Here is a 269568-nt window from a genome sequence, read left to right as displayed (position 1 = left end):
GTGGCACAATAAAAATATATTAGACGTTAGGTACAAACTGCTTTGCCTAGGGGAATCCCAATAAAATCAATGATCCATTTTTTTTCCCCTTTAAAGTGAGCAAGAAGCTCCAAGGCCCTTTATTTCCTTTGCTGATCAGTGACTCAGAAATATTCTTCAGCACACATCTCTTCCCCATAGAGTTCCCTTTATCCTTGCCGCCTGTGCTGCAGAAACCAGCCATCAAAAGGCAAAAGCAGTGACTGCCTGAACTTCCTTCATGCTTTATCTACTCTCTAAAGAAGGTCTGAGCCCAACAGCGTTTTCTGAGAGCTGTTTCAGGGCTTCTAGACAAGCACTGTAAGCATAGGGTTAGACTCCACTTGCAGCCTTGTATCCTTTGCAAAACCTGAGTGGTTTGGTTCCTCAGCAGATGCATCAGGGTGAGAGGTGTGTTGCCAGGAGGTGCTGCTGCCTGGTCATCACCCCACTGAGCAGTACGCCAAGGGCCCAGCCCCATTGGGATGGGGAATGGTGAGCAGTGTGGCCTCCTAAAGAAAAATGTGGGCTTGAAAAGGAAAGACAGAGAATGCATATGGCATTGCTTTTACAAGGATCAGATAATGAACCAAGACAAACTCAGGACTATGTGAGCAGTGCAGCCTCTTACCACCAAACATAGGCCCTGGTTGGTGCCTATTGACAAGACAGCTGCATCCAAAGCCATCAGGACATGAACAAGGTTTTACACCTCAGAGTGTGGTCTGTGACACAGACTTCTGGTGTGAAACAGCCCCACCAAGAGACCTCACACCTTCTTACTCCTCAGCTGGGAACCATTATCCTCATTACATGGGGCAACTGTGAAAGAGCACAGTGAAAATCCATGCTCAGCAAATGCCTGCACAGCACTGGGTTCCTAGAAGCCCTATTGCTTTTGGAAAGTGAGAAGCAACACAGAGTAGGTGAAATCCTTTCACAACTTTCTGTTTGTGTCATTGAGAGATTCATGGGGTTATTGGTTTAAACTGATATTAACAATAAGAAAATAATACTGATGGTTGACAATTTCCAGCTGTGAGCTAACAAAACTTCTTAAAGATGTGCCCAGATTACTTGCTTCCTTCTCAGCTGTGGGTAGTATTGTTAAGCCAAACTGACCAAGAGGTCTTTCTGAAGCCCTGAATTTGTGCTTTGGGTATGTGAGGGAAGCTGTGGGATCCCTTTGCTCTCCCTGGTGAGTGATGTGCCTCTGTAGAAGCAGGGAAAGCTGAATGTATAAAGTACAAGTGTGCAAAGCTGCTTAAAAATTTAAGAGTGAGAGGGCAGCTGGAGCAGAGTGCCTTGGGGTGAGAATATGACTACAGCCTGAGCTGTGTGCAGACCTGCGAACGTGATGCTCCTGCAGGACCCTCTCTGACTTGCGAAGCATCTTCCCTAAGGCAACCTGAAGCTAGAAGAGGTCTAAAGTTATTAGGTGAGTCTACTGGAAGCTTACTTTTACTCTTTAATCTTCTAGCTTTCTGAGAGCTTATGACTTTTGCACCCCATGGGGCTGGCACTGCTGGGACTGCAGTATGTGAGGCATAGAAATGCTTCAAAGACAGCCCTGAGCCTCATTCCCTAACTGGAAGGTTGCTGGAGATGAACTCATGTGGTGTGATCGCTGCTACAAGTGTTTGTTTGCTGCCCTGGTGGATCTGCTGGGCCTTTCATGTCAGACCACGAAAGGAGGCCTTTGCCTTATGGAACTGGGTTTTGAGACCTCCCTCTGAGAAGCTTTTGCTCTAGAGTCTACAGCAATTATTTCTCTCTGTCTTATATATGTAGAAGCAACAGTAGAGATATTGAGAGAATATTTGGCCCACACCAAATGCACCTTGCGCTTATTTTAGAGTGAGGTCATAGCTCTTAGAAAATGAAAACAAAACCCAAGAACTTGTTTTGAAATTGCCCTGGAATTTTCATGACTGCTGCTTATTGTTGAGTTTTGCAGAGTATCTTCTGTGCCAAAACTGATGTTTTGCCAGAGATGCTCAAAATGTTCTGTGAATGAGTGCAAGGAACTGATTTCCTGTCTGTTACAAACAGGAAAGGCTCCTTCACAGCCTGGAGGTATTAAGAGACAATAATTTTGGATTGTTATTGAAAGCCTGTGAACTACTACACGAGGCTGTCTAGCAGTGTTACTCTGTTAGCTTGTGTAATTCCCCAGTAGAAGATGTTTTAGGACTTGTAAGCTGTTGTTTTCCTAATGCTGTATCATGCAACGCAAATCAAAGTAAAAACATCATTAGAATACTGACTCAAATGTGGAAGGGTTGTTGTTCAAGATTACATTTTGTATGCTTTCAGCTTTTGTCTTTTTTTTTCCTAAGCTTTTATAAAATGAGGTGTTTCTGACTATGTGGGTTAAGTAGCTGCGTGAACAGTGAGACCCTTCTGATGTAGTGTCACTAATAGTGAGTGTCATGAGAAGGGAAACAAGTCTGGGAAATGCTGAAGTCCAAAAACCTGGAGTAAAGAGACCACAGTAAGCCAGAACATTCAGGCAGTATCCAAAGGCCTTGCTCATACTCTGGGGATTGTGATATTTGGTACTGATGCTTGTGGTAAGTTTCAGTCCTCCCTGGTCATCCTGATACGTCTCACCTGCCAGGTACAAAAGACAAAGTTTATTTCTTTCATCCAGTGTTGTAATAAGCCAATGATTTTAATTTTCATTACATGTTCCCTTTTAAAATGACTGTTGTCATTGCTATAAGGACCATACAAGGTTCCTTTGTGTTTGCCTATAACTGAGTTGATCTAGAGATCCTGTTGTCCAGCTTTTTTTAGGATATACCCAAGACAATTTTCTCTTCTGCTGTTTGCACAGCTGTGGAGTACTTATGCACCCCAGGATCTCAGCAGTTTTCATTATGCCTGGTCATTTTATTCTGGATGTCTGCTGCAGGCACTCTCAGTAAAAGTTATTTAATGACTGTTGGCTAGAATTCTATTCTAAGACTCACCTATTACTAGTGCACTATTGCTGAAAAGCTGTAGCTTGGTCCTGGGGCTGCTGCAATTCTATGGGGACCAGGGAGGGGAAGTGCTATCCTCTAGTGTGAACAAAGCCATCAGATTTAGGGAAGTTTCTATTGAAATAAACCTGTTAGAAATTCTCAAGGACTTTGTTTTTATATGATGTTATTTGAGGATGCATTGATACTTCTGATTTTAAGATCCTTTGGCTACTAACTGTCTCAAATTAGCTTTTCTGCCTGCTGTGTAGCATTCTCTTTGTCACTAAGGATATAAAAGTTATTAGATAAGCCCAGAGTACTGACCATGCGCTCTAAACCTGGCACCGTAATAGCTGTGAAAAAGCCAGAGATCAAAGTAACGATTCCAGTTGAGGGAAGGAGAAACTTTTGATTTTTATCCCTAGTGGTAGTACTGAGTGCCCATTCATAAACTGAGGCCACTTTTGGCATTTGGATGACTTCTCTCATTTTATATACAGGTCTATGAAATTCTGAGAGGCAATGCAGGAGTTGAATACTGTACAATCAAACCCCTTTTCTCTTAGTACAAAATTATCAACTGTAATTATCAGGAAATTGGCTCGGAACGTTGGAGAGGTTAATTTTTCCCACATCACTCAGTAGAGCTGTAAATTGCTTTGCTAGAGGATGCTGGAGGTGATAGAACCTTGAGTAGATAGCCATGAAAAATGAATACCTATTGGCACTAATTAGATGCAAAGATGATCATGTGAGTCAAGAAGACCTTGATCTGCTCTTGCTTGGGATTGTGAATGAGGAAAGTACACCTGGTGGGAAGGGAAAATCACCATATAACTGTTCCATTCCCGTGTTCTTCTCCTAACATCTGTTAGCTGCTGCTGGGGCTAAGAAGTAGGGCTAGATGGACCTTCAGTGTGATACAATTTGTTCTGGAGTTACAGAATGTCTGCTGTAGAAAGACTTCAGCTTGACTGTCAATGACTTTCTAGAAGCCAATAAAATTTGTGCACAAAATAGTTGCTATTCTTCCATTCGTTTGAATGATGTGGAAAATATGGTCAATGCAAGAAAAGGACAAAACCCAAGCTGTACTGGGAGCCTGTTCTTGACAAAGTTGTGGGCTCTGTTCAGTACTGTTATACAAAAAGAATTGCTTTGGAACAGGCAATATTATGTTTCCATCCTGATTGTTGCAGTCATTTAAATCTCTTTAGTGAGGAAACTCAGAACATATTTTTCCCCATTCTGAGGGGCTGATTCCTTTCCTAGGCTCAGCTGTGGGCACTTAGCTTTGTTTTGAAGCTTTTCTTACAGAGCTGCTGGAAGAAAATGGCAGGAATTTTATCCTGGTGTGCTTCCCTGAATCTTTCCTTCATTGGAAATGTCTTTGAAATCCTCTAAGATGATTCTTGCTTGTGATGTACACCAAATTCTATCATTATGCCGATAAAGGCAAGATTTCTTTCAAGTGTCGTCTAGTCAACATAATAAGTAAAAGATCTATTTAATGTTTTCATTGTCCTTCACAGCTAGAGAGACTATTTCATGTCAGTTTTGATTGAGTCATTGTAGTTGTAGCTCATTCACCTGTAGGTCTCTGAGGTCTGGAAGAGATCTTGCATGCCCTTTTGTGCTTGCAACCTCCGGCTCCTGGGCAAACCTGTCAATAGCGTTCAGCTCTTCTCAACCTGATCTTCTGCAGGTTCAGTTTGATGCATGTTTTTTGTTGATGGTTTGTCCTTTTTAAATAAGATTACTTGGGTGGGGGGAGAAGCTTTTGTATTGCAGTGTTGTTCATGGAGTCCTTGTATGCTTATACAAGCTCTTTATAATTAAGAGAAACTTTACTCTGTAATATGAATGTTTCACTTCTAACTTGGGGGAAGAAGGGCAAGAATTGATTTTTAACATAGTGACTTGTTATTTTTTTTGGCAAAGCATCCGTCTTTATTTTTAATACATGAAACAATTCCTTGTGGTCCAGTGATGTTACTCATTTCATCCTTATCTGTACTTGCATAGTTACTTTGACTATGAAAGGTTTAATATTATGACCTTTCTGTAATAATGTATTTGTGGACATAACACCTGTTTCTAGTTTTCTTTTGTTGTTGTTGCACCCTTTTTTGTTTGGGGATAGTACTGAATGAGTTTTGACAGCACCATCCATGTCTTGTATCTATTTCTGGTTTTCTTGCATGGTGTCACTCAGTGTCTCCTTTTTCCAGCCATGGTTCTCTGGAGGTTCATCACTTTCTTGTTCTTCAGTTGGAAGCAGCTTGTTCTTGGTTGTGCTTATGCTGTGCTCTCCATCTCTCCTGCTGCTCAAGCTGCTTTTCCTGCTGGTGTTTCTACAGGTACATTCTGTAAGCTTGTCTGAACCCTTCTGGAGTCTGAATTCAATGCTTCAGAATTGCTCTTCAAGGTCCTGACTTCTAGTCAAGACATCCTGGTTAGGACTAGGCAATATATGCCCATTACCTGGTCCAATGGAAACAGAAACAGCTGTCAACATGCTGCTTTCCCTACCTCAGAAGAACTTTCTGATGACTTGAGTTGTCAGCCTCCATCTAAGAGGCTTCAAACCTCCCCTCTGTTTCTAGAGCTGAGAAACTAGTTTTAATAGGACTGTATGCTTGCATCTTCTAGCTGCCTGTCTGTCAAGGTCAGGAATTCCCATGGTGCTGCATCCTGAGAGTACTTGCCCCGTAAGGTGGAAGTTGCATCTTTATGGCAAAAGAAAGAAGTAGCAGAGAATGTGGGAAACTAAGGAGAAATGGGCACTTAGTCAACATCTTTGTGTGAGAATGATGCAATTTTTGTCTTTTTAATTATTGTTGGCTTTCCTGTTTTACATTAGCAATTCATGGCTTGTCTACCCTGTTTGTTTTTTCTTCACTGGAGAACTAATATTATTATGACAGAGGAAGTAAAAGCTGACGGATGTCAAGTAGAATTGCTTTTCCTACAAAATGTTTGAAGCAGTCTGTATTTAGCTAACATTTATCTATCTCCACTCCTAACCAACAGTTGGAAGAGGAATCTTTGCAGTTCAGCACCTCCTCCTCTCCCCCCTTTCACTAGAAGCTGCAAAACCTCCCACTCTGTGTCTCTAGATCTTCTTAGAAGACCTCTGCCAGAACAAAACTTGATGTTTCTTATTTTTTTATATAAGGAAAAAGTAGAAAACAAAACACTTCCAGCCTCTCGTACACAAAGTATCAGAACGGGGCATGAGTCCAATTTGTCTCCTTTCCCATGTTTCCTGCACATCTACTCTTGCAGAGGCAAGAAAAGCCATCTGCTACATGGTCTACCCAACAACCTTGTGATGTCTCTGTGGCTGGAGCACTAGCAAGGCTGTCTCCCATGTGTTCCTGTTCTTCAAGGCAGGATCCAAAGCAGGGACTTTACCCAGCCCCTCAGCATTTAGCAGCAAACAAGATCCTGTCTTTGACAGCTTGGAATGAACACTACCAGCTCACAGTGAAGGCTTTGGATCTCCTTATAGTTATTTCTGTAGTCATTAACTGTTTCTCATGCAATTTAGGGACACAAAGGCTTTTCTCCAAAGAAGCCTTGAAGGCTTGTAGATGCAGATGCTGAGAGAGTGGTAATGCATAAAGAAGACCCTGACTCTAGTGCTTTTTGGTACGCAGGTGGAAGAGGTTTACTTGATTCAGCTAAATTCCAGTGCTTCTGGAAACTGCTGGGGAGGCAGAGGGTGAGGTTGTGGTGGACAGTGTGGGGTGTGGGTGCTCACTGTGCTGATGGCTGGGAGCTCATGCAGTTCTCTGGTGCATAAGCAGGGAGTGAGTGGAAGCAGTGAGATGATTTTTACCTGTGTTTGCCAATGGTGCAGTTGTTGTTTGTTGTATCCAGCCCTCAGGTGCTCAGGTTTCCTCCTTTGTCCTCCCTGTCTAGGGAAAAGGGGAAGATAGGGAAATGGCCTCATATACAGCCTGGGATCATCTTGCTTAATACTAGGCACCTAAACAAGGTCTGAAAGGTAGGAGTGGGGCTACATTGTACATTTGACTCTGGGAGGGTCCCTTTGGGAGCAGCTCAGCCTCTCAGAGAAGGTACAGGGCAGATAGACCACTGAGTGGGGCACCCCACTGAGCGCCTTACCCAAAGTGCTCCAAGAGTGGCCAAGGGAAAATGGCATTGCACCACTCACAGCTACACTGGAGCAGGATGTTTGGGGGAGGAGGTGACAGATAAGTGCATGCCTGTATCAGTTCATTTGCCATTACACTGCCCGTGCTGTACTGTGAATTGCATTGCCATTAACCTTTGTGCTATTAACTGCCTCTCATCCATCCTAATTACAAGTGGAAGTGATGATGGGAGAAGGGAAGCAATCCACGTAATAGTTCAGGAGCACAGAGCTGATTTGCACGAAATCCAACCTGAATCATGAAAGCGAATGTGATTCCATTCTGAAACAAAATAATGCATTTAAAGGCAGATAGTACTGGAAAGCTCAAAGGGGCCATCTCCAAGCATTCAGACACGTGGCTGCAGGGAAGATATCCTTGTGGAGGTCCAAACACTTGCTCTGCCAAAGATGGGGTGCACATTTGTTACAGAGCTGCGTGCTGGTTTTAGGGATGATTCTGTCCTCAGCTGCCAGAGAAGTTCACTGATAAACTTCAGCAGCCTCAACTGGTGCTGGAGAACTTGCTGGGAAGGTGATGCTTCATGAGAATATAAATGCTTTGTCAGCTTTTGATAACAAAAAAAACTTTTAATGGGTAACTAAGACTCCCTTCTCCCTCCTGCACAGTGATGTAGTATGAAGACAGAAGGAGGGAGGGAAACTTCTGTTTGTGTTGTGCTTGTTCACCTGTTGACTTTCAAGTGCGCATGTAGAACTTAAGCAGTCAGTTTCAAACTAAAAATGCCCTGTGGATGCTTTTTGTTGTAAATGCTGACGTGGGCTTTATTAAAGTACTTTTAGCCATCTGAAACAGTTGATCGAACTCAGTGTTTGTGTTTGGACCAGCATGATATGTCAAACTTCCAACACTGAGTGTTGTTTTTCTGACCCTCTCTGACTAGCCTGCCCTGTACATGAGGCTAGTGGGAATGGTGAGCATTGCTGCCCCCAGGATGATGGGGAAAAGTGTGCAGCAAGGCTGGGCACACAGCCAGCACCAGCGGTTGCTGCTTGGGATGACAGAAGAGGGAGAGCGAGTGCCGCAGTGCTTCGTGTTCATCACATTGATCAGTGACCTACAAGAGAGGGTGAGGACTTGAGCCAGCTGAGCACTGTGCTTCAGTTAGCTGGGCTCCAAATAGGGCTCTGATGAAGTTCAGTGTTGACAGAGGCTAACTAATGGCTCTTTGGAAGATTAATTCAAAACGTTTATTTTTTTTTATTGAGTTTCCCAATTAACTGTGACTGCCTGGGGAGCAAACAAGCCAGCAGATTGCTGTGGGTAGCTGGCTCTCTGAGCAGGAGTGACAAGGATGCAGAGAGTAGAGTGCTGGACAGCCAAGATGTGGAAAATGAGGCTGGGGAAAAAAATGCCAGGCTGCAGGATTTATAATGGCTTTGATCAAGTAGGTCTGTGATCTTTAGTCACTGACCAAGAGGGGTGATGGATGCACTGAGTGCCTCTGTCACCTCTGAAAGGCAATGCTGGCACTTTGGGTGGCTGAAAGCAGCAGCAGGCACAGCCCTGTGGTGGGAGCCTGGTGCAGTGCAGCATTGAGTGGTAGGGCTTTCCTCTAGGGCTGCAGAGCAAGGACAGAGGCATTAATTAGTCCTGGTCTTGTGGCACTGAGGAAGATGAGAAGCAGATGTAGCACTTCTGCTGCCCATCATGGCTGGAGCTTGTTGGAAGCCAGACTTACTGGTGGGATGCAGAGCCAGGCAGCAGAAACTTGTACTCCTATGGCATCTTGGCATCCAATCTGGTGTCCTTTCTAAATGCTCAGTGGACACTCTCTTCAGATCCGACAGAGCTGAGATACAAGCAGCAGGGTCACCTAACTGGGGCCTGGGGGTGCTGGGAGGCAGTAGCTTCCACTTAAGCAGCTTTAAGCTGCCATGGAAAACAGCACCTCTGTTACTGTTATTGTCTGTTCTGCTCTTCCATGCTTGACAAAGCAAGGCTTTGTACTCAGTTGCCATTCATAAGCAGAACTGCACATGGGACATGACATGATCTTGTAGGTCCTTTCCAACCTTGTGATTCTATGATTCTATTAATTGAATTCTCAGTTTTTCCTATGAAAAAAACAATTTTGTGGATTCCTGACTGACTTCTAACAAACAGTTCACTCCAAGAGAGTAAGACTATAATACTGCTATTAAATAATGTTCTTTTGGTGTTTGCCTGCAGCTATGAGCACAGTTTCATCACCATGCTTTCTGCAGGAGTATCTCAAACAGACACCTGGAGGTAAATGAGGTGATCCCAGGCTGTGCATCAGAGCAGACTCCCCTCTGTGTTCACATGTCTGTGGGCTTTGGTGAAAGCAGATGATATCTCTGGAGGTGCTTAGAAACAGTCCCATCTTCCTGCCTTGGAAGACGGGGGTTAAAAGGGGGTCAGGAGTGCAAATCAGGACAGACAGTCTGTGTGAATGCCAACCTGCTGTTACACAGGCAGCACGTTAGAAAAAGGTAACCATATGTAATGAGGCTGAAAAGCAGGACTCAAAACTGTTGGGTGGAAACAATCCTTCCCCAGTACATTGGCTGCAGAAGTCATTAGGTGGGATCTGTGATGTTAGGTCAGAGCAGGTAGGTGCTGCCACTTAGCCCTGCCAGAGTGGGCATGTTCAGGCTAGGTTACCTTAGACACTGTTTGAAAGCATTGCTTTATTTTTATTCTATATCCTACAGACTGATACAAGACAAATGCTCAATGCTGAACGTTTGCATTCCAAGCTGGCCACAATGATCTCAGTTGCTCTAGTCCAGGTATTGGCCAGGGACTGATGCTTCCACTGCAGCTCAGGCTGCAACAGTTATCTCCTGATACCCACTGTGGCCCACCTGGAGCAGGAACTGGTGCCAGGTTGGGGATGTGGTGCTACAAGTTTGACACAGTTGGGGTTACCTCGTCCCTCACAAGCACTGTAGTGTTTGGGTCTGTTTTATTTTCTTTTGTTTAATACCGCACCATCCTTTCTGCATAATGTGATGGGACTTTTACAGCATGTGGAGCAGAGCCTGTGTATGGCTTGTTCACAGGGAAATGGCTTAAATAATTTGAGGTAAATCGGGCTTGTGAAATTCAAGGTTTCATTTAAAAAAGAAGGAAAATAAAGAAGTGAGTTTGCAAACAATGTAGTTAGCTTTAAAAAGACTTGAGGGTGTTTTGGTCTTCAAAATAGCACAACCAGATGGTAATAGACTATTTTTTAATTTCTGTTACGTAATTTTGCTGAATGTTTTTCTTCCCTCTGTGATTTGGAAATATCTGTAATTCAGCCTATGCTGCTTCTGGAGGTGGGGGGACTCCTGATATAAAGACATTCACAATATGCAGTGCCAGGAGTTGAGGTGGCTCCAGCATGGGATGTGTCCTCGCTGCAGTAGAGTTCTTGGGGACCAAAAGCACGGGGTGGGTGCTTAGCAGTGCTCATGGGTGGTCCCAGGTGCAGTGAGCATTGAACCAGGTCTATGCAAGGTATGTGTGGTTCTCAGGGGAGATGGTGACAGCCAGGAGGGGGTTTTGGTGTCTGGGAAGAAGATGTGTGGCCTGTCCAAGGTGTATCAGGAGAACTGCAGCACTTGGGAGAAGAGGGGAAGAGGCACCTGAAATTGGGAAGAGGTGCCTGCAGGATCTAATGCAAAGGGACTATAAGTGCCACTTTCAAGGAGTGAAGTTGCTTGTCCACTACACCAGAATGTGGCATCATTTGTAAGAGAAGTCTTAAGTGACCATTGCCATCACTTAAATGCTGAAAGAAGTTGTTGTTTGATCACAGAATCACCCAGGTTGGAAAAGACCCACAAGACCATCCACCTATCAACCAATAATTCTCAATTCTCTCTGCTCTTAAGTGACATGACTGTACAGCTCCACCTGAACCAAGGCTTAGTAAGGACATGAGTACTCGCTAGCAAGACAGAAATTGTCCCTTCTCTGAAAACAGTAAAAATAGCTTTTATAGGGCTTTTTTTTTTTCCTTGAGAGAACTCAAGCTTTATGAAAGAGGTCAGTGTTTTTCTTTTTTTCTTGTTTCAGCCTTTAGTGTGACTAGAACTGAGAAGCCATTTCAGATGAAGGTGGTTTTCCTCTTTTCCAGTCTGTTTTTAGCACACAGCTGCAGCCAGTGTGCGGTCTGCATCCCTGCCTCAAGGGGCAGCGGGTTACCAACTTGGTTTCTCCAATCTGAAGATGCTTTTGTGGAGCTGTAGAGGAGTGGAGAACTGCCAGCACACCAGTTAGAGGATGCATTCTGAAATACTCAATTTTGTTTTAATATAAAAGCATCAGGTTGTCACTGTGCTTTTACATCATACAATTGACCACAATTCCTGAGAATGCAAATCAAACATCTGCTTTTCCCTCTTCCTTGGAATATTCTCCTATGGACGAGGTCATATGCGTGCATTTGTCATGGGCTCCCAGTTGTGCTGTACATTCATCACGTAGGACAGAAAATAGCTTGTAGCACTATGCTGAGCTGAAATAATGCCAATAGACAATTTTCCACCAGGAAAAAGTGGAATTTTTGTTAGGAATACTTTTCTTTAATGTCATTATTTTAATAGTCTGTCTAATATCACTGGAATGGAATTGCTGAGGAAGCTGAACAGCTCAGAAAATGCTGCTCTCCATTTCATTTTTATCAGAATGTAGGCCCTAAAATTATTTCTTAAAAAATTACTCGAATTTCTGAGTGAAATACGATCCATTCTTGAGATTTTTTAAATAGGAACTTTGTTACAAAGCAGAGGTTTGGTTTCCTGTTCAGTACTGACAATCTCTGTTCTTTAAGTGGCCCAATTTTGACCTCCCCATACCACCACCCAGCCATGCACCATGAGGGGATGTTCCTGCAGTTATCTGCAGCAAAGGAAAAGACAGCTTGCTTATTTTTCTTTTTTTTTTCCTCCCCAAGTGGCCCAAAATAAATGTGTCCTTAAGTGAATATTTCTGCAGTACTGCTCAAGTGAAGGGAAAAGATCCATGACTCAAACTGGTCTACATGGTTCGAAAGAATAACAAAAAAATGCTTTTTGCAGGTTGCTCAGATTCTGATTTCCTAAAATATTTGATTTGGGATCAAATCTGGAAAAAACAACAACGCAGGTATTTGAGCTCTGGAGTGCTGTGTTGGCTCAGGCCGGTGGAAAGAGGCAATTCCACCAAGCCACAAATGTCTCATTGTTCAAATCACCCCCAAAATGTCTCTGCTGTTGCCTACACTTAACTGTAATGTTTCCCCACAACACACGTCATGTGTCAGTCTGCTGGGTCCCTCCAAGCTTTGTGCTTTCTTGGCACTACGGAGTCTGTACAAGTTGATCTGCTTTCATGTCTGAATGTTGCTCACCTTGTGAGAGCTGAGCGTGTGATACAGTAGCAGTGCAGCTGTGAAAATCTCATCTGGATTTCTATCTGTCTTTCCTTCCAGCTCTTTCTGTGAAGCAGATGAATCAATGTGCTTTCCTGTTTTTCCTTGCTCGTTTGAAGCTGAGAAGAGAGCATGGTTGCATCTCCTCCTGGCACTGACTGCAAGCATTTCACCCTCCATAGCATTCAGGCTGGGAGTTCCTCCTCTTCCTGCTTCATTTTTATGCCACGAGTGGACTGAAGTCTTAAACCAAAATAACAGGGCTTGTAATTACAGCAGAAAATTTAGAAGCAAAGGTTAAAAAAAGAAACTATCCCTGTGTCTCATCTAGAAGCTGTTTGTGGCTTCAGGAAACCATGCCTGCTCTGTGGCTCTGCTTCCTTCTCTGTTAAATAAGCCCAAAGGCTGGTTTATTTGTGTACACTTCTGATGCTTACAGCATGAGAAACTAAGTTGTCTTGTATTCTGGCTATGCTTGGCTAATAGAGCCAACAGGAGGCTCTAAATCTGTGCTGCTTGTGCCCAGTGCCTAGCCTGTTGTGTCCCAGCCTTGAAAAAGGCTCCTGTGATGTGCCTCGTCTTTGTCTAAATGTATGGGGGAACTTGTTACTGCTGGTTGAGAAACAAGCAGTGAGAACATAGGGATCCAAAATAATGTGGAAGGACCATGAATGTTCATTCATTCTTTCCTCCCTGATCCCATTGCCTGTTCCATCACTCAGGTACCCCTGGGCAGTTACAAGTGACCTGTGCTGGGCTTGCGGTTGTGAACTGGGGATGGACTTCCTCCAACAAATACACACAATTTTGGCTTTTCTCAGTAGATGATTTTTCTATTTTTGTCAGGGTGAAGTTCTTACTTTTTTCCTGCTTGTGTTTAAAGCTCTAAGTGACAAAACTGAGGGACATGGTTTAGTGGGCATAGTAGGGATGGGTTGTTGATTGGACTAGGTGTCCTTTAATCTTAAAGATTCTGTGATTCTAAAACTGCTTATTTTTTAGCTGGGAGAGGCAACTGCCTCCAATCTGGAGTGTAAGAGTGAGTGGCAACAGCAGTCAATGTCATTTTCTGTAAGGTCAGCAAGAAACCAAGCTACATTTTGAAGGTTATGACTAGGCAAGGGCTTAAACTTAATCTATCCATTTGCTTTCACCACCAAAACACAGGTGTCAGTCAGTTCTTCATGGAGAACAGGCCAGAAGTACTGGAGACCTGCAGCCCTGAGTCAACAGAAACACATTTTAAGCCCTGCTTGCTTCCTTTCCTGGGTGAGAGGAATTGCTGTCTTTAGTTTCCTGTATTCCCAGCTTGACTCTCGGAGCGACTCCTTGGAAAATCAGCAGGGCACAGGGGACACTTACGATCAATCTCAGGCCCAGGGGTTGCCATGTCCTTATTAGAAGTGATAATATTCTCACATTTATGCTGTTATCTGATCTTCCGTGGCTCCATCAGCAGCACCTCCCATCCCATTTGAGTTTAGTGGCCTGGAGAAGAGTGTGTGTAAAGGTGAGGTCAAGTTAATAGGTGCTAAAAGAAAAAGCAAGGGCAGGTTTGCACCCAGGAGAGGAAAAATTGGCCTCATTGTCAAAAGAAGAAAAGAAAAATCAGAGGGCTTTTTAAAATGTCAGGAGTGGTGTTTCGCTGTGTGCCCTGTGCTGATTGAGTATAGTTTGGGGGAGGTTTGCCTTAAGTATACCTTCCATACAAATAGACAGAAACATGTTTCTTTTAGCGAACTTTAAACATCAGCTATAATAGTCTTTGGAGAAAAAGGCAGTCATTATTTCTTCGAGCACACTCTCCAGTGCCGAGCAAACGTTCCGTGTGGCAGGATGGTGGCTTTAAAAATAGCTGTTTGCTCCAGAGCCTCCTGGAGCGACTGGGAGAGAAATGAGACGTTGGGCTGGGAGCAATCATTGATGTGGTCAAAGAGCTGCAGCCGGCAAAGCCTTCATTTCACTGAAGCCAGTGGAAATACGAGGCAGTGGGAAAGGCGTGCAGAGAGAGAGGAGGTTTGGGCATCTTTGGGAAGTGCTGAGCCTTTCCGGAGCTATTTTTAAGTCATAATTTGCTGAGCTGTTAGAGTAAACTGACACCCACCATCAAAATCTCAGCAAACTTAGCTGAAATGGGCAGTGACAGCGAGTTATTTCGGGTGATGTGGCTGTGCCACCTCTTTTGGTACTTGTGCAGCCTCTTCTTCAATGTCCACAAGCACATACCCATGTGTCCCAGCTTAGGGCTCCTGTGCTTTGCTATTCTCACTGTTTGAGGTTTTCTTTTGTCTCCCTTTCTGTAATTTTAGCACTTGTTTTAGTGTTCTTTGAATTTATCCTCCCTTCTCTAAGCTGAACAGACCTAGTTCTTCTATATGCCTGTCCCTTCCTACATGTGAATTTGTACATACTGTATTTTACCCTACCTTTTTTTTTTTTTTTTTTTTTTTTTCAGGATACATCTCTGCTTTTTTGAGACTACTTTATATTCAGTGATGGTCCAGCATGGAGCAGCCTACCCATGCTAATGCTATTTGTGAATATCATAAACATCTTTTCTATCCCATTTATAAAATTGCTGAGGAAGATATTGAAGGGTGAAGAACCCTACAAGGTTCTGCAGAGTAAAGACCTGCAGTCTTGCTGTGAGAAAGTGCTACAAGGTGCGTACATAATGTGCAAGTGTATTTCCACAAGGTGAGAGGGGGAATATGCCCAGCTGCCCCTCTCCTCTCATGCAGGCATAGCAGCAGCTCAGCCCTTCCCTGGGCACAGTGCTCCAGTGTGATTTTGTTCTTCAGGCTTCGCTTAATGCATACATTATCAAATGGGAATGTTTTTCTATGACAAGAGAGGAGGAAGTCATGGGAAGTTTAATTGTTGGCAAAGCAGCGATTTTGTTTGGAATTTCAGGAACCATGAAAATATTGATTTTTGATTTTTTTTTTTTTCATCTCCAATTGTTGATTTTCAAAGTTAGATTTTTTTCTTTTCTTGCCCTTAAATCTTTCCTTTCCACTCCCTCCTTTCATAACCTCCCCTCAACTTTTTCCCTCATCTGCTTGCCAGGGATATTATATTTAGATATTACTTCCAAATCTTCCATTTTCCATTGTCTAAGCTTTGAAAACTTTGATTTGGAGAAGATAGTGGGTAGAATTCAAAAAGAAATAAAAGCCAACAACTGTGGAAACCAAAATGGTGAATTTGCTGGGCTGTCTGTGGAGCCATGCCTGTGTACGGACACGTAGGAGGGTGCTGGTTAGGGAAAAAAGAGTAATAATAATGTCACTCAGTGGCCAAGAGGAAGCAACAGGAAAGTAAGGAAACCAGAACAAAAGCTTCCTTGGTTTGCAGAAAGCACTCATTAAATGGTGGGAAAGAGGAGCTATTCTGCTCTTACCTAGCAATATATACTCTACTGCACATCTCTTAGGCCTAAATATGTCGTTTTCATGCCACTAAGACTTCTTAGTGGCCAAACCACAGCATAAAGGTCTCTCTTAAACCCTTTTACCTGTATTCTAAGAGCAGTGGGTTTGCTAATCTCAACCTCCCCCATAAGCCTGCTCCCTGCCAAAGGTGATGATGTGATGGTTAAGGACCCTCTTTTCAGCAGTCCTACACAAATAGGCTGCTGACTACTTGTTTGACAGCAGAAACTGGGCGGATTATGGCATCCATAAGTAGCACCGTGTCACAAGTGCTGGTTTCTCACATGGTTTTGTGTGCAACCACCATCTCAGCAGTGAGCATTCACTGTGCAAATTGAGCTGCAGGGTTTTCTGTAGGGGTTGGTGGGGTTTGGGGGCTCTCCTCATCACCTCAAAGGAGAGGCTGAACTTTGCAAAGTCCCAGTTTGCACTACTGCCCATGTGCTGGGACAAGTTGCACTGCATTGTGCATTAGTGAGAATGGTGTCTCCAAAGATCATTTTTCCGTATTCCTGTGCTCTCTACTCTCCTGTGTGCTCAGATAGAGGTTTATATGGGTTAATTTTTATTCTTTTTTTCTTCCTTTCTTTTTCCTTAGATGGTGTTTTTAATTAGAAATATTTTCTGGATAAAAATATAGGGTGGATGTGAGCTGAGAAGCTACAGCCCAAGCTTCTTGAAATGTATGCTGGTTTGGGTTGAGGTTTGTCTCTTAAAAAGCAAACAAAGGCAGCCCTATCCTCCCAGTGAATGGAAATGCCTTCCAGGTTCTGCAAAACTGGAAGTGAGGAGGCAGCTCCTTTCATGCGGGGGTGAGGACGGAAGAGGGAAGAGAACATCACATGGATTTTCTGCTCTGACTCACTGGCAGCATCTTTGAAGACACCTTTTTGCTCAGATGGGAGTGCATAAGCATGGTGGCTTTTCTCTTCAAGCCCTGTGAATGCTGAAGCACTGAGTTGCTTGTTTGGGTGTATGAAGGCTGAGTTAGGCCATGGTCTCAGATGTTGGTCCCAAGTGAGCTCTGCTGGTAGTGAAGTTCTCTGAGAATCACAACACACTATTTGTGTTAGACTTGCTACTGCATTTTATGTGCTTATTTCTGCTTCCATCTTCTGCCTCTTCCACAGAACAGAATAAATGAATCGGGGAAAGCTTATTGCACCAAAGCTATTGCAGTTCACTGCAAAAATGTACAAGACGACAGAAGATAACTGATTCTACTTGGCCAAATCTTGCTGCTATTACACTGGTGTAAATCACTATCCAGTCACTGGTCTTTGAGAGGCTTTATGCCACTAGAAATGACTTCCTAGCTAAAGTATGCGCCTATCCTGGATTCATTTGTCTTCTGACTTAACCAAGTAACTGACACTTCAGCAGCCTCTCAGAAATCCCTAGGCCGTGGCTGAGAGGGGCTGCTGATCTTTCTTGACCCCAGAAGACAGATCATGTCTAAACCTTCTGGATTTCTTCCCATGTCACTTCTCTGTAATATGTGTATTCAGCCGTGCTATAGGATTGAACCTCCTGCCTAGGTACATGTAGCTTTGTTTTGCTGCCCTACTGTATTTTTGAATGATTCTTTAAGAATGTTCTGCCTGATGAAATGTATAGCTGGAAAACTTAACACAAATGGAAGAGATAAGTTAAGTCTGTCTTTCCCGATATTAAGTAAAATTACGTTAATGCATTTCTATGCTATTTTCTTTCTGCACATAATTTTTTCTTCTTTAGAATCTGTCCTAAAGACTATTATTCATTTATTTATTCATTTATTTTTACCATCCTGTTATGTATGTGCTACACTTGTTTTTGTCTTGTCGTGTACAACTGCCCTGGCTTCCCTGAGGATCCTTGGTACCAGAACCATGACTTTACATGTTCCAATCGAGATCATTTGTTCTTCTCTGCACTTGTTGGCTCTGAAACAACGTCTCAGACCTTTACTTTATGCGCAATTCTCCTTCTGCTGTCTTTGTCCACTGTCCAGCTTGCCTCCTCTGTTATCTGCAGAGCCAATTTCTCACTCAAACAAAGTATTTGCTTGGTTTTGGGGAGACACCTCAGTTGCCTTTATTCTCTGCCATGTTCTTACCACATAACAGAACCTCTCTGTTCTTATTCTGCTTTCATTTATGTAACTGAACAACCTCTGTATTATTATTTCCTGTGCAAAGTTTAAGTCAGCCTGATTCTTGGCAGTCCATGTTGGTTTCTGAGCCATGATAGTCAGGAATATCATCACCAGCTGCACTTATTTTCCAGGCTGTTCCTGGGGCGGTAAAGACTCCCATAGTGATATGATTCTTCCAGCACGTCTCTGCCCAGTATCACTGCAGTGGTATTTGTCCTTGACCAGGTGAGGTTACAGTAGGGCTCCCAACTAAGTCCTAGTAGACAATTGTTCCCCCAAAATAGCATGACTCGACCAGTTCTCAGTCTGTTTTTTATAGTCTGCTAAATTATTTCTCTACAATCTGTGACAGTGTGTGCAGAAGCTCTACCTTGCAGCATCCCGTATGCCAAATTTCCTCCAGTGAGACTTGTTTCAGGGAGCCTATTCCTCTTGGTATTGACTATTGTTTTGAGAGTATTTCTCTTCTTGTTTAATGAAGATCTCTCTCCCTCATCTCTCAGCCATGCATAGCTGGAGACTCAAGGTAGGTGCTTGTATGGTAATTACACAAGACAGTGTTGACTGAATAACCTGAGGCATGGCGAGGTGGGTTTACTGCAGATGCCTCTATCACCTGCAACTAATTGGCACACCTGTTGCACAGACCTGTCATACCATGGGATGTAACAGTAACAAATGAAATCTTGGTAATTGCAATCTTCCTTCAAGCTATCATTCAATTTACATTTTAATTAATTTTATAAGTCTTGTAGTTGTGAAATATTGAAGCAATTAAAGGTATGAAGGAAGGAACGTGTCAGTGTCAGTCGAGGATAGTGAGTTGAAGAGGAGAATTTGGTTCAAGGCAAAGTTGATACAAACAATGATGCTTTGCGATTTCTAATTCTGGCATGTGACATTTTCTAAGCTCTTCGGAAACTTGAACAAAATAAGCCACAGTCTTAGAGACTTCAACATTTTGAGAGGCAACAACTTTGCTTAGTATTCGAAGAGAAAAGCTGAAGCAGAGGCAGTTGAGAAATGTCAGTTTGTCTGCAGCAGAGCTGGGAATTAAGTCCAGACCTCTTGAGCAATCCAGGCAGATATCTTCTTTACGAGAGCATTCTTTTTACCTGAAAGCAAAAAGTAATCATATAAATACTTGTGTGCTGTTGTGAGCGTGGTCATGCTCTCATTACATAGAACTCATAATCTGGCCTCTGGCTACCAACTATTTGGAGTACTCAGAAAATGGCTGTTTCTTTAGTAACTGTTGTTAATTCTTGTGGTTGTCATATTTACTTTTAAGTCCCAGTTCCTCAATGCAGAAGCTTTACTTCTTAAGTAAAATCTTCTGGCTTGATCTGTGCTGAGATGCAGCAAAGATGTGACATCATGATTCTGTGATTCCATGATTACGTTTGGACAAGATGAGTAATATCACCAAGTCTAACCATGAATCCATTCCCACTAAGCCAAATCCCTTAGTGTCACATCTTCATGTTTCTTGAACACCTCAGTCGCCGCTTTCTACGGGCAGCTCTCTGTTCCTATGTGTGTTCTTATAAAACTTATAAGGAATGACATGGGGCAGAAAGCTTTCACTTTACTTGTTCGGGGCAGCTGTGCCCCAGGAGAGCAGGGGTGGCACAGCCTGGCTGTGACTGATGGAGGTTGCTACTCCTCACATAGATCTGGTCTCAGAGCAGGGAGCCACTGAGCTGCTGGGCTGAGCAAACCCAGGGAGGAAAATGCCCTTTCAAGAGCAGAATTGCCAGGAGCAGAGTGATTTGTGAACACCATTTATTTTTATTCTGACTTAATTTGATTCTTCTGTACATCAATGTGTTCTTTGTTCTTTGCTGTTAACAAAATGTGGCTCTTGAATTTTACATGGTTTTACATGGCAGCTGCTGGCTGAGAAAGGATGGAAACTGACCTGAGTTTCCAGCAGGGTTTTCGGGTTCTGTCCCATGGAAAACAGGGACTGTGGTGGCTGCTGCTGCACTTGGGAATACATGCATGGCACCAGCTGCAGTGGGGCTGGTGAGGCGTAACCAGAGTGACAGATTATTCTGGAGGGAAGAGGCCTTGTGGAAAAAGGAGGAGAGGTGGGATGAAAATCGATCAGGGAGTACGGCCTGCAGGCCAAGTGTGCTGCAGCTGCCAATGTCATCAACTGCAGGCCCACGGTGCGGCGGGAGCCACCCTTTCCAAACACGGCAGAGGACATTGGATGCTCTCCCAGAAACAGGGCTGCAAACCCACCCAGAAAGGCACAGGCAAACAGAAATATTATTCTCCTGTTTAAAAAAAAGTAAAGTGATAAGATATCCAGAAAACGTCTCCTCCCAGCGCCTGCTATGAGGAGGTAGAGTGAGGCTGCAGTGAGCACGCATCCCAGGCTCCAGACACCATGAGAACACTTGCTCAGTTCTGATGCTATACGTTAGCAAAATGGGAGAGTGGTGTGATGAGGAGCAGAGAAAATTAATATATGCTCTTTTGGTGTTGAAATTGTACTTCTGCTCCATAGGTTGAGCAACAAAAGAGAACAGCTGTGTCAATAGTTCATTATGAGTTGGGGGGGGGAGGGGGAGGGAAAAGGGTTGTTTAAAGCTATATTGGCTCATAGAAAAGGTTTAAAGGCTTTGTTTGAAGCAGTGCATGGCTCCAGCATCAAAGGAGCAGGGAGCTGCAGATGTGCTTAGAGCACCCTCTGAGCACCATGAACTCAGAGCAGCAGGAGAGTTCTGAGAGGTAAGAACAAGTGCTGGCCATTCTCAGAGCCTCAGTGCCAACAAAGATTTTCTGTCTGGGGTTTGATATGGGATCTGAAATTTGCTGACTTATACTGCTGATAGGGCGCTGATTTGGAGGAGCAGAACAAGGCAGATGTCACTGAAAGAGTCAGAAACAATATATTTGGATACTTCAAGCTTGAGGATTTCACTTGTGGTGGCTAGGAGGTCCTTGGGTCATTTGTACTCAGCAGAGGAGAAGAGTAGTGACTGTTCACCACCCCTTTGGGACTGCAGCATGCAGAAGGGGTTGCCATTTGTCCTGTGCTAGGGAAACATCCAAGTGGAGACTTCACTGATGGCTACAACCCAGTGAGCTGGGTTGTATTTCTGAGCAGCCAAGCTCATACTGGGGCACCACTGCTGCTCCTTCTACCATTTTTTCCACTGAATGCTAACCCTTTCAGTAGCACTTTTTGTTTATTTTCTCCTGCAATCTCATGTGAATATGAATTGCTTACCTCAGAGTTCATGTTGTCTATTCTATGCTCTCCTTAGGAGATGAAGCCTTAGATGTATTTCTATAGGGAGAATGCTGAAGCTGTACGTTTTAGGTAAGATGCCAGCTGATGCAGCAAGTTTTATTCTGAAAGTTAGAGGTGCCCAATTGAAAAATGGCATCTCTCTATCATTGAGGTGAGTATTTGTGTCATATCCAAAGTGATTACTCCAGAGAGAAAATACTTCTGTCTTTTCATTTGTCTTGGAAATCTCTAAAGACCCCTGATATCACAGGTTTTGCACATTGTTTTCTTTCTGTCCTGTGTGGTGAGCCCTTTTCTCTTAATTTTAAGCATCTCTATGCGGGTGAGACAGATTGCTCTTTACAAACATCTCTCTCCATTGATTACAAAGGGAACAGCTCAGAGTATGCAAGCTACTGAAGTTAATATGGCCAGAAGTGTTCAGCAGCCTGGGTTTTCCTGCATGTTGCACTGCAGAGTTACCTGCCTGCCTTCTCTGTGCTCCTCTATAGGGGCTTGCCAAGGCTTTATCTGTATCTGAACCACTGATCTCACCGAACTCATTAAAGGAAGATTGATTGATTCAATCAGTGTGTATCTGAGGGCTGTTTCTCTTGGAACATCATGGTGTTTGGCAATGGCAGAGCTCAAGGTTTCTACCAGCCCATTTCTGTTGCTCTCTAGGCAGTTGCTGAAGGCATAGTTCTCACTAGCTTATTTCCAGTTCTCCGTGTGCATCCCCTTGGTGTCTGAGCAGTGGACCTCACAGCAGTCCCTTGTCATAGGCTGCTTCTGCACAGCTCATGAGCAGAGTCATGTCCACATAGTTAATTCTCTCCAGGAGTAGAGTTGAACTGAGAGAAAGGCAGCATTCCTTCAGAGCAGAGTGGCAGAAAGGAAGATTGCCTGAGATGGCACTTGATTAGCAGCATCCTTCATGCCCTATCCTCCACATCTGATGTGGGCAATCAGGAGGAGGTGTTGCCAAGGCTACAGAATCTTGTCAGTCTGTTCCAGGTCCTCTGTGACTTCCCTCTCCCCTCTTCCTTCCCTAACCCTGCCCAGACTTTCTGTTTAAATACCATCTGTTTCAGCTGCAATTTGCACAAGTGTCCCCAAGGGCTTTACTCTCAGCTCTCTGTAATCTGCCCTTTGTATGCAAACCCTCTTCGAGATGGTCTTGTCATGCAGAACATACACTTGTCTTTGAGAAGCGATAAAATAGGGATGTGAAGCAACAGAAGACACAGCAGGTCAAGTCTGATGTTGTTGCTGTCAGCGCCTGATTCACCTGCAGATAGTTCCTGAGATCAACTTGCCAACAAAGCAAGACAAGATTTTGCCTTAGCTGGTGAAAGTGTTAATGGAAGATCCTCAGTAATGAACTCTCTGCTGTGTATCCCTGCTCATATTTTGCAAGCAAAATACTTATTGGTGTCAGCAGGGATTTCAGGCGTGGAGTAATGACTTTGCCATGGTGATCCACATCACTGATGCAGATCAAACCAGGTTTAAAATTGGCTCAGTTTCAAAGATCGGATGCTAATTCTCCTCTGCTTTCACCCCATGTTTTCTTTTGTAGAAAAACAAATTTGAGGTAGATAAGCAGGAATGTTGCTGGCAAAGAACATCCCCCAGTCAGTCAGGCTGATGCTGTTCTAAAGAAATTCAAAGGTAAGATGAGTCTTTTCCCAGCAGATTCACAGTAGAGCGTTTTTCAGTGTCTGACCAACATATGTGCTTCTTGCAGTATTGCTGGAGGTGCAAGTACTATCAGAATCCCTAGGATTTACACATGTAATCACCTTCCTTCTTTCACTGTTTCATGTGTACACCAAACTTTGCAATACTTTTGCTGCCAGCATCACTTTTGGGAAAACCTGTTGCTGTTCTGTTGCAGGCTGCCCTTCCAGAGCTACTTGCAAGCAAAGCTCCTCACCTGGTGCTTCTCGTTAGGAGACACTTTTCCCACTGTTTTTCAGTCTGTGGTCTTTTACAGTCTGGGCTGAAGTCATGGAATGGCTTAGGTTGGAATGGATCTTAAAGATCATTGAGTTCCAACCCCCTTCCAAGGGTTGGTTACCTCTCACCGCATCCAACCTGGGCTTGAACATCTCTAGGGATGGGGTACCCACAGCTCTCTGAGCAGCAGTGCCATGGCCTCACCCCACCCTCTGAGTAATGAGTTTTCTCTTAACCTGAGAAATATAATATTAGAACATATTCTGATGTAGCAGAGTGATTTGATATTTGCTGCATATATAAAGATGTTGACCTAAAACAGCAGTTTCTGGGGATAAAGCATAAAAAAAGTGTATTGTTTTGCCCATGTTATGAAATGCTTGAAGGAATGATTTAAAATTTGATGAGGGTGTTGTAGCAAGGGCATCTTTGTCCGTGAAAATTCCAATTAATGGAGTTTAATGTGTGAGCCTTAGTGATAATCACAGTTTGCATGGGAACGCTTGCAGGATTTCACAGGTGAATTCTCCACACATCTCTCCTTTCCATGAGCTCTGTGTACTGTAAGGAAGAGAACTGTGGAGCTATCAAAGCAGCATTGCACTCTCTTTTCCCCTCTGTCTGCACCCCATAGAACTCTGGGCCTGGTGCTGGCTGGAGCTTCCCTTAAGTTCTAGCGCTAGCAGATGTTTCCTCCAACCCAGCAATGAACTTTTCTGCTGATGTCTTATCTCGTTTTTCATCTTGCAAATGAAGCAGTGTGCTCTGAGGCAAGGAAGAGTGCCTAGGGACATGATGGAGCTGCTTCTCACAAGGTTTGTCTTCTGAGACTTTATTCCAGCCCCATGGGGTCTCACCTACTTCCTGGGCTTGTCCAACAGTGGTCCCAGGGGTCAAGGCACCAAGAGATCCTGATGAAGGAGAACATGAGCCCTTTCCTCCAGCTATCACCTACACTCATTCTTGATGTCTCCATGTGTCAGCTCCCTAACTTAAGAGGAGCCTTCACTCCTTTGTGTTCTGAGGACTTTCAGTTAAATGGGAGACAGGAGAAGGGCAAGAAGGAGAAATTACAGACAGGAGATGCTGCAAAGGAGCAAGGAGGGGGTGGAAAGATATGTCACAGTCATCTGCATGGCTGAGGAAGGGCAACTGATGCTAAGATGGTCATCAAATGGGGTAGAGCAGGTACTATCACAGTCCTCTGTTCCTGGGAGAACAGAAAGTCTTCCCTGTGGGGCTGACACTGCAGTCCCCTCTGCACACTGCTCAAGGGACTGAGAGCAAACAAGAATGGATCCAAGCTTAACAGGACTCACATGGAAAAGATGAGAGGAAGGCGTTTTGCTCTGCACGCCCAGAGCACAGGGATTTCTGCCTTGGCTGTTTCTGCTGGGTGTGCTGAAAGGTCAGCAATATTTGAAGCCAACCAGCCAATAGCTATTTTTGGCTTCTACTTTGCAAACACCACATCTGAAACAACGAGTTATTTTTGTCCGTCAGGATTTCTCTGATAACTTTGCTCAGTACAATGTTAAATAATCAAATCCTGCAGGAATAACAGTGCTGTATTATAATCCCCTATTATCAGATATGCAGAGGCACACAGGGGCGTGTGTGTATGAAGGGAGAGCTTAAATCTTTTAGCAAATACAAAGGAATATTTATATTATTCATAGCATCTGAGTCCCCATATTGCAGTGATTTGGAGTATCGCGTAGGTGTGCATAGAGGTGTGCGGATTTTTAAACAAGGGATACTTGTCCCAACAGGAGACAATATTAAGAGCTATTGTCCTCTGCTGCTTTTTAGCAATACGGGAGCAGAACGTGGCTGGTGTGACAAGGAGCAGCTGAGGCGCCTGCAGAGCCCAACTCCTACACATGCACTGTCACTGCAGCTTCCTCCGCAGCTGTGCTGTGGAAACACCTCCCTTTGCCCATGAAAAGCCTGGTGGAAATGGAGCGTACTGATTTGTGAGTCACTGGTAGCACTGCTGCAGCAGCCACAATGGAGAGAAGTTCTCAGCTGCTGGCTTACTGTGGTCTGTGTCACACAGACAGAACGGGACCAGAGGTGTCCTTTGCTAAACGCTAAATAGACTCAGGAAAGACAGAAAGCGAAAAACTACTCTAGAGAATACAGATGTGGATAAGAATTTTGTAATACCTAACTCATTACTAGAGGGGTTAAGCATGAAAATCTCACAGGCCATCTGCCCCTGCACAAAGAGCATTTTTTTTAAACATCCTATTTAGATGCCAAAAAAACATCTGGTTTTCAAGCACGTTCTTCGTTGCAGGTGAGGATCTGTTATGATGGGACAAGGGGAAATGGTTTCAGAATAAAAGAGGAGATTAGAAGGGGTGTGAGGACAAAGTGTTTTAAGTATGGGTGATGAGGCACTGGAACAGATTGTCCAGAGAGGTGGTGGATGCTTCATCCTTGGAGACAGCCAAGGTCTGACTGAATGGGGCTCCCTCTTTTAATCTGAATCTCCCCTCTTTTAATATTTCAGCGTGCTTAGTAGGGTATCTCAGTGTCTGCTTTGGTGAGCCTCCTGATCTGCAAGATGCACAGGATTCTGGCCCTGGAGTTTATGTCCTCAGATTAAGTTCTTACTATGAGAGTGGTGAGGTGCTGGAACAGGCTGCTCAGAGAGGTTGCAGATGCCTTGCCCCTGGAGGTGTTCAAGGTGTTGGATAGGGCCCTGGGCAACCTGGTCTAGCATTAAACATGGAGATTGGTGGCCCTGCCTGTGGCAGGAGCGGCGGGTTGGGGATTCATTATCCTTGAGGTCATTTCCAACCCAGGCCATTCTGTGATGGGTCTGGCCCAGCAGCGGAAAGTAGGCTTGATATGGTGAGAGATCTTGGAGCCTTTTTATCTGACTTATGTTTTTTTTTCCTCTCTAGACCATGTTCTTTCATGACTCCAACATCCAGAGTCCAGGACGCTATCATCAAATCTCAATATGTTTTTTTTCTGAGGATTGTTCTTAGCCTTTTGTACTACAGAGAACTGATTGAAAATGCAGTATGTCTTTTCTTTCTGCTGCAAAGAGCAACCAGGGAGCCCAGATCTATCTGCTTTATATCTTGCAATTAAAATCAATTACAGATTTTTTTGCACACCTGGAGCTGTCAGTGCTACAGCTCAGAGGTCCCTGTGCCTGGACCACCCAGCTTTGCAAATATCTGCACAGATACACGCGTCTCCAATTGGTAATGCATTTTGCAATAGCTGTCTCAGTGTCTTTAAACAAGTACTCAATACTCTGAACATTCACGTTGCAAAGCACTGGCCTCTTTTGGAGTATTCGTCTGCTTTTTGTGTGTGTGATGGAGAGGCTGCTTTCACTCTGTCAGAAGGAAGATTACATATGCAGTTGCATATTTGGGTTGCTCATCTTACGGAGAGTTGAACAGGCTTCCTAAGCAATGCTTCAGGCCTTTGCTTAACACTCAAAATGAGCTCTGCATTTTCTGGCTCAAAAAGACTTTTGAGCACAATGAATCAAAAAGGGGATGATTTTTGAGGCACTCGTATGGGAAATTTATGGCTTTGCTTCTTTCCAAGATGAAAAACCTGATGTAGGCTATAAATTTACTTAGAGGTTTGCCTTTATAACTGAGCTTGTGACTTCTCATGGGAAACAGAAAATGGGTAGGTATAAATCAACCTGCTCTAAATGGAATGGCTGGGACTTCAGAAAGAGAAATCTAGTCCAAAGGACACGCTCTTTGTTGTGGAATTAGGCAGAGATCAAATCCTTTGTTATCATTTCATGCACAAAGATCCTCTGGTATGAATCCTATGGCACTTTTGGCCAGGTGAGCTGGTGTGAGTAGGAGCAGAGCCAGGGAGGATGCAGGCTATAAAACCCTTCTTGAGCCCTCTAACATTTTCCTCTTGTTCCAAGAAAGACAGAGATGTTCTCCCACTACTGGCAAGGAGAAAGAATGGGATAGGTTGAATTGGGGCAGCACAAGGAGCTGTAGGATAAATTCCTTGGAGCCCTGGGGCTACAGTGTGTGGTGGTGCCAGCAGGAGCCCAGCGGGGCCTCATGCTGCAGCTCTGCTTGGTGATCCCACACACCTACAGCCAGTCTTGGCTACCGACATGCACAGGCTGTGCTGGTCATCCCACACAGCAATGTGAAAGCAGATCCCAAACTGCTCTGCTGGGACAGAGGGAAATAAAATTGAACTACAACAGGGAACCAAACCCGTGTTTAATCCTGATTAGTTTACATTGAAACATGGCTGCTGACAGGTTATTTTGGTCAAAAAAGAAAGCAAGGGCTCATTGTGTCCCTCATTCTGCTGCCTACTTCCTATGGGTGGAGTTGTGCTGAAATCAGCTGGAGCCCTTCCACATACGGCCAACGGCAGGATTAGCAGCAATGTTTTGCAAATATCTCTCTTACTCAAATAACGTATTAACTAAAATGCTCCACTGAGCTGCAATCATTACTAGAGTTGTTTTAGCTTATGGTTTCTATGGTGAGTAGTATGTTTTTGGAAGCAGGTCGAGGTATTTTTTTTTTCCTCCACTTAGAAACGCTGCATTGAAGAAAGAGGAGATTGTTCAAGGATTTCAAACATGTTTTTCTGAAATATGCTTTCCTTTTCAGTGTTTGGTAATACAACTTCATTTGCATGATGCTACAGGCTGTAGGCTAAAGTGCTTGGCTAGATGATTTTTTAACAAGATACAGAGATGCCACAGAATTAGGTGCACATTCAGCGAAAAGCCAAGCGATGCTCCAGTTTGCAACTCCAGAGAAGCATTGGAGATGCTTGTGGCATCACACAGGGTGCAGTGCAGTGCTTGGGGCTGAACACAACACGGAACAAATTTCTGCATTAGAGCACAGGACACAGAGAGGCGAGTCCCACCATTCACTCTGCAAAAAGTTGTTGACCATCCCTCCACTCTGTAGTCTGGGGACGTGGCTCCTCAGCCCAGCTCCCTCTGGCCTGTTTGCATCCAACAGAGGCAGCTGCGTCCTGGACAAGAGAGGTGGGTGTGTAGCAACATCGGGCGACTGCTGATAGGAATGTGGAATATTTGAACTATTTCATTTTTCATGTAGAAAGCTCAGTGTCGGCACAAGAAATGCAACACAAAAGCAAACATCTAAAAAGGAGAAGAGGCAAAGACTGAACAGTAACAGGTTTTGGTAACTGTGTGCACATTTCCACACATTAATCAGAAGATGAAATTCTTAAATCATGGCAATATCACCACTAGATTCTATGTAAACTCTTATATAGTGTATGATTACTCTTGTCTGATTTGCTAAGCAGCAATGGTCAATGTCACGTTGTGTAGGTATCAGAAGAATTATTTGGTAGGCTTTTTAATTTTAAAGATTTCTGAAAAACTAGAGATATAAATTACTGCTGTTAAGTTTGGAATGAAAAGAGGAAAAATGCAGAGTGTCAGTGTTCTTAATCAGTACATTATAGAGTGTGGTGAGGCACTGACACAGGCTGCCCAGAGAAGCTTTGAATGCCCCATTACTGAAGATGTTCAAGGCCAGACTGGATGGGGCCTTGGACAACCTGATCTAGTGCCTGATTTAGTGGTTGGTAACCCTGTCTGTGGCAGGTGGATTGAAATGCATGGACCTTGGGGTCCCAACTGTGAGGATATTCATAAATCCCACAGGTGTATATGGGATGTGGAAGTCAGATGTGACAATGCAGAGTATTGAACTCAGGAAGAGCAGATGTCTCCAGAAAGCAAAGATGGAAAGGATGAAAATCTGGGGACCGAACACAAAAACCTCCATATGTGACTTCATCTCAATTAAATGAAATGGCTATGCTGATGGATGGGATGAAACCAGAACCAGAGCAGCAGCCTAGGGACTCCTACAGCCCAGCAAGTAACGCTTTACCCCTGATTAATACGCCTACCTCTGAATCATTTATGGATACTTGGAGATTGCTTGCGAAGTTCAGAGGCAAGAGGCAGGAGGAGGAAGTGCAGTGCAGCACAGCGCGTGCATTGGCTCCCAGCAGTGTGTCCATCTGCTCGCGTGTGCTAACGAAGGCCTGCTGCGCTGTGCCTTTCAGAGAGCTCCCATCTTTGGGGCCTGCTGCATTAATCTTTAATAGGTGCTTTGTGTGCTTGTCATGTAGGAGTGCAAAGGCTGAAAATAAACTTCCTAGCCAATTTGGTGCACATTAGCTAACTTTTGCTCTGGGCTGTGGGACAAATGTAGCAGCCTCTGGGGCAGTAGAGACTGGGTTGTGTTGCACCATAAGGAATCACAACTTCTCTTTTTTAATCCTTCCTTTGTTTGAGCAACCTGAGTTTTTCAGTAAGACACAGCTCACGGGGAAAGCCATGGATTCAGAAGGAGGCGCCAAGTGGTCCAAATCATACAATCCTGAATATTACAAAGACCATTAAGGTAATCTAGTCCAACCATCCACCGATCCCACCATGCCCAGTAAAACATGTCCCTCAGTGCCACATCTCTACAACTCTTGAATACCTCCAGGGACAGTGAATCTACCACCTCCCTGAGCAGCCTGTGCCAATGCATTCCCACTCACTGAGAAGACAGTTTTCCCAATGTCTAACCTGAACCTTTGCTGGTACAGCTTGAAGCCATTACCACTTGTCTTATCCAATGCCCACGTTCAATGCATTACTCACCTTGATGCAGATCCACAGCCAGGGGAATTACCTCTGTGCACACTTGATCACAGAAGAACATTGGGTTGAAGTTTTGTGAGCACAGCTGCATGGACAAAGTTGGGGTTATTTTAAGCTTTTGTGTTATGAATTGAGCTACTTTAATACAGCTTCATTAGCTGTTTTTGTACATCAGAGATTCCTGCCCTTTGGTATATACTGTATCTTTCTCTGCAGAGCTGATGTTCACTCGAGGAGTGTTAGATATTTGATATCTAGCGTCACGTGCTCTGTGCCTCCATCTCATTCTGTGTATGTTTAACTCCTGTAGACTGTGGTTCACCATGGTAGAGTACTCACATATCTACCCGCTGCTATGTGTCGTCTACTATAGATGTTACAGAAACTCTGCTGTTTGTGAATGCTCCAGGTGGGATCATGTTATAGTGACAGCCATATTCTGCTCTGATGTAAAACATGGTCTCATCCTGCCACCTGCATCACGCTTCTACCACGATCTTGTAAGAACTTGCAGCATTTTGAATTCAAAACATAAAAATATGTAGTGTGTGGAAATGTCCTCGTAAGTAGGCATGGCTCCATATGCAGGAAGGTTTTACTAAAGCTCAGCAGCATCTGGTTCTCATTTTGGAAATCAGTCATGTATCCAGTTTTATGGGGCTGAAACACAAGAGGTCAAATGACTTCAAGTCAGGCACCAAGTTGGTGGACCAGGTTGATTTATACCTCCAGATGCTCTTATTTCTCTCCTTTTGCCTCTCAGTTTTACAAATGTATATGAAATATACTTTCCAGCATTAATCAGGTATTGCTTCCCTCTCCTCCCATGACCTACACACATTCATGTGTTAGAACTCCATAAGATCACATAACGGTGTTCTCCCAAGCTCTCTGGTTAGCTGTGTATAGTGGACTTTGCCAAAACCCCACGTAAGTGCTGTGCTTTATATACCTAGGTCGTTTGTATGCAATTTTTATTGTAAATCTGGAATAGCAAGCACAGCTCTTGGCAGAGTTCTGCATGGCAGAACGAGTTTATATCTTCATAGAAATGCATGAGAGCTTTTCTGGGGAAAAAAAGATAAGTTAACTTATCTCAGGTTTTTCTAGCAATGCAAGAGTACTCTGGGCAGGTATCTGCAGAGTCACTGAATTGCTGCTTTTACATTGTTTGTAGGCAGCTCTCGTACCACTTCAACTACAGTACATTAAGAACGTTTCTGTAAAGCGAGGTTTCAAACACCCTTTTTCTGTTCTTTCTTCCCTCCCCTCAGTGTCCAATGGCATCTCAATGCAGTCGGCCCAAAGCAATGCCACCAGATCTGGGGGGTTTCTATCAGTTTATCTGTGGCCATGGTTTGTACCCATACACCAAAACTGTGTAGTATTTTAATCACTTCTTTTTCTCATAATGTATATGGAAGACACATAGATGACTTCTAGTGAGCGGTGGCTCAGTTTCTGCTCTTACTTTGAATCACTTGAAACGAGACTTAGCTCTGCGTGCATGAACTAGGCTTAAACAGGTAAAAGGGTGAGGAAGAGTACTGGGCTCTTTGTCATGCCTGGAATTTGTTTAAAACCTCAGGAATGGATTCAGCACTTTATTTAACCCAGCCCAGCTGTAAATAGGCAGTGTGCCCTTAGCCTGTGTGTGAACTGGGGAACTCAGGTGTGCCTCCTCAGTTGCAATTACACTTGGGAGGTGCAGCTTGAATTTGAGTCCTGTCCCTATGCTAAAGGATCGTTAAATGTAACCAGGGCACTGGATGTGGTACAAAGGGAGAGCCTGAGTAGAACAGAGGAGCTGGGGCTGGCAGGGCCAGGTAACTGCTTCAGTTTTGTTCTTCTTTTCTTGCTTATGTTCTGGTTTTGCTTTAAACACCAAGTCTTCCCAGTGTTTAACATGCTGGTTTTCATCCTGTGCCATTTTACTTTGTGCTGACCCTGTATTTTTGCCACAATGCTGTGCTCACAGAACTTGGTGAAATGAAAGGGTGAATTCTGGAGGACACGTGAGCACTCCAAGGCCAGATAGGCTGGGCTGACAGAATCATCGAATGGAATCATAGAATCATTAATGCTGGAAAAGACCATTAAGATCATCTAGTCCAATCCTCAAATCATCCAGTCTAACTGATAGGACAGCCCAGCTCCTGGCTCTGGCTGTATGCCCAAGCAGCATCCTAGAGGCTGTATCCCCTACTGAATGGTAATGTGGGGGAGTGCAGCTGTCAGGGCACAGAGGACACCTGAGTATCTGACAATACCCAACCTACGTTCTGTAAATTAAATGACTAATTCATAAAGAGAGCCTGTCACACTCCAGGAGCCTTGCTGAAGCAGAACGCTGGCTTGATTGCAAACATCCATTTAAGTGTTGGAGAGAAGGGAGGGAAATGCTTTATCGGCATTCTTAGAGGAAAATTGCAACTCCTTAATGTTTTGAGTTTAATTTCTTTCAATGAAAACTTTAAAAAAGAAAAAAGCAAAAAAAAACCCAACCCTTTGTTATAATCCTTGTTTTTCAGAATGGAATGAATTCAAACAGTGTGAAGTTACTGTCCCTGAAATGAAAGCCACTGTGTCAAAGACAAAAGGAGGAAAGGTGTCCTGCTGCAATGCAGGTGGAAGAAGTACACACAGGTAGCAGCTTTTGTAGCAGGATCGTGAGGGATGTTCTGCATCTATCATGGGTGTCAGGACTCCCTGCTGCTGTCAGGGATCACTTGAATTCCCACACATACTGGATTTGAAGAAAATAAAAATGCTGCCAAGAAAAGCCACAATTTATGATGTGATTTTGTCTATGGTAACCATGGTGAGGCACTGGCACAGGTTGCCCAGAGAAATGGTGGGTGCTCCATCCCTGGAGACAGCCAAGGTCAGGCTGGACAGGGCTCTGAGAACCTGATGGAGCTGTGGGTGTCCCTGTTCAGTGCAGAGGGCTGGAATAAATGGCCTTTAAATGTTAATGTTAAATAGGGGTTAGGGTCAGTCTCCTTATGTGGGGAAATCTACACCTGGACTACAGATTTTCCATGCATGGCACAAGTGAAACACCAGTATGGAGTAACAGCAAGCATCAGGTTCACAGTGCACGGCGCCAAGGCCGGGGTCATGGCCTCTCCTTTGGGCTCAGACAATTTCACTTTCAGGACTGGTGTTGCCCACCAGGCACCACCCACTGTGGGTGGCAGGGCCACTCATGGCCACTGAAGGGCTGGTTGTACCCCAGCAGCACTCCTTGCTATTGCAGTGAGAAGAGCCTCTCAAAAGTGAAACAGTGACAGAGCCTCCACCCCTATTTATTCAATCCCTAACATTTGGGTAAGGTGACGTTTTTGGAAAATCATTTGTTTGTTCAGTGCTGACTATCTCTAGCTCTTATCTTCTCTGCCACATGACCCCGCTCTCCTTGCAGGAGTATAGGTTTCCAGTAATGTGAGTTCCTGCTGGGCTCTATAAAAGCCTTTCCAGAAAATGCTAAAATAGTGCATCGCATTAGGAAGGCTGTGACTGTGACATGGGATGAGGGCCACCAGGAACAGCCCAGCAGCAGCAACGAGGTCTGAGGTGCTGCCCTAGCAGGGCACAGGGGAAGAGGTTGTAGTGAGATGGTTGTTCTCTCAGGTAACAGTGATAGGACAAGAGGTAACACACTTAAGTTGTGCCAGGAGTGGCTCAGGTTGGTTATTAGGTAACATTTTTTCTAAGATAGAGCGGCAGAGCATTGGCACAGGCTGCCCAGGGAGGTGATGGAATCACCATCCCTGGAGGTGTTCCAGAACCATGGAGATGTGACACTGAGGGGCATGGTCAGTGGGCACGGTGGGGATGGGCTGGTTGTTGGACTAGATGATCTGGGACGGCATTTCCAACTGTAATGATTCAGTGATTCTACAATTTTAGGTGGAGAGAGTGAGTGCTGTGGGCATGAGACTGAGCTGAGCTGTGGAGGAGCCATGGGATAGAGGGCAGCAGTGGGACAGCAGCTGCCCAAGACTTTCTCTGGGCTTTTAGACCAAGGCACTGCAGCTACACCACATCCAATCAGTCTGTTATAGGCATTTAATAGGCTAAATGGTGTAGTACATCTACTGAACATACATTAGTCGAGTATTATGTACAGGTGGCATCTTACAAAATTAGAAAGAACAGAAACAGAGCAAAATCCAACAACGCCTTACTCCATAAAACTTCCTTTCTGCGCTACATGAAATATTCTACAAGCTGGACTAGAAAAATATGACTGAATGTCTTCTTTTTTTTTTTTTTTTTTCTTTTTCCTTTTTTGTTTCTACAAAGCTTTTCATCCAGGAAAAAAATACAAAACAATGACTGAGTTTATCATAGAGACAACACTTGCACACAGACAAAGTAAGTGGACGATCATAGACCTGCAAGTTGAATAAATAGGGCCTGTTCATATAAAACAAGTTTCTCTCTATCTTGCTCACCTACTTTAGGGCCTCTGGCCCCAGAAAAATAAAAGCAGGAGGAGGAGTTTGGCTTTGCGTGATGGTTAAACTGGGGCCACAGAGCTTCAGTGGAAAGCTGAGGTCTTGAAGCATCCATTGCTTTAGCTGAAAGACTCGGAGTAGCAGGAAGAGGAAACAGGAAAGAGGGGAGTGGTGGGGCTGGAAGAAGGAAATCTGGTATTTCTGCATGGGCTGCAGTGCTGTGTACGACGAGCAAAAAAAGTAGCATCGTGTGGCTTTTTGTCAGGGTGGAAGTTGCATTTTGTTATTTCTTTGGGAAACTTATTTAGGGAAGTGCCATTGACCTCAGGTGGAAATGGGATAAGGGCCATCCAGAACAGGAAGGGAGGGAGCATCTGAGAGCAGACAGAGTGCACATAAAATGAGGGGAAGTGTTCCAAATAACTGGTTTTCCTTTTACAAAGTGAAAAGCAAATCAAATGACACGTCTGTTGTCATTCCCCATGGAGCTGGGCAGGCACAGGGTCAAGGAAATCACGCGGCCAAAAATACATCGTCATCGTCGCTACTTTTCCCTAGAGCTCCAGTAAACTCCAGCCAGTGCTGGGGCAGCTTTTAGAGGGCACCCTGTGCCCAGGCTCAGCAGCCAGGCATAGGAGGTGATCCCAGAATCTTCTGCAGGTCTACTGAGGTCTGGTGCACCCACCACTATGAATAATTCGGGGACAGACTGGGGAAGGACATCAGAAAGGCAGAACAGGTTGTTATATAGGTCGAGAGAGCAAAGTTAAACTTCAGTATCACATTATACTACACTACACTGCTTATAAAAAGGGTCCTAGATCCCAAACACCCCAAATAATGAGCTATAATTTTGTACATAAGTTAATGTTGCTTTGAAGTAAAATAGTCTCTTTCCTTTGTATTAAACATTCATTGCACAGAATTCTTTGTAAGTAAATATATTAAATTTGGTTGCTAAGAAGGTATAAATGTATCTTATTAATACACCTGGCCAGTAAATGTTATCCATCATCACACAATTGACAGTTTCCTTTAGAGAAAATGGTTACTGGAGAGAAGAATGCACTTGAAAGTCAACTCAGGAGTTAATGCTGGAAGAAATCCTGTTATTTCATTCCACCCACAGCAAGCGGCTTCTTCCAGCTGCAACATTAATTGGACGTACAGACTCTGTCCGGCCCTGCCGAGATGGAGGCATCCAGCTTTGTAGCTCTCAAGACTCTTGTCACTGAAGCAGTCGCACCCTTTCAGAACATGCATTATCTCCACTGACACTGTCCAAGGGGTTTTATTTTGGGCCAAGATCATTACTTCTCATGGGATGGTGCCCAGCAGGAGGGAGACTCTGGAAGGTCCCTGTGCAGGAACAAGCTCACCTCTGTAAAATGGCCCTCGGATCCATCTCCAGACAGGGAGACAAAGAGCACCCAGCAAAGCCCAGTATGTGCAGAACTCATCCCACTGCGGGCCATGGTCTTGGAGATGGCTGTGCAACCAGAGCCAAGGGGCTGAGCCGGGTGAGGGATCCCCAGGAGCAGGATGGAGGCTGCTGTTATGAGGACCTGGCACCAGATGAAAAGGCTCCGCAAAAGAAAGGGGAGGTTGGGCCATGCCATGGAGCTCCCTTCACCCACCCAACCACCGCATGGCTTGGGTTGAGGGAGGAAGAGCTGAGCCTCTGCATCTATTTTATACACAAAACATACCAAAGGAATAGTTACGACATCTTCTAGGAACAAGGTGGGACAAATCCAGCCTAAGCAAAAGCAGGAGCCATTTTGCTGCCTTCAATGGAGAACTGGACCTGGTCCCCAAAGAGCGCACAAACAGCACAACCCACCCAACCAAATCTACAACAAACAGCCTCACAAACACCAGCAACTAGCTATTCCAGTTCATCAATGTACACCAAGAAAGTGTTTTTGAAACTTCTGAGCTTGACTGAAAAGATAGTTAGCACAAGGCTGGTTCACCTCAGTTTGCACAGGTTGGCCAAAGGGAGAGATCTGCTCTGATCTGCACCAGGGCAACAGCCTGGAGATCCTGCGTAGCGATGGAGGCTAATCTTACACTTGCATCTCTATACAAAAGTTACAAAATCAAATGGTGACATTATATTACAACTATTGTCCATAATATCACAGTGCTAGTTTTAAATGGCTAAAAACAATAAAGGTTTTAGATATAAGACACCCTTTCTGGAGAAATGTAACCCCTTGGTTCTGCTGTTGATACCTGAAAGCAGCCTTGCTTAAAAAAGGTGAATCCAATGAAATGTGCTAATCAAAACTAGGAACATTTTACCTTTATAATCTCAGATCTATGGTGCATTTCCCAGCACGTCCCTTTGTTTCCCATGGACAAACTAAACAAATAATATGAATCTCAGCCTGAAAGTGAAAATGTTGAAAAGAACAGTTCTAAAGCCCATACACTTCCTACCAGGTACTAAATAAAACCCTTGCAAATTTAAATACAGGTTAGTTTGACATATCTTGAGAGCGTGTTAGCTTGTCAACAACATTCATAATGAAGTTTCACTTCTGAGGCCATGGAATTCCTACTCATCCTTTTCAGTTCTGCTTTCAAGAGTATCTGTGCTGTCTTCCACTTCTGGAGCTGGATGCGCTAAAGTATCTGCAAAGAAATGGTTTGTCAGTATTGATTCCCCCATACTGTACAACAGCCTCTATGTGACTCCCTGCTCCATGAGGCAGATGATCTGCTGAGCACTCAGCCTTGAAATTGGTAATTTGTTGTATTTGCAAACCAATAGTTAAACCTGGAGTAATGTACTCTGAGTGCATCACAGCCTGACCTCACAGGGGACTTCGGACCTTGGGATGGGTATTAATGAGATGAGGCGGTGACCCTTTTCATTAAAAGCAAGACAGCCACCAAAGTGGGAGGGCTGCCTGCTGGCTGAGTGCTCAAATATTTGGTCCTGAAGATGTAGCAAGTCCTAATGTCACTGCACAGAAACAACACAGAGGCCATCACACATCTCTGGTCCAAGCCATATACTGGGTCCTATTTCTTCTTGAGTGACACAACCCTGTGGTTGCCTCTGCCTAAGAATGTTGACTGGTACAGTAGGTGATGTGACACCACAGAATCAGACCTTGTGTCATTGCCCCTCTGAAGGCATGGGAAGGAGCATCCTGCACCCCATCCCAGCTAATGCCTCTGGGCATTTGTGGGGCAAATGCTGTTGCATGGAATTGGAAACTGTTTCACTCTTTAAGGGGAAATGAGAGCACTGAGATGGAAAAAAAGGGCACCAGAAGTAGAGTACGAAGTACACTAACAAGGTCTTATCTTTAGGCATATTTAGCCCACAGTGACCCTATTATCATATCTACATATTTGTGAGCTCCTGTTACACTAATGCACTCCTGGGACACCATGACGCTTTGAAAGCATGCAGCTGTTAAATACTCTAATTCTAGGCTAAGAGATAGAGAGACAGAGATACGCTATTGAACAGGGTCATTGTTTCCTAGGGTGAACTGCTAATGTGCAGCACACAGTTTCTTGGCCCTGTGAGCGGCCAGAACTGAACCTGATGGAAACACCTCAAAAACCTCAAGGACTCGGTCAGTTCACAGGACTACACTCCATGTGCAGGTGCTTCTGCGCACCCACTGTTATTTGGTTCTCTGCTGAGCCTGAAACTGCCCTTTTCCTATGGGGAGCAACGATCATACTGATCATTCAGACCTTCCAGATCCATCTGCTGCTGCTTCTGCTGGATGCAGACTCTTTGGTCACCATGAAGACCCTTGTCCTCAGCTGATTTCAGGTCATCGGGAGGCCAGCGCAGCTCCCCGCTCTCCACCTCACCGGACTCAGTTGGCTCCACCACAATCGATGGCAGTCTCTTGGACAGCTTGGGGTACTTCTCACGTGTGTCTGGGAAAGCCTGGTGAGACACATGGGGACATTCCTGTCAAAGCCTTGCACAAGGATGTGTATTCAGAGCAAGTGTGGTGCCTGCTCTGTCTTAGCATCCTTTCTACACCAGATGTGCAATACCATCTATTATGTCCATCCAAAAGCCCCTTCAGCCTGGTGCAGGGTGACTTATGTGACCCAACATATGCAATGAAAATGGTGGCTCTGGCAATAAAACTCACCATGTTGCCAAGTCCTTGTGTTTCATTGTATGTTTGTAGGATACAAAGCTTGTTGCTGGAATGCTAAGACACGTGTATGCTGCAGCCTTTCCTTTTGCTCTGATGTGATTTATTCACATTTTCATGCAGTGAGTTTATTAAGAAACCACTGTTCTGCAAAGCTATTTTCTGTCATGTGAAACAATATTTTATGATGCATTCATGGAAACAGGTAGCCCCAGAGATCATCTTTACACAGAGGACAGTGCCAGCTATTATTTCATTTGTCATATTGAATCTATAGGTCAAACATTATGTAGTGATTAGAGCTTGAAGCTGAACAAGGTATTTTTAGTGAAGGCTATTATATCACATAATAGTTGTTTCTCTTTTCCAGTACAACTGCTTTATTGTAGTCCCTCTGGGTAACTTATTTGTGGGTTATTTTTTTTTGCTGGAGGCCAGACTGAACTGAAGGAAAACTCACTCCAGGTCCTCCAGGCTGTTAACATCACACAAACTTTACTGCTGCTTGCTGAATCCTCATCTCTTGGCTTTTCAATTTTCCATCTTGTGCTAATGGACTGCAAAGTTCTTCGTGCTAGATTTGCAGCCCAAGCCATTCTATGGTTCTACGATTCAATATCCCCCAGGACATTGTTTGTTGACCATGGTGGTATAATCCACTGGAGGTGTTTGCTCCGTTACTTTTGCCACCTCCCTTCATCTTGTGAGCTGCTCTTTCTGAGAGCTCATGCCTCGCTTGTTCCACTTGGCACCAGTGCTGCCATGGGGATGTGAGACTGTGGGAAGGGACAATTCCCTCCCAATGTGTCTGGGAAGCAGCAAGCACATTTCAGTCTGTATCTGACTGTATGCCTGAAGATGAAGCCGGATAGTAATTCTCATCCTCACACTTCCACTCCCCTGTGTATTGTCATGGGGAAATGTCACCGTATGTCACTGCAAACTACATGAATATGGAAAATTTTATACACTATTGTTAGCCTTGCAAATTGAGACACAATTAAGAAAGACCTTTCTCGTGCAGTTAGACCAAGGGAATCACTGAAGTTAAACCTCTCTATTGCTTCCCAGAGCTGCATTCACATGGGGAAAAACTCATTCTGATCAAGGATATTCTCACAGGCAGCTCATGCTGACTATCAGAAAAGTTCCCCCTGATTTCTCATTTCACCTCTGGAGCTGTTTATAACTTGGAAGGAAACTTCCATGTCATCTGTCTTGATTGGAAGGAACTTTTAAGAAGTTGCTCCAATAGCCCATAGCCCCTTGCAGGGGGAATGCAAGGCAACAGAATTCCTGCTTTCTCCATCTTTCTGGAGACTGAGGAGATGACACATACCAGTGAAAAACTGTGATTAAATATGATTGTTAATGCTGCAACAAAATTTAGGCAAGGCACCTGTACAACCTCAATGCTATTTTCAGTCGTGCTGTTCTCACACGAATCACATCGTGTTTTTCCCCCGGCACCCAGCATTGTACCACGTCCCCCCAAGGAATGAGTCAGGAGCAGCAGGAAGCCGTGCTGTGTTTTTCTGAGGAAGCTGGAGCATGCAGTGAGTGGGCAGGAGCGGCAGGAAGAGAAGGACGGCTCTCCTGGCCAGAGGGCTTGGAAGGTGCTGGAACAAACCAAGCTCTCCTGCTGAGTCACTGGCTTTGTGTTGCCTCTCATTTCATTTTACTTTCTTGTCTCCATTGGACATCATTAAGCTGTGGATAGGACTCTAACCTACAACAGTTTTCACCCGGAGTATCTAGCTGAGTTTAGCACTGACTTTGCTCACAGCAATACATCTCGTACAGCAAAGCAACCCAGTTCCACCAAGTTTATGGGATTTATCCCAGAGCAGTGGTACCCTGAGTCAGGAGCACACCCAGAGTGAACATCAGGACACTTTGCAGTTCCAATGGTACCTGGCTGGAAGGGCCCCCTTCCTCCTCAGGAGATTGACTGAGCGCAAATTCCTCCATCACCGGTTCCCGTGTGTTCATCACCTCTGTCATGCTGCAAAGATCAGAACAGAATTGGAAAACCCATCTCTCTGCTTAGCCCTACGGTTAATATAACAGCAAACATATTGTTCGATTAATTACATTGCAGACTGTCCTTTCTAAGCAGCTTCTGAAGTATTCCCTTGCCAGTGCTTCCTCTCTTCAGCACATGTGCCTGGGGTTGTGGCCCCCACAGTGTGGCAGTATGGCTGTGCCACTAAGCCTTGGCTTAATCTGCTGCATTTTTATCCTAAAAAAGTGCAAATCAAAGGTTCAGTATCAAGCTGGAATTAAATTCTCATTGTGATTCTTGGTAATGTCTTTAATATTTACCCTTCCCAATTGTCTCCTCCACTTCCTTACCAACCAGCACTTCTTTTTAAATGGCTAATTCCAGACACACCAGCACGATCGGTGTCTAAGGGCCAGATTTGCCATAGTCTTTATTTCCCTGAACACTCAGAGAAGTGTTGAGTGGGATTTTCAAATGCATCAGGGAAGGTTCGGCACCTAAATCTCATTTTAGTCAAGGACTTAGGAACCTAAGCTGCTTATGTTCCCATTAGCCACTCCCTGTGCTGTTTGGCACCCAAGGCACACACCCAGCATGTGCCACACGCTGCCCAGGTTGTGTCATGAAGGTTGTGGGCACCACCACCTGCCACACAGCAGCTCCCATTAAGCACAGCTAAACGCTGCCATTAATTCTGGTCCTCTTTTGTTAAGGCTTCTCCTACTGAGAAATGCAAACGAAAACATCTCAAGGATTGCTTGTTTCACGCTTACATTACCAATTACCCCACAAAACTAAATTTTACAGTATCTGCAATTACTACAAAACCCATCACAAAGAGTTTAACTAGCCAGAGCACAGAGCAGCTTGATAGCACAGAGACTGCTACTCCACTGCATCATATCTAAGGAAGAGCATCGCAGATCGAGGAGACAATTCAGCTGAGCTGTGGGCTACGGCCAGACCCTGTAGGCATCCGTCAGCTTGGAAAAAGCCCTGAAAATCCAGCCTTGGACTCAGCCAACACCAAATCAAGCAACATGTTTCCTGCTGCACACACAATGGGAGAGCAGAACTGGGCTATGAACTTCAGCAAGAGGATGTACGTGCCATTACTCTGGCCATCCTCCAGCCTAAACCATCCTTTCCAAGGTTTGCTGCCTCATCCTGTATATCAAGGAAAGAGACTGGGATGAAAAAGTGCACATGTGCCTGGAAAGCATCTCAGATGATCTGTGGCTTTATGAAGACTTGGGATTGGCCACCACAGAGAAGACACATCCCACCTCTACATGCCTCGGGGGTCAGTCCCTGCCAACCAGCAGCAGATTGCTGGGCTGCCCATTTTATTTTAGCATCATTTCAGCATGAACCAAGTCTGCAAATTACTTCTACATCCTTGTTCCACAAGACATCAAACATATACATCTACATATGCACTTTCAAACGTGTAATGCGAGTTCAAAGATGTTGTTAAGACTCGTGAAATTCTATTATTGAGCAATAATGGGCTCTGTGCTTCCCAAAGACCACATTACACCCCGCAGATTATTTCTAAATGATAAAGACAAATGGTTCTGGCTGGGAAAATGGTGACAGTCCTGCCAGTGTTACAGCAGATGCCTCCATGAATCAGCTCCTGAGCTGCTGAAGCCCAGGCCATCTGAGAAATCTGTGCAACTTAAGGGTTTGATTGAATAGGATGGCAGAAGTGATTGTAGTTGATGCATTTCAGAATAGAACGGGGAGGCATGCAATTGGCAAAGGAATTGGGATTTAGCTGGAAAAGATTAATTGTACTCAGTCTCCACTCAGACGCACTAAAAGGAAAGCAGAAGAAATCCATAGGGGCTGGAAAAGTAGAGGTGGTCCTAACAACCTTAATCAGGTATTTAACTCTAAAAGCAACTATAAATAAAACAGTCATGAAAGCAGCAGCAGATCAGTTCAACTGAAACTCCGAAATCACTGTAGGACATCAGCAAATTGTTTATAAAGTCACAGAATCTGAATAAAGCAGATGGGTGCCGCTTAGGGCTTTTTTAACTGCAATATGATTTATGTGCAGGAGAAATTTTACCTTAGACAGTTTTGATGGAAAAATATTGAGCTACTTTTCCTGCTGCTTTTATGTGAGAAATGCTAACATACAACACGAAAGTGGCTGATAGCAGCAAATGGGTATAAGAACTGCATTTCCTTCAAAGCGAGTCTCGCATTTATGTTATGTATGGTAGGTGCTGATATCACCAATGACATACAGTAGCCATAGTGATGCAAAACAAGGCAATAAATAGCATTTACAAACAAAGAATAAATTCTCTTCTGATGGATGAGTCACCTACTCTGAACCTTAAAATTCTTCTAGCAGTGAATTAAGAGATGCATTTACTTCCCCTAGGTTTAATTAAGCTTAAATATACCAATTATGAAAAAAAAAAGAGCAAAATCTATTCTTGCTTTTCAGTGACAACTACAGTCAAAGATGATTATCCTAAATGCAACTGCTACAGTGGCAGGACCGTGCTTTCCTGATCTGTTTCCAGGGGCATAGAGCAAACAAATAGCCCACTCTCTGCTGTCTGTGCTTGCACTAAGAAGGTCAGTAACATGCAGAGCAATATATAGGTTGACAAGTGCTAAACCACTGACTGTGAGAAACAATGCACAGTTTTATTTTGGTTTCTGAACAGAGGGCAAAACTGACCTGCAAAATTCTTGGTTGCAAAACTGTACTTGAAGGAAGACCCATTTCAATGCTCAAAACTATGCAGCACTTACGTGGATATGGAAAACAGGTGGGCTGTGTGACGCAGGCAAAGATTTCCTTACAAAGTGGGACAAAACCACCTCTTCTCTGAAGCAGGTATCAGGGAGCAACTGTGTTCCTCTGCCCTAAGCTACCCCAAGCCACCATGTCCTGAATTTCTGAATGGAGCATTTGAAGCCAAGAGAGTCTCCTCTCAGCCCCTCTGGCAGTTCATGTGCCTGTCAGACTTTTCAGGGATGGAAATGTGCTTTAGGCTTGTGCTGATAACAGACAAGTGCCTATGGGCAGCAGGATTGTGTGTGCATTTTGCAGCACATCAGCTTACAGCCCACATTTCCAGCCCTGCATGGCTGGTGGGCTCCATGGCCGTGTCCTGTGTGACCCTGCTCATGGGATCCAGTCAGAACATGAGACTCAGAAGGGGACAAATAGAAGTATGGGGCCGTGACAGAAGAAAGCACATTACCTTCAATCACGTTAATGGACGTCGTTTCTGAAAACTGCTGCAGATGTTCACTCCTGCTGACAAAGTGCTGTGCAGGCTCAGTCAGATCCTAAAAGTGCCTGAAAGAGACAACACAACAGAGTCAGAATGCGACCACAACAAAGCCAGCAGCATCCAAGAGAAGGAGTGATATGGTGAGATTACTGCTTCAGAAGAAGGCAGAGAAATTCCTGCTTTGGAGCTCTGGGTAATTTCCTACACCAAAATTAGAAGTGATCTCACTTAGGATGGAGCTCAAAGCATACAGTGTGGATTACCCAGGCTGAAATACCTTGCAGAACAACTCTTTTTATGATGATAAACTTTTTTCCTTAGTGTAAGCTACATAAAAACTGGTGAAACTGGGAAACACAGCAATTCTTTCATCAAACCATAGAATGGCTTGTGTTGTAAGGGACCTCAAGGATCATCAAGCTCCAAACCCCCTGAGTTGCCATTCATGCAGGAATTTTCAAGGTATTTGGAAAAATAGAAAATAAAGATGCATCCCATTGTTTGGCATGTTTTGTGTGCTTAATGAGACACAGTTCAGGACATGAAAGTACAAGACTCCTGCTCTTGTATCAACTGCTCAACATACAAAGAGGAAGAATCAGCTGGGACGAGGTTAACTGAGTTACATCGCTACATGTTTCCCGCAGATGTCATGGGAGAAGGGATTTTCGCAAATGTTTTCTCCAAACTGAAGATAATACTTTTGGTGGTATCAGAGTGGGGAGCCTGGCGAGCAGAGGTGAGGATCCTTCCATTTCAAAGCATTATTCACCGATTTCTTATGACTTCCCTGTCAGAAAGTCTTAGCTGAAGAGCTTGAGGAGGTACAGTGCTGAAATATAGTCAGTATCTGGGCCAAAGATGATTTTCTGAGAAATTTGTTTTGCTCAACAGCTTGCCAAATATATATTCATGCCAGCCACAGCTATTTCCTTGGATAGGAAAAAGGTGTTTTCAGTGAAGTGAATGGCACTAGTGTATATATTTTATATCCTTCAGTGGTTTGGAGACCAGCCCAAGTGATTAAACAAATCTACCTGCTCTGGAGGCCTTCCCACCACGATTTATAACACTGGATTAGCCACACAGTGGTTTTTTTGTTGGTTTTTATGTGTTTTTTTCAGGAACAGCAAAAGACTGTCCATTGCACTCTGGACTTTCTCTCCATGCTACAGGCCACGAGTCCTGCAAACTGGGGAAACAGAAACATCTCCTTCCCCAGAATCCAATTCAGGAGGGTTTTATTCTTGTCTGGCAATTTTCCTTCTTCCCCAATGATCAAACCAACTCCAGAGACGCTGGTGTTTTGTCTCTTAAAAATTCATGACTACACTCAGGCCTTGTCTCTCATATGGAAACCAGAGAGCATCCAATACCGTGTCATCCAATACTCTGGGAAGAAGATTTTTATCCCACTACCCATTACAAAACAGGTGCTTTTGAACCCATGACAATTCAGCAAGTACTCATCTACCTTAAATCTCTCCTTCGGAGAAGACTAGATGTCATAAGAACAGTTACTACACTGAGTCATCTCTCAGTGAAAGACAAAATGGAGCAAGAGGGAATGTGCTGGGTACCAATGGAACCCAAGACAACCCAGCTGCCAGTTAGGTGGATGCCTGGGCTTTGTTATATGAGGATTGATGCAGGATGGAATGACCTAAAACAACACCTTTTGCTTTGCCAGTCTCAGTAAGGACTTTGGGGTAGAACTGAAAACAGCTGTGGGAATGCAGTGCCATGAGACCTGCAATGAGAGGGAATGGCAGCCCCTGAGGCTCAGCCACTTAAAGCTGTATGAAAATAAAGCCTCCTGAGCACTGCAGAGTGGAGGAAGTCCCTTCCTGAAGCCACAAAGCCATACATCAAAACAGAATCATTTCTCCCCAATCAGTATTCTTGGAGAGTTCAGTGTTGAGAAGTGTATGAAACTACCAGAATGCATTTATTCTCTGAAGAGTAAATACTCACTTTATCTACCTAATACATGTGATTATCTTCTCTGGCTGACACCAGAGGAAACATTAACTAATACCCTTCCTTCTATGATACTCGCAGAAGTGGATGCCTTTCCTTGGGATAAATTCACCATGAATTGCAAAGTAAGTGTTTTTAAGGTGAATGTGCTTTGTAAGCAAGACAGAAAGAAGAACTGGTCATAGTTCTAGTGGCACAGAGCTCCCCAGGTGGGAGCAGCACCTCTGACACTGGGTCTCTTATGTCTGGAGGCAATCTCTACTAGTTCCCCAGCCACCTCAGTGCTGAGGACTGGGTGGCATGTGGAAAGCAGAGCTCAGGCACCAGCCTGTGCCATGGCCACAGCAGGCAGGGCTGGGGTGAGATCCCTCCTCCCTCCCCGCTTCCCGAGTAAGTAATTCCCCACAGAGCATGGATGGAAATATTATGATAACAGCTTAACAATGTCTCATTGAAGGTTCACCTTGTAACACAAATAAGTGTAGATAGGCAGTAGAAAATGGCCTTGAAACACCCATCTGTGCACAAAGGTATCATTTATCCCCTTCTTATTACAATGGGGTGATCCCAGGGGATTTTCCAACCCCATGCTTAAAATGTGAGCACTGAAATCTTGGAGCTCACCCACACATCAAACAAATGGGGACCTCAGCCCTGGCCTTCCCATCCCCTCCAACCTCACCTCCTTACAGACTATGGGTCAATGGAAACTTTTCTCCATTCAAGGAGCCTAGTCTTCGTGTGTGCTACAAAAAGAAAATAAACCCCTCCTATCGATTACAAGGAAAATTGGAACAGCCCAAAGAACTGCGTCAAGAAAGAGAAGCAATGATCCACTTCTTGATTTTTGCTAAACTGGAAAATTTTGATAAACTACAATGAACTCTGCTCAGTAATACCCAACAAACAGGAGCTTTCTCCACCTAGAAGAAGAATGGGTGCCTTATTTGGGCCACTGTGCTGCAGCAGACTGGGCTGTCAGCGCAGTCAAGGTGGGTGTGTGGGCAATGTAGGACAGAACTACAGCTGTAGTGGGTGAAGGTATGAAGGAGCTGCTCACACTGTACCAGAAGGTGCATAACCCTGCAAGGAAATGTCAGCATTTTCTAGGGCCAGGAGTTTCTATTCCTTGACCTCTTTTCCCAATTAACTGGCAATAGGACAAGAGGCCTTAAGTTGCACCATGGAAGGTTCAGGTTGGATATTGGGAAAAATTTCTTCTCGGAAAGGGTGGCAATACAAATACACTGGCACAAGATTCACAGGGAGATGCTGGACTTACTGTCCCTGGAGGTGATCAAGAAATGATTGGATGTTGTGCTGAGTGACACAGTCTAGCGCAGTCACAAGCATGGGCTCGTGGTTGGACTGGATGATCTTACTGGTCTTTCCAACCTTAGTGATTCTAAGACTCTGTGGATCATCAGTTTTTGTATGCTTTGACCATCCATGAGGATGGAGCTGTGGCTCAGTCCCTGTAGTACTTCAGGCCACTTGGGTGAGTGCCTACAGATGGGAATTTGGCTTCTTTGTTTCCCCTGGTCGTACATTTGTAATGGACATATTTTACGGAGTGTTGTGGGTTCCATGGGACATGAGAAATGTAAATTACTGTACGGACCACTGAAGACAAATGCGCGTGTGTATGAACTCCTATTTCAACCTCCCACTTCTTTTTGGATGCAAATCTCTTTCCTAAGCAACTGAGAGAAGTGTGATATGTGTCAGATTCTGGAGATTAGAGATCTGTTCTGTTCCTTGTTTCAGAAGCTCTTGTCTTCGGCCGCCCACGCAGTACTTGAGTTCTGCTCTCCGCAGGCCAAAGCTTCTTGCTTCTCCTTGGCACCACAAGCTCTAAGGAGATGTCGATCTCCCTCAGGAAGCAGCAAGATGAAATGACTCTCGATGTGGAGAAGCCAGCATTTCAGCATGAGACACAGCACAGGGCTGGGGAGAGCAAAAAGGGGTGGGAGGTTGCTATTTTCAGACCTCTCTGCCTCCCTCCTCTAACTTCACTGTAAGCAGCAGTTTTACTGTTCCTGCTCCAGAAAAGCTACTGGGGTAAATATCACCCTGGGGAATTTCTTAAACACTCATCTGTGGACTACCAACACTGGAAAACACAGGCTTCCAAAGAGCTTGGTGCTGCTGGATCCCTCCAGCTCAACCTCCACAGCTCCCCTGGCAGCATGATGAGGCTGAGGCTGACCTTACACATCCCCAGCTCTGGAGCACTGCAACTACACACAGACCTCAGCCTTAGGTTTGCTGGAGCTGCTGAAGTTCCCACTGGCCATGCTTGCAAAGAAGAGCTACACTGATAAATGACCAGAAAAGGAGGAAAAATGACTAAATGAGGAGCACAATGGACACATTTTCATAGTTGAGTGGTTTGGGAGTGACTCAAGGCTTTAAGCAAATGCTGTTTGCAGTGCAGCTAGTAATGAGTGCTTCTCTGGTGGCCTTTCCTTTTCTCTTTTCCTTTTCTTTTTTACTTTTTCTTTTTGTTCCCCCCCTTTTCTTCTTTCCTGTTTATTTTTCTTCCTTTTCCCTCTTCCCTTTTCTGTTTTCCTTTTCCTCCAACTCTCTCAGCACCCAACTACCCGAGCTCCACAGCAGAAGATGCCCCCAGGAAGAGGCCCAACAACAGAGGGGAGCAGGACTGCCAGCCATGCTGCAGGGCCAGGGCCGAGGAGCAGGCAGCCAGGAAGTGTATGCAGAGCAGCAGAGGGAGGGAGGAAGCAGCAGAGCAGATGGGAAGAATGACTAAGCGAGCTCCTCCGAATGCTTGTAGACCTCGGTATCATGGAAATCTCCACAGAGTCCTCATGAAACATGTGCCAAGAGAAAGTTTGCGTTTCTTTCTTAACACTGGATTCAGCAGCTGATTGATGTGAAAGGACCTCATTAAGAAAACAGCCCCGTTAAAATTAGAGATAAGCTGTTAAATAGTTTTAGGGGTATCTCCTCTGGTAATTGCTGTGCAAATACTGTCTCATTGAGAACACACTTTGGAGATGAGAAATGCCAAAGCCAAGCAGTGTTACTGAGCTCTGCTCATGCAGTGAACCTTGAATTGGCTTCAATTCTTTCAAACAACTTTATGAACCTAACACCTTACAAGTAAATACAGCGTTCTTTCTAAGTCAGAGCAAGCATTTCTAAAAGGAAGCATAGAATCATGAAATGGTTTGGGTTGGAAAGGACCTTAATGTCCACCCAGTTCCAACCCCCTGCTGTGGGCTGGCTGCCAATGAGCAGATCAGAGCCCATCCATCCCAGCCCACAGGGACGGGACATCACTGAAAGGCCTCAGAAAGAAATGTCATGGAATCACAGAGCTGCTGAGTTGGAGGGATACTTAAGGGTCATCTACTCCAACCCCCTGCACTTGTTTCTGTTTCCCTGGAATATGGTGGTTCTTCTGTCCCTGATGTCCCTCCCTTTATAGCACCTGTGGGATTGTAACTGATGAAAATCAGCTTCCTTCTGCTATATATTTGGAGTATGAGGACTCCAAAAGAAATGCCTCCTATTTTACTATGTTGGCCCACAATACCAGAAGCAGATGGTATAGCAGTAGAGAATGAACCTTCCCATCAATATTCCACTACTTAACTTTAGGAGAGACCTTCATCTTTCTGCATGGCTCAGAATTCATGCTACAGATGATGAGTGGGGAAAAAAGTGTCTTAGAATATCAACTCAGAGCAAGTGATTGTTGGGTAGAAACATCCTCGGAAATGGGTTGCAAAATGCAAGTGCCTTTCTAGCAATGGGAAAGAGTGCTCTGGCCTGTTTGTCTGTCACTGCTAGGTAGCAGAACAGGGCAAGAGGTTAGGTAGATAGAATAGCATTTACTTAAAAGATAGACTAATTACTTCCTTGTAACTTCAGGGAAAACAGAATATGGTGTTAACAGTGCTGTGATGTGATGCAATATTGAGATTAGTAGTACAGAATTCAGCACAGCCGAAGCAGCAAAGGCGTTAAAGGCTGATGGAAAAATCAACTACCACATAAAAAAAGCTTACAAGCCCACAGCACCACCACCACAACAAAACCACACGCACTCCCATGCGAAAAAAGACAATGAAAAGATTTGTAATGTTCCTTACTGGTAATTAGCAGCACAACCACAGGTGTCACAGCCCCACAGCCCAGTGCCAGCCATTAGAATTAGATGCTATTTTTCCTTAGGAAATTAAAACTCTAACCATTATTGAATTTCTGAAGTACGAGAAGTTGCCCTGAGCTGAGAAGGAAGGCAGGAGAACACTGTGTGCTGTTGCCATAGGGTTGGGCACGATGGAAGGCAAGAATAAAGTGTAGATAAAAATGAATTCTTTTTTAAAGTGTGGCATTATTTCTATGAATTAATCATCTCATTGAAAGCATATGTGCATTAGTAGGGCTGTGTGTCCCTCTGCAAAGCTTGGTCCTGGTGATGCTCTCTCCTAAGTAGGAAGGAGAGGTGATCCCGGCCCCTAAGAACTTGCAGCCAAAGAGAGACAGAGGCTGGGACAAGGGCTGAGTTAAGATTTTGAGGACCTGTTTGTTACAGACAGCCTTTTCATTCCACCTGAGTTGTTACTGGTTGGTGGTTTTCCTGGGGCTTGCAATAAAGTCTTCCTTTGAAGAAGGAAAAGTGATTCATGCCCAGCTTTTTCCAGAGAGCACAGATGTCTGAGGAGAGAAGGGAAGAGCACAGCTGGGAGATGACACAGGGATCCTTGACATCCCCACAAGGCTCCTCCTGGGGACATGCCATGGGATCTGTCCTGCAGCCAGGCTGCCCTGACCGACCCCCCCAAACCAGGCAAGTGTGGGTAAATGACCCACAGATGAGGACGTCGTTTTGGAAATGAGAGCCAAGGAGCGATGTCAGCCTGTGACACTGTGGGTCTGACACCTGAACTGTGCAAAAGCCTATTGCTCAGTACAAAGAGATCATTGTGAGGAGGGAGGGAAAATTGTGACTATATTGGCACATTCATTTCTCCTGGTAAGGTAATGTAGCAGAGACGTTGGAGGAAATTACAAATGATTGACAAATTGTCAGGCTGGATCAGGAAAGCAAAGAAACAGGGTTTTGTCGCTCCCTGTTTGCTTGTTTTCTCCCTGCAGTCACTACGTTGACTCCAAAAACGAGTTATTTAAATAGAATATTAATTACCAAAACCCTGAGCTGTGTGCTGGAATCTTTTCTGGGCACCAAATTCGTTGCTCATTAAATCTAAGAGATGGAAAACAGCGTCTTGGGACCAGTGGTGTGTGGGGGATCTCCCAGCTTCACCTTCAGCTCCGGGCTGCCCCTAAGGAGGCACCGTGCTCAGAACCGGGTGCGGGAGCACAAACTTCTGAGTTGTTCAGTACGATGTAAACCTTCAGCCTCTCTCTGTTATCAGGCTGCATTGTGGTCAGGAAAGGACTAATGGAAGCAAACGTCTCTGCGCGTTGCTTATTGTGGTTGGAGGGGTTAACGCTGTGTGCAGCCCAGCCCAACTCCCCTCCGCGCCTGCAGCCGTGTTCAGAAACCGACAAACACATCTCTGTCCCAGATGAACCGCGAATTTTTGTGGTGCGCTCATTTGGCAGCAGGAAAACATTCACACCCCTCGCTCCGAGAGCAACATAGTCCTCATTTACCGGGGAAAGGGGCTCTTTCTTTCCGTACAAGTAACCGTATGTGTGGCGTTCACCACCTGATGGATAAAGCGAGATTCCAGGGCTCTCTCCCCCTGCTCAGCGAGGCTGAGAGCAAAGCATCGTTGTCCTAAACGTGCATTTCGGTCCCCGTTTCCTTGCCTCGAAAAACCACGAAATAAAGGAACAGCTGAAGCGAGAGCAGAGCAACAACTGCCTCCCTGCCACTCTCATTCATCGGGATTCCTTCACACAGCCTCTCCGCTCGCCAAACAAGTTTTGCTTTAAAGGAGAACCCATTCTTTAGCCAGCCCCCCTTCACAACCTGTACTAAACAATTAAGCACGTAGGAAAAGCAATAATAACAACAACGATAAAAGAAGAAGAAAAGCGACGCAAAGCCGCCCTTTCCGCATCCCCCGCTGCTCCCTCCGCGGGGACGCGGCGCTCCGTGCCCGAGCGCTGCCCGAGAGCTGATGTCTCCACCACCCGCACCCACCCCGAGCCCGTCCCGGCTCACCGGCTCGGAGCGGAGAAGCGAGGCGAGGCGAAGCGAGGCGAGGCGAGGCCGGCAGCCGCCCGCCGCCCATGCACGGCGGCAGAGGGGGAGCCGGCAGCTCCGTCAGCGCACCCGCATCCTCCCGTCCGGCCGCTGGCACCGCGGCACCTCCCAGCCCGCGGACCGGCCCCGCTGCCGGCGTGGGGAAACCACTCCCCCGGCAGCGCCGGCGGGGCGGGGAGCGGCCCCCCCCGGCTCCCCCCATCCCATCGCCCGGCACCTCCCGTTGTACCGCGTGGGTTCGCCCGGTGCAACGCTCAGGGAGTAGAGACCCCCCCCCCCGCCCCATCCACTGCTGAGAAAATGTTGAAAGCACGAGGGGCAAAGTTTCTGTCTGGTCTATATGGGTGTTCTTTTAGCAGGTAGGGATGTGTGCCTTCACCGTCCTGCCCAGAGGTGTCCTTAGGGCTGTGGCCTTCCTGCCATCGGTCTCCACAGAGGGGTGGCTGGGGGCATCTGCAGCTCCTCTTGCATCTGTGGGGCAGGAAGAGAACGTGGGCTGCATAGTGAGAGTGGGCACTGGGGAGCAGTGGTGGGATGAAGACTTGGGAGAGCATCCTGCTGGGAAGTGACCCAAGTGCTGTGAGGTGCCAGGACACCGACCTGCCTCCATCCCTCTGCACACCTGGAGCTGTGGTCTCAGCCAGAGGAGGTGTTGGGTCCCCCCTTTTTTTGGCCCAGGGACTCTGTAGTTCTGAGGGACACACGGTTGTAGGGACATGGCTGGCATTGGGAAGGGGGAGAGAAGCTGTGCAACCTCAGCCAATGGAGATGCACAATCCTCAGCTATGGAGTATTATGTGGTTGTAGAATCATATCAGGTTGGAAAAGACTTCTAAGATCATCTAGTCCAACCCCAATCCATCCCACCATGCCCACTGGCCATGTCGCTCTCCCACATCTCCACAGTTGCCTAACACCTCCAAGGATGGTGACTCCACCACCTTCCTAAAAGCAGGAAGAAAGGAGCTCAGCCTCCAGGTTGGTGTGATTCATACTTTGGTTTCTATGCAGAGATTGATTCCCAGAGCCAGGGCTATGGACACAGATGCCAGCCCAGAAGTGGCCCTGGTGTCTGCTGTCCTTAGGAGCTGCTCCAGAACTGTGGGCAGTTCCCCGCTGCTGCTTTTTACACATTCATTTTACAAGCACCTATAAAATACAGCTATCAGTTTAAATCCAAATGTGCCATACATCTCTTGGGTGTGTAAAGTCTTAGTGTGCCGAGGATGAACTCAGCAGAGGCAGTGGGTTGGCCATTTGCTTATGGCAATTTTGTTCCCAGGCTCGTAACAATGATTTACTCCTGTCTAAGGATGGGACTGCTTTAAGGGTAGATTTATAGGGTGATGTTATAGCTGACCTCTCAATAACACTGGGAACTGCAGGAAATATTCAGGAAGAAGTTGTCACTGTGAATACAACCCCAGGGAGATCTTAGGGAACCCGTGTGCCCTGAGGTTGGTATGAACCAACCGTCTTCTGGACCATTTTCTCTATTTTTCTTCTTCACTCCTATGAGCTGGTTCCTTTATGTTCTTCTTCCTAAGTTTGTTTCTTTGCCTCAGCAAAGAGGGGGTGCCTGTGCTCCATCTGTCAAAAGGTGAGATGAGGCTGGGGCAGGGGCTGCCTGGTTTCAAAAACATAAAGGTGTGGGTGAAGGAATGTAACCTTTCTTTTCTCACACAATCCCTTGTGATATGGTCCGTGCCTCTGCCAGCTCAAAACATCCCCACGGCAGCTGTTGGAAAGGCTCAGATGAAGCAAACAGCATTGCCTTGGCCACCTGGTGCTCCCCAGGTGAGTGGTGTTGGCAGCCTTTGAGGCTCTCAGTAGGGTATTCACTTCTCCCCATGGCCATGTAGATCTGCTGAGACACAAGATTTAATTACATGACTCATTATGTCAAGATACCCCCTGTCTTGAATAGGTGCTTTTATTAAATAAATATCCCAGAAATAGCCCTTGGCTCCAAGAGGATTTTGCATTTGCAAAGTTAGAGCAAGGCTGGTGTGGGAAAGGCTCATCCCATGCACACTAAGATGAAAACCATTGACGGACCTGTTCCTTACCGTGGTACACAATATGATCCCCAAATTAGGCCATGCAGATGTTACAAATGCTGCCCAAAGTCTTGTAGGCTTGCTCTCTGCTATGGTCTCTTTGTGTTTCTCAACTTGATCTGGAAGTAGCTATTTCTCAAGCAACAGAGCTCAAGTTTGTGACTTGGAAGACAAATGTACAGAGGAGAGATACCCAAACTGATCATTGAGAGGGCCAAAATGACAATTGGCCCATCTACCAAGGAATAATTTCAGATGAAGCAGTGCTTCTCTGTAATGAAGGAGCATCATGGGGAGATGTGATGGGAAAGTTGAGTCACAGCCTGCTTGGTTTTTGAATAGAAATTACAGCTTTTAACATCTGAGCTCTGAATATAGAATTGTTTTCAGTCTTTAGTTGTTTGCCTTCCATTCCATCGCAAGCTGCTTTCTCAGGCCAATTACTTTAATTGCCTTGACAAAGCACGTCAAATCCAGGTTTGCAACAACATTGGTCTTCTTTTCCCCTAATAAAGCCCTGAGTGACTTTAATCTGATGTTGGTCACCAAGCCTCACTACTTAAAACTGTCTTCTCCTTTATTGCCAGTACTAACAAATTAACACTAATAACTGCAAACAACAATTAGTAACAAAATTGGGATGTTCACAAGGCCTAGATAAAACTCCCACCATAATGAACACAACCTCAGCTACATTACATCTGCAGAGGGCAAATCCAGGGCTGCATCAGGTTCTGCTTCAATGTCATGGGCCATGGTTTGAGCTTTATGTGCCCATCACATCATGCTTTGCATGTAGGCAGTGTGGAGGAGCAGCACCTTGGGAAGAACAGCATCCCAGGCACACTGGGGTACCCACATCCCACCAGAGGCTGCAGGTCACTCTGTCACCTCCTTCCTCCCTCTGGTGCATTTACTGCTGTTAACCTAATCTTTCTCCTGCCACCTCTCTCCTCCCAGTGTATCACTGCTGCCCCTCCTGAGCGCCCCCTGTTCTGAGTCATGAGATGTCGTTCCTCTCTGTTAGATGTGGAGGTCACCTTGTACAGGCTCCAAAACAATTTATCATCCCAGGCCCAGGGCTGATAGAAAGTCCTCAGTCCATTTTCTGATTGCATTTTGCTTTAAAATGTTTTGCAGGAACAAAGGAAGAATCTCCAATTCCTTTGCAGGTATTTTATCACTTTAGAAGATTTATTTTTTTTTTGGTGAAGCATCTTGCAATACCTGAAGTCACATTAGCTAAATGTCCTGAAGGAAAACCCAGGCACCAGCAAAAGGGATCAACTCCTGCCTGGTACCGAGGTCACTGTGCTAGGAAATCTGCTCACAGCATGTCTTGGAGTGGGGTATGTAAGGTGTACAGCCCATACATGGCTGTGTGGCATCCCTTATACCGTAACATGGACCACCATGTAACAGGGAAGGTGTGTTTAAATCATTATGCTTAGTGCTTCTATAAGATACTACACGTAACAGCGCTGCCATCATTTCCTTCTCCAAATCTGGTCCCTTCTGGTGTCAGAGTAAGGTTGTATCTATGGGGATCACTCTCTGGCCATGTGAGGGCTATAGGATGGGCTATAAGATGGACTCTTCAGCTCTATTGTGGGCTGTGGCTCTCACTATGGTTGCCATGGTGGTAGTGAGACAATTAGAATGGCTTTATAACCAGCTGAAGGTACCGACTGTTTCCTGGATACCATACATCCCAATCAATCTCAGCTCTGACAGACCTTGGAGCAGAGCCAGGTCCAGTGACAGCTATTGGTGCCATTTCATGTATTTTTTTTCTTTCTTCAGCCCTCTAAGGTTAGCATTCCCACGTGGGCTTGAAGCTGCAGTTCAAGGTAAAAAAACAAAACAACAGCCTTCATCCTTTCCAGATTTGGTATTTTTCAGCCAGCATCCTTCCATTCGAGTGACACAGTGCAAAAATGCATCACGTTACCAACACTCTCCTGATCTTTTGACCTGCAAGAAGCTGAATGGGCTTCATGGCACTGAGCGATGTGGGTGCTGCCCTTTCGCTCGGCGCACTGAGTGAGGGATTTCTTTGTTAGGCTCCTCCTAGCAGGCTGTGTGCTCCCCTTGCCAGGCCATTCCCCGTGGGTGGTGGGGGCTGGAGGCAATATGTTGGAAGTCACACTGTATCCCGACAGCTTGGGACTTCCAGCTGTCAAGCAGTGGCTCATTGTTAGCATGACTTCTTCAAGAAGACAGGAAAAGAAAAGACGGCTAAAGGCTTTTTATGGCCTGTTGACACACGAGTCTGGTAGGAATCAGGCTGACTACGAATCCAGAGGAAAAGCTGAGGGCTTCAGTAGTGCAATAGCAATCAATAGTGCACACTCAGTCACCTTGCTTTAGATGATCAGGTGTCACATCGGTCTCCTGAACTTCTGACCTGCCCATACATTTGCAGGCTCTTTGGGTTTACCTGATCCATGCACAGAGGAGCCTCCAGCAGCCTCCACTCCACCGGCAACCAGTTACCTGTGGGAGTTCCTCAGTGACCACAAAGAACAGCTTGAAAAATACCTTGTTTCCTAAAAACAAGACATCTAGCAGTGTAGATGGAAAGTTATGGGTTTGTTTAAAGGCTCTGTTTGAAGATATTTTTTTCCACAACTCCTCCTTGACACCAGTAGGTCTTCCTGGCTGCTCATGTTGGATGATTTAATTTCAAAATCTGTTTAGAGCTTATGTTCTAACAAAGGACAATAATTACCCAAATAACAATGAATTTAACCAGCCACTCAAGGAGTAGGGATGATTTACAGCTTTCAGAGGAGCTGGTGCTCGCTTGTCTTTTGTCTTCCTACTTAGTGCCTCTCTAATACTCTTTGGACACAATGACTTTCTGAACTATTTTTTTTTCTTTCTTTTTTTTTTTTTTTGTTCTGAAATAGAATGCAGACCCCCCCTTCCACCAACTAATTTGCTGCATACAAAAGGAGATTTAATAATCCTCTAAATGACTATAAAGTACAAACCTACCAGATGGCAAGTTTAGATTCTCAAGGGGGATACAGACTGCTTTTCTTGGAGGAGCATTTGAATGTGGCTTTGAAAGAGAGAGTCCATTGATGTATTAATCTTTTCCTTAGTGGAGTGCTGTGATATAACTCAGAAGAGGTGCAAGAAGGAAGAAATGGATCTTACGGCCCAACAGAGGAAACAAATGGAAGCATTTTACTGATTTCTCAGGTCTCTTTGAGGAACATGTTAACTACAACCTTGAGCATCTCTGCAGAAATTCTGAGCAGTATCATTTGCATCCCAATCATAATGTTACAAACGTGAAGAAAGGGAAGATTTAAGAAAATTACTGGCATCCAAAACTACTTCTCTGCATTTAAACCACGGATGTTGTTTACATATATTCAGAGCTCTCCAGGAAGAAACTGTTCTGCTTCGTTTTCTTTTAGTTCTTACCTATGCCAGAAGTCAACTTGCTAACAAGATTAATTGATAAAAAGGACTTCTTTAAGAACAAATGTTTTGAATCTCAGTTTGTTTCCAAGTCTTTGGCTGAATAATTCATCTGACACATAACTGAATAATTCTGCTTCATAGATTATCCGAGGAGAGATCACAATATTTACATATGGACCTATTGTTCAGATTTATTGGCTAAATAATTTATTGGAATGATCTGTGCTCTGCGTCTTATTTGTGGCCAGTTCCTTGGGAGATGTTGATATTCTGATGGTGTGATATGGTTCTGTTCCCAAGTGGATGAGTGTAACTTTCTGGAATGATTTTGTGATGTAAGTGGTTGTTATTATGAGTTTGAAATGTGTTTTCACGCATACTTCACACTTGGTGAGTGTTCCTACCAGAAAATGTGTTCCCTAGGATAGCTGTAGAAAGCAAACACAAAAAAAGGAAGAAACACAGTCAAAGCAAATCCATAAAAAGATTCAGATGAACAGAGATGTGTTTGTGGGACATGATTATCTCTGTTGTGATGCAACATGGAAAAGCAGAAGACCTCAAATTTATAGAGTAGAAATCTCTGTCTGCCAACCAGCTACATGATCCTGCATGGACAGCTTGGAAAGACCAACAGCTGCCAGACCTACTATTGAACAAATATGACCCATAGCGGTTTGCACTCCTTTGGGGCTATAGGTTACACAGCAACACATCAAGAAAAACAAAATGTCAGGTTACATATCAAATGAAGAGCAGTGAGAAAAGAGGAGAAGGGCGTATTCTCATGGAACACAATGATCTCAGTATTAGGGTTGAAGAAAATAGGGTATTTTATGTGCTGTTTCCAAACTAACACAATAGCCTGTAGTAATGGAAAATACCTGATACTCTGAAAACAAGAGAATAATTTCCATCACGATCAAGTGATCGACTTTCACCCTGAATATGGAGATCAGATCCTCTTATCTTTGCTAGTGCTATTAGAAGACCTGTTTGGTAACAAGAAAAGAATTCAACCTAACAACAGTCTATTCATCCTGACATTGCATCAGGCAAAAAAAATCAAGCATTTGTTTGGAACATGAATTCTCTGCAGATCTTTGCTTCAAACAGTGCTTGCCACAAGTCAAGAGGTGTATTAAAATCACTGGAGAGGGGCCTTACTCTCAGAAAGCCAATTGAACTCTGTGTTTCTTCCCACTGTGACAAAGTAGATTCAAATGGAGAACCTTTCACAGTGCAGCTGTAAAGCTTAATGGCGAAAACCAACCATTCCATCTTTAATCCCAGCTACTTAATGGGAAGACAGGCTGCAGTTTTTTCTCTCTTTAGAATTCATATCTTTCTCTAAATTTCGGAGGACTCCTCCGGACCTACAAGAACAGGTATTGACTTTTAGAACTTTGACAGTATGTGCCTTTGTGTGTATCTATCTATCTATCTATCTATCTATCTATCTATCTATCTATCTATCTATCTATCATCTATCTATCTATCATCTATCTATCTATCTATCTATCTATCTATCTATCTATCTATCTATCTATCTATCTATCTACCTATCTATCTGTATCTATCTATCTGTCTATCTATCTATCTATCTGTATTTGTCTCTCTACTTACTATCAGTCTTCTCCATCCTCTCACCTTGTATCATTAACTTAATAGTCTAAGACACTTCTGTTGACAGTCCTTCGGTGCACTTTGTTTGTTCAGTACACTGGGAGATGTCCTGAGGTCCAGTGGTCCTTTGCTCTTCTCTGTGATCTACAGATTTACTGGCAGCATATTGTGGGATTCCTATCCAAAACTACAGGAATACTGGTCTGGAGGGGTAAGTGTATTAAACTGCCAAACTCCCATGATTCACATCCTTTCCTACCATCCATTAGTGTTTCTGGCACCATTTTCGAATTACTTTTGGGCAGCAGATGGAGGACATGCTGCTGAGTGCTATGATTATGAGATTCATTAATATGGATGGGATTATGCACATGCATTTGTAGTTGGGCAAGTAGAAGAATTTACATCTGGGCTTTCTTTGGATATTTGATACTGAAGTGATATAACTTCAAGAATTGATATTGCAGAATCAAATCTGGCAGAGCGTTTACTTGAAGTAGTTCTACTTGATAAAACTTTTGATTCAGGATTCAAATGGGCAGCAATGAATGGTAGAATCCAAAAAGTGATGCAGAACTGGATGGTCACTGCTAGTGGAAAAGCTTTTGATGACAAAAGTGAATTACAAATACGAGCAGAGCCCAGAGCTACAAGAACATGGCCATGAGAGTGCCCATCAAGTGAACAACCATGCTACCATTGCCTCTGGCATCTTGCTGCTGATTGAGAGCTCACCATCTGGGGCCAGGAGATGAGCTACAGCAAGTGTTGACATGGGGATTTGTAATGGGGTGGGTTCTGCTCTGTCATGTCATGAGCCTGGAAATATGCAAGAGTTGATGCTGACCTTAAAAGATTGTAAGTGACACACATGCCTACTCTGGGCTTGCAGAGTTCAACAGATCACTATGAAATATTCACTTACATTTATGTGAAATTGAATGGTCTGTGATTTTGTGTTATTGCAAAAGCTGGGTCTGCTTTCTGGAATGGAGAAGGGCTTCTTTTCTTTTCCAGAGAGGATTTGAGTGTTATGGTTCATCTCCTTGTTCTGGGCATCTGGATTCAGTGTATGCTCTGTTTGCCTGGCCAAGGAATTCCTTTGTTAGTGGTTTCAGCAAGATGGAAGAATTCTTTAGCTTTGAATGGAGTGGATGCAGATGATCAATGGCATGTATTTCAGGAAGATGGAGAGGAAGGAGGTGGTACTTCATGAGAAGGGTAGGTGTTTCTTATCATGATGTGCCTCAATTGACAAATGCCTGCAATTTTTTCCACATCTGTAAGAATGAGACATCCTGAAGGAAATACTGGAGTGGGAATGGGGGTGGGAGCAGGAGGAAGATGTTTAATACTTTAGGCAGATGGGAAAAGTATTTCTGTGAAATGACCAAAATAGTAATGACCACAGTATAGTAGATATTTGGTGTACTGAGGACAAAGAGGGATTTTTAGCCTATGAATGCGCTGTAACCAAGGAAATGTCTTCTTCTTTGATGTATTGATGGTGTGTGGGCATGATCTGTCATTTAGGGGTTGAGCTGGATCTACATGACCTTTTCCTGTCAAATGCATCAAAATGAATTTGAGTGAGGAAACTGATGCATGGCTTTTTGAATACAAAACTGAGGACTTCAGTGAGAAACACACAAACATAACAGTGATGAAGGAGTTGCCTGGTTGCACTGAAGATGTGTAGGACCACCAGGAGGTGCCAAAGCAAGGCAAGCAATAATGAGAGCCCCGGGACTGTGCATGTTCCAAGTTGTGTCACCAAAACCAGTGTCCCAGCTATTTGCCTTTGCATTGCCCATCCAACCCCCCTTCCGGGGTGCCCCATTCCTGTTCTTTAGGAGCAACCCAGAAGCTCCATCTCCCCACTTTCTCTGTTGGGATGTATTCTGGAGGCACTGGCACAGATTCTCTTTGCACATGTTTTTTCCATTCAGGTATTTTTCAGTCTCCCCATGTGTGATGATTCTCCTCTTCACACAGGTTGTACATTACAAGTGCTAAGCGAAATGATAAAACCTCTGAGTACTTATTGTCCATTCCTAGTTTCCATGGCAACCTTGATTAAATGCTTCTTTTCCCACATTTCAGGAATGCCATTCACCTTCTTTCCCACTCCCTAGTTCCCTTCAGAAAGAGGGAACTTCCAGGCACTTCCCAGGGGCAGAAATTATGAGCTGGGAACATTTTCCAGTGAGTTTTCAGCTTGGGATCTATTGCTATTGCACATGTATGGGGCTGAGCAGTATGAGGGTAGCTGAATGGGTGGTGGCTGCAGTGTGGCTGTAAGTCTCTGATGACTTTGTTTTGAGTTATGTGGTGTGTGCGCAGAGAGAAAGAGAGTTGGCTGATAAGCAGATATATGGCCAGCTTATGGGGAAGAAAGGTGTTCTATATTGGTCAAATATTTCATTTTTACATTATATAATTTGTGTGGATTTATAAGTATCCACTGTTTCAGGCTCTTTCTTCAATGTTAAACAAAGTCCCTCTTAAGGCATTTGGAGGCACTGCCCAAATCTGCTGCCTATCCATGGCTGCCATTGCTGATTTGCACTTCTACAGATCCTTCCAATACCTGAGATAGCTTTTGTCTTGCTACACACTTGCAAATGGCTGGTTCTGGAAAGATGGCCTATTCCACCACTGTTCTACCTGGCAGCAGAGTCTGCAATACCAGGTTCTGTGTTATCTGTAAAATTATAGTCCAGCTATGCAGGGGCATCAAAAAGCCCAGCCCCAGTAAGGAGCAGGATCACTTGAGTAGTGTTTGGAAATCTACCTGAAGTGTAGCATTAGTACCAGAGCTAGATGAATTTCAGATGTTCTGATTCACCACTAGTAAGGTTTTCTTGCATCTTTTTCCTTCAGAATTTCTGCAAATCAGAGCCAAAGACACAGACTCAAGGCTTCTCAACTCAGGAACTTTCAAGATACACCTTTCTGACCCAATGGTTTGCAGTATCCCCAGCCTGGAGATGTTAGGAATCCACAGGAAGGCACCCCAGAGCCTGGCCTCTGATTTGGTCTTCTCCATGAAAGATTCTGCACAGCCCTCTCCAAGAAACATTCAAGATTTGAAAAAAGCAGCTGTTGAGCTGAAACAGCTAAATGAGCATTCATGAACCCTGGAGACCATTCAGCCTCACTGCAAGTTTCACTGTCACTAATTCATGGAGTTTTCTTATGGGTCCAGCAGTGAGAATGCATGAAAGGTCTCAGGTAGAGGCCACCATCATTAACCAGTAGACTGTGACTCCTCCACCTCCATGGGCAGCCTGTGCCAATGCATTACCACTCCTTCTGAGTAGTTCCTAATATCCAATCTGAACCTCTCCTCATGCAACAGAGTATGGTGAATTCATTTATTATTTCAGATCTACATTGACCAAGATCTTCAGAGCCACCTAGCTCTTCTGTCTGTATTTCTTGTGATGTGGGCTGTGTAGACTGCACATAGTTTGTCAAATTCTTCATGGGCTCCTTATGGACAACAGTTTCTATATGGATTTACTCCCTGTAGTGTTGAAGTACAGCATGGGGAATGGAAAGCATCCAAGGGTGGAGAATATTAAGTAACATTTCAGGTTTTCACCCCTCAGGCTCGTGTGTTCTTTGAAAATAAGCCTGGGGTTCCTCAATTAGTTGGGGAAAAAAAGTATTTGAAGAAGGATTTGAAAAATGTAGATAAAGAAGGGGATTGGCTGCACAGGTAATTCTCCGTCATAGCCATGAGCACCTCATCCATCTCCCAGCCATTCCCATTGCATTTAAATAGAGCTTTTATAATGAAGCATTGAGAGGTGAGAGAAGGGGGTTAATGTACTACTTTGTTACTGCTGGAGATATTATTTCCAATTTGATGGAGGTCATGTGAAAATGAGTGTGGTTGTCTCCACCGATTCTTCAGGGCACATCTGGTGGCTAATTTCCTTTTACATGAGTTGAAAATCAGCATCAGAAACTTTGGCAGATGAGACTGCTCGTATCCTCTTGGTTTTATTTAACGTTATATTCTTATTACCTGGACTTTACTCTTCTGGTGTGATGCATTTTCCCCCCTTCAGACACAGCAAACTAATGATTATCCAGAGGCCTGTAGAGCATACAAATGGGGCTGAGTTAGAAAGGTCAGCCCTATAGATATGTTGGGCTGTACCAAAGTGCAAGGTGAACAGATTAAGCTGTATAAATATTTAAAGAGTTGTAATTAGAACTAACATGGCTTCACTCCCAGGGCTCTTTATTATACATGCACATGACAGCAAAGTAACTAATCATGACCTTTTTCCACTTGCCTTTTACTTACATTTTTGACAGGGTGTTTTTCACACTCCGAGATGTTTCTGGCTGGTGCTGGCCTTGTGGGACCCCCATCCAAGGCTCACATCCAAAGCCCAGTGGTACCTGAGGAGCCCAAAGTTGCTACTGACATGAGCTGTCCCATTGTCACAAGGCAGGGACACCCTTCTCCTGACTGGAAGACATCAGCTCATCCTTGGCCTCAGGACCATGTATCTGTTTCTACTTGCCACAGCTTCTACACAATCTACACAATTGAGCACACAATCTTACCACCAAAAAAAGCTGTAGGTGGTACAAAGCCCCATTTCCCCTTTGCTTAGCAACCACGTTTCCTTCATCCTCAGATGGAGGCACATGCTCACCTCCCTGTCACTGTGACCAGTAGCAGACACCACCCCATAGCACAAAACCCCGTGGGCAGCTGCAGAACAAGGATGCTGGCTGAGCTCCCATGGCAGCTGTCGCAGGGTTTAGCTCCTCAAAGCACAACCATAGTAGCACCAGCTCTGGGGACGGAGAGCACAGGGGACCAAAGCTGCTGGTTTGCAGATATCTGAGCTGTCTTCCTCGGGAGAAGGAGCTGAATAATGATCAGAGGTTTTTACTGAATGGCCCACAGATGGCTCTTGGTGCTGGTTGGAATCAGACCCTTGAATGCACCCTGCAGCATTGCACAGGGTAATGCTCCTTGCTGGGACCAGCAGGGCTTCTGGAGCACCCACACAACTGTTCCAGACCTCCTGCTTTTCTAATCATGGTGTTACAAGTCTGCCTCTGCCTCTTCCCACCACCCCAGTGGCTCAGGAGGATCTGAAATGACCAAATCTTCAGAAAACAGCAGTCTCACTTGTTCTAAACCGAACCTAAACAATCATGTAATGGACAACATCACCAGCACTTAAGCAAAGCCTGTTATGGTTGTGAACCAGTTTGGATGACATTTCCATGTGGAAGTCTGGTGGTTTTTGAACAAAATGAAAGAGAGAAAAGCAGGACAAGGGAAGACGTGTCCCCACAGAGCCTGGAGGCTGGCAAGTACAGCCCAGCAGCCCACACCCAGATGCACAGCTTTGCAGGTGTCCATGGGATGAGGAAATACACACACATACACAGGGAAAAAAAACTCAGTCTCGATTGCTGTCCTACTCTTCCCTACAGCAGAATTAATTGGGTCTTACTGCTGCCGTCTGTATGCCGGCAGTACTCCCACAGCACCGACTTTAATAGGAGTGCAGATTGCAGGATCAGGCCCACGGTGTCTTGGAAAAGATGAATAATAATCACTACATGGAGAAATACTGCAGTTTGCAAGGCAAAGAACACTGTAAATCTGCTTCGCAATTTGTAACGCCCACAAGTAGCACACTGTGTGAAGCTGCACTTAGGGGACAAATCACTGCTCTGTAGCTGTGGCTGCAGAACACGCCTGGTGCCAGCACAGAGTGTGGATGAATGGAGGGAAGGGCACAAGGTGGAGGAGCAGGGAGCTTTGCTTTCGTGGAAGCTACTTTAGTATCTGACAACACTCAGCCCCTACCCAGCTCCTGGAGCAGCTGCAGGAAACACAGCAGCATTGCAGCCCGGCAAGGGTGAGGAGAGATGGGAAGAAAGCATAGGAAGATAAACAGAGCCAACAGCTGAATTCCCTCCATGTTTCGAAACAGTGACCAAAGGAAAATGCAAAGGAGGAACATGCCCTCAGAAGGGTGAGGGGAAAGGATCCATAGCTCATGGTGGGAGCGGGTATTGGAGGTGCTTCCCTGCACTCAGGAACTTTGACTGCTCTGCCCACATTTATGGGAGGTGCATTGGATCAGGGGGAGTTACACACAAATAATATTGTGTTTGAAGGACAAAGGTGGTCAGATATGGAAAACTAGAGAGGCTGTGCAGATAGTCAAAGCTCAGCTAGGGAAGGTGACCTGGTTTAATTTTGGGGTTCCTCTTGCTCTTCAGGGGAGTAGTAGGGGATGACCTCTAGCAGTCCCATCCATCTCAGATTGCTCAGAGATGCTGCAACTCCGATCTGCAGGGATCTCAGGTCAATATTCTGCCATTTTAAAGAGGTTGCTGGCTGTAGTGCAACACTTGGAGATCTGGAAGGGATCTTACAGGAGAACACAGGCCACCCACCAGCTCAGCAGAGCCTGAGCCATTCCCAGAATTACAACCAATCCGTGGTTTCAGGCTGGGCTTGATCACATGCCTGTGCTTTTGTAGTGAATGTGAGGGATCTTACCAGCAGCATTTGCATTGAGTAATGTATTTCCACTTGCAAAGGAATAAAAGAAAACCTCTACTTGTTGCAGGCAGTTGCTTCTTTCTACCTTACGCCTCATGTTCTGAGACACGTTTTTGGTGCTGGGTTTGGGCAGTGCTGCGCTGATGGGAGCAGGAACATTTTGTGCAGCCAAGGCCTCTTTGCTGCCCTCACCCTGCCAGGTTCAGGAGATGGTGTGCAGCTGGAAAGTGTCTTCAGCAGCCTGCTGGAAACGTAGCCCTGACTCAGAGCAGAAGGCATTGAGAATAACAGGGAAAAGAAAAATCCTACCCCACAACACAGGTCAGCTCTCGGCGACTCCAATGGAAACCCTTTCTCTTGAGACAGCCATGCCCTGTGTGTTGAGCTGCAGCCAGGATGCCTCACTCTGCAGTCATCACTCACCCAGGGCTGAAAGCAGCAAACAGATCCCATTTGGTTATTATTTATTCAGTAGCACTTCGAGGCTGGATGTTACGCACACAAAGTACACCCCTCTCCCCCACCATCGTACTGAAATTTCCAGTCTGTTTTCTCTCTTGGCCCACATTTTTTGCAGCAGGTGCTTTTAAATGAAAGAAAGAAAATGAGAAGCAGCTGCTTGATGGCTACTGAAGGCTCTGGGATGGCAGCAGCAGCCTGGGCTGAGGAGAATGAATAGGCAGCGTGCACGTGAGGGGGTCAGAGGTGGAGAATAAATGCAGTTTATCAGAGAGTTACAGAAATAAAGGAATGAATCACATCACTCTCATCACCATAGATGAGGTATAAGTAGAGTTAATCGGCACTGAATGAAAGCATATTAACTCAAGGAGAATTATTCATGCACTGCAGGTGTTTTCTCAATCCCTGTCCATGGAAGTAATGAGCGAGAGCAGTAATTGGTGTCCAGCCCATCTCCAGCCGGCAGCTATTGCCCCTTCTGGACTGAATTAATCTTCCAAATTGCTGTGCTGCTTTACAACACATATTTCAACATAATGATCTTTTACTTATTATTATTTTTGGTAGCTAGTGAGATATCGAGATTGATAGCATCCTTTGCGAGAGAAATAAGGAACCCTAAAGGGGAGCTGATAACTCATTGAACTTTTGAACTGCCTCCACGTCCCCTCTCTGGGACTTCAAAAAGATGATGTATTATTTATCCATCTCTGGCTGTGTCTCTCACAGTGTGGTAGGAAGCTTCAGGGGACTAATAACGGGGGTCTGTATGCTTTCCCTGGATACTCACTGGAGAGATCCTGCTACTAATTTGCCTTTAAATAAGAACCGCGTTTTTCCTTACACAGCCACTTTTTAAAACAGCCATCTCTTAGTGTCAGGTTACTGATGCAGCCTCCAGAATTCCTTTCCTTCTGGCCAGCAGAGCTGCTGCCTCAGTGTGCAGCATCCCTGTGTGTGCAGCATCCCTGTGTGTGCAGCATCCCTCTGTGCTCAGCATCCCTCTGTACTCAGCATCCTTCTCCTACAAATGCGCCCCGGTCCTGCGACCTCCCTACCACCACCACCCCTCCCGCAGACCTCAACGAGGCGAGGGCTGACCCCAAAGGTGCGGGTGGGACGTGTCCAAGTATCCGGAGCCCCGGGCTCACAGCTCCGCGAGGCGCGGCGGAGGCAGCGGCTGCCGTTCCTTTACTCCTGGCTCCCTCTCGTGGGCCTCCCCAAAAGCACAGCTCCTCGGTGGCTGCGGGTCCCTTGCGTGGAAGGACAAAGATCTGGAGGTGTTAGGCTACAGCTGGCTGAATGAGAGCCAGCAGTGTGCCCAGGTGGCCGAAAAAGTCAATGGCATCCCGGCTTCTATCAGAAACAGTGCAGTCACCGTCCCTGGAGGTGATGTCCTCTCCTGCTCCTCCTCACGCTCGAGCATCCCCAGACCTTTCTTTCCCTCTGCTGCTTGTCCACTGTGCCCCAAACCAAAGCTGCCGAGTGCAAGACTGCTGCTTGCCCCTGTGCAGAGCCTGACTGCAGCACTAACAGTAACAGCAGCATGCAAAATAATCCTCTGGCAAAAGGGGGGCTCACAAGGAAAGAGGTGCTCACTATCAACATAGTGACAACATATCAACATATCAACATCTTTTACACATCAAACACCCAGGAACCTGCAGCCACATCTAAGACAATTTATTTCAGTTCCACTTCATTTTCTTCTTGTGAGATACTCCGTAAGACCCAGTGACAGTGCATGAAAAAAGAGCTCAAATGCATTCTGGTGTAGAGCAGTCACTGAGCCATCCAAAATGCTTGATGGGCTTTATTCAGAAACATAAATCACCTTGTACTGAAAATGTATGGAGAAAGAGGGCATTTTGTGTTACTGTGCCTCACCCTTCCCAACATCCAACCTAAATCTTCCCCCCCTCAACACAAAGCCATTTCCCCTTGCCCTGCTGTTTCCCACCCTTTCAAAGAGTTGACTGCCCTCCTGTTTCTAGTCTCCTTTAGGTACTGAAAGGTTGCAATTAGGTCACCCCACATGCGCTGCTGAGACACGCTGCACCCAGCATCCAGATTCCCATTGCAGGTCATTTGAGTTTCCCACTAGCCAGGGAGCAGTCCTGGCTTGTCCTAGGGCCGATACTGGCTACTCACATTGCTGCCATCCCTATCCTGGCAGCCTGCAGGCTACTCTCCATAGAATCCTTCGTGGGAAGGATAAATGCTGCCTTGTGGCTTGGCTGCTCTGTGCCTTTTCAGTTGGGAATGTGCTGCTAAATAAAACAGCACATGCTCTCTAGCTGCCTCTTCCCACCTCCTTTGTCTCCAGCAGGAATTATTTATTGCCCAGGAGCAGCTGTGAGTGACTGGATGCCTCTCTCCCCATCTGAGAACAGCAGCAGCCAGCACTGGGTTCTGCCTTTTGATCCCTTCACTGCTGGATCCGCTGAGTTTCAGAGGGCCAGATTCTCTTGATGTATAATAGAAATGAGAGAAGATGTAGTGCTTACCCCCAAAATCAGCCTCTTTGGTCAGCAGGCAGATGAGCAGAGAGAAGGAGGGAGGAGAGGACCACAGAACCTTCCAGGTCCTAAGCGAGTGAAATAGGGTGTATACACTACTCATTTGGGAATCAGAATTTTCTCATTCCTCACCAGACATGCAGACACCCTAGCTGATAAAGTTACCTACTCTTCTATTTACCACTACAGCACTGATCCTGTCCCAAAGGCAGATTGCTTTTCATTACTCTTCTGTTTATTTCTCCATTTAATGTTACAAGAAGTGGCCAAACAGAGGCAGCTCACAGGTACTCATTCAGACTGGTCCAGGCTCATCAGGATCTGTTTGCTAGAAGATGTGGTGAGAACCTAACAGGAGAGATTGCTGCGGTTGGCAGAATGTTTGGGAAAGGTGATAAGGTGGTCTTCTGAATCTATAAGCTCAGGAACCCTTCAAAGAAAGGCCTGTGGCTGTGAGCTGGGTGCCTGCCTGTTCCCACACTGCAGCCACTACTCAAACAGTGGTTTGCATGAAACCAGGAGCACCCCCATGGCTGCATTTGCTAAGGTGCTGAGCATTGGAAACTGACTAAGCCAGTTAGGAATCGTGGGCTGCTTGTTTAGGAGAGCACTTGCACTTAGGCTATGGAACTACCTGTGGGCAGCAATATGGACTCTTACTGCTCAACTCATTCATCTCATTTGTAACTGTTAGAGAGGAAGATACACCCTGGAAAGATGTCATGTGTGACAGCCCTGCTTGCATGGCTTCTTCCTTCTGGACATGGTGCAGGGTCACAGCACCCATCACAGTCACAAAGCATGTCATGAGTTCTCACTGCAGAGGTCAGGATCTGCAGCAGACACAATGAGCCAACTAGTTCAGCATGGCTGCTGAGCCTCCCAGCTTGCCCTCAGCAGTGAGGTGAGGAATGACAAAGGCCACTGGATTTGGATTTAAGATAGGAAATGCAGCTCTTTGGATAGAGGACTCTGGCTGGAAGTGATGGATAACCACCATCACAAGCTTCTGTCCCTTCTGTTGGCTGCTGCTGGGGTGATTTATGAGCTGGTTTATAGGCAGAGGTGTGTGATAGCAATTGCCTGCTCCTCTCTGCAGCATGAGGAAGGCTGCAGCTGGCAGCACCCCAAGGCTGGGCTCTGCTGCGGTCCTCCACAGAGGGACAGCAATGTGGTTCTCCGTGGGACAGCACCCACAGCTGCAGCAACACATCCTGGTCTCTTATGGGCTGGCAGGAGTTGGAAAATACCATTCACCAGGCAGCTGCAGAGTTAAAGGTGTCAGAGCTGCAGAGATGCCATTTTTTAAATCAAGTACAGCTACTGAGTACATCCTTGTAAGAGGAGCTCCTGGGGAAGAAAAGGGGGCTTTGTGTGGAATTAATCTCTGGGGGTTTTCCCTTATGATTTCAAGTTAATATGCTGAGATGCTTTGCAAAACAGTGACAGAAAAGACCACGATCCTTTGGTGGACAAAAGCCAAGTAATAATCCACTCAGCTCTCACTGAATTTGGGCTTGGTTTTGAAACAAAACGTGGAAAACCATTAGAGACATGGACTTGTTAGAGCACATCCATGGTAGGGCCACAAAAATGATCCAAAGGGTGGAATACCTCTCTTTTGAGGACAGGCTGAGAGGAGGGGAAATTTAGATTGGGTACAAGGAAAAAGCTTTTTATAATAAGGGCAGTGAGGCACTGGTACAGGTTGCCCAGAGAGATGGTGGATTCCCAATCACTGGAGACATTCAAGGTCAGGATGGACAGGGCTCTAAGCACCTGATGGAGCTGTGGGTGTCCCTGGTCAGTGCAGGGAGTTGGACTGAATGGCCTTTAAATGTGCCTTCCAACTCAAATGAATCTATGATTCTTCTTTGAGGAATGCACTGTGGCAGCAAATGGAGAAAGATACCAAAATCCTGACAAAGAGTAGAAAGTTGCCCAGGTTGGTTGCATTCTATATAAGGGAATGGAGGTGACAAATGTGAATTTCTGGCAGTCAGCACTGGCTCTATTCAAAAGGGCAGCAATGACAGTGTTGCGAACATTGGCCTGTGACTTTATAACTGGTTTCCATGGAAAACACTGTGCCATGAGGGAGTATGAATTCAAGTCAGGAAAAAAGCCAAAGACCCAGAGAGACGGGATGCTGGGATGCAGTGGGGAAGGAGATGGGTGGCTGTGCCATGTGTGTCACCAGGGGTGGGTTTGTCCCTGCAGCTCACCCTACACACGGCAGCCTTGCACAGGGTGCTGACAGTCCCTTGTTATCCACCCCACTCCTTACAGAGGCCCATCGCAGGTCTGGTCACCCCAAACTGTGCCTCCTCCAGCTTCACCACCTTAAGCCAGAGCCCACAGCCCTGGGTCCCACAGAGCTCAGGCACAGCCTTGAGTACATGTCACTAGAGGGCACTCGGGTTATTTTTTCCAGCAAGCCTTCAAGATTAATATTCATAACACGCACTGCACTACTGGGGTGGGTTGGCAGTGTTCTCCTATGGGGATGGGAGGATTTTCTGGGGGCTGTTTGCTTGGAGCAGTACGGTAGTGACTGTTTGCAGAGAGGGTGCTGGGAGGATGAAAGCAGCCCCAGGCGTGTGGCATGCACTGATGTGCCACCAGCCCTTTCATCCTGGTGGAGGCCAGGAGAAGGAGACCAAGCACTGGGGTTCCAGAAAGTGCAGTGAGCCGCCAGCCTCAAAAAGCTTCACACCAAAGGCACCTCCAACCCTTAATGCTGGGGCTGCAGGGACACTTGGGGTTGTCACAAATTCCCTGATGGCTGCTATGACAAGCTGAGATCCCAGTCACTTCCAGCCTCCAGCCTCCATAGGAGAAAGGCACGTGCCTCTTTCCTCTGGCTGAGCACATTTCTGTCTAGCAAATAATGTTTCATTAGTTATAATGCTTTGTAAGTTGTAACTGGTAGTCAAATCAAAGAGAAGTAGTGTATTTTCCCCTATCTATTGCCACTTTATTTGTACTAGAGTAGCAGCTAGAGGCTCTGATTGGGACCCCCATGTGCAAGATATAATGAAAAGATAGACCCTGCCCTAAAGAGCTTCCGGCTTAATTACCGAACAAGAGACAACAGATGGGTGCCCCATACAGACAGGGAGGAGCACAAGGTAACAGGGAGACAATTATGATTAGCTTAATAAGCTGCGGTCACAGTACAGCAGCTGCCTGCTATTGTCAGTAATTGTCACTCCAATTCCTATGAAAGAACTTTTTCAGTTAATCAAGAAATGAGCTCCATCACCTTAGGAGGAGAAAGCCCATTTCCCATCTCCATATCACACTCATTACCACAGCCATGGCCTATAGAGCCATGCACTGGGGCAGAAGATGTGGAGCACCTTGGACAAGCCTGGAGCCATAGACTTGCAGGGCTGCACCAGCCCTGGGCAGCATCTTGGCTTTCCACCAGGGCACTAAGGGCAGAGGGTCACCTCCGTCAGTGCAGATCTAGATAGAGTTACTGTGCTCTTTCTATCCGCTGTAGCTTCCATGGAAAGAAATAAGAGGCATTACTTTCGGAACAAGCTATGTTTAGTGCTTTTTGTTAGAGCAGTGAGGCACCAGGTTTATTAGCAAGCTGAAGAAAATCTGTGGTGTTAATGAGAGTTAATAGCTTCGTATTTACTTTGCTGTCACTAAAAATGTAATACAAACATTCAAAGATTTTACGGTAGCTGCTGCTGAATCATTGCAAAGTGGAATAACTTCATCAGAAATTATTCCATCATGTTTGCTTTCTCGGTTGTATTTCCAGGGTTGTATTTCTTCCCTTTTCCCAACCAGTAAATATCAACATGACAGGTACAAGCAAGACACGGGATAAAGGACAAGAGTAATTTTCAAATAAACCCTCCCGTGTTGAAAGCTGGCAGTCAATCTGCTGCTTCTTTTCCTTCTGCTGAAGCGAGTATAAGTCACTGGAAAAGGGATGCCACGGAACGTAGCTATATGCTCATCACAGCCAAGGCCACAAAACAAGGTCTCTTGGGGCCTTGAAGAACTCGACAGTTGGAAATGATTTCCCTGCACATATTTTGCACCATATGTCCTAGTAATTGAAGTACCTATAAAGTGTGTCTAAGCAATGACACGCTGCCAGGATGAAGGCTGCTCTTCCTCATCCTTTCGGCAGCTCTGCTAAGAGCAATAGCTATAGAAGCTCTGGAAAGCTGTTGGTGTTCTATACCCTGGGAACACAGAGCTGGTTTTGTTGCCACCCAACATCACAGGCAATTAAATGCAAGACAGCGTTCATCGTGCAGAGTTCATAAACACTTGAACCCATCCTGTCAGAGTGAGACGGTGCTCCCAAAAGACAAACGCAACCAAATACATGAACAAAAAATCAACACAAACATGTATCAGAAAGAAAATACAGTCCTTTGTGAAGGATGCAGTAATCTATGTGGAACAGGTCTTGATCAATCAGCACTTCGGAGTCTTATTTACAATGATGAGACAGACAAAGTGGTATGACGGGAAGTCTTGCGTAACTAATTCACTGCAATGCTTCAAAGCTGTTAGTGGGATGATAGTAAGAAAAAAATAGAGTGGATATTTTGTGCCAAGATTTTTAAAAAGCACTTCATGAAGGGAAAATTTAAAGATTAATTAACTAGTGGCAGTGTTATGAGAATGGAGTAAAGAAACAAGTTGGATAGACAGCTGGCTTAGAACAGCTTATGAGGGGAGGCTAGGACATGAGCAAGCCAGCAAGCATTTGATTTTAAGACTTTAATTATCTGTAATGTCTTGTATTTTTAAATTACTAGGTTGGAATATGAAATATTAGTTACCAAAATTTGCAAGTTAAGACAACAGTCTGTGATTTAATAAGCAGGAAAGGAGCTCTGTTCTGAAAGGCAACTGTGAACATTACAAACTGGATTGTTTTGTGTGTGTGTTTGTGTGTGGTTCTGTTCTGCGTACAAGCAAATGACAGCTTCGTAAGCACCTGCTTTGCAAACTGAACTGGAGATCTGTGAATGTCAGTGGGAATATTTGCAGAGTTGGGTGCTTCTCAAAGTGAAACAGGGCATCAGTCCCTGACCCCAAGCCAATAAAGGAGAGATGTGCTTTAATGTTGATGACTAATGTGGAACAATAAATCAGGGAGAAATGCCAAGCTGCAAATAGCACTGTCATGCATTACACTGCCAAGTATTCGGGAGCCCTATTCAGAAAACTTTTGAGCTCATCAGCATTGTATGTGGCTGCAATAAACCTGGGAGAAATAAAGACATCACTGGTGGTACTGAATGCAGACTCTACACCATATGGTCAGTGCTAAGTGTGTTTTGCTCAGATTACAGCATGAAACAAAAGCAGTAGTTCCATAAACAGTGTTTTAGCACTAGGCTAAATCTCATGAGCTATGGTAGGCTTATGCACTGCTCTTCCATTTAAGGGATCTTTAAGATGCAGTAAGCATATGTTTCATATAGGGAAGGCTGCTCAGGAATTTGACTGTTCTGGCTGGCGTGGCTTTGTCTGTTTGAGGCTGAGAGATGGCTTAGGAGACAGAAATTCACAGGCCATGCAGAAACAAGCACATATATATGAAAATACAGCCTCCATAGTGGGGGAGGAGAGTGGGATTTGTGTGTCTGTGCCCAGCCAGGAGAAAGAGAGATGGACTGGGAAACAGGCAGAGCCGTAGGCAGCAAAGCCATCTCAGGCTGTCTTGAGTCCCATGCTCAGGGCAGGCTGAGTGCAGCCTTGGCACCAGGGGTCTGCCTCTCACAGGTGTCACAGTCAGATTTCAGTCTTTTGAAGGGAGGGTTTTGCCACTCTCACTTTTCTTCTTTCACCAAACTGGGCGTGCAATTTAGGTCACTGGCAACCTTTCCATTATTGTTCCAAGCCTCCAAGCCAATAAAGATCACTTGTAAAGGTTTTCATTTCATCCCCATTACCTGTTTTTCAATCCGTGCCCTGTTGCCGTGCTGGTCCTGAACTTCCCAAGTGACTCCTGCAACTTTGATGAAATTTCTCAACAAATCTTTACTGCTGTCTGGAATAAAGCCACTCTTTCTTCACCTTTGCCTACCTCTGCTGTGGAGCTCATTAGCATGTTCTCTCTTCTGTCTTTCTGCAATTGAATCCTGCGTAACTGAAAGCTCCTATTCATCAAATTTTCCCTGTCTTGTTTGTGTCTCAGAGATATCAACATCCTTCATAACACTCGTTCAAAGCTTGGTCAAAACCTCAAGCTCTTCCTAGCATTTCTGTGTTGTCTCTATCTGGATATGAGCTCCTCAAAACCTTTGTGGTATTTCCCTGCCTGGCCTTCATCTGGTTCTTCATCGTGCAGGCATTTCTGTTATCAACATTCCTACAAGCCACAGACTGAGCTCTCAGACGCCTGGTGTTCTGGTTGTTTCTTTTGTCAGCCTGAGTTCCTTAGCAACCTGTCTTCTGGTTATGTGTCAGTTGTTTCCCTACACCAGCAACTACTGAACTCAACTTCTACCAAATTTGGCAAAAGCACAGAAATAGCAAAGCACCCTCCTGTAAGTTCTGTGCAAATGGGTGTTTTATTAAAGGAGAGAGTTACTGCTGTTTTACCCTGCCAGAGAGGAGCAAGTCAGGCTCCAGCCCTCCCTTGTATGTAAGCAGCACAGCCTTCCAGTCTGCTTCAGCACTCATTAGGAGCTCAAAGCAGGTAGGTGGGAGACAGGAGGGGAATCAGGAGCATCATGAGCTGCTAGAGAGGGAGTAGTAAGTGCTTTGGCTCACTGAAAGGCCGGAGGACAGAGATACAGGAAGGATGGGCCCTGCTCTGGAGTGCTGGATGTGGGGCAGAGCTGGGTGTGCAGCTGCAAAAGTGATTTAAGGACAAGGAGAGGAGCAAACATCAGTGTGTGAGTAGCACCCAGGGCACACATCCACCGGAAAATGGTCCCTTAGTTCTGCTGCTCCTGAATCTTTTCTGTCTTGGATCAATATTGACTAACCAGTGGAAGTGATTTATAGTGACTTGTTCTGTACAGCCAGACCTTAAGTGTAGCACAGCTAGCTGGTCTCATTCCCTTGTAAATATTCATAGCACACCAACTCTTTTACCATCTGTTTGGTTTCCTCCTCTATTTTAGCACTGCAGTTCCCTCGTCCATTTCTTTCAACAACCTTGAGAAAGCTGTGATACATCAGTACAGTGCAATTCTTCAGAGGCTGCTGTTCATTCATTTCTGCAGTGACTACTGACAACACAGATGCCATGCACTCTGTATCCCGAAACAGCCAATTTATTCACTGAGAGCTTTCAAACCAAGTGACTGCTAATAACCCAGGCTCACCATAACACATGCTCAAACTGTATACCTAGCTGGCTTATTTTCTGCTGTAAAACAATGGGTTTGCTCAGATTCAAACGATAGACTTCCAGCACTCTTAACTTTTGTGTGGCTGTGATAGTCTTCTGGCTGTGACGACCCATTCTGGGGGCAACATGACCTGCATAAAATCAAAACATTCTATGTTCCTGGTTTTTAGTCATTTTTTTCCATCATTTGCCATTCACACACATAATAGTTGGTACTTTCCCAAGGTGTGCTTGAGTTTAGTACAAATCAAAGACTTAAAGTATGTGCCCTGAGCCCATAGCCTAAAGGACAACGGGATTGCTCCCTAACTTGGCCACTGTCCTTCAGTGTGACGGAGGAAAAAGACTGCTAGCAAAACTTCTGGAGGTTTGGCTATGTGCCCATGGGAACACAAAAGCCTTTCTGCATGGACATAACCATAAAGGGTCATTAAAACACAATTACAGCTCATACTTTGTGATGATTGAAGCCCACAGCCCTGCCTCAAGGTAGTGAAAATGAAGTAAGCATTCACTGAAGCCCAAGGAGTTATTTTCAAGGGGAAATCCAGTAGGCAGGAGGAGATGCAGACAGAACAGGAAAAGGTGTTAACTTGAAAGACATCTGGGCTTAACCTGAGCCAACTGCATAAAAATGTCACATCCTGTCCCATGCAAACAGGACAGCTACTGACAGCACTGGTAAAGCCAGAGGTGACATGGACAGCCTGACCAGGATATGCAGGTCAGAGGCTGCTGCAAAGCCCCATAGGTACAAGAATCTGCATGGTGCTTGTGTCAAAATCCTGGGGAAGGTGTCCAGTGGATCAGACACATGCAGAAATGCAGGACAGCAGCCCAAGTCTGATCCACTAGATCACCCAGAAGTCTCTGGCAGCCTCACTCAGTGGTGATACTGTGGTTCTGTAATCCATGCAGTGAGGCCCATGCATAATACCTGGACTCCCAATGATGTCAGAAAGGTGACCCTGACTTTCTGTTTTGACAATGAGTGATTACATTTGGAAGCTGTCCCTGAGATTTTGCTTGAGCTAAATCCTACTGTGAGTACTTTGCATTTACTCTTAGAAACTACACCCAGCTGGCTGGTTCAGGGAAAAAAATGCATTTACATTAGGCATGTGTATTTGCATCTTAATCGTGTTATCAAGATTAAGTAGTACCTTGGTATTACCTGAGGCAACCATAGGCTGCACACCTAAATGAAACCTGAAATATTCAAACCTCTTCTGCTTTACATATATTATGTCAGTTCAGATTTTCACATCCTCAGGGCAATTCATAGATTGGCAAGTGGCATTTTAACGATCGAAAGAGACAGCCTTGCCCAGGACAGACCTCAATTAATTGCAGTAATGATGGATGCTTTGAAATAATGTGCCCTGTTCCTGGACCACCACGAAATTAAATGTAGGCCTTGTCCTACTCCCAGCAAAATCAATAGCAGGGTCAGCTGGACATCAGTGGATTTCAATGAAGTTATGACAATTTCTACCAGCTGAAGATTAGCCCTGGGGAGTTTAGTTATTGACATCGTGATTCTCTGCAGTTTGCTATCGATTCCAATGAAGCCATGACGATTTATTGTAGCTGTGGATCTGTCCCCCTCCTGCTTAATGTCAGGAACAGGAGAAGCCTCCATTTAGCCATTAATCCTCTTAGAAAGAGCCATTGTGAGTGCACGCTCACAACGTGCCAAAGTGCACTCTGCCTGTGGCAACAGTGGAGTTGTGCATACAGAAACATCCCCATTTCCCCATCACAGCTAACAGATGGAATAACAGTAGCCATGGGAGCTGCTTCCTCAGACGTGGTTCACGTGCCCTTATATCTCACATGGGGCAGCAGATCGCTGAAGCCAGGGCTGCTTGGGGAATCGCTCCCTGCTGTGCCTCACCCAAAACAGAGAGACCATAGCACTGTGTTCAGTCTTGTCTGCAAGTCAAAACCCCAGCAGACACAAATCTTTGCAGACTCGATCTCCAGAACTTCACGTTGCTCTGGTACATAGATCATTTCAACATTGTTCTGCACAGAGACGGCTAAAAGATAAGACAAAATGCAGGGACAGTGAGATGGCAATTTACTGTTGCTTGCTTGAGGGCTGAGTGCTTCCAGACCTGTAATGGTGTAGCTAGGATCAGACTACATCTAGAACGAAGCTTTTGCTGGGGCAAATGAATAGGAGCAAAATGTTTGGGCTTGTGTTTTTGGACATGTTGTTAGAAAAACCACTGCCCCACTGAACAGGAAAGTGAGAATTATCATGAGCAGCCTTTCTACGTATGTGATGCTGAACATGGCACATCTATTTTTTTTCACTGCCTTGTGACATTGTGAGTAAATGGAAGCCATTTTGGCCCCACCTCTGCCTTTCTGAGCAGTGTCTGGAAATTCACAGTCAGGCACCAGTTGGCCAGTTCACCTCTTGTGAGGAAACAGAAGTGTTTTCTGCTCAAGGTCTCCTGCTGCTTTTGGAGCAACGTACAACTGCATTTTTCCTGAATGCTATTTATGCTCTGCCTGTATCTTCAAAATAAACTGGGATATTTTCCCGTTTCAACTTCTCATTACCACAAAATGATTATCAATGGATTCCCCCATTGTGTCAAGAGAACCAGGGAAGAGAATACAATGGAACTTGCTTTCTGTTTTGATTATACATTTGCTGAAAATCAAAGAGCACTTTGTCATAGAAGAATGAAGTATGCATTAAAGTAACAGTACTTAAGATGCAAAAAGGTTTCATTCAAAGCAGACGAGTTCTTTTCCTTATAGGTAGATTTAGTTGAGCTTATCTCCATGGGAACGCTCCTATTAAAGTTAGTGACAGATTTTTAAAGGTTCAGGAGAGAACTCTGGGAAGTTATTTTTTCATCTCCAGTCATTTCTCTCAAGACATTGTATATATATATATACATATAATGCAGTATTAATTCAAAATGTAACATGACTAACTCTGCTACCCTCAGCAACCCAAGGGAATTAATCCCACAGATTAGCTAAGAAAGAACCTACTTCCTATTTATTTATTAATTGCATATATCACCTGAAGTTCATCTTGTTCCCTGCAATGAACAATACTACTTTGTACTTGGCTGATCCGGAGTGCCAGAATGTCCAACACAAATAAATAAATAAAACTCCATAAAACTAAATAGGATAATCTTGGTGCAGCATCAACTCGGGAGCAAAAGAAACATTGCCTCTGGCAACACGATGCTTTTCACACTTTGAACAAAGATTGATCTGACTGAGTGCGGCAGATGTGAAGCTGTGGTAACACGAAGCTATTAAATGACAAAAATGGCAGCTATACAGATAGCAAGACACGGTACTGCTATTTGCAAGATATCATCATTGTTGACAAGTACTTGGTTTTCTCAATATCATCCCTGTACCATTGCTTCCACCTTCTTTGATGGTCTTTGAAGTAGTGTGAGTCTAGCTACTTGTTTGTTTGTTTGCCTTGCCAGACTTTCAACAATATATGTATCTCAGCAGACTGGATCATCAATCCAATGCTTTACTTGGGATACTGTGGACTTGAGATCAGAACTGGAATGAAACTGAGCTGTTGTGCTGCCTGAATGTAGTGATGACATTCTGTTCCAGATGTCCACAACAATGAGCTCATCTAAAATGGCAGCTCCCTGACACTTCAGTCATTTTCAGACAAATTCTGAAAGGGGGGGGAAAGAAAAAGAACAAGTGGCCTCATTAATGATTTTGATGGAAACAGCTGCCCACTTCAGTTAATGCTGCTCTGAAGACGTGAATGGAATGGGAAGCCAGCTAATTTGATGTGATCTGTTTCAGGCTCTATGTATTAAGCTGCCTGTAATCAGGAAACATACTGGTCAATACCTCTGGTGGTGTCCTGAAATAGCAGCAGGGAGGCAAGTTCCTTTCTTCAGGTGAACTTTAAAAAAGCCCAAATTACTGAGAAAGGAAACAATGTGAATAAGAAAAATTAGCGAGGAGAAAATTTGCTCAAGAACCTGCTTCATTAAGACTGCAAGAGGCAAGGAGATAGTATGATTTCTTTGCCTATGATAGCACTCTGCTCCCTAAATCAAGAAAAGCAAACCAGTCTGATGTGACATATCCCTAAAACAATCTACTGATACATCTAAGCACTTTCTGCTTCTTTTGTTTATTTTTTTTCTTAAAGAGTGCAACATAGCAAGTGCAACATATTTTCATATCCGAGTTTGTCTCACCCTCACTTCAAAATGTTGTGTTGTACAATCACTACATTCTACGGACATACAGGAGTAAAACAAAAACACTGCCAACAAATGCATTTAATGGCAGAACACAGTTAGCAGAAAGTGGCCTGCTAAATGGCTCTGCGTTATTATGACTGTTATTATTATGAGAAGGCATTTTAGCAAAAATTGGAAATGAACAGGCTCTCAGCCCTTCACAGCACTTCTTCATGAGCAACTTCCTCCTGCATCACTCATCATCATGTGCAAAGCAAAGAGCATTTGTGAAACGCTCATCTAGTCCATCAGCACTAAGCAGACCGAGCTCCCTGGAAGGTGAAGTAGCAGCATCTGTTATCCTACGCAACAAGAAGAGACTTTGAGAACATTTCTACTCACTTCCCACCATTGCTAGCATCAGACAGTCTCCAGTGGTGACCAAACTGATGTTGTTGTTAATATTATGCTTGTTACCCCAATGCTCAGACTCACATGATGAAATGTCATCAAAGACAGCCTCCACCAGGAGACTATTTTTGGCTCCCAGTGTGGATGACAGCTGTAGATTTATGCTGCTTTTGGCAAGAAGGAATTTTTTAGAATATTGCCAAATACAAACAGTGATGGAAAGGTGACAGTTTCCTAACAAATAATTCCAGGAAGGAAAGTCTATGATAACAACAAGAAATAAACGACTCATGTTATTCTTAGATTTAACTCTTTCTTATATTCTCTATTATTTTGAATTCATTATCAAGAGCTTTCTCTGATCTCAGTTTAATTCTATCTGTGTTCTGAATCCTTGGAAAATTCTTCCCTTGCCACACATTAGTCAGTTTCTCTCTCATCTAGAAATTCCATCTAAGTTTCTTAATTAGAAGAATATATATAGGTCTTCCAGATAGCTTTTCTAGCTGTTCAGAGTCTCCCCTCTGCTTATTAAGGTAAAAACAACCAGAACAAAAATAATATGAAGATTGCAACTTGAATATTTTTAATTTTTCTAGAGTTGTCTGTCTGTATTTGGCAAAGTAGATGTTTGCAATATTATCTTGTTTTGTCTGGTGTTTTTTAGCACAGAGGGCTCTATTTTTAATGAGCTACATTTGCAATTTCTGCCCATAGCTTTCTCTATTTCTTTATTCTTCTCACTTACAAATTGATCTGTGGGTGGATTTTCCTGAAGTCATAAAGCAAGTGACACAGCTATTTCCTGTCGCCATCAAAATTCTGCAAGAGAATTTCTCCCTTTAGTAGTTACTAAGTTACCTGGAGTACAGCCAGAAAGGAAAAAGAGAAAAAGAAAAAGATAGGAAAGATAAAAGAGACCTAAGTCGATTAAGTCTGAAATAACTTTTCAGTAGCCATATGGATGTCATGCCTTCAGTTCTGCAAGTCCACATTGATTCCAGAAAATATATGAGAATAATTTTGCTTGCATTTGTCCCTCCCAAAAGGAACGAGTTTTTAAAATTAGAACAGTACCAGAAAAGGGGGATGTATTTTTCCACTGAAATATACCACAGGAAAAAGGAACTGGTAAGATGGATCATTTAATTCATTTTAGCCAGATCACATTTATTTTTAGTACATGGACTTGGCACACATGAGAAACAGGAGTAGAATACCTTCAGCTGCATTTTCAAGCTCACATCCATTTTTTAATACATATACCAAATGTCACTTTTCAGCGAGGTTGTTTTGTAACTGCAAACATTGCTGTGAAGATCCAGCATTATTTATAACATACAGAACTCCCAACACTTTGCAAGACTTGTTGAAATCTTCCAACTAATTCTGAAATATGTACAGTACCAATCAAATAATCTTGCACGTGCAGGTCTGATACACAAAACTCTCCATAGCTGCTAAAGTAGGCTTCAATATCATCTGTCATCCATCTGTCGTCTTCTCAGCATTGAACCTGACTCTTCACAGTGATTGGTGCAAGTCAGAAAGAGCTCCTGAAATCCCTGAATCCCACTAATGTAGAACAGACCAAGGAGACTGGAAACATTTGAGCAACTGGTAGGCAGCAAGCGGCTATTTCTCCAACCAGCTGCAGTTTCCTTTATAAGAAGGCTGTGATAATCACCATCTGCAGGAGCTGATAAGAAGGGGAAAGACAGAGATTGTAACTTACTCTCATATTGTTATGACAAACTATTCTACCTTTAAAACTCAGCTGGATTTGTTAAAATGCCAAGGATTCTGCAAATCAATGCATCACTGATATTAAACAGTTTAAGATTAGGTGAAACAACTGGAACCAGGGAGGAACATAGAAGAAGAACGAAAACTTTTGTCTATGCTGTGAAATATTTTTCTCAAGCGAATGTTTGCAGAGGAAGTATAAAGAGACAGAAGTCATTTAGCAAAAAAATTTCTTGATCCAGGCATTAGGTCCAAATGCACAACAGTATACTGTGATTATTACCTGAATAGCTCTCAAATACAGCAGACATTTGGTGTCAAAGGGCTATCAGACAGGACTGAGACAGAAGGGGTCCTAGAAATGATATTTCCATAGTCATCTGCTGAACCCCTGTCTTGCTGGGAATAATGCTTTCTGCTACACTTTCTGCCCTTGAAAAGGGCAGCTCCTGGTGCAGTAACAGCACTGGGAAAAGGGCAGCACCGAGCGCTGTTAGGGTCAGGCCCTGAAGGTGATTATCAATATCACTCAGGTCTTCCAACAATTTCTGTCATGTTACTTCTGACCATGAGTCACCCCAGCAACAACAACTATGCAAACCCCAGCCTTGCTCCAGTTTCTGGTTGCAGGGGTCCTGGCTCTAACAGCCCAGCACTGAGCTGCCTCCCTCCTTCAGCTCACAATGCTCCAGCTAATCACCAGCAGAGAGGAGCAAGGAAAAGCCATCCTTCCCACTGCAGTTTTGCATCGGGACCTGACCGGTTGCATTCCTAGAGAGGTAAACTCCCATCGAGCTGTTCAGCATCTTGCCTTAAGGTGCTGTAATTGCTAGGGGAGAACAATTCTCAGAATAAATTGTAATAAATAAGAAAAGGCACTGTGGAAAGCTTGAGCATCTTCCACCTAGTAATCATAGAGAGCAGCTACTAAGCACTGGCTTCTTGCTTTGCCTGCCTGCTGCCTATTCCATGCCCCATTGCCAGCGAGGCACAGAGCTGTAGTTTCCTACAGCAGGGCCTTCCCCATCAGCAGGGAGAGGATGAAGGCAGGGTAGGATGCACGTGGGGATGCTGCAAGGAGCCATTATCCCTCGAGGGAAGCAGTGGCCGGCCACGTTCTCCAGAATACCGCGGTCCTCCCTAACTGCATGAGGGCAAATTTGCCTCTCAGGAGCTGCCAGCGTGCAGAGCTGTTTGGATGTGAGGAAAGGATGTGTCAAAGAGCAGCAATGCAATGGCACGGGCTGCCCAGGGAGGTGATGGAGTCACCGTCCATGGAGGTGTTCAGGAACTGTGGAAATGTGGCACTGAGGGTCCCCTACGAAGACAGGTTGAGGGAGTTGGGTTTGTTCAGCCTAGAGAAGAGAAGGTTGTGGGGTGACCTCATTGCAGCCTTTCAGTACCTGAAGGGAACTTACTCCCAGGAGGGGAGTGAACTCTTGGAAAGGGCTGACAATAGCAGGACACGGGGAAATGGTTTTAAGTTAAAAGAGGGAAGATTTAGGTTGGATGTTAGGGGGAAGTTCTTCACTAGGAGAGTGGTTAGGCCCTGGAACAGGCTGCCCAGGGAGGTTGTGGATGCCCCGTCCTTGGAGGTGTTCAAGACCAGGTTGGACGGGGCCCTGGGCAACCTGATCTAGTAAAGGTGTATGTTTGGTGGCCCTGCCAGGCAGGGGGGTTGGAACTACATGATCCTTGAGGTCCCTTCCAACCCGGGTCATTCTGTGATTCTGTGTGGTTAGCGAGCATGGTGGGAACATGCTGATGGCTGGGTCAGATTATCTCAGCGGTCGATGATCTTAGCGGTCTTTTCCAGTGTTCATGAATCCACAATAGCGGCGAGAAGCCGGGAGGCGAAAGTGCGGCCGCGAACGCACAACCCCCTCTCAGCCCCGCGACGAATCTGCTGAGACGGACTCAAATCGTTGACGGTCGCACCCCCTCCACCCGCTCCCCCCGGTACGGCGCGCCGCTGGGCCCAATCTTCCGGCCGTGCCCACGTCGGAGCGCGGCGCGTTGGGCGTGTCGGGCCCGGCGCGGGGGAGGAGCGGAGCCCGGAGCGGAGCCCAGCGGGTGCGGCCCTTCCCGCCGCCGGGGCGAGGCCGGAGCGGGAGGCCGGGAGCGGCCCATGGACCGGCCGCGCCTGAGGCGGAGCCCGTGGAAGGAGCCGCTCGGCCCCGGAGCGGCCGTGAGGGGCGGGAGGCGGCTGAGCGGCTGAGCGGCACCGGGGCCTCGCGCGCCGTGTCCGCCGGTTGGGCCGCCCGGCACCATGTCGGCCAAGGTGCGGCTGAAGCGGCTGGAGCAGCTGGTGCTGGACGGGCCGCAGCGCAACGACAGCGTGCTGAGCGTGGAGACACTGCTGGACCTGCTGGTCGGCGTCTATGCCGAGTGCAGCCGCGACTCGCCGCTCCGCCGAGACCGATACGTGTCCGACTTTCTCGAGTGGGGTGAGCCGGGACGAAGGGACGAGGGGCGGGGGGAGCCGTCGGTCCCGCAGCGCGGCTGGAGCGGGGAACGGCAGCCGGCTGTGGGTGCGGAGCTGCCTCCGGAGTCCCCGAGTCCCGCTGCGAGACGCTCGGCTGCGGGGCGTCCTGGGGCCGGGCTGAGCCCCGGCGTTAGGGCGATGTCCCGCTGCTCCGAGCTCCGCCGGGCTGCGGGACGGCTCCGAGCCCAGCTGTGTGCAGGACCCGGCCCCGCTGCGGCGGGAGAGCGGTTATGTCGCATGTCCTTCCCGAAGGCCGGAGCGCTGCCAGGCGGCCTTTGTGGCAGCTTTGTTCGGTGGTTTTGTGGCACTGAGCGGGGTGATGTTGAGAGCCATCCGCTAGCGGACAAAAGGAAGCGTGGAGACGTGTTACCACACTTTTATCCTAAGTTTTCTGTCCCTCGGTGCTTTGTTAAGGTTGTTGACTACAGGCGAGCAAATAGCAGAGATCCTTCCCTGGTGAATGCTTAAGTGAATTTATGTTAAAACAGCCATGGTGGCTGACTGGTTTATTCAGCTGAGTAAGTTATGAATAATAAAGCGCAGTGAAGGTGACTTAACTTCTTCGTGGCAGAGGAACTTGGGGGTGAGGGAGGAAAGAAGGCTGCTCACCAGAACCCTGTCCTGTTATCAGCTGGGCCATGCATGTACAGTTAATGAGGCTTTTAAAGATCTCTCTTAAAAAAAAACCAAACCCACAAAACAAAGGATTTCCTAAGAGAGGGGGAGGGGCGATTTACTTCAGTGGATGCAAATATGCCCTTGGAGCTTCCACAGAGGCACTGAGATGTGGGGGCAGCTGGTTCTCCTTAATTTCTGTGGGGACCACCACTCTTTGTCATACGCTGACCAACTAAGAGGATTCACTTCCTGGACTCTTCTATTGACGTCAGTAATGCGATTGCCAACTGAATAATTAACCACTTTATCGCATCTGCCCTGCGAGCTGCAGCCAGGGGAGCATTGATTATTTGTTTTGTGGTGGGAGCTTTGTGTGACTTCTGCAGAGTGCAGTGTGTGTTGTCATACTCTTGTTTCTAAGCTGACAGCTTCAGGGATTGAGCACATATGAACTGGTTGGTATGATATAGCAGACCACCTTGGTATTGAAATCATTCCCTTGATTTCAATCCTTTGGGACAGGCCAAAGAGAGATATGCTTCTTCTGTAGTGCTGTTGGTGGTTGTGCCTTGTTGATGGATGCCTGTGTTGTCATTTTCTGTGTGATGGAGAGACCAATTATCCAACTGTTTGTAAAACTGCTTTTTTAAGCTCTATTTGCAGCTTCCACTGAGTGTGAAAAGGTGACTGACTTGATGAAAAGTGTAGGTCCCAATAAAAACAGTGCGTAGCTCTTACTGCAGCCTGGGGTTACCCTAGTATAACAAAGTGCCTATTCAATAAATAATTGAAATGTATGTGAGCTACCATCTGGTGCTGCAGAGCAGGGATAGAAGTTTATAATCCAGGCTCTTCCTGGTAAAGGGATGGGCCTAAGTCTGGACTGCTGTATATTTGTGTTCCATCAGCCGGGAATACCCTTAAAAGCAATTAAAGCTGATACTGTGGGTTCCTCCCTTTCCTTCAAGCTGTTAAAAGCAAGTAAACGCCAACAAGACACCTTTTATCTGTGTCCTAATGCCCTTGCAGCGCATTATCACTGACAAGGAACTTGTTTCTGCCTCCAGCTAATAAGGAAAATATCATGCCAAACACACTAATCTTCCTCATGTCATGATGTGCAGTCTTAATTACAGTTTGTTTCTCTGTTAGAAGGTATTCTGGATTGATGCACACGAGGTCTGTGTGCTGTTATGTGTCTGTGGCAACATGAGAGCGTAGCTAAATATTTGGGATGTACTTTGAAGATCAGCACGTTTTGTTATCAGCTGGAGACAGAAGGAATTTCCTTTTGACAAAATGGAGACTTATCACCGACAATGGAAATAAACTGCATGAGTCTGAAGGTTAAATTAAACTGAGCTGTAGAACAAGCCCAGTGTTTGTATTGTGAGACTTGTGCCAGATTCTCTCAGCCTGTTTCATCCAAGAAACTTTGCACATCACCTGCAAAGGTTAGTGAGCTCCGGATGATCGATCTCTTTGCTTCTGCCCTATAAACCTGGCTGCTCCAGGCTTATTTCTTCAAAACCTTCTTCCTATTTGATAGCCATAGAAGAGCGTAGGGTGTGGCCATTTGCCCAGGGGCAGCCTGTGGCTTCCATCTCTTCAGAAGCATCATCAGAATCTGCCATTTTAACCTTGATGGTTGTAGCTTTCCCAGGGTGAATGGGATTTTGGATATCCTATTTTTTTTTTTCCATATACTGGAATTATATTATTATTATTTTTCTTATGCTAGCTGGCTTTAGAGAAGGACTAGCTGAGCTTTCAGGTGACGATTCCAGAAGTGATTTTCTTCCAGTTACTTTTATTTATAAGAACTCTTGAATAAGTTCTCACTCAGTTGGTTGTCACTGTATTGTTTACACCACGGGTACTGAAATAATGCTCAGTATTCCTAGTGGAAATTAAATCCAAGTCTGTTAACACAACAGACACATGTCTTACATGTTCAGCAACAATTTGCCAAATCTGTGCTTAGTGTCATTTAAGCCATTACTGCATATACTGCTCCTAGCGAGAGAAAAAATGAACTCCAACAGCCAGCCCTGTTTATTCCAGTTACATTTTCTCTTTCCTCTCTGAAGATTGTCAGTGAAGCTGGTCGGCTGTAACCCACCCTTGTGCCTCTGAGGCCAAATTCCTTGCCCATCCCTAGCAGATCTTGTAGCACAGTAGGGCTGCCAGGAAAGCTATCTGGCTTGCATCCCAAGAGATGCTGGTGCTGGGCAGTCCTGCTGTCCTGGAAGGCCCACAAATCAGCCTTGGCTGAAAATGCCCAAGCCCACCGAGACTACTCAAAGATGCAGCAAGCAAGGAGGACAGCACATGGCCTTTGGAGTTACTGAGAGGATTATGCTGGTCACCGGTGCTTAGTAATGTCTGTGCACTGCAGAGGGACCTTCTGAGAGACTTAGCCTGCAAAAAGCATGTCTGACCTTGTTCTGCATGACAAGGAGACATCGTGGCTCGGGTCTGCCTGCATCACCTGCCCTACCCTTTGGCTTTTAGGCACAGTTCCTCTGTACGGAGCATGTTGTTCCCTCATGCTGAGGAATATGAAGCTTTCCTAATCCCACGCCGGATGTACTGGAGCACTAGGATGGCTGCTCACAGGGCTACTTCACCTCAGCCACGGTCATCTGACATCACCTTATTATTCAGGACTTATGTCAGTAGGCTGTGGCCAGTGCTTGCTGCCCCTCGCTCCAGCCAGCAGAGGCTGGCACAACCAGCTGCTCCATTCTCCAGCAGCTCCTGGCAGTAGTTGAGCCAGTCGGCAAGAATATTTGGAGCAGAGTCTAACAGCAGTGGGCTTTGGTGGTGGTCAGAGTGCTCTTAGTGCAGCACAGGCTGTCTTGCTCCAGCCTTTGTTTCCTCTGACCCTGTTTTGAACTGCTGGCACTCTGTGTAGGGCAGGATGGCGGTCATCCCCATGGGATTTGTTTGGCGTTGTCTCCCACCTGGACAACACACTGGCTTGATTTCTTTGTGAGAATCCCTTAAAGCCAATATCTGAATAGGTTAGGCTGATCTTCCTCATTCTCAGTTTGTGGAGGGTCTGCTCACCAGTTATGCTGGTGTTCTGCTTTTGTTTTTTCCTTATTGCTATTGTTGTTTTGTTTGTTTGTTTTCCTTGGGAAGAACTGACTCGAAGGCGGGCTGAAGCTGTGGGGAAAAGAAAGAAGTCTGCAGCTGATTAGCACAAGTAGGCCAGCTGGGCACCTGCTGTCAGCCTGCCTGGCTGGCGTAATAGGCAGGCAGTGCATGCTGTTGTAGTAACAGCCATTTATTCTCACTCTGGGTTGAGCAGCGGAAAAAAATACGTGTGCAGAACACTCAGCAACATCTGTAGCCCAGTCTCAAGCAGCCGCTTTTGGGTGGATGTCTGTTACATGGGTGGCTGTGCCATAGGTGGAAAAATCACGTGCAGAATGCTCAGCAGAAGCGTTGCTGTTCTGCTGGTGCAGTGATTCACAGCTTTGGGTCACTGTGAGGACTGGTACTTCAAGTTTTGCATCTTGCTTTTGGTGGGGGCTAAAAGAAGAGTCTGTGAGTTAGTTTTGCAAGTCTGCTCCTAGACCTACTTTCTTCTCCTTCCAGCTGCTTATAGAGGCATGTTAACCTTTCAAATAAAAAGCTCTAATGAGTGAAGAGAGAAACATGCAGTGGCCTTCCTTTCATAAGAGTTTAGAGTCTGTTCTCTCAGCTTGGAATGGCTGTATTCACATGTGTGGATGTGGACCTGAGAAAAGGTCACATTTGTGCAGCCTACATGTAGGGCATCTACAGAGCTTACTGCAGGATAGCCCTAATCCTCTGTCTGCTGCAGACACCAGTGTGCTAGAAAATGAGCGTGTGTAGTACTGGTGCATGAGACAAACTATTTTGAAGTGTTTTTGAGGTGACCTTAGAGTTGTCAGGCTTGGAGCACTGTTTATGAGGGTCTTCCTCACGGCCTTTTTGGGTTACATCAGGAAAAAGTGTCAATTAATAGTGGCATGTTTCTTGATTTGAGATTTGTTAGCTTAAGTTCTCTTCCTTCACCACTTCCCTTTTTCCTTCCCTTCCCATCTGCAGAAAAAGCCAGGAAGTACCTCCAGCCTCTGCGGGCCTGTTTGACATCCTCCTCTGCAGGCAGAAGTTGGTCAGGCAGTGATAAGCCTGTTGGGAAGACAGTTTGCTTCAGTAGTGAAAGCAGCTGATGAATGAGAAGTCTGAGCTCCTGTCTCTGCCCAAAGTCCAACTGATTGCTGAAGACTGTTGTGGTGCCTTGTACTTGAGGCAGGAGTAGCACAAGGCAGTGGGTGAGGCTCCTGGGGCAAGGAGCTCCAGCTTTGCAGAGGTTCTGGAAGGGCTGCTTGGTGATCATGGTTTCTTTGTACACAGTGCAGCTGGAAGCCTTTCCTGCTCCCTGGGGGCTTTCCTGTGGTCAGGGTCAGGGCCCTGTAGCCTGGGTTGCCTTTGTGAGGAAGCCTCTGGAGGTCATCTGGCAGACAAGTACTAGCAGGGCCACTGAACTCTGGCTTAAAGCATTCTCTGCTGTTAATGGCTATTTTACAAAATAGATGTTGGGATTAAGTCATGATGGAGCAGCAAAAAACTGCCACATTAGTTTTAAGAGCACTGTAGTCAAGGCCAGTGATCTGAAGGCATGAGGTTCAAAGCTCACTTATGGAGTGGATAATGGACTCTTTACAGCACATCTGTTCTAATCTCTTATTTTTAGAGCGGGGCAATATCTTTTAATGACTTTCTATAATATACTGTGCAATGCTGGCATTGAATCCTGGAGTCATGTTCTGGCAGCGTGAAGGTACTGTGGCTTGGAGGATGAGATGCTCATCAGCATGTGCTGTTAAAATGGCAGCTGTCCTGGACAGAGCTTGTCCCTTGTGCCATCCAAAGAAGTGGGCATTACTTCTGTCCTGTGGATAGATAGTTTCCAAAAGCTTGCTAATAAGTTGCTGTTAAATGCCATGACCTATTTTATATTTTAGTGTGGTTTATATATGAAAGGTCAGCAAGGGATAGAGAAGTGTCCCTTCTCACAAAATGCTTGTATCACATAGGAAACATGCACCCAGTGCTGTCTGGCACGGGATACTTGATAACATAGGATGCGGAAATAGGGTTTCATAAGCATCCATAAATATAACATTTTTTCAGACAAGTTTCATGTAGAAATACAGAAGTCATTTTAATTCCTTTTTTTGTGGGTAATGTTAGGCTACAACATTTTGCCAAGGAGAACTTTATTTATGCCACTAAAACTTCCATGGTTGGCACCACTTATGCGTTCTCAGTGGAAAGAAACCTCACGGATGTTGGTTTATTCAGCAGATTCATGCAGTGAACTTTTTTTGTCAAGTGAAGTTGAAGTAACCTTTTCTTTTGCAAATAATTCACATGAGGGGGTGAGTCAGTATCTTTTACACCTACGAGAAGCAAACAGTTTTAACTGCGTGAGTCAGGCTGAAGAGACTTCTTTCGTTTGCTTTTTTTAGCAAGTTGATTTTGCGTTATAGTTATATACTAATGCATCGGTTTTCAGAAATCTTGATCTTTAGCTGAGATTAGTTGGGAATGTTAAACTACAGCAGATTCTTCAGACTTAGGAAACTTACATTTTGTTCCTTCCTTATAATTTGAGACAGTTCGTGCAAGCTGTTTTTGGATGGCTGTTACAAAAAGGGAGAATTATGATATCTTAAACAGTTGCAAAGGTATCAGAGCCTTTATTGGAATGTAATGCTTAGAATTCAGGTTAGCTGCATAGACTCATCTCCTTATTTACCCCTGAACAGATGATTGGGATGATGGCCCACAAACAAAATTGTTGGGAAAAGTGAAAGAGCTTATTGAACATTTTTACTAGATTTTTGCTTTGATAATGCTTCAAACAGAAGTAAGCTTCATTTTCTAAGGCTCTTGCATGGTACACACGAGAGCAAAGTCACCAAAGAACTTGCATCACACTTGCTAATATGTCTGACTGAAGCTCTAGTATTTAAAAAGAAAGGGGGGGTGGGGGAGGGACTTGGTTTTAAAAAAGCTTTCTGGGGTCTAAACGTTTTCAGGTGCATTCAATCTATGGTTTGATGTGATCTGATCCTTTTAGCTGTCTCCTAATACTAAAATATTCCACTGTTTTTTATATCAGCGTATGCAGATTGCTGGAATGCGGGCTTCCACTTACGAGGACCTTTGTTTCTATAATGAATGTAGCTTTTTTCAATAGGAAACTACACGCTGTTTTCTTAAGCCCTGATTTTGCACAGACCTCAGTAATCATGTCTATAGAGATACTTAGCGTGCATTCAGATTAAGCATGTGCATCCATCATTACCAGCTGAGGTTGTGGGCATCCTGAAGTGCCCGAGTTAGTAATTTCTGTCATTTGTGTCATCAGGGTCTTAACACTGAAGCCTGTTATTACTTAACCATGGCCTGAAGCTTCAAATGCGTCTGGTACCTGTGGGTGCCCAGTTTGAGACCTCTATGAAAGAGTTTGAGCTTTGGAAAACAGTGGGGATGGCTTCACTGAGCATCAAACTTTAGACACGGATGGAGTTCATTAGTCAGGTGAGCATTAGTGCAGGCTGAGATGATGCTCTTACCTTGCCTAAGTGCAGGGCCATTAAGGACTTGATATGTTCAGCTGCCTTTCCCAAAAAAGCCAACAAGAGAGAAGATGAGAAGCAGCATCAACTCCAGGTATATCCCAAGTTGTTTTCATGTTTAGAATTTGTTTTCTGGCCAAAAATAAATAAATAAATAAATAAAATGGGCAATTGCTGTGTGAAATCCTACTTGAAGTTCATTTATATCTATTTAGTGAAATGTTAATTTTCAGGATTTTAAAGAAGTGCATGAAGCATTCTGTCTGAATGTTTAATTCAGCTTAATCATAGGGTTTTTTGTTCCAGTTTTTGTTAAAAAAACACATCAGTGAGTGACAAATGAAGATGAAAGCAATGAAAAACTATCCTGAAATCAATCTTAAAGGAGCGCTGCAACTATTCTGCCAATATTGTGTTTTTCTTCAGGACTGTGTGGTTCATGGGATGTGGATCCTTTCTTATAGAGGATGGAACTGTAGTTATCCATCGTCCCTACTCTTGTGGAATTCCTCTGTCCTTGGTTTCCCCCTTTTTCTGGAGATCCTTGTGCACCCTGGGGGCAGGCAGTGCTCTGCTATTTCTGCTGCTATTACAGCATGCATCCTCATATCTTAATTTTCCACGTCCTTTCTCAGAGGCTGGTTTCTTCGTGCAGCTTTTCTGTCTGCTACCAGTTCTGTTGCTGCCCTTGACGTGGCTGATCAATGCTGAGAGCTGGAATGTTCTGACTACCTTTTATTTTGCTGTAATTAAGGCGGAGTAGGAACAGCAGGAGGGTGACTTTAGACATGAAGATCCTATTATCGTTTTGAAATATGTTCTCTCCAGGGTTTGCTTTTAAGGGGCACGTTTGGTTTTTAAGTTTAGCTCTTCTTGTGATAGGATCAATTATTCACCACCATCCCCAATTTTTGTGTATGATTTTTCTGTTCTCCTTGTCTCTTATCAGTGCTAGAAGATGAATGCAGTTTGTGTGCTCTGCAGACTTTGTTCTACTGGCTTCTGCCTGTTCTGGGACTCGATCCAAAGAAGTAGCATGTGTCTTTTTTTTTTCTGTGGTTGCATATACTTCATTAAGATGTATATACTGAAAATTCTAAAAAAGCAATAAGGTTTCTGTTATCTATTATGTGATCATTTGGACACTGTCCATGAGTGAAATGGGAACGTCACTTCTCTTTGAATTTTCTCTCTTTTAAACTTATGTGTTCTTTTAAGGCCAGGGTGGGATCTCACAGTGTGCTATCAGTGGGTTCTTTTTTAAATGCTTTTGTTGCCCTGTAGCCCTGTCCAGTTACTCAATCAAAAAAGGAAACAGCATTTTTATGATGCTGGGACCTCACCCTGGTTGCCTTATTACAGAGGGCAGGGAGAAGAACATTTTTACACGCACGAATGACTACAAGTGAACTAAAGGTCCTAATAAAATAACTGCTAAGAAACCCCCGGATGCCTGGTTGTAAATGCAGGGTGAAAGCTGGAGTCTGCGGTAGATAGTCTTTATGCCTTTTATGGATGAAACGGTATTTTTACTGAATTCCAGAACACATCATCTTTCAGAACAGACTTCCTGACAATTTGCAGATAAGGTACTTCTTGTGTCACAGGGAAATAGTACAAAAAGTTTTCTTCAGGCCAGATCTAGCTAGGAAAGTGCCTCAATTGTATGCCATCATATGGCTGTACTGAGGAATTCAGTTTAACTGTTTAAACTTCTACTTCTGTAAGTGTAGATTTCCATTGCCAGTTCAGCGTGGGATTTCCTGGACACTTAAGTTTGAAATAATGACAACATCAGGCTGTTTTGAAGCTGTAGTTTGTGCTGTGTGATAAGTAATACAAGACAGTATGCCATGGGGATACCTAACTGGAGACTGTTTCGGGCCCGCATATTGTCTTTGTGTTGCCCTTAGAAGCATTGGCTGGTTATTGAGACAGCTGAACTGTGGTTATTTCTCTGTGCATGGTCTTGAGGGCCAGCAGGATTTACTGGGTTGTGAGTAGTGCTGTACCTACAAGGCTAGAACCTGTCAGCTGTGCATCCATGACTGGGAGCATGCAACCCTTATCCATTCTAAAGTTGACTTTTTTGGTTATAAATTATAAAGGTGAAAAATGTAATGGCAGGGGGAGAGGTGGGGGGTTAATTTGAAGTATTTTTAGTGCTGGGGAATGTGTCCTTAGGAAGAACCTCGCAGTAGTTCTCCTCAACGTTAGCAATGTGTGTATTCTTAAGTAACTGAACCCAGAAGTAGAAGTGCCCCAGTAGAATTAGAATTACAGGTACTGTAGTTATAAACTTCCTGCTCTTGGAAGTACTATTAAAAATTGCAAAGGTTTTATTTAATGTTTCAGGCACTGTGGAGGGTGAGGATATCTGATGTCACATTTGATACTTTACCTTTTGCATACCAGTGTTGTTTTTTCTTCACATTGTGAACCTTACAAAGTTCAACACAAGCACAGCATCTCACACCATAGACTTATAAAAGCTGGGCAATGACCAGCTGGAGAGCCGTGCAGAAAAGGATCTGGGGATCCTGGTAAACAGCAAGTGGAAAAGGAGTCGGTGCATCTTTCTGGAAATGGGGGCTGTCAGCATATTGGGTTCCACAGCTCCATCCCAGAAGATCTTTAAACCTCAGCTGGACCAAGCACAGGCCAGCCTGGTTAAACTTGACTTTGCCTCAGATTTAGGCAGGATGATGGACTCTGTGATCTCTAGTGGTCGCTTCCAGTCAAAAAATTGTTCTCATTCTTATTCTCTATTATTGATTGATGTTTTCCCCCGTGTTAGTGAATTCATTTATTTAATGTCGTGGCTGTTTTAAGATGAGATATTCGTTCCTCAGGCTTTTCAGAATGAGAACAGAAATAAATGCCATAAATCATTCTTTGGTGTTGTTGTTGGTATAGAACATAGTTGAAATAACTTTTGTGAATGCACTATTCATTGTGTTGTTGTTGTAGTCATCTCAAGTGTTTACCCCCATTGGCTGATATTTTACCATGTAGACTGAATGTAAGTATGGACAAAATTTTAGCTACATTTTGGATTTGTAAAGGATGAGAAACTAAACTGAGTTTTTTTCCTTTGTTCTATCGTGCTTCTAGTAAAAGTGAATTTCCTCATTCCTGCAAGAGTTACTAGAACGGGCTTTAAGAACTTTTGAACTTATGCTTTATGTCTATTGCTTTTTCCCAAGTACCATTTCCTTATGTCTAGTTGTTAGTCTTGACAGCGGTTGAAGTATTTCTAAAGCTTTGTTGCATGTGGCTGTGGGAAGCCTGCAAGCCCTGTATGACTGTGAGGCTGAATCACCCCTTAGGAAAAATAAAGGTGTTGCTGATGTGCTGTATTACAAAGGGATCCCTATCTAGTAGAATCCTGAGTATTCTTATGTCTGACATGACAGGAAGTCTGACCAAGCAGTTGCTAACAACAGGGTGAAATAAATCTACCTCATAGCTGTAAAGATCTAATGGGAGATTATCCCTGGTTTTTGTTTTCCTCTGTAAGATAAAAACTCGTAAAACTTGCATGAAGTTGAACTTGAAATATGGCTTTTCATACTGGTATTGTCGGTGTTAGAGTGTTAGCAAACCAGAACCCAGCTGTGCTTGTGTTTCATTGTATAAAAGTGGTTCACACCATATTCTGGTTTCAATACATTGTTTCCCTGTTGGGATGTACCTGCACACTTACAGATGCCATCACTTCTCTCCGGTTCTTTCCCCATGGTAGTAACTTCTTTTTTTGTGTGTGCAAAGTCTTGCTGCATAAAACTGCTGAGAAACGTCATCCCACTTCTTACATGCCCTTGATTTCCTCTTCATTGCTCAGAAGTTTTATTTCTTATTTACTAACTGCATTTAGAGAAGTCCCTTTGCAGTGGTGTCTTTCAAGCAGCAACAAACGGTTTTGCACACATCGCTGCCATCATCTTTTGCATCACTGATTGTAATGTATCACCACGCCCATTGGTAATAATAGCTGTTACTTCAAGTATATGCTTGATAACTACAGAATAAATAACACAAAGACTTCACTGGAAAATGTGCTCCAGTGATTTACCTTCAGAGCTCTGTGGGGAGCTCTGAAATGGGTGACAGCTGGTGGAAGATAATGGATTATCTCTGCAAGAGAGAAGCATGGGCAAGACCTACTTCTTACTTCAATCTCCTTGCTCTCATCTCTCCCTCCCCCATCATATCCCATATAATGCTTAAGAACTTGTCCTCTGTGTTTTTGGAGGGACTTAGGTGGAGAATGCTGTCTCTTGTGTAAAATGATTCACTGGCAAGGAAGTAAATGTAGCTGTGTGTAACAATTCATGGAAGAGGAAATCAACGTTGTTGACTTGCAAGTGTCTTTTAACACTTGTCTAGAAATGAGTTGCTGAGGCGTCATAGTATTTCAATCTAAAAAAGCATCAATTATAAAGAACTAGGAAAAGCATTGCGTAGTCCGAAGTATGGATCATTACAATATAAGCACTGGTCAGGCCATCTGTTTTTATCCCTTCTGGAAGTACCAGGTAGGTTGTAGGAGAATCTTAAATGAAGATTGTGTATGCATATTTTTGGTAATATTTACATCCTCACTGCATTCCCAGTGACAGCCCTAAGATGGAATGACGTGTTACTAAATAAGCAGACCTGCTCTCCCTTTTCCTATAGGTTTAAAAACAGTGAGATATAACTGTCATAAATTCTAAGTATCTTAGGGGTAGAAACTAAAATTGTAAAGATTACATCTCTTCCCAACATTTTCCATTAGAAAATTCCAGATATGTTTACAGAGCAAAAAGTTTACATAGCATCAGCTCTATGGTACTTGCATCAACAATTAAATGCTGAACTACAGGATCGGGAACAAAAGTTTGACAAGCAGATTGTGGTTTGGGACAGAATGGTTTTTTAAAGCGAGTCAATACAAATGGAAAGAATTACTTAAGAGCTAAAACAATCACTGAATGGGCAAAGGAGCCAAGGTTTGTTTAGATGACATTGGAGATAAGTTAGCGAAGCAAAATACTAAATTCTGTGTAGAAAAAGAGGGGAAGGGAGTAGGATATGGCTGTAATGTGTAAAGAAATATAGAGCCAACCATTTGGCTCTTCTTTGTGTATTTGACTTCAGTGTCTGTACTAGTTTTCAGTTACTTTACTTCACATATTTTGAAGGTTGGCTGAAATTCCTTCTCATTCTTCCACTTATGCTCTCATCTTCTGCTTGTGGTCTCCTCACAGGCTGTGCGCTTTGTCAGAAGATTTTGGTAGGGAAGTCAGTACATCTCACTGTTTCCTTAGGAAGTAGAAGGTTCTGTAAGCACAACCACACTGGTCGGGTTCTGCTATTGCACTGGAGCATTCAAGACTTAATTTTGATACCAGCTTTGTGGCCTTGAAGCCTTGCTAGCTTCTCCAAGCTTATGCAAGGAGAGAGAACCTGGAACCCAACTGCTGCTGCTCACAGTGGGGTGTGTGGTAATTGATGGTCTGGTTTGGAATGGTAGAGCATGGAGCTTCCGAGCCTCCAAGGAGTCTGGAGAGACCTAGAAGGATGTCTGTTAACCTGTGCTTTGGGGACTGACAAACTGTTCAGAGATCATTCAAAACTGTGAAACAGAATTAAGGGATTTCTTTAAGATAATGTGGCAAAGATCTTAAGAAAAGATGGAGGCAAAATGCTAAACTAATACAAAAGTGAAAGTGTGGGTTTTGACATGAACAACATTGGGATAAAGGGAAAGAGCTTGTTTAATATGTTGTATGTGAACTACAAAAAAAGAAAGTTGGGTGAGAGTGGGTGACAGAAATGTAGAGTGAGGGGTAGAAGAGAGAGAAGAACACATCCCAGCTGTATAGAGACAGCTAAATTCAGAATGCTTGGAGGCCTTGGAGTGTCTCTGGAAAAGATATGGTGGTGTTCTGCTTTTAGATTCAATTCTGTGCTCTTTGCATACTCATGCAGTGTTAAAGCCCTTCAGCTGTGCTCTAAATCAGTTAGGTTTGAAAAATTCATTCTTAACACTGTTCTAGAAGTTGACTTTTCTGTGTGTAACTCAAATGCGTGCTATTCTAGAACAGAATTCTGCAGGCTTTACTGTTCATAAATGACAGTTTTTGGCTTTTCTGAGCCATGAGTGCTTAAGAAAAATAAAGGTGAAATGAGAAACGTGGTTCTCTTCCTGAAGGAGTTATTTTGTAAATAATTCAGGGAGCTGAAGAAGAGAAATTATTTCTAATAATAGGTAAATCTCTCAAAGCCTTTTGCTATAATGTGAGACGAGTTTTAGCACGAGACTTTTGGAGTATTCTCTGCAGATTTAAAGGTAATTTCACTCTTCTCTGCCTCTGAGAAACTCGAGGTGCTTGTCTTTGGTTGCAGTAATTCCTCGGTGGGCATCTTTATCGCCTTTACCTGCAGCAGCAGTTTGACTTTTCGTTGACCTTACAATAAGATCTGGGGCTCGAAGGAAGTTCTGAAACTGGGTGAGTGATGTTGGAGAAAATGCCCTGTGCTGCCATGTAAAAGTGCAGTGAGCAGAAGGATGTGCCTCCTGGCTTCAAGGAGGTGTTGCTGTCTAAACTCTGCAAGCTGGAAAACAGTTCAGGGTGTTTATGTACAGTGTTGCAGTCTTGAGCCATCAAAAAGAAATAATAAACATTTCTCAACCAACAAAAGCCAGGTGCAGTATTACCTGGATCTGGTGCTCCATCTCCTCTGTCTTTTGTTTCCCCGATGATTCTCTTGATCTGGATGAGAAATGAAGTATGGAAAAAAGGTAACTGTGATCTGATTTGGCTCCTCGTTCTGTTTAGCATGCAGCAGCATTAAGGCGGGCCAGCACTGCACCAACAAGGCTGCGGCAAAGGCTGTTGTGTGCATGCTTCATCTCACCTTGGTCTGTGCTATTTAAGATGACTGCTGCTGGAAAAATAAGAAACAAAAAACTGAGCTCTTTTCCTTTTCTTGCTCGTGTGGTGTAACGGCCTCTCTGACCCTTCAGTGCTGATGATTCCATTTGCTAAACTACCTGGAAATGCTTGCTTTGGGTAGCTTGGTAGCTCAGCTTTCTGCTGCTTTAGTGAGCAGAATCAGATCGGTGAGGTGTGACCAGCAGAGTTTGTTAGAGCTGACACAAGAAGGCAGAGAGCAGGACTGTGAGGCTGTCCTTTGGTTGCAGGGATCCTAGATCACTCCAGTTTAATTGAACTACAGCTTAAATTTGTGCTAAATATGTAGGCTTGGAAAAATGGTGCCTCGGAAGGTGAATTGTTCTCCTGTCACTGAATGTATGTGGAGGTGCTTTGCCAAGAAGAGCTTATTAATAGGAGCATCAATCTTTTAATGGAGGTGGCATGTGGTAAATATAGAACCAATGAAAATTATACATTTTGCTGTTACATAATGCATATATGAAGTGTTCAGCTACTTCAGACTGTCTTCCATTTATCTGGAGGAAGTAAAAGAGAAGTTTATTTTCTGTAAGTAAGAATTGATGAAGTGATTATGGTCTTTGTAGTTTTACTTTTAAGACGAAATAAAGCATGTGACTGGGGAAGGTAGAACTTTGTGATAAAGTGCTACTTCCTTAATGCAAGTAAGGTTATAGCAGCACAGCGTGGTCATCAGTCTGGAATTGTTTCATTTCTTAGCAGGATGTGTGAGAGATTTGAATCTGATACAATTTGGAATCACTCTTAAGTTATTGAAACTTAGAGTTTGAAACAAAAGTGAGCTCAAATTCAAGATTTCCTTCATCTTTCATTTGAAACCATCTGGAAAATAAGTGCAAATATCAACTTTTTTCCCTCCTTTTCAGTCATAATTTTCAAACTGTTGTACAAAAATTGTTCTTAACTCGCTCTTTAGATCATTTGTCCTGCAGTAAAATCAGGGGATTTTTAAAATATTTACAGCTTTGTTATGAAATAAAGGAGGTTGAATCATGGATATTTTACTGTTTGGAACTAGTGATTCACATTGAAGCATGAAACAATTTTCCATTACTGATGTGCTTCAGTATGTAATCTCAATTTGCTATGGCTTAAATGGTCTCTCCCAACACCTGCGAAAATTGGCCTCGTATTTGGAATACAGAAAAATTCAGGTACCAGAACAAATAAATCTACACTAAGCAAAAACAATATTCCGTGTTTGTTGCCATGCATTTCTTACAGTGTTTTGACGTGTATCTTGGAAGATTCTGTCCTAGTGTGCTGAAGGTTGGCTTGAAATGCTCTCATGGCAGATACATGCTGATTGCAGTGTGAAGTAGGTCCACATTAATTCCAAAAAAGGCCATTTTGTCCCTCTCCAATCTCTTCCTGCAGCCTGCCCCGGGCTGATGCTCCAGCATTGCAGCTGTGAGTGAGTCATGTTGGGTGAATGATTCGGTGGGAGGGGATGGACAGACAAGTTAGTTTTTGCCTGCAAATGTTTCCTGGTTTGATGTGCCACGTGAGCACTCCTGATGATCCAGACAATCAAAGTGGGACACTCCTGATGATCCAAACAATCAAAGGGGGGCCGTGGTGGGAAGGAATGAGGAGGAAGTCTTTCAGCAGCAGAATGGATTTCCTGGATTACAGTGGTCGTGCGGGCTCCCCCTTCACTTGTCTTAAATATCTGGGAAACTAAGGAGTCAGTTCCAGGGAAAACCTGTAATTCAGTGAGCTTGTGTATGACTTAATGTATTTTCTGGGTGGGATCTGAGCCTCGTGAGGAAAAAGTTGAAGATGAAATATCTATACTCTGCCGTGAGCTTCTTCCTCTGGTAGACCTCACAAAGAAGGTTCCTCAGCTATATACGCATCCACTGTTGCATTAGCACATGCCGTTACCTTCAGGTGTGATCTGTGCAGGTGGCATTGAAGTTGTGGAACTGAATTCCTCAGTGTGGAGAAAATGGTGCCCATTGACATTCATAGAGTAATGAGACCAAGGAGTGGATGTCAGTGCAGTGAGGTGGTGGATGGTGCAGTTCAGTGGCGGCAGAAGCAATGTGAGATAGAGACAATTCTCAGCTACAAAACAGTCGCAAATAGTATTATTGTGCTCTTTGTATCTCCTGTAGTTTCTATGGAAATAGGATTTGCTTTCAGAGAGACCTAAAGATACAGGAAATAGTTGTCGGATGTTTGTTCTTGCACATGTAAGCCAACGCTTGTTTCCTCTTTTGCCTGCTAGGCCTCTGGTGCTGTGCAGGTCTCAGAGAAGCCCCATTGCTTTGCCAGCAGTTGCACTGGCGGTGCATTTTGCCACTCAGACTGCTGAGAACGATCTGTGCATTCTTCAGTATTTGCATGTCTCCAGTGTTATCTTTAGTGCCTTTCACTGTAGGTGAATGGGCGAGTTGGGCAGCGGGCCAGCTATTGAGTGTCGGTGGTAGCATTCATCAGTGAGCTGGCAAATGGAAGCGTACTGCTGCCCAGGGAGCCCTTCTATGTGGTACTTGCTTTTGGGTCTCGCCACACAAAAAGTGTGCTTAATAAGTAACAGTGCCCACAGATGATGTTTCAAGGTAAATACTGTACTCCTCTGCCAGAAAAGTTAGCTGTGCCAATAGGATCAGTATCAGTGCAGCTACTGAATTCCTTTTCTTTGTGGCATTTCCTGCTGTGATTATTCTTTAGCGTGGTAATACCTCTATCATATAGGTTGTTATATAAAATCCTAAATGCCAGAGTTATTTTTTCTGTGACTGGAGCAAAATGCAGAAACCACGGAATGTATGGTCTTGGTTTACAACAAAAATAGCAACTGTTTCACCCATTTAAATCTTTAAGGAGTTTGATGTGGTTTATATGATCTAAGTAAGTCCAAGCACCATCGAGATATCTGACTGCAAGTGGTCTGGCACCGTGCTTTACTTATGCCAGAAGACTTTTGTCAAGCAGGGCTAATCCTGTGACCGAGTTATGTCTTCAGGGAAGATCTGGGGTTTCTTTCTTGTTGTTTGCTCTTTCAAAAGCATTTGTGTACCAACTTTAAGTTTTATAATACAATCTCAACTTTATTAATAAACTTAGCACCTAGTCGTTTTTGCACTCGCAATCGATCTCAAGAAAGTTCAGGTGTTGCTGGTGTTGTGCTGTTATGTGTAAGTATGTGTCATTTAACGAAACGCTGACCAACTATGAGACTTGATGGCTCAGCATGGAGCAGCGTCCTACTCGAGAGACTCTTCTGCAAGATCTGTGAATGCCTTGCAATGGGAACTAGGCAGCGCTTCTCTGGTTATTACTGGATTAAACACCAAAGTCTTGCACCACTGAATTTGCTTGTGTAATGAATGCTGAGTGAATGATGAAGAGTCGGATCATTGAGTAAGAGGCAGGCTGGATAGGTGAAGTAAGTGTGTCTGTGTAGCACATGTGAAGATGGAAGGTGGGACATGGCACAAGTAAAATGCTCAATGATATGCCATAAAGAACAACATGTTGCCTTTCTCTGTAAACAGAAGAACTTTGAAGTTTGGCTTCCTATGAGTTTGGGATTGCTGGCACAACCCTTTGCCCTTCCCACTGTGTTGCCTTATCTTTTCTGATGCACATTTTCTTTCATCACTTGGGGGTTTTGTTGTCACCATACTGTACCTATAGCTCCCTCCATACCTAGGGATGACAAGGTATGTCCATTTTGCAGCTCAGGATATAAGGACTGCCCAACTGTATTCCTGCTACAGCCTTTCCTTTCATGGGGATGACACAGTGGGTGTCTTCTATCACCCTCAGTCCTCATAAAACTGGGAGTAACTTAATATCTTTGGACATTTTAAGTGAAATTTCATAAATGGGGAATCAAATATCTGAGCTGGGATCAAAGGTTAGGGGAAGGAGGAATGGATACTCTGCCAAAGTGTGATCCTTTATTTCCTTAGGAAATCAAACTGAGGAAAAAAAGCATTTTCAGGGGTGGATAAGAGGAAACAGGCCAGCACAGGAAAAGGGAAGCAAGGATCTATAATTGGAAGAAATTAAGGCTGGAGCCAACAAAGGATGGAGGAATTAGCAAAAATTTACATTTCTGAAATAGAGGGAAAGTTTCATGATCACGTAAAGAGTGGATTGTACTTCTTTAAAACTCCAGAGAGTGGGTTGTGAGAGGTATTTATCAGCCCTCGTAAGCTGGTTGGGGCTACCTGGGTGTGGGTATCTCAAGACATGTATACAAGCACTAACTTGTTAAACCTGTCAGCCTGCAGTTTTAGCAGCAATATCACAGGAATGCTGTTTCTTTGAAAAGGGTGCACAAAGGGCAAGCAAGTTACTTGATTTCTAGAACGTAAGTTAGGGGTGGTTGAGGGAATAGTAAAACTTGCTTCTCTTTCATGTTCTTCCTCCAAAGAAAACAACATCTTAAGTGAGATATTGGATCTGCCTGACAGGAGTGTGGCTCCACAGACAGTTATCTGCATTGTTTTGTTGTTTCTTTGACATGGATATTATGCAATTCTCACAGTTTCCTACCATACCTTTTTGTACAGGGAGCGGGTAGATAATGGGAGTGTGGTTTCTGTGCGACAGACGGTTTGGATGTGCCTTCTGGGCAGGTCTGCCTGAGTGTTATCCTCTCATTATATAGGTTTAAAACCTAGATCAGTTCTGATATGTGACACTCTGGGGCAGGGCAGCACAGTATTTAGATGTGTTGTCCACAGAGGTGATGGAAGCTCCATCTATGGTAGTTTTTGAGGGCTGACCAGACAGAACCCCAGGTAACCTGCTCTGAAATGAGCGATGACAGTGATGCAAGCAGGAGGCTGGTCTGGAGACCACCCAAGGTCCCTTTCATCCTGAATTGTCCTGTGATTCTGTGCTAGATACTTAGAGTTGTCACATTTATTTAAAGCACAAAGTTGCCAATAATAACAAGACATCAGATGTTCCTGAACATTTGGCGGCTTCCACTCAGTGATTTTTGTGACTCTGGATTTCTGGAACCTTGCACTGCCAAACAAAACGTGGAGTCCTCAAATTGTAGCTGCTGGACTGCTCCTCTGCTGAAACAGGAGGTGCCATAAGCCCACAGGTAGGCTTTGGTCCATTACGACATAAGGGCACTACCTTTTGTGGTTCTAGAGAGTAACTTATTAACAGAATCTGAAGGGAAAGTACAGCTCCAAAGCATCGCTGCCCTTGGCTGGGGCTGGAGTGCACCTGCCCTGCCCCATTGCCGTGTCACATCACCTTGCTACACCTCCTGTGGCTCCTGGTCCCTCTAAACGGATCCATTTGCAAACATTTTTTGTTGGATGCCATAATTGACTGTGGTGTAGATGTATGAAAGAAACCTAAATCACAAACCTATTTACCTATGGGCTTCAAATTATGTTTTCCAGTTATTCAAATTGATGTTTTCTTTCTGTGCAAACAAAGCATCGCGGTTCCATCTATCGGGAAAAGAAGAGAACATGATTGGAATATAATATTTTGTGGAGAAGAATTATGTCTTTCGTAAATACCTTGGTTTTCAGTGAAGAAATGAATGTTGGCGTTTCATTCAATGTATGAATATTGATCAAAACATAGACTGTGACTGTTTTGTGTACTATTCTTGAAAGCAGACATTTCTTGGCTCCTTAAAATCAGGAGTTGTTTTTTTTTCCCCCTATGTGGACTTATGGAGAACATCCTTCTTCCAAGCAAGCGCAAGTACAATAATGCTAAATCAGCTTGAGTGAGAACACAGTGATGCATACAAATACATTGCACGTAAAACGCCTATCCCAAATTTTGCTTGAAGTTTCAGTCATGAATAAACAAGCTCATGCAGTTACTCAGAGCTAGAGTTACCCTGACAACAGTATATATAACCAAATTCAGTAGTTGCTGCCAACAAAACCCCCAGTACGGTTAATGCTTTTGTTTGCCAGGATAAAATACTTTCATTAAGTATTACATCAACTCAAACTGTTAATATTGGGATAAAAACTAATTGCTGAAATGTAATAATTCATTCCAGTGTATGGAAAAACAAAACAAAACAAAACTACTTTCAGTTCTCCATTTATAAAGCAGAAAAAGAAATCTGAAGCCCCTTACTGGTTCTGTGTCAGTGGGCGTATTGCTTGGCATCATCCTGGCAAGGACAAATAGTGTTCTGATACTTTGTGGAACAAGTTTGTGCACCCCTTATTCTCACTGTGTGTACGCTGCTCATTTGGATATAAGGCAGCTGAGGAACAGCAGCAGTCCTGAGGCGAAAACAGGAAAGCAGTCTAGAAATGTTTTTTTGATGTAACTTACTAAGAAGTAGGAATTGTGCAATCCAGTACTTGAAAGCAGCAGGCTACATACTGATATAAACAATGTTCTGCTCCAAAATGTCAATAAAGCAAGTATCAGTTTAAGGGAATTACTGGCTTGCTGCCTCCTCTGGGCTCTGATTTGTTACATAAACTCCATTTTGGTATCTGTGATGATGAGATATTCTGTGCATGTTAGGTTCTGCTTTCAAATTTTATTTACTTTTGAGAAACTTTTAAAGACCTTGGAAAGACCTGAGTTTGTCCATTGGGGTGAAGTACTATCCACCATGTCATGCTGTACATTCAGATGTTTGTGTTTGGTGCTATGTTTTCCAAGAGTTGCTACTGAAGTTACTGTGTTTACTAACACCAGCATTTGCTAAATACTTAAATGCCAACATTCGTGAAGGGCATGAATAGCTTGTAACAATGGTGACTTCCTTTTAGGAGGGAAAAGGTTTTTGTTCATTTCTATGGGTTAAAAAGTCATTTCAATCCATAGTACTTCTGCTAACAAATGGGGATGAAACAGCAGGATTGATGCAGAACTTGTGCAGTTTTCTAATAGAAATGGTGGTGAAGGAAATGGGGTCTGCTTATCCCTCCATCTTGAAGGATCCATTCCTTAGGGATATAGGACTAGTGCTTTTCTCTGCAGACATAGTTTCTTTCAATTTTAAGTTCTTTCCCAAGAACAAAGAAACAAACAAGCAAACAGTGTAGCTGTTCTTTAGTGGAGGTATTTCTTTGTTCTATTAGCAGCAGTGAGTTTTTGCTGATGGTTTTCTCCCATGTGGCCTCATGGAGTACATCCTCCCTTCTGAGAGCAAGTTGTGAAAACTTGGCAGGAGTTGGTAATGCCCATCCATATGTTTGGGTGAATTGTTGTGGAATCTGTAGTTTTCTTGTCATAAAATTAGGAAAGCTCATTTAATTTCTATGTCTGTTGTAGTTAATGTTGTGCTCTGCTCTAGTGGATTGCAGCTCCAGAAAGCTGAGTAGTCATGTAGTTATTAGCGCTGTGTCACACATTGTGCTTTTTGGTGATGGATAAATGGTGTAGATGAGCTAATTTAGAACAGAAGGTCGAGATAGTGATTTTGTCATAAGACAAAAGTTTGACTATTTAGGGAACTGAACTTCTTTTTAGAATTCTGTTAATTGCATAGAGCTTTTTTTCCCTCCTATTTGTATGTTCTAGAAGTAGTTGGAATAAATAAACCAAGTACTTCAGATTTCTGTCTAATGGATTACCTTGACTTAGAAAATTTCTTTTAATAATCGAGTTTTCCTTTTTTCTTTTCCCCTAAACAGCAAAACCGTTTACAAAACTGGTAAAGGAGATGCAGCTTCATCGTGATGACTTTGAAATTATCAAAGTGATTGGACGAGGTGCATTTGGTGAGGTAAGCTACTTTGTAACATAATTCTCATCCTTTGTTCTTCTGATTTCTTGATGCAGTTGACCTGCATTTGTCCTAATGACAAAAGATTCACACAGATGAATTAAAATACTTGCAAATGTGAGATGCTGGCTGTTTACTTTGAAGCAGGGCTTCTGTTGTCTTCTTCTTGTATTCTTGTGATTAGCTACTTCTGATTTCATTGGAGCAAAGCACCTATTCCGTGTGTGAGAGCTCAGTGGTCTCATACAGCAGCTGCACAACTGACTTTGGGATCCTTTCTCCCACTTGCCATATGTACTTACTCTTCTGTGCTGCTGTAATTTAACACAACTGGGCTGCTTCTATGGTAGGAATGCAAAGGCTGCTCCACCCATCTGCCCGTCTCTGTAGCAATCTGGTAATGCAGAACGACGCATTAGGCTGCCTCAGAGGCTGTTCCCTGTCATCTTTGAAGATCAAAGGCTGCTGGATCTGTTTTTTGGACAGCAAGTTGAATCATGCTGGGATGATAGGAACGCCTTGTGTTTTGAGGACTTGCCAGGCCCAGAACCCTGGACTGAAGTTGTACTTCTTAATATGCTTAATGAAAGTCTCATCAATCACAGAAGCCTGAGAGGGCCTGACCCTGGCAAAAGTGTTTGTGAGTATATTCCCTCTAGGAGGCACAGGATACCTGAGACTGCTGGGGAACCTCAGAACAACACTTTCTGCATTTGAATACATGTAACTAAAGGTACGGCTGTCAGCAAAACAGATGATTATGTAGAGGATTTCTGGAAGTAAAAAATTTAGATTTCTTTCAAGAAGATTCTTTTGGTGTAAGTCAAACATAGTGGCAGCCATTATTGGCTCACTCAGACCCATTAGCACTTGGTTGCAACTTCTGCTACCGCTGGCTAAGGCTTATCTTCAGCTGCTGTCTCCACGGAGAGCAGGACTGTGTGCTGTGCAGGGCTTTCCATTCAAGCGTGTTGTGCCCTTCATATGTCAGACTTTCACAAAGTGATTGTGGGGTAGAGCTATCATAGGCAGACTAGAAATGGAGCTAGAAAAATGCCAGGACCTTACTCAGTCTTGGTTCAGAAAGCAGTGAGGTTTCTGTGTGTATGTGGAATTGGTAGTAGATGAAATAATACCTTCAGATCAACAACATTTTATTCAGGAACTGCTTGTGGAAACAACAGACACCTACGGAGATAGAAATTCATGTTTCAAGAATATATTCTAATCTTTCCCATTCTCTAACAGTGTAGTGCTTTAGTTTGTATGTAGTTACAGTGAGCATTGCTGTTCCAAATACATGAGTGTCTTAAATAAAATGTCCAGGTAAATTCTAAGATCTTGATGAGTAAAGTAAAAGTCAGCTTTCTAGTGGAGTTTGAACTTCATGAGTTGCAATATTTGTTTAAAAAAAATAAATTACAATCCATTGGTTGTTTCATTTAAGTGTTAGCTTTCGTCTGGAATGTGTTACTTGGGCATGACTTTTAGGCAGAATAGTTCTGCAAGAGCTCACATGAGAAGACCTGAAATGGGAAATGCAAGTTGGTAAGTCCAAGGAAGGACTGAAAGCACAAATCAAGTGTAGAATAGAAGTCTGAGCGAAAAGGTATATGGCCAAATAAAAGGACCCAGAAAATCAAGTCAGTAATAAGTAACTGTCTATATGTCTGTTAGAGTTTTGATTCAAAGCAGTAGCATAGCACAGTTTTGTAGACAGTGAACCCACTGTAGAATGGTTTTGCTATGTGTGACCTGGATTTCTTTTGGAGGAAACTAAATGAGAACCTTTGTTCCAGGTATACACAAAATGTGCTTCTGACCCCAGTGAGTACGTAAAAATCAGTCACTGGTTTTAACTCTTCTGGCAGCATCAAAGCGTGTTTGGTCTAGGAGACCAGACTGGATACACTCTGAAAAAAAATTCCAGAACTGCATATAGTATTGATGGAAGGCTCAGCATGGCCTACTTTGATCTGCTTTTTTTGGTCCTTTTGTGCCAAATTACTCGCCATAGTGACTGTGACCAGATCTGATATCTGAAGGATTTTAGATTAGTGTTTTGGCGGTTTGTCCTTTGGCGGGATTAGAAGGGGTTTCTGGACCATTTCAGAACTAAACTTGTGAATGCTATAGCTATCAAAAATGATTTCAGGACAAGGGAACCTTTCATTAGTGACTTGCAGATGGAGCCAGAATTAGGAATGCCTTTGCCAGAATATTCCTCTTAATCCTAAAATCAGTGAATATATAACAGTAAACTCTTTTCACATTGCTCTCTGTAACTTGCACACAGAAACAGGATTCATTTCCTGATGCTTTTTTAAGTTCTGATATCTAGCAGGAGAGGAACTATGTTGTAGAATGCTTCTAAAAGCAACCTTGGACTTATAGACAAAGGGCTCTGTCAAATGTTGAGAATTTACATGCTTTTATGTGATGAAGTAGAAGTCTTGTGTGATGTTGTAAAGCTCTAAAGCCTTGTTACAGCTTTAAGGGAGGACTTGCTCTGTGCTTTTCAAAATGAAGATCTTTTCTACTTAGGGTTTTCCCCAGTTTGAAATCTCAATATAGCAGCAGATTAAGTATGTCTGTTAACTTTTCAGTGATTTCTGTTTGTACTTGTTAGGAGGTTTAGGATGGCTTTCCTTAGCTTTGAGTCAAGAGGTGTATAAAAGGTATGCATTCACTGTGGAAATTTTTGCTAATACTATTTGGGGTGCATGAATTAATGCCTTCCATATTATTTCACTTGGAAAAGCATGACATGTCTAAAGCAACTGGTAGATTCTGCCCCTTCCCACTTCATCTCAGGGAAAATGAAGTTTCAAAGAAGTGGAATGATAAAACATCTTTATTTCATCCTTCTGGAGCTGTGAGAGCTCACAAAGCAGGCACCATTCGTTATCTGTCAGTTTTACATTGTCTTGTATGTCTTTTTAAGTTAAAGGTTTATTGTTGTAGCAGCTTGAAAATTTTTGATCAGTTCAAATTATTCAGGAATCATTGATCTGAGGTTCACTGATCTTCATTCCCACTTGCCAGAAAGTAATTTTCTCATGGTATGATCATACGCATGTAGGAACTGTGTTATAGATTAGTTAATGGGATTATAGGGGCTATTGATAAGGTTTCTTTTTTGTTGATTGTAAACAAACAAAAACCTATTTGCTCAAAATACAGTTGTAAAATATTGTATTTGTTGAAGCGCATAAAGAATTTGATCGAAATTAAACTAAGCATATTCCTGCTAAATATAAGTAGTTTAAATTAACAAGCTGAACAGCTAAATGAGGCAGACTTCAGAAAGGCTGAAAACTATCGTTCCATTCTCCTCAATGTCTATAGCAGCTATACCCACAGTTTAGCTACTTCAAACTTCTTTGAGAACCCCAGGGGTTTTCAGTCTTAGCAGAGAACTTTTGCATAAATCAGTAGCTTTGAAGAAAGATAGCTTAACTCAAATGAAGACGTAACAGCAGTTATTAGACAGAATCAATTTTGCCACACAACATATAAAACCAAGAACAGAGAGTCCTTGACCAAGAAGTGGATTGAGATGGCATGTGTGTGTCCCTCCATACAGAGCAGTATCTAATTAAAGGCAGATTGATAATCCCCAATGGCAGAGAAGTTACGCAGTGTCTTTTTCTTCCTTTTTCCTTTTCAAACCCACAGAACTCAGCCTGATTCTTCACGCTTTTTCCAGCAATATGAGAAGAAGAAAACAGCTGGTAATCCAAAACCACCTGAGTGAACGTTCTTAGAGCAAAGGAGAATTGAGAAAGCAAAAGAAAAAATATTTCTTAAAGTTCTCATTATTATGCTAAGACAAAAATAGCCTAGCTCAGGACCTGGAGATTTCTTCTGAAGCCACCTGCCAAAACACACAGTTCTCCTTTTCTCATAAACTTAGCCAGCTACTTTGCATGCATGGTAAACTACGTGTCTGAATATCCTTTACGGGAATATTTAAGGCTCTGAGTCTTGGAGTCACTGGCTTAAGAACTTGATTAATTTTCTTCAGAAGTTTCATAGTTATGAAGAATAGTTTGGAATAGTTTGACTTTGTGTCTGTGACAGCTAGAATGGTATTATAATTTGAAATGTTGACTGTAAGACAGATAAACTACTCCTGGTTTTCAGCCATCTCCTATGGTGTATGCAGGTGTATATACCTGGCTGGAACATTTTTAGGTGCCCACATATTACTTTCACTCTTTTTTTTAATTGGCTTACATACAGAGGGGAAACTTCCAGAAGGAATAAAACAATAGAGAGCCCTCTGAAATAAAATCAGAACTAGAATGATTTTCTGAAATCTTAATTCTCATTTCTGTTCACAACTTCAGTGTCCTATCTTCATGAACAAGAACGGGAATACTGTGCAGGGTCTGGAGTCTTGGAGAAAGTGTAAAGACTGTAAGAACAGAATGGAAAACTACTCCAGCTCTTAGACTTTTATAAATACATATATCTCTGTAGCTTGAAATTTGCATGTGGCTGTCTGCTCCTTTTGTCTGGAAACACTGTGGATCATTATTTGAAAGGAAATGTCTTAAGAAACTTTGCTTTGTGGGACTGTGTCTACCTGAGAAACGTAGACCAACCTAGGATGTGCTGTCTGTGTGCTTGGTGCTGCCTCTGCCCACCAAGGAAACCTGGATTCCTAGTGCTGACATGTGGTTAAGGGATAGATAGGATGAGTGTCCTGTGTGTGGAGACTGTGTCCCTAAGTACTTGCACTTGCTCCTTTGCAGGCTTCAGCTAACCTCATTAGCAACGTACTTATTATTCTTAAACATCACTTTTCCTTATTTTGCATAGAGGGCTATTTAGATGCTTGGCAGTAGTAACACTTTTCAATAGCAAGCTGCTGTTGAGGGAAGAACTGTGTCAAGATGTACGTTGTTGGGGAACTTGCATTATATAAAGTGGCTGACACCTCCTGGAAATTTGGCAGTATCGGACCCAAACAATTGTTTGTTTTCCTTCCCTTGTTTATTAGTAAGGGGTTTTTTTTTGAGTGAGCAGCACTTATTGTTGTTGCAGCGGAAGGGTGGAATTTGCTTAGCATAAAAATAACTAGAATTCTTAAAGTGTCCCTTGTAAGCATCACTTATCTACACTACTGATAGATTATAGATTTTTATTTATTTTTTTTTCCTGTAAATGCTTGCAGACTTGATCCATGTAATATTTAGTAATTTTTCTTTTATTTTGCATTTAATGGCTTAGGTTGGAAGGGACCATAAGGATCATGTAGGATAATGCCTGTAATCATCTAGTAATAATGCTTGCTACCTCTACAGGAGCTTAGCATCCTAGCTGGAAGCAAGACACCTAAAAATGTTTTGAGAAGAAAATAAATTGTGGTTGGCAGAGCAGGATTGATTCTGCGTTCCATGGGTTTCTGATGAATTATGTGGTTCCCATTATTATGTGGCTAAGATGTATTTAGACTCTGAAGAGAGTATGCAAAAACTAGACTTCCTATTGACAATCACTGTTGGCAGTGTGAGGCAGTGCTCTTTATGCTTTGTCCTCACCATATTCTCAGATTTGGGGTACCATGTTCAGTTTTTTGGCTGCATCTAGAAACCAGGGATGTGGTGATCCTGCAGACTGCCCCTAACGTTGCCTTTCCTGTTGGTGAGTGCTACTGAGTACCCCAGAAATATTTAATTAGCTTTGCGTTACTACACTGCACTCTTCACAAGTTGTTTTCTGAAGTAGAAATGGACAAAGAAGCTGTTTGCTTTTGAAATTGCTTCAAAAGAGGCTGCTGCTATCTACAGCCCTTGCCAGCTGGGTGGCTGGATGGACAGCCCACACAGACAGACCTGCCTCGTGCCACTGCACTCGTTCACACTCTGACTGCTGAGGACAAGCCCTGCTGTTGCTCAGGGCCACCTTCTGCAGAATCTTTCTTCCTGGCACTTAGAAAATAATTTCTTATTTGCAGGACAGATCCGTGCTGTTTGCTAAAAGCTATTATTTTGCTTTGGAAATGGGAACCATGGAATATGAACACCACCAAAGTTACTCTGGTTGCTCATTTTAAATGTAGGGTAGACATAAAAAAAACTAATGTAACAGTCCAGACCAGTTTTTCCTCCACAATGTGGTATTTTAACTGTTAACTAATGAGCTATGTGTCAAATATTTCTCATATCCAAGAGTGTTGGGAAAATAAAGCAGTTCTAGCAGTGTTTTTTTAGTAGCATGTACCTAAGATATCAAGAGCGTGAAACAGAAATAGGAGTATAAAAGAGACATCTAGGAGCATTAACTGGGGGAAATGTCTGTAATATTCAATTATGGGTCTGGTAACAAGACATTGCAGGTAAATTGTTTACATCTGAAATGACATTTTCTCTTCTCATGGATGAAAGGCTTGTCTAAAAACTGCTCAAATGTCTGCAGCCATTTCAAGTTCCTGCCAAAGGTTAATTCATAGCAATTTTACACCATTTTATCCATGTAATTTTATTGTCCATTAGCCTAAGCAGCTCTTTCATCATCCTTATTAGTGTTGTCCTTTCTTTCAATTTTATTTATAGGCAGCAATCATGTCCCCCTTTTTGCTTCCTCTAAGCGAAGCTTTTTCAATCCCGTTGTTGAGAAGCACTTTAGTTCCTTGGCCATCTAAATAGCCCTCCTTCATACCAGCTCCAGGTTGGTCATCTCTCTGAGGTGTGGCTGTATGTGGAGTTTCCACTGGTTTTGTGTTTCCACAAGGCAGTAATGTTCCCCCATCCCAGCTGGTGATTTTTGCCTATCAGTTGCAGTACCACATGTGTCTTTTTCTTGACAACCTTTCCTTATGATCTGTTTGCATAAGTACTGTCAACTATATGTCCGCCCATCTCCTTTAGAGATGAGAAGTTCTTTTTATATTTGCCTCATAATCAATGTGATTTTCAAGAAGTCGAGCACCAAAGAATCTGTAAGCGTCCCAGTAAAAAGTATTTCTGTTAACTGTCTTAAATGTATTCTGGAAATTCAGACTTGCATTTAAAGAATTTCTGCAGTTTCTTGGATCATCCTTACTATCTACATAAAACAAAATTTGTAATTTAATACTGCTTACTGTTGCTGCTCATGTCACCCAAAGGGCAGAGTCCAGTTCTGGGAAGTTCTGTCATGTTTGTTGAGGCTGATTTGGCTTGGATTCCTACCCTATAGGTTTCATCGAGGCAGAAGAGAAGGTGGAATTTGGCCTGGGATAGCTTTACACATTACCGCCCTAAATGTCAATATCAGATGGCTTCTGAGGAGTGGAATGCAGCAAGAGGCTTTTATGAGACCATTTGAGAAACAAAAAATTGAGCTCTTGCCAGAGTGTAAAAGGGTTATTTCTGCTATATTGGTTTGGGTTTTATTTTATTGCAATACAGGGGAAGCAGAGCTTTGAGGTACTAGAAGAAATGAGTGGCACAAATTCATACAGACCTGAGTGTTGTGCATAGTAGTTACCACCGTTGGCTCTCACTTACGCTTTAGCTCCACTTCTCATACTTTTTTCTGACACATATATGCCTTAAGTTGGTTGAAGCGTAGGCAGGAAGATTCATTAGGTTTTCTGATGTCCCTGAGGAAATGTACTTGAGCTTTATTGCAGTGTTTCTGTTGCCATGAATCTTGAGTCCTAGGGATGGTGCCAGCTGATCCCTGTGCAGGCTTGGAAGGGGCTGCACTGAAGAGGAAGGGCCGAACCCCTCCTATCTGAAACTCTTCCTTATCAGTTTGCAGACTTCCTCAATAAAACAGAATCACATTTCTCTGTTATTGCTTAATATTCGGAAATGTTGATGCTCCACCTCAACCGAGCCTATGGAGGTTAGACATGTTGTAACTTTTGTTTTGTATCTTGACAGAAGTATCAAAAGTAACCTCTGTGAGTCAAGTGTATCTGGATTAATTACCCACACCCCATCCTTGTGGCCAGGTATGGGAAAACAATTGTAGGGATGGATCAGAACTGCTCCTTCCCAGCTTGCAGCAGCCGTGGGTTCAGGGACTTCCTAACCACACCTGTATTCTGTAATCAGTAGTTCCTGAGGCTACTGCCATGAGTGTTTCTTGGGAATTAAGAGCATACTTAAATGTTTCCTGAATGGTTACTTACGTGTCCACAACGACCTGTTGTAGAGTTCCAGAACTGTAGTAAGAAAATGGTACTTTATTTCGTCTTTCTACCTTTTTACTTCATTTGGTGCTTTTTAATTTCTGAAATTGAATGAAATTGCTGAGCTCACCTTACATCTTAATGGCCTAGCATGTGTCATTGTTAAACTCGTGCTGCCCTGTGATGCTATTGAACAGTGATGGCCTTAGAATGAAGTGCAACAGGTGCATGTCTGCATTCTGTGTGCTGTTTGTACATAGAAGACCAAGCACTTCAAGCACTGCGTTGTAATGAAACTTGATTATTGCTACTTCAGGGCTTGCAAGGCTAACCTGTAAGTTGTTTCTGCCCCACAGCTTTTATTCTTCTCCGGCAATGAATTGTGTTCTACTCTGACCTTCTACAGGAGATTGGGGTATTTCCCCAGTGATCAAGTTCTGTGTGAAAGAGAATTTAACATATATAGAGGATTTGTCAACATCTTACAGTTTCCCAGAGGTTGTAATGCACAGCTTAACTTGCAGCATACCTTTAGCTGCATCTGGCAAACGATTCTATTAATTGTGGCTGGAGAGACTGTTATAGCTTTTAATGAGAAGGCTGTGATGAGGCTGGGAACAAAGCAGAGCGTTTTAGGTCATTACCAAAGGGCAGGTTTGTACAGTTCCATTTGTGCTTGGGTAAGACTTCCCCATGTTTACTTATCATTCCTCTCCTGCCAGCATAGGGTTTATGGGAGATATTTGTAGACCAGGGGAGGCTGAGATGCTCTGTGGCTGTAGATAGACATATACATACCTTACACAAGGATTCCTCATAGCACCTTGTTTTCCCCAGCAGCATTTAGAGCTAAATTCCCATGTGATTCTGCTAGTTTTCTCCTTTAAGTCTCTTTCCACAGTGTCACTGTGTGCAGGTGCATGTGAGCTGTAGGTGTGACCTGGTCAGCAGCTTCACATACTGAGGGATGGGAGGCATAGGTATACTGCAGAGTGTAATGCCTGAATGTGAGCATCTCATCCCTGTGTTACTGCAAGAGCAGTTCCCCCCCATCCCTCATCTGGAGTTTCTGTGCAGTAAGATACTGCATTTCTCTTTTCCCTCCTCAAGGTCAGTGTTGCTCTGCACTATTTCAGCCTTGGTTTACAGGCCACCTCTGCTTGGAGTTGCTGCATCCCCTGAATCCCTTATAGATAACAGTTGTAAACCAACAGAAGTGGAGAGAGCGATGTGATTGCTGTCACTTTTCCCGCTGATACTCAGAACTCTGTTGGAGGCAGTGAAAGTTGGTGCATTTTATGCTTCTTACATAGGACAGCAGCAGAAAAATTCAGGCAGTCCTTGTGCAGTCCTGAGAAAATGCTGCTGTGCTAGTTGTGATTCCTCCTTTTCTTTGCCAGACATAAGGATTTTGTGGAAATGATGGCTTTACTACTGGAAGAATTAGTTTTGTTCTTTTAGAATACAAGTCATGATCGAAATGCAGTCCTTGCATTCCCAAGCCTTGAAGTTTCATTATTCTGCATTTTTTCTTCCGTTGCAAAGCCATAAGAACAACTGCTTTTCCTAAAAGGCCAGTCTAAGCAAGTCTAATACACAGGATGCATAGTGAAATGCTTCAAGCAAGATGATGAATAAGTAAATTAATACTATTTTCACTTCTTTTTAAGTATCTGCATATAGTACATAAAAGCATGTTAATTGGCAAATATCTTTCAAGTTTCTGAAACCAGAAATGTGAGAACAAATTAGTCAAATGTAGTGTAATTCTATTGACAGCAGCCTTCCTCGTTTTCTAAGGCTGCCCTGTTGAGCGTTCCTTTGTTGTCTGCAGGCATGGTGTTACGAACATTGCTTGTTCTTGACAAATAATACAATTTTACTACACATCTTCACAGGAAAAGCTTTGCACTCTTCCTGTATCATCTCCATTGTACTTGCTCATGAACAGCTGACCACATATGGTGTGCTGTGCATCAAGTAGACAGTAATGGAGGAGTATAGAGGGAGAAAAGAAGCTGTAATTTATCTGTGTGAGTTGATTGTTGATGGCTCTTGAGTAACTTAATTAACACTGTGCGAATGTTAAGCTGTTTAAATATTTTATTTCTCTGACTGAGCTCTTGTTAAACAAAGATATCTTGTTATTTCAGGTTGCAGTTGTTAAAATGAAGTGTACAGAGCGCATTTATGCAATGAAAATTCTAAATAAATGGGAAATGCTCAAAAGGGCAGAGGTAAGTAATATGTTTCTCTAGTGCGGAGAATTTTTAAAATAGCATCAGGAAAATTACATTGAAATTCTTCGAGATTAGGAAAAATTATTTCATGAGCATAGGAGCTTCATTCTTTTTTCTTTTTCTTTTTTTTTTCCTAAGCTGTTTTAATACAATCAGGTCTGACAGTCCCTTCCAGGCATCTGTTGTTCTCAGCATTACTGTGTATTCGTTTAGCAGACAGTCTGCCCTAGTTCTTACCCTGAATTTATTGGCTAGATTTTTGTTTACAGTAAAGGCAAGTTAAAGACTACAGGAAAGCTGAGATTGGTGCTACTATGGCATTCCTAGCTGTATACAAATGCATTATGAAAGGTTCTTCTTTTCTCTCACGTTCTGAAAGCATATATATTAAGGAGCTTTGCATCCTTCTGTTCATAACAGGATTCATATAACTGGTAAAACTGTAACTAAATACTTTGGAACCACAGATTCAAATTGTAAAACAAACATGTTAAGAGGGTAAGCCTATTTAAAACAGAGTATTTTTGATGAAAGGAGATGATGTACAGTGTCACAACAGATTACATAAATGGGACACAGGTGAGGAAAGGACCTGCTATGCTGTAAATGGCCTGTTCCTATAATACCTACTCTTACACTGCGGAGGAGAAACCTTATGGCAAAAGTACTATATAAATCAGCTGTTAAATGAGCAATTTAATTGAGGGGGAAATATATGTAATGCATCACAACTTGGAGAAGTTCTGTTAAAGGACAAAGGCAAGGGACTTGCTGAGGACTAAGCCTACTGACCCTTCCCTGCCCTATTCTTCTGCCTCCTGATGCCTCCCCTCCTCCCCAGCCCACCCTTCCCAGTCTCTCCCTTCCTTTCAGTGAGTCAGTTCCACCTCTTTTCCTGTGAATAAATCCCTTGCCTCTCATTAAGCCCCCTCACACTTCATTGGGCTGATTTAGTCACACTCTGTCCATCAGCTCTCCTCCACAGGCAGCCGCTGCTGCCCTGCTCTCCTTGTAGCTGTCGGGAGAACTCCGCTCCAGGCTATGCTGCATCAATGGTTCTTAGTTGAGTGTCTTTGGGGGGGAAATTCAGCACAATTTTTCTGCAGACTTCAGTGGGATTAATTCATTGCTCAGTCTAGAATTTGTTTAAATCCTAATGTGCATTTTGGGGACTCCCAAACTCTGATGTAAATACAACCAGGCTTACTTCAGTCATTTTTGAAGTGACCTAATTAAGAGATCTGACTAAATAGCTGAAGCATTAGAGATGTCCTGAGGAGAGAAATCTTTACAAATTGTTGTCTTCGTATTCCATGACTAAATCCTCCTACCCTGTTAGGCAAGCGAGTGCTGAAAGAGGGTTATCTGTAAAGAAAAAGCTACAAGGAGTGGTAGTTCTCCCAGTGCTTAGTTGGGATGAGTAACAATCCAGCTGAGCCCTCATTCCGCTGATTTCCATATCTGTGCAGAACTGTAAAGGCAGCTGTCTGCTTAGCTGTGCCCCTTTGTCATTTCCTGTTCTCATGGTCTGGCTTTCCTGGGTAAGCAAGAGCTTGTAACCTGCATGTCAAGTTCTTAAAGCATTTGGGAAATGAGAAATTCACAAATGTGGTCAAACTTGTTAATTTTTAAGATAAAACCTGCGGGTATGCAATAGCCTCCTAAGTGGGCAGTTCCACTGAAAAGCAGACTTGAAGTATTTTATTATCCACTCTATGAGTGGTCTAAGAAACATTCTTAAGCTGGTTTATGTAATAGAAGCACTGTGTGACATTAAACATAGCACAAAGTTATATAAATAGTGCTAATTTGTGCACTGGCTGCAAGAAAAAACATATGGTTGGAAGCTACTAAAGTTCAGCAAAGATTAGTGACTATCAGCTGACATCCCTAGGTGGGCTGTAAGCAAAAAAATAGGCAGACTGTTTGCATTTGTATCCATTGTTCTGACAACAAAATGTGTAGTCTTTAGCATGTTGCTGCTCACCGTTTCAAATCCTGACTCACTAGTGAGGTAGCCTGATATGCTTTTCTCTAATATGCTTTTTTTCATGATGGTCACGGTAAGTGGATGGTTGGACTAGCTGATGGTAGTGGACCTTTCCAACCAAAGTTATTCTATGATGTTTTGTCAGTTGAAAAGGACAGTTAAAATCTTAGAATTCACTATGCAGAACTGTTCTGAAGCATACTGGTTTAGAGGCATCGGTAATATGCCCTTACTTGAGCTTGCGCAGTGAACTGGATCAACGAACGGATGTCTTTGAAAATAAATAAACCAGCTCTGTGTGCTGGCAGCCACCCCGGGCAGCAGTGCCAGAACGACTGCGAGCTGCTGGGCTGTGGTGCTGGGGCAGAGGATTGCATTACTTGGGTGTGCTCCTGCTGCCAAGCTTTTTTTAGAGTGGTACTTTGGCCTTGTGTTCGTAAACATGAAAATCACTCAGTTAACATTTAATTATAATTTACATCTCTTTGCATCAATAATTACTGACTTGACAACCTGACCCCAGTATGGAGCTCTTCAGTAGATATATAAATTGATTTTTTCTTCCTTATGGGGAAGATAACAGTTGAGATAGTTTATAAGATACAATCAATATACGGTGAGGCTTCAGTTTCCCAGGAATATTCTTCCACAATACATTTTCTAAAACATCTGGACAATTGGCAGTGACAAAAAATCAATTCTTATCCTGAACCCGAAACCTGAATCTGCAACTACTGGGTGTTGTAATAATTGCTTTCAGAATGGAGAGCAGTGAAAGGATCTGCGTCTTGATAATACTGATCCAATAAAAACATTTTTCTTCTTTCTTCAGAGGACTCTCAGAGGTTATGAAAGGTGGTTTTATGTAAATATGCTAAGAAAACCTGCTACACAGGGCTTGCTTCTCTGAAGGCTGCTATGTGAAGTAAAGAGTCTTGAAATTGAAAGTGTATTATACTGGACAAAGATAAGACATTAATAGTAGAATAGTAGATTTTATTTCCCTGTAGTATGTTTGCAAGGCCTATTAGCTGGAAGTGCAATGTAAGAAAAGTACTCAAAAGAAACTGTATTTTCACAAAGGTCTGTTTCAGAGGAACCAGACTTACAGTAACAAGTTATAATTTTCCTAACATTGCTCCACAATATGTTTTAAAAAGGTTTAGTGTTGGCTCAAACTGGTTTGTGGGTTTTCTTTTTGCTGTTTTGTTTTTACCCGTTTTCTTTTTGAGGCTGCATTCAGAATTAGTGTGACTGAATGTTTAAGTACAAGCCTGCAGAGATTCTTTGGCATGTCACTTGTGCAGACTGAATTCCAATGAATTAGAGGCCTCTGTTCAGCAATTTTAAATAATCCCATAAAACATCCATATATATTCATGCTGTGAAAACTACTTGTTGATGTTGACAATGGCTTTTTCCCTTTGCTTCCTTTAGACAGCTTGTTTCCGAGAAGAGAGAAATGTCTTGGTGAATGGAGATTGCCAGTGGATTACTACATTGCACTACGCCTTTCAAGATGAGAACTATTTGGTATGTTTGATTCATCAGCAAATAAAAGCTTTATGTTATGAGAGACATAAATATATGAGAGACATAAATATATAGAGAGAAAATAACATATGAGAATATGTTATTTTTTGTATTCCTAAGTGTATTGGTGCAATAAATCAGTCCACCTCGTGCCTTTCAGCTGTGTTTTGGCATTCTTGTTTTGTCCTTGAAGAAAATCTTCAAAGGATTGACTGTAACTGTAAGAGAGAAAGCCGTGTAGTAGTGCAGTCTGCGGAGGTTAGCTAAGCGGTTTTTAAATGGATCTACTCTTGCATAAATGTATCATGCTTAAGTTTGTTTTTGGATAACATCACAACTAATTAACTTAGGGGAGATGTTAACACAGTGAAAATAAGAGCTGTTTAATATTAACGTTTCACATTCAAGGCTTTGTTTAGAAGTGGCATGATTAAGTTAACATTTTATTTTAAAAGCGGTGATTAAATTGTTATCTTAAGTAGACTAAGAATAAGGTATTTTCAAAAGCAAAATGCTTTTGAAACCTGCAGATTGGTCATCTGAAGTGATGGTTACTGGAAAATTGTGAGTTACTATAGCATACAAACTGTATTTAGCTTTATCACACAAGCCAGGAATGTGCTGGTTGTTGTTGTAAACAAGAAATGAGCTTATTGATGAAAACTTTCTAATGAGTTCAGGAAATAAGCATTAAAAAGTCAGATAACGCTCAAATTTCTTGAGAGGTGCTAGTTTGACTATCATCTTTAAAGGATTTTCACAGTGACAAGCACGTCAGGTCTCTAGGTGCTCAATTACAGTCTTATTTCCATTTTATTAATACTTTGGGATAGATCCACATTTTCCACCCCTCAAAATCTAGTTATCTGTGGAACTGCCTCAGGAAGATTGCTCATAAGTTCAAGTTCCCTCAGAATCAAACAGCCTTCAGACGTTTATAAAAATAACTCAAGATGCTGTAATGTAATTTTTCCAAGCAGCATCTGGAAATGGGGCTAAAAATTCTTTTTTTACCTATAGTAACAGAAAGCAGTAGAAACAGTAGTGACAATGCAGGGAGAGATCTACTATTGCTAATATCATTTGATGAAAACCCGCTGCAAGTAAGCTGTAACAATGTAATACATTTCCCCAAGTTCCCAAAGGCATGTAGATGTTGAGGTTTCACTTGACAGCAGGGTTTAGACAGCTAACATCTAATTTAAGATCCAGAATTTAGAAAGCAACAACTCTGCCTGGCAGCTGAAGTCAGCAGATTGCCAGCTTGCCTGAGGTCTGGTACCGCATGTGCTGAGATGCTAACTTCCAATTTGGTCTTTTACTCAGCATCCATCTCATGTAAAGGTCTGGTACTAACAGATGAAGTGTATATGCATTTTAGTTACCCAATTGTAAACTGTGTTTGAAGAGAAAGGCAAGTTGACAAAACACATCAGGAAGTAGCTTTCATCCAGAAATGTGGGCTCTCATCCAGGCTCTTTTCCATGCTGTCTTAGTAGTTTACTTGTCCAAGGCTGAAAGATCTCTGCTCAGACCTCTGCTCATCTTAAGTAAATTTATAGTCGTATTTTTCCACAACTCAAGAGTGTGCTGCCACATTACAGAACCTGTTCAGTTTGGCTTTACTTTTCAGCTTTGCTACTTGTCCTGACTCTTGTGTAACGGACCACAAATCTAAGAAGAAAATAAGAACAGACACCAGAGCTTGAGTTGCCAACCTGGAGTGGACATCAGTTCTCTCTGAAAGGGAAAGCTCTTGATTCTTTTTATCTGCTCCCATTGATATTTCTGCATTATAGCTCATGATTCTTACACACAAAACCAGAGAGGTGTCTTTCCACACCTGGGGCTTTACTATCCTCCTCTGGTTGCATGAAGTAAGACTTCAGAATTAGATAAAAAATGAGATGACAATATATTAAGACAGAAAGCAGTAGCTGCCATTGGAGTCTCTAGAAATAGTTGGGGTTTTATGTCTTGTCTTCAGTATTAGTAGAGCATGTGATGATGGAGAAATTAAATACAGGCATGAAACACAAAGTTCTACAAAGTGTATTTGTTCTGGAGTTTGATTTTCTGGTTCTGCTCATCTACTTTTTAAATGTGGTAGTTTTTTTTCTGAACAGCCAGCTCTTAAATGACATTAAGTAGAAATGTTAGCATGACTTTCTATGGTTCCTAGAAAGGTTTTTGCAGAGACAGTATGAGTCAAGATGGATTAAGTGAGCCTTTGGTGATTCTGCTGAAGTAGATAGGGTCGGTAAAGCTCAGTCTGTGCACATCAGAAATGCGTATGTGACCTGAAGTTCATAACCTAAATTTAAATCTCTGAGTTTTTCTGTGATTTACCAGGAATTCAAGGATAAATACTTTCTTTATTATTCATGACAAAAGATGTGTGTTTTTCTGTTGCCAGCCTCTTAAAGTCTCCTTATGAGTATTCGTATGAGCATTTTGATGTCTTTTTTTTTCTCCCTTTGATCTCCAACCACCCTCCCTGTTTGATGTAACCACTTCCCAGGAAGAAATGCAGTATGTCTAAATTTAACTGTCATAATACCCTTTATTTTAACCCTATATGAAGAGAGAAGTGCCTCTGGGCAAGAAGATCATTGTGAGGAAGATGATTAATAAAATTTGACTTTCTTGTAGAAGTCTCAAGTGTTCCCCTATTCCAGGAGCCTTATTTCATGGGTCAGCTGAGTTCTCACTGCCTTGTGAACTCTGTGGGAACCGAAAAGTGCATTACTGTGTCTTCCTGACAGGCAGTTCCTTTCAGCTCCCACAGAAGGCTCTGTAAACTCCCTTAACCTTACTTTTGAAAGAAAATAGCATGATACAGTATTAATTTTAAAACGCTTCTGGTTCCTGACTGTACCTTTTCGTTCCCAAAGGTAATTGCTGTGTGCACGTGGTCTTTCTACAAACATGTAAAACTCCTTATTTGATTGTGCAGTACATGCTGGTTGCTTTCAACATAATGTGATGGGCAATTTTTGTTATTTAAGCTACAGTGAAATGCTGAAAAAAATATCAAAATGTAGGCCTTTTCGAGTCCTCTTCTGAGCCAAATGATAGTGAGGAAATAGTGTTCCATCCTGGGAATCATGGAACAAAAATGTTCAAGTCATGCTTTGAGTGGTTTTTGCCTAACGAGTCTGAATCCTTTACTTTCATATGATACCATATCCATGTTGGTTCATTCCAGAATAACAATAATGGTGGATTGGCCTTGGAGGCAATTTACACTTTCATTGAAATACATTACTGTCCAAGAACATGAACATTAGATTTTTAAATATTCAACTGCTGTAGTGCCTCTGGCGTGACAGCACTTCTGATTTATGAGCAATCCCTGCCATAGTGTCATGGAGCTCCTGCCAGCTCTGTTATACATCCATCCAGCTCTGTTAGGCATGTGTCAAGATGAGTGCACGATGATACTGATGTACTAAGTTCCACTTTCAGAACCACTAATAGTATTGAAATGTACCAAGGCTGAAATTTGTAATGAAGTCTTTGTTTTAAACGAAGCTGCATCCATCTGTTGAGCACTAATGCCTTCCAGAAAAGAATTTAGTGAAATTCTAATAAGAAGTGCTTGAAAGATGCAAGGATTGTTACTTAGTGCTTCTGCTAAGAGTTTCCTTCAGCAAATGGTTTGTATGATATAAATATCCAACATTCAAACACATAATTCCTCAAATTTTAGCACCTGATAATAGACGTGCAATTCAGGCAAGAAGCCACTTGCACGAACTAAACTTTAAAATGTTAATCCTTATCATTTCCCAGTCCAAAAGAACTCTGTTCTGCAAGTGCTATCAAGTATTTTTGTTCATATTTAGTATAACACTGATGTTCTCTTACAAATTCCTATTTTTAATTTCTTTTTCTTCCTCTCTCTTCTGCTGGAATTCTCAGTTTAAGCACTGATGACCTGCCTGAATTTTTGGTGATATTAGATTTTTTTTTCCCTTCACTGTTCATCATTGTAGTAAAGACAGAAAGGACAGAATGATTTTCCATCATCATTACTGGGGTTATTCAAGAATATTGTGTTTCTTAACAGCTGTGTTTCAGTGTGTAACTTCTTTATTTCTCCCTTTCCAGTATCTAGTGATGGACTACTATGTTGGTGGTGACTTGCTGACACTTCTCAGTAAGTTTGAAGACAAACTTCCTGAAGATATGGCAAGGTTCTACATTGGTGAAATGGTGCTTGCAATACATTCCATACATGAGCTGCATTATGTGCACAGGTAAAATGCTGTCTTACTTTTGAGAAGTATGTGTGCAATTAAATTAATTGTAAAGATGTTGCTACAAATAAAGATGGCTAGCCATGGGGGAACTGCTGTGGGCGTGTGCTTACTGTATGATGTGTAATAATTACATAAGCTATGTAATATTTTAGTTACCAAGTTTTGATGGATTCGTATTAGAAGCAGTGGCATTTATATTACTAACTTCTCAGTAAAGCTTTTAGTTTTAATCATGCTTCTCAATTTATTCTCAGTTCACTTCATGAATATTTATCTACAGTTGTCCACAGAAGTTTAAAGCAATTTGAACTCTGCAAATGTTTAAAAGTTATGCAAAATGTGTTCACTGTAAGCCCATAATAACAGCGAATCTGCTTGCCTGATCCTCAGGTGGAAGAGGATAGTTTGTGGTAATCAGTGGACCTGTTTAATTGTGCCTGTGTGTAGGAAGTATATTCCACACCAGTACCTACAATCATGTAATTGAGCTTGTAACGTTTAAGTATATAACATGCCTTACTCTAAGCAGGAGGAAATAGGCCAGGAAGGTGTATTTCTGCTTTGGGTTACCTCTTAGAGTGACTGTTTCAGAAGAGCTGTTAGTGGTGCAGGGGAGACATTTGGTAAATATTTTGTCATTTCAAGGTTCTTGGTCAAGTGGAGTTCCCTATCCTTTGCTTCATTTTCAGATTTAACAGCTATGTATGATAGAGCAAGAAAGCAAAATGATAGTAATACTGGAAACCCTAGTGGGTTGTATCCTTATCCACTGCATATGACATTAGAGCTTGATTTCAGTAACCAAGAAGTTAGAAAATGCAAACTGTGAAAGTAATGATGGTTTTCAGTTGTGTGAATGTTGCTTTTGGCTATGCAAGCACATTCGTGATAGGTAGCTGAAGTCAGTGCTCAGTAGAAGTGGGCTTTGGGCTAACATTGTATCTCATTTGGCTGGTAGGTTTTTACTTCAGTGGCTTTACCGTGAAATACAGACAGTAATACACTTGTGGGTAAATGTGGACAATATGTGGGGATTTTAAAATTCTTTGTGTTTGGAGAAACTCACCAGAGGCACCATTGCACCATTTCCAAGGAAGGCAGCTGCCTAATTGACCAAATACAACTTTGAGTGGGATTGAATGAATGCCTCTTATGGCAATGGGAATAAATTTTTCTGAGACCAAAACATGAGTGAATGCCCAAGAAATTACTGGTTGGCAACTGCAGTGGATTAGGAAGAAGAATGATTGTTCTGGAGAGGAGTTCAAGGACCCTGTAAAGGTTTAGATGACCTGTTAGCTGTAGATAGGAAACAGTGGAGCCCAGAGATGAGGCATTAAGCCTTTCTGAACAGAAACAGTGTTCCCTTAGGCAAGCAAGAGCTGCATGCAAAACAGAAAAGTATAGATGTGTTGGATGAGGTTGGCTTATGCTTCTAGTGGCGCTGTGAATGGTGTTATTTAAAAAACAACACAAAAACTGTGCATGGATGTGTATAAGCTTTCTTAGTCTTCTACTCCACTGAGCTTGATTCTTATGGGACTGTAGGGAAGTCTGGAGAGCATCTAGAACTGTAATAGTATAGAATAAATTTAACAATGGAAAATTACTGATGAGGTTTTGGGGAATGGAAAATGAAATAGCCTAGTATTCTGGGTTAGCAAAAATATATTTTTTTTCATCCTGACAAATAAATATGCCTTTAATTTATGTTGACAGGTTTAGATTAACATTCTTATTTTACCTTAATACTGCTAAAGAGCAGAAGTATTAGTGTAGTTTCGGTACTAAATTTGAAATCATTAGCTCTTGCTTAAAAAGTAGCAATTTCAGTACGTGTTGGAAAAGTTTATAAGTTTGACAGTATTTCTATACATTTTAGGATTGTTTGCTAAGCCTTTCTTAATAATTTTCATAAGTTTGCTCAAGTAATAAGTATGGAATTCGGCAATTCAATTCAACCTAAAAAGCAGACATTCTTAGCTCCTGTTTCTGTGTAATAAGGTGACGTTTGGAACTGCCTATTTGAAAAGCAATTCAGTGTTGTGGTGCAACAAGATTGCATATAAAGCACATGATATTTAATAATAATACAGAACATTATTTGAATAAATGTGGTGTCTAGATTTATTGATTTGGGTTTTTTTTGCTAGTTTGAGTAATATTTCAGAAGGGGTTGATGGAATGGCGTGTTAGGAGTTGATCCTGAGCAGCGTTGACTAAGGAATGGGAAGTACACTGGTATGAGTTGGCCTGCAAGACTTGATTGTTCCAGTTTTTAGTCTTCAGAATTGGTGCAGCGAGTTCTGCTTTCTCTCTACCTGCTTCTCTCTCCGCCCCACACCTTCCCAACATACTGGCTGTGTGCTCTTACAATAATGCTGGCTATTCTAAGGCTATTAATTAATATTTATACATATATATGTAGTATGCGTCAAATTTGTATTATTAAATTGGATGTTGTAGTCCATCTTTTGTGAATTTGAGTGCAGACTGGTGAAACGAAATGTGATTGATTGGACTAAATTCAATTAACATGCTCTCATTAAAGCTATTTTTGGCTGCCTTCCTGGTACCAAAAATAATACCAAGTAAACAGCTACAGTGAAACGGGAATCTTAGTTCAATGTCATTTAGTAATCTCAGTATGCAGAATGCCTTTTATAGCCTGCTGTATACACACATCAGTAGGAATGACGTGCTTTGACCCTTGGGACTTTCTCCCATTATTGTATCCTGCTGAAATGGCATTGTCCTGGTCCCAGAGCCAGGAGAATGCAGAGATTTCTAGAGTAACTGCTGCATGAATGCAGGACAGAAAAGTCTTTAGGTACCCGTGGAAGCAAACGTGATGCGCAGTTACTATATAGAAAAATGATCTGTAATAGCAAGTGGAGAATACAGGTCAGCAGAAATGCCGGACAAAGTTTAGAGAAGCAGTGAAAAATCTCAGATAGGAAGCTATAGGTTGGTTATAAATCTTGGCAAAAAACAACCCAATCTTGGCAAAACCAACCAAACAACAACAACAAAGAAAACGGATTAAAAGATTACCTTTTCTTTCTTATTTTCTCTTGCCTCCAAAAGCATATTGTTATGTGTACAATCTTGAAATAACGTTGATGAAGTAAACTGCCTATCTGTTCTGTTCTCTGACTCACTGTAATTGTTCTGCTTGGTTATTTAACCAGAGTTCAACTTAGAGCTGAAAGTCCCATATAGTCATAAGTTTCAGTGTGGCAGGCAATGTTTTAAGTTTGGCAGATGGAGTCATAGGTAGTATAATAAAAAAAGATTGCGTCACTGTATAACCAACATAAATGTCTTTGTTATTTGGTTCTAATCTGATGTAATCTTTATAAGCAGAGCTTGGACTATATATTTAATTTTTTCACTTCTTTCTGTCATATAGGGACATAAAACCTGATAACGTTCTTTTGGACATGAATGGCCATATACGACTGGCAGACTTTGGGTCCTGTCTCAAAATGAGTGAAGATGGCACAGTATGTATGAAGCAGAATTGAATTGGGTCACTTGTAGTGGGATCTTTTAAGCAAGTTCCTGGTCCTAACACTATTAAATGTTAATACGTTACTATTGAACACTTTTAGTGTAAGCTTTTTGACATGCTAAAAGTGTTCAACACGTTTCTAAGAAACAGTTTTTGAAATCTTTTGTTTCCTGGTATGCAGTGTCCAGCAGTTTTGGCACAGACTCGAGTCTTGGTGGCATTCTGTAGCTATAAAATGTCTGTCAAGGATTTACCACCTTAAAAACAAAATGAATTGGAAGGGTATTGTAACTCCACATGAACCCTTAAAGTGTGTTCCTAGAGATTACAGCTGCTTCTCTACTGACCCAATGGTCGAGGCTTTCCTACTAAGAGGACACAAGGAAATTAATTAACTATTCTCTATATTGCATCTACAATTATGCTACATAGACATTAAACCAATTTCAAACCTAATATAAATAGGATACTACTTGCCCTGTAAACTTGTTTTGCTGTTTTCAGGTGAAACTGTAAACTGAAACTCAGGCATAGGACTCAAACTGCCTGCTTATTAAATTTCCATTTCAATTTCTGGCAAACATTTGCAGTTGTAAAGTGTAAAAGCACACACAGGCAAAACACTTGCTTGGCTTTCTGACAACAGGTATAACTATTTGGAAGTTTTGCTGTGTGCAAATTAAAATATAGAGTTTATTACTTTCTTAATACATTCTTTGTTTTATTGCTGTGTTTTGTTGTTGTTGTTTTTAATATAGTTAACTTTTCTAAAATCATGTACTGATGTCTCTATCAGAAATTCTAAAGTGTGAGTGAGAATGTTGCTTTAGTGATCCTGAAAACTTACCAGAATTATGTTTGCCTTATTTTTAAGGTGCAGTCCTCTGTAGCAGTGGGTACCCCTGACTACATCTCCCCTGAGATACTGCAAGCCATGGAGGATGGAATGGGAAAATACGGGCCTGAATGTGACTGGTGGTCACTGGGGGTCTGCATGTATGAAATGCTTTATGGTGAAACACCTTTTTACGCAGAGTCATTAGTGGAAACCTATGGGAAGATTATGAATCACGAAGTAAGAAATATGTTCATCCTACTGTATTTACTAAGATTATAATGTTTACAGTGGAACTGTTACTGCTTATAAATATTGAAGTGATGGTAGTTCTTTGCTTTCTCATGATGATGTAGAACTGTATCTAATTATGTAGATTTGTTGGTTCCATTTTTAGGAACATTGGCATCTGAAAGGCAGAATTTGTTTTTTTTTCCTCTAAGTGATAATGTTCTTGTTGAAAAGTCTAAGCAGTCTTCATGAAACAAAAATTAAAACCAATTCTTAAGATGGGCCCTTTGAAAGTTTCTTCTGGAGTGTGCTGGAGAAATGAAGTAATGCATTATTTATGCAGCTGTGCACATTTTCTGTCACGTCAATAATCAGTTAAAAAAAAAAAGGAAAGAGGCAAGTCAGCCGGTGTGGACATGAGCTGCATAAAGAGCATGAGGTCAAGGGGGAGTAGCCCAGAGGAGAAGAGACAGAAAAACATGAACTTTTGAGCTGCATGAAGAACATGAGGTCAGGGGGCTTTGTCCAGAGATAGTGGTAGAAAACTGTTGAAACTTTTGGATGCATTTTGAATATTGGGGAATAAGAATAAACCAGTTCACAGTGTCCTTCCAGAGGTGTAGTTGGAAGGTGTGTTGATGTACTGGTGTTTACAGTAATGTACTTTCATAGTGAAGCAGTGGTGGACAGGATATTAAATCCTTTCTAGAGCTGTCACCCTTGCAGTGATCAGTGTTAATCTCCCTCTTGCTTTAATTTCCTCAGTTAACTAATTGGTGGCAATCTTTTCTGTATTATGATCGAAATGTGCAATCATCTTGGGGCTAAATGCTGTCTGCATAGGTGTCAACTGTTTTTGAGGAAGTTTGAAGCTGTTATATTGCAGTCTTGGTATTACAGTCTCATTAGGACATAAAATCAATGTGGTTTTAATTGACATTTTAAAGTTTAATTTGAATTTTGCCATTTTGGTCCCTAATGGTCTCATTTAAACCTTGAAAGGTTGTATTGTAAACCTATAGAAGTGCTACTGACCTTTACTAAAGCAAACTTCTAGAAGTAATAGTAAACTAAAAGACAGAAAAAGTTTTCCCAATTTTATCTGGAGTAATTTCACATATAACAATGTTTCCTGAAGAATTGACTTGTATCTTCTGGGTTTTAAGAGCAGAAATAAATCAGAGTATCAGTTAGTGTATGCCCATGTTGCACAGTCTTTAATGCTCTGTAATGTGTCAGAGCTCCTGTATGTCCTCCAAAAAAAAAGTTGCCTTTTCTTAGGGGTTACTGTAATGGCAGCTGTTTTCATTCAGATTTGATTTAAAGGAATCGAGAATAGATTACTTGTCTTCAAAATCTGCTTTAAGACAACAGATCTATCAATGGTCATATTGCATTGTACTCTGCCACTGCTCAGTGGATATAGGACAGTTTGTATATTTGTTTGCAGTTCTGTTGCTGTAATTTAGCGGTTTCTTTCTGAAAACTATCACTGGAAATTATGGAATGGTTTCCTTTAAAAATTTCTCAATTTGTTTCGTTTTCTAGGAACGATTCCAGTTTCCATCCCATGTTACAGATGTGTCTGAAGAAGCAAAAGATCTTATTCAGCGACTTATCTGCAGTAGGGAACGTAGGCTGGGACAGAATGGAATAGAGGATTTTAAGTCTCATGCATTTTTTGAAGGACTTAACTGGGATAACATCCGAAACCTAGAAGCACCTTATATTCCAGATGTTAGCAGTCCATCTGACACCTCAAACTTCGATGTAGACGATGATGTATTGAGAAATCCAGTGAGTCTTTTATTTAAATATCACTAACGCAAGTATCCACTGTGCTGCATTGTAAGGTAGTGGTGAAAACTTGTTTCGAGAGAGATAATTACTTTCATGTTTTTGGGGTTGTTTTTTTTTTTTTTATTGTTGTTTTTGTTCTGTAAAAGGAGCAAGTAGTGAATTTGCTGATATGTTGTGCTAATGAAATGTTTTGTTTTAAAGTCTAAAAGTCCATGAAACAGGTTCCCAGGTCTAGGAAATTTAGTGGTACCTCCACATATATACTTGGATTTACTCTGTGGTGCAATGTTACAGCAACAGGGAGTATTCATATTGCAGCCATAATGACATGAATGCTCAAATGAAGATCAAAAGTAGTTATGCTATGTGAAATTTTGGAACAATGAAACCCCACTCAACTAACCCAATTTACCAACTGTTATCATTTAGAAAAGAAACTTGCAGTTCCTGAAAACCGAAATGAGCAGTGAGGTGGAAAACATTATTTTTTAACATTTGAAATGACTTCACATTGTAGCATTAAATAACATAGTTGCTCAAAATTAAAGCTTATTCATGCAGGAAAAAAGCTGACATATATTTGCCCTTTTAATTTATCTTTACAAGGAGCTTGTATTTTGTTCTGTTCTTCAGCGGGTATGAATATGATCTATCTTCAAAAGTACATACAGGCAGCTTGTAATCACAGCTGTCCTGGTGAGAGAACTCAAATTGATGCTACTTCAGTCACTTAAAAAACAGAAGACTGTTTTTGGGAGTGAGGGTGTTGCTGTTCCCTTCCTTCAGTTTTGTTCGTGGCCACTTGTTCATCAGTTTCAATCCAAGAAACGGAGAACTTTTGGCTTGATTTTTTGATGACGTGTCTTGCAGTAACAAGCATACTAAAGCAAACATCATGCATTTTCATGCCTGGTCACTTTAATTAGGAACTTGAAGTTTCAGGTTTTCTTTTAATGGTTGCCTTGTGCTTTGAACTTGCTGAAATGCTGCCTTTTCAAGTGCCAGCTCACAAAAAAAGTAGGCTTCTAAATTCAGGTCATTATATTAAATGACCTAATCTGAATTAAGGTTCATACAAGGACAATAGAAGGCTATACAATGAAGCATAATTGCCATTTGTGAATTGGTAAGTGCTAAGAAGAATCTTTCCATCAGCTGTTTCTTTTTAACCATTGAGAGTAAATCAAATGGCTTTAGCTCTGCATGGGTTCTCTTCTGGGTTTTCATGCCTGTTATTTTTATGCAGGAAGTGGTGCCACCGAGTTCTCATACAGGCTTTTCTGGACTGCATTTACCCTTTGTTGGGTTTACATATACAACTGATAGGTAAGCAAAGGATATGTTGTTTATTAAAGCGATATTCAAAATAAATCTAATTCTAGAAAGATCTCATTGTTGTAACCAAGCAGGAATAAGCCTATACATGTATCGATGGATGAATCCTCCATCCCACATGAATATATTTTGAACGTATTTTGATCATGTTTTCCAAGATTAGATGCTTTTGTATTTAATTTCCATTATTTGAAATGAATGAAACTTAAGGGACTAGATGTTACATGTAGGGAAGTACAAACTTGATCTTCTTGCTTGAAGAGGCTAAAAGCAAGTCTTGTCCGAGTTGCTTGTCTGCCACGAACAATTCAGGATTTTTTCATTGCTTGTTGGTACGTAACATTAACATAGTGTAATGTTACTCTAAATACAGATTCCCCATTTTCAGGTGGTAGTAAGTTCTGACAATGGAGAGTTAATAATAATAATTATTCAAACAGTTTGTAAAGTTAACATACATTAGCATAATTAAATACCTGAATGTAAGTATCTTAATTCATCAGCATCATACATGGTAGTGTCAGGGTATATCTGCTTTGACAGTTCTCTCAACAGTAACAGTTTTACTGGATGTTCTTGTAAGTTTAAGTTGCATAGTAGTTGGAATCCCAACTTGTCACTGCTATGTAGACTGCTGAGAGCATTAAAAGATTTTTACTTTTGTGTTTATTTTCAGCTCTTTATCCGATAGAGGCACTTTGAAGAGTGCAATGCAGTCTGACACTGTAACCAATGATGTGGATGTACAGCATGACTCAAAGAACACTTCACAAATAGAAGGTTATGAAAAGAAAATAAGGAAATTAGAGCAAGAAAAGCAGGATTTGAACAGAAAACTGCAAGGTGAGTGGCTTATGGTTTTTTTGGATTCTTAGCTCTTGCTATTAGAGGAATCAAAATGTATCTCACTGAATAACTTTTCCTCCTTTCCTGATATTAAAGAATCTACACAGACAGTGCAAAGCCTCCAAGGTCCAGTGTGTGCTACAGTAAATACAAACCGCGATAAGGAAATAAAAAAATTGAATGAAGAAATTGAACGGTTGAAGAACAAATTAACAGGTAAGCCTCTGGCATGACTAGCAGTAATTATGGTACTGGAGCTTAATGTTAATAGAAATAGCAAAATACATATTGTGGTTTTGCAGTAATTACAATTAACATTATTGAGGTCTTTAAAAAAAATCTTTAGTTGAATAGTTAAAGGCATTTAAGTATTTTCAGGCAAGTACTTAACCTTCTCTTCCACTTCTACATCCTGATACTATGTACTAGTATGGAAGATCGAGAGTGGAATGAATTGAATGGATGGGTTAAAGCCAATATTTTCAGTCATGTTGATTCCCATGAAGGTCTCTGGAGATCCTGATCTCTTGGAGGAGTATATTTTTGATTGAATTTTACTGGATGTATGGGTAACAGAGGATAGAGAGAAAAGATTAGTTGCCCTTTAGTAATATGAGTGGTTAGATAATGGTGGGGATGCATAATAATAATAATAATACTGCATATTTAAATATTTCTGAGCTGCTGCGCCCTTTGTGTTTTTGTCTGGTGATGCACTAATTAGGAAGTATTGCAGAGAAATACTGGCATCTGTCCCAAGAAGGGACTGACTCATCTGTATCACTGAAAATCTGTTGCTTGACAGTGCTATTAGTTTATACATAAAAACCTTCTGTTAGTGTCTAATTTTTAAGTGGGCATCAGTCATATGGTTGTTCTGAATCCTGATGGGTCAGCTAAGATGTTTATAGGGGCCTGTAGTGAGTTTAGATGCCAGGTTACTAATACCCAAAACCTTAAACCATTGTCCTCCATTCATGAGCACTTATTTGTAGACCTCTCTATTTCCTTGGTCCAGATCCCTAAAGCTTTCTTAAGTTATTATCTTGGTTCATGTGTCAGTCAGTCCACTGTTGGTCACAACTGATATTTCTTTTTACAGTTCAGCAAAACCACCCCCTTTATAAGAACATTTGTTGTGAAACCAAACTCTGTTCTTGTGCATACTAGAAATCATGTTTGTCTAAAGAGTTTGATTAAGGTGCTATACTGCAAATGGGTCAGGTTTATCCAGTTCTTCAGCCTATTGTGTGCTGTTACATATTGAAATCTGGCAGTATAGTCTGTGGAGTGGGAGGGAGTTCAGCACAGCTTCGTACTAAAATGAGAAAAGGAATGCTACTTCAAATGCTACGGCAATGCTTGGGATCACTGAATGCACAGGTTCAGCTTCCTGTTCTACCATAGATGTCACAATTTCAGTGAGAGAGTTATTCCTGTGCAATTTCTTACTTGTGTAAAAGTAGTAGCAATTAAAACCAAATGGAGAATGACAGTTCAGTTTCTTACCAGCTCTAAGACTGAAATATTTCTAAAGGCAATTACCTTTTCTGCTTAACGATGATCAAAATTTTTTAATCTTCTTTGCAACTAAGAAGAGAACTGCCAAGGGAACATCCTGGTAGGATTATGGGCAGTTGGGTTTCCATTCTGCTTCATGCAGAATGATGTTGCCTTTCCAGATCTTCGTCTCTTATCTACTTTGGGATAAGTAGATATGGAAATAAATAAGCTCTAGGAAATGGTGGTTATTTCCTGTCTTTCTGCTTGCACCATTAAATGAAGTCTTGCTTGTCATATAATGAAAAATATTTAGGAGACAAATTACCAGAACTGGAATTCAAATGACTTGATTTAATTTCAGTGCTAACAAGGGGTAGAAGTTGTGTTTCTCAAACCATGAAACATCCCCGTGTTAAGGCTTTTTTGCTTCAAGAGATAACAGTCTTTGGGAGGTGTGGAATTGTTTGTTTTTAATATGTTGGGAAAGTTAAAATTACATGAGGCCGCTGGTGCATTGGAGTTAATTTCAAGCTGCCTAAAATGGAAAGAAGGTAATTTTCTGAATGAAGTTATGCCAGTTTACTTAAGTAATGTTCCTTACTTGATGCATGTTGGGGACCAGTTACCTTTATTACGTATTACTCTGCAGATGTCAGTAAACTGGAAGGACAGCTTGCAGATGCAGTGGCTTTCCGACAAGAGCATGAAGACTGTATGCATAAGTTGAAAGGACTGGAAAAGCAGTGCCGAGTATTACGGCAAGAAAAGGAAGACCTTCATAAGGTATTGATCCAAATATGAATATGCTTATAAAGAGATGGTCTTGTGCAGCCTGATTTCTGTGAAAGACTTCTGGAATAGCAAAAGTCCTCTTGGAAATGCCACCCTAGAAACAGAATAACTGTTGTCTTGGTATGCTCCTGCAGCTGTGTAAATCAACTATTTGTGTGAATTAACTATTAGGAATAATATTTGAAGTTATCTGAGAGGTTTGAGTTTTCAAGTCGTCTTATGTAGGTTCACTTTCTTTCCTGGGAAGAATAAACTGACTTCCATTTATATATATATACATTTTTTTTTCAACCAGCAACTTGTAGAAGCCTCAGAAAGATTAAAGACACAATCCAAAGAGCTGCGGGATGCCCACCAACAAAGAAAGCTGGCCGTGCAGGAATTCTCCGAGCTCAGTGAGAGGATGGGAGAGTTGCGGTCTCAAAAGCAGAAACTGTCCCGACAACTTCGTGACAAAGAGGAGGAAATGGAAATGAGCTTGCAGAAAAATGATGCTATGCGACAGGACATCCGTAAATCAGAGAAAATCAGAAAAGAGGTTAGCTCAATAAAACAGCTAACAGCGACACGTTTCAGCTGCTGCTTGCCCTGTATTACAGATGTGATTGTACTGAGAAATCAGCAGAAACAATAATTTACTCTGCTTTTAAGATATTGCTCTGATAGCTCTTCCGTATCATTTCACTGTAGATCACAAAATAGGTTGTGGAGTAATTTCTAGAAGCTTTCTAGCATTTCAGAGAATTAGCAGAGTCTACTTTATTCTTTGTATTCAGGCTGATTTCGGCCTGATGTCTCAAGGAAATCATTCTTGCTACATGCCCAGCCTCTAATTTCTTTGATTCCTGCTGACTGAGTTCCAGTCAGCTTGAAACCTGGAATGCTCAGTGCCTTGACGTGCTTTATGTTGGAGTATTTTGACTTCACTTTTTTTTCCTAGCTGAATGTTTCTGTCTCTCTGGAGGGAAGAGCAGTGATGCAGACTGAATAGGCAGGGATTTACTATTTTCTTAGTGTATAGAGTATCTTTGTAAATATCTTTAAACAAGTTAATTTTCTGATTACTATCCTAGGCAGTTTATAATTTTGAATAAGAAGTGGATAACTGGAAGATTGCATGAGTTATGGTTAATGCAGTGTTTTAATCACTGAAAAGGTTTCATATTTTCTGTGTCCTATGAGTGAAGTTTGAAAAAGAACTTGAGCTTTATAAGTGGTGCTAGAAAACACATGGCAAGTTGGAGGGCAGAATATGAAAATGTAGTAAGAGATGAAGTATTTCAGACCTGCCTGTGAATTAGAGGCGGTACTTAACTGGGAAAGACATAGGGTTACAGTACTACATTTGGCAGTGCATTCTGCCCTCCTTTCAAGTGTTATTGCATGTTTCTATGAAAGACATGATCATCTGTCTTTGTTCCTAGAAATTCCTCTGTTCTCTCTTTCCTAACATCTTCATCAGCCTTCTATTCAGATCTTAATCTTTAAGTTCATTATCTTAGTCTACAGTTCTACCTGTATTGCTTTTAAAAACAACTTTGTTAGTTGAATTTGAATGCAAAGAAAACCAAGCAGTTTTTATTCTTCTTTAGTTTCATAGCTGCCTTGGATGCTACTAGATTATCTTTCTGATACTATAAGCTTTTTGAAATAGGTAAATGGATGATGATCAAGGCTATTTTATTCCATAATTGCAAGGTACAAGTGTTCAGTGTTCATATTTGAAGTATTTCACAGTAACTTGGCTCAAAGTTCAGGATTTTCAGATCTGCTGCCTTAGTAGATACTGAGTCATGGAGCTGACCTGTAAATATGAAAGGCTTTTCTCTTTCACAGCTGCATTGACTTCCTAGAGCTGATTCCTTCTTTTAACATTAATAAAAGCTTTGCCGTTATCCCTGCACATATCTAATATGGTTTGTGTCAGTACCAAAAATCATTTGGTAGTAGATCTGCTTTAAGAAAGACAGATGCCTGAATCACTGAAGGCAAAACGTTATCATGAAATTCTGAAAGCTTTCACACAAAATGGCGTAACATAAGATAGAGATGAGGAAAATATTTGTTTTCAAGGCCATGGAAAACTCATCTCTATGGAAGGGAGGAAATGAATGGCAAGGTAGTAATTTAAATGACTTTAAATTACTCTGATTTTATAGCTGGAATCCCAACTTGAAGAAGTTATGGCAGAAGCATCAAAAGAACGCAAGCTTCGTGAACACAGTGAGGTCTTCTGCAAACAACTGGAAAATGAACTGGAAGCTCTGAAGGTTACTTCTTTTTTTTTTTTCTTTTTAATGTTTACTCGTCACATGGGACTTGCAATATTTTTGCTTACTCAGTGTTGATACCAGGATAAAAAATACCATCTACTTTTTTTTTCCTAATAAACCTATGTGGTCCAAAGTTGTTATCTCTGTAACCATTTTGATCCCCTTAGGGTCATGTAAGCAGACCAGTCACTTAAGGAGCTAAACACTTGAAGGCAGCTTTTGAGCCGTTTAGGCCCTAAGCAAAATTTTTCCAAAGTGTTGGAATAGGACAATTCTTTTTCAGATGATGCTTCTAAAATATAAGGATTGTAGTCCCTTCCTGATGAGTTCTTTTCTCCACTCTTCTGCAGGTGAAGCAGGGGGGGCGGGCAGCAGGTGCCACACTAGAACATCAGCAGGAGCTTTCAAAAATGAAGGCTGAGCTGGAAAAGAAAATCTTATTCTATGAAGAGGAGCTGGTCCGGCGAGAAGCATCACATGTTCTAGAAGTAAAAAACGTGAAAAAGGAAGTACACGATTCGGAGAGTCATCAGCTTGCACTGCAGAAAGAGATCATGATACTAAAGGATAAATTAGAGAAAACGAAGCGAGAGAGGTAAGTTTTAGGGACGTGATTAATAACCAAGGATTTCTTTTGTATGTGTGCTGCATCGCGTAGGTAACAGCTCAGGATGGTGTTTCACTTTAATCCTGTTCATGTTTTTCTGAAAATCCCAGTCTAGATTCTGCAGTCTTACTGTACATGCTTGTATTTCTTGTCCTCCTTAGGCATAGCGAAATGGAGGAAGCAGTGGGATCAATGAAAGAGAAATACGAGCGTGAAAGATCTATGCTCTTAGAAGATAACAAAAAGCTAACAACAGAAAATGAGAAGGTAATTATTTTAGGAAACATTTTTTTTAGCAAAGCAAGAAGTATTATGTTCTGCTGTTCTGAAGTGTTCAAATAATGTTCTCATTGATCTGAACAGTACCAGTAAATGTTCAGGTAATATATAGTAAAACAAATGAATTTTTGGTGATATAAGTGTCAGAGATCTGGCCAAGTGGTAGCTTTAGCATCTCAGTTACTGCTCTTTGTGGAACTGATTCCTGCAACTCAGAGGGCACCACCTTCCAATTTTTGTGTGGAAGCTTCACAGAGAGCAAAGCATTTACAATGCCAGCTTGCCTTCCTGATGGCTTACAGTTAAGCCTCTTTCCTCACTGTAGCCTCTGCGCTTGCTTCAATCTGCTCCACCTTTGCTTTCAATCGATTTCTGTGAAATGGAAATGTGTTCCATGGTCAGTATCTGATCATGATCCAGTTCTGCAAAAATAACAAGTAAAATATAATTTCATGTGTTGTTTGTTCAAATTCTGTAAGTATGTAGACATACACATAGATAAATGTATGAAACGTATGTAAAGGGGAAATCTTTTGTTTCAGCTTTGCTCCTTTGTGGACAAATTAACAGCACAGAACAGGCAGCTAGATGATGAGCTCCAAGACCTAGCAGCAAAGAAGGAGTCTGTTGCTCACTGGGAAGCTCAGATTGCAGAAATTATTCAGTGGTATGTATTGTTTAGAGATCCTGATGGCCACTTGCAGATTTTTGAAATATTGACTGCACTTTTTTTTATGTATAGCCAGGCCCTTTTTTGTGCATCTGGGATCAAACAAAAACATAGTGCTTTGGAGTGATGATGAACCGTTTCTCTTTTGCTTTGCAGAATAACTGGCTAATAAGATTTCTAAGTGAAATTGTTGGATACTGTTAAGTACAGAGGAGAGGGTTTGTTTGTCAACTTGCTTCAAACTCTTAAGTAGTTATTAAGCCACAACGTTTAGAGTATTCTGATAAACCTTGTTGGGAAGATTGTCATGATTTAAAGGTCCACGCTAACACAGACCCTGACTAGTTGTATGAGACACACTTGCACTTAATTCGTGGATCAGTCTTTCCTTCTTATTTCCTGGGTATTTAATGAATGCATGACATTTAGTCACCTACATGTGTCTTCTGCTGGCTGAAAATGAGTGTTGCTACAGTTGGAGATCTGTGGTTTTAACTTAGATGTAGATTAGTCTAGTTGCTGATGAATACTTAGGCCTGAAAAGGCATTTCAGCTGAGTGGTAAGGGGCAAGTTTTGCATCATTTTTGTACTTGCCCTTCCATATGTTATAGGAGGACTTTACAATAGCCCTTATAAAAACCAAGCAAGCAGTATGCAGATCATGTTACAGAAAACAGCAGAGAATCTCTGCAGAACACTTCCTGATGGCAGGAGGAAAGCTTCAGTTTCCCTGGTAACTGCCACAATCGAGAGAATCAAATACAAGAACAACCTAAAGCAAGGCAATATAAGCAATATTCAGTTTTCTCTGCTGGGAGTTTTTCATGCTTTCTCCATGTTTGCCATGTCTCTAAATCCGATGCAAACAATAATTATTTGGTAGTACATTCTTTGTTGCTGTGATCCATGAAACTGTTCACTGACAGCTTTTTGTGATTGCACAATAGGGTAAGTGATGAAAAGGATGCTCGTGGCTATCTCCAAGCATTAGCCTCCAAAATGACAGAAGAACTAGAATCTTTGAGAAGTTCCAGTCTGGGATCAAGAACACTGGTAAGAAAATAGCAAGCATTTGGCTGTTCTGGAGATGTCTAAGAAGCCAACATTCTCAATATCTGCTCAGAATCAGGCATTTTTTCTAATCAATCCTCTGCTCTGCTAATGACATACTGGTTTTACCTATTGATAAATTCATTTGCTTGTACAATCAGAATTTGATAAATAGAGTGGTATTTCTTAATAACATCTACCACTAAAACTGTTGCACAGTACAGAGGAGTAGAAGCAATAAATTAAACAGAAATCCTCTTAAAGGAGTATGGTTTCTAAGACAAAAACACTGCTCTGCCTTGGCAGGTATTAAATACCTGCTTAAGAAAAGGGAAAAACATTTGCAGCTGGCCATGGAAGCCCACGCCTCTAGCAGATGCTGTGGAAAGAGTCATTCTGCTGCTGGTTTATATAGATAAAAGTTCCTCATTCCTTCTAAACCTATGAATAGGTGAAAATAAAAGAAGGTTATGACTTTTTTACAAGCTAGCCTTTGCCTGCATCATAGAGGAAACGATCATAATGTTAAGTGGTTTTATAAGAAGAAAGATTGGATCAAATGCCGTTGGCCCAGAATAAAGAATGCTCTCTGTTCTGTATATTACAGCTGGTTTTGTAACTTCTGCAGAACCTGATCTAAGGTTAATTATTTCTCAACATAAAAAAGGCTCTCATTTTCATGAGTATTATTTGCATTTTCATCTGACTGGAGAGAATACCCAGAGCACTGAAAATGTAGTCCGCACTGAAAAATGCTTTGAAAACCTTGGAAAAGTAGCTGGAGGTGGTGAGGTTTTACATAGTGTAATCTACTTAATGAACATATGAACTGTTTAGGTGAAAGTCCCTAAGTATCCAGGATATCTCAAGACCCAAATTACTTCATTTTCTTTGTGCTATGTTTTAGGATATTATGTCTTACATAAACTGTATACATTTATCTAAATTCCTGAAGTCCAGTATGTCACTCTGCAAGTTCTATATGCTTTTCTAGTCTGAACAATGAAAGCTAACCATTTTCAGTGGATTCTCTGCTTGACTGTCATTCTTGGTGCTAGCAATTTGATTTCAAGCATATTATGCTATATATATATATATATATATATATATATATATATAACCATTAAAAGCAAATTATCATTACTTTGTTTTTACAAAATAATATCTGGCTATTGGCTGATTTCTGCATAGTGGGAATAGTGTCCATAATTAATCAAAAGTGCATTCTCTGAACCAGCGTGAAAGATATTTTACGTCTCTGAACAGCTACTGAAATACATTTAGACATCTGATGTTAATATTCAATAACTTACTGCAACAGGATCCACTTTGGAAAGTGCGACGCAGTCAGAAGTTGGATATGTCAGCGAGGCTGGAATTGCAGTCTGCCCTTGATGCTGAAATTCGTGCCAAACAACTAGTTCAAGAAGAGCTACGAAAAGTTAAAGATGCAAACATATCTTTTGAAAGGTAAGAGCTGCTTTGATTATGTTTGGGTTTTACTGTGCTGCTGTAAATTAGAATAGTAATAGTAACAGCTTTGTTTTGGATTGCTCCCTTCTGCTTGGATTAGTGGACTTTGCTGGAAAGATCCCACTCTATAGGCTGGACGTTTCTAGTGTTGTCAAATGAGAACTCTTTTTTCAAGTTAACTTTGCACTGGTGTGAATATCTCAGGAATAAGATACGGATCTTAAGCACCTGAGGTAAAAAGTATGGCTAAGAGCAAATTGAAAGCAAAACCAAATATTTTTTTAATATACTGACTGGGAGACCAAACTAGTATTATAATAATTATATTTGGCAAATAATTACAGTGGTAACAGGAGTCTTAAGTGTAATTTTCATTATCTAGTCAGGTAGTGAGGTACTAATTGAGGGGAAAAATAAAATCAATTAGCCTAGAAAAAAAAAAATTAAAAAAAAAAGGAAAAATAAAAAGTTTTTTTTCTAGGACCCTGAGGCTGGCATTCCTGACTTGGAAATACTTATGACTGTATTTTGATCTTATTTTTTACATTAGTAAATTAAAGGAATCTGAAGCAAAAAACAGAGAATTACTGGAAGAGATGGAAGGCTTAAGGAGAAAACTGGAAGAAAAATACAGAACAGATTCAGGTAATTGAAGTTGCTGTGTTTTAACAGAGTTCTAATGCAGCGTTGATTTGGCTTTTTAACTAAGGCTATTCTGTTTTGGGTTTTAGGTCTCAAACTTCCAGACTTTCAGGATTCCATTTTTGAATATTTCAACACCTCTCCTCTTGCACGTGATCTGACCTTCAGAGTGAGTTATTAAGTAAACTGATTATGAAGATGTGATAGCTGAGTTGTATTTTTATTACCTAAAAGTAACACTTGGGCCCTATATAACAGATATGTATCTGGCATGTTAGTCAGGTTAGCATGTCTTAGAATTGAATGACCAGTAGACATCAGATTAACTGGCATTTTGGAGAGAAACTGCCTTCTTTAGGAAATATTCACAAAAGCTTACATTACGTAGTTTTCCTTATGTTTTCTTTAAGTCTGTTTCAAGCCTTTGGCTGAATGATATACATTCAGGTTGTTTGAGAAAGGCTGGCAAAGCGTATTACTAATAAGGGATTAAATACGTTGGAGTTGGAAGATGCTAGTTAAGGTTTAAAAAAAAGAAAGTATTCCCACAGTTCAGACAGTGCTTAAACAAACATATAAAGTTGTTGGCTCCAGATCTTCATGGGGTGGTCAGAATAGAAGGGACTGGGGAGAGAATCAGGACTCACAGATGATGGTACTGAAAGTTCATTGTGACACACCCACTGATCCTTGGAAAACTAATCATATACATAGCAGCTTCAAGTGGGCGTTTTGCTTAGAAAAATTTGTGCATTCCCCAAGGAAGCAGCTGTTAAATGCAGTGCAGAATCACTTCTCCTTACTTCATGAACTCCTGATCCTTGAAGATTGGAGATTTGTATTCTTTTTTTGCAAAACACATTGTCAGTTCAGGATGAAGCTGTGAGCTGAAACTGGAAAGAATGATCTGTTATGTTTATGGACCTGAGTTAAAAGGGCTGAGGGTTAGAACCTAATCAGTCTGTGAGATAGTATATGTGAAATTTGTACATTCTCTGTCGTTTTTCAAATTCTTACTGGTGCCAAAAGGAAAGCCCATGGACATGCTGTGATATTTCCATGTGCATATTTTGTGTCTGTGCTGTTCTCAGTTAGAAAATGCTCATGCTGGCTTTCTTGCTTAAGCAATGAGATGAGTTATGTGGATGAGGTGAAAAGAAATATTACATACATACACTACAGTGTGGATGGCTTTTATCTACCAACTTTGATATTGCTTTATGAATCACCAAATACACTTAAAATAGTAACTTAGAACATCAAGACAGTAACTACTAAAGATCCAGTCTACAGATCCAGCAATAAAGGCATACTCACTGATTGAATGCAAGTGGCATTTTTTGATGTATTATATTAAAATTCCTGATACAGTACTTAGTAACTTCTATTAACAATTTTTTTCACGTGTACATACATTTAAGGTTTGTCTGTCTAATCTGCTCTAGGTTAGTTTAGTTTGAATGAATATCATTGGGCCATATTAAACATTAGATAGCTAGCCTACTAGTATTCCATATGAAGTTTTTCTGTGGGTGATAAGTGATCGTTTTTATCCCTCATATCTGTTACAACAAAGGATTCTGTTTCTTCTTCGTCTACATCTTCTCTGCTAGCCTTTTGGGAAGAAGTAAGTTCTTGCTAGTAGTTTCGTCTCCTTATTTTGTTGTGACCTATCATAGTAAAAATGGCCTTCTAAAACTAGATGTTGCTTCTTTAGCTTCTCTATATTTAATCCACTAAATAGAGCTAGTTTAGTTTTCTTTTAATACATTCTTACAGGATTATTATCTTAGATTTTGACAGTATAAAGCTGAATCACGCCCAGCATTTTTAAATCGTTCATATTACATAATGGTATAATTAAATCTTCAGTGGCCCAGCCCTACGAATCAATTCATAACAAAAAAATAATAACAAATACCCAGATCTATTTAGTGAGCTAACCAAATTTGAGCGATCTTCCTGTTGAAACTGGCTGGGAAGCGAATGATTCATTACTCATTGCCTTTAGTGCTAATTACATCATTTATGTGAAGTCTAATCTGATGTTTGTTAATCATTATTTCCATGATGTCCTCAGAGTACAGTAATACAGCACCCTGCTTCCACACCCAGCTTCTTTAGTTCTGGAATTGTAGCATACTTCCCCCTTGTGCTGGCAATTAGTAGTTGCTAATGTAAGTGTGAAATTAAGAGAGAGCTTCTAATGGGTGCCCTGCTTAAAAAATTGTAGTGAAATGTAGGGCAACGTGATTAAGTCAATGTGATTATTTTTAATTATCAAAGTGGAAATAGGATGAGTGATCATTTTGTAGAAAGCTGCTTAGTTTTAAAAACTTTGTGTTGTATTACTCAAAGAATTTGTCATGTGGCTTTCTTTCTGTGTGCTGGAAAAATCTTAGTGCAGCATAAGCTACCATGAGAAATGAGCTGTTTTATGGATTACTGCCAAGCTCCTCAGACATCATTCTATACCTGCCTGCAAGAGAATCAACACAGTCTTTCTGGCAAAAGCAGACTGTTAAGAGTATTTATGCTGCCTACTACTGGGTTTTGCATATCTCAGTGCTTCCAGCTTTACAGCTTTTTCCATCAGGTGGCAGGATTTGTTTTGAGGAATGATTTTTTTAAGAGTATCAAGTCGTTAGATGTATGAATACAGAAATGAGCAAATTTTCTCATCTATTTCTGCAGTGAGTTGTTCATTGTAGCTACTTTGAACTTCCATTCTGTTTTTGCCTGAGAACACTTCATCGTGTCTGTGGTGTCTAATCTAACATGTTTGCTGTCACTTTTGCAGACTGGCTCCATTAGTGAGCAGGAAACACAGGGTCCCAAATCAGAAGTTTCACCATCTACTTCAGTTGTAACTACAGAGCAGCAACAAGAAGTAAGGGAACTTATTCTACCCTGAAGAGTAATTCAGTGGAAAGTCTCTCTGTCTTGTTCATTATCAGTATATATTGCAGCTTTTGTATGAAGAGGCAAGATTAAATGTTGCTTATGTGTAACTTGACGGTGTTAATTGCATCTTCTTTGAGAATAGTTGCAAATATGAAACTCTTTTGCTGGCTCTGTGTATGTTGATGTACCTCATTTTCATATGTTTTCCGTACTGCTGCTTGCTTGTTAGTGTGCAGGCTTTCCTGTGAGTGCTTTACAACAATCTGTTTCTACTAAATCAGGATGGCAATGTTTCTGACAAATCTTTTATAATTTTCAAAAATGAAAAAACAAACAAACAAACAGAAAACAACAAGCTTTGCCACCCCGACCCTAAAACAAATTCTTGAACCCTCATTTTGCTCAATTACAGTTTTTTGTGATTCAGGAACCAATTCGGCTTCAGAGGATGCCTGCTGCTCCTTCCCCCACCATTCAGTCCATTTCTCTAGCTGTACCAAAGGTAGGGGGACTGTGCTAACCATATTCTGAACTAAGGAAGAATTACCATTTGTTGATTAGCCATCTGTGTTTGTCCTGTTTGGGTTTGTCATGTGTTGTATCTTTGTTAGGTCTCTGTTTTTTATTTGGGTGTTACCAAATACAAGTTGATGGGTTTTATTTGTCAAAAAGGATGGCAGAATAAGTAGTTAGAGAATTTGGTTTGATTGTCTTTTACAATTTAAACTAAAAAATGTTACTGTTATCTTGCAGCAACTCTTACAAAATGCAGTTACTTAAATCTCGGATTTCATAGCACACACTGATATATTGGAAGAGGAGGGGAAATGGGCATGCTTTCATTTTATAAGTTGAAAAGTTGTTTTCTTTTGTTTATCCTGAATGTGTCTTTTACAGCCTAAAGCTCACCAGCTCAATATCAAGTCTTTTACAAGCCCTACTCAGTGCAGTCATTGCACCTCACTTATGGTGGGATTGGTTCGACAAGGTTATGCCTGTGATGGTGAGTCGCTCAGACTTTATGCTTTTTCTGCAAGTTGTCCCCTTCGTTCCGCCCCAAAAAATTATCTGAAAACACTGATGTATTTTAAAGCAATTATTTCCTTGGGAAGGAAGTGAAAGAAAGAGGAATGGCTAACACTGAATGCTTCTTTTCTTTCTTTTGTATCGGCATCAGACCTTTAGATTCAGAGAACACCTTAGCCCGCTGCTAACATTAGGGCTCATATAGTGTGAGTTGAGCACAGGCCAGATGTATTTTCTGTCTGTATAGTATAGCAAAAAAGACTTTAGGAATGCACTGATAACATACAAATTCTAATGATAAACACTGAGTTTTGGGAAGAATATGTACTAGGTTCTTTTTTGCCTGTAGCCTGTCTTGCTGTCAATTGAGCCTATTTAAAATGCTTTCTGTGATGCATGTGTACAATTGAGCTCTACATTAGAGGATTTGGAACTAATTTTATTTGAAAATCTCTTGTTTGAAAAGCTCTTGTGTTGTATGCACCTTGGTGAGATACATCAAGTCAGTGAGTGTTCCACACGTCTGTTCAAAATACTACAGTATATAGTTTTATTGTATTTCTTTGTCCAGCTTAGCTTTTGCTCTGAAACCCTGTCCACACCTCCAGCATCACGCTCAGGTGATATGATCTGTCCTTCAGAGCTTATTTCCTGACAGGTCTTCCAGCAATTCTTCTTCCCCAAGAGCATCTACAGCTCTGCCAGCTCTTGCCCTGGGGCAGACTTTTGTCACCTGCTGGCAGTTCAGAATTCTTGTTTTGCCTCTCTTCCTGCAAGTTTTAAACTGTCTTTCCTCCCCACGCGCTCCCTTAGTGTATCAGCATCTCTTCTTTTCACATATATACAGATCATCATTAGTAGCATGTTTTTGTCTTCTGCTCCAAGTCTTGATAGCTGCAGAAGAAAACTGGAATCACTTTGACATAAGAATAGAGATAACTCCAGTAGAAGAAAACTTTTGCCATGTTCCATCCCCAATCACTTGCTTTTCCCAGTTCCTTCTCTTTTCTAATTTTGGAGGCTTTGGTAAAATGTAGCTATACTTTCAAAGGCTTCTGGAACTGGCCCTGCACTGTACCTAGTACAGTGACCTGTGTGTCTTGATTTGCACAGTCCCACCATTATGATGCCTTCTGAAAGAGCTGAATATATTATATGGTTGTGAGCAACACCTGCAGTGCTTTGTGTGCATGACATAAGCCAGGCAGGCTGCCCTGGGCTACACACTCTCCCATCTGTTCCCAATGGCATCGTGAGGTGGAGGTTTATAGGCCAGTCTGTAGTTCTAGCAGAAGCATGCTGCTCCCATCTACCATATGTTCCTGGGCTCCTTTGACCCTTCCTAAGTACAGGACTAGATGTGCACAGAGTATCTGCCAAATGCCTGCATCTGATAATATGGTGAGGAAGAAGCATGGCAGTGCCATGTCTCTGTTCTCCTTCTTGTGCCTAGAGGTAGGAATGCAGTGGCAAACAAGACTAAATCTATGGAAAGATCTGGCCCTTAAACTGTGGGTCATATACCTCTCCATAACATGTTAATTCATTCTGCAGTTCTGGAGGTGTGTCTTAAGTGAAATGTCATGCATTCTGTGCTTTTTAAATGCAGTGCTTCTGTATGAAGTACTCTATAGACAGGAGACCATTGTCCCTTGCTGGTGCAGCACAAAGTGGTGTGAATGGTAAGAAAGGATGGAGTGATTAGTGTAGCATACGTTTGCTCCTTACTTTAATTCTGAAATGTATTTATGCCCTTTTCACATCATACAGAACCTTGTTTCCTACCCAATCATTTGTATTCTTCCTTTTTTAATTCACGTTTGCTTCTGCAGTTGGGTTGGTTGCTGCTTAGCAGCACCAGGGCTGACCAAATCCCTTTCCTTCTGGCAAATGCTTTTAAAAGCAAAATTGAGATGTGAAGTCACTTCCTGCCTTTTATGGAAATAATAGGTTTAAAATGGAAAATAAAAGCACTTTGGAGAGTCTTGTACAGTATCTAAGTGTGTTCACTCCTTTAGCATGGTGGAATCTTGTTATGTTTGAATGGCAATTTAAGTGTAGTTAATCAATTTTCTGCTTGTAAGGGTAGACTGCATTAATCTCCTGTTATGATTCTCTCATACACATGTTTCACTGTGGATTTTTTCTTTTGTACTTAGTGTGTTCATTTGCATGCCATGTTTCCTGCAAGGACAGCGCACCTCAGGTCTGCCCTATACCACCTGAGCAAGCCAAAAGGCCTCTTGGTGTGGATGTGCAAAGAGGAATAGGAACTGCCTATAAAGGTTATGTCAAGGTAATGGGCATTTGTTCTTGGACAAGAGAACAGCAACACCCTTTACTTACAGTTATGTAGCTAAATTGTGCTAAAGCCATAAGGCTTTAGGTGACATCTGTATAACTTATTTAACATTAGTTGCTTTAGATGTAGAAGAAAGGGTTGGTTTTACTACAAGAGCTGAAGGTTAGTAGCTAAAATTTTAATAGGTGCTCAGGGAGCAAAAAAGAAGAAAGAAAAAATATAATCTGATGCTTTTCTTTAAGGAAGAATTTCTGCCAACATAATATAAAAGGTAAACTGCCTGACCACTTTGGCATTTGTGTATAACTCAGGCCACATTGTTTATCTTAAAGGTACTTAATATACTCATTATTATTGTAACAGAGAATATGGGCAAACGTTTATTCTTCCTTAAGCTCTCAATTACTTGATTTTCACTCCATTCTAAAGAGCAAGTAAAATGTGCAGTAGTGCATTGATTATAGTTTATCTAAATGTCCCTGCTTTCTGTGTCTGCTGCATGTGCTTACATTTAATAAACAAGTAGTTATTTCTACGCAGGTTCCAAAGCCTACAGGAGTCAAGAAAGGGTGGCAGAGAGCCTATGCAGTTGTCTGTGACTGTAAGCTCTTCTTATATGATGTGCCTGAAGGAAAATCCACCCAGCCTGGAGTTGTTGCAAGTCAAGTCCTGGATCTCAGGTTTGTGTTACTATGATAGAGGAGAAATCCTCTGTATTTTTATTTTATTTTTTCCCTAACGAGAGTACTTATATATGGTATGCGAGAAACTTTTGGGTCACAGAACATCTGCTTTGAAGAACGCTTTATTTTCTGAGTATAGACACAAGTAAACTTTAGACTGAAAGAACGGGCTCAAAAACCTTAAGTCAATGGAGTGACTTCTGAGAAGGTACAAGTATCAGAGTATTAGCATACTTCTTCCTAGAATTCCATATGCCCAAATGGAAAACAAATATACTTGGTGGATGGGTTCTTCTGCTGCATTCCCTCCTAAACAGTGAGTCAGGTTGTCATGTAGTCAGTAATTGCAGGAAAGTTAGGAAGACTGAAGCAGCCTTCAGATAAGCATCAGCTGATGGACCGTACAAATGCCTCCAATTCTGCCTTCTCCCAGGAGTCATTTTTTCATGATAAGCCATTTGTAACACTGAGCAGGGTATGCAAAAGTTCTGAGTGTAGTAATTTACAGTGTTACAGCACACTCTGAAGTTTGCATTCACGAGCATCTTGATTTATGTTTTTCCCAGCCAGTAGTACCGTGGGATTGCACTGGTACTGCTGCTCTGCTCTCACATTTATTCTCTGAGTATCATCAATGTCACTTCTCTGACATGCTGGCAGCAGAAGTACAGATCTATTGAAAGTAGCAGCAGCATTCTCATCAGTACATTGCTTGAAGCAACTCAGCCAGATATTATACTGACTGTCCTATGCTTTATCTGCTTATTGTAGCTGCCTCTTTGAATCTGTCTTCTGAAGACTCTTGGATGTTTTAATAGACGCTAACTACCACAGCTGTGAATTCTAGCATGGGCAAGTTTAGTGGCATTAGTGTCATCTTTACACTAAAATTGGCAATTATGATGATCAACTTGGTCAAAATGCAGTTTAAAAAGGCTCGTGTGGACAAGCCCTCTGGGGTGGAGCGTTCTGAAATGCAAAAGTTGTTCCAATGTCTGTTTATTTTACTGTAATAGAGAATAAAATCTGGCTATTTTGAAAACCCTTATTTGAATCCCACAAACTATAATTATGTTGCCAAGAGCTTTTTATGTGATTTTTCTTTTTTTCCAAAGGCCCCTCTCTTGCTACACATTGAGGTATGAATTATTCATTTCTAATGTGTCTGCTGGGCTGGAAGAGCAATATTCTTACTGCTAATTGTACAATAGGTGTGGCTGCTAAAACAAAACTACACAAAGCCAGCCCACTTAACTTCAGGTGTACTTACTTACATGTACTGTGCTGTAGAGCCATAACTAAAGCTTGTGAGTTGTTTAGATCAAGGGCAATTATAGCATAACAGATGAGTGATCCCAGTTGTGACCTCTGAGCAGGGTTAAGAGACTGCAGCCTATTGAAAACAGCATATCAGTTAGATTTTGGTGAATACATCCGTGTGTGCATGTACATGATTCTCTTGTTCTCATTTTGTTTTTTTACCAGAGATGAAGATTTTTCTGTCAGCTCTGTCCTAGCGCCAGATGTGATACACGCAACTCGTAAAGACATCCCTTGTATATTCAGGGTATGGCTATCAATTTACTGTTAAAGACAATGCAAATCAAACACCGGTATTCTGTTTTCATAGTGAAGTATGTCATCCACATGTAATGTTTATCCTCTTCCATTGGTGTTACTGGATCCTGTTCTTCTCAGCTTTGGAGGGCTCTAGCTTTGAGAACTGACGCTGTAACAAATAAGACAACAAATGTTGTCTTAAGTAAAAAAGTACATTTGAAACTTGTTTCCTCAATTTCAGATATAAGTATTGTAGGAAATATCAAAACAAGAAAAAATGATTAGCTTAGTTGTACATTCATCTCTGCTGTTCTGTCTGAATGCTGTTTTAAATAAGTTTTAATAAGAGAAAACCTGCCCAGATTTTCTGTGATTTATACTTAATCTGCAATTTTAAAATGTAGGGAAGTGTATACTAATAGCCAATATCTGTAATTCTTTGCATTTGAGTATGAAAACTCTCACTGTTTCTAAATTGTATTTTACTTATTCACATTTCATCTGTCTTTTACGTTTGAAAAGTTTGGTTGGTTCATTTAAGAAGGAACACATCTACATGGTTTAGCCTGCTTGACTTTCTGCTTTTGTCAGATAGTCCCGGTACTGAAATAATTGTTTGGATGACAAAATGCCTTGAGCTTGATCAGCTTATCCCCTACATTAAAGAAATGCACATGCACAGCTAGATCAGTTTGCCCAGGGCCTGATCCAGCCTTGCCTTGGAAGTCTCCAGGGACAGGGCATCAACCACAACACTGGGTAACCTGTTGCAGTGCCTCACCAGCCTTGCTGCAAACACCCGCTGCAAGGGGGCGGTTTTTGTAGCTTCATTTGATTCTACCTGAGCATAGCATCCAAACAGTGCAATCTAAATGACCTCATCCAGTATCAGAATAGTATCTCTAGTGGAGTCCTTTGGTAAGGACTTCTCTAATTTTCTTACCAAGGCATATAGACTGAAGATGTTTAATTCTTTGTACAGTTAGCCTTCAGTTTCCCACCCACCCCACATCCTTCCCCCCTTCTTTTTATTTTTTTATCCTTTTGCTGCTTTTTTCCTGTTTAACTGTTGTTATTTCTGCCAGTGTGTAGTGAAGGCTGATAACTGGCTGTTTTGCTGTCTGTGACTGAAGACGTAGTTCTCATGATCTCGCAGTTTCTACACTCTTCATATAGGACACACACTAAGACTTAGTTGATGCATACAGAAAGGTCCTGTATGATTCTTTTATTCAGAACATGTTCTGCTTGGAGACCTATAGGATGATTTCCCTGGAAGTTAATTGAAGCCGTTTTGATTTTTGTTCTGGGGAGGTGCAGTATTTCATTTACAGGAGATAGTTTCCTTTCAGAGCCATTAATGCAGATATGATTTGCTCTTCTCCAGACAAATATTTTAAGTTGCAAAATGAAAATCTAGAACTAATGATAGCAATACCATTGTGTTTAAAATGCCTCTGATTCTGAAAGCACGTGTTTCATTATCAGTATGTTATTAGAAATTGTTGGGGAAAAGCGTTTGGGACAAATTATTGCATGCATCTCAAATTCCATTTTGGAGCAGGAAGGAGCCGTTTGCTTGCATGCATTGATTCATGTGGGAAAGGAATGTAGGATTCCTTGCCCATATTTTAGGATTCAGAGTGATTAAGCAAGACTGAGTGTTTTTAAACAAAACTGCTGAAGCTTGTGCATTTTTTCGAAGTGCTGTGGCCATTTTAGGTATGTGCTGCACTGCGTACCACTTAGGTATGTTATGGCATTTTGTGTTCACAGTTCTGGGAAGCATATAATACTGACAAAGCAGTCGCTTCATAAGCCAGAGTAGTACTGACAAAGTAATCAGCTCATTTATGGAATATAAAATAATGGCAAAAAAGACTCTTATTACTGTTATTAATTTTATTTTCTTTTTCTGTTAAAAGGTGACGGCTTCTCTCTTAGGTTTGCCTTCAAAGTCTTGTTCCCTACTGATCCTGACAGAAAATGAGAACGAGAAGAGGAAGTGGGTTGGAATTTTGGAAGGGTTGCAGTCAATACTGCACAAAAACAGACTGAAAAACCAGGTCGTGCATATTCCACAAGAAGCCTACGACAGTACACTGCCTCTTATTAAAGCGAGTTTAGCTGCTGCTATCGTAGGTATGTTTGTTTTAGCTTTTATAAGTGTATGAGAGTTGCTGAAGCTTTTAGGTGGGCTGCTGTAATAAGAATGCTGATGCTTTGAATTCCTCATGTGAACACCTCAATAGGAAGGTATAAGGAAAAGTGCTAATCTTACCCTGGTTATTCAGATTTCTCCATTACTCTTGGGGTAAATAGTGGTTGCTGAGCAGATTGTTTTAGCAATGCAGCATATATACATTATACAGCATGCTTTTGACAGGCTACATAAACTAAAGCAAAATTGATTTACTGTTGAAAATCTTTGTCCAGAAACGCTTCCAGCTGTTTAAAGAAAACAGTCTCTTTTAAAGATATGATGAAATATAGATATACTAATAGTCTTTGTTTTTTTCCTTTGTGGTTTAGATCGAGATAGAATAGCAATTGGTTCAGAAGAAGGACTGTATGTGATAGAAGTGACCCGTGACGGTAAGTTAGGCCATAATGAATGCAGTAATTATATACAGAATGGTGAGCTCCATAACTTTCATCTGTTTTAATGTAGGTTACACAACAGCTCTTCAAGTACAGTAAGTATCAAAAGCATTCATTTAATTGACAAGAATGAAAAGTGAATGTGAGATATAAACACTAATTTGTTCATTATCATTATATTCAGTTGACTGGCTGAAATTAAAGGGACAGGCTACTGGGCATATTCTGACACATTCTCACCTTAACTGTGTTCCCACAGTAGACAGTAAAACGCTTCAGTAGTCAGAGCACGTGTAACAGCAGTTGATGCACAGTGAATTATCAGGCACTTATTAAATAGAATTTGAACTAAGTGAGAGAAATTTGGCATGGAAACTTGTGTAACGTGCACCGTCAGAGGACTTAAAACTGGCACTAATTAGAAATTGGGCAGCTAGTGCAAGCAACAAAAAGGTGTTTGTAAGACTTTGGCCGTTAAAGCCATTGTGTACAGCTTTCTGTTTCTTACAGCTGGTAGGAATTTGACAACCACTCACATTAAGTGACTGATGATGGCCAATGTAAATGACTTGCCCACCTTTCCATTGTCTCTTTACCTCCATGACCTTATGCTTCATTCCAAACCTACTCTTTTCCTTCCCATTTTTAATACTCTCTACCCTCTTTGAGAAAAGTGGGACTGCTTTAGCCTGTTCTTTCCCATGACTTACCATGTCCATTCCAGAAATTCATCCAGAATAGGTTTCCGGTGCCTGAGTAAAGTGAATGCTGCTTTGTCACTGGTCAGCACAGACATAACTCTCTAACACTGAATTATCTATCATCACAGATAAGAAATAAAGGAAACATTTTTCCCTCCAAGTTTATATCCTGGGTGCAAGCACAGATAAGTGAAGCAGACATGTCTTGGTATGGTAGAGAAAGCATAGAGGCCAAAAAGCTTACTAGCAGATGAGATCGAGGACAGTTAGGGGCTAAACCATATAAAATGTAGTTCTAAATGTGGATAAGTAAAAAATATCCGTTTAATTTTGCAGTGCAGTTTCTTAAAATCTGATACTCCGTGATATCTTACTGCAGTATAAAATCAACCAGTGGAGTCAAACTGAATTCATAACGTTTATATTTCTAACGAGCAATGCAAATTTAAAAACAAAAGAATCTACTGCAATATATCCTGTTCCAAATTGCCATTGGAAACATTCGTTCTTTCTCTTTGACTTCAAAAGCAGCCAAACGTACCTTGTGAAAACCATGCTTGCTTGTAACTGGTGAAGCTCTCTAAATTCAGATGATATTCTAAATCCTTACTTTTTGTTGCATAAGAATTTAACATCCTTGGCTATCTGGTAAGATTACTTTTGAGGTAAAAAGCAAAGTGCTATTGCTTCTACTTGTTTAGAACAGACCATTGCTCAATTCCAGGAAAAACTACTTTGTACGTGAGGACATCAGATATTTGAAATTCTTTTTCACAGTAACGAATGCCATTCCTTTGGGTAAAATTCCGGTGGTCACCATTCTGTAAGTACTTAGATATAAACAGAACTTAAGATGCAAGTAATTCCAGAGATTCCATGATAGCTTCTTGCACAGAATAGTAGATTTCATTTGAAAGGTCATTTCTTAGAGAAACAGTAACCACATCGCAGTGCCATGTATAAGTGTGAAAACAAGTCATCAGTTTTGGTTTTACGTTAAAAGATGTTTTCCATGAGTTTTCTGTGGCCAGTTCCTGTGTGTAATGATAATTTCATGCAAAGTCATCTCTGTCATGTTATGGCAATTGTAATTGTCAGTGTTAATGAATTGGCAGCTGCTCATATGAAAGGTCCTTGCTAGAACGAGTTGTACACAAGCCTGTTCAATGCTGCTAGCTCAATATTGAGATCTTCAAACAGTGAAGTCTCCCCAGTTTCTGAATAGTCTGTAGTGTGAGATAGTGTTCCCTAATGTCTGTACTAAACCTTTCCTGCTCTAGTTTAAGCTAATTTCTACTTCTCCTTTTACCCAGTGTACGCAACATTTTTTTCCGTTCTCTATAGGCATTTAATGTCCACTGGCTGTAGGTCTCTTGTATTTGGACAAGGCATTTGCTAACACTAACAGCATTCTTTTTCCTCAGTTCCTAGCATTAAATACTTTATAATTCTTCTCTTTGTGTTCTGCTAATTCAGTCATACTCCATAGTTTACTCAAAATGCTGATTTTTTTTTTTTCCTGAATGTGGGGCCAGTTTCAGAAGGTACATGATGTTGCAATGAATAGGTAGCATGGATATTAGTTTTGGGGTTTTTCTCTGAATTTACCTTAAAGGTTAAGCAACCTTATCCTGCAATGCAATGAAACTTTATCTCAATAAAAAGAGTTACAGGAATGCTTGTATCATTGCTCTGAGAATTAATAACGGCGTACCTAACAGTGTTCTTTGTTATCTGGTTTGTGTCTGTGTTTAGATCTATTTTGGGACATCAGTATATAATTCTGCAGTGTTTCCAGGCCTTACAGGTTTATTGTTTAACTTACGGCAGCTCTTATTTCCTTTGCAGTGATTGTCCGTGCTGCTGACTGTAAGAAAGTGTACCAGATTGAGCTTGCTCCCAAAGAGAAAATCATCATCCTCATCTGTGGTCGGAACCATCACGTTCACCTTTTCCCCTGGGCCTCTCTGGACGGATCAGAAGGAAGCTTTGACATTAAGCTTGCAGAAACTAAAGGCTGCCAATTGATTACAACTGGAACGCTAAAGAAGAGTTCTGCGACTTGTTTGTTTGTAGCTGTTAAACGGCAGGTTTTTTGCTATGAAATTCACAGAACTAAACCTTTCCACAAAAAATTCAGTGAAATTCAGGCTCCAGGAACTGTTCAGTGGATGACAGTGTTCAAGGACAAGCTCTGTGTTGGCTACCAGTCTGGGTTCTCTCTGTTGACCATCCAGGGAGATGGACAATCTATAAACCTGGTAAATCCTAATGACCCCTCACTTATGTTCCTCTCACAGCAGTCTTTTGATGCCCTTTGTGCTGTGGAGCTCAGTAATGAGGAATACCTGCTTTGCTTCAGCCATATGGGAGTATACGTCGATTCGCAAGGTCGAAGGTCACGCATGCAGGAACTAATGTGGCCTGCAACTCCTGTTGCCTGTAGTATGTATATGTTTTTCTGTTGCCATATCCCTGTTGCTGCTTTACTTGTCTAAAAATAATCAGCATGTATTCTATTTTGCTTCGGTTTGTCTTTCAGTGCCTACAGTTTAAGTTTTGATGAGTTAACAGGATGCATATCCTGACAGTAGTTTTGGACTTGGCAATCTCATGGGCTGAGATCCTGGAAGCTGCAAGAAAAAAAGCTTTGTTTTGTTCCAGGTTCCAGGACACAGAATAACTAACAGTGGAATCATAGAATCACTCAGGTTGGAAAAGACCTTAAAGATCATCGAGTCCAACCACAACCTAACCATACTACCCTCCTTAAAATGGGTTTAAAACACATCCAGAGATGCCGAAACACATTCAGGGGTGGTGAATGCAAAATGTCTTGTACAGAATAGTCCTGGATGCAGGGCAGCACAAGAATTCTGGTTCTGTAAAATTCTGCATAGGTTTCAGCTCCTCTAGAGAAGCTAAATGTTTGGCTGTCTTTGGGTTATCTTCTGTGTCCCCTGTTCAAAGCACAACAGGAAGCTGGAGGCCAAATATAACTGTGATTCTGAAGGTTCATAAGGGTAACCAAATAAGCAGAAATATTGCTTGTGGCAGCTGGTTGCAGTTTTCTCCTTTTTATTGTATTCTGAGGGAGGGAATTTCCAAAAAAGAATAGAGACAGATGATGGATAACTTCTCATCTGCTCCGTCCTTTTCAGGAGCTCTGGTTTATCAGCTGGTGAGGAGAGAAGCACACGTGAAACATTTTTCAGTAGTCAGAGGCAGTTCATGATAAAACTCAGATTTCTATTTGGAGCTCAAATAGCAATTATAAAGTGGTTCCGATGATTGAAGGCAAGAAATATCTTTTTGTTTAAATAGTACACAGAGCAGGTAGGTGCTCATTGGTTTGATAAGGCCAAACCCTAATGGCAGTTTGTTTAATTGTAATTGTCTCAAACTGAGATTGTTTGCTTGCTTTACTCTGACCCAGTTCTGTACAGAAGTCCGAGGAAAAGGTCCAAGGAAACAATGTTGTTGTAAATTTACTTTAAAGCACCATTAGCCAAAGCTAATGTTTCCTTTTCCTTTATCAGCTTTACAGTTCTCTGTATTTCAGCAGACTGGATGAGCTAGTTAATTGTTCTGTCTGTTATTAAAAGAAGCTGGTCTTACTGTAAACTATTTTATAGCTCTCCAGTATGTGCAGTTTGTTTTATTTTTTCAGAATAGTAGACAAAGGAAACTGAATTACTTCCCTTTCCATCAGCCTTGTCTTCCTTCCCAAACCTGATGTGATGGTGGCTGGCTTTTTGTTCCTTATGAACTGTCCCATCAGGAGACCATCAAAGTGAAAATAGTCCTTTCCCTGCTGTAGCAAAGGGGGGTTTAGGATTTGATGGATAGTGTGGGTTACAGGAGACTCTGAGGTCAGTGTAAGCACAGTCTGATCCATTCTTTTGGGCAGCCAGTTGAGTTTGTTGGATGTGAGCTGAAGGGGCTTAGGCAGCGTGGGGCTGTTAGCTGCAATGTGCTCAGAGCCTGATCAGCACTGGGAGCTGCAGCGTGAGCAAGGCCAGCGCAGATGGGGCCAGGTCTCTGGATCTGGTGAGGCTCTGCCTGGGCTGCAAGCTGGGCCACACAGGAGCTCAGTGCTCTTGACTGGTGTTCTGTGCTCTCCCTTTATTTGAACATCCAAGCCAACCCCATAAAATTAACAGCTGATCGTTAAGTCCCTTCTGGGATACCTATATATGGTAGCTGTCCAAGGATTTCTGTGAATGAGCACAAAAAACAGCACCAAAACAGTTTCAATTCTTGTAAAGAGGATCCTGTTGGGTTATTTTCCTTTTGTTCATTGAAGCAGCTCCCAGACCATCTTTTCTCTACTAAATGCCATAAATTTCTGGTAACTGTTCTTTATATCAGGATACAGACTTTATGTGAGTAGGAGCACGTTGATACGAAGCTGTAGGGATCTCTGGTTTTTGTTGGACCTACAATAAGCTTGTCTGCAGGTGCCCTTTATGCTTTTAAAAAAGGTTTAAAAGATGGAATGGGTTGTGAGTCTTAACCACTGTGACGTTCTGATGAAAGCAACCCGTATGTGAATATCTAAAGCTAGATAATTGTTAGCAAAAGAGGAAGGAAATTCAGAATAGAACTGCATCGTTACTTCATGACCCACCTCACAGATGGTGACTCTCTTTTCCCCTGCATGCAGCAGATGTATGGGTAGTTTGTTGCTTCCGAAATGAAGTAATCTGCATCTGTAGAAAAGCGAGCTTTGAGCACGTCACTTGATTCCTACCAAGTGCCAAATTATTCTGCATCTGCAAACTTCAGATGACATTTTGGATTATCATGAAATCATCATTCAAAGCTTAAAAATACTTGGGGGGGTCAGAGGTAAATCTTTCTGTGATGCTGTCGTTAGCAAGTCTGTTAAGGCAAAAAAATGTCTGTTTGAAAGTGGGCCTGGGAAGAAGGATGATGTTTTAAAATGTAGCTTACACGTAGTCTGAGAGAGAAAATTTTTGCAGCTGCTAAAATGTGCTTAAATGTGCATCAGGTGTGGAACTCTGAAGCCACATTGAGGGTTTTCTTTTTGTTCTTAAATCTATGCAGGTTGCAATTCTTCATACGTAACAGTGTACAGTGAATATGGTGTTGATGTATTTGATGTTAACACTATGGAATGGGTCCAGACTATTGGCCTGCGAAGGGTAAGTACCTTTCTTTGAATATAGAACTTAATTGGGTTAATTCCAAGTGAGATGTTCCTTCTCAGTGTATGCTAAGCTTGAGTTAATTTTCTGCCTCCCTCCTCAAAACAGATCAGACCATTAAACATGGATGGCACATTGAACCTCCTTAACTGCGAGCCACCAAGACTAATATATTTCAAGAACAAGTTTGCAGGTGAGTATTGAGCAAGGGGAGAAATGGGAAAGTGATACCATTGCTGTCTTGGCAATTTTAAGTGATGTTACATTGAGATGAAACTTGTGTTAGATAATTCTGGGTCAGCATGACTCTAAGTATACAAAATTGCATTGTGATATTACAGCAGGAGCTGTCCTCAGTGTACCAGAAACATCTGACAATAGCAAAAAGCAAATGCTTCGAACGAGGAGCAAAAGAAGATTTGTATTTAAGGTTCCTGAGGAGGAGCGAATACAGCAGAGGCGGTAAGAATTTAGTTCATTTTTTTGTAACTGGTTCCACATGATGACATGCAAAGATTAGGAATGCTGATAGTAAAAGTCACTCTGCTTTCTTTAGGGAAATGCTGAGAGATCCAGAGCTAAGGTCAAAGATGATTTCTAACCCAACAAATTTCAACCACGTGGCTCACATGGGACCAGGAGATGGAATGCAGGTTCTCATGGACCTCCCACTGGTAAAATACATTTGGGAGGGAGGGAGATGTATGTGCACGTGCAATTGCTAAGGAAAAAGAAAACATGAACATTTACTGTGTAGGACCCAAATATTATCTTAAGTACCAATTTTTTCTTCTAGACATTTTGAGGAAGGTGAGCCTTCCTTATTTGTGTGCAGTGGCTCTAAATCCTCTGTACAGACATACTGTTTGCTGACTTAAGAAGGAGACACTGAGGGAAGTAGATACCATTGCTGGAAGCTTGTTAGTAGTTATGTAAATAATCAGTCTCTCCTCCTTCCTTCTTTTTTTGTGTGTGTCACCTTAAAATAACAGAATGAATTTCCTTCCCCTCATCCTCTCTGCATTCTGGTCTGATATCACCTCCAGCAGGCTTGGAGCATGTCTTTCACAAGCCCTGTGTCCTCTGAAATCCTTTTCCAGAGTGACCATTCCTCACTGCAAGGCTCCCCTCTGCTTTCTTCCTCTTCCTGTTCATCCTCTGCTTCCCTAGCAAGGGTGGGAGTACCTTCACACTGTCAGAAACAAGAACAGTGTGCTTGTGCCATTTGGACTATTGCAGAGAAAAAAAAGGGTGGGGAGGAATGAGTGCTTTGTAAGATAACTAAAGCACATGTAAGATTGCAGCATTATTTTTTGGTCTGCATTTAACGTATACAGCAGTGTAAGCTATTTGATAGCTAAATCTCCAAGAGCAAGGTGCAGAGGTACACTTCTGAGACTCTGTCCCCTCCATTTTATAGCTACTAGTCAGAGTTTTGTTTGTCCTTCACTAGCTTCTGTAAGGATAATGCATTCATCCTTTCAGCAAGAGGAGGAAGGAAGCAGAGCTATTGGCACAGTCAGTGCCCTGTCATAGAGGGTTTGCTGGCTGACAGGTTCCAGTGGCTGCAATGGGGCTTAGTTCTTTCTCTGTCTTTCTCAGGGTTTGTGTCTGTTACTGAAAATATGTGGATGTGGTCAAGTAAGTTCAGAGTTTTTCTACCAACACCGAGTTGTAATAGCTTCAAAAGCACAGCAGAATTGTCACGTTTAACATCCTCTAGTTGGATACCTTCTATTGCTGGCTAACAAAGTGTTTCATTTCAACTGCAGAGCGTCTTACCTGCTGCACAGGATGAAAAAACATGTCCATCTACAGCTAACCTCTCACGGCAGCAACAGCAGCAGAGAAGCAAAACCTATATTTCGTGGCCCTCATCAAGTAAGACTGGAAGCAAGCTTTTCAGTTCTAAGGTCTTGTTTGTGGCTTCAACAAGAGACATAAAACTGATGTTTTTCCTTCCTTCTCTACAGGTGGCAGTGAAGGGGGGGGAGCCATGCCTTCCCGAAGTATGTCCGATCCTGACCAGGAGTTTGACAAAGAGGTAAAGGAGCTGTTATTAAATGGGGAGTGACAACGTTCTGTTGCTGTGGATTGTTTTCTTCTTCCAGTAAATTAATTATCTTGGAAAATACTTCATGAAGACTGTGTTCTTTGTGGAGATATTTTCTTTCTGCAGATGTTTTCTCTAGCACGCAACACAATCTGATTGTATGTTGGATACAGCAGCGCTGAAGCAAAGCTGAGAATCTTTTTATAGCGATATTTTAGGACATATTGTGTCCTGGATTAAGCTTTGTAGACGAGGCAATTTTGTCTAATTGATGAAATGTCCTCAAAGCTCCAAGAAATGTTCTCTGGGCTATTAGCATAGAAGAGCAAAGAAATACTACTTAGTTAAATAGTTTCCTGCTCTGCCTTAAGGAAAACTTTTTGTCTTGTAACTTGAAAAGGAATCAAATCTTAAAACGTGTAAAGCTGTTTTTAGCCACTGTGAAATTACGTGCCAGTAGTCACCAGTCTGAAAAGGTCTGGAGCAGAGTGGTGTCCCTAAATCCTTGTAGGATGTTACCTTTCAATCCATTTACAAAATAGCTATTCCCTTTCTTGAGAAAAAAGCTGCCATAGTACCAGTGTTTCCTGTGCAGTATTTTGTAAGCTGTGAATTTGTGCAATGCTCACAGTTGTAGCTCACCAAAATAGTGGGAAACTTGCCAGCCATCCTGTTGAAATGAGACCAGCCTGTGAAGGCAGATATCCAACAACCAGTCTAACACTGGGGGAATAACTGAATAGCCTGTCTGTGTTAGATACTGACGTAGGGCAGCTCCAGTAAGTATATTCTGTTTCTGGACCTCCGTCCGGCCTGGTACTTGGCAACCTCCACTCTTTTGTCAGGCATTGCACATGCTTGTCTTTGTTGCTGGCGCTGTTTTGTAAACTGTTTGTGTGCTCGTTTCCTTCCTTCTCACCAAACTGAGGATGATTTCACTGTAATTGTTTATATGGACAGATAAACCTATTCCTTGGCTATAAAAATGGCTTTAAAAGCTTAGGTTGATGAACACGGAGTAACAATGAACAGGTGGATGTGTTTTATCAAGGAGGCTTTGCAGTGGCTGAAGTAGAGGAGCCTGGGGTATGGCAATTTCCACACTTTGCCATACTTCATGTTGTATCAGAAGAACTGCATGAGAGCCTGTTAAAGATAATAAAAGTATTTGCATCAATGTTTAGCTATGAAATGTAATATATGCTACGTGGTGAGTGTTGCTCTCCTTTATTTTTTGAGCATCTTGAAAGCTTTTGAGTGCAAGAAACCGATATTAAGTGTAATTTGTTGATGTTTCTCATTAACAGCCTGATTCAGACTCCACCAAACACTCTACTCCATCCAACAGCTCAAACCCCAGTGGTCCCCCAAGCCCCAACTCTCCTCATAGGAATCAGCTCACATTAGATGGACTGGACCAGTCGACCTGCGACGCATAACGCTACCGCTCACACCGTTCTGGCTTCGGTCACCCACTGCTCTATGGAATACTCAAGAGCAGGGCAAAGCTGTCTCCGATGCTAGTGCCAAGACTGACACCGAATCTCTAGTGTTGTACAAGAGTAATTATATATCCAGATTGTAGATACAAACTATTGAAATGAAGAAAATTCTTTACTAAATAGTAATGGAGCTTTTTATGCAGGATTGTTCACTGCTCGGTTACGGTTGATTCCTTTCTGCACAGCTGTGACACAGTTTTATTGCATAGGAGCATTTAAGGCCACCAGTAAATATTGTTATTCTTACGCAGAGAAAGAAATAGAGAGAGATACTGATAATGTTGCTACAGTATCAGGAATATTATTTTTCTATAGAATTATGTAATATCTCATTAGCAGGAAATCCTTTTAGACACGATTTGGAGCTCTGGATAGGAAATGCAAGCAGTCTAGTTACATCCTCAGAAACAAAATATGCTTCTCCCTTTGTCCCGTAATGGTTTGTTTCCTAATTCTTAAGGAGAATGCTAGGAAGCTGTTGGTTGTTCCCAACATCAGTAGTATCACCAGGATGTCAAGTAAAGGTTGGCTATAGTCTTGTGGCCTTGTAATTCATTTAGCCATTACATATTCAGCTGCGTAACAGTCTTTCTATCTTTCTACCAACTTTTTAGTCTTGTACATAGGACTACTACCGGTTATCTCTTACCCACACCCCGCTTTAGTCCTTGTCAGTCCCAGTCATTAGTCAGGGCTTTTAAAATATTGATCATTACTGCTGTGAAGAGAACTTTACTCATCATTCCTGCCTATCTCCTTCTGAGAGGCTGTTTCTCCCGGGCTTTTTGGTGTAAGGGCACACTGCGTTGTTTGGTGTAAGGGCACACTGCGTTGTTAAGCTGGCAGGCCTCCTTGTAGGCGCATTGCCCTTGATGTCTGCCAGAGCGAAGGGACTCACACTAACACGTCAATCTGGTTTCTTGGTTACCAAAGTGGAACGTGAAGGATGCGTAACTGGGGGTGCTGCTTTTCTCATTAAATATATCCTCATCTGCATGAAGACCCCATGATTATTAATCAAGTATTGATCATGTAGAAAAATGCACAACACACTCCTGTATATTTTGCTATGGCCCACGTGCAGTGGTGATGTTTTGCGTGTATATTTAATCTCATGCTTCCATGTATTATACGTTTAGTAATCAAAAGATTTGTGACCATGTTTCATTAAAAGCTTGTAATTAATTCAGTGGCTGGCATATCCAGTTTGTCATTGTCACACTAGTGTGCCTTCTGTGCCAATTTGATGACAGTTGGATGTCACTTATTTAAAATCTGGTTTAAGTGGGCTAATGATATACCAATGGCTAATGTTCTTTTCTGAAACACTGTATAGGACGTGCACTTATCTTTAGTTAAAACTGAGTGTTCTAGTCAACATTTAATCCTGTTACGTTAAGTGTTGGACAGTACTTGCTCTTTTTCTCAGATTCTTGATAAAGGGGCTCAGTTAGAGCTGGACACTACTGCTATGGGGGGGTTTCTGGTTTTTACTTTTTTAATGTAAGTCTAAGTCTTTGTAATTATTGAATTGTGAGAACATTTTTGAACAATTTACCTGTCAATAAAGCAGAAGAGGGAGGTTTTAAAGTTCATGGTCGTCTGTCTTGACATCTGCAAACAGCCCATCTGTCGTCTTGTGGTAACTTCACTTTGTCCGTGAAAGCTTTGCATAAACTGAAGAATACTTTGAAGCTCCGTACCTGAACACTACAAGAACGGTGCACGTTTCTGCTTGTAAGTGTATGCAGTGGAGCAGTGCGAGGCCTTTTGGTGAATGACAGTGCTGAAATGTGTGCTCTGGTTGTGCTCAGGTGGCTGTTTCATCAAAGCACACTTAATTCATTTCAAATGATTCAGATCCTTATGGCCAAAGCACTCGCTCTGGCTCTGCTGCCCAGAGAGCTGGAGGTGCCCCATCCTGGAGGTGCTCAAGGGCAGGATGGATGGGGCCCTGCGGCAGCCTGAGCTGGTGGCTGGTGTCTGAGGACAACGAGGGATCTGGATGGTCATTGAGGTTCCTTCCAACCCAAACCATTCTATGCTTATGAGGAGCCTTCAGGATCTATTTGGACATCTTACATGAGGTAAAAGAATAAATACGTGTTTTAAAAGGAGTAAGTGCTAAAGAAACACTGCAGGTGTTTCAAGCAGAGAGGTGTGAATGGTGCCCTACATGCAGCACTGATGGTGGCAGTAGGATCGAGGTCTGTGTGGCAGAAGCCTTCCCACAAACATTCATGCTAATCAGCCTTTGACTTTTACAAAACGTTTCTCCCGCTCTTGAGTTGATTTTTCTCCTCGCACTGAGGACTTCAGATGACAACAAAGTCTTTAATTATGGGGGTATTAAATCAGAGCACTCAGCAGTGCCAGGGCTCGCTTATCATTTAAGCAGGAGAACGTTTCTAGAAAAGCAAATGAATTGCTCGCTCTGAATGCATTATTTATTCTTCCCTTCAGATCTGGCTGAGCAGAATTTTCTCTCCGTGTCCCACGGCCGCACTTCTCAGATCTCTCTCCTTATGGCTCCCAGTTCTGGTTACCTGAAGAGTTCTGAGCCCTGGGGAGGACTTTGAGAAGTGTGGAAATTCAAGACGGGAAGCAGAATGTTCTCCTGACAGCGCACTTGATTCTCCCTGGAGGCTGCCGGTCTAATGCCACAAGTATGGAATTCAGCTAAGCAAAGAATGAGGATAATTTGGTGTCTCACACTTAGACAGAGGCATTACCTCAGCCCTCGATGCAGGCAGTGATGGACGTGCTATTGTCAGGAAGTTCTGGTCACTTCCAGCACAGCACCTTGACACAGAAGGCTGCATATGCTTTGCAATGCCCTCTGGTGCCACTTGCTGCCCAGGGCTAAACAAAGCTGCCAACACCTGCCTGCAGCTTCTTAGTGGGTGCAGTGAATGCTTGCTTTGTAGAACCATTTGAGTTGGAAGGGACTCTTAGAGGCCACCCAGTCCAGCCCCCTGCATTGGGCAGGGGCACCCACAGCTCCATCAGGTGCTCAGAGCCCCGTCCAGCCTGAGCTTGGCTGTCTGCAGGGATAGAGCAGATGCTGCCTCTGTGGGCAACCTGTGCCAGTGCATCACCACCCTTACTGTAAAAAAAACAACGTTTTTCTTCTATCACAGTTAAGTCACGGGGCACTGTCTTCTCCCCACCCGCTCACACACCTATAAACGCAGGTCCCCGGTTGAATTCCACTCCCCAGCAGCCTCGTGCTCCCTGCCGCCTCACATTAAGGCACAGACAGACCATGAAGATGGCTGGCAGTGCAGGAGCAGCCCCGTCCCGAGGGCAGGAGAGCCGAGGGGCGACGTGAGCTCAGCGCTCATCTATAGCGGCGCTGCGGGGTCTGGCGGAGCCGGGGTGAGCCGAGGACAGCGCAGCACCGCGGGACGTGCTCCGCTCCGAGCAGCTGCAGTGCTGCAACCAGCCACAGGAGGAACACGAACCCAGCAATCGGCCGCTCCCCGGCCTTGCAGTAAATATTTTCCCCGCTCCCCAATAAGATGCAGCACTTTTTTTTTGTCACCTGACTGCACAGGGAATGCGGATTTATTGGTTGTTTTATCATAGATAAAGCCCCCAGGTTCTTGCAGCACCGCCCGCTTCCAGCTTCTTACGCAGTGCTGCTCTGTATTCCCGGAAGGAAGAGCAGCGCGATGGGCGCTGAGCTCTGAATGCTGATGAGACGTGGGGGCCGCTGCCCCGCGGCAGCTTCGCCAGCTCCTTCCCGCATCGCATCCTTCAGCTGATACAAAGTTGGTGCCCGTTACCCCTTTGCTGCTGAAGCCCTGGGCAGCAGTGACTGCCGAGCCCCGGCCATTAGCACTAATGCATTCCGCATTAGCCTGTCTCATTGGGAACCCGACCCTCAGAGCACAACAAAGCCCCCGGCAGCCCGAGCCACGGCTCTGTCACACTGTCTGCTCATGAAACCCCCATTTACATGATATCCCAGCACTGCCCATCCCGCAGCTGTTCCCCTGCAGCGCGTTGTTCCCCGCGCCGCACCCCGCCATTGCTGCGCTGTGCAGACCCCCCTCCCCGCAACGCTCAGTGCGTGAGCGAGCAAACGGCTCCTGGAGGAAAAGTACAGAGCGTGCTGGGCGAGAGAGCTGACAAAAATTGATCTGGGCTTTAATTAAAGCCTCTGTTGTAAGTGACCTCGAGCTGCTAATGCATTTTAAGAATGAAGCCCGGCGAGAGGCAGAGCCACACGCAGAGGGGGATCGGGGCCGTGCTGAGGGCACAGCAGCACAGACAGCCCCGGGTCCTGCAGCCCACGGCCCCCCCGGTGCTGGCTGCAATGTGCTCCGGTGCCTGCGCCTGCAGCAGGGCTCTGCTGTGCCTCGTGCTGCCTCTGGATCCTCTGAGAAGGATTATTTCTTGCAGAGACTCGAACAAAACACAATGCACTTAAAATAGTTACTTCCTTATGGAAATGCCAACGAGCCCTGCTGAAAACCCAGCAGAGTGAAAAAATCTGCATAAATTTGCATATATTTCCATACCTTCGGGCTCACCCGTTAGACTTGATGCATAAAGGCCTGGTGCCTCACTCTGTGGCCCCCAAAACATCGCCATGGCCACCCCATGCCACCACTGCCCCAATGCCAGCACAGTGCCCTCCATCCCTCAGCCATGGGCACAAGGCCAGGCCCAGACCCACACCCAGATGCTGCCCTACAGAGAGCAGCACCACCAGAGCTCACACTATGGGAACACAGGGGGCACCAGGAGGGTGAGTGCTGCGTAAGGAGGTTTGTGATTTCCTACACCATTGCTTTTATTCAGGTGGGCTCTGCTTGCCCATGGCCTGGGCCCCACCAGGAGCCACATAATGATGTCTCTGGGAAGGCTGTGGCTGTGCCATCAGGTCTCAGTCTCGCTGGGGTCGTACAGGGGGTTGAGGTAGAACACCTGGTGGCCATCGGGAGCCATCTCCTGCAGCGCCTTCTCCACGCTGCCAGTGCCCGGCAGCTCCTGCAGCAGCAAGGAAAGAGAAGCAATGGGAGGGGAAGGGAAGAAAAGCCCCCACTGAGCATCCCCAGTGCCCCCAGCGGGGCCACTCACCACATCGAACATGGGGTTGTCAAAGCCTTTCCCACTTTCTGGTTCGGGGCTGCTCAGGTTCTCTGCTCTGTTCCAAAGCCGGGGAAGACGCGGTGCCCACAGCCTGGGGACAGACATGGCATCAGCCCTTCAAACCCCAGCCCTGCCACTGCCCTCCTTGCAGTCCCACACCGAGATGTCTCCACTTGAGCAGGTCTGTAGGAAGCGCGGGGATAAAGGGTTCAGGCTGTCTTTGCAATGGAGACAAAAGGTTCATGCCGTCTTTGCAATGGGGTGTTGCACGTTGAGAAGGCAGTGAGCGCATCCTGCAGGGAGCGCCGGTCAGCTCGTAGATGATGCCCTGCTGAGCTCTGCCTCGGAGCCATCGCGCTCCCTCCCTGAGCTGAAATGAATTGCCACCTGCTCCCGCTGCAATCTCAACAAGCGCTAATTACTTTTTATCATTACCTTTATCAAGTTATCATTTTATCGTCTTAATCACCGTCATGGCTTTATGAGTTTCTGCATTACTCTCACCCTAAGGCTCCCCATCCCAAGCAGTATCCGATGGGGGCTGAGCGGTGGGTCCCCACTCACAGCATCTCACCCAGCACCCAGGAGCTCCCTCCCCCAAACTTGGCCAGCAAATATCGACGGGTTGGAGCTGCCTGGGACACACAGCAGGGCAGGGCGGCTGGGGACACGGGCTCAATCCATCCCTGGGAGCTGCACAAACTCCTTTCCCACTGCTGACAGAGCGGGTTTCAGAGGCCTGTCCCACATCCAAGGAAGTGTCAGTGCAGTATAAATCATCAGGTGACAATTACGAGGCTGGGAGGGTTTTTTTTAGCAATTAAATGGAGGCACTGGTTTATTGCTGGGAAGTGTTACACCAGCACGTGCCAAGCGGCAGGGGAAGCATCCCTGCCCACACACAGCAGTGGCCCTGTGCCCCACCAGCACGGCTCTCCCGTAGCCACAGCGATGCCCTCGGTGCTGCAAAGTGCTCAGGGTCAGCTCCTCCTGCCCACACTCAGGGAGTTGGGATGAATGCACTGGGGAAGAGCTGCTTCCTGAGCTGCCGTCCCCTTTCATGTCTACAGAGCTGCTTTGCATGGCTTTGATGCTCTGCTATTTAGAAGCTGGCAGCTGCAGCTCTCTGATCCCATCAGGCTGCCAGCTAAAGGCTGCAAGGAATGGGAGATCTCTATGGGCAGCCATGGCAGGCTGTGCCCAGCAGCGCGGTGCCAAGTGATGTCCTAAGGATGCCAACCCATCCTCCCGCTCCAGATTTCCAGCCTCCCCTCCTTGGACCCTTGGTGGAAGCCAGCAGAGCGTGGCACAGTCATGATCTGCCTCTGGGTTACCAGTGTAGAATAGTAGAATCATTAATGTCAGAACAGACCTCCAGTGTCACCAAGTCCAACAATCAACCCGTCACCACAATGGCAACTAAACCACTCCCTCAGTGCCACATCTCCATGAACACCTCCAGGGATGGTGATTCCCCCACCTCCCTGGGCAGCCTGTGGCAATACACTGTCATGCTCTCTGAGCAGCCATATGCTGTTGCAGAAGCCCTGCCCATACCTCAGCTTTCCCTTCCTGTGGAGGTAGAGCAGCCCTCCAAGCACCAGCAGAGCGAAGAGCAGCCCCAGGACCGTCCCCGATGCGATCTGCCTGGAGGCGTGGATTGCTGCCTGCCCACTGAGAGCGCTGCCAGTGGCCACCTCCACACTGCCACCTGGAATGCCCAGAGCTTCACCTACGGGAGGCAGGAAGGAATGAGGTGAGAGACAGAGCATATAGGGCTACATGAACTCCACCCTGTGATGCACAGGTGGGCAAATGTGAGCGCAGGTTGTCCGGAGATGTGGAGCTCCCATTCTTGAAGAGAACTCATTTGAGCTTGGCACTGAGCAACAAGAGGGCTGGGCTGTCACAGGGGTCCCTGCCAACCCTGATACCCCTGATCCTGCAGTGCTGCTCCACTCACACCACTACCATTAAAACTGTGAAATCCTGGGCTAAGCAAAGCTCACTAATGAAGTCATTAGAAAAGCAGAGCGTATGTGTGTTAGGAAGGCACGGAGCTGTGCCAGCCCAGACGGAAGGGACACGGACCTGAGGCAGCACACCAGAGCTCTTAGCAGTGTGTGCTGCTCGCAGGCAATCAGGAGCTCCAGCTGTGCCACTATTACAGCCCACAACTCCCAGCACCGCACTGTTGGCACAGCAGTGATGGGGCTGTGGGAGGGGGTGAGGGGGTCTGGGTGCCTCCAGATCTATGACACCAAGGATGGCAGAGTTTATAGAGACAGAGAATCATTAAGGTTGGAAAAGACCTCGAAACTCACCAGTCCAACCCCAACCCACCCCACCGTGCCCATTGACCATGTCCCTCAGTGCCACAACTCCATGGTTCTTAAACACCTCCAGGGACAACGACTCCACCACATCCCTGGGCAGCCTGTGCCAATGCACTGCCACTCTTTCTGCAATGTTCTTCCTAATATCCAACCTGAACTTCCCTCAATGCAACTGAAGGCCCTTACCATGCTGTGCGATGTCACCCATGATGTCTCTGGCCAGCTGCTCTGCAGCAGTGCCCGTCTGCGTCCCGGCCTCGCCATCAACCAGCACAATCTGGATGACGGGTGTGGAGCCCCGCGGGAGGAGTCCCAGGAAGGTGTGAGCCCTGTGCACCTTGGAGATGGCCATCTGAACACCCGCATACTTGGGCTTTGCAGAACACAACAGACACACACAGCCCGTGAGAGCAGTAGGCAGAAATGAGCCCTCTCTGCAGACAAGCTGTGATGGACGTTCCTCAAGGGCCACCTATAAATCTTCATGGCAGCCCCACCGCAGAGCTGCCATCTCTGCTGCTGCTTTCCTCCTCCAGCCAGCTCGGAGCTGAGAACCCCCCATGCTTTATAGGCTGCTATTTCCAGCAAGCCCCCCTTGGGCTCAGTACCAAACCTGAGCAGAGTGGGTGCTGTGGGAAGCAAGGGAGGCTGCAGCAGCCCCCAGAGCAACTCAGCACATCCAGGAAGCCAAACCTGGCAGGTGAAGGCTCCAGATGATGGGGAGCTGGGGAGCATCCTGCATCCCTGAGACGTACCAGGCTGAGCCACGCTTGCACCACTCTGTCCCGGTATTGCTGCAGGTCAAATTCGGGCTTAAAATCTAGTGTGACAACGGCTCCTGCAGTTCAAAAGCAGACAGACAGACAATCAGAGGCCAGGAAGGGCAGAGCACTGTGGTGGTAACATGGCTCCGGTTGCCCCAAAAGGCACCTGGGAACCCCCAGCATCTCTATATTGCTGGGTCACACTGAGCAGCCCCAGGCAATGGGGCCTGGAGAAGCTTCACCTCTCTTGCTTCCTTTCCCATCAGTGGGTTTGGGCTTTTGTTTGCCATGATATTCCAGCAGGAAGCCCCCTCCCCCATATTCCCACAGGAAGCTCCTCATTGAGCTACATCTCAGGGCTGCAGCTGGGCAGTGCTGCCGTGGCCTTGGCTGTGAGGCACAGAGGAAGGGACACGTGTTCCCTGTGTCACTGCACTGCATTCGGTGATTCAAACATTTTCCTTGGGAAAAAAACATGGGCAAACACTTGCTGAAACATGAAATTCTCCTAATGGCTTTTAAAGGCTTTGGAGAGCACAGCAGAGGAACACGAGGTGCATTTTATAATGAATTTGCTATGATATACCAGGTAACTCAGTATGGCCGTGTATGACAAAATGCCCCTAAACAACCTGCCAGGTGGATGAATGGATAAGCGCCCATGACACAAACTCAGTGGGCCCCACTCACCGCAGACCCCGCAACAGTGGCCAAGGGGCTGCAGAGGGCTGTGGCACTCCAGCATTGGGCAGCCCTCTGCCCTGAGCAGGGATGCACAGATGCGGTCTCCATCCTAAAGAAGATCAAGGCAGGGTCAGTCCCTCCCTTCCCCAGTTTCTTTAGGTGGGAAGAAATTGCCCCCAAAGAGCCTCACCTGGGAGTTCCCGCAGGCACAACCGGAGCTGTGGGGACAGTGGGTGCCCGTCACCTGCAGGGTGGCATTGCCATGGAACTGCCACGCGGCAGAGGGGCTCCCCAGGTACCCAGCCCACGCCTCAGGGCTGCTCAGCTCCTGCAGGGAGAAGAGCGAGAAGCCGCCATGCAACTGCAGCCAGAGAACTCAGGCTATCAGGTCTTATCGGCTCCCTGACGCCTGGCCCCAAAATGGCAGATCCCAGGCAGTGCGGCAGAGCAAATATCAGATTAGTGATGAGATGCCTTCCGCATCTTCTGCTTCTGGAGGCAGTGCCTGTTTGCCACTGCAGAGGCTGTGATCTTCAGCTCTTCTGACTTAGAAGGATGGGGATTGTCATCTGCCTGGGCTGCAGCACAGCAGGCTGCCAGCGGTTCTATAATTATCCCTCTGATCAATTATACACTGATATAGAAGCAAAGCCAGGAGACAACTGTAAGCCCATGGGGCATGCTCAGGCTGGGCAGGAGGGCAGCCCCTTTGTGGCACAGAGGATGCCAGTAGAGAAATAACCCCAAATCCATGAGGTCCTGTGGCAAGGAGGTGCCAAAATGGTTTCCCACCAGCTCCCCATTACCTGGCCCATGAGTGAGATGCTCTGAACAGGGATCACTTGCCGTGACGAGTCAAGGTTTACTCGGAAGGAAGTTTCAGGCTGGAAGATGACATGGTCGTACTGGCATGGGACACGTTCCTCGTCCAGGAGGAAGATGCGACCGGCCGGTTCCAGGTCTGCTCTGGAGGACACATCTTGCCACAGCTCTGGGTTGAACCACGAGTGCTGCTCTGCATCGGCAAAGCTCAGCACTGCACCTGAGAGGAGAGAATGAGAGGTGGAGCAGGAGCTGGCTCCAGCCTGCAGCCAATGCTTGAGTAAAGCTGGTGCAAAACTCCAGCTGCAGATCCCAGGAGATCTTTATTCCTCTTCTTCAAAGCTTAATCTTATGGTTAGGGAGGAAAACAGCCGCAAAGCCTAATATAGAGTGCAATCAGGTAAAAACAGGTGCAGAAATTCTCATTGCAAATGTGCAGACCAGCAGAAACATTCTCAGCCCTGTACCTATTAGCAGATAAGCCCAAAACCAAAGCAGCATTTTACCATTGGCCATCTCCCTGCTGGTCACACTGTGCACTGCTTCTGCTCACCCTTCCCCAGCAGCTCACACAGCACATGAGATTATTTGCGGCCATTCTAAAATTGTGCTTGCAGGAATCCATTTGGGAAAGCTGCCCAGAAATGCCTGTTGTCCCATCACGTGGCCAGGTCAAAGCCTTGTGTGCTTGCAGCCCAGAAAGCTGATGGTATCCTGGGCTGCATTGAGAGAGTGGTGGCAGCAGGTAAGAGGAAGGATTGTCCCCATCTACTCTGCCCTCATGAAGCTCCATCTGGAGTTCTGCATCCAGTCCTGGTGCCTTCAGCACAAGATGGACATGGAGCTGCTGGAGCCGGCTTTCCACCCCATGCCATTCCATGGTTCTGTTACATCTTCCCGGCTAACAACAGCTTTCAGGTAAATGAGCAGCACTGACAAAAAGCAGCTGCTCTCTGGCTCATCAGGAACCTCAGTGTGAGACTGACAGGAGGCTGAGGGATGTGCCAGCACCCAAACACCGGTGTGCAGACACCTGTGGGGCCAAAGGGCAGCTCCAAAACGCCGTGGTTCAGCACTCAGGGGCCCAGCTGTGTAATCCATAAGTGGTTTTCTTTAGCAGTACCACGGCAAAGCAAATGAGGGCTTTGATGTGGCTGCATGCTTAATAGGCAGGGTGAAATACAAACAATATTTACCTCTCCGCTACAACTTCAAAGCCTCCCTTGCTATAATCACTTTTTTAATAGACAGGTGATCCAGCAGGAGAGGAAAGATGCGATGTGAGGGAAGCCATCAAAGAGAAGGCAGGGATTGAAGAGGGGTGAGTCACCCCACACCCAGGTGGGACAGCAGAGGCCTTTGTAGCAGTGCTGATGCCAGATGTGTGAGGTGAATGGCTGCTGTCAGCCCTGCACAACGTACCTGAGCCACATCCCGGGTCCCAGCTGCCATCGAAAGCTGCAAATCCAGCACCAGATGCCAGCAGAAATTCTCCATTCAGGGGAAGGTACTAAAGGGAGAAAGGGATGCAGAGTGTTACAGTGTGGCCCCGCTGCCAGCCACCCAGGCTTGTCATCAAATAACGGTGCTAATTATTAGATTGCCAATTGCACTCACCATCTCCAAGGCACTTTACAGTCATTAGGAGTCACCCTCCCTGTGCCCCGTGTAATGGAAAGGTATTGTCTCCATGTTCTACAGATGGGGATGCTGCAGGGTTGCACTTTATTTTATAGCAACACAGAAAACCATGAAGCATTCAGGGAAACAAGAGCAGGAAAAAGCAACTTAAGCTCTTTCCACAGTTCCTCTCGCTTACACGTGCTCCTAACAACTCTGAAATGGCTTTGGACATTTGGATGCCATGCAAAACTCGATTCCTTTATGCCTAGAGGTGTCTCTGCTGTTGTGGAGTGATGGTTTCAGTGGGTTCTGGCTGGGCAGTGGGCTGACCAAGGGATGGGGGCTGACAATGGCTCTCTGTGGGCATCACTTGCCATTGCTCAAACATCACGGCCAGCTTGGTGGCACCACGCTCACCTGTGTGAGGTGTGAGGGAGGTCTGCAGGACAAACGTTGCCCACATTGCAGGTACAACACTGCCCCAGGGCCGGGGTGGGGAGGATTTGTAGCCACCAGCTGGCACAGCTGCTCCAGGCCGGGCTGCAGCAAGTGACTGAGTCAGGGACTCGTTCATAGCAAACAGCTTATTCAGCCCAGCTCATTTTCCATTTAGAGACTGCCAAAGGAAAAGATTGGGTTTTCCCCCAATATTTTCATGCATCAAGGCATGAGTGATGCTCAAGGCTCTGCTGTCCTCTCACTAATTCAAGCAGTATATCATTACAGAACCATTAAGGCTAGAAAAGACTTCTAAGACCAACTCTAACCCAGCCCTACCACACTGACCACATCCCTCAGTGCCACATCCCAACTGTACTTTAGCACCTCCAGGGATGGTGACTCCACCACGTCCCTGCCTGCAGCTGGCAGCCCTCCAGACTGAGCTGTGCCCACACACCATGGCCTGTGCTCACATAGAAACGTGTTAGATGAGATTCTGAGGTTACATTGACTTAATTGGTCTTTAAATATGCATGTAGGTTAGAAAAAGCGAGACTTATGACTGAGTGCTGCAGGTGGCTGCGATAGCTCTGCTCCTGAGGCGGTTTTGCCTGAGGGTGCTCAGTCCTACACATGACCACCTCGATGAGGGTATCAGATTCAGCAGTGTCATATGGTGCTCAGCTCTGGACTAAACATAACAAAACAAGACCAAAAAAACCAAACAGGGGGGTGGGAGGCAGAGAGATAAATTATTAAGGTCTGGCTGTCTTCTACCCCAAGGTACATCACGTCCCCACCAGCCACAAAGAGATGTTTGCCCATGGACGCTGCCTCTTGAGCCCACAGCACGAACAGTCCTATTCTACCCCAGCAGAGTAGTAGCTTTGGCTACAGCTATGGGTTGGAGCATCCCAAACACCCCATGGGGACCATGCAGGATGCAATGAGCTTTCCTGTCCAGGAAGCTATTCCTTTGGAGCTTCACAGTTCAACAAGGAGGAGGAAAAAACCTCAAAGGCCATACTTAGACAAGTACGCACATGTATTTGTGAGCTGAATCACTCTCACTGCTCCCAGAAGCATTGCAGGAACCTTCTGTGAATGCATTATGCCCACAGCAAAGAAAGACAGCCTGCTAAGAGTCTACTCTGGTTCTTAGCTTGGATGTGGAGAGAGTAGGGAGGATGTGGGACCTCTCTGGAGAAGCTGCAGTGACCCTTCCACTGCAGAGGCCATAGCCCTGGGCTGCAGGGACTCTCCCAGCCCAAGAGGGGCTGCCCACATGTCCCATGAGGACAGAACTGTGGTGTCCCAGTCCCCATTCACTCAAACACTGCACTGTGAGATGGGCTGTGGAGTCACCTCATCTATAGAAAAACAAAATGCAAGAGAGAACTCCACACTTCTGCTTCACAGCAGGAGATTCTGAGGCTGGCCCCTCTCTCACCACCATTGGCCTTATGGGGAGGCAGTGGGAACCCACTCGGTGATTTGCAATGAGCTGGGCAAGATCCCCTAAGGTTCATGCGCTGCTGTCCAAAGCATCTTGGTTTGTAAAAGGTTTGCACATCTTCTTTCCTTAAAAGAGCGAAGGGTTAAGCACCTGGGATCACTGCAGAGCACTAACGGAGACTCTGGTTGGGCAGCAGCTTTCTGCATTTGGGAGTCTTGTATAGGAATTACATATAGGCTGGGCCCCTTTCCAAGTACATTTTGAACTGAGCAGTGACATGTACTAAAGGAGCAGAGCCAAAAGCTGGCAGTTTCATCTGCTTTCCTTGGCTACTGCCAACCTCTACTCCACTGCCATTAATACAGCAGGCTCGGAGCCTCGCTAATCATTTCCCATCCCTGACACTGGTAGATGACTTATCTCCCTGCTCTTCATTACCAAATGTAACGACAACTGAAACACAGTCATAATTTTTCTCATCCAAGTCAGCAAAAAGAAAAGGACAGGAAAGGCCCCTCCCTGCTCTCAGCCAAGACGTGCAATCCCAGCATCGTGCTGCTGTCCTGCTGCCTCAACCCATAAGCGAAAATGAAACCGCTGTAAAGCAAAATGAAACTGCTGAAATGGAAAAGAGAAGGAGAGGAAGATGAGGAAAAAACCACCTCTGCTTTTCTTCCCTGCAGAACCACCTGTATTTCTTCTCATCCAACAGCAAAGACCTGAGCACATGGCTTTTAACCACTCTCCGGCGCACCCCAGCTCTGCTCCAGTGATGAACTATGTCGCCTCACACAGGATGTGTGCAATCAACCACCAAAAGCATCAGCACGAGAGGAAGCGGATTTCTGCCTCACCTCTTCAATTCCTGCTTCGCTGGGGCAGCTGCAGCCTGCAGGTTGCAGGTGGACAGGCAGAAGGCAAGCAGGGCAGCTTTAATTCCTTAGGGGCTCTATTTGCCCACTCTCCTGACTGGATGAAGCTCACACGTGCACCCTCAGCTCCCTTCGAGCCCAACGCTGCTGGGCTCAGCCTTATACTGCTGTTCTCCCTGCTACTGCCTGGGCCTGGAGCATCGCGGCATCACCGCATGGTTAGAAACAGGTATCTCACCCCTCTATGTTCACCCCCAGCAGCAGGCAGGGCACGGCAGAGCAGCGTGCCAGCGGGACGTCATCACTGTAGCATCACCCCCCGCAAGTTAATGAGGGCTTGGCTGCTCTCCTTGCCCGCGTCCCCGCCTGCCCCCTGCAAGGCAGGGCCGTGCGGCAGCAGCGCGGCTGCGCTCTCCTTAATGCAGGATCAGGTTCCCCTGCTGTGTCTGCTCATCACTCGGTGAAGCAGCCCCTGTGCCCACTGCCCGCACACACGTGGCTGGGCTGGAGGATGAGGGGAAATCAGGAGCATCTGCACTGCATTGCCTGAAAAATGAGTGCGAAAGACACAGAGCCCGCAGCAGCTGGGTACGTGAACCATTGGCACCTGTGGGAGTGCGTGTCAGGACTGAGCTGCTGCTGCAGGCTGCAAACAGAGGCTTAGAGCTATTGACACATCCACTCCGGATTAGTTCCGCTCATTTTTCTCGGCTCGTCTCCTTGGCCAAGGGCAGAGAGTGCAGGGGAGCAGCTGGAGGAGCAACACGGAGCCAGAGCTGCCCCTGCACCCACCTGGCCGCCAGCCCCCGGCACAAGGCACAGCGCTGTGCTCACCGCAGGCTCTGCAGGCTCCTCCCGCTGCAAGCAGTAAATGCTCTCAGCGAGATATAGGCATGGCCGGCTGCAAAAGGCTGCTCAGAGCACCTCGTCCTCAGGCAGACCTTCAGCGTGTTGCTTACAACACAGCGGCAGCGAACAGCCCGCAGGGTTCGGGCTTGTAACGCTGTGCTGCCATGCGCTGCCGTGACATTTTTTACCTTCAATTCAGGAAAAGGGAAAACATTTCCTTCTCTGGGGCTCCTGAACCTGCATTCCTGCCATTTCGGAAGCAGGGGGAGGAGAGCGAGGTGCCTGGGATGAGCACAAAGCGTTGCGATTCATTAGAGCCAGCGCCCCCGGAGAGCAATTGGCATTTCGAGATCAATCTCTGCCAGGATCCAAGCGGGAGCATCCTGCAGCAAAGCCGAGTACATTCTGCTCTCACAATTAGGCAGCTAAAAATATAAAGCTGGGAGCTGAGGTCCTGGTCTGACCCCGGTGCCCCATACACTCCCATCTCTGTCTGGGCAGCAGGGACACCTGGGAGGCACCTGGGAGGCACTGGGATGGGTGCTGAAAACTGAAAGCACAGAGATGCCCAGCACATGGGTGTTCTTCCCTGAGCTGGGGAGAAGCAGCAAGCAGAAGGCGATGCTCACACTGTGCCCTGACCCCCAGGCTGTGTGCACTAAACTGCTCTGCCCACGTGGCTGGCTAAACCCAACACCTGTGCCCCCAGAATAGAAAGCGGCATCATCCCTGCTCCCAAGGGCAGCCCCTGGCCAGCACTGAGCCAGGACTCTATGAGACACACACCAAGTGGTGCAGCTGGGAGGGACTGCAGAACACAGTGCATGGCACAGAGCGGCCCTGCAGACACCAGCAGTGCACGGGGTGCTGGGCTCCTTGCTGGGTCATGGGCTTTCAATGACATGCTGGTCTGTTAAGCACCACTGCACTGAGCACCTCTGTTTTTTGTGGGTTTTTTTCTTGGTGGATTTACCTTCAGGCTTCTCTGGAAGCTGCTAAATATTTATCTGCAATTTTAGGCAGCTAAAGACCATGGAAAATCCAGCCTAATAGTGATGGTTATGCTTCAAAGTCACTTACATATAAGCTGGATTTGGATTTAACGTGTAGCTGAATTAGGGACAAGTGTCGAATGGGACAAAAAAGAGCCTTCCCCTATAGCTGAGGGCAGTGGGATTTGTGCCCCCACAGCCCCTGATCCTGACAGCAGCTCCCAGGGGATGCGGGGCAGCACCAGGGCTGGAGGCTGCAGTTCTTGTGGGGCTCAGCTCCACTAAGCAGCTGTACCAGGGGGAACAGTGGGCACGGGGTGTGCGGCAAAGCAGGACAGGAGCCCTCCCACCACTTCTCTGCCTGCCATGCAGCAGGTCCCTGCACCCCCTGCACAGTCAGCACCATCCTCGTGGAAGTCAATGAGAGCCAAGCCCCCTCCCCAGCCATGAATTTCCTGCTGTGATACCACAGCAAGCATTGAGCTCCATTTTTTGGGGCTTTTTTTTGGCCGAAGGCTGTATAGCATCTCCATGGCGACTCCAAAGCTTAATGTATTCCTGCTGATTTAAGTGATTAATTCTCCAGCGTGGCAAGGCCAGCATCCGAACAGGTGCAGCCCTGCCTTGTTACAAAAAGCCTCCAAACCAATTTGCTTCCTAATGACCCCACTGCTGAATTTCATGCCACCTCCACAAGCAGCACAGCAGCTCAGGTGCTTGATTTCAGTTTTGTAAAATCCTTTATCTTGGCAGCCTCCTTATCACCTGGTGACCACAGAGTACGGCAGCACATGGGGGAAGGAGAGGTGGTGGAGGTGAAATTAAAATGCTCATTACAACGCCTGGAAAATTGATGGGACAGTGCCTTGCCGATGGTGATGCACCTAAGAGGAGAGAGCTGCGAGTTGGGCAGTCTTAGAATCAGAAAATCATAAAGGTTGGAACAGACCTCTAAGATCACCCAGTCCAACCCCAACCCATCCCACAGTGCCCACTAACCACATCCTTCAGTGCCACATCTCCACGGTTCTGGAACACCTCCAGGGACAGGGACTCCACCACTTGTAGTTCAGATGCTCAGCATAGAAGTGCCGCTGAATGAGCTGCACAGCACAACAGCCTGACCAGTGATAGGGAGGAGTTTGGTGCCACTCAACTGCCCTGAACTGACCCATCAGTGCAGGGAAACCTGCCCCGAGCACCCAGCCAAGGCCTCCAGCTCTGCTCCCACAGGTGCCCCTGTTGGTGGCTGCTCCGCCTCCTCTCCCAGCACACGTCCAGCCTTTGGGCTTTCTAATTTCAGCTCTTTAGCTTGTTTTTGAAAGGCTAATGATGTAATGAATAACGCTGCTTTGCAATTATGCACTTTGCAGTCCTCTGATGAAAGTACTTTAGAAATATTATACATTCATCTGTAAGTAAAATAAAATCTACTGGAGTGATATTTTGCTCTTTTCTTCTCTGGGTAAATTCCACATCATTTATTACATTACATTTGCACGCGTTTCCCAAGTACATTCTTTCCTTCCCAAATTCATATTTTAAATGCCATATAAATAAAGTAACTCCTCCAAATATTTGTAGTGGGATTAAATGTGGTGCAGGGCGTTATTAAAGCATCAAAACCATTAACGGGGAAGACAGCCCGAACAAATTACACCATGTAGATTTCAAGGGCTCGTTTGCATTTAATGGCCGATAAAAGAGCAAAACCTGATTTTCTGCTGAGTCTAAAACTGAGAAACTCTGCTGGGGTCCCATCCCTCTGGCTGGGACATCACCATTCTGCTGCGTGTTGGCATGGCCCAGCCAAGGCCTCCAACCCCGCATGCTTCACAGCACAGCCCTGTGCCCATCTCCGCGCCTGCGGGCTGATAATTCACAAGAAATATCAGACAGACAATGACATCTGAAAGGAATTTTCTTGAGCAACGTTCTGGGATTTCCCACAATGGTTTGTTTTCATTTCAAAATGCTTTTCTGCCAGATTCACTTAGCCTCAGCCCAGGGCCAGTGCCTGCTCCACACAAGCTGCTGCAGAGGACTGTGTGGCAGGGCTCTTCCCTTCCTTCCCAGAGGAGGAGCTGAACACCCTGAAGGTGTTTAAGGGAAGGTAGGGGTAGTACTTAGGGACAGTTTACTTGGCAATACTGTTGTGTATTGGGCTGCCAGGTTAGATGAACTTACAGGTCTTTTCCAACCTTAATGATTCTCTGATTCCTTTGTGGTCTGAGCACGGCACGTGAGGACTGTGGACTCACAGGGCTGCACATCACCCCCCTCCCCACATCCACCCACCAGCTGTGTATTGCTCACCATGTCCGTCAGTGCGTGGGTAGACCTGACAAACACTGAGACCACCTGGAAGGAAAGCAAACATAAAAAGCCTAAGTGTGCTTTGCATGGGCAGGTGAAGGGCTTTCTGTGAGCCTGGTGTCATTAGGAGAAAACAAAAGTACTCTGATACCTTGTCCTTCTCAAAGTGAATCTCGTCGCTGGCACACGGGACTCGCTCTTTATCCCAATTGGACGCTGTTTCAAAATTGGTGTTGGGAATCCACTTCTTGTAGGCGGCCATGGTGGCAGCTGGGAGGAGCAGGGAAGCAAACTTGAGCCAGTACTGCATGAGCAACATCCCAACACGGACCAGCTCCTCAGAGGACATCGCAGCTGCTGGTGTGTCTGGTGATGGGGTTTGTATCACACTTGTGATATTCAGACCTTTGTGCTGCACCAGCTTGACACCTCAAACCTGGGGCATCAGGACTGTGACTGCTTTCATCTCCCTACTCCTCCCATGGCTCGGCAGTGGCAACATCTGTGCTTACTGCAGCAACAGGTAGGTGACCTACCAGGCATTGAGGGATGTGAAGGAAGGCCCTCACCACTGTGTTGGTCACCTCAAGGATCACAGAGTCTCTTCTTTTCAGGAAGGAAGGAAAGAAGGAGAGAGGAGCTACAGCAATACACACAAAGCTGATGGAAAAGTGTGCAGGAATGTCAACACTGGGTGCTGGATGGCAGGTGGGGGAGGGGGCCCCAGGCAAGCAGGAGAGAGGACTGGATAGGTGGCTGATGGAGAAGGGGCACTGCAGAGTGCCTGAGCTCTGCGAGTCCCAGAGATGGAAGGAGATCTGCTGGTTGTGCTAAGCAGCTCTGCAGAGGCTTTATCAGTGTGTAATGATCGCTTCAGAGTGTAATTGCAGGTTTGCAGTGGCTGAGTCTGCCAGGGGCTCTGCTGAGACCATTCACTGTGCAGAGCCACTGTTGAACGAAGAGGAAACAATATGGTTTTAACCTGAATGAAAAGCAGAACACAGGAGCAGATGCTGAAGCCCAGCCATGAGCAGCTGGGGCACCAGGGGAGCAGGAGGACAGCAGAGATGGCTTCCAGCTGCCTCAGGAAGGGGGTCCTGAGAACAGCAAGAGCAAGTTGTCATTAACAGAAGGAAGTCTAGGATGGACCTGAGGTCCTTGATGGCTTGGAATTGAACAGAGCTTCAGAACAGAAAAGACCCTAAAAAGTCAATGTGGGCTGCACCATCCATGCTGTGGACTTGCATCCTTCTGACCCCACTATAGCTCTGGCAGAAAGGCCCCACTGCACACCTCATGCTCCCACAACTGCAAGATGTGCTGTGGAGCGAGCCCTGCTCCACATGCTGCCCATCTTGGAGCTGGGCTGCCTGCGCTGCAGAGATTAACCCGCTCCTGCAATACCCTCTTTTCCCCATGCAGCTTCTCTGACACATTCCTGCACCCTCCGCAGCCCAGGAAATATCAGCGTGCTATTTAATCAGCCTGGTCTCCAGGGAAGCGCAGTCCTTGAACATCAAAGCAACATGCATATTTAACAGAACAGAGATCCTGCAGTGCAGAGCTGCAGGCTTCAACAGGACTAAGAAAACCTGAGCTGCAGAGGTGCAGCAGTGCCATTCGTACACTGCAGCCTGGGCTCCTGAGCCCATCTCCATCCTTTGCTTTGCCCAGTTTGAAATGCATTTTGCTATTTCAACGCAAACGCACTGCAAGAGCCTGCAGCTCCGATACAGACAATGATTGCTAAAGCACACTGGAAATGGTCATCTCTCGGTCACCCCTCCCTTCACGCAGTGCAGCCCTGGGCAGTACTCACCGAGGAGCTGCAGGACACCGACAAGGAAGGCCAGGCTGCTCCCCATGTCGCTGCAGCACTCGCCTGCAGAGTCCCTGCCCAACTGGACCTTGGACCATCACAGACACGTGATGGGCTCAGCACATTGTGCAGGTGGTGCAGGAAGGCAGTGTGGGAAGCAGCCCCCTCCCCAGCACCCACCTCAGCCCTCCTCAGTCCCAGCAGCCACAGTGCTCTCAGCTCCTCTCCCAAGCTTCCCATGTCCTTGGCATCCTGTGGGAGCCCGAAAAGCCTCTGGGGAGTGAGATGTGGATGGGGAGAGCAGCATCAGTGGATGCTAACGGGGGCGAAAGCAAACCAAACAGCCACATGCATTCAGCCATACCCCCCCCCCCCCAACAACCCCATAATTACTAATAATGGCCTCCAGGTATTATTCAGTGAGCTCTCATGGAAGAGAGCAGATTCAAGCAACAGTGTGTAACTGCACTTTGGCCAACAGCTGATCTGCTCATTACCAGTCATGTGCCACACATCCCCACATAGCTTCCCTTGAAGCTGACAGTGGTGAGAGGACAAAGGTTCCCACCTTCCCCTCCCCACTGCCCCCTCTGACCCCAGGCATGCAGATGAGTGCTTTCCCCTCCATCTCTGTCTCCAGAAAAACCTCTGCAGATGGGGAGAGTTTCGATGAAGCCACTCACTGCTTCTTGGATATAGAATCATTTGGACATGGAATCATTTGAGTTGGAAGGGAAGGGACACTTAAAGGCCATCTAGTCCAACCCCCTGCAGTGAGAAGAGTCACCTACAGCTCAGCCAGGCACTCAGAGCCCTGTCAAGCCTGACCTTGGGTGCCTCCAGAATGGAGCACAGGACTAAGAGCAGAGACTGATGCACTGTGCCCCATGGAGGGCAGCAATGCCCATCCCATCACCCTCGTCCCCAGCAGAGCATCACTCATGGATTTACCAAACAAAGAAGCTCATGAGCAGCATTTCCAGCCTGGGCATCAGCCCAAATGCAGTCAGCACTTTGCGCACAGGGAACTGGATGCCAAGAGATGTCCTCGAGGTGAAAGGCTCCTGCGCTCATTACTGCTCACAAATCACTCCCCGGGGATCATCAGGTGAAAGCTGGCTGCACCGAAATCTCTAGTTTAAAAGGCAGAAGATGTGTACACCCAAGATGCTCAGCAGTAACAGCTTGAAGAAAGGCCTGCAGTGTGCAGAGGGCAGGGCACACACTTGTCCATGGCCTCAGCATTCTGCACTACAACTGGAGCAGGTGGAAGGTCCCAGAGAAACCTGATTTGGGAACACTGTTCACTGCTGTATGATGGCTGGGAGCTGAGGGACAGAACAGCCTGATATTTGCTCTGCATTTCTCTCTGGGACTGGAGTTCCCACCTCTCTGCTACAGCCACAACAGGGGGCTGAGTGAGAGCGAGCTTTGGGTCAGGCAGAGGCACAGAGAGAAATAAAGATGAAAGGAAGCAGAAATTGATCTTCAGAAATGAGAGCTACTGCCCCGGCCTGAAGATTATCAGGTTTACTCCTTGCTGCTTGCAGCACGCTCTCTACACAGGCTCTGACTACCTGGAGAAGGACTTTTTGGAAGGGTATGTGGCAGGACAGGGGGCAATGTTTTAAACTAAAAGAGAGTAGATTTAGATTAGATATTATGAAGAAATTAATTACTCTGAGAGAGGTGAGGGCCTGGCACAGGCTGCCCAGAGAAACTGTGGATGTCCCATCCCTGGAGGTGCCCAAGGACAGGCTGGCTGGGGCCCTGGGCAGCCTGAGCTGGTGGGTGGTGTCACTGCCCATGGCAAAGGGGTTGGAACTGGATGGTCTTTAAACTCCCTTCCAACCCAATCTATGGCTTTACAGTGCTCCAGGGAGAATGAGAATATTGGCAATGAGGAGTGGGAAAACCACACACAAAGATGCTTGGCCTTCCCAGCAACAAGTTGTAAACTGGTATTAGAAACAGAGGCACCATTCCCTTTAGCCATTCAACACTATGCCACTGCATTTCCCTGCTGTACAAACACATCCCTTCCCACTGCAAGTCACAGTCTGTAGCAGAAATAAGCAACACAAGGTGCTTCTCCTGCCATGGCAGTTCCCAGTCATGGCACTTCCTGGCTGGGAAGGGAGCTCAGTGCTGTGCTTGGTGGCACAAAGCACTGATTGCTGTGAATAACAAACCCCAAAGTGGGTGACATGCCTCCAACTTGCCCCACAACCCTCTAAATGCCGCTGTCACAGAGAGCAGAGCTCAGTGCTTTTCCTCCTCTCTGTGAGGAGCTGCAGGTTGCCATGAGGCCCCTTCAGCCCCCTGTGCTTTGGGTTGAGCAAACCAAATGAGTTCAGTCACCCTTCATACACCTTGCACTCCATCCAGATCCTTCTCCATCTTCATAGCCCTCATTTTGGACACACTCTCATGGCTTTAAGTCATTTAAGTGGCACCCAAACCTGCACCCAGTGCTCAGAAGGAGACCGGAGCCTTTCCAAAGGGGAAATGGAGCCTTGTGCTGCAGCAGGAAGGCTGGAGGGGCACAGGCGCTTTCTAACATCACTGGGAAGAGCAGCACTGAGCACAGGTGATAGTGAAGTGGCCATTTGGGCTCGAGGAGGAAGGACAAGTGGGATGCCAATAACCACTTGAAGCTGTACTTGTTTATCTTGGAGCCACAAGAAGGAAATCAAGGGCTCCCTGCATGTGGGCAATGGATGGTTACAAAACTACATTATTGGTGGATTTGGGATCTCAGCACCCCAGCCTGTTTTTCCACTCCTGAGCCAAATCCCTGCTATATGCATTAATTAGCCCCTGAGCTCAGATAAGATTACTTTATAGGCCCTGGGGACTGACAGCACTTACCGGCCTCCACCTTCTACCCTAAGACACCTGCTAAGAGGGCAATAACTGCGGACCAGCTCCAGCATCAGCTGTGCTCCTGCTGGCTGATGTCACAAGGCACATTGGGAGGCATCTCATCAACCTCCCTCAGACAGATGCTGTTTTCATCAGCCAGGGCTGATCTAAATAATCTCTGCAGGAGCTGCTGTGTTGGCACAAAGCAGCAGCTGAGTGCCACAGCAATGTCTGCAAACAACTCCTGCCTCTAATCAGCACAGCCATGCTGTCAAAACACAAGTTTTTACCAGCTGTAACTACCACAAATCGTGGCCAAACACCTCTTAATCCAATTCACAAGTGAGGGGAGAGAGGGGAGAGAGGAGAGCTGGGGACCGGTGCCTGTTTAGGTGTGGTGTAGCACAAGATAAAACCAGGCACTGAGCAGCAGTGCCAGCCCTCAGGGTTGAAGCCAGCAGGGCAGGAAACAGTGACACACCTGACTCATGGAACGAGTGCACTGGGGAAGGAAGTGGAAATCACCTCTTTCACCACTTCTTTTGCTCAGCAGCTATTTCCCCCTTCCTCACACAGCTCCGGGACTTCACCACGTTGAGGCAGGCTGTCCTGGTGAGCACAGGAGTTCTCAAAACCACCTGAAAAGGGCAGGAAGTCAGAAGTTTCGAGAACGTTTATCCTCACCAGTCACAGTGAGCAAACCTAAGGTTTGGAATGCCAGAAAACATTAAAAAGAAATAAAAAACTCCCCCTGCAGTTCTTTAAACTACAATTCTCTCAGGGGATGAGCCCAGCACCATGCTTAGCTCTGGGCAGTGTGCACGCCTGCACAGCACCCTCTGTAGTCCAGACCAAGAGTTCTTTGCCCTGCTGTCACCTGCTGCCCAGCTCTCCAGAACTGGCACGCTGCTGTCACCCAGGTAATGCATTGCCTTCCTGAGGAAAGCACGCCATAAAGCTGGAAGGTGCCTTCTGTTACCTGTCAACGGGGAAAAAGCACCTATAAAACCAGCTCCTTGCCAGGCACAGAGTAATGGATCACTTCAATTATGATCCATGGCTGGGGGAGGAGAAGGGATGCTAGGAGTGAGTCAGTGTTTGCCTTTGAGTTTAAAGCAGTTTTCTGCTTCTCCACCTGTCCTGTGAGAGCACCAGCACCAAGTGTGAGCAGCTCCAAAGAAAGAACTAGGATGAGCTTTGGGGAAAGTGAAGAATGTTCTTCCTTAAGAGGGCTCTGCTTGAAGGTAACCTGTATGTGGAACATGCTGCAAACAGTACAGCTTCAGCCCCCCTCAAACCCACGGGACTCGCAGAGACTGCACTGCCACACATGATTTCTCACACATGCACACAGCCCTTAAATACCTTTCTGAGTGGAGGGAAGAAAGATGCACAAATGAGAATCATGACTAAAATCAAAGCTACGCTTCAGACATGGAGGCCGCAATTACCTCCCCTTCGGTGAAACAAAGTGCGTGAAAAACCATCCCAACCATTCCTACTGCATTTACCTGAGGACTCTTGACAATGACATCAGGACGAACAGCACTGCCTGGCTTGTTCTAACCATGCAAAGTAGGGCTCTGTACCATTTATAGCAGGTTTCCTCAGCAGAGGAAGGAAGGCGCCGTGACGAAGGGCTGCCAGGTGTGTGAAGCACTGAGCTGCGGGTACATCGAAGCCATGCGTCCTTACCCTGCCTGCAAGGCAGCAACCATTCAGATTCAACACACTGGGTTGGGTTTTGGTTTTGTGTTTTTTTCTTTAAAAACCATTTCCTACTTAGATTTATTTCTCCTTTAGTAACACAGTTTAGCATTTCAGAGTTTCGCATTCTATACTCTTACACGCTGTCCTTGTTTATTAGCATTTGAACACAAAAAAGACATAGCAAGACCTCCAAACACAAATAAATACAAAAAACACAATATACAGTCAACTGAAATACAACACATAGTAATGCTATCGGGAAATTAAGACATGTTGCTAATTCTTGTTGTTGTCGTTGTTTATTATTATTATTATTATTTTAACAACATGGTTATTGCTGAGCAATAAATTATACATTTTAAAATTGTTTTTCCCCCCCTAAAAGAAAAGGACAAGAATCACTGGTTACCAGATCACTTGCACTGTATCCTTACAGCTATTGATAATTAAGACAGGCAGAATATACACAATCAAATGAGGTTGGCCTTCTTTGGTCTTTGTTTTTGATCATAAAACTGAACACAAGTGTACCGTTCACTAAAGAGTATGAGATTAAAGAAATGGTTACACGAGTCTTCAACACGTTAATTTGTACGTTACTCTCCATCACGGATGTCTTTCCCATAGATATTTCTTACAGAATTTCTTGGAAACAAATGTCAGCTTTAGTTCTCCCAATTATTACACGCTGTTCCGCGGATCTTAAAGGTTATCCTCCTTGTCTAAGAGATATGGACCCAATTTTAGCCCATCACCTCATAATAGGGTGCTTTTCACAGCTCTATAATCACCACTCAATCATTGGAGTTTTACAGCTCATAGAACAGAAAAAAATCCTGAACTTTCCCGTTGGTTTTTATTTTTTGTTTGTTTGCTTTCTATAAAACTGAAAAAAAAAAAAAGAAATGTTATCAACCAAACATCAGCCCTAAGAAAAACAAAATGGGCGGATCACAATGGTGCATCAGCAACAATGGAAGCTTGTACCTTCCCATTCCACAAGTACAGATTATACAACTCTCTGCCAGTGACGCAGGTCATAGTTGGAAGATGTGTCCTTTCAGACGTGAGCTATTTTCTTATCCGAAGCTCAGAACACTACGCAAGAAAATGACCCTTACGAATGATAATGCTGGTTTATCTCAGTAACCCTTAGACAGAGTCAAATTTTATCACTACGCATCACACTGCCAGCAATGGAGCGTGTGAACACCGGCATCGCTAAGAAGTTAAAAAGTCCTTGCAGAACTGGCAACCAAATTAAAAGCTTAGTTCCAAAGGACCAAAAACACAAACACCACACAGAGACAACAAACCCTGAATGGGTAGGTTAGTAAGCCACAGAGTCGGGATCCAGATTTGAATGTCACGTAAAGTTTGGGATGTTTGGATCCAGGATTTTGGTTCAGGTGCTCCTCTGTGAAATTTAGAACTTATTTGAACCCTAAGGAACTAATCCTAACTTGGAGAGAAAAAAGATAAAACAAATAAACACAGCCTAGTATCTACACTAAGATCGTGAAATGGAAGACAGAAGCTGCAGTCTTGCCCATAAATTAGAAGAGAAATAGGAATAGTCAGATCCTTTACATCTTGTCTATCTCTACTCTTCTAAATCTCAAGAAGATGTCCCTGAATTCCACAGTTTTCCACAACCTTCGTTATCTGGTGCTTCTCAGCAAAGGCCTGGAGTAAGAGGTGGGAAAGAACAATTAAGCCCTCCATATTTCAGTGTAAAGAAAAGGAAGGAAAACAAACATCAAGAAATGGTCAGCAACACCATAGGCTGGCAGAGCCAAGATTAATCCACTGTAAAATGGTATCATTCACCCTCCTGTTGAGAGGACAATCAAGAGACTTTGTTGGGTACTTTTGAACAAAGAGAGCGGGACACACATTTGCTGCAATGATTCACATCAACATGTTGTGCTGGCCTTACACTCCACAGGCTGGGCAAAGCACAGCTATGTTGGTAGCAACATACAGGCTGCCATCCACGTACAACCCCAAATCATGACAGCTTGTATTCTAGCCCTTACTGTCTTGATGTGGGCCTTTAAGGTACGTCAACTTTTTAGTTCCTTTGAAAGGCAATTGTATTTAGAGTAGAGCCTAGTGATTGGAAGATGACACTACGGAACTGGAACCTTCCACTTAGCCTCAGCTCCAGATTTGTTATGCAACTCTGGGCAAGTCACATCTCAGCCTCAATTTCCCTTTTCCAGCAGAGGAATGGTACTTGCTATAAGAGAATGCCTGCAGACACAGAGCACTTACTGCCCTGTACACAGCACAAAAAGCTACTCAGACTGAACTCCAGAACTGATCATTTTTCTTGCAGTAGCCATAACTTCTAGGTCAATCAGAATATAGAGATATTGACTGAATGGGATACAAATTGTAAGAAGGTGTCCAGATGTTTTCTATTTTCTTTTATCCCCTGTTAACTTATTATTTTTTTTAAGAGTGGATTTGCATTTAACAAGCTGTCTGTCTTTGTGTTTGTTCCAAATGCACAAATCTCCTAACTAGCTGAGTATGAGGAAGGACAGGTCAGAAGTGACATTCCAAGGTCTCCAGAAAGGCTACACAGTTTGCTCCCTTTCCCAGTCAGTCACTGGTTTGTTTGCTATATACAAGACTTCAGACCTGAAAGATGGGAATCCAAAGATTGCCCTTAGCCCAGATCCTCCTTTAGCAGGAGCAAGTTATATTTGCACCACTTGATCAGGTATATCTTGGGGGAAAAGGGTTTTGTTTCATCACTTCTACATTAAAAGAATAAAGAAAAAAGGCTTTGCATATATGTGTGCATGCATGTCTGTGTGTACATATATGTACCTACAAAACAATGAGTACTTTAAAGAGCAAAAGCTATGAGACCAGGTATGCAACCCAAGAATTTTTCCCTCTCACCTATTTGTATATTTGCATAGTTAAATCATAACAAGGCATCAATACTGCAGTAACACTTCTCATTCTTCTGCGGTTCAGGCAGCTTTTCTTATCACTCCCTACATACTTCTCTGAACAGCACCAGTGTTGTGAACACAGAACAAAAACAGACACCCTGCATTGTTGGTGAAATGCCTGTCCCACATGATGGAATACAGATACAAATAGGTGGTACCTTTTATACTCCAACTGAACAAGCCGAAATTGTGGCAAGCTGAGAAACACGAGCAATACGATCACAACCTAACACTTATGGGTTCAGCTTAAATTACAGCTAACAAAAATCTCTACCATCTCTGCATCTGAGAAATTCACCAGGCAGAAAAAACAGGCACATATCCACAACTTCCCTTTTCTAAGCGGGTTAATGCATTGGAAAAGGAAATAAACCGTATTTCATATTTATAAGAAAGCAAGATGCGTTACCCACCACATTTTTTTATCCATCAAAATTATGCCACCCTTCCTGTTTTCCTATTGCACATTCTCTCTGTGAAGAACATTAAAAGCACGAGGCCGAAACCAACATTGCATATCATAAGTCAGCAGTTGAAGGTGTATCATGTAGACAGTAACTGAAACAAGACCCCTTTAATTAGATCAGAGGAGTAACACAGACATTGTCAATCATAATAATCACAGTTGGTCTTAAAACTGAAATTGTTTCATCCTGTTTAGAATTCGAGACTTTCTAAGTAACAGATGCACACTCGCTGTGCTGAATGGTGCACAAAATGGGCAACAGCCAGATTCTTACACACTGGCATCTCCCTTTGGAAAGCTGGAAATGAAAGAGGCTCGTACATCACTTGGAGTGTCATCATTAAGAAAGAATACCAGCAAGAGACTTCGGTTGTGCGCCGCTAAGATCTACTAAGCAGAGGGAAAAGAAGATTCTGATGAAGAAACACTGTTTGTCGTAACAAATACTTTGGAACCCCTTGTGATAATGGCACACCACATGGGTTAGCCAGGGACACCAGGGAACATCTGGGGGCAGAACGCTGCTCTATTAACTATTTAGAATAGACTGACCCTGAAAACTTTGGATATTGGGGTCAGAAATACGTACTTTTAAAATAATGACAAAGGGCATTTAAATGATGGAAGAAAAAAAAAAAAAAACCTAAATAATTTAAAGTGTTGAGTAAAGCACCAGGTATCTTTCTTTTCAATTTGGAGAATATACAGTGGCCTCGTTATCACAAAATGCTACATACTCCTTGCTGGAAAGTAGAGGAAACAGATTTCTGTGTACACAGTAAGAACTCTGCAGAGACAGCCTGTGAGTTCTGCGGAAAGAGGAGTGTTACAGTCAAGGCTTCAGGTATTCCACAGCAGGCGGTGTATACATTTGTGTAGCCAGATCCCGGATTTCACAGTACGCAGGGTTGTCAAACTGGAAATTCTCTGGCAGCTTCACGTAGTTTTAAAAAGTAAGTGCAGTAGGCCTCCGTTTTATTAACTGTGATAAAAAGCATATATGCAAAAATATTTTTATATCGATAGCACATTACTGCATTATAAAAGCTGCCCAAGTGAAGCTGAAGATTCTGGCAGCTGGTGCTTTTGGCACTTGGGAGATGTGGAAAGCAGCATAGAGATCTGTGAAATAACAACAGTGACTGATGTTTCTGCTACAGTGATCGGCATTAATATAGTTAGCAGTGTCAATATTTAAACTTCTCTCTGAAGTTTCTGAGTCGATATCCCGCTAAGAGGAGATATTCAGATCTCTTAAAGCTACTAGTTTAGGCTGTGTGCAGACTCAGGAAGACTTCCCTATTAGCATACACTTCTCACAAGTTTCAAAGTCCTCTTTCAGTCACAAAGGCTGGAAACTCTTTTTTTCCTCCTCTTTCGGAGCCTGGATTTAAAAGCACAATTCTATCACAGGAGTTGGAAACTGTAGCCACAAATCTGCAGAATATGCTGGGCCCTGCTTAATACTAGAAATCTCCTCCAAGTCCCAGATTGAAACAGGATACAAACTGTTTTGAGATGGCCAAACATTTTCATTTAAGTTTGCAAGACATGCATTAGCAATGGGAGGAGAGTCCTTTGGACATTTCCACTTGGGAATCCTGTTTTCAGTAAAATTCTGTGATGCACATACACAAAAGCTCAGCTGCCTACATTCACAATTATTAAAATGACACGAATCGAGTGAACCTTCGCCCTAAAGCATAAGTGATGGGTTTGCTTATGCAGCCTGCATAAAACTGCAAGTGCCATTGAATTATATCTAGAGATATAGATGCAGGTATATCTATAGATATTTATCTCTTGTACAGAACGTCCTCCTCGTGTGCTAGAAATTAAATGCTAGCATATGTGCCTCCATATTTTAGCTTGCACCTGTTGACAGCTATGTACCATAAAGGGAATACAGTACCTGGACAATGGAAGGCAAGGAAAGGAAGACAAGTTGCTACTGACGATCGTGATGGTCAGCAGCAGGCAGTATTCTAGCAGGTGCCTGGAAAACCCATGAAGATCACTTAGCATGCACTGTATATTCATAAATACTTCTTGCAGGCACTGTGTGTGAAGGCACAGCCAAAAAAGACAACAGCAAAGACAAGCTGGAATACAAAGGCATGAATTCAACTGCACCTTAGACAAAAAAATTGTGACTATGCCTCAAAAAAGCAGAAAGCCGATACAACCTGACATTATAAAGGCTAAGATGCACCATCTCCTTTCGAGCCCACAGAGGCTTACCACAGCAGTGCAAGCCTGCTCTGCTTAAGCGGTTCCTGGATTTTAAAAAGCACCACAGTCAGGCTATGTCACTAGACTTGCTTGTCACAGACTATTAAATAGAAGCAGATGAACACAGCAGGTTGCAATCAGCATGTTTCAGTGCTAGCAAATGCTTTCCACTAAAGTTCAGGCTGTTAGAATAAAGAAGCCCGTGCATTCCCTGTTAGAAAAGCTGCCATGAGCACATACATTCACAGCCCCACAGAGTTCCCCGGATGAGTCTGTTTAAAGTGATGCCGCCTTACGACCGCAGGCATTAGAGGAAAAATGTTGCCCTCCTTCATGCTGGCCATGGAGACTGTCTAGTCCAAGCTCCATAGGAGCACTGAGCATAACGTTTTGGCACCTGTGTAGAGTGGATTCTGCCATGGCCAGGTCACAGAAGCTCCCAAAGCCAAAGGAATGGAGTTTGGCTTTTGGCTTATATTTTGAACACCACAAGGTGCCTAAGGGCTTTGAAGTCAAGGCTAAACATTATGCCTGAAGTCCAATTAAACTACTATCTCAGATATCAGAATTAATCTGAATAAAAAGCTATGGTTTATAAGCAGCACAGCACATCTAAGGCACATGTATGCATGCAAGCCACCATCACTGCATTAAGACATGGCTGATTTGTCCTTAAGAAGCAATGGCTGCTAGTACAGAACAAACATGTAGGCTTTTTCAGCGCTAATCCTCCTCCCCAATACTGAAAATACTATATACTGCTGACAGCATTATTTGCAACATATATAGCTTGATCGGAAAGCATGGGGCAGAACTTTAAAAACTGTACAGGATTCCGTTTAGAACTCCAAAGTTCAACAAATGCCCTATTTTAGGGTGAAAACAATTATAAATCTGATAATGATGCACAGCATCCATGAGTGATTTTTCCTTAATTTTGAAATAGTGTCATTAATTACGACATATATTGTAGGTTTACATTTCTAAAGAGAAATAACAGAATTGAATAGTTTTTTTTCCTATCACAAGTGATAACCAGTGTTTGATTTCTTCTATTTTTCTTCCAAGAAATATCAGTCTATCAACAGTTTTAAAATAAAATGTTTTCTGTAACAATAGAACTTTAAATAAAAATATGATTTGGATTCAGATACTGTTGAGAAGACATGGATACTTTTCCAAGATCTCCTTACAAAGTAATTATTAAAACAGAGACCAGATGAGGCCTTAAAAAGACAATATACTATATTTCAGACAAGATTGCACCTCAGTTTTTTCAAATAATATAATCGTAACATTACTTCATTTCTTCTTTTAACATGCTGACAATTTCCAGCTAGCCCACATGTGAATGTATGTTTGTATTCTAGCTTAAAGAAATAAAAGTCAGTAATTTATTCAGCACATACTGTATATGTCTTTTCACCTCCAATGGACTGGATCATTAATAAGTTAAAAAAAAACAAAACAAAACAAAAATACTCTCTGACCATAATCATTATCCTCATGAGGGATAAGTGATTCTTCAGAGTTTAAGTGTTGCTAGTTCTATTAAAAAAATACACCATGGTATGATTTCTTAATGTGTTGCTACTTTCTCATTTGGACCCTATGCAGTTATGCCTTCAAACTCTTCCATCTGTTCCACAAGGTGGTTCTGTGAGCTTTAGGACCTCTGATTGAAGACAAACTGATATAAAACCCCCAAATGGAGTTGTCTTCTGTTAAATCTGCCTCCCCGACCGTATGTCAGGGGTCTGGTAGATCCGATGTATCCACTATGACTTTAATAAAAATAGTATCATCTTTAATATACGTTCCATTCTCTAGAACAGTTTGAGCCACAAAGACTGGGCAGCCAGACGCAATGTTCATTTCTCCAGTTGGCTTCTTGAAACTGCTGCTGTTTGGATCTGGCTTGAAAGCATCTCCCAAGTGGCGCCGAGACGGACCCTGATCCATTAGCATGAGAGTCACTTTCTGTTTAAATGGCCAAGGAAGCAATGCATCGTATTCTCCACGCATTATGACAAAGAACAGCGACAAGTGCGTCCCCTTTCCCATGCCATCTCCATTAAGGTAAACTCTGGCACACATCTTGTAGCCAAAGTATCCGGTGTAAAAGGGTTGGCTGTACAAGGAGAGAGTCTTCCCCATGACTGCCTCTTGCTTCCGACGTTTATAATCTCGAATTTTCCAAATTAACACTCCATTGTAACTAGCAGTTTCTAAAACTTGGAATCGGAGGTCCATGTCAGCCAGCCGAATATCATGAACGCTCAGCATCTGATCGTGCCTGCTGAGCTGTGTCTCTAGCATGCCTGTTAGAAAATGGAGAGGATGAGGGGTAAGAAAATAGGCTTTTTCCTAAAGACTGTAAAAATTGATCAGCAATACTGTCAGTGCATACGCAAACATATTCTTCTCCAAGAACCAAGCCACATTTGGTCTCCTTTGAAACAACTTCCACTGCCAAGTTTGCCAGCTAGAAACTAGGTTAATTAGGATTTTTACATTTGTGGGTGTTAATGATGCATTCAGTATGAGTTGACTATTCAAATCATCAAAAATTGTGTTTGGCCAGTGAGCAACAGATGCTTCTGTATTTTGAGAACATACTTGGTAGCATAACCTGTAGCTTATTAGCCTTGGAAGGACTCACAGTTCCTACATAATCCCTCTGAAATTCAAAGGGAATTTCACCCACCAATTACTCAAAATAAAATATTCTTCTCACAAATTACTTGTCTGAGAAATGTAGTAGTCACCTTGTCTAAAGTACATGACAACAGAATGGAAAATTCAAGCTTAGCTTTGCTTTATATGGACATTTACTTGGGAGGGAAGGCTGTCCTTTTTCCCTTGCATGAGAAGTAATCTCTTACCCTTTGCGTACTGACAAGACTGATCAACATACAATACTGAGAAGCGGGTTTGTTCTATACACATCCACTTAAATGTTAAGTTCTTTGGCCTCATTATTTAAACCCTGATATATGATGTATACTATTCAGCAAGTATGACAACAACCTTAATACTCAAGTGCATCTTATAATAATTCTTTAGATCAAATACAGTTCTGTAACAGACAGCAGAGCAGGTCAGTTCAGCTGGATAATACTGATGTTAATCTAGCCATGGATGAGAACAAATAATAGAAAATTGACTTTTCAATACGTTGAGAACGCATTTAAAGAAAATGCTGAAAGCTACTGGCTTCAAATATCAGCTCAAGAAGTGTTTATAATGAATTATAATATTGTAACCAAGACAAGGGTCAAGAAAACAACATAAAAGAATTAAGCCTAAGAAACAGCTTGGAATTAATGTCACAACACTGAAGCGACTGAATCATTTCCTACGCACGAATCAGAAAAATCAGAATTACCGATGTTTCCATAGGAAAACGATAACAAAATTGGCATACAAAGGATATCCTTTTCCCTTTCACAGCACTACCAAATCATTCAGTCCATCGTGTTTACACTTACTTGTATTTCGAGCTCCTTGCCCTGCAGTTTTGTCAACACTTTCCAGCTCAGTCACTCTGTTCTGGAGGGATTCTACACTGCTCTTCATGCTGTCAGCCTCCTCCCAGTTCTGTCGGAAGGGACGGATTTCTTTGTCCAGTTCTTTCAGTTTCTCTGCTTGACTGTCTATCACTCGCTTTGTGAAACAGTAAATTAAGAGTTACAAGAAAAAAACCCAAATAACAAAAAGACATAATTTATGCAGAACAGACAAGGATGTATATTCATAATAAGATGCATTTCCAGTATAAACAAGTTTCTCTTACGAATATTGAAATAACAAAAAATTGGAGCACTATCAGAATTATTAACACAAATATTTAAAAAAAAAAAAAGGACTGTTAGAGTGCTTTTCTCTAAAGATTTCTTTAAAAAGCTTTACAATGCAAGAACAATATTCTAAATGCCTCTACACTGGTATTATGGGCTGGTATTTATTGGGTATTTTAGAGAACTTAAGTAACATAGTATGGGCACATAACATAGTACGGTGAATCAAGTGGCCATATCGTTAGGAGCAAAATCTCTACATTGCATAAGCAGAACTAGCACTGCTACCTCCCTTAAGCACTTTGAAATTCCCACCCTTACTTCCTAAATTCAATAAACCACACATCCTGAAGGTGCTTGCTTATTGAATTCATTAGTTGTTTTTGTGTTTTTTGTTCATTTTAAAGAAAACAAAGAAAAAAACCCACAACATCTGATTTTATTAAGTCATGAAATACAATACAATATTACAGATATTAGATATATTGTTTATATATATAAAAAGACTGGTATTCCCAAAAACAGGAATATTGCAAGCACCTCAGTATGTTTTAAAGGACACCATACTCCCCAAGCCTATCTCAAACCTGACATAAGAAATACATAGTACTTAATCTCGTCACGGCTAATTTTGACTAGCAGGAATTTTAGCCAGAACCCCATATTCAGATGTAAAGTTCAAGCGGTAACAGAAATATTTGAGTCAAGAAACTACTTTTGCTACCACCTACAGTTAAATTCCAAGTCTAACTTTACAGTTGTGATTATACAGTGCCAATGTGCAAAAATTACTTTTCACTTCTTTAAAAAAAATTATGTTTGGGTACAAAACAAGCAAATAGTTTGCATTTGCATTCTTATAAGCCATATGGACTCAGTGTTCCCCACTGACGGGGTAAACCCTTTTGCCTTACGAAACCTTCAATTCCCTTCTTAAACATTTGCCTTTTAATCATGTGGTTGCAGTTATATCATAAGTCTGTAATGATTAATTGATGGCTGTCAATTTGTCAAGCCAGCCAGCAAAATCATGTTCTTCTTGGAGTGTTTTATTCTGTTGTGACCCAAAACCATTGAGAAATCCAACACATTCGAAGTTTAACCACTTATTTCTATGTTGGTGTTTTAAAACAAGCTTTTATATATAGATATATATAACTTGCAAAATTATGGCAGCTTTCCTGGACATACTTATCATTAGCTACCAACAGTCACATCCTTTCTCTTGGACTGACAATCAGCAGAAAATAAACTAGAAAACAGCCATTTGCTAAACATACAAAAGGAAACACTCAATGGAATGGTATGAATGAACACCTTGAGACCAGAGCCATTGGACTTAGACATTAGTTCACAGCTAACATGGAGAAGTAAATGTAAGATGTGTGTAAGTCTGATGTTTTCCCTTTACTCACACAAACTATGAACTCTCCAAGGCAAGAACAGCGTAAGGATTTATACAATACCTCACACAGAGTGCCCTCATTTCTGACTGGGCCCTCTTAACATCAACAGAGTACCAAACAAAATAAATGAACACATTCTTAGACAAACTGGGAAAGTTTCAAAGGTGCTGAAGAGTTGTAGACTGTTTTCCTCTGGGGAGAATGTTTTTCAGAAGCTGCCACCAGGGAACAACTTCTCTCCATCAACATGTGTGCAATGTTCTGCCTTTGTAAATGTACAACCAAGGTGGAGTTGAAGCTTCTTGTTGACAAATGTGTAGCCTTTTACCTCCTCCACCTCTTCATGTGAATTCAAAAGATACAGAATAATCACAAACAGACTTGTATTCCATGTTTGTTTGTTTTTTAAGCAGAGGGATCTCTATCTCTTTACCCCACAGGGACACAGTCTCCCTCATGCTAGGAGATGCTGGTGCACTAAATCTGAGTTTAATGCAGAAGAGGAGAATTTCACTCTCTCTAATTATGCCATTAGAAAGCACACAGATATCTCACACTGTACTCATAAATTTTCAAGTAGATATCAATTTTCTGAACGAACTTTTTATTCGTGCAACTGACCTCTCCAGATCATTAACTCAGAGTTATGTGCCTGAAAAACTATTCAGGGCTCTTCTGGATATTGATTTTTATCTAGGTTTTTTGTTTTTTAATATACTATTTCAGAATTTTCACACTGGTATTTATTAAAAGAATTCAGCAATTTCATGAGGAAATTTGAAGAAAACCATATTTGTAGCTCCATCTCAGACGTTCCTAATCTCACTTTCCTGCAAGTGACAGAGCAAAACTGAACGGCAAAAGAACACACAAGAAAAGTACAAGTACAGATTTGACTGGAGAAACAAATTGTGCATCCTCCCTTCTTTGAAGGAATGTATTACCTATTAAATAATTTTATACTACTAATAATAATTTTATAATTATTTATGCCTTTTTTCTTACATATTTCATGTCCACACTCAGCTTAAGGCTTGGCTTACTATTATGATTCCATACACTCATAAAAATGAGTAGATATTGCATACAAAAGTTCATTTCCACAAAATAACAGCTAATGATATGACCTCTCTTGGTGAAGCTACTGGAACTAGCAATCAGTCATCAAGAATCATGAAGATTGTTTTTCCTCTCATCATAGGTTATTGAGCCAGCATATGTAGAAACCCAGGCTTACAAATCAACTTACCTCCAGGCAGATTCAATTGGCAATACCAATACAAACATGGATTAGTTTCCCAGTGTCAGAATGAAAAACTGTAAGCATGCAGCCACATCCCAAACTATCATCAGACCAAGCAACAATGACTAAGGCAGGCTAGACTGGTTACCACATGAAGAGAACATGGCAAGAGTAAATGCCATAATGATTTCTCCCTGCTGCTGCAGAACTCAAGCAATAGGCTGGAGACTTAAACCTTTCTTGAGTATTGTAACATCTTTAGTTCAAAATGTGAAGTGAATAGTAAGTGAAGGAAATACTTTGATTTAATTTCCTTTAAAGTAGATGCTAAAACATATCTGATATTGTAGCAGCAGATATACTAGGGTAATGTGTAGGGCAATACCTTCACAACAGCTTGTTAACTATCTCCTGAGGTTTCCCTAGCTGCAGTCCACATCATGGACACTAAACACAATTTCCCAGTATTCGAGTTCCAAAATGAATCTGAATCCATCTGAATGCAAAAGATGTCAGTTTGGACCGAGAGCCATGCTAGTACATCCAGAGGACTTCTACTTTGACACTGGTTTGTGGCCAGGTGATTCAGACTACAGAAAAAGAAGCTCACACCTACTGGCAAAGGAATATATAGACACATTTTCCTCAGAAAGCTCAAAGGATAACCAAAATACTGATTTTTATAAGGAGTATTCACATGCTCTGTGCTAAGTTGGGATTCCACATCAGATTGATTTTACTCATTATTAATAGCTTTTTAAATACAAAGAAAAGGAAATATAACTAAATGTATTAAACATATGACAGTTTTAAGAAGCAGATCTTTTCCTCTAGTTTGACAGCAGTTTTGATTGTTCTTTGGATAATATCTGTAACTTTGTTTTTAATCATTCTCCTTTTTTAAATGGGGCTTTTCATTTTAACCCAGCCTAGGCAACTGCTGCTCTCTAGTGAAGTATCTTCTTCCAATGACACAAGCCAGCTGCTGACAAGAATAAAATGAAATCAGAAAACCTTTTATAATAAGCTAAACTCTGCCCCCTTTTACTTACAACACCTCACTTCACAAGTGTAAATGTACAGTACAGAAGCTACTACCATTTCTGCTTTAATGGGGAGATTCCAAATTTCTTACCTGTAAATGAAGTATTTTAGATTCATTATTCCGTAGCATTTCCTTCTGTCTTTCAATTTCTATTTCAAAGCTACAAATCTGATTATGTAAAGTTTGTATACTCTTGTTCTTTTCCAAACTTTCATTCTGGAGCAAGGCCACCTGGAAAAAATTCTACAATTACTCCTGCCAGAGTTTATTAAAAATACCTATAATTTCATTTGTTGTAAACTACCACCTTGCACCCATGAAAGAAATGAGATCCTAAGGAAACCTGTCTGTGTGTCTTTAAAATAAATAAATAGATAAATAAACAAACAAAACAAAACAACAACAAAAGATAAACAAAGACCAACAGAACTACCTTCTGATAGCTACTTCACTTCCACAGAGTAGTACTGGTACAATTTTGGATGATAATAGTACAGATGGGATACAGAAACAGCAACAGAACTTATCTAAGCATAATCTTTCCTTTACTTAGGTTGCAACCGTGTTGTGAAACTATGACTGCCTCATTAGTGCAACAACCACCATTAACTCAGTTGTGGCTTGGAGTTTGGAAGAAACCACCTGAGCCCTGAGCAGACAATGCTAATTAAGAAACCATTCATCTTCCCCATCTATTCCTATCTATGCTGATCTGTACAAATTTCAGTACAAAATCTGTCTGAATGACATTGGTTTGGCTTCACAGAGTGATGGTGATGAGAACTCCTGAGACGAGGGAATACAAAAGATTCATGCATCTGAAGGAAAACCCAGTCTGCCTCCTAGTAGAGCCAGTAGCTACAGAGACAGACTGCAGATTATATTCTCTCTCTGTATTGACATTTTATGAATTCATTCATTAATGACTCATTCTGATTTTAAAACATGGGCCTTGTTACAAGAATATCATATAATACATCTCCTTGGAGATGAAAGCAATACAGTTAAATATTCTGTTACTGCAGATACACACTATTTTCTGCTCTGTTCATTAATGTGGTTTGGAGAAGGGGAGTGGTGGGTTGCTTCTCTTATTATTTTTTTTTTAAATCTCCTTTTTCCCTAGGCAAGATTAGTAAGCAACAAAAATGTAGAAAATAAACAACCCAAAATAACATTTGGACACATCCTGGTTAGTTCCACAGTTAGATCTTTATGTGGATAGGAAGTGATACCATTCTCAACCCACTAAAATCTTCTGATAAGCATTCCATCCACATTAAGACCAGTTACCTGGATGCTTCATGTTCTTAGGATCTAACTCCCTCAGCACATACACAGAAGTTTTTTTAACCCTAATGTGGACACCACTGTAAAATTCCAATACTTTAACTGCCCTCTAATCAGACACCACTGGATTACTTACATGTCACTACATTCTTAGTATCAAGAAGCTATTTAATAAGGTAAATAATTTTTGATCCCTATACTAAAGTTGACAAAATAGACTGTTAGAGCCCACAGGCATTCAGCACGTTCACTAAAAAAGGGGTCCAGAAATAGAGAGATACCATACTTCATGTTATATATGTTTATCTACTTTTCCATATAGCACAGCACATATGCATATAAACATACTAACTGCAACTTATGTACATGGAACTCTACCAGAAGAGGTTCAAAAGAAATGAGACAAAGCTAATTTTGCCAGTACAGAGAGAGAAACAATCCTGAGGCTAAAGTAATGCGTTCCCAGGTACTAGACAAAATTTCTAAGAATAAGTGCAAATTTAAACCAGTACTCCTGCCTCCCACGTAGTTCAGATCTGCCGGGTTGCCACTTTAATTTTTACATCCTCCTTTTCCTCAGTGATTCAGCGTTCTTTAGTTAATTGTGATCCTTACATTCCTCATCTCTCACTGTTTCCTCCCCAGGCCTCCCAGTCATCAGGCAGTTACACTCTGTGTCATCAGCTTTACATTTCCATTTTTGTACAAGTTATAGTATGTGGGCTTGTCTTGTGCTCAAATTTTCCACACACTTTTACAGAAGGTAAGAAAAACAGAATTATGTCTTGCAGTCTTTAATCACACAGAGCTGTCAATGCTAACTCGGTAATTGCAGTATGGTGGTAATTTGTGAATAAAAAGTCTTTAATGCTAAGTAAATACAGTTTCCAAACTATATTTGGCATAATCTTTGGAACTCAGGATAATTAAATGGAAAACAGGGTAAAGGACACAACATCCATTTATGAAGTGCATCAGCAACTAACTTCTTCCTTTACTGTGCCATATTTGCAATACCTCAAGGAAAAAGAGTGTTCTTATTCAGCAGTTTTCCAAATAAAGCCATTCTTTTGGTTATTGCTTAATAAAAAAGAATGGAAGAAATCCTCTTACACTACAAAGAATTGGATTAGAACAGACAGGTCCCATTTTGAAGTCACATGTTAAAAAAACAACGAAGAATTTATACTACATTTCCTTAAGACTGGGACAAAGCCAGAAAATTATGTTAAAATCCAGAAAACCAATTGAAATTCATTTGTTTCCAATGCCAACACCACAAAATCTGTGGGAGTTAGGCCTGCAAGTCCGTCCCATCACAGTGACCAAAACGCTGAGTTTTAATTTGTCCCACAACACTGTGGTCTGTTTTAAATCCAATCAGCTTTTAATTGCTTTTTGCTAGTATTCAAATACCAAACTCATAACTCAGCTCAAGCTTTGCTGCTCTGAAGACATTCAGCGTGCATGCCCCCACATCACTGTTGGGGGCATATCACAATATGGTGACTGGGATTAGGCGATTTCTTCTCCTCTCACCATATGTATTCACAGAGATCACACCTAACACAACACTGACCCTCAGAAACCAGGGGCAATATTTCAACAGGGCTGAAATTTCTGTGATATTGACCGGCCAAACTAACTTTGTACTGTCTTTCTTCAGTGCAATCATCATTTTTTTTCCCCCTCAAAGAGAACAATGAAGTTACGAGTCATTTTAGTACTCCTCGCTAGAGAACTCACAGACATATGATGTGTGGTTATTCTGGTAAGTTGGCACTGTCTTGGGATTTCCAGTGATTCAATTCTTTATTATGAATAGGAAGAAGTCTACAAAGCAGGAAGTGAAAAAGTACAAGAAAAAACAAAACAAAACAAAACAAGAACAACAACAAAAAACCTCACGATGATAAGTAGTTATGTCCTAACCAAAAATCTTTTGGGTTTTTTGAATAAGAAAACATTAACAGCTATAGTAAGTGTACACTGCCTTAGCTGTAAAAGAGATTAAACTGCTGGGCACTTTATAAATAATGATGCACCAATCTGGATAGAAGGCAAATAATGATCTATTCTGGAAGTCACAGGGAACGCCTTTTATTTTTGTTGTTGTCTTCCAATGATGTAAAACAAATGGTATAATTTTAATCAAACTAAGGAAAAGAAAGAACTAAAGATATGGATTTGTATCTGTTAAAACCAAAACCCATGTAGTTCCTGTATTAAAAAAAAGCTCAAGTGCAAAAGCAAACTGAAGTATTGATATTGATCAAACTAACATTTACAGATGCAGTAAAAATTGTACGTGAACATAACCTACACTCTCCCAAGCTCAACAGTTTCCTTACAGGACTTCAGAATAAAAAGCTGAGCATGAGCTAATATACCAGGGACAGAATTACATTTTGCTGTTTCTGTTAACTTCTGCTTTAAAACTACATGCTCTGTGGCCGCAGGGTTCAGTTGGAAACTCTTACATGAGAGATCATTGTCTTAGACCAAGAGCAGAATGCGCCTTCTAGACAAAGCCTGCTGAATCCCTGTTTGCAATCTAGTGCAAGATGTCAGAAGTCAGAAACCACACACACAATGGCCTCTGAGCAATCACTGGAATGGTTATTCTCATTTAAATCACTCTAGAAAAACCTGAAGGCCTTCTGATTCTTGTGCCTGCAATTGTAGAATGATCCCAGTAATTCTGGGATCCCTACCACCACCATGGAAAAATAAAAGAAAATGAAATTAAATATCTGTATTTTAACAGTTATGTATCACATTAACCTTTTCCAAAAATGTAAGAAAGCAGTGACTTGTTCTGAAACTCTCTATTTTAAAATCAAAGATGGAACCATCTGCTCTCCAAATAAACTTTAGTTCATTTAAACTATTAACAAGATCAGAGCTATTACTGGTGTGACTTCCAGCAATTTCCAAATACCATACATTCTAAAAACCAATGCCAAAAGGATGCACTGCAATGAGAACTTCGCTCTGATCCAGCTCTAAAGCAGAAGCTGTCATGGCAAGATTTACAGTAATTTAAGTGATCTACAATGATTTAATTAACCTTTGCAGGTCATTAAGTTTGGAGAGCAAGTGCAAAAAAACAAATGAAGTAAACAACTGCTTTATTACCTGGTATTTCTGATAATGTAATTCCTTGAAAAATACTGAGGTAGCAGAAATACAGCTCATAGCACTGCCATAGCTTTCTGAACCCCTCTTTTGAAGGAAATAGCTCAGGGAGGACATTTAATACTGGATAGTTTATCTATGTGAACAGAGTGTTTTAATTAATAAGATACCAACGAGGAAAATTGTATATGGAGTTGCAAAGCCAAGGTTCTCATAGCATTTTATAATAACAAAGATACAGTTATGCTATGTGGCTTGAATATTTTTGGAGCTTACTATTGCTTTAGCTGTGCTGTTGAACAGCTGTTAAACAGAAAAAAAATAGTGCTGCTTCTAGTACTTCTATATGATTTAAAGAAATCAATGAAAATTAGAAGTGAGTAGAAGATATACCTTATTTTCTAGAGCATTGCTCCACTCTTTCAATAAGTTAACATGCTGCACTGCTGAGCTGGCTTCATGTGCTTTAATTTGTTGATTTGTTCCCTGTGACAACAAAGAATTTATACATTTTAGCCAATTCCACTTCTTTTAAACCTACAAAGAAACAGTACATCAAGACATCGAACCAACACTACGTATTTTGGTTCACGGATGCATGTTGCAGAACAGTAGGGAGAAGGGAAATCTACTTAAGAATTTACAAAAGTCAGGAATACATTTAGTAGAGCAAGTGCTTTATACAACTGCCATATATCTCCACCCAATGAACTTGATATGCCAGAGACAATAAAGATGAACAAGACTCACAACATAAATTGTATTTCAGTCTTCTTTTACACTAAATAAAGCACAATAAAACTCTCGAGTCATACAAAATCTAAAACGTCCTATTCCCCAAACCATAATTTAAAACTTCTGTTGTATTTCATAAACAGCTTCATAAGCACAAAATTTCCCCTCAGTTGAGTATTAAAGACAAATATTTAAGATAAATTTATCACTGGAAACTGCCAGCTTTATAAACTACTTTGAGAGATAGTACCATGACTACTTCGTCATCCTAAAACGATTGCTCTACAATATTCAGATGTGCTGCCTCTGCACAACCTGTAAGTGCTGTTACAAATAATCACTATATATAAAGTTTACAGAACACACATAGATCATATACAGAGTACATAAGATGCAGACCATATTATTTTATCTGTATCATGTTACATTACACCTACTTCATTAAGTACTTTGCAATGCAGAGTATATTAGTTTTCATAGCAGTTAAGTTGTAAAGAAACCGAAAAGGTTTCAATGATCCTCAAGGTATGCACTCTATATAAAATACTAAAAATATATATGTGGATATATGTACATATATGCACACATATACATACATAAAATGAATGGCAATACATACGACATAACAGTGGGTAGGGTCATTGCACTGATCAGTTCTTCCATTAAGAGCATTACTGTTAACACTTAAAATGATGAATGCTCATTATTTAAAAAACTGGAAATACCTGCAGGAAGCAGTTTATTGAGAAGTGTTGCTACTTACAGTTCTTGTCTCTTTAAATTACCACAAACTAACAAATGGATGACACTATCTGATAAACTCAATTTTTTCCTGTCAGCAGTTTCTGAAATTTCCTTCATAATCCTTTCATAATACAAGATACACGGTATAGTGAGCAGAATATCTTAAGAGACTGGAATGCTAATACTGAAACTCAGCTCCAGTGTTGGACTTCCTTTTGTTTTTTAAAACACTGCAGGGAGTGCCAGGATCAAATAAATCTTTCTTTTTTTCTAAACTATTTTTCATGCTATACTTTGATTATACATGTATGTGCACACAGACATAGGAATGCACATTAAAACAGAGGTTTTATGTGGACTAATCTATGTTTAATTTATTAAAAATATTAAGACATACAAATGAAAGGAAATATAAATGAACTTAGTTCAAGAAAATAAATACTATCATATAAACAACTGAAGTGACTAGCTTGTTTACTGAAGAACATAAGTTACTTTACTCTTATTCTGTTATGAAGTTCTTGAAATGTATCATCTCCCTGTTTCAACAAGATGTGCCTAACAAATGAACTCCCAAACCACTGCATGAAAGTGATGTTTTGGGGTTTTTTCAATATAGCTTATTTTTTAAAATGAAAAAAAAACCAAACCCAACCACCCAAATATCTAGTACTGAATCACTCAGTGCAACTGGATGACCTTTTCTTAACCAAGATTAGAGAAGTCCAGAACTTTCATGTCAAAGAGTTAAGTTCTACTTGCAGATTTTCATCAATTGGGAAGGATAATTGTTATATACTGACCTGAAAAGTGCAGCCATAACGCTTAAAACTACAGGTACTTGGGGCATTAATACATTCTGACAAATGTGCATTCAACTGCAATAGGAAAAAAATGTGAGTTTTGGCAAAAGACGTTTGCATGATAATGCTCAAAACATAACGGGCACAGGTTATCAGGTTTGTAGTGTGCCATCTGCAGAACATACAATACACGTGTGTATATTTTCTCCAGTCTGACCTAAAGTGCAAATACTATATATACACATATGTAAACCACACGCACATGCCAATACAGTATACAGTGATACATTTAGTATACAGTGAAACTTCTACTAAAGACTATTTCAATAGGCAGCCCAATTTGAAAAGAAAAAAAAAAAGCAAACAAGGCACTCTGCAATTATTTGCATGATTTCATTTGACTTTGAAGAATGATTAATCTTTTCTCGCCAAGTGATTCTTACTGGTGTTCTGGGTAAGTCTTAAGATCAGTTTCACTGTAGCAAAGTACATCTTTTCTATCCTAATTTTATGAGGAACCAAATTTTCAAAACAGAACATGCAATTCTCAGTGCCAAAATTTAACAGTTAAATTGCACACACACAAAAAAAAGAGACTAAACAAGTACCGCATGAAACAGACAAAGAGCTTTGTAATAGGTACAGTTAAACAACTCCTAAAAATGCAGTATACGGGATTTAAAACGATTAGTAAAATGCCTGCATTTTTCAGATTGAGATTTATTCCAATATTTTTCTTTTTTTTTTTTTATTATGATGAACACATCCACTTTTCATTTTAAAATGAACCAATTCACAAAAGCATATACATATATACAGACAGCAGCCATTGCTGAACAGAGGGCAGCAGCTGGATGCGAAGTGCCCAAAAGTTGGAGCAAAGAGCCATTTTGGAAACAATAGAACAACAAAGCCTATTTCCCACAAAGCAGACAGGAGCTAGAATCTAGCTCCTTAGCTGGCATCACTCTCTTGGCTTTCAAGATCTCACGTGAAATTCCCACACAATAAGTCCCGTGTGCCCCAGCTCATCCACCTTCAAGGACAGAAGGGGTGAACCAATTCTGCTTTCAACATTTAGCTCTGTAACTGACAGGACAGACTTTGCAATCTAATACCAAGATGTAGTCAGTCACTCATCTCTGATGCACACCTATCTGATCTAGACACTATCTGTAGAAATCTATGGTGGAGTTTCAAAAGAAACACATGGTTCAGAAAAAAATAAGACCAAATAAGAATGAGACATGGTAAAAGGGCTTTAGTAGAATGCCACATCTTTAACTGCCAAACTAGAAGTCTGTCAAAGCATTACAAATTGAACAATTTATTCTACAATAAGATATTCACTTTTTGTGCACTACAGGATTTTCTCAAACTGTTAGGCAGGCATTTTCCCATTTTCAGCATTAGAGTCATTGTGCCTAACCATGCAGCTAAGTAATACACATATGTATATATAAACAGTATCAGAAAGGAATTTAGCAACATGGAACAACAGATGATGCAGGGCATGCCAACTGTTTAAAGCTCTAATTCTACCAATGGTTTCTGAACTTATTTCTGGCTATATGCGCACAGAAGTGCAGTTTGTATGGTGTTATCCAGGCTTTAATAGGACGATTTTTGTTTGCATTAATATACACCATTTTGCAGTCACTGCTCAAGTACAGATTTAATGATATTCTTATGTCCTCCAGAACTGGAGTCTAAACTCAGGAGCATTCAACTGAGAAAGTCACTGATAAAATTGACCCGGAACATATACTTTCTCTTTTCATGGCAGCTTAGTTTCAATTAATAGGTACAGTATCCATAATACATGTTACATTTCATTATTCTGGGAAAAAAAGACTGTCCCTATGTTCATGAAGAGCCTTGTGCTCCTTGGGTATTGTGAAATAATTAACAAGTATTACCAGAAGAGGGGGGGAGGAAGAAGAAGAATCTAACTGAGGAATCAGGTATAATTGGAAAGAGGCAAGTTCATCCCCAGATCAGAAACTTAGCTTTCCTTAAATGAGGTTTACAGAGTGCTGAAAACTTAAGTAAGCTCTTCCCATCCAAAGCAAGTTCTTTTTTGAGGGAAAAAGATAACATATCAAGTCTGACAGAAGCTACTTATAAACAAGAACATGGTTCTGTTCAAAGACGCAAGCTTCTCTTTGTTTTGCAGTGATGTATAGATTGGATTAAGTTTCTACATACTAATAAGTTTCTACGTATTAAGAGAAATGTAATGCATTCTTGCATCTGATTGTAGGAGTGTTGTATTACCCTCTATGCTACACTGATTCTCCAAGTGTCAGTTACTTTTTCCCCAAATTTAATAATCTTAACCATTTTTTTTTCTTCCATGAAATAATTCATATTAGCAACTCACTTGTACTTTTCTAGTCTTTACTAACTCTCGTCAACATTCACTACAATTTCACTCACTATTTCAATACAGTCACTAACACTGCCCCAAGATGCTGCTCTACTGCAATCAACAAATGCTTTAGATCAGGGTAAGGGTGTTAAAAAAGAAAGCAGGAAAGACATGCGCTGATCTTGGGCAAGCAAAGTTTATAATACAGACACAAAACTAATAAGTTAAATTTTAATATTGCTCATCAATATATCATTAAAGATATTTGAGTGTTATCACACTTAACTGTGTGGTAGAAAAAGCTTTTCTTTAGATCTCACATTTTAATAAAGGAAATGGCTTCTGGCAAAATTCTTGCGAGATCTTACTAAAAAAAAGCATTCCATTTATCAGCACAACACCAGGCAAGACTTCTTACCTCGCTCCTCATGAGTGTTTTAACACTGCATTTATGAGGACATGAAACCATGACACATGGGCAGTCTGTATCTTCATGTTTCTATAGAGAAAAAAAGCAAACATACCACAGATCAACTCACACTCAAACATGAATGAGAGGACTTAGCTGTGAAGAAACGCATCCTACAATAATTCAAAAACACAGGTTTCTTTCAGTGTTTATCCCAGTTGTGTAAAGAGTTACAGAACTTCAATGCTGAAACATCCATTCATGCTTTTGATAACGTATTAACATTCTAATGTAAAAATAAGGATTTTCTTATTTTTCCTATGGAGAGGAAATCTACTTGTTTCATCTTTTATCAACTTTTTACTCAAAAACACAAATAATAAGTCAGGTTTTCTCTCCCAAGAATTACTCACAAAAAATGCTCAGCTTTAACAGTGAACAGAACTACTGCAGATACCCATTTAGTAAAAGTATACAGCTCATGGAAAAGCTCTTCAGAAATATTCATTGTACACTCAGATAATCTTTTCTTCCTACCTACGGATATTACCCTTCCAACACTGTTCTAAATTTTATTCCCAAATATCTCATACCAAGTCTCACTGCTACAAACCTAAAGTTCAAAGATATATTGAAATTTATCACACTGCTAGACAGGCATTTTCATCTGAACCTAGATGATGACAGATTCTTTAGTCAAACCCTATCAAACCCTGTCAAACCCTATCATCATACAGAGGGAAGAAAACCAGGCCTAATCTAATTGAATTTACATATCTTTTCAGTTTTTCCTCAGCAAAATGAAAATCTGGAAAAAAAATATTGTTTCATGTCAAGGAAATGTCCCATTTAACTTGAAACAAACTGTTTCACGTCTAGTACTTAAGAACAAAAAGCAAAGGAACCAAAAGATTTAGACTGATAAGCTTGCTGGAAAAGGAAGAACATGTAGCATGCCATTTTTGCCCAATAACAGTGTTTAACTTTGAAATAAAATCAAGAAGTAGGGGAGACCAAAGTTCAGAGACATGAAAGGTCTTGGTTAAACCTCAGTCAAATCTGTGAGCACCTGAGAACATATTCTACCTCACTTTAAAAAAACAACAAAACACATCAAGCATGCCATTCTGGAGCTTGTCTATCCTGCAATCCTTCTGATAAGCAAGAAAGACCAAGTAGGTTCTTACCAAGACAGATGGGATAGCCTCTTAAAAGTGTGGCAGGAGGTTCAGTTCCTTCCTACCAGGACACAGTCACCTGAATAAAGGCAATGCTAGCATAGATGGAAAACACCTCCTCAGAACAGCACTCTGATGATAAGCAGCAGGGACACATCTGGCTCCAGTATAGCAACAAAGGAGGATGGTGAAAAGGCCTCATGTCTTCCCTAGCAGCTGGCCCAGTTAGTTCAGCTCTATTTCAGATTAGTGAACAAGTGAAGTCCAGCATGCCTTGGCAGGAAGAAAGTGGTAGTGAAGACCCAAGGCAACAAGAAACATTGCCCTTCTACATCTAGATCATAATGCTATTATCTAAGTACAAATTTTATAGGAGAAGCACTAGAGGTAATAGAATATAGAAAAACATAAGTCAGAATGATTTTAAGCTACTAGTTTGCTTTACAACATAGCAGCTCTGTCTGTCAGAAATTATTGCAAAAGAAAGCTATGTGGTTCAAAGAAGAGAAATTAAGTCACCAAATAACAGTGCAGGCTAGACAAATGCCTAAAAAAAATAAAGGGGGGGGGAGGTGACCTAGCATTGTTAATTAAAGAGTCTGCCTTCAACAATGGGGATTTCCTACCCTACAGGTCATGGGATTCTATGAAGTACTCTGGTAAAATTATTTTTGTTTCCATTTGCATACTTTTTTTCCTCAGTGCACTCCCTCTATCTCCATTTTCAATTCAAATCACTGAGGCCTGTTTCGCTCAGTATTACAATAGGAAAAAAAAAAGTAGGCTACTGAAGCTAGAGATGAACTCAACCTCTGAGTGACAAACCTCAAATCAAAAGAAGCCTATCATCCAAATGTTCAGTCTCATTAAGCTTCTAATTCTCATTACTAAAGTACAATGAGATGACACTCAGACCATAAAAAATAAAACCTTTAGCACTTCTCTAATATCTGAACTTCAAAAAATCTATGTCAATGAATAAATAAAAACGAGAGATTTCTGAAACTAAACAGTTTTATGTTCCTCAAAAGGTATGGATGATTTCAGAATCTCAAAAACACACCTGTAGATTTTACATTGCCCCTGTATAAATAAACTGACTACAAGAAACATGAGCATGTTCGTTAGATACGGAAAAGCAGCTGTACAATACATATCTAATATTGACTGATTTATGTCCAAATAGAACATATTTTTTAAACATTAGTCTTTGTCTATTATCAGTGCCCAACCCAAAGAAAAATCTGAGCAAATAGCACTCATAATCTAATTACAGTTTCACCTTTAGCGTGCAAAAATAAACAGTGTAAATAATTTTCTCCACATACATACATTTTTACATCTCTGCCACCTAATGCTAAGCAATACTTGCAAGTATATACTCAAATAATATGAAGACTTCCAAAACTCAGAGTCACAGAATCATTTGAGTTGGAATGGTCCTTCAGAGGCCATCCACTCCCACTCCCCTGCAATGAATGGGGAGACCCACAGCTCCATCAGGTGCTCAGAGCCCCATCATGCCCAACCTTGGCTGTCTCCAGGAATAGGGCTTCTTACCACCACTCTGGGCAACCTGTTCCAGCACCTCACCACACTTACTGTAAAAAAACATCTTCCTTATACCAAATCCAAATCTTCCCTCTTTCAGTTTGAAACCATTTCTCCTTGTCCTATCACAACAGAGTCTGACCCCTTCTTTCTTACAGTCCCTTTTTAGATACCAAAAAGCTACCATCAGATCTCCCAAGAACATTCTTTTCTCCAGAGTGAATAGCCTCAGCTCTCTCAGCCTGTCTGCACAAGGAAAGTACTCCCATCCCTTGGATACAGATGTTTTTTTGTAACAACATCTCTGAGCAAGAAGGCTTCTCACGATGGCAATACTTTACATGAAAGTATAAGAATACACGTGACAAGGATCACTCTTGGTCAAACGGTGTAAAAATAATCATTAAAATGTAAGGAAGTAATACAGTAAAATGGGAAATATGCAAACACAGTTTTTATCTATATGTAAGTATGGTTCTCACCATCTGCACTGTACTTGCAACTCACAATATGCTGCTTATCAGACAACCTACTTAGAACAGCAGGAAGCCTGTCTAGGCCTGTCATGTACTGTTACTATCAGGCTAAGACACTTGTGTTATCACATTTTTGTCTTCTTTCCTATAACAGCTCACAGAGCACCAAAGAATTGACATTATTTCTCTAGTCAATGGCTATGCTTATGCTTTTCCAGTATAACATTTAATTGCTGATGGCACCTGAATTTATTAGGTCCACTTAAGCAAAACAAGGAGTTACTTTAGCATCAACTTCAAGGAACAGATTTGAATTTATGATTTTTAACTGCAGTATCTGAATATCAGAAAAACAGAGAAATTGTTCCCAGATATTGCAATAGCTGGTGCCTCTGCTGCAAGGAGAAAATAAAGAAGAAAAAAAAGCCAGTCAATTTTCTGTTTTGACTTACTAAGACCACCTGAGAAGACAATACACCAGAGGCAACTAAGCACAAAAAGCACAAAAACAGCTACTACTCTGAATTAACATACAGAATCTCATTCTACATACAAGAAAATACTGCACCTGCAACATAATCATTGGGACTTGGCTTTTACAGTATTTACAAGTTGTTTCCCGGTATTTACAAGTCTTCTCTACATGGTCTGGCAAATCTTTTCTCAGTATTTTTTCTTTGCAATCAGCACGAGGACATGCAAGTTCTTCAAACTGACAATCAGTTTTCAAATGCATCTGAAAAATGAATAAAAATTAGTCAAGCCAACTAAATTTCACGCACCACTTCTAACCTTTGAAGATGTCCCATACAAAATAACTCAAAATCAAATTAAGGTTAGAACCAAAGTAAGCAGTTACCTTATGCAGTATATTGTACAAAAGCTAATAGTAACAAGTCTTCTCAGAAGCATATTATTGACTTTACATTCTATTTACATAGAATATAGTGAAATCTTCTCTAAAGACATCTATGACCAACTTCCATACTGTAAATGTTCAAAATTCCAGAACAGAAATTTAAGAAAAAAATGTAAGCATTCTTTTTCAACATATATTATCTCATATAAACATATATGCTACTTTAAGGGTGTTTGTTTGTTTTTTTTAAATACCTGAACTGGTTCATTTACAGCAGGCTTAAGAACTCAGATATTTCACTGCAGGTGTACAATTATCCTTCCTGACTCTTAAGTTACTGGATTGCTGCTATGTTCTGCCTTAATGAAACAAAGCTACAACATCTGGGCAAATCAGGTGAAGCCAAAGGTTTGATAATCCCATGTAAAAATCACCACTTACATCAGACAAATATCATTAATAATAAAAAATAAAAATCAAAAACATCACCCAAAATGTCTCACATTTTTAAAGCACACATTAGGACTCAATTCAATTCTGTTCCAACTTCATAAATCGTTCACATCAACCACATGTGAGTACATCAAGACACTGGCCAGCGTTTTCATTTATAAGATTTCTTCTCACTCTTTATCAAAAAAGAAGGCTTCTGACTCTTAGATTGCTTACCAGTAATTGACCCAAAGAAAGTTGCTCTTTGCAGCCCTTGTTTTCATTTCTGCAGTAAATCTGAAGAGCAAGTAGTTCTCTTCTGCAGCAATTATCCTTAAATACCTGGAAAAAAAAATGATTTAAAAATTAAAAATCAAAGGCCACTCCACTTCAGAAACTTAAAAGCTCTCAAGAATATGAAAATTCAAGGAAAGCAGAAAACATACAATGTAATGTCATCTAATTCTAGCCTTACGTGCAAAAAATAAAATACTAAACATGAATACCACAGATTACTCCACTATGAAGCAGACCAGTGAAAGAAGGTACTTGGACAGAAGCTCTAATAAAATAAAGGGTAACATTATAAGAAAAGACTAAGATTTTTGCTATTTCTGTGCCTAAAATAGGCACAAGCTAGAACTCCCCAGATTATCTGAGAGGCTAGAAGTAAGATAAAGAAGAGTCCAAGCACAGCAGATCAGAGAAAAACACAACAACTAGTCCGGTTTGTTCAAACATCTACTTCCACTTCAGTGGTAATATACAGTTATAGAAATTTTTTAACATCTTAGTTTGGAGGAGGTTTGTTATTTCACTGACAAGTAGGTTTCAGCCATCTTTCCATTTTAGTGTTTATAAGATTTTTCAGCATTTTTATCTATAATAGAACAGCAATAAATTAGAAGCAGAATACTCAGGGGCTTGGATTTTTCACCTTTTACAGATGACATCTCACAAAGCCTTTGATTCAGAAACAATATAATGGCACTACCAAGAAGTTCTGATTCTAAGGGGAGAAACTGGGAAAGAGGACTGAACACTGTTACTTATTAGTCCAAAAAGAAGGGATAAGAAGCTCCAGTTACTTGTAATTTCTTCTGTGACCATTTAGAAATACTAAAGCACTATGCTCAACCATGGTTACTTAACCAAAAAATGGAATTGTGTGATGCAGCATTCCTGCAGTATATGCACTAACCACCAAACTGTTCTGCATACTACCATTTAATAACAAGAAGTTTGGATGAGAACTGTCCACAGCAACTATGAATCTATTCCAAGCATCAGTAAAGAACGAAACACTGCAAACAATCTCATCCAAATCTCATCTGACACAGGTCACTGATTCCTGTTTACTTTTCTGATGTAAGTTTAATGAATCAACAAATCTCATTTAAATAACCAATTTTCAGCACTGTAGGTTGGTTGTGTTTGCTGGGTTTTTTTTCCCCACGAAGTAATTCAGTGTTACTAAGCACAGTTTTGCCAACTGTAATTATGATAAGAGAATGATTTTTAAAGTTTTGCAGAGAATGTCTGAAGGCTGTTTAGTGATTTTGGTTTCCAGTTTCCCAAAAATCACCATCTGATGTGCACAGTTAGTTCAGCGTATGTGCTCCAAATACGCTGCCTTTCATGTCATCCTCCTGTGTTAGAGATTTAGGAAGTTTCACAACAAATGTTCATGTTTATATGTGTTAAGTACTAGAAAGCCTGAATTGAAAGAATGAATCAAGTAGACATCGTTGTTACTGGGCTGATTTCCTCAAGAGCCCACCTATGTCAGAACTGGATTGTTAAGCACTGTTCAGAGAATGCCTTGGTGTTAAGGCAAGGAGAGACTGATGTACCGACTAATATTTTCTTGAAAATGGTTATGACTAGAAGCATTTATCGAGGCAGTAAAGACTACCAACACACACACACATGAATTACTAAATACTTTAGACAAATTTGATGTAAAAAAACTACATAGACCACATACAAAGTCAGAAATAATTTTCTTTACCCCTTATTCGTTCACACAAGAAATTTTATTGTGGGGGAAAAAAAAAGAAAAAAAAAAAAGGTGAAAGACTATAATCTACATGTGAAATAACTTATGCGTATAAAAAGTCTCTGATTCTATTACAGTAACTGTAACTTCATACTGCTATGGTTCCAGTGTGGCTCATGGAACAACCTGTAAAACAAAGTTAGTGAACAGTAAATGTTGGTCTGCAGCCAAATGACAAGCAAGATTTGCCAGGATCTGTCACAGTCTCTGAATACCTACAGGAGATGCAGTATTTGTTACTGTCCCCTCTGTTGAGGAGAGAATAATTGTGAAGTGTTGCTGCAGCTCCCAGCTATGAAAAGCAGAAGCAACACCTGGCTGGACCATTCAGGTTGAAGCTGGCACACCGTCCTCTGACATGCGGTTAACAGTAAGAATGAGCTGCCTTCCCAGATATGGCTTAGATTTTACAACAAAACTATCTTCCGAAAGTAGCTTATGAAGTAATGGCCACAAAATAACAACACATCTTATGTATGCTACACAATTCAATACTCCTGAATAAGAAGTAGTTTAACGATACCTTGTCTTTTACTATGCTTTCTTGACATGCTGTACATTTTGGACTTGGAGTGCTGCAGGGAAAAAAAAAATAAATAACGTTGTATTTCAGCTCATCTGAGTTTTAAGAGCCTAAGAACTTCAGTTTAAGAGCCACTTTAGTTAGTTACAATTATTCAACAGTGTTTTTTAAATGTTAAAAGTGAATTCGGTTTACTAGAATGAGGCAACATGATGTTACCACAAAATATTTGAACACTGAGTCTGGAATTCTTGTGAAAATAAAACCACCACTATGCCTCCAGCCACCTCTGCAGTGGTTTTCTCCATGAAACCTGCACCCGATCCACAGCTCTTGTCAATTTTCTGTCTGACGGTGCAAACATGGAAAATATTGCTTCTTTCTATTATCCAGACCTCTTTCAAACAACACATAATTAAACCTCACTCTCTCTGACAGTGAATTATATATCCTGTTCTGGTTTTAACAGCTGCTACAGGTCCCAGCTCCCTTTATCTTGAGTAAATCTATTTATGCCTCTGCAGTTCCTTTTTCCCCACATAAAATGAGGATAGCCACATCAATTTCTCTCTTAAAGCACTGAGATCCATAGATGAAAAGCACCAGGTAACTGCTAGGTAATCTCTTTTGGCAAGGCAACTAATTGACAGACTATGCAAGTTGCCGTTGTTTGCAGCATTGCAGACCAGTGTAAAAGATCAAATTGGTTTGATTATTTTATGTTTATTATTTCAAATCATCTCACTGGCCTTTACTCATTGAAACAACCATTCTATACATCGGAATCTATTTCTGAGCATCTTAACTGCCTTGCAGCTTCAACATCTGTAATATTTTTTTAAAAGTAGGAATGGAAAGAGGAGGGAGAACTAATCAACTTAAGGGCATATAGTTTGATACAATGTCATCCTTCCCTTGCTTTTACTGAATCCACTCAAGCATCCCACTTACTCTTTTAAGCTACAGTTGCATACTGAGCAGACATCTTTATTGCGTTAGCTACGCTGACTGCTAGTTCTTTGTCCTCAAATAACCCTGGAAAAGAACCTAGTAGTATGTAATCAGTGTGTGTGCAGCAGCATATCAACACTGAATGAAAAATTTTGTGCAGGATTTGTCTGCAACAGGCACTTAAACATAGTGAAATCACTAGAAAGAAGGAGCAGTATGGTAGATGATCTTCACCTATGTGTCCTATTCAGTAACAAACTGGTTGAAAATAAAAGAAGGTAAAATTACACATATTCTAGCTGCACTGTAATAAGCACATGTGCATGTCTCTCAGCAGGGAAGGAAAATTGCCCAGATTCCAGCAATGCCAGAAGCATTACTGCTTGGATTGTTAAGGATCTGCTCTGTCCATCTGCACACATCCAAGCATGCCAGGTGTTTGCTTTTCTGCAGTCACTGCTATTAACTGTGTAAGAGCCTTCCAAAAACATATATTCAGAAAGAAATAACTGCATTTCTTACAACAAACTACACCTTACCTAAAGAATTCAAAGAAAAGCCTTCCTCATCCCATTCCAATTTGGCATGCTGTAGCAAAAGGCCTACAGGAACAAATTAGTGAGCTACAGACACTTGCATTTCCTCAGTATGGAGGTCACTCTCTATCATCTGATAGGGTAATGTAATAACCCTGCAATGTAATCACTTTTACCATAAAGCACGCACTCCTGATGTACATCTTTCTGAGACTACAATATTTCCAAGTGAAATATAGGCTACTGCCTTGAGTTAGGATGATCACAAAAAGTAAACAGGAAGTCAACAGAGTTTTCAAAATCAAATCCTCTCTATATTGGTAGTGCAACATGTAATATCCAGTAAGCTCATTTTGTTCTGCACCTCTGCTCACCTACTAGTGAATGGAAGTACTGACTGCTTATTTACACCAGGAGATTAAAGCTTCAAGAACAATCTCTAAGCATCAGACCAAGTGTCAAAATAACACTGCTAAATGCAATCAATAGCAGCGTATCTAAGTTGAGTGACAAAGATACACACTTCTACTGATGCGCAGATACTTCTTAAAATCTAGATATTTCTTTTTAAACAACCACACTTTTATTCTTACCTACATTGCAAAAGATTACATCTTTCAGCATTTATTTTATGTCTAAAACAGTGGCTCACACAGTTCTATGCTCTGGCATTCCTGACCCTACTGGAACCTGTTAAACATAGCAATTTTATGTGTTTTCTGCTGTTTTATGGAGAAAGAAAGCTCCACAACCACTAACATTTATCCCACCAAGCAGCTGTAAATCTGAGTCCACCAGTAGGTTAGGTACTATCAATCCAACGAGCCTTTGCAGGCTCACTTCTTCACACAGCTGTAGTTCCATATTATCAAATGGATCTTGGATCAAAATAGACACGTCAACATGGGAAACAGCTATTCAGTTCACATTCCAGACTTAAGGTTTTACTTCATGCACCACCACATGGGATTAAAAGAGTTTAATAACAATTTGGACAATATTTACAAAATCTGTTATCTCAACTTTACCCAGAATAGAAGACAAATGACTGCATCAGCACATAGGTAACAGATAAAAAAACAACCAGCAAGCTAAAAGCTGCTTCCAGCCTTTTAAACATGTTTCATTACAATGGGAAACATACCTCAGCAGGGCATTCATGCAAGTCTCACAGAATCTGTGTCCACATTCAGTCTGTTTAGGATTGCATAAGATGAAGTGACATTTTTCACATTTATACTTATCCTCCACAGCATTTACAAATTTCTCTTTGTAGCCACCTTGCTCTGGAACATAAATTGATGCTGAAGGACTGCGATCAGGATTGGCCCTTTGTTGTACCATTTCTACAGATAAAGGGGGTTCTGTCTTCTTACTGGTGTCCATGCTCTAAGATAATTTCTGTGGAGCAGAAACAAAATAAGACAAGCTCTGAGAAACAAAGATCTATTTTTCCATTTAAACAAAATAAAACAAACTTAGCATCTGAGAGACTACCAAAAAAAACCAGAAATCACTAAAGAAAGTCATCATGTGGACACAATGCATATGAAGTGAGCATATATGTGTAAATATATTAAGATTAGCAAATTTGTAAAATACTTAACATTTTTAAAGGCTCTAGAATGTCAAGTATTAAAACCTATTCCTTAAAGCAGTCTTAGTTAAATTTTGCCATCACTTTAGAAACAAGAAAGAGCAGAGTTTGTATCCTTCCACTGAAAAAATGTCAGTAATACTGAAGTTGTACCTTTCATTAGATGTAGCAGCAAGGGGTACGGAGGAGCAGGTGTGCTGGTGTAGTACCATGCACAATGCTACTCACATGCTACTGTAAAAAGCACATAACCACTACTATTCTACACAAGATGGAGTCCACACAGCCTTACTGACAGTTTTTCCTTATCTCATGCATAAGGCACAATGTTTTAGAGCAAAACATCAAGTTTTCATTCATTAAACACCTTTCCAACCTTTCATTGTAATTCCCACATGTAGAAAACAGGAGACAAGTCTAATCAACAGAGGAGATGTGTGTACATAACTTGGCCACTTGGTTAATTAACTAGGACTAAGTACAACTGACATGCAGCTAAGAAAATCATTAATGTAACCAAAGGATGAATTACAGTAACCATTTTCCTGGACTATGACACCTCTAGACCAGCATACAATGAATTAGCAGAGGAACAGAAGAACACCCCAAGTTAAATTCAAAAACCTGCTTTGAATGACTTGTGACTTATAGAATCACAGAATAATTTAGATTGAAAAAGACTGTTAAGATCATCAAGTCCAGCTGTTACCTAATCACCACCTCCATCCCTTAAGGCGTTCAAATTCCAGGTTGAAGGGGTTTCTAGGCAGCCTGATCTAGTAAGTGGCAAACCTGCCCAAGGTATGGGGGTTGGAAGTGGATTATTTCTAAGGTTCAATCCAACTTAAGCCATTCTATGAAGCTAACACCATGAGTCAAACACTAAATATATCCCTAAGATACCTCATAGATGGGGACTCCACCACCCCAGCAGGCAGCCTGTTCCGATGCCCAACCACTCTTTTCATGAAGAAATTATTCACAACATACAATCTAAATCTTCCCCGGCAGATCTTGAGGCCTTGTAATTAAATGTATTTTCTTGTATTTAATTTTTCATCTATATATCTGGTTTGAAATTCTCCAGAGACTAACACACACACACAAATTTTCTTCTTTTGTTTCTGATGCCAACTGTTTTTTCTTAAATCATTACAATTTGCCACTGGTGCTTCTTCATGTCTGTGCCAACACCACTGGAGCAAGTGTAGAGATGTTTAGTGAAGAATCCACTTCAGCACCTTCCCATCCCAGGGGAAAGCCTCACTGCATCTCAATAAACTAGAGAGTAAGCCTGAGGAAAACCATCCTCAGAACTCAGTGTACAGACTGAACGATTTGGTCTTACTCAAAACCAGAAAAAGCCAACAATAACAACAATTAAAAAATGAGTTTCTATGTCCACTGAAAGGTTAATATAAAGTCTGGTTCATAATTTGAATTAATGTCTGCCTGCTCTTTATCTAGTCTTCAAAGACTGTTCTGCCAAGGCATTAGACTCCACAATCTGAAGGAGAGGGAAATCAGTGCTGAACTGTAAGCAATTTGCAATTCTCTTTAATGAGGAAATTCAGATTAAGTTACCAGGGAAGCAAGCAAAGCCTGAACTAGAATTTCAGCAGCAAGCATAAAAACAGACTATGACAATACTGAAAAGGTAATTTCAGAGGTTGTAACCAGAGCACAAAAGATGAGATGTGATGCTGACAAGAGTCTAGGAGACAAGAAGGTTAAGGGAACTGTCATGAGTGAGAAAGGAAAGCAGCTAATGAAAGTAGTTGAGCAATAGAGATTGCACAAGACATGACTGGCATTGCTGAACATTCATGGCTGAACAGAGGTGACCTCAGACACGAGTTGAGGAACTCTGAAGCACTAACAGAAAAATGTGAAATTTAGCTACCTATAGATTTGCTTCTTGTGTACAACTATGAGAAACACTCAATTTGGAGCTTCCAGTTCAAAAATCTCCATAGGATTCCAGTTCTGTGTTGATTTGTGGTTTGCAGATCCTAGTATCTCTTTTTCCCTTTTCAATTGCCTATTCTTCTGTCATATTTGAGACTTCTACTACTCATTCTGTCAACTCTTGAAGTCAGCAGACAACTCCAAGCACACTTAATGGTGAGAATAACAAATACAGGGAATATGATTTTCCTTAGAATACAAGAACAAAACAAGACATGGTCTGAATTTGACTCGGAGAACAACTTCAAATAAGAGGCACTGAAAGAGATGCTGAAGGGCAAACTGGCAAATCACGACAGTACAAAGAGCCTGAACTTAAAGACACCCTACACAACACAACTGTTGAATGTTTATTTCCTCAAGTTTCTTTCAAAAAGAAACTAATTACGATTTGCAATTTAAAGTCCTTCAGTAGCATCATTTCTTCGTGGAAACTGAGTAACTGGTCACAAGGAGGCAGGCAGGAGTGAAAAGGAGAAGAGGTAAGATTTAACTGAGAAAGAATACTGAATGTCAAATGAGCAGCAGGTGAGAGTTTCACAGAGATATGAAACTGATCAGGGGCTGAACTGTCAGCTGAAAAGAGATTTCTTACCAAAATAAGCCGTACAGTGCTCCACATGACTCCCCATTTGGAATTGATATATTGGATATCTTGTCACAGAAAACAACCAGAAAGCCCACTGATAAAATTTACTATGCAATATGCATAACCGTGAGATTTGTATACTTCAGCTTTTATATTTTTGTTTCATGGAAAAGTATATCAGTCATAAAAGTGCAGTAGCCAGCCTGGTGAAGAATTCTCTTCTACAGTATTCCCAACAGTCAGCACTTTCTTATGCTGCATAAACAAGATGCAATTCATGAACTGCAACTATAGAATACTACAGCGCATCTAATCCTCTTTATTACAACCTAAGAGCTGCATTTAACAAGGAGGTGGGAAGATCTGATGTTTATCACAAACTGCACACACAAGTCAAACTACTGCAAGCACAGCTACATACTCATGCATGAGTTACATGCTATTACATGTGTATATGAGATCAGCAATGAATGTAAGTGTAGAAAGTATAAACACTTCAGCTGCCATCCTTTCGCAAACAGCTTTCTCTAATGGTTTACATACCTCTACAGGGTGTCATCTGTGATATCAGTTTTTCCTTTTCAGGCACTTTTAACAGCAGGAATTGGATTATAACCCCATAGTCATGCTTTAAACTGCCAACAAGAAACAATTTTGAAGCCATGCCTCAGTAAGATACTATGTGCATACAATAGGGAAGACAACCACTTCCAGAAAGAAGTGAGATGAGCCTGGCTAGAACACTCAAGATATGCTAGTTCTGGTGGAAGCTTCTGACTCCTACAGGCATGGCAAGCTGCCATCAAGTCAATCCTTGTTCAGCAAGCTAAATCTTAACTCCTGATTCACCACTAGCTAATTCCTTAAGCTCCAGTTCTTTATTCCTGAGAAAGAACACAGAGTTACAGTAAAGCATTTATAAAACTTTAAAATAAGTACACGTCTGAGGGGGAAAAACAACAACAAAAACAAGCAGAAACAAGGTGCAACTCTTAGTTAACCTACAACATCCCCCAAAAACTGATCACAAACAGGCAGTTTCAATATACTAACAACATAAAGCAAATAAGCTTTTACCAAAGTTATAAAATTAGAAAGGTCAAGCAGTCATTTCAAGGAAGCATTATGTTCCACTAACACTGAAGGAGATAACAAAAGATAAAGTCTAATTTGTTTTTTTACTTAGGACAGAAAAACTTTTCCATCAAATTCCAATTTACACTGACAAAAGAAGCTTCCCAAACACAACTGTAGTACATAAACAATATCTAAAGTGAGTTCCAAAAAAAGAAACCTTAAGTTAGAGAGCGAGCTAAAGATCATACTGGAAAGATACCCATTTTCATGAAACCTATGTGGGGAACAGAAAGAGAAACTTCATGTAGTGTCCCAGTGAGTTGGGAAGTGGAACCACAATCACCACTGCCTCTGTGTGGTCTATTAGCTGGGCCACCACTTCACAACTACATCAAAAGCACCTGCTCCTCTTGTCTAGGCCAATAAATTCCTGGCACACCGTTAGTGAAAAGAACATATACCTCTCCTTCACCACCTTTTAGACAGCTCTTCAACTTAGCTTTTAAATGGGTATTTTATCTATTTTAAACTTCCCCTTAAACTTGGTTAAGCATCCTCCTACCTGACACAAACTAATGCAAATCAAGTTTCAAGACAACCTTGAGATAATACAGGAAACAGAAAAGATGAAGATCAAAAGGAAAAGATCACTACTTGGATATAAGAAGGTAATGTAGAAACATCTGAATACAGAGAGAAAAGACTGAGTTTTCTCTGCATGAGAAGCTTCTGTCATTTACCAGCTTTTTACAGTCTGAGGTGCAGCATTCTGGAACCATTCAGGTTGAAAGATACCTCTGGGGGTTATCTAGCCCAACCTCCTGTTCAGAGCAAGGCTAACTTCAAAGCTAGATCAGGATGCCCAATGTCCAGTTGACCTTTCAAAACCTCTAAGGATGATGATACCACAACCTCTCCAAGCAACCTGCTCCAGTGCTCAAAGCTCCCACTGTGAGGAGTTCTTTTTATAGCAATTATAATGTGATATTGTACAGAAAAAAAGGCCTGTTCTGATATATGAACTGCTATTTCCTCAAGCAACAAGGGCAAATTTTACCATAATGCTTAAGGGCTTAATTTGCTAAAAACTATTGAACAAATAGGAACACCTTTAGGGGGGTTTGAATGGTGCAGACTATTACTTCTTTTCCCATCTGAACTAGGACATAAGAAGTATAAAATACTGGTAACTTGAAATATTGCAAAAAATAACCATGTATGTCACAGACATCACAACACGCTCCCTTTCCCCTGTTTGCAAGATGAGCAAATAGCAGAAAATGAGTGGTAACCATGTTTCAGATTGTTTTATTCTTTTAACTTTTTTTCACTTTCTTTGGCTCCATATCTTTCAACAATTCATGTCAAGTGAATTACAGTATCAAAAAGAACATCACCCAGATACAGTTAACTCTATTTAGCAAGCCTGCTAGGCTATGCTTTCATTGAAACAATTCTAACATACTTGTTACCCTAAGTAACAATTACATCACTATTAAGAGATGAGAATATTTGTAATAAGATAGTATTAATTATTATTTTTTTTTTGAGTATTCAAGAGCTCAGGGACTGACAATTTTAGTAACTACTCCATAACATATTGAGAATAATTAACAGTCTAATATATATTGCACTATCGGGGGGAAAGGGAAGCACGGGAGGTGAGAAGAGAGAAAGAATAACTAAAATAAAACAAAAGTTAAGGATAAATACATTAAAAAAAAACAAACAACAAAACAGAAAAGCAACTCAGTATAATTTAGGAAAGCTGATTTGAAGCACCACTATGTTCAACTATTAAATTTTTGTAAGTTACACCATTTCTTTTGGACAGTGACATAAGTTACAACAAAATGACCAAGATTCAGCTTGAGGCAACACTGAAAACAGTGCTTTTATTTATTTCCACTTGCACTTGCTACCTACAGCTCTTAATAATTACTTTGTAACCTCAGTAGGATACCAAAACATGGTATAAAGTGAACTGAAATACAAGAAATCAAAAGCCTCTTTTAGAAAACAAAGATCTCTTAAGCTTTGAAAGCCCTTGCGACAGGACAACAGATAAAGAGACATGCTGTCCAAGCTTGCCATGTGTAGGACAGATAAGAGTTCATACCAGATTACTGCATTCATTATGAAATTAACCCCTAAATAGGACCCATGTTACTATCTGATGTTTTTAGTAGAGGCATTAAAAGAACAAGAAGGTTCAAAGATGAGCAAACAACTGCCATACAAAGTGTACTTCAATCTTTTCCTGTGCTGTTTAAGGGAAACCCGTGGCTGAAATATATGTGCCAGTCCTATGTCAAAGAAGTGGATCAACAACCTACAGTTTTGCAACTACTGACTCTGTTCACAAGGGAAAAAAATAAAAATTAAAAAATCAGTCACTCTAAAATGAATCCTTTTCCTTAGTGATAGTTAAGGTGTTCCCAGAATATTAATGTCTATCTCAAGTTAAAGGTAATTTCATTTTACAGAACTGTTTTATACACTCTTTGAAGAGAATACTAGCAAAACCAGTTTATATTTGCATCCTGAGTATCCTGTTATTATGGAAATCTATTGTCATCAATTCAGATTTCCCCCACTTCTCATTTTACAGCAAGTCTAACATTTCCTTCCCCTTTGTTACACAGCATATAAGTCATAGCTCCGTGTGTTACAAGTAGCAATGCCAAAACACACATACCTAAATGAAAAGTAACTGACTATGTTTCCTCGTCACGCCTACAGTGATGGAAAAACAGTAGGCTTGAGCTACTCGTGACAATTTCTAACAGGGATCAATAAGGATCACTGTAGAAGGCACTTCCAAATTACTTTGGTCATGGCATACAGTCCTAGAAAAAGATACCCAACCCTCAAGTGATCTAAAAAAAGTCACTTTTCCTCCTGAGGTGTGCCCTCAAGGTTAAAAGAAAAAAGACCAGAAACAACTTGGTGTTAAACTACATCAATTCAAAACACACCAAAATCTTGTCATTTTTCAAATCACCAACTAGGAATCAAAAACTCTTGCTGTCTTTTAAAGTTAGCCTTCAAAAACAACAACAACGGATGCTAATCTGTCCCATTCTGTAAGTGAAACAGAAGCTCATTTTCAACCCTAATGAATACTCTTCTAATCATAATCTACTCTGCTGACTGACAAGCACATGAGGAATAACCTCCTGCATTGCCGGCCTCTGGCAAAATGCATCTGTGCGGACTCTTTAATGAATTCATCTCAAAATACCCATCTTAAAATCCCTCCTTACTTCATCTCTGGCAGTTGTAGTAAGAAAGGATCCAGAAACAAATGTGTCAGAGACCAGTAAACAGAAAATTAAATAATAAATTGAAGAAAGCAATAATAGACATGAAAATTGCTTTTCTCAAGGATCTCAAAGATACGAATCTAATTTTAAAACGCAGCTGATGTTTAACAAAGTAACACTCCCAGGAAATTCTGAACACAGAAGAGAACAGAAGAAGCTGGCAAATGAAATAAACACAGCTTCCAGTATGGCTCCGTGCTTTTTGAATTCAATGTTGAAATTCAAAACTGTGGAACTAGAAACAGCCATTCAAGAGTACTGAGATGACAGAACTCAAACAATAAATGCTTTCTAGTCTTACCAGATTAAGTTTTCTAAGCCTGCATACAAAGCTAAATATAGATTATTTACTATCATTATATATTATTATACATACCCTGCTTTCTATGAACCCACATTTCCCAGTCCAAATGACTACAATTCTACAAATTCAGGTAAGAAATTTACCTTTTCCCAGTGGAAAAGCCTTAAATATTAATCAAATTCCAAAACCTAAAAACAAATTACATCATCAGAATACTTAACAGTAAATTGCCTGTAACACATTCATTCATTAACAGATCACAGGGCATATTTTTATTCCATTCTAGATGACATCTCCAACTTTGTCTAAAATCATTCCTTCTTATTCAGGAAGCAAGAGGAGTAAAGGCAGTAAGGGAAACTCCCTCTTCATTTGTTTTTATTTTATTATTCATCAGAACATGGTGAAAAACAAGGACATCGACCACGTGTTCAGTGAATTGACCAAAGGTTTATCTTCAGTGTTTTCAGTGTTTGCATTGCACTCTTTATGGCTTCCCATCCTGAATTCTGGGAAACTAAGAGGGTTTTTGTTGTTACTCTACTAGGGAAAAATCCATCAGAAAAACATTTCTAAATGGAATCTGAAAAGAACATTTGTACTAGTATTTCTAGTTATTCCAGTTTCTAGATCTGTAGTGAAAATATATAACTCAAGTTTTCAGGAACAAAACCAAAAAAAGTCATGTCAGGCATGTCAGAATCTCAAGCCATAGAATCAAAAGATCCTTAGAGTTGCAAGGGAACACTGAAGGCCATCTACTCCAACTCCCCTGCATTGAGCAGGGACACCACAGCTAGATCAGGTTGCCCAGGGCCTGATCCACAGCCTCATCTTGAAAGTCTCCAGGGATGCGGCATCAACCACACCGCCAGGCAAGCTGTTCCAGTGCCTCACCATCCTCATTGTGAGGGATTTTTTCCTTCTATCTAACCTAAACCTATCCTCTTTGAGCTTGAAACCATTTTCCCTTGTTCTGTCATCACAGACCCTGCTAAAGAGTCTGCCCCCTTCTTTCCTGCAAAACTGTTTTAATTTCATTGCTTTCTAAAGCACTTTCTAATTTCACAAAAGTGTTCATGGAAGGAGCTGAGTTTATTTGCAAAAGAGGATTTAGATTTAGAAAACACATTTTCCTGTCAATGCAGGAAAGGAACCAACTTGTTGCTTTCTCTTAGGATAAAGGCTTCAGGAATGTGCTACTGAAGGCCAAGTCTGTACGAGAAAAGATGCACATTTCTTCTGGTTTGCAACAGTATTTGGATTTCCACTTTTATATTTGCTGCCTGCAGATCATTCTAGAGGTTTCAGATCAGTAAATGTTGATATACAGAGAATAAGCCATCTCTACACAATCAGCTTAGACAGGATAATAAACCAAGGACCAAAAAAAAAACCAAAACACCAAAAACCCACAAACAACAGGTCCCTTTGAACATTTGTCTCTGGCACAGGATTTTGTTAATTATCAAAAATTGATGGCGATTTTGTCTGTGACACACTTTCAAACGTACTCCTGGAACAACTGTAAACTATGGCTACTTCTTAAGAGACCTGTTAAAAATTCACACCTTGTACATCATCCACAAGGCTTTAGAAAGACTTTTGTATTCAAGCTGGAAATGTAATGTTACCATTTTTAGTTGAAAATTCTTTTTGCACACTTAAAACCACAGGGTTCCTTGGGTTAATATTAATGAGATCACATTAATCTCTACCAAATAAATACTAAACAGAGTAATTGCTTGATGTATTAATGGCAACCAAATATTTAGCTATGTGTTCTCATTTTTATATTCCAAACCTGACAGCCTCTAGGTATTGAAACAAATGAGACTAAATGAAAATACTCAGAGATTCCCTGAAGAATTCAAGCCAACAAAGACTACCTGCTTGCATTATAAAGATACATGCAGGCATATCCTAGAAATGCAAAAAGCAGCTCCCAACTGGAGCAAATACCAGTTTTGAAGTATTGCACTGTTAGAGGAAGCAGTTTAAGTCCTAAAATTAAAGTATGTTGTATCAGTAATGACTATTCAGAGGACAAACAGCTGTGATTCTCTACTTTTTTCAAATAACTTGTATCTAGGCAATGACATTTCAAATATTACAGCAGTAGTTTGGAATTTTTTTTACACTGATCCATGATTTTAAGACCTTACCACTTTCTCTTTTCCTCTTCAATGACAAAATAAGAACAATATTACTTATAGCCTTCTTGACCTGGAGTATCCTACATCAATAGAAAGCATTATTTTTAGAATCTCCTTCAACTGTGATTTAAGAGTCACCAAAGTCTTCACTGAAAATTTTAAAAGTAAAGTAAAAAGTCACTCCTTCTCCAAGACAGTACAATTAAAATGGTCTTGTAGCCCAACACTTCATGATCCAGACAAATCAATCACAGGATCTGAAAACACTAGGTATATCATCATAGACAAAAAGCTAGTGAGGTCAAGTCACCTGCATCTCTATACCTAAGCAGAACTACCTCTGTATCTTTACAAAGTAAGTACCCTTTCCTTCAGTGGCTTTCCTTTACCTGGCAGCTCTTACATTGTTACTTTTAGAAGATAACAAGTGAGCTTCAAATGTAAACCAGTTAAGAACACCTGTATCTCAAAGTCCCAAAATACACGAAAACTCCAAAGCATGTTTCTACGGAGACAGGTCCAATGCAGCTCCTGGGATTTTTTCCATCTGTTAAGAAGTGTCTAGAACACACTAGGGACAGGCTCAGAGCCTGCAGCACTTCTGCGCTCCATAATTTCATTCAAGCCTAAAGACAATGAATATTTGCTTTCAGTAGACAAAGCTGGAAGATTTCTTAACTGGCAAAGTACAACATTTGAGATAAAATAAAGATAATAAAAGTAGCTCCAAAGCATCTATTTAGCATTTCCTCTATCAACCTTGGAAGCAATTACTTTGAGGTCAAGCACAGAAAATTCCTAGCATTAGCTCAGATTCTGTAAAATTCTGTAGATCCATTATAAACCATCTTAAAAGAAAGTAAAAATGTACTTTTCATGACACTCAGGGAGAAAAGAAAAAAAAAAGAATGACGAAGCTATGTATTCAGAAGCATACAATGTACACTTTTTCCTTTCTACAGTTCTAGTGGTTTCTTCTCCTGGGCATCAATTGCACCAAGAGTTTTACTAATCACAGCTATCACCAGCACAGCTGTCAGCAAATAATATAAGCAAAGCTTATCCCATTTTGGAACAAGGATGCATTTCGTTATCAGTCCGAACAGCTACCGTGCCTCACTGAATTAATGGATTTTCTAAGTGTGTTTACAGAGGACAGAAAGCTAGGAACAGCTGTAATTAGGACAAATTCACAGTATCCAAGTTCAGCTGAATAAGGATATTACCAATTTTTTTCCCTTCCCATATAAAAATTTTAAGTGCTTAATGATGTGCCATCAGCCACTTCTTTTCCATCTCCAGATATATGTAAAAAAATATCTCTATAATCTCTATTCATACAAACCTTTTGGACTCATACACTATCCTTTACATAGCCTCCTTCTATCTGGTGAGTTTTGATCAGTAGTTTCATTCAAGCCCTCAACCATCACATCGAAGTTCTACCTTGAAGCACAAGAATTTACAACACAGATTAAAAAAGAAACCAAAACATATTTTCCTGACATCAACCTTTCATAACATCACCAATGCAATGGAAACTAAGTGCTGCACATGGGAACTCACTAAAGTCACCAAAATAAATGCTCGCTTTCACAAGAAGTTCTATTGCATTTTTGGTGCCCAAGAGGAAGAAATTTGTGTATGACCAGATGCTGAAATAAAAAGCAAGGCAAAAAGGAGATGATTTCCAATGAAGTTTGAGACAACACATAAGCAGAAAAGTAGTCAACAAGCCAAACCACCTATGTCAATCCAGTGAAAAGACTGCTCAGGAAGAATGTTCTTAGGAGAATATCTACCACGTATCCAATATTATCAAATTCTTAAGCTGGCAAACAGGGTTTTTATCCTAGCAGCCAAAAGAGGTTAGATTAAAAACCAAATGCATCAAGAAAGAATTTGACACAGATGTGAAGACAGTGTTAAGCAACAACCCTGACTGAATCATAAGCATCAGAACATTAGAAGTGAGTCTCCAAACAGATGATTCCATAAATACTATCTACTTTCTCAGAATCTGCTCTTTAGTACATGTTCTCTGTAAGAACATGTTTATAAACAAAGGTAAATTGTGCATTGGTCAGGAAATTATATACTCCTCACATAAAGTTCTCCTTGAAAGACAACTGAAGAGATTACCACATTAAAAAGTGATCTGCTAGTTTTGAATGCTTTTAATATCCAAAGTTTTTGTGACAGATTTTTGATAGAATTTCTATCCACCTTTTCTTTATAGACTGACATCCCTCCCTTCCCCCAAGTTCAGAACAGGCTTTTTGATTGCTTACATTTCCTTTGCTTTATTTGAATCTCATTTGATCTGTAGCTTGAGAAGGAAGGAGAAAAAAGCACTTTCTCAATGGTCTGTAAGGGTTCTCCTAATTCTTGATGAAAAGAACTTTGTCTAATCGGTTTTTTCTTCACCTTCTTCACCCTAGAGAAAGAAAAGTTGAAGTTATGTCACCTTCATTCAAAAAACCACATACACGTTTTTCAGCATTGATAAATTTAGTCTAATGAAACTGAGTATCAAACTATCTTTTAATAGCAAATTTTAATATATTGCAGAATAGTACAGGTAACATACAAACACAGGATTTTCAAACTGCTGTTTGCCTCTCCATTATCACTCACAGAGTACTTTTTGATGAAACATTATATAGCAGGGCCTCCACAAAGTGAAAGTTATGGTCAGTGTTTTCTGCCTTCATACAAAACTTCTCCACTCAGATACATTAGTTGCCATCACAGACTAAAGAACTCTACATGGCAGCAAAATGCCTTTCTTAAGGCTGTTAAAGTCTATTTGGAAACATTACTCCAATTCTGAAGAAGTAACCGAGTGTTCTGCAGAGTTTCTTCAAAAAGCTCTAACCCTGAGACAATATTCAAATACACAGTTAGAAGAAAGTAACATATGTTGGGGAAAGTTTCTTGAACTTAATGTTTTAACGGGCATAGAGAAGACTCTGAAAGCATCATTAATGGAAGATTCCATCAATTTCTGTCTGTGTACATTTCTAAAAGGTGACAGTCAAGTTCAAACACAACAAGTGCCACACCACCACTCAGGCAAACAATAAACCAACTCCACAGAGTTCTCATATTTACATTTCAAGGACAACACTTTGTGACCACGTTGTAGAAAATTCATTTGACCATATACAATGCACGCAGTAAAACCACATTTTTGCAATACGTTTAGTTTCTCAGCTCTTGCCAATGAAGTTTGCAGCCATGTACCACAGAGCCTAAGAGTGTTAGAAAAGTCTGACAAACGTGACCAGCTATCCTGTAGTGTCAGTGCAATGATGCTCCCAGATGACACCAAGGGCCCAGTTTGGCTGGGTACTCCCAGCTGTCATCCTGCACAAAATGCTTCTAAGATGGATGAACCTCAGCAGTTACATTGAACTGTTTATGGAAATGAAGACAGTCACAGAATTACAGATCTGCCAATGAATGTGTGTGAGGCTTTCATTCTCCTAATCATGTCTACAGTAACTGTGTAACATGAGACCAAGATGTTATTTAGAAATGCCACAGATTTTCAGAGCTATTAAATAGGTCCTTTTTGATCTTTATCACATGTTTCAGTTCACCTCTGTCCCTCAGGAGCTAAAAAGGCAGGGCTACACTTCTAATAGTGCAGACCACAATCCTACTAACCAAGGGTAATGAATGGCTGCAGACTCTAGGAGAAAGAAACAACACGCTGACCAATGAAAACTCAGTCTGCTTCTAGAAAGGGAACTGGAAAAACAGCCCAACACTAAGATGTACAGAAACAAACTATTACTCACATGAAAAGGAGATCTGCATCTGTACAATACTTTCCCCACTAAAATAGTGTATTAACTCCCAATGAGCCCCATATTGCTAGTAGCTGACACAAATTTCAACACTGAATTTCAATATAATAATTCAACAAATTACAAATTCCGAAGCTCTTTTAAACTCCTATCCAGAATTTAGACATGGATTATGATTATCCTCATCACTGTGCCATATACATGCCCAGTTATATAGCTTAATTTAGTGTAGGGAGGTTTGAGCCCTCAGCCCCTCTGGTCTTCCTACACACAATTCCTTCCAATTCACAAAGTATTTAGGGTCCTCCACATTTTCATTCTTACTGAATGAGTTCTGAATGCTCCACGCCTAAGTTGCAGCCTTCTGATGGAGCTATATCCTTAAATCTCTGACACCAAAAAACATCCAGAGACAGGAATAAGACAGAGAAAGGATTGGTTTCCAGCCCTTATGATAAACTTAGAAGAACAAACATTCCAAGAACACCGTTCTTGAAAAGAAATTTCAATTGTTACACTGGAAAATCAGAGTTAGAACTGACAAAATAATCTTTTAATGCCTATGAAGTACAGAATCTGTCTGTCAATTTGAGTAAACTAGACGATCCACAGACTTTATTACAATGAGCTTCCATGTGTTGCAAGCAATTAAGAAGATAATAAAAACTTCTCCTCTCCAACAGAATGCAGTTATTGTTGCACACTACACCACTCACAAATTTCTTCCCTTATCCTTTAAACGTCAGGCAACAAAAGTATCTTACCTTACACTCTCCAGGGTCTAAGCACAAAGGATTAAATACAAAGTATTAGGCAGAAGTTGCAAGTATTTCATATCAAAGAACAAACTAACCACTGCACCACTAAACTTACTGGCTTTCTGCCATGACACGCCAGCACCAGGGACACTTAATACTGAACCATGCCCTCCTCTGCAAGCAGCCACTGATTCTCTGAATCAGGAACTGAAAGGCATCCATTCATTACCTTCTGCTACTAAACACAGATCTCAGTAAAAGAGAGCCTGATTTTCCTTCCTAGTAATTCTTGCCAATTACTGCACTGCAGTCTTTCCAATGGCTACACAAAACGCAGGCAGGGAAGGACTGATGGAGCCCAGAAAAGAAGCAAAAAGTTACAGTATAGTTTGTTTTGATCATCTCCTGCCACATCAGATGTGGGTCTAAGGGAATAAACTGCAGTTTGGTGGGATGTCTAGGGTTTTCTCTACTGTTTTTCCCTTTGTAGTCCAGCATTTCTCTCAATCTATTTTTCATTCATACAATAAATTTATTTTATTTTGCTGAACAGCAACCTTCAGCAGCCCTTCAGCAACCTGTACCTCACTTCCAGACCTCCTGCTGCAGCTCCAGGAGAAGGTGCAAGAGCCAGTATTCAGAACACATTACTTGGAGAAAAGCAGGAAGGACATTGGAAATAAATTTCATGTGCATGAGTCCTTTAGGCTTCCAGCTTCCAGTAGTGAAAAAACATTGCCTGTTTTACTGGCATGCTTCAACTACACTTTCACTGACCTTTTAGAGAAAAGGTAATACGCAACACAGGTACAGCTTCACAGATATCATCAACACATCTACTACCCACTCCCTCACCCACAGACAGGAGAAAGATTGCTTTCCCACAGTCATGCATAGAAGTCCTTTGCTTACTCTTCACAGGGGCTCCTGAGTTTCCAGGCACTGAAATAGCAACCTTACAACTTGTGTTTTCTTTTGTTTTGTTTTCTTTCTTCTCTAGCATGGCACAGGTCCCATACAGTTTTAGTTACTTCATCTTGCAGCTATTGTTAAGAATTTATTCAATGCCAAAGGTCATCTTCAGTTTAGAACCTCTTCCTTGGTTTGTACGCTCAACATCAAGTACCACATTAAAAATATATAACAACAGATATGGAAAGTGAAACGCTTGGTGGCTTTCAAATAGGGGTAAAAAATTAAAGTATGAGAAGAACTAACAAGTACAGACTTTCTACGTGACTTAGAGCACTTCTGTACTTTTCTGTTCACCTTCACTGAAGAAGAAGGTGTAATGCCTTCTTTCTCTCTCCTCACCTGGACACCCTTTCAAGTTCCCATCTCTTCACGTACTTGTACGTGTATTACTTTGAATAATACAGCTTCAGTCTGAAATTGGGAATTGCCAAATGTGAAAAAAAATAACTAGAATTAAGGAACAACAACAAGAAAATCTTAGTAAAGCTGGGGAAAGGAGGACCAGAAATATCACTTGCCCCATAAAAACAGAACATAAATGGTAAAATAAGATCTTTTAAGTAGCTTTCAGTTTCTGCGTTTAGTCTAGAAGCAGCATCTTAATGACACTTTTTAAGTCATATTGCTTTAGAACACTGAGAATCCCTTCAAGACAGACATGTGAGGTTGAGTTGTCTCCTTGTTTGTGCATTCTATCAAGGATATCCTATCAAGGATAGTGTGTAACTTATCAAGGATGCACATAGCACTCCTTATGAGAAAAAAACAAAACAAAACAACCCACCTACCATTACAATACAAACTAGGGCCAAGGAAGAAATTGTTACAGAAAAGTAGCAATTCTGCTTGACCAATCTATCGTTCAGGATTCCCAGAGTTTTTGGTATTTGGAACGTTCTGACATAATGTTTAAAAGAACTGTAGCAAGGAAAAAAAAACCAAAAAAAAAACCAAAAAAAACCCCACCTTCAGATGTACTCCTTTTCCACACAAAGTTTTGAAAGAACTTCTCTAGCTTCCAGCTTTATAAAGCTGCACCTGCTCTGAGGAACAGGACACAGAATCTCATGTTCTATAGTCTCAGAGTATCATCTGCTGCTGCTCTCTGAGGACACGACCCCTACTGCTCACCCAGAGAACTCAAGAATGTTCTGTATTCTTGTCACAAGTTAAAAGGAGCATCTGTTTCACTTTTCCTTGTCCTAACTTATTTTTCAGTTAAAACCAAAGGCAGCTTTTTGTAGAAGTGTATTTTCTTTCCAAACTCCAGAAAAAACAAAGTGCAACAAGGAAGGAAAGGAGAACCTCAAAAATATTTCATCTACCATTCTAAAATATTTCTCCCTCTTGACTAAGAAAGGGGCTAACACTCAATGTATTTCTAAGTTATTTCCAAGAAATCAATTCTCCCACTGACATTCAATGAAATAGTGATAATAATGCTTACCTTGGTTGCACATAGAATAAAATTGATTAAATGCACCAAAAATTTATTAACAAAGAAACCTCCATATAACTGTCAGGCATTGTATCTCCACCAGGCAGACAGTGCAGAAGAACTTGCTAAATAGTTCACCCAGATTGTGTGGAAGACACAAAAGAAGAGCAGTGCTACAAGAGGGCTGGCTTACAGAAACGAGAGAATCTTGCTTGAGATTTGTGGTATCACACCAGAAAGCAAGTTCAAGCACTGAAGGTGATTTGTAAAATTAATACCATCAACTTCGAGATGTGAAAACATAAAGGAGAATAAGGTACTTTACAGTTTCACACAATTACAGGAATTGAACCACTACCCCCCCTCCTAAAACAAAACAAACAAAAAAAAAGAATACAACCCTCACACAACTGAAACAAGGTTTCTAAAATTACAAAAACAATGCACATAGCAAAAAAAAAAAAGAAAGAAATCACAACCTACCTGTTTACATGAAAAAAATTCACAGCACAAACACAGTGATACTCAAGACTGCAGCGTGTACTTCCAATGGATTAATATATTGTCTCCTGCTGCTGAGAGCTGGTCTTGATTCAGTTAAAGCCTAAGCACTCAGGCTTTCCTGCTGGGAAACAAACAAGTAAAGTTGGTTTCAAGTGTCTTCTTTTAATATACAGAAACAATTCTCTCAAGCTTGAAGGCATAAAGGAGAAATAGTATGTTAAAGTTGAATGAAATTGTACAAACTACATCAACTCAAAAGGCTACACTGAGATTTATTAGTTGACTAGAAAATTCATTGCAAAAATGTATTTACTTCATGGAGGAAGTCACCACTGTCACCATGGAGTGAGTCAAGCTGATCTGCAAGAATGTTTTACATAATGGGAAAATTTTTATTGGCCAGAGGTTCACAGTGTTCTTAAATTTCCAGAAACTGCAGATGTAAAGATACTTCTGTTAACCTGAACCAAAACCAAGAAAAGAAACTATCTATCTGAGATGCATGCTCCATTTCTCAACACAGATCTAATTTTACTAGCTACTGTACTTGAACCTATTCAGCATAGGAAACATTCACACTCAGATGAAACAGAGAGGAAATACGAAGACTAAAAGCAAAGGTATATTTAATACCAACATCAAAAAGTATTAAAACCCATTGGCCAGCATACCAAGGCCATATCTGAGTTGCAATACTGAGAACTAAATGTAGTTTAAGCTACCAATTAATTCTTGTTAAAAAAAAATGATTATTTGTGAAACAATAAGAATGGATTTACAAGAAGGCACGATACAATCTTAATTCTTCCATGTTCACTTTACTGGGAAATTTAAGCCAACAAGAGAGCCAACAGTCACTACAGTCAGTCAGTAACAAACTGAAAGATTTCCTTGCCTTCTTTTACCGATGAAGTCATACTCCAGCACAACTACAGCATATTTTTAATTTATATTGTGGATTTTAGTTGCAAAAATATTAGAATTTGAATTGTAGGGTATTTTAGATTACAAAAATCAAACATTAATCAAATCTAACTATGTAACATCCCAAAAACATTAAGACCACATTTGTTTTAATACCGAAATACAACTGGCACTGTGGGAAGAGCACAGGAATGCTGTCCAGACACGTAGAACAGGAAAGCTGAGAAAAGATGGAACTACACTTCGCAAGGGATGTGAAAAATAAGGGATTCTACAGGTATGTTGGTTAGAAAAGAAAGGCCAAGGTGAGCATAACTGCCCTGTCATGGTTTTGTATCGGTACTCCACATCATACCATCATGCAGTGCACTGGAAATAAAAGAGTGAATGCTGCAGTTCCATGGATTGTCAGTGTTTCCGGTCTCTTGGTTTCAGAAGAGAAGAAAGAACTACAACTCCCAGAAGACTTCATTTTTCCATTGCCATTTTCCATTCAGAGGGAAAGACCCCCCCCTCTTCTCTGCCCTCCTGGGGCCCCTGGCACAAGACAGACATAGAACTGCTGGAGCAAATCCAGAGGAGGGTCATGAAGATGATCAAAGGGGCTGGAGCACCTCCCCTGTAAAGTCTGAGGGATCTGGGCTTGTTCAGTTCAGAGAAGAGAAGACTCCAGGAAGACCTCACTGTGACCTTCCAGCACTTGAGGAGAACTTATAAGATGGAGAGAGATCAATTCTTAACATGGGCATATAGGGATAGAGCAGAGAGGAATGGTTTTAAACTAGAAGGGGAAAGATTTAGGTAAGATATTAGGAAAAAGTTTTCTTACTCAGAGTAATGAGGAACAGAAACAGTTTGCCCAGAGAAACTGTATATGCCCCATTCCTGGAGGTGTTCAAGGCCAGGCAGGATGGGGCCCTAAGCAGTCTAATCCAGTGAATGACAACCCTGCCACAGCACTGGGGCTGGAACTAGATGATCTTTAGGATCCCTTCCAACCCAAACTGTTCATCCTATGAGTCTATGAAATCAAAAAGCCTATTTTTGATAAAACGTGTGAAACCCACACGTTTATCTGTGCTTGGAACATACAGCCCAAGACAAGTAATGTACCTGCATTACCTAGGTAAAATACAACACAACCGAGTTGTAGTGGCCAACACAATGAACTGCCCCAAACAAAAAAAAATAGTTGCTAGCAGCTTCTCCAGAAACCAGCACAGCTTTTTACATTCTCCAGGAAAACTGAACACTTTTCACCCTGCGCCCAGCCTTCCTATTGGTCTGAACAGCATAGTATTTTCTACTGGCTTCAACAATTTTATCCGCAAAGTGAATACCAATCCTCCCCTTCCATGAACTAGCAGGCTGCACTCCCTGTATGCCTTATCAAAAAACCACAACCAGAACAATATTGGTTTTGTGGTTTGCCTTAGGTTTTCCACCTAAAGGCAGTTGATGCTCGTCAAATTTTAAGTATAAGCACAGCTCTTCCTAGTGCATTATGCAATCAGAAGTCATACAGGAGCAAGTTTAATCCATTCCTTTGAAAAATGGTCCTAAAAAGATCAGAAACCTTTGAGCCACTGCCATAAGCAAGGGTCATGCCATGAAAGCACCTTTCCTTCATTCAGATAGGAGTACAATGCTACAGAGATTTCAGTAGGTCTTGTCAAATAACGTATTTCCACTTGCTTCAGGGAAGGGCCTCAGTGCAGTAATACAAACTGCACCATGACAGGGAAAAAAAAGAGAAAGCAGTACCAGCAAACCAGACAAGATACAAAGGATGCATAAAAAGAAAAAAAGAACTTCTTGCAGCAGCAGCAAACAGATGTATGCCAGCCCATAGTGTAATCCTACAGTGAAAGGAAGAAAGGAGCAGATGAAGACAAACAGAATGTCACCACACAACTAGAAGACTCCTTTTTTTTCTGCAACTGAGACCTCTGTCCTTCCACTGTACACTGCACCTCCCCTCCTTGGTTGATGACACCAAGCTGAGTGGTGCAGGTGACACACTAGAGGGAAGGGATGCCATCCAGGACCTGGACAGGCTCTAGAGTTGGGTTCACACCAACCTCACCAAGTTCAAGGTCCTGCATTTGGGTAGGGGCAATCCCAAGCACAAATACAGGCTGTGCAGAGAACGGCTTGAGAGCAGCTCTAAGGAGAAGGATTTGGGGGTGCTGGTTGAAAGACTCAACATGAGGCAATGTGAGCTTACAGCCTGGAAAACCAACAGTCTCCTGGGTTGTATCAAGAGAAGCATGACCAGCAGGTCAATGGAGATATGGACTGGACCACTGTGAGATATCCACCTGGACTACTGTGTCCAGTTCTGGGGCCCCCAACACAAGAAAGACATGGAGCTGTTGGAGCAGGCCCAGAGGAGGGCCATGAAGATGACTAGAGGGCTGGAGCACATCCCCTTGTGCAGGGACACGCTGAGAGAGTCGGGGTTTTTCAACCTGAAGAAGAAAGGCTCTAGGAGGATCTTACAGCAGACTTCCAGTACCAGAAGGGGGCCTATAGGAAAGCTGGTGAGGGACTTTTTATAAGGGCGTGTAGTGACAGGACAAAGGAAAACAGCTTTAAACAGGAAGAGAGTAGATACAGCCTAGATATTGGAAAGAAATTATTTACTGTGAAGGTGGTGAGACAGTGAAACAGGTTGACCAGAGTGGTTGTGAATACCCTCTCCCTGGACATGTGCAAATCCAGGCTGGATGGGGCCTTGAGCAACCTGGTCTAGTGGGTGGTATCCCTGCTTATAGCACAGGGGTTGGAACCAGACGATCGTAAAGGTCTCTTCCAACCCAAATTGTTCTATAATTCTATCATATCACTATTTAAAAACAGCTCAGAGTTCACTACAAACGTATTCACTATTCAGACTTTACACCTACAGTCCAACTGCTTCCAAGTCAAGAGTACGGACCAGAAACTGTTATGTTTGGGCAAACTGCAGGCAACAGCAACTGATTAAAGATGTGTAACAATCCCATACTTACTTTCCCTACACATTTTTGCTATGTTCAATACTGACAGGTTAGTTTTACCGATTGACATAGAACTGAGAAGTCATCAGCCCAGTTTCAATTCTCATCCCTCCTGTTTTTCTAAAGTTAGTTAACTCAGACCATCTTCTCTAACTCATTCTTCCAGGACCATGGCAAAGCTGTAATACTGTCACAGAGCACTGACCGTTCCCAGCAACTGCACAAAGAATAACCCAGTCACCACATCATCTCATTCCAGCTATTGAAAACAGATGAATATCCAGCATTAGCCTAGAACAATAGGAGCTGAACTCTTCTGTACTAATTACAGCCATTATATGCTAACCTCTTTATTCAAGCACTGAACATCTCAATACACGGGGTGGCTTAATCAGGGGCCACAGAATAGTGTCTCAAAAGTACAAAGATTAAGGGTTTCTTAAACATGTACCTATTTACAGGAGGAAGAGTAGAGATCAGAAGAACAAAGAAACAAAACCAGTTTAAAGGGAATATCATACGGCCTCAGGAAGCTCTACCAGTGTAGCCAGGCCATACATGAACACATAAATTATAAGTTCTCGAAATGCTTTTTGATCCTTCTGAATTTACCATGCGTATAGCATTCAGAAAAACCACAACATTGCTCCTCCATTTTTACTGTTCACAACTTCATACAATGTAAAACTTACATTCGCTGGTGGTTCAAGCAGCATTCATGGTATCAAGACAACTCTAGCGCACTACAGCTCTGGGTCTGTTCTACAAGAGGGGGGAAAGACACCATTTCATTTCAGTGCTTGCAAGTGCATCAGGACTGTCTTGTTGCATTTAGCCATAACTTCAGACTTCAGCATTTCATTTAGGATGAGGCTGTAGGCCAAGTATTTTAAGCTCAATGATATCTTTAATTGGATTCAGTATTTGAAAGCAGAACAAGAGAAACTGAAGCTGCATCCCTGATGCAAGAAAAACGTAGGCTATATGAAAATTTAAGAACAGTGAGCTACCCAAGGCCAATGACTGCACCCCGATCAAGACCTGCTTGTTTTGAACTGGAATTCTGATCTCCAGAGAACTTGCACGCAATCTCAGTTTGGTATCTATCTGCAAAAGTAACAGATGCATTCTCTATTATTCAATCCTTTAAATCACTGTTGAAAATTTTAACCACCCCAGGATAAAAAAAAATAGGTGCTTAGGCAGCGTATTGGAGGATAATTACAGCTATTGGCATCCTCCTTGCTTTTCCAATCCATTCCACACTATCCTGGCAACTACATCCTGTAAAACAGAACATCTTAAGTTCAGTACTTTATTCCTCTTAACATCAACTATTCTTACTTTTCCCTTCTTAGCGACTGCTAGAACAATATTTTCCTACTGTTCAAAACCATATGAAAGATAACGAGAACATACTTTTACCTCCTTCACTAGTTTGATATTGTTTTATGTCTCAAATACTCCTCTTTTTTTACTCCATTTTCTCTTGGACCTGAGGTCAGTGTGCTGACTTAGTCAGGTAGGTCTGCTGCCACGTGCCAGTGCAAAAGGAAGTTGAGATTAGTAATTCATACTTTTTCCCTACAGAGAAGGTAATTCTACTGAATTCTTCTTGGTTTCTCACATGCTTCCTATGGCTTCCTACAAGTTTTCTGAATTCTAGCTATTCTGCTGTTCTCTATTTTGTTATTCTACCCCCATCATTTCTTAGAAATAATGAATTTAATCAGTTCAAGTTAATCTTTCATAAACTACTTTTTTTGTCTGTTTCTTAACCAGCTTTTTCCTCTCCTTGTCATTGCTAAATGAAGACAAGTATCCACATTTATTATCAAGAGCTTTCCTGCGTATCAATAAACATAAGAGCACTGTTCCATCCACACTCCTTTCCGGAAGGGTGTATGTGCATATAATATGCTTCATTTACTCCAAATTTCATGTTTGATTGTTTATCTTTTGGTTTTTCTCTTAAGTAGAACTAAGTTTCACCATCCATTTTCAGTGGATCTATTACAACACTGCTTTAATCAGTCTCCAGAACCCCAGTACCTTTTTTTTTGCCAAAAACAAACACTCTTAATTCACTATAATATTTTGTTCCTTCTTACCTGACTGTCTCCTCAGATTAACATAATTATGGGATATGCTTTTGATTTGATTTGGGAAACAGGGATAATAGGTATTCCTTGCTCTGGAATCTAAGTGCTTCAAAGCATACTGGTAATATAAATCCTACTAATTGCAAAGTCTTAGCCTATAAGCACAATGGTAGCCACCTAATCAGCAAATACAGGAGGGGAGAAGCAAGGCCAAGATTTTGCCAACATTTGAGAATATGCTAGTAGAACCCCAAAACAAGAATATAATTACCCTATCTATACACTATCCTAAAGCAATGCCAGTCTGTATTCATGACAACCAAGCACAACTTACTTTCTTCTAGACTCACTTCCACATTTGGATTGGCCTTACACAGAAAGCCAAATCATGTAACTGAGGAACAGCAAGTTCATATTTGATGTGAAGTCATACAGCTTTATGTAACCACTCTGTTAATTCCCCCTTCACAGTAAATTAATATTAATGTCTCAAGGTGAAGCTCTCATTCTCTCACACAATAGTTTGTCCATTTCCCCAGTTATCACACAATCGGTAACATTTAAGTAACATTTTATTTAAGTTTTTCCCCAAATGGATGACTAAGGCTATCAAAGAGAACCATCCCTCTGCCTTATTACTTGAACCTACTTGATTCTGGGCAACTAAGACCAACTTACAATCACAGAGCCCTACGTAAGGTTCAAAAGCAAGTGAAGAATTTAATCAAGGATCTCATTTCCTTTTCTTGAAAACAGAAAATTACCCATGAAATCCAAGATAAATTAAAATTCCCAACCCCAAGAAGTGAATGTTACAACAAAAGAGGCAGCTGCTGGAATCAAAATCACCCATGTAAAAAGTATAAGCTTTGCTTCTTCCATGCCTCCTCTTTCCATGGAAACAGCCTGTCTTTTCAGTATCTTATCCATTTATTTCAAACTGAAAAATAAAAATAAAAATAAAATTTAAAAAATTCTTTGTAAGCATCACTGCCTTTGGAAAGTATTTTAATAAATAGAAATCATTAAAAAAATAAAAATAAAAATAGGAGGCGGGGGGGATTTGTGGAGGTTGTAAAAGCAGTTCTAGGTAGATGTCTGCTTCCATTAGGTATATAAATATTTCAATCCCAGCAGCACCATCTAATGGAGAGCTCACCAATTTTTTCCCCCTTCTTTAAGATGACAAACATTTTATTTTAGAGGTGTTAACAACTGGTACTTTAACACATGGCCTATTTATTACACTACAAAAAGTGATTATCTACAAGAGAAGCCAAACCATTTTTCCACAGACAGCAATCTGACAGCCCTTTTTTTGCACATATTTTTACATGCAAATTTATTAAGTACAGTACAAAGTTTGTTTAAGCAGGAGATAAGAGTGTAGTTAGAAATACAAAAACCAAAATATTTGTGAAGAAGCAAGGATAGTTTAAAAATACCTTAGGAATGTTTAAACTCTCTCTTAAAAGCAAAACAGAGGGAAAGAAAAAGTCTAAGGACACTGCTGAATCTTAACCACAGCAACCAAAGTCACTATCTACACCTGCTAAAAGTCTAGTCCAGCTCTCCAACATATCTTTAAGATAGCTCTTCTGCTGCAAAATATGCTATGGGAAATGAGCCGTAAATGAACAAAAAGTAAAGTTTGCACTAAGATGACTGCTGGCAATTTCCACTATTTGTCTCATTAACAACATTTTCTCATGAAAACAAACATGTCAGGAGAGCATACAGTTACACATGAAAGCTGTAAGTTCTTTCTTCCTTGTTGCATTTTGTTTCCCCTTTTCCTCATATCCTTTATTACATGACAACACTGCAAACAAGGTATCAACTACTCCATACTTTGCCAGCTAGCTCAGCACACTGACACTCTTGCTCTGGAATGAAGACCTTTTTACATACAGCTTAAAGGACTTTCAAAGCCTACCTGACCTATCCCATTTCTGAACAGTCAACTGATACTTTGAGTTTGTATCAAAAACCAAACCTCTTAGTGAATAATGTTATAAGGTGACACCATCATACATCACCTATAAATACTGCTGGCTTTGAATACACAAATAGCATAATTCCAAACCCCTTCTACACCTATTCTGGAAGGATCTCCTCATACAGAACACTGTGGGCAGAAAATTGTTTGCTTGTCTTAATTCTTTAAAAAGCCACAGGCAAACAGTGGGAGAGTAAATCCCCTAAATTCCCTTAAGAAGTTATTGGGTAAAATGCTCAAAGTTACATTGCTAAACAAACTTCTTTAAAATGAAAGTGAAGCTTTCAGGAATTTGTAAGAAGGAAAGGAGAAGAAGGGGAATTTATGGGTCCAGGTGCCAAGAAACAGCAGATGGAGAACACAAACAACAAATAACAATAAACTTGTTTTACCTTCCCGGGGATTGCCAAGAGCATTCTTCTGCACATGCTCCAAGAAGGTGTCAAAATACCTTACTATCACATAGATTAAAACAACTGCCAAGCAGCACAGGCAACACAGCAGCAATGTCCACTTCTAGGACTACAATGCAGGATCCACTGGTATTTCCATTATGTATCGACACCCTCAGTAAGGAGAAATGCATTTTTACCAATGGCATGTTTCCTGAACTGAAATGCAAAAGGACACTGCTCCTTTCTCAAGGATACTGTTCTGAACAGAAAAGAAAACAGCAAAATGGACATAATAAGAGAGCATCTGAAGATTTAAGGACATGAAGACTTCAGACAATAGCAGGGTACACTGTAGGGCCATCTTTAGCAGCCTGGAAGAGCCTGTTAACTCATCTTGGGTGGAGGGAAAAAAGAAACAAGCAGCTACAGAGAGGTCAAAGGAAAGCTGATTTACAGATAAAGATTATTAGTCAAAAGCACAAAAATAAATACAAGTCTGGAAATAACTATTTCAAGAGAAAAATGATGGAAATGGGGAGTAAAGCAAATGGGAAAATGTAGTCAGTTGTTTTGCTCATGTGAGATGAGAACACCTTGCAATAAAGTCATCCATTGACAACTTAAACTTACAAAAGATATGGACTGACTGAAAGTAGTCCTTTTTATAAGGGCATGTAATGACAGGACATGGGAAATGGCTTTAAACTGGAAGAGGGCAGATTTAGGCTAGATATTTGGAAGAAAATTGTTACTGTGAGAGTGGTGAGGCACTGGAAGTGGTTGCCCATTGAAGTTATGGATGACCCATCCCTGGAGGCACTCAAGGCCAGGCTGGATGGGGCGCTGAGCAGCCTGGTCTAGAGGGAAATGCTCCTGTCTATAGCAGGGGGTTGGAACCAGATGATCTTAAAGGTCCCTTCCAACCCAAACAATTCTGTTAGTCTATAAAATTAAGCCACTTCCATGAATCAGGAGGAAGAAACATGAGAAGTTAAGAGTATTTACATTGTTTCTACTTCTCTTCCATCTCAAGTTGTTCGGTCAGTCTCTTATACAGATAAGAGTACTTTATTAATAACTGAAATGCATAAAATACAGAAAGAGAAGTCAGTTAGCAGAAATCAAGTCTTAAAGAAGTCATTAAATAAATGGTCAGAAGACATCACCCAAGGAAACTTACTCTTGGGAAGGTTCTGTGGTGCTCAGGGACATGGTTTAGTGGAGGTTGTTAGAGTTACGATAGTATGGTGAGGTTGCAGTTGGACTTGATGATCTTTAAGGCCTTTTCCAACCTGAGCAACTCTATGATTCTTCTCTGTGGAAAGGCAGAGACAGTGGATAGTAAACTGGTAAAGTTTACAGGTACTACATGCCCACTATGAAAAGCTCCAACAATTGTCCTATTTATCTCTCTCTCAAGCACATGGACAAGCTTACATAATGAATTTCATTCACATTGCCAAATTCTGGTTTGTGAGTGGGGCTTCACTGTTAAAAAGTTATTTCAGGCACATTTATTGTGAGACTAAGCTGGTTCCATAGAATAAGGAATAATTGTTAGTGCTCTAGAACAACCAAAGCAGAAAGCTGTGAATAAGTAAAAGCACCATTCTGACAAATTGTTGTATACTCTCAGCTTCCTAAAACACTGCATATTTGCTGTACTCAACAATGCGAGAGCTGTGAAGCAAGTTCTATTTCCTGCCATGTAACCCTGACGGAGCAGAATGGTACAGCCCTGCAGAAGAGACAGAACAGGATACTTCCACACAGCTCATACAATTTGTTTCATTTATCAATGGATAATGCTTGTACTGCCAGGCTCTGTCTCAGCACATCATCTCTGATGCCCTCAGACTGCAGGAAAGTACCACTATTTCCATTTTTACAGACTAGGAAAAGGCAAAACTAGAAGGGGAGAGAGGCCAGGCAGACACAAGCCACAAAGTGTATGATAAGTATTCTCAGAAGTCCCAGCCAGCTACTACTTAACACTAGAAACACCTAAGCATGAGTCCCTTAGTATTAAGTCCAAATACAATCCAGATAACAATAACCATGACACCAGTGGGAGATGCACCAGCAGGCTCTAAACCTTTCCTAATCTCAGTAATTGTCTTAACCACTCAACTGGGGCACCATGCTTCTTCTTACTCCATTTCTCAGGCACAGAGTTCTCATTATTCCTGGCATAGCAGAAGAGTCTGTAGAGAAGGAAGTGACACGACGCTTAACTGGCCTGTGGCTGACTATGAGAATGCTCCCCAGGGAAGTAAAAAACTTGGCTTGGAATCCCCCTTCTGCCCCTGGGACACCAGCATGATGTCACACCACACAGCACTGCAATAAAGGTCCTCGTCGCTCTGGGTGCACGGAATGACTTACAGTACAGACATTTACAGGAACAAGGGAACAGCCTCTAGGTCTCCCAGATCTTACACTGGTATCAACAGACCATTTTCTCCTTATCCCACAGGCTCTTGAGCTTGTGGGAACAAAGTAGCAACCAGAAAGACAGTTTGTATCTTACAGTCGCACCTGCAACATGCTTCTCAAGACAACCCAAATCAAAATAACTCATCCTGTTAGATGAGTAAGAAAGCTGTGAAGACTCCCAACCAAGACAAGTCTGGAATGCCGTATCTTTGCTTATCAAAAGGTGCTTTACTTTACTACTGCAGTAAACACAGACTCAGACAACTTCAGCAATGCTCCAAGTACAGAACTTCTGTAATCATGAGCTTCCATACAGCCATCATTGCAGCATGGAAAAGAGAAGTTCCTCACTCTTGCATGAGCTGTGTGGACTTCTTTCAGTAAAGTGTTTGTCTAAGGCATTTGCTATGCATACTGTATGGGAAAGGCTGTATTCACTTCAGATAGTTTATAGCATATTAGAGAAGTATTGCTGATTTTATCATTGTAAATAACCTACAGAACGTTCACTCTATACAGCAGATAAATCTATTTCATGAGTGAGGTTTTTATGACAGTATATAAAGTAATAGTGGAACTATAAAATGCCCCAACCTAAAGCATTTCTGCTATGCCCAATGCAGTTCTAATGCTTACAATTTGCAGCAATCAATCTTGATGTCAACCTAGTTCACAGAACAGGGGAGCCAGGGACAGAGGCCACCACATGTACAATACTGAACATCTGCATCCTTGAGCATATTGAGACTTCTCTTCCCATGCTGCCCTCTGCTAGATGAAACACAGGATTCTACTAGAATCACACTCTGCATATGCGGAGTAAATCAGCATGGAAGAGCAACAGGATAGAAATCAAAGGCTTAACATTTTCGGTATATGGAGAGGATTAGTGACCTCCAGTTGCTATGTATAATTTTAGAGACACTTGCCCTGTTAACCTAGTTACAAAGCCACCAGTCAGTAGCAATTGAAGTCACAATGGCAACAATATTCTGCTGAACATGCTAGGGTAGAAAACATTTCCAGGAAGGAAAAAAAATTCCAAAAGAACTACATGTGTATCACAATTTCCAACATCAAATCATCTTTTTACCTTACTAAGTTCTTTGATATTTCTACTTAATGCTGTCCTTACTGGTTTTCTAGGTTCTCTCTGGGGGGGGGGGGGGGGGGGGGGTGGGAGGAGGAGGGTCTCTCTATTCACTCCTACTAGCACAGACAAGAGAGCACCTCTTCCTACTTCCTACTCTGCAGACACCTAATCATCTTCCGTTACAAATTGCCATCTCTTTCCTCTGAATTCTCTATCCCTTCTCTTTTTCTCTTGTCTGAAAAAGAAAATGAAAAAATTAAAGACAGAGAAATTGAAAAGTGTTATTTCTCAAAACAAGCAGAGACAGACTTTCCTGCTTACTATAGAATGGGTTTCCAGCAGGCAGAGCTGGGAGACCAGTTACATTCTCTTTGTCAGCCCTTTGCTGCTGTGGTTTCTATGTCACCACTTCATCACTGCAGGTTAAAAAAACATTACAATAAAACCTAGCATGGCTACAGCACTTTTCCTTATGCTACAGTCATACCTTTCTTTTGATGCATGAACATACACAACTCTCCCTCTCTTGGCTTCTTTTCCCCATAACACATCTTGAAATCTCTGATTTCACTCTCTCCTACCACTTTTGGTGTTCCTGAGCCATGGGCCAAAAATGCCAGGAGGTTTTAAATACAAGCATCATATTCAGAAAGTACCCACCCACAGCCATTAAAACAAAAAAACAACAAAACCAAAAACCTTACGTCTTGGCAATTCTTTAAAGGAACTGTGCACAAGAACACAGACATCTAAAACCAACGTGTAATGAGCAGTCTTCAGACATCATAAGATTCAGCACCTTCAATTAAGAAACACTATTACAAGAAAAAAATGGAATCCAGCTGTTGCATCATCTGAGATACTGCAAGAATAAGACAGTCTGATGTCTAATATCTATTCATACAAAGCCAATTCAGAATACTGGATTAGATTTAAGTCATGCCTATTTTTAAACTGCCTTACTTTTTATCTTCAGAATTCTGACTGCCTGCTTGCTGCTGTATTTACGTGCCAACGATTTAACAGCAAAAGTCAGAAATTAAGATTGCTGGCTTTTTTAGCAACATCTACTTATACAGTATCGAAAAACATGTTCCTCTTCTACCACTTCAACTTCATATTATGGACAAGAACAATCTAAAGACCCAAAATGCAGCAAACATTTAAATGCTTTAGAAAACAAACTGTGTTAGCACGGACCGGTGAGACCCCTTTAAGAATTTTTTTGTCACTGCTGTTAAGTACTGCCATCTTAAACGGTTTTCCAAGGTACCAACAGTAAATATGCTGACGTGATGATGATCAAATTCTATAAACCCACACCAGAATCGCTTCCCAAAGCCAGTATCACCAAACCTGATTGTAAGACCTCCGGCAAGCCCGAAGACTTGGTCCTTCTGTATCCTCTTTGGGAGAAGATTAATTTGCTCTGATACTGAATGCATTTCACCTTTCTACATCGTAGGTAAAGCTGCTGTTGGAAGCTCTGAATCAATGTCAGATTTCAGTAAAACACCTACCATTCTCATGCTGTACCGAAGCAACTTTTATAACCTCCCAGTGCAGTCTGCTTGCAATGCCCAAACTCATGACACATCAGTGTTTCCGTTATCAGGCTGTATTAAAGGGGTTTCCCAGCCCAGCCACAAAGAACTCTGATTCAGTACAAATATCCAAGTACCTCATCTTAACATCCAAACCCTCTCCCCAGACATAATAATTAACATTTATGTCTATGTTACTCCATACACACTTCAGTACAGATTGCCATTAATAGAGACTTGGAGTCAAATAGCGCATCTTAAAGGAAAGCATGCATTATGTTATCATCTCTTTAGTCATAACTCCAACAATCAATGTATCCTTTACATTCATGCTTCCGTGCAAGTCAATACCCATTCTGAATACAGACTTCACTATTTCATATTTAGCCACTTATCCGCTGCGCTGCATCCAGCCAACGTGCCTTTACATCACACATAGACCAGCTCCGTTCTGGTCTATGAATGCAAGTTGAGATTAGTGCACAGCATTGCTACATGCATTCTGTGGGACAAACCAACAGTGAAAAACACACAGCTCTACCGAAGAATAAAAGCACACGGATCACAACGCACAGGACTCTGATAAATGTCAGCATGCGAGTGAAGTCCCTGACCCAAGGAGACTGCAAATTTCCAGTTGTATCATCGGAACTTCCCACATTTAACTACTACAGAAGCAGAAAAAGATTAAACAACGTTCTAACGCATGGTACAGACCCACCCGGAGGGGCACACGCAGCCTTTCATGTCACACACACACACTGCTCTGACTGGCAGAACGCAACATTCCGCCTCTCAATGTTCAGACCATCTCAGTTGTTTCTCCACACGTAATCCAGATATCAGACACAAATAAATCAAGATGTAAATGCCTTACCTTCCTATTTTACAAGCCGCTGCAGTTCTCAGATTATGAGTCAGTCATAGGTTCATCTGCAGAGGAATGACTCAGTATAAACTTTTAAAACACTCGTTATTTTCCCTAACCCTACAACGCGATCATTCATTTCAACGAGCAAAACGCGATGCTGCAAACACAGCGCAGGAGACGGATGGCGTAAAAAAAAAAAGCCAAAAACAACATAAAAATAAAGCACCGCCAGACAGAGAGAGGAAAGGACAGATGGAGGAAAAGTGGCTCCGTGCACAACTCCTCCCGGAGCCGCTCGGTGACAGCGGATGTCCCGCACGGCCCGGGGCCGCCCGCCCCTCTGCCGGGGCTCGGATCCGCGGGGGGCCCCGCTCGGCACCGGGAGCGGAGCGGCTCGGCGGCTGCCGGCAGTGCCCCTTTAAAGGCCGTCGTCCCGCCCCCAGCACCGCATATGGAGGGAGCCAGGAGCGGAGCGAGGCTTCTGCATTCAAACGCCACATCAAACGCCGCGAGCGCCGCTCCCGCACGGCTCCGGGCTGGGCCCGACGGCGGCTCCCTCCGCCGCACGCAGCTCCCGGGGCGGCGGGAGGAGGGAGGAAAGAAACGGGGAAAGAGGGGGGAGGAGGAGAGGGGAAAATAAACGAGAGAAAAACGGGGCACCTGCAGAACGCCGGGCTGCGTCCGGGCGGCCAGAGCCCGCTCCACCGCCGGGCTCCGGCAACAGGCGGAGCGCCCGGCCCCGCAGCCCGCAGCGCCTCGGCTGGGCGGGCGGCGACAGCCGGGGCACGGCGAGGAGCCGAGGAAGCCCGAGCACACCCGGAGCCCACCCGGAGCCCCGAGCCCCGCTCCGGCGTGGAGCCCCGTCCCCGGGTCGAGCCGAGCCCCTACCTGCGAGCCAGCGTGCGGCGGGCGGCAGCCGGAGCCCGGCGAAGGCGACCGCCAGCCCGACGGAAAGTCCCTGCCGCTGTGCGCCGTCTCCCCCCGCCCCACACTTCCTCTCCCGCCCGCTCGGGCTGGAAATCCCCGGCGAAACCCGCTCCTCCTCACTCACGAGGGGCGGGACCCAACCGGCCGCTCAGCGCGCAGGCGACAAGCCGGGGGCCGGGCCTGCCTTACCCGGCTGCACCTGATGCCGCCGATACTCGCTGCCCGACGCCGCGGGGCAAAACCCGGGGGGAGGAAGGAGCGGCGGGCAGCGAGCCACGGGACACGGGCGGGCTGCTCGGGGCTGGGGGCTGCTCGGGGCTGGGGGCTTGTGGGGGCTCGGGCGGCTCAGCCTGGGCTTGTGGTCGCCCCGGGGACGCGCCCCGAGGCGCCGGCAGCGGGCGGTGCGGAGCCGCCGGGAGGGATGGAGGCGGTGCGAGGCGGCCGTTGGGCCGCGCGGGAAGGATGGGGATGGGATGGGATGGGGATGGAGATGGGCTGGGGCTCCTCACAGCGAGAGGATCCGCACAAAGGGCCGCTCCGAACGCGGTCGCCTTTATTTAAAAAACGCCGCTGGGGAGGGAATAAAAAAAAAGGGGGAGGGGAAAAAGAATGGGGGGAAAAAAAAAAAGAAAGAAAGGAAAGAAAAACGAGCGCGGGGTGGGAGGGAGGGGGAGAAGAGTCTGGAAAAGTGCGGAAGGGAACCGCGAGTCGGAGCCCATCGCTCCGGGCAGGAGAACGATCGGGTGCCGACCACGAGCAGAGCCGGGCACTGCGCCGGGAGAGGAGGAGATGCTGGCCGCCCTTAGCAGCACGTTATCCCGGGCAGCAGGATGAAATTAACGCCCGCATCGAGCAACGCTTGTACCGTGTTATGTCGTGATTAGGGCAGATGTTTGACAGGCAGCTGAGGTGTCTAACGCAGGGAGCACTCCCGCAATGGGGCTGCGAGCAGCGGAACAGGCTCGGCCGCTCCGGGCTGCTCGGCCGGAGCTGTGCTGTGCTGTGCCGTGCCGTGCCGTGCCGTGCTGTGCTGTGCTGTGCTGTGCTGTGCTGTGGGGCAGCGGGACGTGGGGAGAGTAGGGACCGGCAGCACCGAGCACGGAGAAACGCATCGTGTTTGGCCGCTTTCACTGGGATGAGGTCACCGTCCTTTTTGTACATTGTTTATGGAGGATCGCTAGGGAGGAACGGCGGGATGCGTGATCCTGAACGAACGGGCTGAGCGTCACAGCCGCCGCTTGCAGCATCTCCCCGTGTCCCCAAATCCATCCTGACCCTCCTCCCCGTTCGATCCGCATCCCCCGCATCTGTGTGACGCCCACGCCAACTTGCCCGGCGAACCAAACATCTCCTGCTCCGCCGTGTCCTCAGCAGACCCCAAATCCGACGCTCGGCTGGCACTGTTAATTCCCTCCTCGTGTGCTGTTTTTCTTCCTCATCCCACCTCTCCGCTCTCCCCCCTTCCCTCCCTCCTTTCTCTGCTGTCCCCAGGAAGAGGTTGGCGTAGCTGTCAAGACAACTGCGCCTTTTGCAAAGATGCTGTGAACCTGTGATAGGAAAGACAATCTAAGAGCGATGTCTTAAATGTTCCCGTCACTTGTTCGGGATTGCTTTGCTCTGGCATGGCTGGCAGGACTGAGTGCTGAGCCCTGATCTCTCCAGCAGCAGAGCTGTAAATAAGTTTCCATCATAAACATGCCTGCAATTTCCTTCCTTGCTGCTCTTTTTGCTGTTGTATAAAAAGGAAGAAAAAGAAACATAATAGGATTGCAGTGCTGATAGCTTTGACAGTTATACCGATGGATTCCTCACCCCTCCCCTCCCCCCAAAAAAGACTGAAAACAAATTCTTATACTATCTTTAAGATGTCAAGCAGAGGCTCTTCCATGTTTAAAAGTGTCAGTAGCTGAAGTGTTGATCTGATTAAATACCTCCCATTCCAAGTGCCTCATTGTTGGATTTTTTCTGTATCACAGTTGCAAGATTTTAAAGAATCCTGATATCATAGAATTATGGAACATCTCAAGTTGAAGGGACCCGTAAGGATCATCCAATCCAACCCCTGGCTCCACATCACACCACTCAAATCCAACCAGAGACCAAAGACCCCTGATGCAGTTCCATGCTGTTCCCTCAGGCCCTGTCGCTGTCACAGAGCGGCAGTTCCCTGTCTTCATAGTCTTACTTTGGACACTCTCTAATAGGTTTATATAGGATATAGTTGATTATTACAGCAGTATGTTTCTGCTGGTGTCCAACCTACATGTGGTTTGGGATTTCATGGCATACCCAATGTTTCCAGTGGGTCCTGAAGCATTGCCTGCCAATACTGCTGTGGTACGCTGCAAGCAGTGCTTGGAACAACAAGAAAGAACAGCAAAGGGCACAGAGTAGCTCTATATTTTAGTAAAATTGTTCAAAGAAGTAAAAGAAGGCAGTGAGTCGGAAAATTACATGAGAGCAGCATTTTAAAAGAATCCACAGTAATATCAGAGGTAATCTATTACAGCCTTGGGTAGGAACAGTTGTCTGTAGAACTATGGAGAAAAGGGGACAAGTGAATATCACGTCATTATGGAAAAACACAGTTTCTTAAATACGGGATGGAAAACATCACTGGGAAGTGGCAAGGCTTGAGTGTGATGTGAACAAGACTCTCAAGCAAACAGGGGGAGTCCATGGCAGAGGAGGCTGCTTTAGGCCTTATATTAATAAGCAGAAGGTCCTTGTAGAAGGCCATGGTATCTAATCTTATCTTGCGCTGAGTAATCACGGGCTAATTCAGCTCCTGTTAAACTGCTAGAGGGACAAATGTGGATCTGTGTCTAAGCTGGGACACCACAGAACTTAGAAAACCTCACAATGGGACCAGGATTTGTTCAAAGCTGGGAGTAGTAAATGGAGAAAGGCGGTGGTGATGGTACTGTCTCTGACCCTTCCACATGAGTGCATTGCTCAGTGAGAAAACAACTGCAAGCTGCCAGCATGCACAGCCATGGGAAAGGCTTGTGTAAGCCTATGATGCACCAGCTGGGGTATTTTTAGTGGAGACGGGAGCGTATTAATATGGCTTCACATAGCATTGCTAAGGACCCTCATCTGGAAAATTATGTACAATTCTGGTGACTTACAAGAAGAAAAGCCTGACTCGGGTTGCAACAGGTGCAGAGGAGGAATAGTGGGGTGACGGGGGAATGGAGCATCTGAGCTCTTGGGTGGGAGCTTAACCTACACAAGTGTTGCTTCCTTAGCTGGACAAATGAAGGCTGCAAAATGGCGTGATGATTCATTGAAAATACATTCAATGAGTAAATATCAAAGGGGAAAAACTATTTAAATTAATGAAATAATTATACAGGCAAAAAGACGTAAGTTAGGACTGAGTTGTGAGAACACTTGGACTGGGAAGGCAGTGAACTTTCTAACCATTCCAGGAGTGAACAAACAGTGCTCTAGGCACAAGCACTTAAAAGACTGAAAATCAGGGCATTGTACTTTGAAATATCCAAGGGGAATTTAAAGGGGACTGAGCTGCCGACCTTTTCAATTGTACTTCTGCCATTCCCAAACTTCAGGGCATCTCCTGGTCCTCTGCCCCTTCTACATTTTGCTTGTCAGAGCTTTGTCAGCTGCCTCAGAATCTCTGAAAATTAGTCAGAGGCAAGATGTAGAAAGGACTCTGGTGATATTAAATTGCCAGGTTGCTTGTGGTGCATCTTGCTCATAGAAGTATGGTTGAATTGACTGACAGATTTGAGTCACAAAGAAATCTTTTCCTTCAGGTGAGGCTATTAAGGTCTGTTTTCATAGAATCAAAGAATGGCTTGGGTTGGAAGGGACCTCAAGGATCACCAAGTTCCAAACCCCCGCCACAGTCAGGGCTGCCAACATCAAGTACTAGATCTGATTGCCCAGGGCCACATCCAACCCAGCCCTAAACACCTACAGGGACAGGGCATCCACAACACCTCTGGGCAAGCTGTTCTGGAACCTCACCACTCTCTGAGTAAAAATCTTCCCCCGACATCTAATCTAATTCTTCTTTCTTTTAGTTTAAAACCATCCACCCTTGTCCTATCACTATATACCCTGTAAAAAGGTGTTGTCTGTCATGTATAAACTCTCTTTAAATACTGGAAGGCCACAACGAGTGGTCACAACTTTGTGACTCCAAATGATTGAAGGCTGAAGAAAATTCTTCTGCGAGACCTCCTATGCAAAACCTCCTGTGCTGTTGTTCCCATTGCAGTCAGGGATAATTTCCAGCCCAATTGTCTTGAAGACAGTATCAACAGATAATTTTTAATGCTGGAGATAAACATGAGACAGAGAGAGAGAGGAGAGCAAACCACTGTTTCTTGTGTGAATTGGTTTACTGCAATTAACAGTCAGTCAACTGAACTACTGTAAATTGGTAATGATGCAGTATATCCCTATTAGCCCTGCTGTTTCAGGTGCGTTTTGGCACTTCTTCTGTACATAATGCTCACTCTAATGTTGTAATTCGTGTTCACTGCACTTGCCCTCTCCACAGTTCCTACAGGATAGTCTCAGAAGATGGTTATATCTCATTCCTAATCAATACCTATTGTGTATTTGAGCAAGACTTAGTAGAAACTAACTTCTGCATGTCTGGCCCTGAGGAAGCTTCTTGACTTGCAGCTTCCTCATCTTGTGCTGTGGACTGAAGATGCCTATTAACAGAACGATAAAATCATTAAATTTGTATTCCTTTTTATTGCTGAAGCTCAGCCCAGGAGAACCAGTATCATGGGAATACACATTTATTTATCGCATCTTATACACAGGATAAAGATTCCCCTGAGTTAATATCAGAAGCTACTAAGCAATAATGTTTAATGCGATAGCCTTCCTGCTTAAGGAAGAAAAGTTTTCCCCTGCCCAAGCAGTGATTATCTACTTTAAATTCCTAGAATGCAGTGGCTTTTTAAGTGACAAGCATTTGAGGTGAAACATTTCCCAAGTCTTCCAGAAGTTGGTTATATACGCTATCAGGAGTATGCTATGTGACATTTTTCTCTTATTTCAAGCTAATTGTAATTCCCGTGTCAGCTTATACATATCCTTCACGACTGACAAGAAATATTAGTATGACATATCACAATCTGTCTCAGTAATCTTAGAGCTTTCTTATTCTCTTGTTGAGATCCTTCAGGTTCTCCTACAGTCAAGACTACCGTTGTGCCTGACTGTGTTAAATTGACTTTGGAGTCAAATGAAAATTTTAAGTGGATGTCCAGAGAGGCCTGTAGGGTAGTTCACTTGAACTCCAAGTTGTACTTGGAAGAAGAGACATGTTTCCACAGCAGGAAATTACTAGAGCACAGCAGTGCTTCAGCTGTACATTTGTCTCTCAGTGCTCAGATCCAGAGCTGTGACTGGAAGAGTGCAGATTCAGCAAGACCAGCTCTCTACCATATGGAGATTTCCCCATGACAGCTGAATCCAAAATATAACCAGTAAAAGCATCTTAAAGGCCTCTTTCTGCCTTTTGGACAGCGCAAAGCAGCTTTATCAAGAACAAGGATTTAGTCCAAAAGTTATCCCCAGACTTATAACGTCTGTGATTATACTAGTTTTGTAACTAGCAAGTGCAAGGGTTCTATTAAATATCTGGCAAAGTAAAAGGCTGAGATAAATGTAGCAGCTGTATCGATTTACCCAGGTGCTCTCATTTTTCTGGGTGATACACCCATCTCTGAAAATATCATTGCAATCTTATCTCCATCAAGAGTATCAGATTCTAATCATATAGGAGGAAAAAAACCTCTCCTATTATTGGCAGAAAAACCAAACAAGTATACTTTCAATGCTGAGAATTGCTCATTACTTTAGAAATTGTTACTGGCTCTTCGTGGTAATCAATAATAGCTGCTTTTTCAGGGTGATGCAACTATTTTTACTTTCATCTTTTCTGCATGTAGTCATGGGAACACAAGCCAGCCAATTTGAGCATCTGAGGTGACTGTGAGGTGGTCATTGAGTCTCATCACTTCCTTGGCTTCCAACTTAGCTGTGTGCCTTACCTCCTGTACCATGAAAGCATCGCAACAGGTTTGTTTCCAGTTGTGCCAACTAAGAGGCATGTATTTTCCCTTACTATTGAGTGTTACTATTACTTACTATTGCTAGGAGTGCCTCTAGCAAGTTCTAAAGGGAGGTTTCAGAGAATTTTTGAAGATCGTTTGAGAAAAAGATGAAATTTCAGTTTCAAAAGATGGAATTTCAAACCCTGAAATCTCCAATCCTGACTTCATAAGCATCCTGATCCCAGCAAACTCAGTTGGCTTTGGTACTGAAGAGGTTACTGCATGTTGGAACCTCAGTGTTTGCTGCGCAGTAAAACCAGCAGAATCCTGGACAGAATCCAGTCAGTAGCAATAATCATCTGAAAAATAGTTGTTCTAGAAGGCTAGAGGAAAATAAAACTTCATTTGTCAACTTTGTTCTCTTGGGAGCTATAGCTTATCATTGTGGAGCTCTGATTTCCTTTTTAAATTGCACGAATCTTGTCCTGTATATAAGCAAGACATAAAAATCCTATGGAAGGATGTTCCATCCCAGATTTAGTCCTTACAGATGCAATTTTAGGACTTTCTGGTCTTATCTATTGAGTGCTAGACTTTGTCTAACGTATCTCAAGCTATCTAGCAGATCTGAACATGTTGGATCCAAAATATATTTGCACTCATGTGAAGGTTTAAAATCCTTCTCTCTCTTGTCTTTTAGCATAGAGCTTGTAGTTCCCTGTAGTTCTGCCTCTTGTTACTCAGCAATGCTTTCCCACTATTCTTGGCAGTTTTCTCACCTTGTATAATAAATAGTGATTCAGATTTATAGTTTCCCAGCTTCCATTCATCTTGCCTCATGATAATATGAGGAAAATGTTGTAACCGTAGGGGAAAAAAATTACCCAGCTGTTTGTCAGAAGATATCTCTTAGCTGGGATTCTATTTATCCACCTGAGTCTTCAGAATTAAGGAAGGAAAGAAGATCGCTTTACTTGCTGACTCATATTTGGGTTGATTTCACTTTCACCTGTTGTTGTGTTTTTTTCATCAGGGTGTCTCAGGAGGTCTCTCTGCTCAGTGTATTTGAAGAAAATGATAGAAAGTCTCCAAGTGGTATCTAAATGAATGCAGCTGCCTTGTGATGCAAACAACTGACTTAGCAATCCCAACGCACTGCACAAGAGAGATCCAAGACCACGTATCTACTTAAAATGTATCTTCAGGGATGCATGATGATATGCAAACTCTTTTATTTTTTGCTGAGTTTCAATATTCTCTGTATCAAATGTGTTCAGTTTTCAAGTAGAAAAATAAAACCTAAATGTTCTCAGGACAGATTGAGCACCAGCCCCTGAGAATCAAGCTTCCATTCTTCTCACCTCTCACCAGCTATGATGAATGTTCTGCAAGCCACGTGACACCCTTGATCAACATTTGCATAATCTTTACTATCTCTGTGATTACAGAATGAGGGGGTTATATATAAGCTACACAGTAATTTAAGAGAGCTAGAAAGAACCCAGCTCTACTGATTAGCATAAAGAAGTAATGACTCAAGAGCACAGAGACTGGGGATAAAAGCTTAGAAGGAAAAATGCGCATTGGCTATCAGTATAGGGCTTGCTGTGAACCTATGAAATGGAAAGCTGTAGGATGCACAACTGCTAGAGCAGGGACAAGGAAGGAAGAGGCCTCACAATCTAAGGAAGACCAGAGCCAGATACTTGCAATAATCTGTGGCTTTTCAGGTATTGGTAACCTTTCCTCTACCTTGAGTTGCTTCATTGTGCAGGACTACTCAAATATCTGATGCAGCCCTGCACCAAAGCCCAAGCAACACCAGGAAAACAGACAGACTTGTTGGGCAGTTTGTTATCAAGCAGCCTCAACTATGCAGCTGTAGAGGCTGCTGCTTCATAGCTGGGGTGATAACAGATTCTCTTGGCATCAACCCACGCAATAGCCATGTCCACTGGAGAAGCCTCTCCTGCTGGGCCAGATGTTGGAAGACCTGTTGAGGAAGTGGTGAAATATTAGCTCAGACCTTGCAAAGCTCTGAACTGGAAGTATTAGAAGAATTCCTTTGGAATCTTCAGATTCTGAAAAGGGTGCTTCCACATCCTGAACTACTGTGTAACTTCTGTTTGCTACTTTGCAGTGAAATGCTTCCCTAGTACTGATTAATGTGGGTTTAGACACACAAAATCTAATGTTATCTTTGGAGAGAACTAAAAGTTGCAAAAAGCAAAATTCTTCTCTGGGCTTCGTCTTACCTGCTGCATGCTGTTTTATCTGTGTGCAATTGGTGCAGAATTAAATCCTGGCAATCCAGAGCAGAAGGGAGCCCTGAACATCTGCTCACCTGTTAGAGATAATGTGCAGTCATAAAACCAAAAGGCAGTATAGTATCCTTGCCACTTCCAATTTCCACAAGGTATCAGGAAACTTTTTGGTCTGAGATGCAAAGTGGGAAGTTTTTGCTAACTTTCCTGGAGCTGCTCCCAATTCATACTGTGGTAACAGATTGCTGACTAAGCTGAGATCAGAACTTTTTTTCCTCAAACCAGGCCTCCAATTTAGGTGGTTGTGGAGAGATGTTGGCAATCTGTGTCTTTTCCTGCAGAAGTTATTTCTAATGGTATTGCCACAAATTTATAGCCTTGCATCTTTTATATGCTCCAGGAAGTTCTTTATTTGTAAGAAGAGCGTATCTAGACCTCAGGCACCACGGAGGAGCTACAAATGGCCAGTTCTCACAATTTTTATCTTAAATTCTGTGATATTTGATGTTTTTTCCTCAAAGCACCGGTTCCTGGAGTGGAGTGATTACACAAGAAGCTCTCATTTTTCTTCCATTTAAACAAAAAGCCGGTAATTTTCTTGCTCTCTTGATTGCAGAGAGAAAGCTTAAAAATATGACCCAAACAACCTGCAAAGACTCAGAAAGCAGAAGGCAAAGCAGAATGCATTGAATGTATGTTCTATTCTAAGCTCTTTAACTAGAAGTCCACGTCAATTTTTTAAATTTATTTTAAAATCTGACTCATGATTTTTAAGTTATTTTATTTGGCAATGCTGTATAGGTTGACTGTGCTCTGGGATAAAATTCTTTGTCATGTTAAAGGCTAAACTGAGCCAAGAGTAAATTCACTATATACAATTACATGCATTGTCTATTCTTGGCTTTTTTAAAACACTGTCTACCCTTTACTAAAACTCTATGACACAATGAAGACTAATGTAAAAATATAGCTTTCATCCTGCCAAACCCCACTGTATGAAAAATATAAAAATGGAAAGCCCCAGCATCAAGAGAAGCTAATAAAACTTGAAATAGGTGAGATTTATTTCTTCGTATTGTAACTTCTATACCCACAGGACCACATTCTGTTCTGGGTTACACTGAGGTAAATCCAGTAAAATAATCTGACTTTATTGGCCACAACTAATATACTTTGCAGTGAATTGAAATCAGTTCTGCTAAGTGAATTTGCCACTCCATTTCTGGATGCAGCACTTATATCAAAAGCTAGTAAGAACAATGTGACTGGGAAATTGAGGAAGTCCTAAAATTAAGTGTGAGTGTGCAGCTTCAGTTTGAATGATATCCCTTCTATCCTGCTTCTCATTATTAATTCTGAAGCCTTTAATAATATGATCAAATATTTTCCACAAGATCTCCTATCTCTCCAAGTAACAGATTGCTCTGTTAGATGTTGGACATAATGTGTGCAGCAAAAGAGACTCTTGACTTCTAGATCTTTATTTCTCCTTAAAGAGTTACTTGGAATTACACAAACTAGGACCAATGGAAGATAGGTAGAATGGAGTACTCACACAATGAGGAATCCTAGATTGCAAAGAGAGTTTACCATGTTCTGCTCCAGATATCTTACAAGAGAAGGAAAAGCATATAGCCTGCAAGGAAAAATTGGTCCAAGTCAATCCTGTTGTCTTCTGATCTATAATCAGAGAATGTTACCCATTGCTTTTGGCAAGGTTTCGCTGGGATGGATGCTCTCCATAATCAAAGTTGAAAGACTGATAATGAAATTTATTTCTAAAACTCCACATAACTTTCCCCCAGAATAACAGAGCAAATAGAAACACTTGCCAGGCTGAAATAAAGATGAACTGAATGTTTGTGAAGCTTCCTAAACCAGCAGTGATGGAGAAAATTTTAGGACTTGAGCTACTCTATAACCAGCATAAAGGGGAGTACAAGTCTTAGATGAAAGCTCTCACATCTTTCAATGCTAAGAGAACTCATCCCTCAAACTGCCCTTTAAATTCCTGGATACATACTAAAAAAGTTACCTGAATGGGATTCAGAAAGCAGAAAAGCAAGATGTGCCGGAGAAAAAAAAATGTGTCATCCTTACCTAAGAGAAAATAGATGGTCTTTAAAACAAGTCTATAAATTATATAGGAGACCACACACTAAATACCGCAGACAAAACGAAGAGACTAAGGGATCCTCTGTCTATCTCATGTCTATGTAAAAAAAAAAAACAAATCATAACTTGAGTTCTTTGGAAAAAATAGTATTCCCATTAAGACCTGCCTCATAGTTCAATTTTTATTCTGTCATTTTCTGAGTCATATGAATTTCTGAATCACCTGAACTTCAACCTTGTTGTTTCTTGTACACGTAGTTTTCTATTCTGGGGCGAGACAAAGGAGATTTATATGCTTTCTTTCTTTCTTTTTTTCTTTTTTTTTAACATGACATCTAGAATCATTCATATATTCAAGCTCAGAAAGAGGAGACTCTTTAGATCTACTCCACATAATTCTACTGCTTGACCTAATGTTGTATCTGCTCACTGTACTATGATACCATCTACTCTGGATGGGAGAGCACCTATCCTGCAACCACAGCTTCACAGCTGTTTATTTGTATCACTTATCTCTTTCCTCTTACCTCAATGCCAGTGCCCTACACTGGGATACCGCTGTGAAATTTGGGGTAAAAACAAAAATTGGTGCCATGGTGTGATCTGAGTACAGGCTTAATGCTTGAGCCACTATACTACAGAACACAAGTATTGAAATTCTATACAAATATTTGCAGAAGTAAGGGTTGGTATGTTTGTCTGCAGTTCAGTTTGACATTTTCTGTAGGCTGCCCTGAAATACACTCCACAAAACCAGCAGCTTTAAACAGTTACAGGAGGGCACAGGAAACCTGAAAGCCATCAAGAACTGCTGGCTCCACCAATTAAGGATTTTAACTTGTGTTGTTCCTGTCTGCTTAACAGATCAGAGGAAGGGGGCTCGTAATGCTTGACACCCTCTCTCCTACGAGGCCAGACTTGATTTTACAACTCAAATGAAATGTGAGGTGTAATCTGGTGAGGATATTCACCAGAACTGAAGATATATGATGAAACTATTTTGTAAATCCTGGAACTTCATCCATCTTGAATCCTAAAAGAATAATGCAAAAATCACTTTGCTTCTGTAGTATGACTGAAGGACTTTTCACACTGAAGAAGATCAAGAACAGGTTTGGAAATGTAAAATTCATCTCATTTCTGAATCAAGAGAAAAAGTCAGATTTTACCAAGAAGACGTAAGAAAAGACACAACCTGAAGTTGAAGGGTCAGAGTAAATATAGCACATCCTGAAGCCCTCAAAGTGACAGCAATAACACACTTAATACATCAGTGTCAAATGTTCAGGCCCTTGGTGTATTCCACTAGTAATTGGCTGCTTTTTCTCTCTAAGTTTATGTGCTTCTTTTCCTACAGTTTAGAGAAATGCTGCAGTCTGGCATAAACTGTTGAGGAGACCAAGACAGAATGAGACAACTCCAATTATTAGGGATGGGCTGGGATGCTGAGACTCAAAGGAAGGTGCTGCAATCTCTAGAACAGTTTTGTGTTTTTTTCCTCCTCCATCCCTTTCCCTTACCTCAAGGATCTCTAATTATTTCATGCAGCAGATAAAAGCTTCAGACAGTTGCAGGATCTCCTCTTCCAGTGTAGCTGCAGCTACACATGGATACTCTGCTGATGGATGGAGGTGCATGGATGTCTTTGTCAAGTGCTCTAACCTCAGCCTTTAGTCTCATTCCCAGCAGCTGACACAGAAGCAACAGAAACAACAACAAGAGGACTAGCACAGTAAGACAAAGTTTCAGGCATTCAGCTCCAGTTTGAATTTCAAATAGAGGAAGACATTGCCTGGTTGCCCATGACATAGTTCATCTGCTTTGGTGCAAAAGCCAAGTGGTCTGACTTTGCACTGGGGCAGGTGAGGAGCATTCAAGTGAAGCATTCTGCCATGGCAGTGGTAATCTTGGGGAGAAACATGATGAACAGCTGAAAGGACAATCAGGTCTTCAATTGCTGTGGCCTCCTCTGAAGCAATAGTTATAGCTAAGGAGGTCTTCCCCTTCCAGTGCCTCCTTTGGACTATTTTAAGTAAGCAACATTTTAGCATACTGGCATTTATGAATCTACTCCTGATGTTACCTTGCCATCTCCAAGCACTGGGAGATCAGGTATCTAAACACAGACCTGCAGGTTCTTGTGGTCTCTTTGTTCTTGTTACTGTATCTGTAGGACAGCTCTCCCCTCTTGGGGAATAAATGCAGTAACAGTATGAAGACACTCATAAAAGACAGGAAGAAGACCATTAAAATGTATAAATTACAACAATTGTAGAGGTTCTTTTTCCCACATCAATCTTATGGCAAAGTTAGCCAAGCTTAGCCAATAGCCAGTTATACTGCCTATAGTCTTAGCCGTATAGCTAAAACAGCCTTTAGCTAAAACATTGTTGTCACTGTTATGTGATGAAACAAAGACTAATTTAAATGTGCCTCTAGCAAAAACAAAAACAAGAAGAAATCCACCCTGAGCAGGAAGGTGTGGAGAGGCCGGCTGGTGCCTGCCCAGTCCTTGTGATCAGCAGACACACACTAAGCCAGCAGACTGCCTTTTGAACCTGGAATGATTTTACCATTGTCTGACTTTGTTTTTGTCTTGTCTCCTCCCTCATCATCACTATGGTGACTACTGTACCACAGCTGTTGAAACTGTCTCTCTCTCTCCTTCATTCATCTTTTCTCCCTCAGCATCACTTTTCCCTTCGACTCAACCCTGCCCTTTAAATGATAGGATCAGCTCTGGGCTGTGGCTGAAGTCATCCCAGCTGTCCAGCCTGTCCCTGCTGTGTGCTTGTCTCATTGCTCATCAATCATCTTCTGAACTACCTCAGTTTGCCAAGCGACATTCTAAGGCAAACTGAAATAAGCAGTGGTTCACCTTGAAACACACACTCCCAACTGTGGCAGCCAAAGAGCTGGCTGACAAGCAGTTGTAGGGAGAGAGGTGAACGTATGTCCTAAAGTAAACTTTCCCTTCTCTTACTACAGAGGCCTCGATAAATACAGGTAATGAATGCTCATCCATCTCCCTCTATTGATTTAATCTTATGTCAAACCCACCTTTTCACATATGCTGGAAGAGATCCTGTTTTCCTCCACGTGTCACCTCACATTACCCAGCGCAGAGGCTGAGAGGAGCATAGTTCAGGAATGATAACGAGCTGTGTTCTTTCTGATGCAAGATGCAGCCCCAAAGGCTCGAAGGTGCTAACTCAACTTCAACTTATTAAATGAAGTCCCAGGCTTCAGACAGATCATCTCAGGCCTGAGTATCCTCCTTAATGCACTGAAAGAGAGAGAAAATGCTAAAAGCATCTGACATGAAAAGGATCAAGTAAGGTGGTAGTTTTTAACATTCCTTACTCCATTTCCCATTACCTTTAATCCCAATTTCCTATTGAAAAAAGGCTTATGAGATCAACTGGGAAATGCAAACCTCTCCTTGCCATCTTTCCCCCATCAGCCAATCCTAAGAGCATTTAATAGAGAAAGTAGAGCTCCACAGAGATGATTAAATTTCCTCAGGATGTATAAATGACAGTGGCCAGGAAGCAGAGAGCATGGTTTGAACCTTCCCAGGTTGATCTCAGGTTGAGCCATGGCCTGTGGTCTGGACAAGGACTTCCCAAACCTTGCTCTAAAGGTCTGAAGCGTGACTCGCATGAGCCAGAAAAGGAGATTGGACATTAGGGATGTATCATCCTGGAAATGTCTAAATATAGCTTTACATGAACTGAACATGGGGTGCTGACAGTGACTGCCATGAACGTGTGACCTCAGTATAAGGATGAAAAATTAACCAATTAAAAATGCATGATAGCAGTTAGCTGGCAACGAGGGAGTGCTGAAAGAATTGAGCAAATCCTGTTGAGGAGCAGCCGTGGCCCAGTTCTTCTGCCTTTAGCTGCCATGCTGGTCACTGGTACTGGTATAACACCTGCTGTCCCACCCCTGTACAAAGCTGGGTTGAGCCCCATGCTGTCTAGAGCTGCTCGAACAAGCTGCAGTCTCTGTAGTGCAATGCCAGCCAGGAGGAGAAAGAGCTCTCTAAATGGGTTATGACCAGCAGTGAATGGTCAAGGATTGATGGGTCCCACCCGTGGTTCACGGCCAATTCTGGAGTGTCTGCTGTGGCTAATGGGGGGGGGGGAGGGTAAGATGCCTTGAAAGAGCACCCCTGATGGAGTGTGGGGTGGGCAATCTCACTGTTCCCTGGTCTTCCCCTTGGATAGGCAGCTACTGCTGCTCGGCCACATCCCTCCCACTACCTGCTGCAACAAGTACAGGCCTTGTAGAGAGAAGAATGCTTGTGTTAGGGGAAAGGATGAGTTAAAAAGGAGGAGGAAATGACAACACAATCTCAAGAGAAGCCTGGAGCAGCAGAAAAGCACAGAAGCTGTGAGATGCAGGGAAAATGGAAAGGAGTAGGAAAGTCAGACCGCTGATGGCAGCAGCAAAGCAATGGACAGGCCAGGGAGACAGGATGGCTGGAGAACATGGACTTCACAGAGCACAATATCATTTGTGCTTTATGCAGAGATAACAGTAGACTTGAGTATAATTCACTTAAAAGTCAATACTGCCCTTTACGTGATAGGAACATAGATCTGCAGAGAAACAGGCTTTGTTATTTTTCCTGCTTGCAGATTGACCTAACATCAGGAATAGCCACTCTTTGGGTAGCTGCTATAAGGTACTGGAGGTGACAACAAACGTCCATTTTGGCAAAAGGGAAAAGGTTATTTTAAATGGGCCAGAGCAGATGTTGTTTTCTTTTGTTTCTCCAGAGAAATAGACAAGAACACATGAAGAGAGAGAGAGAGAAGAGCTGCAGCGGCAGAAAACGCAGCAGCTGTTTTGGTGCCGACTCTTCCTCTCCATCTCATTGTGTAGGAAAGGGCACAGCACGCAGCCTTATCATTTCCTTTGAGATGATTTGTTCCAGTTTTTCAGCTGTTCAGGGCACTACTCAGCCTGTCTGAGAACCCTCACAGCACTGTAACAAGAACTCAGTCACGTTCCAGAAATGGGCACAAGGAGACAGAGGAGAGGGGAGAAAACAGGTGGAGGGAATGAGAACATAAGTACAATGCAGCCTGGTGGAAACAAAGATTTTTAGCTGGATCCTTTCCTTCAGTTTCCCTGTCTAAATCATTTTTTCCACGAGCAGGTGGAAGAAACCCATCAGCAACTCCATGGTTTGGGGGCTTGCAGAGAAGCCTGGGCAGGGCAGCTCCGATGGCAACAACCTCCTCAGCATCCTGATCTCCTCACCTGGTGCAGACTCAGGTCTGCAACCTGAGGACTCAACCACTTACTAGAAGGGTGGTTAGGTCCTGGAACAGGCTGCCCAGTGAGGTTGTGGATGCCCCGTCCTTGGAGGTGTTCAAGACCAGGTTGGACGGGGCCCTGGGCAACCTGATCTAGTAAATGTGTATGTTTGGTGGCCCTGCCAGGCAGGGGGGTTGGAACTACATGATCCTTGAGGTCCCTTCCAACCCGGGTAATTCTGTGATTCTGTGATTCTGTGAGCAGAAATCCCAGTCTTCCATCATTTTGTCCTGTATTAATGGCCTTCTAGTTTGTTACAATAGGCTCTGGCCTTACTTGCCTCTGTGTTCAGAGCAGTTCTGTGTTTCTTGCAGCAGGGATCATAGTTTCCCACTTACCTAACACAGATACGCCGCTCACTGTTCAGGTCTTCCTCTCCAAAGCAGGCAGCAGCATCTGAGAAACTTCCTGCTGGCAATAGGAGAGCATATTTCTGTGTCATTTTGCTCATTTAGATGTTATGGGACAGACTGAGGATCCCAGTAGTTAATTCTTCTCTCCCTGTTTTTTTTCCACTAAGTCACACCAGAACAGACACATTGTAATAGTGCAAGTGTGAGAAAAAATAAGTTGTTAAAACATTGACCCCGAAGTACTGAATGAAGCAAAGAGAACCTCCTGAGAGAGTCTCCTCTGCTGTGTTTTATTAAACTGAAAGAACTTGGCGGCACCAGAGAGCCAGCTATTTGCCCAGGCCCCAGCGATGAGATTTGATTTTTCTTTTCTTACTGCTCCCTTTACTTCCCAGGAAGGAAGAAAGGAGGATAAAAACATCTTGAGTTTGGCAGGAGG

The 269568-nt window shown here is 42.4% G+C and overlaps 4 protein-coding genes and 1 long non-coding RNA gene across 32 annotated transcripts; 1 reads left to right on the top strand and 4 right to left on the bottom strand.

Annotated features, from left to right (window-relative positions):
- Positions 1-34045: 34045 nt before the first annotated feature.
- On the bottom strand, positions 34046-52177 carry LBHD2 (LBH domain containing 2). Its single transcript, XM_085547762.1, has 5 exons — positions 52021-52177; positions 43842-43939; positions 40515-40605; positions 38179-38380; positions 34046-37095 (listed from the first exon to the last, which is right to left on the bottom strand). The coding sequence occupies exons 3-5, from the start codon at positions 40602-40604 to the stop codon at positions 37019-37021; spliced, it is 369 nt and encodes a 122-aa protein (XP_085403888.1). The 5' UTR covers position 40605; positions 43842-43939; positions 52021-52177; the 3' UTR covers positions 34046-37018.
- A 32272-nt stretch (positions 52178-84449) lies between these two features.
- Positions 84450-164941, top strand: CDC42BPB (CDC42 binding protein kinase beta). 15 transcript variants are annotated; one of them, XM_085550596.1, is made up of 39 exons: positions 84450-84886; positions 106744-106835; positions 117120-117203; positions 120634-120729; positions 124843-124991; positions 128407-128500; positions 129383-129583; positions 131123-131371; positions 132621-132700; positions 133386-133552; positions 133652-133771; positions 135708-135841; positions 136146-136388; positions 138010-138120; positions 138474-138718; positions 138892-138997; positions 139552-139676; positions 140628-140733; positions 142052-142200; positions 142754-142848; positions 142935-143014; positions 144422-144472; positions 145646-145735; positions 146162-146251; positions 146647-146752; positions 148935-149071; positions 149618-149757; positions 151246-151327; positions 153246-153462; positions 153853-153915; positions 156471-157067; positions 159693-159790; positions 159902-159986; positions 160135-160255; positions 160350-160467; positions 161396-161434; positions 161566-161674; positions 161767-161837; positions 163154-164935. In XM_085550596.1, the coding sequence occupies exons 1-39, from the start codon at positions 84709-84711 to the stop codon at positions 163283-163285; spliced, it is 5250 nt and encodes a 1749-aa protein (XP_085406722.1). In that variant the 5' UTR covers positions 84450-84708; the 3' UTR covers positions 163286-164935. The 15 variants fall into 15 exon arrangements, 14 of the variants coding, with proteins under 14 accessions (XP_085406722.1, XP_085406719.1, XP_015721042.1 ...); XR_014947282.1 differs by lacking the exon at positions 161396-161434 and having other exon boundaries at positions 156471-156883; positions 163154-164941; XM_085550593.1 differs by lacking the exon at positions 161396-161434 and having other exon boundaries at positions 146177-146251; positions 160138-160255; positions 163154-164941.
- A 3183-nt stretch (positions 164942-168124) lies between these two features.
- On the bottom strand, positions 168125-183553 carry AMN (amnion associated transmembrane protein). Its single transcript, XM_015865702.3, has 12 exons — positions 183423-183553; positions 181755-181873; positions 181604-181648; positions 174477-174564; positions 173039-173274; positions 172423-172560; positions 172239-172341; positions 171540-171622; positions 170971-171157; positions 170006-170180; positions 168437-168539; positions 168125-168346 (listed from the first exon to the last, which is right to left on the bottom strand). Exons 1-12 carry the CDS (start codon positions 183466-183468, stop codon positions 168236-168238), a joined length of 1434 nt encoding a protein of 477 aa, XP_015721188.2. The 5' UTR covers positions 183469-183553; the 3' UTR covers positions 168125-168235.
- A 4572-nt stretch (positions 183554-188125) lies between these two features.
- TRAF3 (TNF receptor associated factor 3) lies at positions 188126-253154 on the bottom strand. Of its 14 annotated transcripts, none has more exons than XM_015865639.3 (15): positions 252978-253134; positions 252096-252151; positions 237703-237844; positions 232525-232670; positions 231579-231679; positions 220361-220617; positions 217730-217781; positions 215385-215489; positions 214425-214592; positions 210661-210741; positions 207872-207946; positions 205983-206075; positions 201252-201392; positions 197159-197333; positions 188278-195988 (listed from the first exon to the last, which is right to left on the bottom strand). In XM_015865639.3, exons 6-15 carry the CDS (start codon positions 220600-220602, stop codon positions 195417-195419), a joined length of 1704 nt encoding a protein of 567 aa, XP_015721125.2. In that variant the 5' UTR covers positions 220603-220617; positions 231579-231679; positions 232525-232670; positions 237703-237844; positions 252096-252151; positions 252978-253134; the 3' UTR covers positions 188278-195416. The 14 variants fall into 14 exon arrangements, with proteins under 14 accessions (XP_015721124.2, XP_085406712.1, XP_015721125.2 ...); XM_085550587.1 differs by lacking the exon at positions 231579-231679 and adding an exon at positions 247326-247460 and having other exon boundaries at positions 252978-253117; XM_085550588.1 differs by lacking the exon at positions 231579-231679 and adding an exon at positions 242342-242411 and having other exon boundaries at positions 237703-237841; positions 252978-253117.
- A 7321-nt stretch (positions 253155-260475) lies between these two features.
- Positions 260476-269177, bottom strand: LOC146760795 (uncharacterized). Its single transcript, XR_014947280.1, has 3 exons — positions 269115-269177; positions 266506-266731; positions 260476-261059 (listed from the first exon to the last, which is right to left on the bottom strand). It is a non-coding gene; the product is annotated as an uncharacterized LOC146760795 (long non-coding RNA).
- Positions 269178-269568: the final 391 nt, after the last annotated feature.

This window comes from Coturnix japonica, chromosome 5, assembly GCF_054131305.1.
Source record: "Coturnix japonica strain WE chromosome 5, WE-NBRP24, whole genome shotgun sequence".
NCBI classification, from domain to species: Eukaryota; Metazoa; Chordata; class Aves; order Galliformes; family Phasianidae; genus Coturnix; species Coturnix japonica.
The sequence above is the reverse complement of the archived record's forward strand: the minus strand, read 5'-3'. Positions and strand labels throughout refer to the sequence as shown.

Excerpts from the sequence above, each read along its gene's own strand:
- LBHD2 (XM_085547762.1), bottom strand. The coding sequence starts at position 40,604 with ATGACAGAGGTGATGAACACACGGGAACCGGTGATGGAGGAATTTGCG. Across the intron at positions 38,381-40,514 it reads AAGGGGGCCCTTCCAGCCAG|GCTTTCCCAGACACACGTGA; the intron begins GTACCATTGGAA and ends GTGTCTCACCAG. Across the intron at positions 37,096-38,178 it reads GCAGCAGATGGATCTGGAAG|ATACTTTAGCGCATCCAGCT; the intron begins GTCTGAATGATC and ends ATTTCTTTGCAG.
- TRAF3 (XM_015865638.3), bottom strand. The coding sequence starts at position 220,602 with ATGGACACCAGTAAGAAGACAGAACCCCCTTTATCTGTAGAAATGGTA. Across the intron at positions 214,593-215,384 it reads TTTCTTTGGGTCAATTACTG|ATGCATTTGAAAACTGATTG; the intron begins GTAAGCAATCTA and ends TTCATTTTTCAG. Across the intron at positions 206,076-207,871 it reads GTTATGGCTGCACTTTTCAG|GGAACAAATCAACAAATTAA; the intron begins GTCAGTATATAA and ends TTGTTGTCACAG.
- AMN (XM_015865702.3), bottom strand. The coding sequence starts at position 183,468 with ATGGGGAGCAGCCTGGCCTTCCTTGTCGGTGTCCTGCAGCTCCTCG. Across the intron at positions 181,649-181,754 it reads TTCACTTTGAGAAGGACAAG|GTGGTCTCAGTGTTTGTCAG; the intron begins GTATCAGAGTAC and ends CTTTCCTTCCAG. Across the intron at positions 168,347-168,436 it reads ACAACCCCATGTTCGATGTG|GAGCTGCCGGGCACTGGCAG; the intron begins GTGAGTGGCCCC and ends TTGCTGCTGCAG.
- CDC42BPB (XM_085550596.1), top strand. The coding sequence starts at position 84,709 with ATGTCGGCCAAGGTGCGGCTGAAGCGGCTGGAGCAGCTGGTGCTGGAC. Across the intron at positions 142,201-142,753 it reads GCAAACATATCTTTTGAAAG|TAAATTAAAGGAATCTGAAG; the intron begins GTAAGAGCTGCT and ends TTTTTACATTAG. Across the intron at positions 159,987-160,134 it reads TTTCAAGAACAAGTTTGCAG|CAGGAGCTGTCCTCAGTGTA; the intron begins GTGAGTATTGAG and ends GTGATATTACAG.